This window comes from Suncus etruscus, chromosome 1, assembly GCF_024139225.1.
Source record: "Suncus etruscus isolate mSunEtr1 chromosome 1, mSunEtr1.pri.cur, whole genome shotgun sequence".
NCBI classification, from domain to species: domain Eukaryota; kingdom Metazoa; phylum Chordata; class Mammalia; order Eulipotyphla; family Soricidae; genus Suncus; species Suncus etruscus.
This window is the reverse complement of record NC_064848.1, coordinates 148,259,024-148,519,828: the sequence shown is the minus strand read 5'-3', so window position 1 is coordinate 148,519,828 and position 260,805 is coordinate 148,259,024. Positions and strand designations below refer to the sequence as shown.

At 46.6% G+C, this 260,805-nt stretch overlaps 3 protein-coding genes and 1 pseudogene across 3 annotated transcripts; all 4 read left to right on the top strand.

Annotated features, from left to right (window-relative positions):
• Window positions 1-29,015: 29,015 nt before the first annotated feature.
• Window positions 29,016-77,376, top strand: ZC3HAV1 (zinc finger CCCH-type containing, antiviral 1). Its single transcript, XM_049782921.1, has 13 exons — window positions 29,016-29,345; window positions 50,773-50,908; window positions 54,234-54,486; window positions 60,601-61,719; window positions 62,393-62,467; window positions 63,554-63,677; window positions 66,155-66,332; window positions 69,331-69,460; window positions 71,062-71,164; window positions 73,173-73,260; window positions 73,939-74,069; window positions 75,140-75,273; window positions 77,067-77,376. The coding sequence occupies exons 1-13, from the start codon at window positions 29,044-29,046 to the stop codon at window positions 77,327-77,329; spliced, it is 3,036 nt and encodes a 1,011-aa protein (XP_049638878.1). The 5' UTR covers window positions 29,016-29,043; the 3' UTR covers window positions 77,330-77,376.
• LOC126029659 (uncharacterized) lies at window positions 70,077-70,175 on the top strand (annotated as a pseudogene).
• Window positions 77,377-83,129: 5,753 nt separating the features above from the next.
• ZC3HAV1L (zinc finger CCCH-type containing, antiviral 1 like) lies at window positions 83,130-97,131 on the top strand. The gene is made up of 4 exons (XM_049782840.1): window positions 83,130-83,538; window positions 86,697-86,832; window positions 95,039-95,294; window positions 97,031-97,131. Exons 1-4 carry the CDS (start codon window positions 83,144-83,146, stop codon window positions 97,129-97,131), a joined length of 888 nt encoding a protein of 295 aa, XP_049638797.1. The 5' UTR covers window positions 83,130-83,143.
• A 20,827-nt stretch (window positions 97,132-117,958) lies between these two features.
• KIAA1549 (KIAA1549 ortholog) lies at window positions 117,959-244,731 on the top strand (the record flags this gene model as incomplete). The annotated part of the gene is given in 22 exon segments (XM_049782727.1): window positions 117,959-118,001; window positions 168,843-171,578; window positions 179,787-179,875; window positions 181,269-181,446; window positions 187,320-187,450; window positions 188,677-188,860; window positions 189,242-189,301; window positions 190,611-190,762; window positions 191,589-191,766; window positions 196,115-196,299; window positions 205,575-205,771; window positions 208,320-208,435; window positions 209,706-209,911; window positions 211,214-211,437; window positions 211,862-212,015; window positions 214,757-215,062; window positions 235,919-235,965; window positions 238,641-238,798; window positions 243,324-243,403; window positions 243,405-243,470; window positions 244,185-244,253; window positions 244,255-244,731. Coding segments are annotated over 22 exon segments (5,730 nt in total), but the record flags the coding sequence as incomplete, so codon positions are not given.
• Window positions 244,732-260,805: the final 16,074 nt, after the last annotated feature.

The following is a 260,805-nucleotide window of genomic DNA, read 5'->3' as shown; positions in this document are numbered from 1 at the left end:
ATAAGACAGTGTCTTATATTATTTTTTGCTTCCAAAGATGTGCTAGGTCCTCATTTTTAGGGGATGTCTTATTTTTCTGTGAAGAAAAATATAGTACACATTTATTGTTAAAATAAAATAAAGGATGGGGCTGGCGAGGTGGAGCTAGAGGTAAGGTGTCTGCCTTGCAAGCGCTAGCCAAAGAAGGACCGGACCACGGTTTGATCCCCCGGCATCCCATATGGTCCCCCCAAGCCAGGGGCAAATTTCTGAGCGCTTAGCCAGGAGTAACCCCTGAGCATCAAATGGGTGTGGCCCGAAAAAAAAAAAAAGAAAAGAAAAGAAAGGAAATATATTACCTGTATAGGGTACGGTAGTATAGTAGTTGTCAACACAAACCAGACAAACTGACTTCTTTTTTTTTTTTTTTTTTTTTTTGGTTTTCGGGTCACACCCGTTTGATGCTCAGGGGTTACTCCTGGCTAAGCGCTCAGAAATTGCCCCTGGCTTGGGGGGGAACCATATGGGACGCCGGGGGATCGAACCGCGGTCGCGATCTTTCCTTGGCTAGCGCTTGCAAGGCAGGTACCTTACCTCTAGCGCCACCTCGCCGGCCCCAGACAAACTGACTTCTACATAGCCAGTCAGGGTGGCCCTCGCAACCAGTTTAAGGCAAATGAATTTTCACTCCAAAACAGAGCCTGGGGGGCTTATTTTGGGGGGATGCCTTATATTTCACTGAAGAAACCTATAAGTAGGTCTTATTTTCAGAGGATGTCTTATTTTCTGCGAAACATGATATATATGTATATATCATATATATATGTGTATATATATATATATATATATATATATATATATATATATATATATAGACACTTTTGTGCTGATAAGAACCCCACTGCTGGGCCCGGAAAGATAGCACAGCGGTGTTTGCCTTGCAAGCAGCCAATCCAGGACCTAAGGTGGTTGGTTCGAATCCCGGTGTCCCATATGGTCCCCTGTGCCTGCCAGGAGCTATTTCTGAGCAGACAGCCAGGAGAACCCCTGAGCACCACCGGGTATGGCCAAAAACCAAAAAAAAAAAAGAACCCCACTGCTGGGGCTAGAGCGCTAATACAGTGGGTAGGATGTTTGCCATGCACACAGCTGACCTGGGATTCAGTCCTGACATATGGTCCCCTAAGCCTGCCAGTAATAATTTCTGAGCAGGGGCCCGGAGAGATAACACAGCGGCATTTGCCTTGCAAGCAGCTGATCCAGGACCAAAGGTGGTTGGTTCGAATCCCAGTGTCCCGTATGGTCCCCCATGCCTGCCAGGAGCTATTTCTGAGCAAACAGCCAAGAGTAACCCCTGAGCAATGCCGGGTGTGGCCCAAAAACCAAATAAATAAATAAATAGATAGATAGATAGATAGATAGATAGATAGATAGATAGATAGATAGATAGATAGATAGATAGATAGATAGATAGATAATTTCTGAGCACAGAGCCTGGAGTAACCTCTGAGCAAACAGGAGAGACTTTAGAGTCCATATTTTCTTGCCCTCTAACCTCTTTGCTCTTCATCACCATCCTAAAAAAAAAAAAAACATATCCTAATGATGTTTCTCTGTCATTTTTTGTACATATTAATGTTCAATGAACATATTCATTGTACATTCCTCCTTTGTGCATGCTTGAAGGTCTCATGAGTAATGCCTGAGTTCCCAGAAAAGCTGATAACACATGTGAGTTGTTGCTTCACTCCATCTCTACTGGACATACAACTGAAGCCACTACTTCCTCTCTCTCTTTTTTTTTATTTTGTTTTTTGGGTCACACCCAGTAGCACTCAGGCTGGCTCCTGGCTCTATGCTCAGAAATCATTCCTGGCAGGCTCAGGGGACCATATGGGATGCCGGGATTCGAACCACTGTCAGTCCTCGGTCAGCTGTGTGCAAGGCAAATGCCCTACCGCTGTGCTATCTCTCTGGCTCCAGAAAATTCTATTTTTTTTTGGTTTATTTTGTTTTTGGGTCACACCCAGCAGCTCTCAAGGGTTACTCTTAGCTCTATGCTCAGAAATCACTCCTGGCAGGCTTGGGAGACCATATGGGATGCCAGAATTTAAACCACGATCCTTCTGCATGCAAGGCAAATGCCCTACCTCCATGCTATCTCTTCCACCCCAGAAAATTTTATTCTAACTTCAAAATAATTTCTTTTTTTTGCGGGGAGGAGGCTACACCCGATGGCTCTCAGGGTTTACTCCTGGCTCTGCACTTAGAAATCGCTCCTGGCTCGGGGGACCATATGGGATGCCGGGAATCAAACACAGGTCTGTCCTGGGTCTGCCACGTGCAAGGCAAACACTCTACTGCTGTGCTATCTCTCCGGCCCTTTAACTTCAAAATCATTTTATTTGGGGCTGGAGTGATAGTATGGTGGGTAGGGCATTTGCTTTGCATGCAGTCGATCCAGGTTTGATCCTCGGCATCCCACTTGGTTCCCTGAGCCTGCCAGGAGTGATATCTGAGTGCAGAGGCAGGAGTAACTCCTGAACACGCTGAGTGTGGCCACAAAACCAAACTAAATAAATAAAAATAATTTCATTAAAGTATGCTATTCAGGGGCCGGCAAGATAGCATGGAGGTAAGGCGTTTGCCTTCCATGCAGAAGGACAGTGGTTCGAATCCCGGTATCCCATATGGTCCCCCGTGCCTGCCAGGGGCGATTTCTGAGCCAGGAGTAACCCCTGCGCATGCTGGGTGTGACCCCCCCCCAAAAAAGTATGCTATTCAGAGCAAGTTCAAACTACAAACAACTAGCACACATTCAAAATATAGATTTGAGGGTCAGAGCAATAGCACAGCAGGTAGGGCTTTTGCCATGAACGTGGCCAACTGGGGCTCGATTCCCTGGCATCCTATATGGTACCCAAGCACCACCAGGAATGACCCCTGGGTGCAGAGCCAGGAGTAACCGCTGAGCACCAAAGGATGTGACCCAAAAATCAAAATATAGATTTTAGGTGTGAAAAAGTCAGTTCAAAACAAAAGAAACTTCCCTGGGGCCGGAAAGGTGGCGCTACAGGTTAGGTGTCTGCCTTGCAAGCGGATGGACTGCGATTTGATCCCCCGGTGTCCCATATGGTCCCCCCAACCCAGGGGTGATTTCTGAGCGCATAGCCAGGAATAACCCCTGAGCTTCAAATGGGTGTGGCCCAAAAACCAAAAAAAAAACAAGAACAAAAACAAAAGAAACATCCATTTGAAAATCTCCCAAGTTCTTATTCAGGCCAATTTTATTTTAACTGAGATATAGATCTGGGAGTCAATATGTTTCAAAATAGAGGCCCACTTGCATCTGTACTAGTCAAAACTACTGTTCTTACAAGAATACTGAGAAACTAAGTTTCCACTTTTTAGAGGGGGTGGGACTTTACTTTTGTGTTTGTTGTTATTGTTGCTGTTTTTTGTTTTGCAGGCAGTGGGTTGGTTTTTAACCGCAAACAACTATGCTCAGGGATTACTTCTGGCTCTGTGCTCAGGGCTAACTCCTGGCAGTGCTCAGTGGACCATATGTAGTATCAGGGATCGAATTCAGGTCAGCCAGTAGAAGGTAAGCATCTTAAACTCAGTACTGTTTCTCCAGGCCACATTTTCACTTGTTGTTGTTGTTTTGATTTGTTTTTAGGCCACACCTGGTGACATTCAGGGGTTACTACTGGCTCTGCACTCAGAAATAGCTCCTGGCAGGCTTGGGGATGGGATGCTGGGGATTGAACCCATGTCTATCTTGGATTGGTTACATACAAGGCAAATGCCCTATTGCTGTGCTATCTCGTGGTCTTCACATTTTCTTTTTTTGTTTGTTTGTTTTTGTTTTTGTTTTTGGGTCACACCTGGCACTCATGGGTTACTCCTGGCTTTGCACTCAGAAATCGCTCTTGGCAGGTTGGAGGGACCATATGAGGTGCTGGGAATTGAACCGTGGTCTGTCCTGTGTTGGCCGTGTGCAAGGTAAATGCCCTACTGCTGTGCTATCTCTCTGGCCCTGTTCTCTCAGCCTGGTTCCCACATTTTCACTTTTGTTTCATTTTAATTTGGGGGTACACTTGTTGATGCTCAGGGGTTTCTCCTGGCTCTGCACTCAGAAATATCTCTTGGGCCCGGAGAGATAGCACAGCAGCGTTTGCCTTGCAAGCAGCCGATCCAGGACCAAAGGTGGTTGGTTCGAATCCCGGTGTCCCAGATGGTCCCCCGTGCCTTCCAGGAGCTATTTCTGAGCAGATAGCCAGGAGTAACCCCTGAGCACCACCGCGTGTGGTAAAAAAAAAAAAAAACACACACACACACACACACAGAAATATCTCCTGGCAGGCGTGTGGATGGGATGCCAGGGAATTGAACCCATGAACCCATGTCTTTATTGAGTTGGCTGTGTGCAAGACAAATGCCCTATCCTATCTCTTGGTCCCACGTTTTCTTTTTTTTTTTTTTCTTTTTTTTTTTTTTTGGTTTTTGGGCCACACCTGGTGGTGCTCAGGGGTTACTCGCCGCTGTGCTATCTCTCCGGGCCTGGTCCCACATTTTCTTTTTTTTTTTTTTTTTTTTTTTTTTTTTTGTGGTTTTTGGGTCACACCCGGCAGTGCTCAGGGGTTATTTCTGGCTCCAGGCTCAGAAATTGCTCCTGGCAGGCACAGGGGACCATATGGGGCACCGGGATTCGAACTGATGACCTCCTGCATGAAAGGCAAATGCCTTACCTCCATGCTATCTCTCCGGCCCCACATTTTCTTTCTTTTCTTTTTAGTCTTTGAGTCACACCCAGCGCTCACAGGTTAATCCTGGCTCTGTGCTCAGAAATGGCTCCTGGCAGGCTGGAGGAATCTTATGGAGTGCCGGGAATCGAATGGAGGTCTGTCCTGTGTTGCCTGTGTGCATGGCAAACACCCTACCACTGTGCGACCTCTCCCACCCTGCTATCTCTGTAGCCTGGTCCCCACATTTTCACTTTGTTTTGTTTTAGTTTTTGGGCACACTTGTTGATGCTCAGGGGTTACTTCTGGTTCTGCACTCAGAAATCACTTTTGGTGGGTTCAGGGAATCATATGGGGTGCCAGAGATGGAGCCTGGGCTGGCTGCTTGCAAGGTAAGTGCCCTACTTACAGTGCTATTGCTCCACCCCAACCCCCATCCCACATTTCCACTTTTGATGGCTTATGCAGCTTTTTCTCTAGAGGAAAGATAATAAAGCATCAGAAAGCAATACAAATGAAATAAAATGAAACTAGGGAAGATGAATTTGCTCTCTAGGAACCCTAAAGAAGGAATGCCCAGTGCCAGCAGCTGCTGACGCCTGAGCTGGTTTAGTTCCTTCTCTGGAGCTAAGGCCAGGCCATCAGCCAGAGCTGAAAATGAAGAAGATAAAGAAAAACTGATTATTGTTTCTGGCTCTTGTCTTCACCCTTCACCCAATTTCCTGTGGAATCTTCTTGTCTTCTGTTTCAGGAAGCAGTTCTCATTAGTCTTCTGCCTACAGGCTGGTTATTGGGAAGGCTAAGTTTTGACATGAAGTTTGGATGGACTTTTCTGCACTATCCTCTATTCTCCAGAGGGGAAAAGGGCTGAAAGCAGAGTTAATGATTGCTCAGGCCTAGGTCATAACATTCCCCCTAGATATTCCAAAATATGAGCTTTGGAAAGCTGCCAGGTTGGTGAATGTGAAGTACACATATTGTTTATGCTCGTTATGCTCATGAAATTCTCTTTCAGATAGCCTCTTCTTGACCCTTGGAAGCCAGTTGAGAAACACAGCCCGGTGAAGACCAGCTTAGAAGAAGCAGCTTGGAAAAGGCCATGGAGGAAATGCACATGGCAGTTAGGGCCGTAAAATAAAGCTGGCTGACTCCTGGAACTTCAACTGACTGCTTGTGATTATTCTCCTCCATTATCCTGCATCTTCAAACCCACCGGCTGAGGGGCCTAGAGGCACCATGCCAAAGAAGGCCTCACCAGACATGTGGACTTTAGATTTTATAATAAAATAACAGGTGAGGGGCCGGAGAGATAGCCTGGAGGTAAGGCATCTGCCTTACTGGCATAGGGATGGTGATTCGAATCCCGGCATCCCATATGGTTGCCCGTGCCTGCCAGGGGCGATTTCTGGGCGTAGAGCCTGGAGTGACCCCTGAGCGCTGCTGGGTATGACCCAAAACCTAAATAAATAAATAAATAAATAAATAAATAAATAAATAAATAAATAAATAAATAAATAACAGGTGAACCCTGGGAGAATGTGATACTCCTACCCTGCCCACTTCCCCCTATACCCTCTATCTGAATGCTCAGCAGTATTTTCATCAACCATCAACTGTTTTTTTTTTTTTTTTAAATTTTGGACCACACCTGGCTGTGCTCAGGGGTTACTCTGGGCTCTGCACTCAATAATGACTCCTGGTAGGCTCAGGGGACCATATGGGATGCCGGGGATTGAACCCACATCTGCCACGTGCAAGGCAAGTACCCAACCAAGGCAAGTTAGCTGTGCTAAGGCTTTGGCTCAACTGCCTGGTTTTGTTTTATTTTTATTTTTTTTCATAATCTGGTAATCCAGAAAAGAAAGGTTTTTCCTTTGAGTTCTGGGAATCATTCCAACAAATTAACATATTTCACTACAAAATAATTGTAGGCAGTTTTTGTTATTGTTATTTTGCTCTTCTCCCCCAGTTTTGAAATCACACCTGGCAGTGCTCAGGTCTTATTTCTGGCTCTGCACTCAGGGTTCACTCCTGATGGGGTTCAGGGGACCATATGAGTGCAAGGGATTGAACCTGGGTTGTCTGTGTTCAAGGCAAGCATCCTACCCACTGATTTATCTCTCTGGTCCCAATTGTTACAAATTTTGTCAAAATGTTTGGTTAAAAAGTGGGTGTGGGGCCAGAGATAGATAGCACAGTGGCGTTTGCCTTGCAAGCAGCTGATCCAGGACCAAAGGTGGTTGGTTCGAATCCCGGTGTCCCATATGGTTCCCCGAGCCTGCCAGGAGCTATTTCTGAGCAGACAGCCAGGAGTAACCCCTGAGCATCGCTGGTTGTGGCCCAAAAACAAAACAAAAAAAAAAAAAGTGGGTGTGATGGGGCTGGAGAGATAGCATGGAGATAAGGCATTTGTTTGCCTTTTATGCAGAAGGAGGGTGGTTCAAATCCCAGCATCCCATATGGTCCCCTGTGCCTGCCAGGGGCGACTTCTGAGCATAAAGCCAGGAATAACCCCTGAGCACTGCCGGGTGTGACCCAAAAACCAAAAAAAAAAAAAACCACAAAAACAAAAAACCCTCTCTCCTAGCCTTCACTGCAAATAGCAAGATCATTAGCATCAGAGGCCTGATGTTATTGCCCACATCTGAACCATATAAAGACCTTGGGGTATGTAAAAGAGTGAGTACAGAACCTGCCGTTGTTCCCATGTCAGTATGCTTCAAAAGCGGAGAAACCATGTATCTGTTAGTCCAAGGGAATTCCCGTTCTAATTTCCCCAATGTTCACTGTTCCTATGCAAAAAAAAACCCTTTTTTTAGAAGTTACTGGTCTGGTTTTTTTTCTTCTTTTTTTCTTGTTTTTGCTTTTTTTGCTTTTATATATTTTTTGGGGTTTCTTTGTTTCTTTGTAGCTGGTGGTTTTGGTTTTTGGTTCCTTTTTTTTCCTTTTCTTAATATTTTTGTACTTTTTTGTTACTCCCTTATTGTTTTTTTGGTTATTTTGGGGGGGTTGTTTGTTTTTGTCTTGTCTCATTTTGTTTTGTTACTTTTTTATTCTTTCCCCTTTCTTCCTCCAAAGGAATACTTACAGCACCTAGACGGACTCCTCCCATATTCTTTCTTGTATCTCCAATAGAGCCACATTACTGGAATCACCTTGATAGGCACCATGATTGGAGGGAGAAAAATGGATGGTACCCAGACCAGACAGTCATATGTCCACTTGGTGGAAATAAAAAAATATCGGACTTGAACACAAAATCCAAAGTCAACGATAACAGAAACAATACCCAATCTACATCAATCTGTACATGAGGTGAACAGTTGCACTAGCATTACGGGGAGGGGGGGTTAGAGGAGAGAGGGAAGTGAGATGCATGCTAGGAACAGGGGTGGAAGGAGGACAACACTGGTGGTGGAAATGCCCCTCATTCATTATTACTATGTACCTTAAATATTACTGTGAAAGATTTGTAATTCACTTTGCCCACAATAAAAAATATTTTTAAAAAGTGGGTGTGAGGGGCCGGGTAGGTGGCGCTGGAGGTAAGGTGTCTGCCTTGCAAGCGCTAGCCAAGGAAGGACCTCGGTTCGATCCCCCGGCGTCCCATATGGTCCCCCCAAGCCAGGGGCGATTTCTGAGCACATAGCCAGGAGTAACCCCTGAGCGTCAAACGGGTGTGGCCCAAAAACCAAAAAAAAAAAAAAAAAAAAAAAAAGTGGGTGTGAAAAAAAAGTGGATGTGACTTTGCATGATGCTTTTTGTTCTTTTTATTTGTTTTTTTTTTTTTTTGGTTTTTGGGCCACACCCGTTTGACGCTCAGGGGTTACTCCTGGCTATGTGCTCAGAAATCGCCCCTGGCTTGGGGGGACCATATGGGACGCCGGGGGATCGAACCGCGGTCCGTCCGTTCCTTGGTAGCGCTTACAAGGCAGACACCTTATCTCTAGCGCCACCTTCCCGGCCCCTGTTCTTTTTATTATTATATTTTAGGTCATTACCAAAGTGCCCATGAACCTCCACCTTCAATGTGTCCTATATCACTTTAGTGTGATTTTCTTTCTTCCACTTCTCTCCCCACAACTTGTTCATAAGTTTTGTATTGCAAAGCTAGGGTTTGTCATGGATTGATAAATGCTGTTTATTCCTTTGTTTGTCTCTTCATTTGCCAAAGATGAGTGAGGTCATCCAATATTTGATCTCTCTCTGACTTATTTGACTTGACATGGTTTCTTCCAGTTTCATCTACGTTTCAGTGAACTGCATGCATTCATCATCTTTTGTAGATGCATAGTATTCTATTATATTTATATTCCACAGTTTTTTCACTTTCTTTTTTTGGCCTCACACAATGGCACTCAGGGGTTACTCCTGGCTCTGCACTCAAAAATCACTCTTGGCAGGCTCAGGGGACCATATGGGATGCTGGATATTGAACCCAGGTGGGCCACATGCAAGGAAAATACCCTACCCACTGTACTATAGCTCCAAACTCATATATGCCAGTTTCTTTACCCACTCATCTGTTTTTGGACATTTGGATTGTTGCCATATCATTTTAGTTTAGTTGGTTTGGTTCTGTACTCTGGAGTTTTTCTATAAGCTCTGCACTCAGGAAATCACTCCAGGTGGTGATCTGGGGACCATATGCAGCACCTGAGATTGAACCTGGAATGACAGTGTACAAGATAAGCACCTTACCCACTGTACTATCTCTCTAGCTTCTGTTATCATGTCTTAGCTCTTGCACTAAGCCCTACAACTAACATAGAATATGAACATAGAATCTTTTCAAATTAATATTTTTAGATTTGGGGTGAATGCCAAGAAATGAAATAACTGGGTTGTATAGAAGCTCTATTCTTACTCTTTTTGGGGGGCGGGCCACACCTGGCAGCGCTCAGGGGTTATTCCTGGCTCTGTGCTGAGAAATTGCTCCTGGTGGGCTCAGGAGACCATATAGGATGCCAGAGATCAAATCCAGGTCTGTCCACCACCACCACCACCACCACCACCACCACCACCACCACCACCACCACCACCACCACCACCACCACCACCACACCACCACCACCACCCCACCACCACTCCACCACCACCAACACCACTTACCACCACCGCAAAAAAATAAAAAAAAAAATCCAGGTCTGTTCTAGGTTGGCCATGTGCAAGGCAAACACTCTACATCTGTGCTATCACTCTGGCCCCTGTATTCTTATTCTTTGACTGGCCAGGGATAGAACTTGGGTTGGTTATATATAATGCAAGTGCTTAAACCTCCATACTACCTCTCCAGGCCCTTGATTTGCATTTTTAAAATACTGTGTTGATATTACTGAGGAAAAAAATCCAGGGTGTGATGATTATATGGTAAAATACAGTAACCCAACCTGAGGAAGTAGGTCATAGAACATCTAATTCATGGATCTATTGGTCAGAAACATAGATGACCACTTGGACTTGAAACTGATGTCCAAAACCTGGGTTTCCAAATTTTAAACCCAGGTAACTCTTGGCCAAAACTATCCTGGTGTGGGGGGGAAAGGGCAGTGGTGTAGGACTGAGCCTTGCCCCAATGATGGGCTCCAGGAAAATAGCATCCATAATGAATTGGTTTTTTGGGCCACACCTGTTTGATGCTCAGGAGTTTACTCCTGGCTATGCGCTCAGAAATTGCCCCTGGTGTGGGGGGGACCATATGGGATGCTGTGGGATCGAACAGCGGTCCATCGTAGGCTAGAGCTGGCAATGCAGACGCCTTACCTCTAGCGCACCTTTCTGGCCCCGCATCCATAATTAATTGTAGGATACTCAGCTGGTGTCTGAGGCTTGCTTGTTGTAGTTTATAAGGTATCCTCTCTCTCACTTTGGAAATTGGATGACCAGGGCATACAAAAGAGGGACACAACAAGACTGTTTCCCAACCATATGATACTGAGCTGGTGATTTTACCTCTTTTTTTGTTTTGTTTTTGTTTTTTTCGTCACACCCAGCGGCACTCAGGGGTTACTCCTGGCTATCTGCTCAAAAATAGATCCTGGCAGGCACTGGGGACCATATGGGATGCCGGGATTCGAACCAACCACCTTAGGTCCTGGATCGGCTGCTTATAAGGCAAACACCACTGTACTATCTCTCTGGCCCCAATTTTACCTCTTGAGTTTCATTTGTCTCGTTCTCCCTGAGCACCAAACTGGAAATAGTTCCTGAGCATTTCAGGGAGTGACCCAAAGTCAAAATAAAAATTAACAGGAGCTATTTCTGAGCAGACAGCCAGGAGTAACCCCTGAGCAACGCCAAGTGTGGCCCCCCCCCAAAAAAAATTAACAGTGTCAGTCATACTGTCAATGATATATATGTATTGCAGTCTTTATGTTATTTTTCTTTTTCAAAAATAATTTGTGGGCTAGAGTGATAAAACAAAGGGTAGAGTACTTGCCTTGCATGTGGCCGACTCAGGTTTCATCCTTGGCACCCCAGATAGTCCATGAGCACCATCAGGAGTGCTGAGTACATAAACAGGAGTCAGCCCTGAATCTCACCAGGTCCAAAGCCCTCCCCTCACTCAAAGAAATAATTTGTATACTATAAAATTCTGTTTGAAAGTATGCAGTTCGTGGACCAGAGAGATAGCATGAAGGTAAGGCGTTTGCCTTTCAGCCAGAAGTACGGCATCCCATGTGGTCCCCTGAGACTTCCAGGAGTGATTTCTGAGCAATTTCTGAGCACAGAGCCAGGAGTAACCCCTGAGCACTGCCCGGTGTGAACCCCCTCACCCCCTCAAAAAAAGTGTGCATTTTTGGGCCGGAAAGATAGCACAGCTGCGTTTGCCTTGCAAGCAGCCAATCTAGGACCTAAGGTGGTTGGTTTGAATCCCAGTGTCCCATATGGTCCCCCGTGTTTGCCAGGAGCTATTCCTGAGCAGATAGCCAGGAGTAACCCCCAAGCACTGCCGGGTGTGGCTCAAAAACCAAAAAAAAAAAAAAAAAAAAAGAAAGTGTGCAGTTTTAGGGGGCTGGAGAGATAGCATGGAGGCAGGGGCTTTTGCCTTGCATGCAGAAGGACGGTGGTTCAAATCCTGGTATCCCATATGATCCCCTGAGCCTGCCAGGAGTGATTTCTGAGCGTAGAGTAGAGCCAGGAGTGACCCCTGAGCGCTGTCGGGTGTGACCCAAAAAACAAAACAAAAAAAAAGTGTAGTTTTTTTTTTAAATATAGTCACAAGATGGGTCATCATTATTATCAACATTTTAGAACAAATTTTTGTTATTTCTAGATCTTTTTTTGGGGGGGGGGTCACACCCGGCAGTGCTCAGGGGTTACTCCTGGCTTTATGCTCAGAAATCACTCCTGGCAGGCTCGGGAGACCATATGGGATGCTGGGATTCGAACCACCAACCTTTTGCATGAAAGGCCAATGCCTTACCTCCATGATATTTCTCCGGCCCTGTTGCATCAAATAATTAAGGATGGTGCTGGATGGTGAAGGATGGAGGTGGATTTCTCTCTGCCATCCCAGGCCACGTGGCTCCACAACCCCCATCCAGCCGGCGGGTCCCAGGCCCAGGTGAACGGCGGAATCAGACTCATCCAGAGACAGGCATCAGGAAAGCATCAGCTTTATTCATGCCCTATTCACCACATGTGTGGCCAATATCATAACCAATTAAGCAGTCAGCCATTCTAGGCTACCCTGCATCTTAATTCCTTTCAGCCATCTTCCTTTGACCTCCATCCTGGTCAAAGACCAAAAGAGTCAAAGACCCAAAAGCCAGAGAGCCCAGCAGGGCAGACAGATCACGAATCAACTCGGTCCAAGGCTTATCTATCTTTTCCAAGACCCCTCCCAGGAATGGGCGGGGTCTTGCAGGTAAGGTCACACATAATATCTGGTTCCCAAGACCCCTCCCAGATATGGGTGGGTCTCAGGTAGCTACACCTAAATCCAGGGTCTCAGATAGGTACACCTACATTTCCCCCTTTTCTAAAATATAAAGACCCTTTTGTAATTCTGACTCCACCTTTAGCCAAAGGTGGGTTAATATTTTCATGCACCAATGTAATAGAGTGAAAATTAACATACCAGCCCTTTTTAAAAACATAACATTTGGCCCGGAGAGATAGAACAGCGGCGTTTGCCTTGCAAGCAGCCGATCCAGGACCAAAGGTGGTTGGTTCGAATCCCGGTATCCCATATGGTCCCCCGTGCCTGCCAGGAGCTATTTCTGAGCAGACAGCCAGGAGTAACCCCTGAGCACCGCCGGGTGTGACCCAAAAACCAAAAACCAAAAAAAAAAAAAAAAAAAAAAAAAAAAAAAAAACATAACATTTTTGCAAAATATACTATACAACTGTAACTTAATATTCTCTTAATGCTTTTTTACCAAGCACTTTCCAAGCACTTTACCAGAACTTTCATGTTCCTATACTTTTAAACTATATTGGGGGAACTTTTTGTTCCTATTAACCTTCCCTACACACAAATACTACAGCATAAATGCATAACATACATTTTAAAAACAGGCTAAGTACATTAAAATACACACAGTAAAACATTTTGCAATTGAAAATATTAACTGGAAAACAAAACACATTTAAATTATAAAGAAAATGACTTAAACAAGACAAAGATGCAGGCGGTTAGAAATCAGATCTTTAAATGGGCTAAGCTGTTTTTACTTCCTTTTTATTTTATTTTTTTTAAACCACTTACTAACTAAAACTTATCCCATCACCAACTATGAGTAAAATATATGACTACCCCGCTTAGTCCCTACACCTAAAGTCCACATGCTGGTTTGTCCCACGCTGATCTCACCACGTGGCTTCCTTCCATAGTCCCAGGCCCCGCAGACGGTTTGCTCACGCTGCTGTTGACCATGTGGTCACAGGTCCCGCAGCCGGATTGTGCTGTTTCACCTTTCTGATTTGGAGGGAGGATCCCAGGCTCCCCGCTTTTTGCCGGATTAGGCACTTTTCCAGCGCTTTTTTTTGCTACAGGGCCTGGAGTTCTTGGCTGATTGCAGCTGGCTTTCTTTCCCCTCCGGGCAGCACTTTGCAAACAGGTTCCAGCTTTTTTGCAGGGGGGCTTTTGGATGTTCAGAGGGTTCAAAGTTATTTAAACTAAAAGTCCAGTTCGAAATTTCCAAAGTCGAAATATTCAAGCCAATCTAGCTTTTAATCAGTCTTTGAGGAGGCCGAGGTTTTTGTTTATTGTAAACAAAGTTTCAGTCCTGGGCCTTAGATGGGAGTGATACAAGTTTTCAACTCCCCTGTTTTACTGATATTTTTGCCCCTAGAAGGGGTCCCGGCCATCTTTGAACATGGCTTCACGTAGCCGAACACTTTGGGCTGACTGCATCTGAACAGAGCAAAAATTAAACAGAAGAGCAGAAATCTCACCATATTCACTGTTTTCTTGGGTTCAGGATTCAAATCACAGTTCGGGCGCCATTATGTTGCACGGCCCCATTATTTCTGTTTTTGGTTTTCTGGGGGAACCACAGGTGGTGGTGCTTAGGACTTACTCCTGTTCTGTGCCAGTAATAACTCTTGGTAGGGCTCCAGGTACAGTATACAGTACAAGGTACCAAGGATCAAACCTGTCAGAAATGGGCAAGACAAGTGCTTTACCTTCTGTGTTATCTCTCCAGCTCCACAGAGTAACTTTTATCACACCCCAAAAAACCTGCACCTATAAGCATCACTGATTATATCACACTTGATCCCAAGCCACTGACAACCCTAATCTATTTTCTGTCTCTGTTGATCTACTCTGGCAGTTTGCTACAAATGGAAAAATACAATATATGACTCTGTATGTTTGGCTTCTTTTGGTACCCTGTTTTGGGCCACACCTGGCAGTGCTTCAGGGGTTACTCCTGGTTGTCTGCTCAGAAATAGCTCCGGCAGGCTACGGGGGACCATACAGGACACCAGGATTCGAACCAACTACCTTTGGTCCTGGATAGGCTGCTTGCAAAGCAAAACGCCGATGTGCTATCTCTCCAGGCCCTGGGTACCCACTGTTTTCAAGGCTCTGCATGTAGCAATGTATCAGAGTAAGATGACACACCCAGCTATCAACCCCAAACAAAGGTGTTCACCCAACTTCCTCTTTCCTTATACCTCTTCCTTTTTGTTTTGTTTTTGTTTTGAGGCCCACATCCAGTGGTGCTCAAGGGTTACTACTGACTCTGCGTTCAGAAACACTCCTGCAGGTTCGGGTGGACCATATGGGAAGCTGGGAAACAAACCTGGGGTTCATTCAGGACTGCCTGCCGTGACAAGCGCAAAGACCCTAACCACTGTGCTGTATTCCCAATGTTATAAAACTCCAATGATCTAGCCCCAATCTCTTCCTTGATATGTAAAAGCCCACTGGATAAATACTTTTGTCTCACTCTTGACCTTCCCCCTCCTGGTGGATGGGTATTTGTATAAAAAAAAAAAGTCAGTTTTGGCTTTTGGTGCTGGGAGACACCACAAGAAAGAAGCCATGAGAAAGGCCCGGAGAGATAGCACAGCGGTGTTTGCCTTGCAAGCAGCAGATTCAGGATCAAAGGTGGTTGGTTCGAATCCGCTGTCCCATATGTTCCCCCGTGCATGCCAGGAGCTATTTCTGAGCAGACAGCCAGGAGTAACCCTTGAGCACTGCCGGGTGTGACCCTCCCCCTCAAAATATGGTGCCTGGAGTGATCTCACAACCTGTGAATTTTTATTTTACACATCAGCGCTTTTTTGCTTTTTTTTTTTTTTTTTATATTTTTGTTTTGTTTTGTTTGTTTTTGGGTCACACCCAGCAGTGCTCAGGGTTACTGCTTGTTCTATGCTCAGAAATCGCTCCTGGCAGGCTCAGGGGACCACACGGGACGCCGGGATTCGAACCACTGACCTTCTGCATGAAAGGCAAACGCCTCAATGCTATCTCTCCGGCCCCGCTTTTCTGCTTTTGATGGCTTCACAATATTCCACCATATGGAGTCTTCTTTATACTCCAAAGCACTGAACAGTCAAATACTCAGAGTCTGGTGTCTGGTCAGGAGTCCTAAACCTTTTATTGAGATGGAGAGCATGGCCTCAATCCTAATCCATTCCAGGTGAATTAACAGGTAAGAAAAAAGCCTGACCAGGAAAGGTCACACAGGTTTGAACCAAACTTGTTATTGCTGTAGGCCTTCCTCTCAATACTGGATAGCCATCCACACTACAATCTGGCGACCCATGGGCAAACTGCCCACTCGGTCTCAATTTGCCTCTTTTCACTTCCTTTGAATTCCATTCTGCCTTAGGCTTGAATAATCAACCCTATCACACAAGAGCTATTTAACTGATTTCATTACTTTTGTTTTGTGAGCCACCCATGGCACATGCTCAAGGGACTGACTACAGCAGTGGCAGGGAATAAAACTTGGTCTTCCACATTCTAAGAGTATATATTCCTTGTCTGCTGAGCTATATTCCTGCCACTCAACCAGAGAACCTTTATTTTTATTTTATTTTACTAAATTTGGTGGCTACACCTAGCCTGTGCTCAGAGTTATTCCTGTTTTCTGCAGTAAGGGATTCACTCCTGCCAGCAAGGGGCCCCATATGGAATGCCAGGGACTGAACCCTAGTAGGCCATGTGCAATCCTCTCTGGGCCCTTAGAACTTACTATTTTTTAATTGTGGTGTTCTGGGGGTTGTCACACTTGGCAGTGTACAGGGGTAACCTACTTGTTGACTCAGTCAGTCAGCAAGAATCAACTTCTGTCCTGATGTGTTCAGGACTGAAGAATTTTCACCCCCGCTGATGATCAGAAATAATGGATCCTGTTACTTCCCTCCCCAATGTCATATGCTAATTTTTACCTGGATATTGAGGCCCTCTTACAGCTGGGAGGGTCTGTGGTTGGTAATTAAGGATTGCTTAGTGGGGAGGGAAAGAAAAGCAGACATGACAGCTGATGCTGCAAGGAGAGGATCAGAGATAGAATGGATGTAGAGGAGCAAGAAAGAGGCTCTGTTTAGAAGCCCATGTGCACATGGTGGTTAAGGCCTTGTAATAAAGCTCGATGTCTCCCAAAAACTTCATCTGACCTTGGATCATTTCTTTGCCTTTATTCCCTGAACCTACAGACCCCGTGGGCTAAAGGGGGCTAAAGGGGCAGGCTCTGGGCTGGGCCGAGAAAAGGCCTCTCCATCCATCCATACACTACTAGGACTTTATAACTAATAATTTAAAATAGGGTCCCCAGACTGATAACCATTCTATTCTAACAATGCTGATATATGGCAAGAGGAACTTGGATGTGTGCAGGGTGGCAGGGCCAAGGACATAGCATAAGGACCAACTAGGAGGAAGTTGAAACACTGTAGAAGTTGCCTGGTGAGGTAGGATCCATGGGCTAGTAGAGCTCTTTTCAAAAAACACCCATGAGCCCCCTTGGGGAGGGGAGGGAATGAGTAACTTTATTTTACTTGGAAATGGGATATTTATCATGTGTCTCAGCCAATCAGGTTAGAGGAAAGTGTGAACTCTGTGTGTTTAGAGGATTAGGGAAAGTGTGCTCTGTGTATATAAACAGGGTATGTGCTTCGTGTGTTTAGCTACAAAATCCCAGGAGGGGGGCCGGAGAGATAGCACAGGGAAGGGTGTTTGCCTTCCACGCAGCCGATCCAGGACAGAAGGTGGTTCGAATCCCGACATCCCATATGGTCTCCGGTGCCTGCCAGGAGTGACTTCTGAGTGCCACTGGGTGTGACCCAAACACCAAAAAAAAAAAAAAAAAAGATCCCAAGAAGAAAATAAATATAAACAGTGGGGTATAGGAATGTCTCAGGAGCAATTCAGTGACCTGTAAAGGTTCATAGGTAAACTCCTTTAATCAGATCTCTCTGTGAGAGAGGAGGGATGGCCCAGAGTTAAGACTAAGAGTGACCAGTAATCATGGGGAGATGGCACACTTCTTTGTGCTGTCCAGTTCCCATCTCTTGGAGCAATGCTCCTCAGCTTTTGCTAATTAAGCAGTAAGTAGTTCCTAGTGGTCAATCTGCCAGGTGTGGTTGGGGAATGTGTCACGGAGGGGTGTCTCACTACCCTAGATCAGGGGTCCCTCAAACTTTTTTTTTTTTTTTTTTTTGGTTTTTGGGCCACACCCGGCATTGCTCAGGGTTACTCCTGACTGTCTGCTCAGAAATAGCTTCTGGCAGGCACGGGGGAACCATATGGGACACCGGGATTCGAACCAGCTACCTTTGGTCCTGGATCTGCTGCTTGCAAGGCAAACGCCACTGTGCTATCTCTCCGGGCCCCCTCAAACTTTTTAAACTGGGGGGCCAGTTCACTGTCCCTCAGACCATTGGAGGGTCTGACTATAGTAAAAACAAAACTTATGAACGAATTCTTATGCACACTGCAAATATCTTATTTTGCAATGAAGAAAAAAAAACAGATACAAATACAATATGTGGCCCCACGGGCCATAGTTTGTGAGGACCACTGCCCTAGAATGTTAGACACCCAAAAACATTTTCTATCTGGGAACTTTTATAATGTAGGGTATCTAATATATTGTGTTAATAATCTGAAACTCCATAACAATTTACCTCTAACTTGGCAAGCTTCAAACAATCATAGTCTTTGTAGAGTCCAGAGTCGAAAGATGAGGCCACACAATTGAAATAAAACAAAACTAAACTTTATTCTATCAGCCACAAGCCCCATACTGACCAGTCAGGGCTTTCTCCCAGAGGAGATGAACCCCTGCCAACGTCACCAATCCAGTTTATATAGAGAGGGGGTTGAGAAAGTTCTAGCTTATGATGATCTTTAGATGATTGGCTATACTGGGTACCTTTCCTAGCTCCCTCATCTCAGGTAGCTCAGAGTGGTGTTAATGGAAACCTGGGCTTGAGAAAGAGAAACCTAAAATGTCTTACAACATGTGGCCCTTTACAAAATTGGCATCCCTGGGCCTGAGTGGATAGCACAACAGTAGGGCATTTTGCCTTGTAGTGCAGCTGACCCGGCTCAGACTGGTTTGATCCCTGGCCAGCCCAGTTGGGTCCCCCAAACCTGCCAGGAGTGATTTCTGAGTGCAGAGCCAGGAGTAACCCCTGAGTGCCACAGAGTAATGGCCCAAAAACAGAAAAACAAAAACAAAACAAAACCAAAATGGAGTCACTCCTTGTTCAGAATCTTGGGCCCCACAATCTCCTCTGCCACGTTTTATGCTGGGGTGGCTTAGCCTGCTGCTTGTGGCTGGGGCCTTTGGTCACCTGTTGAACTCCCCAAACTGTGGCTTGAGGACTGACCACACAGTGGCCTTCTGGAGTCCAAGATCTGGGAATGATGGCAGATGTGACATTGTTTCAAGGACAGACTTAAATCTAGTGTTTGTCTCTGTGATTTACTGGACCACAATTGTACCCTGTCCACATAGTGTAAAGGCAAGGGGGACTGAGAGATAGCTGCAGCCATTATCAGACCTTCACAGGCAGCAGCCCTGCTCTGCCTCATGGCTCCACATTGCTTTGCCCTGCAGACACTCCTCCTTCCTTGGCCACTAAAGGAAGAAGGCAGTGGAGTTTCCTCATTCTCAGCCCACCCACACCAAATCTGTAAATTGGGTCTCCAGAAAGGGAAAAGGTCCTTTTAACCTTTTAGACACACCACAGGGCCATGCAATGCCCACCCACTTCTTCCACTCTTTGGGGACACTCAGGAAAACACCCCTCTGTCTGCTTCCTGGAGCTCCTGGAGAACAGCTATTTGCAGTGGACTCTGGACCACACCTCTCTGACTCAACCATTCTGAGTTTATGTATTTTTCGTATCTATGACTTAAGCACTGCTGACTCATTGCTGCCTCAGCTTCTGATTATTAAGTCAAGACAGTGCCAATGTTTCCTATAGGACCAAGTGGCCCAGCCCTCAACTCTGTGCTTTTGGCATTTCTATGAAAACGTTTGTTTACATGGTCCAGACAGGGCCAGTAAAATTGCATTCAGTAAGAACAAAAACACTAAACTAGCCCCTATATCCTCATCATTTAAACAAGGTGCTCTGTTTTCCTTCTCCCCTTTCTATGTCAATCTCTTCAATGAACCCATCAATTTTTCTTTTGCTTGTATGTGAGAACCTCCTGAATGGGCCACAGAAATCTTGGGATCCATCTCGCAATATTTGGCATGTCAAAATCAGGACCTGAGGTTCCAAGTGAGCTATTTAATTCCCCACAGTTTCATTATTATTATTATTATTATTATTTTTTTGGTTTTTGGGCCACACCCTGTGACGCTCAGGGGGTTACTCCTGGCTATGCACTCAGAAGTTGCTCCTGGCTTCTTGGGGGGACCATATGGACGCCGGGGGATCGAACCGCGGTCCCTTCCTAGGCTAGCGCAGGCAAGGCAGGCACCTTATCTCCAGCGCCACGCCCGGCCTATTATTATTATTATTATTATTATTATTATTATTTTGTTTTGTTTTGTTTTGTTTTGTTTTTTTTTTTTTGGGCCACACCCGGCGGTGCTCAGGGGTTACTCCTGGCTGTCTGCTCAGAAAAAGCTCCTGGCAGGCAACGGGGGGACCATATGGGACACCGGGATTCAAACCAACCACCTTTGGTCCTGGATCGGCTGCTTGCAAGGCAAACACCCACTGTGCTATCTCTCCGGGCCCATTATTTTGTTTTGTTTTGTTTTGTTTTTTTGGGTCACACCTGGCATGCTCAGGGGTTACTCCTGGCTCTATGCTCAGAAATCGCCCTGGGAGGCACGGGGGACCATATGGGATACGGGATTCGAACCACTGTCCTGCATGGAAGGCAAACGCCTTACCCTCCATGCTATCTCACCGGCCCCCACCCCCACATTATTTTGAGAAAGAGTTCTACTAAGAGAGCTGGAAACATCATGGGCTATGCTGAGAAATTTATTATTATTATCACCATTATCTTTTTGGATGGTTTGTTTTGGTTTTTGGGGGCCACACCCTGCAGACTCAGGGCACAAATCCTGACTCTGAGCTCAGTAATTACTCCAGAGTGTTAAGTCACACCTTATTTTATTTCTATACAAAGACTTCCGCCCTTTTTCCCGTCCCCCTTTCACCCAAGTCTTGTTGAAATGTAAATATTTACCTAGGCTACTTTAGCTCCATTTAGGTGCTTTGTGTCCTTGTTCCTTCTCTGGGCCTGGGGTGGTGGATGGAACGAAAATGAAGGTTTTGTTTTGATGGTACAGCTCTAACCTTGCTCCTAAAGGTTGAAAGCTCCCCAGAGTACAGATGTTTCACCCTCCTCAATTTTTAGTTAGTTTGTTTTTGTCTTGGGGCCACACCCAGCAGCGCTCAGGGGCTACTCCAGGGTTCAGAAATCACTTCTGGGAGGTCCGGGAACCATGTGGGATGCCGGCATTAGAACCCACCTGGATTGGCTGTGTGCTAGGCAAACGCCTACCGCTGTGCTATCTCTCCAGTCCCTCAACAACTTAACTCCTGAATCTATGTTCAGAGATCACTCTTGGTGGTTCTTGGGAACTGGAGTTGGTCATGTACAAGGTAAACAAGTCCCCTACCTACTGTACTATCTCTCCCATTCCATATACCATTTGACTGGCTCTTAGATTTAGCATTTTGAATCTGCTGGTAGGGATGTAAACTGACGCATTCTGTGTCCCAGGTGAGAGGTGCATTGCATGTGTACTTAGTTATCCTCTGCTTGGGGGAGGGTGGGTCAGGATTAGGTGGAGGAGGCCAGGGAGGTAGCTCTGTAGAGGACAAGCTTCAGATGTGTGAGGACCTGAGTTTGGTCCCCAGCATTCTCCCCACACTCTCACCATAGAACATAAGTGTACCTCTTGGAGAGGGATGAGTGATGTGGTCCTGGAGGAAATGTTCTGAAAGAACAAGAGGTAAAATCCAAGACAAGAGCCGGGAGAGATAGCACAGCTGCGTTTGCCTTGCAAGCAGCCGATCCAGGACCAAAGGTGGTTGGTTCGAATCCCAGGTGTCCCATATGGTCCCCGTTGCCTGCCAGGAGCTTTTTTCTGAGCAGACAGTCAGGAGTAACCCCTGAGCAATGCCGGGGTGTGGCCCAAAAACAAAAACAAAAACGAAAACAAAAAATTCAAGACAAGAAGTCTTGGGCAGGAGTCGGAGCAATAGCACAGTGGTAGGGTGTTTGCCTTGCATGCGGCTGATCCAGGACGGACCTCGTTTCGATCCTGAGCATCCCATATGGTCCCCCAAGCCAGGAGCGATTTCTGAGTGCATAGCAAGGTGTAACCCCTGAGCGTCACCGGGTGTGGCCCTCCAAAAAAAGTCTTGGGCAGAGAACAGGTTGGAGGTAAAGGAATGGAAAAGTGTTTACCAAAGTGGAAGTTTTCTGTCTCTTATCACAGGTTAAAACTGACAGTCCAGGGATGAAGAGATAGATAGTACAGTGGGTGGAACATTGACTTTACATGTGCCTGACCTGAGGTGATATCCCTGGCATCCCATATGGGCTTGAGCACTCCCAGGAGTAATTTCTGATTGCAGAGCCAGGGTAAGCTGAACATAGTCAAGTGTGCCTCCAAAAAACCACAAAACAGAAATCTGATCAAAACAGAAAAGGAGTCAGAAACTTTGTCTCTGGGAAAATATTTTTTGGGAAAGAATTTGCCAGACTGAACATCTAAAACATTCTGTTGATCCCTTGAAAACTTCTTTGTATTTACACCCAGGACTATATTAGACAGTAGGTAGGTATTAGACATGCTCCTTTAAACATCTACCATCATACCCGGTCCCCATCTTTGAGCCTGTCTCTCTTACACAGTCACATACAATACCAGGAAGCTCAATATGTATTTTGCTCAGGGAGTTAATGTTTTGCAGATGGTGAACACCTCAGAAGGTGAAAACAATGACTTGGCCTAAGACTTGGTGGAGTCACAGAACAGTTGGAGTTGAGAAAGTCCTAGCTTCATTGTTCACTTCTTATGGCAGTATATTTGCATAGTGGAATTCACATCCACTCAAAGGATGGCTGTTTACAGTTGCCCCAAGGAGTGACCAAAACACAGTTTAGGATCAGGGTGACCCTTGACTCCAGATATCAATTCCCATTCCTCTTCTTGAAAATATCATGAATATTCTTCCCCTTATTCACTCATCCCATTTCTATATCTAGTTAAGCTTGAAATGTGTATAGAAATGATGCTACTCTGTGAAGTATGCCTATATTCTGAGCTTGTTGCTCCTGGATTTAATAAACCACTGTGTCTTAGAAACAATTGTGGTGGGAAGTAGGGGTTTGGGTCACACTCAGCAATACTCAGTACTTATTCCTAGCTCTGTTCCCAGGAATGCATACAAGGTGCTAAGGTGCTGGGGATTTGACCCAGGTGGCTGAGTGCAAGGCAAGAGCACTGCCCACTGTATTATTTCCTGCTTCAGTTACTTGTTTTTGGACACTTGGATTGTTTACAGATTTTGGCTATTGTAAATGTGCTGCCATAAACAGGGTTCAAATGTTTCTTTTGAGTAATTTTTTTTGTTTGTTTTTGTTTTTGGGCCACACCTGGCGGTGCTCAAGGGTTACTCCTGGCTGTCTGCTCAGAAATAGCTCCTGGCAGGCATGGGGGACCATATGGGACACCGGGATTCGAACCAACCACCTTTGGTCCTGGATCGGCTGCTTGCAAGGCAAATGCCGCTGTGCTATCTCTCCGGGCCCTTTTGAGTAATTTTTTAAAATTATTTTTATTTATTTATTTTTGATTTTTGGGCCACACCCAGAGGCACTTGGGTTACTCCGGCTCTGCACTCAGGAATCACTCTTGGTGGACTCAGGGGACCATATGGGATGCCGGGGATTGAACCCGGGTTCATCCTGGGTCAGCTGCATGCTAGGTAACTTACACTACTGCTGTGCTATTGCTCCAACTCCATCTTTTGAATAATTTTTGGGCTTTTTGTATTGTTTTTTTTTTGGGCCATACCCGGCAGTGCCAGGGATTGAGTGCATGTCAGTTGCATGGAAGGCAAGTGCCTTATCTCTTGGGCTAGAAAACGGAATTATAGCATGGAGTGGGAGAGAAAAAGGGAGAAAGACAGAGAGAATTATAACATGGAGTAGGAGAGAAAAAGGAAGAGAAAGAGAGACAGAGAGAGAAAGGGAGGATGAGGAGAGAGACAGAGACAGAGAGAGGAAAGAAGAGAATGCTTCACATGTTGGAGGCATAACTATGATCCCCAGCCTTGCAAATCCCTCTGAGTAGTGCCAGAAGTATGACCTTGGGTCACCCAGCTGGGATAGCTGGGAGTAGCCCCAGAAAACCTCAGGAGGAAACCAGAGGAGATAGTTCAAAGGATTGGATCTTACTTGGGGCTCAGGACTCAAATACTCCAGTGTTTTGCCCCAAACCCTATGCTAGGAATAATGATTAGCATCCTAGGGTGTGACCCCAAAGAAAAGGGGATTTTATTCCCCCATCTAATGAAGTACATGTTTATTCTTTTAGACAGGATGCACAGAGACACCAGAGATAAATAGTTAAAGAAAGTTTATTAGAGCTCAGTGCTGAGGACTCCCAGGCCAAAGAGATACTGAGAACCCTGAGCAGTCTTATTTGTTTGTTTGTTTTGTGCCACACCTGGCAATGCTCAGAGGTTACTCCCAAGCTCTGCGTTCAGAAATTACTTCTGGCAGACTTGGGGGATCATATGTGAAGCAGGGGATCAAACCCAGGTCAACCGTGTGCAAGGCAAATGCCCTATCCACTGTGCTATCACTCCAGCTGTTGGCCTTAGTCTTGAACTTGTGATTTCTCATAATCAAGTATTTACATTTTCCCCTCCTTAAAAACGTGAGACTGGGGGCCGCAGAGATAGCATGGAGGTAAGGCATTTACCTTGCATGCAGAAGGATGGTGGTTTGAATCCCGGCATCCCATATGGTCCCCTGAGCCTACCAGGAGTGATTTCTGAGCGTAGAGCCAGGAGTAACCCCTGAGCACTGCTGGGTGTGACCCAAAATCAAAATAAATAAATAAATTAAAAAAAAAACACAAAAAAAACCTTGAGACTGGAGAGATAGAAGAATAAGGTATTTGCCTTCCAGGAGTGAGAGTTGTGATTTCAGAGCACCCCTGGGTGTGGTCCTTATAAACAAAACCAAGCAAGCTTAAGAGTGTTGTGGATGGAACCCAGTCTGGAGGAGACAAGGCCACATTCCCATCTCATTGATGCAAATTGGGGACACAGGAAAGGTAAATAAGGTTACAGTACCTGAGACATCCTGGGGAGCTTTTTGGTAGTTATCCAATTTATGATGTTGTCTTCCATATTCTCATGCTATGTGTTTTGGGGTAGAGTTTCTTCCCCAGGGTAATTTCTCCTGGGGTGTTTTTCCTTATCTTCCTTTACAGTCTGAGAAGTGTTCCTTTGAGGTTAAATCTTCATTGCTTTTCTGGTGTAGAGGGGCTGTCTCATAATCTCTGAGTTCTTCCCTTTAAGCTGTATATACCTCAAATAAGGAACACATGACAGGATATCCTGACAACTTGTAACATATATCATGTCTAACTTGGGTTTAGATGGCTCTAAATTTTTTTGGGGGGCGGGCGTCACACCCAGCAGTGCTCAGGGGTTACTCCTGGTTTTATGCTCAGAAATTGCTCCTGGCAGGCTCAGGGGATCATATGGGACGCTGGGATTCGAACCACCATCCTTTTGCATGCAAGGCAAACTCCCTACCTCCATGCTATTTCTTTGGCAGCAGGATGGCTCTAATTTTTGTCTCCACCCAGAAGTTCTGACTTTATTCTAAATTTGGGGTGCTATATTATCTCATAATTCTACTATTTGGGTGTTGAGTAAACCTTTCTCCTCTTATAGTTGGAGTCAGCGCTGGAGGTGGCACTGGCAGACAAATTATAAGGAAAAAAAAGGTAGACTTACATATAAATGGGGTCCCAGTCCCACATAATTTTGTATTGACTCACACATTATAGGTACTCAGAGTTTACCCCTGGCTCTGTGCTCAGGGACCATGCCTGTAGATGATCAGGTGAACACAAATTCTGTTGGGATTCAGACATAATGAGGTGTGGAGGTCACATGCTAGACATTACCCCTACATAGTATTTTTTTTTTTTGGGCCACACCCGGCATTGCTCAGGGGTTACTCCTGGCTGTCTGCTCAGAAATTGCTCCTGGCAGGCACGGGGGACCATATGGGACACCGGGATTCGAACCAACCACCTTTGGTCCTGGATCGGCTGCTTGCAAGGCAAACACCGCTGTGCTATCTCTCCGGGCCCACCCCTACATAGTATTACTATTATCTTATTACCCCTTGTACTGTCTGGCCCCAATTTTATGTATCTTTTATGTATCTTTTACAGGTTTTTGAACTACAGTCTGAACACACCTCTTGGAAGTGTATTGGTGACAATATGTGGTGGAGTGGATGGAATACAGGATGGATGGATGCATGCAGGTTGGCTGAACAATCTTTCTAATACCTAACTTGATATAAATCTTAATGTAACAAAAGCATTTTTTTTTAATCTTTCTCTTCCCTAGCCCCTGAGGAAGATTCAATTGGGCTTTGGGATGCCAAAAGCAAATATAGTCTTTAATCCCTGCTGACTTTCCTGGAAATGGCTTTGAAGGGGGTTGACTGCTTCTATACCTGAGGAGACTGCCGGAGAGGCTGACCCAGGTTTCATTCCCTGCATCCCATATGGTCCACTAAGGCTGCCAGGAGCCCTTTCTAAATGTAGAGCCAGGAGTAACCCCTGAGTGCCAAGTGTGGCCCCAAAATAAATGAACAACACATTATATCTTTGGTAGGGAAACTACTTTGAAATTATTCTCAGGGCTTGGAAATTTAGCTAAGTGATAGAATGCATGCCTGGGCTCCATTTCGGCAGACTTCACCCCTCCCTCCAATCATCGTCCAAAACTCTCGGGGTCCAATTGGATTCTGTTGGGGGGATTTAGTTTCCCAAATTAGGTGTTCAAGGCCAACAAGAATAAGTTTAAAAATGATTCTTGGGGGGCCCGGAGAGATAGCACAGCGGTGTTTGCATTGCAAGCAGCCAATCCAGGACCAAAGGTGGTTGGTTCGAATCCTGGTGTCCCATATGGTCCCCCGTGCCTGCCAGGAGCTACTTCTGAGCAGACAGCCAGGAGTAACCCCTGAGCATCGCCGGGTGTGGCCCAAAAACCAAAAAAAAAAAAAAAAAAATGATTCTTGGGGACTGGAACAGCAGGTAATACGTTTTCCTTGCATGCATCAAGCTTGGGTTCAAACCCCAGCATCAGTGATGGTCTCCCTAACCTGTCAGGAGCAATTTCTGACAGCAGAGTCAAGAGTAACCCAGAGCACTGCCGGGTGTGGCCCAAAACTCTAATCCAAATCAATCATCAAAACTGATTCTTTTTATAACTGAAACTCAACTACAAACATGCTTAAATAAAGGTATCATTAAAAAAATAAAATATGGGGGCAGGAGAGATAGCACAGTGATAAAGCGTTTGCCTTGCACATGGCCGACCCGAGACGAACTCAGGTTCGATTTCCGGCATCCCATGTGGTCCCCTGAGTTGACCAGGGAGAGATTTCTCAGGAGAGAGTTCTTTTTCTTCTGGTTTTGGGACCACACCTGGTGACACCCAACAGTTACTCCTGGTTCTACTCTCAGAAATCTTTCCTGGCTTGGGGGGACTCATATGGGACACCGGGGGATTGAACTGCAGTCCGTCCTAGGTTAGCGCATGCAAGGCAAATGCCCTACCGCTGTGCCACCTCTCGGGTCCCTCAGCAGAGATTTCTGAGCGCAGACCCAGGAGTAACCCCCTGAGTGCCTTTGGGTGGCCCAAAACCAAATAAAATAAAATAATAAAAAAATTAAGCTCGGTTATTCCCAGACTATAAAAACAAAAACTGATTCTTGCTCATAGCCTTAGAACAGCAGGTATGTTACTTGCAAATGGCCAAAACTTGAGTTCTACCCCAGGCATCCCATCTGCTCCTCTGAGCCTGAGCCTGCCAGGAGTGACTCCTGATAAGTACTGTGGGGTCTGCCCCACTCCACGCTGAAAAAAAAAAGAGCTGATTTTTTGGGGCCAGAGCGGTGGTGCAAGCGGTAGGGTGTTTGCCTTGTATGCGCTGAGGTCCTCAAGCGAGGAGCGATTTCTGAGCGCATAGTCAGGGTAATCTCTGAGTGTCACCGGGTGTGCCCCCCCTCAAAAAAAAAAAGCTGATTTAAAAAAAATCGTAGGAAGGTGAAGAAAATAAAAAGATAGTTGGGGGTTTGAACGAAGCTAATCCAACCCTGATTTGTTTGGGAGGCATCATGGGAGAAAATACCCAGACCCACTACGACCTGGGTGAACCCCGGGTGGTCCCGGGGTGTTGGTGCCATTGGCGGTGCCGCCAAAGTCTTGGAAAAGATTCGCTCGCTCCTTTCCGTGTTGGAGGCTGCTCTGGGGGGGCAGTTTTCCCATATCTTTGGATCGCGCGTGCACAGTATTTAAATTTTTAAAAATAATATCTTGACTTAAGCACCATGATCACAAACAGATTTGAAGTTAAGTTTCAGTCATAAAAAAACAAAAACAAAAACAAAAACAAACAAAAAAAAAACCACCCTCTTTCCCCTGTACAACCTTCCCGCCACCAATGTTCCCCATTTCTCTCCTTCCCCCATCGCGTGCGCGCCCTTTGGGTGGATTCAGGCGCGGGGGTTCTGGGCGGGCTGGACACCGCGCGCTCCTCCAGGGGGGTGGGTGTCCTCAAGAAAACGGAGACGCACTTGCCTCTCCTAATGGGCTGGGCGCGTCAAACCAAAACCAAAAGCAAAACCGAAAACCCAAACCAAAAAACCACGCCCAGGGAGGCAGCCTGGAGATCTCTTTTCTTTTCCTAGAAACTTCTGGGGTGGGCGGGCCGGCCGGACCCGGGCCACCTCCCTCGAGGGCACTGCGCGCCCAGGGGCGGCGTCTTGGGTGGCTGCTAGACTTTAGCGCGCGCGCGCTGCTTCTCCTTCTCCCAGCTCGGAGCGACGGGTCGGGCCAGGTTAGGTGGGTGGCTGGGTGGGTGGGTGCTAGGGGGCTAGGGTGCTAGGGTGCTAAGGTGTCTCCACCCGGGAAGGTGCCCAGGAGGGAAAGCCCCAGCGCTCGGCTAACGGTGGCTTTTGGCCCAGCCCGGCCCTGGCCCGGCCCTGGCCCGGTACAGCCGCGCCCACGCTCCGCACAGTGCCCGCCCCCGGTTCTCTCTTTCTCTCGCTCTCCGGGGCTGAGTTTCGATTCTCCGTTTCCCCGTCGGCGCCTCCCGGCCATGGCGGACTCCGAGGTGTGCGCCTTCATCACCAAAGTGCTGTGCGCGCACGGCGGCCGCCTGCCCTTGGCGCGGCTGCTAGACCAGGTGCAGCTGCCCGAGGCGCAGCTCCGCGAGGTCCTGCGCGCCGCGGGCCCCGAGCGCTTCGTGCTGCTGGAGACGGGCGAGCCGGACGGCGTCACCCAGGCCGTGCTGGCCGCTGCCCGGGTGCGCATCTGCCGGCGCAAGACCTGCCACCAGCCCTGCGGCAACCTGCATCTTTGCAAGCAAAACCTGCTGGAGCGCTGCCGCTACTCGCAACGGTGGGTTCACGCTCAGGGGGAGAGGGCGCGGGGTGGGGAAGAGAGAGAAGGCAAAGGGGGAGACGGGGACCCCTCTTTCTTTTGGTTCTCCCGAGTCTTGTGGAGGGGACTCGCTTTTTGGCGCACCCTCACCCGCGAGGCCCGCGCTCCGATCCCTCCCGTCTTTTTTTTTTTTTTTTTTTTTTTTTGGGCCACACCCTGTGACGCTCAGGGGTTACTCCTGGCTATGCGCTCAGAAGTTGCTCCTGGCTTCTTGGGGGACCATATGGGACGCCGGGGGATCGAACCGCGGTCCGTGCGCAGGCAAGGCAGGCACCTTAGCTCCAGCGCCACCGCCCGGCCCAGAATGTTTTCTTTTTTTTTTTTTTTTTTGGTTTTTGGGCCACACCCGGTGACGCTCAGGGGTTACTCCTGGCTATGCGCTCAGAAGTCGCTCCTGGCTTGGGGGATCATATGGGACGCCGGGGGATCGAACCGCGGTCCGTCTCCTAGGCTAGCGCAGGTAAGGCAGGCACCTTACCTCCAGCGCCACCGCCCGGCCCCTGATCCCTCCCGTCTTGATGTCCCCTTCTGTCCAGTTTCTTGGACTCCCCGGCAACGTGCTCTTGCTTAAGCGTCCAAACCCCTTAGGGGAGGCTCCAAGCGGAGCCAGAACTTTAGCCTGGCCCGTTTGCTACCCTCGTCTGCGGTGGGAAGGCGGTGTTTGAGGTCTTCCTCGCACCCGGGGCCCAACCGGTTGCTTGCTCTTGGCCCGCGCCTCCTTCCTTCCCTTTTAGTCGCTTTTCTGCTTCTCTGAAGTCCTCCCGCGCCTGTTGGCCCCGGGGAGTCTTCCGGGAAGTCTGCGAGGTTGAGACTATTGCACCCACCCAGGGTTACTTCTTAGGGTCTCCCCTCGCTGGCCCTCATCCTGGACGTGTCGCTCCCTTGTTCTGTAAATCAGTGGGAAATGCTTGTAACCCGCTTCTCCCCAATCGTGTGCTGGACTTTTCTTCCCCTTTTCCTTCTTTCCCTCCTTTCTTCCTGCCTCCCTCCTCCTCTCCTTCTCTTCTGTGCTTTTTCTTTCCTTGATCAGTTCTCCAAGTCTCTGAGACTTAAGAATGCACCGTCCACAAAGACGGGTTCCATACGGAGATTATTGAAGCAGAGTATCCTGCCATTATATGGCAGTATCCTGTAATCCGGGGGACTCAGACCTTAATCACCAAGTTCCTTTTTCTTTCTTTCCTTTTTTAAAAATGAGTGCATTTGTATACCTGCAGAAGTATCGCACCCTGCCCACAGCCACAGTGACAGGATCTCCATTAGTCACGGTCCTTTCACGACTCTGTGCCTTTCACCCCTCAGTCCCCCAAGATCACAATGCTATTGACTGAGTCCAGAATCCCCAAGTCCTGTTGAAATGTCCCTCCTTTGAAGTTCTTTCCCATCTCCCAGTATTTTTTGGTTTTGGTTTTGGGCTACACTAAGTTGTGCCCAGGGCTTACTCCTGGCTGTGTTCTGGTATCACTACTGGCAGTGCTCAAGGGTCAGTATTCCGTTCTGGGAATCGAAAATTGTGTGTAAGGCAAGTGTCCTACCCATTGTACTATCTCTCCAGCACGCCTCTCAATTTTGAAGAAATGTCTTCTTGAAGTTTTTTTTTTTTTCTTCTTGAAGTTAGTTTTAAATGAGTTTCTTTGGCTTTAGCCTTTATCCACATTCTGGACTTGTGATTTCTCATAATAAAGTATTCCCATTTCTCCCCTCCTTAAAAATTTGAGACTGGATAGTACAATAGAATATGGTGTTTGCCTTCCAGGAGTGAGAGGAATGATTCCTGAGCAACCCGGTGTGGCCCAAAAACCAAAATTAAACTTTTTTTTTTTTGAGGGGGGGTCACACCTGGCAGCACTCAGGGGTTACTCCTGGCTCTACGTTCAGAAATCGCCCCTGGCAGGCTCTGGGGACCTATGGGATGCCGGGATTATGAGGCAAACGCCTTATCTCCATGCTATCTCTTAAAAAAAGTTTTTTTTTTAAATTTTGTTTTTAGGTTGAACTCAAGTCAGCCATGTTCAAAACAAGCACCCTACTCACTATTGCTCTGGCCCTAAAACTTTTTTGGGGGTTGTATTTTGGTTTGGGGATTACACACAAAAATGATCAGAGTTTGCTCCTGGCCCTGTGCTCAGGGGATACTTCTGTAGTGCTCAGGTTAAGTAATGGGGATAGAAGCTGGATTGTCCATGTTGAGACATGCGCCTTTCCTTGCTGTACTTCCTGTCCCCACAAAAAAATACTTTATATGACTCGATGCCCCATGTGAGTGTAATGAAACATGCAAAAGATTTGGTTGATGTGGAAAAGGAAGATGACGTGTTTCTTTTATAATGTTTAAAGCAGCACTTTTTTTTTGTGAAGCAACAATGAAAACTTGTAAATAGCGGAAGTTTATGAATATTGGAGACAGAATTTTTAGTAAAGTCTTGGTGAGTCTTTTTTTTTTTTTGGCTACACTGGTGGTGCTCAGGGGTTACTCCTGACTGTACTCAGAAATTACTCTTGGTAGTCTAGGGGGACGGGACCATATAGGATGCCAGGGATCGAACGTGGATCAGCCACTCTTTTTTCTGGGGGGGTGTTTGGGTTTTTGGATCACACCCAGCAGCGCTCAGGGGTTACTCCTGGCTCTATGTTCAGAAATCGCTCCTGGCAGGCTCAGGGGACCATATGGGATGCCGGGATTTGAACCACTGACCTTCTGCATGCAAGGCAAATGCTTTACCTCCACGCTATCTCTCTGCCCCTGGTCAGCCACTCTTAAGGCAAACACCCTACCTGCTATCTATTGCTTTGGCCCCTATGGATATTGAAGAAGTCAGCTAAGTCACAGCAAACAGTGAAAATAGGAAGGAGGGAACATTGTTAGCACTATGTGATTCAGCTTGTAGAAGGCTCTTCTTTTTTGTTCTTCTATTATAAAACATCCTTTAGCTAGAATTGGTTTTTGATTTCTAATACCTGTATTCTATAAGGTCAGTGAAGTAGAAGATGTTACCTAGGATTTGGGGGAGGGCCGATCACCATGTATCACGTATACTTGTTTTTTGTTTTGTTTTTGTGCATTTTTGTTTATTTTGTTTTTGCACATATTTATTTTGTTTTGTTTTGGGGCCATGCCTGGCAGTGTTCAGGGGTTACTTCTGACTCAGCTTTTAGGGATCTTCCTGGTGGTTCTTGGGACTATATGGGATGCTGGGGTCAGTCAACCTTAGTCTGAAGAGATAGCACAGAGGTTAGTACAAAGGTAAAGGGTAACATCCTGTCACTGCATATGGTCCCCCAACACCGCTGGGTGTAATCCAAAAAATGGGGCCAATCTTATTTCTCTCTTCATTTCTATCTCCAATTTGTTTCTTCTTTTATATATATATATATTTGGGGGGGTACTCTTAGTTTAAGGCCTGCCCAGTGTGCCACACAAGGATTTCTTTGGCTAGTTGTGGTATAAGGCATGTCACCCAGTCTCCCCTATGCAGTCTCCATAACTCTTGACGCTATCACCCTGATCCCACTGTCTCTCTTTAAATCAAATTTCAGATAACATGTGCTTCAGAAATAATTGAGCATCTTTAAAAGATAAGGATCCTGTTTTATTAGCAAAAACCACAATATAATAACCACATTTTTGGGGGAGTTTGGGTCATACCTGGCAGTATTCATGGGTTACTCCTTGCTCTGTGCTCAGAAATCTCTGACAGGTTTGGGGGACCATATGGGATGCTGGGAATCGAACTACCATCTCCTGGGTTGGCCTCCTGCAAGGCAAACACCTTGCCCTACCACTGTGCTATCTCTCTGGCCCCCAATAACCCTATTTTTTTTCAATAACCACAGTTTTAAAGAACAATTTTTTTTTTTTTTTTTTTTGCTTTTTGGGCCACATCAGTGACGTTCAGGGGTTTCTCCTGGCTATGGACTCAGAAATCACTCCTGGCTTGGGGGCCCATCTGGGATGCCAGGGCATTGAACCAAGGTCTGTCATAGGCTAGCTTGGGCAAGGCAGGCACCTTTCCCCTTGCATCACCACTCCGGCCCCTTTCAAGAACAATTTTAGTGCCACTTAATATCCAGTTGTGTTCAAACTCCCCTTATTTTATAATCTGATTTGCCTTTTCTGGCAAAACCCTATAGGCGAAATAACAACTATCAATTTGTTACTTATCCAATATTTTCAGAAATTTATTTCATTATACACAGTATGTTTAGAAACCTGTTTTCTTTGTTTTTTTTTTTTTTTTTTTTTTTTTTTTTTGGTTTTTGGTTTTTGGGCCACACCTGGCGTTGCTTAGGGGTTACTCCTGGCTGTCTGCTCAGAAATAGCTCCTGGCAGGCACAGGGGACCATATGGGACACTGGGATTCGAACCAACCACCTTAGGTCCTGGATCGGCTGCTTGCAAGGCAAACATCGCTGTGCTATCTCTCCGGGCCCTTGTTTTGTTTTTTAGGCCATACCTGGTGGTGCGCAGGGATTACTCCAGGCTCTGTGCTCAGAAATTCCTTCTGGCAGTCTCGAGGGATCATATGAGATGCTGGGGATCGAACCCTGGTCCGTCCTTGGTTGGCCTGTTTTCTTTGGTTTCCTTGCCCATAAAGTTTAGGCTAATCCAGGGCTTAGTCTGGTGTAGGTTAATTTGGTGAGTGGTTGGGATCCCTGTAAGGTTCCCTGTGGCTTTCAGGTCTGTTACCTTCCTCAGTGAAGTAAAAACAGATTTTAATTGGAGTAATGAGCTCAAGAGAAAAGAGACTTCTCCAAAGGTTTAAGGAGCCCAGCTACGCAGCATATAGCAAGAGGAGAAATGCTGGGACTATATTTATGTGTCCTGGTGCACAAGTGCAGTTCTCCTTTTGTTTCAAGTTTTATGCAGGGTTTTTCCCAATTTGCCCCATTTGGTACTTTCTGTCTAGGCTATAAATCTTGTTTTTCATTTTTGCCTAGGGAAAGGTCAGGATCAATTGATCTTTGACCTTCTTTCCTGGCCTTTGTTCCTGCTGGAGTTTCTCTTATCAGGCTTTAGTTTCAGTTTCCGAAAGGTACTGGTAGGGTAGCCTTAGGGCTAGGGACTAGAGTGACTTCTTCAGATTCCATCTCTTGGTTTTGTTTTGTTCCAATAATTTATTAGATCCCAAAAGTTCATTGCCGGGCAGAGAGGTAGCACAGTGATAGGGTGTTTGCCTTACATGCAGACGACCTGAGATGGACTGGGTTCCATCTTGGCATCTCATATGGTCCCCCCCAGCCTGCCAGGAATGATTTCTGAGTGTAGAGCCAGGAGAAGCCCCTGAGTGCTGTTGGGTGTGGCCCCCAAACCAAAAAATGATGCCCCTCCCCCCAAAAAAAACCCCCAAGAGCTCACTGCCATGAGGTGGGCCTTTCCCTACTTGCCTGCTTTTGATGGCCAAACTGGCAGTGCTCAGGGGCTACTACCGAGCCCTTCTGAGAAGCGGCTTGCACTTGGCTGTGCTCTGGGAAGCTTCCAATCTGGACCTCCAGATGCAAAGCATGCACCTACCAACCCACTGAGCTATTTTCCAGCCTTCCACCTTGTAAGATACTTTGTGCACTTGGCTGTGCTCTGGGAAGCTTCCAATCTGGACCTCCAGATGCAAAGCATGCACCTACCAATCCACTGAGCTATTTTCCAGCCTTCCACCTTGTAAGATACTTTGTAAAAAACTGAGTGTATGACTTTGGATAGTTCTAGATGCCCTGCTAAACTGTGTGCTAAACTATGGTTGGTTTCTCTTCTCCGTTCTGACAAACATTAGCCACCACTGGGGAGTGAGGAACACAGGATTTACTTTTGGCTCTGCTCTGGAGTGACCCCTGGCCATGCTTGGGGAACTATACTTTGTGTGGGGAATCGAACTGAGGCCACCTCATTAAGGGTAAGTGCCTACTAGCCCTAATAACTACAGTGTGTTGGATGAATTATTGTGCCAGACACAATGATAAAGTCTAGAAATTGCACGCGACCAGTCCATGTTTGTCCCCAAATCCCATATGGTCCCTGAGCACGGTGAGGGTATGGACACCTTCTTCTCTCCCCCCAAACACTGTAGAAATAGTTGCCTAGTTAATCATGTTTATTTGTTTTGTTTTGAGCTATACCCAGTGGTGTTCAGGGTTACTCTTGGCTCTGAGCTCAGAAATCACTCCTGGAGGCCCAGAGAGATAGCATAGCGGTAGGGCATTTGCCTGGCAAGCAGCCGACCCAAAACTGATGTTGGTTCGAATCCTATCTGGAACAGATGGTGGTTAGAATCCCAGCATCACATATGGTCCCCTGAATCTACCAGGAGCGATTTCTGAGCGCAGAGTCAGGAGTAACCCCTGAGCGCCTCCGGGTGTGACACCCCCCAAAATATCACTCCTGGTGGATTCGAGGGACCATATAGGATGCCAGGGTTCTAACCCAGGTGGGCTGAGTGGAAAGCAAAATTTGCCTTACCCGCTGTGCTATTGCTCCGGCCCCCTATTTTTTTTTTTTTGTGTGTGGTTTTTGGGTCACACCTGGCAGTGCTCAGGGGTTCTTCCTGGCTCCAGGCTCAGAAATTGCTCCTGGCAGGCACAGGGGACCATATGGAACACTGGGATTCGAACCGATGACCTCCTGCATGAAAGGCAAACACCTTACCTCCATGCTATCTCTCTCGCCCCTCCGGCCCCCTATTTTATGATAAAGCTCAGTTTAGGCAAGTATTACAGCCATAGTACAAACCCCACTTTTTTTGTTTGTTTTTTGTTTTTGTTTTTGGTTTTGGGCCATACCTAATGGCACTCAAGGGTTACACCTGGCTCTGCTTAGAAATCACTTCTGGCAGGCTTGGGGGACCATTTGGGATGCTGGGTATCAAAACAGCTGGCTGTGAGCAAGGCAAATGCCCTATCCGCTGTGCTATCACTTCAGCCCCCCAAAACCCTATTTAATGTAAAGAAACTCAAGCCTACAGCTATTCAGAAAATGATTGTAGATCACAATGAAGGTAGCTGAGTGTTAATTACTGATATGCCAGGTTTGTAACTACCTGTATTATCAAATAGCTGTATAAATGGACCGGAGCGGTGGTATAGTGGGTAGGGCGTTTGCCTAGCACACGGCTGACCTAGGATGGATCAAGATTCGACCCCTTGGTGTTCCATAAGGTCCCCCAAGCCAGGAGTGATTTCTGAGTGCACAGCCAGAAGTAACCCTTGAGCGTCACTGGGTGTGACCCCCTCCCCCAAAAAAAGAACCAAAAAAAAATTGCTATATAAAGTGTGACCCTTGATTAATTGTGTGTGTGTGTGTGTGTGTGTGTGTGTGTGTGTGTGTGTTTTGTTCTTGGACCTCTTCCAGCAGTGCTCAGGGCTTACTCATGACTCTGTGCCCAGGGAATCACTCTGGTGGTGTTTGGAGAACTCTGGGATGCCTGGGATTTGCTGCGTGAAAGCGTGCACTCTATCTGCTCTGCTCTCCTTGGCCCCAGTTAATTGTACTTTTTGCAAGCACCATTTCTTTTTGAATAGAGTTGGTTTTCTGAGTGTCTTTAACTCCCTTTAGGGGTGTTTCTTCTGGGTTCTTTCCTGTTTTTACATCCCTTCTCTTTGTTATTCAAAACTTTGGGTGGGGATTGGTGAGGGGTGGGTTGGGGGAGAGGATTAGCTCAACTAAATTGTAAAAAAATACCCAAAAGTGTAACAATCCAGGTAAATTTTACATCATGGTCATTGGAAAAGCTGAAACCAAAACGATATTCGATATTCGTGTTGTGTAATAAACTTGGAGGCTGAGGTTGGAGTGAAGCTCAAAAGGCTGAGCACCTTCTTTTGGTGCTGCAGTCCAGGATTTGATCCCCATTTGAACCATTTCCTGGTTCCTGAGCATTGTGGGAGGAGTAGCTCCCAGCAATGCTCAGGGCTTTTACTTACTCCTGGCTCTGTGCTCTGGGATCACTTCTAGTGGACTTGGGGGCTACATGAGATCCTAAGATCAAATCTGAGTTGGCTGCATGAAAGGCAAGCGCCCTACTGTGTATTATCACATATAAGACCAAACATATAAGACCAACATATAAGACCAAAATAACTTTTAACTGACCTTCTAGAACCTTTCAGAATAGTGTTTATTATTTTTCTGGTCGGAGAGATAAGCACAGCGGAGAGATAGCACAGCGGTAGGGTGTTTGCCTTGAAAGCAGCGGATCCAGGAAGGATGGTGGTTCGAATCTCAGCGTCCTATATGATCCACAGTGCCTGCCAGGAGTGATTTCTGAGCGAAGAACCATTAGTAACTCCTAAGCACCCCCAGGTGTGACCCCAAAACCTTTTTTTTTTAAAGAATGTTTATTATTTTTGCTTCTCTCACCTCCCTTCACTCCCAGTGATAATTGCCCTTGCAGTGACTAGCATCATGATCTGTCTGTCTGTCAATAAATACACACAAACACACACATATATGCTACTGAGTGTGGGATTCCCCACAAACCCCATAGTTAGCTGACTCTGAGGCTTGGGGTGGGGTTACACACTGCCATGGTGTTCAATGAGGTTGTTATCCTCTTTACTTGTGTTACCCACACAATGTAATGCCAGAAGCGATTTTTTTTTTTGGGCCACACCCGGCAGTGCTCAGGGGTTACTCCTGGCTGTCTGCTCAGAAATAGCTCCTGGCAGGCACGGGGGACCATATGGGATACCGGGATTTGAACCAACCACCTTTGGTCCTGGATTGGCTGCTTGCAAGGCAAACGCTGCTGTGCTATCTCTCCGGGCCCCAGAAGCGATTTCTGAGCATAACCTTACTCCTGAGTCAGAAGTAACCCACACAATGTGCCCACCAGGACTTGTCCCTTAGCGATGGTGGCAACTGCTGGTGGCAGTTGGAATGTGCTTATACACCCTTTGCTGACCAGTCACCACCATGGGGTTCACAGACAAGTGGCAGAACTTTGGTCATTCTGTCTAGAGGACTCTGGCAAGGTGCAGCCACTGAGCTTCCCCTGGGTCCCTTTCATTGCCCTTTTGGGGTTTGGTTTTGGGTGACACCCTGTGATTCGCAGGAAACTATGCACAGCTTTTTGCTCTGGGGTCACTCCTGGCAATGTTTAGGGCACCTTTTGAACCTCGGCCTCTTTATTTTTTGCCAAAAAAAAGTTCAGGGGTTTCTCCTGGTTGTACACTCAGAAATAACTCCTGGCAGGCTCGTGGGCCATATGGGATGCCAGGCATCTAACTGCAGCATGCAAGGCAAACACCCTACTGCTGTGCTTTCACTCAGGCCCCACCTTGGCCTCTTGTATGTAAAGCTTTGTTCTTTGAGTTGTCACATCAAGGCCTCACTTTTGCCTCTTAGATTTACTATAAAATAAAAGGTGTCTTAGGGCTTAGGTTATTTTAATGTTTTTAGGCACCAGCCTGCCTGTGCTTGAGCCACCAGGGTAGGGGGAATTGTAGAGTCTTGGATTAAACATCGGAGCAGGGTGGAGAGATGGTACAGTGCGTAGGGCACTTGCCTTGCATGCAGCCGACTTGAATTTGTTCTATACTCAGTGCCCTGTATGTTCTCAGCACCATCAGGAAGGATCTTTTGAGCACAGAACCAGGAGTAAGCGCTGAGTACTGATGGATGTGGCCAAAAAATAAAAGTAAAAAAGGAAATTCAGGTCTGAGCATATCTCCTAGCCATACAAAATTATTAGCTTCTCTGTCTCTGTCTGTCTGTCTGTCTCTGTCTGTCTGTCTCTGTCTGTCTCTGTCTGTCTCTGTCTGTCTGTCTGTCTGTGTCTGTCTGTCTGTCTGTCTGTCTGTCTGTCTCTCTCTCTCTCTCTCTCTCTCCCCCTCCACTTCTCCTGGTGCCACTGCTCCAGCCCCTACATTTTTTTTTAAATTTTTATAAAATTTTCTCTATTGTCCCTGGATTCCCAACCACCCCCAAGCCTGTTTCCTTGGCAGGCACAAAATAATTTACTTTATATTATTTGTTTATGACTAAATGGTAGTGGAATTATGGAGGTGGGGGGAAGGGGAGAAATACAGCCAAAGAAAAAAAAATTTTTTTTGGTTTTTGGGTCACACCGGGTAGTGCTCAGGGGTTAGTTACTCCTGGCTCTACACTCAGAAATCGTTCCTGGCAGGCTCAGGGCACCATATGGGATGCCAGGATTCGAACCACAGTACTTCTGCATGCAAGGCAAATACCCTACCTCTATGCTATCTCTCTAGCCCCAATATTTTTTATATACTTTTTTTGAGGTATAGTAACTTTTACAAATATATATACACATATATCTACTACTGTGAAAGATTTGAAATCTACTTTGGTCAAAATAAAAAATTATTATATAAAAAGAAGTTATACCTCACAATAGGGTCATTAAGTCATTGTCTAAAGGTTTACAAGCTGTTTATTTGTTGTTAGTTGATCATTCTGTTATGGCTTTATTTTTGACCATGGGTGACTTTTTTCTTTTTGTTGTTTGTTTTTGGTTTTTGGTTTTTAATTTTTGGGTCACACCTGGCAGGCTTGGGTTACTCCTGGCTCTACGCTCAGAAATTGCTCCTGGCAAGCTCGGGGGAACATATGGGATGCTGGGATTCGAACCACCAACCTTCTGTATGCAAGGCAAATGCCTTACCTCCATGCTATCTCTCCAGCCCCCTACCATGGGTAAATTTTATGCTATACTTTGGCAATCTTATTTGGTACATTCCTGCTAGGTTGTCAGTACTGAAAAATGTGAAGATGTCATTTGGCTCCTTATGCAGCCACACAGTCCAGGAATTTTAGGTTCTGTGGTTGACATGGCAGTGTCTGTGGGATGTCTGTCAAGGCTTCTGGAAGTATGAGAAGAGCAAGGAGGAGACTGCCTGCATCACTCCAAGAGGACACTAGAGAGTCCTAGGTTAGCATGTGCAAGGCAAATGCCCTACCACTTGTGCCACCGCTCTGGCCCGAGGAATATACTTTTATTCTTGTTTTTTTTTTTTTTTTGGGGCCACACCCGGCAGTGCTCAGGGGTTAATCCTGGCTATCTGCTCAGAAATAACTCCTGGCAGGCACGGGGGACCATGTGGGACACAGTGATTTAAACCAGACACCTCAGGTCCTGAGTCGGCTGCTTGCAAAGCAAACACCGCGGTGCTATCTCTCTGGCCCCATATTCTTAAGTTTTTTAATATAGGGCTGGAGAGATAGCACAGCTGTTGGACGTTTGCCTTGCACGCATTCGATCCAGGACAGATGGTGGCTCAAATCCCAGCATCTCATATGGTCCCTTATGCCTGCCAGGTGTGATTTCTGAACACAGAGCCTGGAGTAACCCCTGGGTGCCACAGTGTGTGACCCCAAAACCAAAAAAAAATTTTTTTTATTTCAAGAAAATGCATCACATAGTTGACATATCTGATCATAATACATTTGTTTCAAGACAAGGGCAAGCAAAGTTATTGAGAAAAATAGAAAGAAACTGGGCTGGAGAGATAGCACAGTGGTAGGGCATTTGCCTTGCATGCAGACAATTTAGGACAGACAGTGGTTTGAATCCTGGCATCCCAGCATCCTATATGGACTCCCAAGCTTGCCAGGAGCAATTTCTGAGCACAGAGCCAAGAACCCCTGACCTTTTCCGGGTGTGACCCAAAAATCAAGAAAGGAAGGAAGGGAGGGAGGGAGGAAGGAAAGACTAAAATATAAAATGGAAGAGAAGAAAAAAGAAAGCAAAGTTCAGGGACGGGATATGACCCAAAAATCAAAAGGAAGGAAGGAAGAAGAAAGACAAAAATATAAAATGGAAGAGAAGAAAAAAGAGAAAGCAAAGTTCAGGGACCAGAGTGGTGGCACAAGGGATAAGGCATCTGCTTTGCCCGCGCTAGCCTAGGACAGACAGCGGTTTGATCCCCTGGTTTGATCCTCCAGTGTCCCATATGGTCCCCCAAGCCAGGAGTGATTTCTGAGCGCAAAACATCACTGGGTGTGGCCCAAAAATCAAAAAAAAAAAAAAAAAAAAGAAAGAAAGAAAGAAAGAAAGAAAGAAAAGTTCAGTAGCAAATATATTTGTGAAAATGATTATATCTCCATTAAAGTCATTAATACAATAGCAGAAGGTTTAGTAAGTTTTTATTTTTAGAGATGAGATAAAAAATACAATAAAAGGTGTGTGTGTATAGCAGTTGTTTGTTTGCATAAGCACAGCAAAATATGGGAAAATAAAAAGGAAAAACCTTTGGCCTAAAAACAGGGATACCTTATCCATGAAGTGTACTGGCTTAGGACCAACTCCAGGCTCCAGGCATGCTAAGTTGTCCAAACCCAAAGTCTCTCTCTGTGGTCCCAGTAAAATCTCTTCACAATCACGGTTGTTACTGTCAGGTGTCTGTATTAAAGAGCCTGGTTTCTGTACAGATGCTATGTCAAAGTCAGGGTGATGGGGAGTGTCTTCTGGTTTCTTCTAACAGGTAACAATACAGAGAACCCTGCCCTAAAAGCAGTTTGTTGCTGTTAGCAAATCATCAGGGTGTTATATGAACCCACTCTGGAGTAAGTTGATGCCAGGGCAGCAGTTGGCCTTCCCTGGTAGAAGTTTGATTCCTGGTGCTGGTGCAGTAAACCATGCTGTTTCCATAGATGGGATCCAAAGTTCAGGGGTGAATGGTCAATGTTTGATCTTCTGATCAATCTTCTTTTTGGGTCACACCCAGTGGCACTCAAGGTTACCCTGACTCTGAGCTCAGAAGTTGCTCCTGGTAGGCATGAGGGACCATATGGGATGTTGGGATTTGAACCACAGTCTTTTCTAATTTGGCTCCATGCAAGGCAATTGCCTACAGTTGTGCTATCTCTCTGGCTCCTATTTATTTATTTATTTATTTATTTATTTATTTATTTATTTATTTATTTATTCATTCATTCATTTATTTATTGGAGAACCATCCATCTTATTTTCCCTAAGGGTTGTGGCAATTTGCAGTCCAAGTTATATGGTTCTGTGTTTGATGTTTATGGTTCTCTGACATCGGTGGTTTATTTTTTTATGTCTATGCATATTTTGAAGTAGTTTTGATGATGCTTCGCCTGTTTTGAGCCTGGAAATTACATCCACGCTAAGCGCATCACCAGTTGCTCTAGCTCTTGTTATTTTTATTTTTTTGGTTTTTGGGTCACACCCGGCAGCCCACAGGGGTTAATGCTCAGAAATTGCTCCTGGCAGGCTTGGGGGACCATATGGGATGCCGGGATTCTAACCACCATCCTTCTGCATGCAAGGCAAATGCATTACCTCCATGTTATCTCTCTGGCCCCTATTATGGAGACTTTTTGTATTGTTTTGTTTGGATGTTCTCTTTAGCAATTCTTGGCCCAGAGGTTTGAGACTCAGCTATGATGCTTAGAGCCCTTGTCTGGCATCACCTTTGTTCATTTGTCTTTGTGGCACACCCAGCAGTGTTGTGGGCTGCTCATTGTGTAATTGGGGTCACTCCTGGTAGTTCTAGGGGTTCTGGAAGTCCTGGACCATGCAGAGCTTGTGCTCAATCTTGGATTCACACATACACAGCTTGCACTCAGCCCTTTGAGCCATCTCCCTAGCCACTTTCTGTATCACCTTGTTAGACAGTCCGAATGGATTTTCTTTCCTTTTTTTTTTTTTTAGTTTTTGATTTTTGAGTTCATACTCAGCAGTGCTCAGGGTTCATCCTGGCTCTATGCTCAGAAATACTTCCTGGCAGGCTCAGGGGACCATATGGGATGCTGGGGATCTCACCTGGATTGGTTCAAGGCAAATTTAATGCAAATGCTCTATCCATTGGGCTATCATTGCTGCCCCATGGACCAGATGGATTTCTGACAGCCTCATTCCAAACCTCTACCTCTCTCTACTCAGGCCTTTAAGGGTTCCAGTGATATAGATACCTCCAGTCTCATTACATGCCACTTTCTATCACGGAGCTACATCTCGGTCCTCTTAAACATTTTCTGAAGATCCCATGAGGACAAAGAATTATGCTCATTCTAGTTCTTGATCTAGATCTTGTGCCCCTACCCACCTTCCTTCTCAAACATCCTCCAGATCAGTGTTTTTCAATCTTTTTGTGCAAAGGCACACTTTTCTTTTTTTTTTGGTTTTTGGGTCACACCAGCAGCGCTCAGGGGCTACTCCTGGCTCTACGCTCAGAAATTGCTCCTGGCAGGCTTAGGGAACCACATGGGATGCCAGGATTCGAACCACCATGCTTCTGCCTGCAAGGCAATTGCCTTACCACTGTGCTATCTCTCCGGCCCCAAAGCCACACTTTTTTCATGAAAAAAAAAATCACAAGGCATACTACCATTAGAAAATGTTAAAAAAAATTTAACTCTGTGCCTATATAGACTATATATAAAGTAATTCTCTTGAATAGGAATCAAACACAAAAAATTATTTTATAATTACTTTATAATGAAATACCATATTTTCCGGCGTATAAGACGACTTTTGAAACAAAAAAGGTCAACCGAAAATTGGGGATCATCTTATACGCCGAGTATATCCCAAAAAATGTTTCAATATGCCGCTAAACGAAAATTGTCTGAATATTGCCACAAAACGAATTTTCCAACTCAATCCTGCACCAATCACTGCAAGGCTGCTTGGACCGCCTCTCTAACTCAGCCAATCCAAGCAGGCTTTTTTTGTTTTTGTTTTTGGGCCACACCCTGCGGTGCTCAGGGGTTACTCCTGGCTGTCTGCTCAGAAATAGCTCCTGGCAGGCACGGGGGACCATATGGGACACAGGGATTTGAACCAACCACCTTTGGTCTTGGATCAGCTGCTTGCAAGGCAACCGCAGCTGTGCTATCTCTCCGGCCCCAAACAGGCTTTTTATGCATGCAAATTTAGACAATGTTCTGGACCTGAATCTACACTGTAAAAAGCCTGCTCAGATTGGCCAGAGTCAGAGAGGAAGTCTTTTACAGTATAACCTTTGAACCTTTGCTTGTGATTGGCTCACTGTGGTACATACAGTTGCAGCACAGGAACATTCTGTGTGATACAGCGAATATAGGCCTAAACCTATGTTTTAACTGAAAAATTAGGGGGTCGTCTTAAGCCAGAAAATACGGTAATAATATTACTTATAATTGTTCATACTTTTTTTTGTTTTGGGTCATACCAGGCGTTGCTCGAGGTTACTCCTGGCTCTGCACTTAGAAATTGCCCCTGGCAGGCTCAGGAGACCATATGCGATGTTGGGAATCAAACCATTATCTCCTGCATTTGCCGTGTGCAAGGCAAATGCCCTACCACTTTGCTCTCTCTCTGGTCTCTCCAACTCTGCTTTCTATATTTTGCTGCACATTGGAGTCATTTGAGAAATTTAAGTTTTTAAAAAGTTAATGTCCTGGGGCCCGGAGAGATAGCACAGCTGCGTTTGCCTTCCAAGCAGCCGATCCAGGACCAAAGGTGGTTGGTTCGAATCCTGGTGTCCCATATGGTCCCCTGTGCCTGTCAGGAGCTATTTCTGAGCAGACAGCCAAGAGTCACCCCTGAGCATTGCCGGGTGTGGCCCAAAAACCAAAAAAAGAAAAAAAGTTAATGTCCTGGAACCAGGCTGAGACATGGCTTAGCGTGTACACTTTGCATGCAGGAGGCCCAGGCTCTGTCCCCTGGCATTCCATGGTCCACTCCCTGTTAGGAGTGATTTCCCAAAACATTGAGCTGGGAGTAATCAGTGTGTGGTACCCAAACCCAAATGCAACTAAACCAACACCCAGGGAGATGGCTCAATGGGAGTCCTTGCCAACATGTTCCATCTCTGGTATCCTGTAACCCTCTCCAAGCACTCTTTATGTGACTGGTGACCTGTGAACAACATGGGGAAATCACCAGTGGTTGAGCATGTGCCTTGCCCACGTGAGGCCCTAGACACGACAACATTCCTGACACTAGAACAAACACCCCCATTAGTAATAGTAAAATACCATGCTTAGGGGCCGGAGAGATAGCATGGAGGTAAGGCGTTTAGAAGGTCATCGGTTCGAATCCCGGCGTCCCATATGGTCCCCCGTGCTTGCCAGGAGCAATTTCTGAGCATGGAGCCAGGAGTAACCCCTGAGCACTGCCGGGTGAGACTCAAACCCCCCCCCCCAAAAAAATACCATGCTTAATGAATACCCCTTGATACTCTGATTTAATGGGGGTGTGATGATGTGACTTAGGAACTGGGGTTTTAAACTTCAGTCTGGATGGCTCCAACCAAGTTTGGGAAGCATAAATTTAGGGGGTTGGAGAGAGGAGTGATCTAGCCTGGGGTGGTGGCCTCCTGTCACAGGAACAGTTTTGTGTGTCTGTCATCCACACTACAGAACAAATATGTACTCAGAATACAACCAACTTAGCATCTGCTCTTTCAGTGTCTCAGCTTTTGGTATCTCTGTACTCCTGGTTACTGCCTCCTATTTTCTGCCTGTCCCCAGTTCTGCAGCCGTCCTCAGTCTCCAGCTGTTCCCTGGTCTGAACTGAGCTCTGGATAGTAGAATCTGTGTTCTGGTACATACTTCAATTCTCCCCCCCTCTTTCCTCTTCCCTCATAAGGGGCTCCCTCTTCCTCCACTTCCTGAGTCTCCCTATCTTGGCAGGGAACTCATAGCTGCAATCAGAGATCAATTTAATCTGGAACTGTAGAAAAGCACAAATGTGATTTTTATTTTATTTATTTATTTATTTATTTATTTATTTATTATTTTTTGTGGTTTTTGGGTTACTCCTGGCAGTGCTCAGGGGTTTTTCCTGGCTCCGTGCTCAGAAATTGCTCCTGGCAGGCACGGGGGACCATATGGGATGCCGGGATTCGAACTGATGATCTTCTGCATGAAAGGTAAACGCCTTACCTCCATGCTATCTCTCCGGCCCCTTATTATTTTATTTTTATTTATTTTCATTTTATTATTTTTGATTTGGGTCTACACTTACTTACCCCTGTCTGTTCAGTTATCACTCTTGCCAGGTTCAGGGTGGGATGCCAGAGATCGAACCCAGGTTGGTTGCATGCAAAGCAAATGCCCTGCCCACTGTGTTACCCTTCAGCCAGCCCCTTGGCTTTAGAATCCTGCTTCATGACACTGTGTTCCTTCTTGTGTGTTTTATCTCATGGTTTTATTACCACGTGACTTTTACCACCGAGTCAGAGGGAGGCATTTCCTGTTTTCTGTACTAAGCAATTTATTGTCTCTTTTTTTTGCGGGGGTGGGTTGTTTTTTGGTCACATCCAGTGACACTCAGGAGTTACTCCTGGCTCTGTGCTCAGAAATCGCTCCTGGCAGGCATGGGGGACCATATGGGATGCCGGGATTCGAACCATCTTCCATCCTGGATCGGCTGCATGCAAGGAAAATATCCTACCGCTATGCTATCTCTCTGGTTCCTGTCTCTTTATTTTTTATCTATTTTATTTTTTTTTGGGGGGGTCACACCCAGCAGTGCTTAGGAGCTACTCCTGACTACGCTCAGAAATCATTCCCAGCAGGCTTTGGGGACCATATGAGATGCCGGGATTCAAACCACAGTCCTTCTGCATGCAAGACAAACGCCTTACCTCCATGCTATCTCTCTGACCTGTCTCTTTATTTATTTGTTTTTTGTTTTTGTTTTGTTTTTGGGTTACACCTGGCAGCACTTAGGGGTTACTCCTGGCTCTACACTCAGAAATCGCTCCTGGCAGGTGAGGGGGACCATATGGGATACCGGGATTCAAACCAATGACCTTCTGCATGAAAGGCAAATGCCTTACTACCATGCTATCTCTCCGGCTCCCTGTCTATTTTTAATCAAAGCGCCCTCCATTCTTGGCCCAGAATATCGGGGCGCAGAAAGAATGAGGAAGGAGAGGAAGGAAAAGCATTTTTAGATGAAATTTACTGTTGCAAATCAAGCCCTCCTTATCTTCATCTTGATCTGGTCTGGGAACTGATTAGCAAAGTCTGCTTTATTTTATTTATATTTTGTAGATGAGGTTTCTTGGGTCCAGAGTGATAGTATAGTGGGTAGGACACGCCTTGTACATGGCTGGCGCTGGTTGGATCTGAGAGCCTTGTGGCATGATCTCTGAGCACAGAGCCGGGGGTGAGCCCTGAGTATGCCTGGAAGTGGGCTGTAAAGAAAACAAACAGAAAAGACTTTTCTTGGTTTATTATACCTGGGGGTACTCAGGAATCACTCCTGTCAGTTCTCCAGGTCTTTATGTGCCTTAACCTCTGTAGTCTCTCTCTGGCTCCCACTCATTGCTATTGCTCAGGCCCCTCGTTTATTTTTTAATTAAATTAAAATTGGAGAATTGGGCCTCCCAAGCAGTACCCAGGAGGTTGGTGTGTTGTGGGGCCTGGGTTATGTGTGTTCCACTGTGATTTCAACTAATTGGACCAGTGAATCAGAGCAAGGGTCTGAGATGTGACATTTCTTGTGCCCTGCGGGGGTGGTGGTGGTGGGGGAGACAATTGACAAGATACTGACTTTTGGTTTTATTTTTGGGCCCATATCTCGCCATGCTCAGGGGACCATGCAGTGCCAGTAAATAGCACCCACTTAGCCCCCTGAATTTATTATTATAGTTGTTATGATGGTTATTTTATTTTTGGGCCATATCCAGTGTTGCACAGGAACTGCTGCTGGCTTTGTGCTCAGGGGTTACTCCTGGCATTATTGGGGGACCATATGCAGTGTGTCAGTTGCCAGGGAATCAAGCTGGGCTGAACTTGGCTGATGCCACTTCCCAGCACCCTGGAACCAATTTTATTTTATAAATTTTTTGCTTTGTGGGCCACACCCGGTAATGCTCAGGGGTTACTCCTGGCTATGTGCTCAGAAGTCACTCCTGGCTTGGGGGACCATATGGTACGCTGGGGATCGAACTGTGGTTTGTCTTAGGTTAGTGCATGCAAGGCAGATGCCCACCACTTGTGCTACTGCTCCGGCCCTGGAACCAATTTTATTTTATTTATTTTTTGCTTTTTGGGCCACACCTGGTTACTCCTGACTCTGCGCTCAGAAATTGCTTCCTAGGCTAGCACGGGCAAGGCAGACAGATGCCTTACAGCTAGCACCACCGCTCCAGCATCCCTGGAATCAGTTTTAGTTTGGTGTATTAACTCATGTCTCTACTTGCTGCAGAACTAACCTCACCCTCGGCCAGGCCACTCTCCTGGGCTCAGGTATTTCTCAACCTTGTCCAGTGTGTATGGAATTTGAATGAGAACAGCCCCCAGGCTGTCGCATCTGGGGAATTCTTGCTCTATCCAAATATCCAAATAACTGTGTGTTCGTGGCTGGAGGAGAAAAGCCAAGAGGACATTTGTTTTTTTGCCCTTTAGCCTGAGATTCCTGAGAGACAGTCCCTGCCTTTTTCAAGGACATCTTTTTTTTTTTTTTTTTAAAGGAGTCATTTCTAGTCTGGCCAGCTCAGGCTGTTTGAAGTTTATCTTCAGCGGCCTGTTCTCCCCACCCCACCACTGGTTTGCGTGGCGGTATTTCCCTTGCAGTGGGGCAGGCAGAGCTGCTACTGCCAGCAGCCTTCATGGCCTGTTTGTTCTTTATCTAAGAGGCAACCTTGAACTTCCAGACGCCCACTGCTCACTGGCCCTGTGGGTTGGAGTCAGGAAGCTGATTTTCAGCCTTCCCCAGCTTCTCCCTCCTCTCAGTCCCTCTGAGCTGCTGCTCAAGAAACCCTGGGCTGGAGTGCTGCATTCGGTTGCCATTCCCTTTCCCAGCACAGACAGGAGGGTGTCTCGAACTTGGACCTCATGGGATTAAGTGGTGTGGTGTTAACTGAGTAGATCAGTCAGTATTCAGACCTTTACTAGAAGGGCCTGAACAATAAGTAGTACAGTGGGGAGCTCGCTGGTCTTGCTCTCAGCTGACCTGGGTTCAAACCTTGTCACCACATAGGATCCAGGAGTGATTGTTGAGCACAGAGCCAGGAGTTATCCCTGAGCACTGCTTCAGAGAACCTTTTGCTGTGTGCTTCAAGCCATGAGGCTAGACTTTTCTGCTTTCTTTATTTGAGCCTCTCTGGGACAGGAGTGATAGCAGCAAGATATATAGAAGATTCTAGGCACTTTTCAGATACAGTATGAAGTAGATACTGCTCCACAGGATCAAAGGTAGACCACATTGGTGCTTAACAAGTGTAGCTTTGATGTCAAAAGGGTGGTCTGGGACCCCCTACTTTGAGCATTGTGGGCTTTGAAAAGACCTCGAGGACCTGGGGTTTGCTCTGTTTCCTGGTTGTTATTGGGGCTTTGGGGCTTTTGACAGTTTAGAGAGGGGGACAGCCCAGCTGCCTTCCCCTTGGACACTCCCTCACTGCAGAGGTCCTAGAGGAGCTCAGAGCTCAAAAAAAAATCCTTCTGGACTCCTGGAATTTCGGACAAGGCAAAGAGCAAACCTAAGACTTTGTTTACAAAATGTGCAGGGGAGGAGAGAGAAGGGAATACCTTTAAGTTACTGAGCAAGGAAGGTAGGAAGAAGAGTGTAGAGGATTTGGACACCCAAATTGAGGTGCAGGCAGCTTGCAGGAATGAAGTGCACCCCATAAATTAAAGGAAAAAGAGGGTTGCATCTAAATGAGAAGACAGTGGTGATCCTGAGCAGATGGACCTTATGCTTTTGGCTTTTGATTTTGGGCCACACCTAACAGTGCTCAAGAGGCTTACTCCTGGGTCTGTGCTCAGAGATCACTCCTGGCAGTGTTGGGATGGGGGATTGAACCAGGGTCAGCCTTGTGCAAGGCAAGTGCCTTCACCTCTCTAGAAATATTCTCTGGCTCCTCTTGAAGAGATTTCCTCTAGCTGCCCCTTTTGGGGTACATATGGGACGTCAGAGGATTGAATTGCGGTTCATCCTAGGCTAGTGCACACCTTATGGGTAGCACCACCTCTCCGGCCCCCCATTCTGGCTTTTTTATTTTGGGGGGCCCACACCCTGTGGTGCTCAGGGTTTACTCCTTGCTCTGTGCTCAGAAATTGCTCCTAGCAGGCTCCGGGGATCATATGGGATGCTGGGGTTCGAACCCAGGTCTGTCCTGGGTCAGCTGCATGCAAGGCAAACACACCCTACCACTATACTATTGCTATGGCCTCTGGTTTCATCATGACACCACATATGTCCCCTGAAGAATGCCTGGAGTCACCCTGATTGTAGAGCCACCAAACAGCCCCTGAGCACTGCTTGGTGTGGAACAAAATCTGCCAAAACAACAATAGAAAACAAAGGATCCAAGCACTGGTCTTCATGGTCATTCCCATGTGATTTCTTTCTTCAAATTGGTTTTTGACTCATTTCCACCATGATGGTCTCTGTATGTAGGACTCAAGACACCTGCCTGCCACTAAGCTTCCCTGGAGTTAAGCTCTGATGGTTGTTATGTTTCCTTTTAGGAATTTATGTAAATATTCTCATGAGATTCTCTCTGCTGATAACGAAGAGATCTTGGCAGAACATGGGCTGCTGGGACTGAACGAAAAGGAATTGACTGTGCTCCTCATCCAGAATGATCCATTCTTTTTGCCTGAAGTAAGTCTGGTTGCTTTATTTTATAGGCAGGGAGTGTCATCTTGGGGATAGTGTGCTGTTCTGCGTGGAGGAGGGACCTCCTCTACTCCTAGTCTCCAGTTAGCATCAGAAACCAGCAGTGCCCAGCACCAGATCACAGCTATAAATGGAGCTCCAGGCTCCAAAACTAGGATCTGGAGAGACACTGGTGTGGAAGCAAATGTTGATGCAAGAAATAATCCACACAGTGAAAGGGGGGCAAGAATGGATTTAGAGGGGCTGGAGTGGTGGTGCAAGTGATAGGGCATTTGCCTTGCATGCGCTGACGTAGGGATGGACTGTGGTTTGATCCCTTGGCATCCCCTATGGTCCACCAAGCCAGGAGCAATTTCTGAGGGCATAGCCAGGAGTAACCCCCGAGCGTCACCAGGTGTGTGGCCCAGAAACAAAAACAAAAACAAAAAATTTTGGGTTTAGGAATTCCAACACTCAGGCCAGGAATCCTACCATACAAGCCTTCTGCTCTGATGAAGGAAAGCAGCTTAGTGGAGGAAGACTGAAGAATGAGCCTTTTCCTTTCTGAAACCCAGGCTTTATTAACAAGAACCAGGCCCACACCCTAGGGTGGAGAAGGAATACCAAGTAGGGAGGGACCCGGTAATCCTATCACCAGATCACCCCTAGTGTGAAGTATGAATCCTGATTAGGTAGGACCAGTAATCCAACAACAGCTGCCACTCTCTTTTCTGAGTTTTCTTTAGGAATTCATATCTGGAATTTATCCTCTGAAGCTGCTAAGTGTGATTTAAAGTTCATTGATGGGCCTGGAGTGAATATTTGAAAGATAACAGGGAATGTTGGTTTTGGGGTGAAGGGTATAGGACATGTAGCTGTCATAGAGGGCTCCCAAACAGTGATTTCAATTTAGTATAATTTTATTGTGTTTTTTGTTTGTTTTTAAAACAAAAAACTTACTCTAGGCTTTGAGCTCAGGGTTTACTCCTGGCGAGGATGGAAGACTATATCAGGTATCAGGTATTGAACTTGGTTTGACCCGTGTGCAGGGCAAGCATCCTACTTGCTGTACCATTTCTCCAGCCCCCACTGAAATATAATTTTATTTCTCAGTCTCTTGGGAGTTTAGATTGAGGGACCATGGTAGGCCCAGTCTGGCCTGCCACCTATTTTTGGGGGCGGGGGGGGGGGGTCACACCTGGTGACGCACAGGGGTTACTCCTGGCTCTGCATTCAGAAGTCGCTCCTGACAGGCTCAGGGGACCTTACGGGATGCCGGGATTCGAAATGGGGTCTGTCCTGTGTTGGCTGTGTGCAAGGCAAACACCTTACACTGTGCTATTGTTCTGGCCCCCTGTCCTGCCACCTATTCTATGAATAAAGTATTATTGGAACACTGCCATGTTCATTTCAGTCTTGATCACCTGTTGCTTTTTTTCTCAGGTGAGGGGAAGATTTAATGGTTGCAACCAGACCAAATATGTTTAAAGCTGGAATATATTTATATATATTTATTCTTTTTTTGTTTGTTTGTTTGTTTGTTTGTTTTTGGGGCCACACCTGGCAGTGCTCAGGGGTCACTCCTGACTCTGAGCTCAGAAATTACTCCTGGCAGGCTCAGGGACCATATGGGATGCCGGGGATTGAACTTGGGTTTGTCCTGGGTTGGCTGCATGCAAGGCAAATGCCCTACCACCTTGTTATCTCTCTGGCCCCCAATATATTTATTCTTATATAAATATACTGGAAAATTAGCTGACTTTGTTTGGTCTTGTCCTTATGTAAATAAGCATGTAAGCCTGGTGGCTAGACATTGGAATTCTGTGGTAGGTCAATTTTAATACTGCCATTTCTATGGATTTATGTAGAAACAATTTTAAGCACATTCATTCCTGTTATCCCGCCCCACCCCAATAACCTAGCTAGGGGACTGGAACAATATCACAGTGAGGAGGGATTTTGCCATTTACACAGCCAACCTAGATTCTATCTCTGGCATTATTATGATTTCTTGAACCCAACAGGAGGGATTCCTGAGTGCAAGCCAGAAGCACTATTGGGTGTAGCCCTAAAAACCAACGCCAAATTGCCACTCTCACACCATTTTTACTGTATTTCTTTAACTCTTTTTTAATTTTTTTTTTTTTTTTTTAGTTTTTGGGTCATACCCGGCAGTGCTCAGGGAGTTACTCCTGGCTCTATGCTCAGAAATTGCTCCTGGCAGGCTCGGGAGACCATATGGGATGCCGGGATTCGAACCGATGACTTTCTGTATGAGATGCAAATGCCTTACCTCCATGCTATCTCTCCGCCCCTTCTTTAACTTTTTTCCTTAAAAAAAAAAATAAAACAAAGAAGCGGGGCCAGAGAGATAGCATGGAGGTAAGATTTGCCTTGCATGCAGAAGGTCAGTGGTTTGAATCCTGACATCCCGTATGATCCCCTGAACCTGCCAGGAGTGATTTCTGAGCGTGGAGCCAGGAGTGACCCCTGAGTGCTGGCGGATGTGACCCAAAAACCGACAGAAGAAATGAAACAAGAAGTGCTTACTAAAAAAAAAAAAAAAGAAGTGCTTACTAAACCTTCTGCTATTGCTTTAAAGAGTTCATTGGTGATATAATAATTTTCACAAATATACTTGCTACTGAGCTTTTTTTTTCTTTCCTTTCTCTTCCATTTCTTTAGTTTTTTCTCTCTATTTTCTTTCTTGGTTTTTGGGTCACACTTGGGTTACTCCTGCCTCTACACTCAGAAATCGCTCCTGGCAGGCTCAGGGGACCATATGGGATGCTGGGATCCGAACCACCGTCCTTCTGCATGCAAGGAAAACGCCCTACTTCCATGCTATCTCTTTCTATTTTCTATTTTTTTTAATAACTTTGCTTTTGGTTATCTTGAAACAAATGTATTATGATCAGTTATGTCAACTATGTGATGCATTTTCTTTAAATAAATTTAATAATAATAAAAAACCCCACCAAAATAACTTCGCAAATACTTCCAAAGAAGAACTTTCGAGGGGCCTGGAAAGATAGTGCCTGGATTAAGGCCCTTGCCTTGCATGAAGACAAGCTAATTCCATCTTTGGCTCCACCTCTAGGTATAGCCCCAAAAAAACAAACTGAAAAAACAACCCAAATCAAAATCTTTGGGCTTTAAGATGTTGGGGAAAGCCCAGACAACATTACTCAAGCTAATGAAAGACTTCCAAGTGCTGTGTCTCAGGTTTTTCCCTGCTAGCTTTTGAAATCTTTGCTTGCTTGCTTTCCTCTTGGTTATTTGTGCAGTGCATCCAGGGATCTGTTCACTGGCTTATGTCTTCCTCCTGCAGATATGCAAAAGTTATAAGGGAGAGAACCGGAAGCAGACCTGTCTACAGCAGCCACTGTGTGAACAGCTCCACATATGTGAGCACTTTACGCGGGGGAACTGTGGCTTCCCTAACTGTCTGAGATCCCATAACCTAATGGACAGAAAGGTGCTGGCGGTCATGAGGAAACACGGACTGAGCACAGAACTGGTGCAGAACATTCAGGACATTTGCAACAGTAAGCACAGCAGGAGGAGGCCATCTTCAAGGAAAGGTAAGTGCTCTCTGCTTCTCAGTTTGTGGGATGAATAGAAAACAGGCGGGGGTGGGGGGTGGAGAGATAGATCAGCCTTAGGGTGTTTGCCTTGCACATAGCCGACCCAGGACAGGAGGTGGTTCGGGTCCTGGCACCCCATATGGTCCTCTGAGCCAGCTAATAGCAGTTTCTGAGTGCAGAGCCAGGAGTAACTCATGAGCACCGATGGGTGTGACCAAAAAGAAAAGAAAAGAAAACAGGCGAGGGGAGCAGCTTTGCTTTACCCAGAGGGCTGAGCTCGTGGCTCTGTGATATTGTGTGTGCCCTCTGTCTGCTTCCAGCTTGCCACACACCTGTAATCACCTGCTAAGCACCGAAAATCTCATATTTCCCCTTGCCCACCTTGCCTGTAAGTGTAGGTGGTTTTTGACATAATTATCATTGTAGTATAGGCCTGACTTAGTAATTTGACTTTTTTATGGTTTGGGGCTACACCTGGCAATTCTCAGGATTTATTCCTGGTTTTGAGCTCAAGGATCATTCCTGGTGGGCTCAGGGTTATATGGGTGCCATGGATAGAATTTGATTTGGCTGCGTGCAAGGCAAGTATCCAACTATCTCTCTAGCCCAGTGGTCGGCAACCTGCGGCTTGCGAGCCACATGTGGCTCTTTACACTTTGAATTTGGCTCTTCTGAGTGCTGGTTCTGAGTGCTGGGCCGCCTCTCCATAAGTCAGGACTCTTGCTCCTAGCCTCTGTTAGTGCGCGCCCTATGTGCAGCCCCTGTGGCTGGCTTCAAGAGTGTAAGATGATAACCAGTATCAACCCTAAACAGAGGTATTCCCCATCATCATCCTTTCTTTTTTTTTTTTTTTTTTGGTTTTTGGTTTTTGGGCCACACCCAGCGGTGCTCAGGGGTTACTCCTGGCTGTCTGCTCAGAAATAGCTCCTGGCAGGCACGGGGGACCATATGGGACACCGGGATTCGAACCAACCACCTTTGGTCCTGGATCAGCTGCTTGCAAGGCAAACACCGCTGTGCTATCTCTCCAGCCCCATCATCCTTTCTTAAACCTCTTCCTTTGATATTTAAAAGTCCACTGGATATGTACTTTTGTCTCTCTCTCTCTCTTGACCTGAAGACTCCTGGTATTGGGAATTGGTTTTAATAAAGAAAGAGGTGTTCTAGCTTTTTGGGTTCGAGGCAGAGAGTACAAGGTAAAAGGCCATAGACTCCATGATCATCCTTTCCTGGCTAGCTTGGTTTATTATTTCTTTCCTGCTACCCTGCTTCTTCAGACCAGGTTGGGTGGGGTTTAAAAATACAGTGCCTGGAGTGAACTTAAAACACATTTTATTTTGCACAAGAGTGGGCATCTTCCATGAAGGGATTCTCAACCCAGAGTTTTCTTTTCCGTGAATTCTCATGTTCAGAGTTCTCATGATTAAAGTTGTGAGCTAATGCCCTTAAATGCTGTTTTTCATATTGATTATGACTTTCTGCATAATATAAGTGCCAATCAGAAATTTTTTGCAAGAGTGGAAACATTTCAATATTTCCTTCTCAAACACAGCTATCCCAGAATCAGATTCTTTTTCTAACACATCCATCTTATGTCTCACTGTAAAACTACTTGTGAAACTCCCCTGCAGAGAAATACTAAATTAATAGAGAAAATGAACAATGTCTGCCAAATGCACAAGATTAGCTACCCATTCCTTGTCCAACTGGGGCTGTACAAAGTCAGAGTTCTGCTCTCACAGGAACTGCACTACTTCTTCCCTCTTGCCAACAAGGTGAGAGAGCACCCTTCCCCTGAACAGCCACTTCACTTCTTCATGGAGAAGATGCTAGTAGTGGGCATCCATACTGTCACCCAAGATGGTGAATAGCCTGGGTTTGATCACAATTGTGAATTTCACAAATTATCTTTACTGTGTCATCTGTCACAGAGTTTAGTTCAGCAGGGAGTTTTTTTTGAATCCAGTCTATCATACAATGAGTGGATACAATGTACGGGTGTGCAACTTCTGTTTCTTGTGACTACACAAAAGCACTGAGCCATGAACAGTGCATCATCTGTACATACATCAGCACATCAGATTATTATTCTGAGTGAAATGAGTCAGAAGGGGAGGTGTAAACACAGAATAATCATATGTGGCATATAAGAATAATAAATGGCAATATGGTAATAATATCTAGAGAAAATAGGGATGAGTGACAGGAGGACTAGTCCATGATACGAAACTTGCCATAAAAAGTGAGCTCAGGGGGCCGGGCGGTGGCGCTGGAGGTAAGGTGCCTGCCTTGCCTGCGCTAGCCTAGGACGGACCGCGGTTCGATCCCCCGACGTCCCATATAGTCCCCCAAGAAGCCAGGAGCAACTTCTGAGCGCATAGCCAGGAGTAACCCCTGAGCGTCACAGGGTGTGGCCCAAAAACCAAAAAAAAAAAAAAAAAAAAAGTGAGCTCAGTTAGAATAGAGAAAGGTACATTATGACATTGATAGTTGGAACATATCATTCTGGACAAGAACTGGATGCTGAAAATGGATAAGTGACATTCATGGTACCCTTTAATTAACAATATTGCAAACCACGATGTCATAAAGGAAATTTTGCAAACCTCAGTGTCATAAAGGAAAAGAGAGATAGAGAGAAACAATGCAAAATGCCTGTCCCTGACATAGAGGAGGGTGAAGGGGAAGGAAACAAGGGACATTGGTGGTGGGAAAGTGCACTGGTGAAGGGTGGTGTACATTCTATGATTGAAACTCAAGTATGAATAATTTTGTAACAAATATGCTTAAATAAAAAATATTTTTAAAATGTTTCAGGCACTCTATCATAATTCCTTTATGATATATCATATGCCTTTAACAAAGTGCAGTTTTTGTTTTCTTTTGTTTTGTTTTTGTTTGTTTGTTTTTGAGCCACTCACGGCGTTGCTCAGGGGTTACTCTTGCTGTCTGCTCAAAAATAGCTCCTGGCAGGCATGGGGGACTATATGGGACACCGGGATTCGAACCAACCACCTTAGGTCCTGGATCAGCTGCTTGCAAGGCAAACGCTGCTGTGCTATCTTTCCGGGCCCGCAGTTTTTGTTTTTGTGTGTATTTTAGTTTGGTTTCTTGCAGCACACACTAACGTGTCAATAGATTTTTTTTCCTTTCAGTGAAATCACTATTTTTCTCTGGAACACAGTTCTTGCTTTTAAAGATTGTTTAAAGGTTTTTCTCTTTTACCTGCTATATCTCCATATTGTAGGGTTTTAAATTTTCAGCACATATTGGTTATCAAGGGAAACATTTTGAAATGTTTTGCTTACTTATTATCAGAAATCAAAGCATTTTTCCTCGAGAAGGGTGTTTACTATCCAGATCTAACAAACGATCAGTGGATTAAAAAACTGTATTTCATGGTGGATGTTACTTCACATCTAAATTAGCTTAATCATAAACTACAGGGGAAAGGAAACACAATTTTTTTCGATGCTAGAAATTATTTCGTTTGAAAACAAATTATCTGCTTTTGCTCAAGATTTTGACAGAGAAACTTTGATTCACCTTCCAAGCCTGTTGAAAAATCGCCAAGAAAATAATTCTGATGTTGACATTACCTATTTTAAAACAGCACTTTTAAATATGAGGGAAGCTTTTCTCAAAAGGTTTCAGGATTTCAGAAACAGCAAAGCGGCGGCCTTTGTTAAAACACCTCTGGATGCTACTATAACAGAATTAAATTTTTCTCCCTTTAATATTGACATTGGCAACTTTGAAATGAAATTTCTGGATTTAAAAAACAGAACTGTGGAGCTCAAAATTTGAACATCTTTGTGCTAATTTAGAAAGATTGGAGAAACACAAATGTGAGTAGTTCACAGCACAAGTGGTCTGCTTTGAAGGAAGGAAGAAGGAGAAGGAAGATATGTTCATTTTTAACACCTGGAATAGTATTCCTGACTCATATAATCAACTAAAAAAGCTAGCGTTTGCTGTTCTTTCCTTGTTTGGGTCTACATATTTATGCAAACAATCATTTTCAAGCATGAATCTTATCAAGAGTAAATTGAGGGGCCCGGAGAGATAGCACAGCTTTGCCTTGCAAGCAGCCGATCCAGGACCAAAGGTGGTTGGTTCGAATCCCGGTGTCCCATATGGTCCCCCGTGCCTGCCAGGAACTATTTTGAGCAGACAGCCAGGAGTAACCCCTGAGCACCGCTGGGTGTGGCCCAAAAACCAAAAAAAAAAAAAAAAAAAAAAAGAAATTGCTCCTGGGGACCAGAGTGGTAACACAGTGGTAGGGTGTTGCCTTGCATGCAGCTGACCCAGGACAGATGTGGGTTTGATCCTCGGCATCCCATATGATCCCCAAGCCAGGGGTGATTTCTGAGTCTGAGTGCTGCCAAGTGTGGTGCTTCCCCCCACCCCACTCCCCAAAAAAAGAGAAATTGCTCCTGGCAGGCTCAGGGGACCATATGGGTTGCTGGAAATCTAACCCAGGTTTGTCCCAAGTTCGCCATGTGCAAGGAAACACCCTACTGCTGTGTTATCACTCTGGCCCCAGTGGTAGAATTTTCTTTAGGTTTCTTCTTTAGGTTTTTTTTTTTTTTTTTTGGGGGGGGGGCACACCCATTTGATGCTGTTTGATGCTCAGGGGGGTTACTCCTGGCTAAGCACTCAGAAATTACCCCTGGCTTGGGGGGACCATATGGGACGCCAGGGGATCAAACCACGGTTCTTCCTTGGCTAGTGCTTGCAAGACCGGCACCTTACCTCTAGCGCCACCTCTCCAGCCCCATCTTCTTTAGTTTTTTTTTTTTTTTTCCTGTTTTGTTTTTGGGGTCACACTTGGTGCTCCTGACTCTGCTCTCATGGATTACTCCTGGTGGTGCTCAGAGGAACCTTATGGGAAGCTGGAGGTTGAATGCACATATAAAGCAAGAGCTTTACCGACTGTAATATCACTTCAGCCCAGCTATTCTCGTTTGATTCTTTGACATAAGGCATTTCTTATGTGGAATCATGTAATATTTGTCCTTTTGTAACTGGTTAATTTCACGTTTTATGATGTTCTCAAACTTGGATGTTTTGTTTTGAGGCCATACCCAGGGATGCTCAAGGCTTACTAAGCACTTACTCAGGACTCTATGCTAAAGGTCGACACTCCTGGAGGTGCTAGTGGGGCCATATTAGGTGCCACATGTGGCAGTCAACTATTGCTTTATGCTCTCTCTCCCGCCTCTGTAAAGTCTTCAGGTTTTTTTTATTTGGGGGGGGGCACACCTGGTAACGCTCAGGGGTTACTCCTATACGTTCAGAAATTGCTCCTGGCTAGGAGGACCATATGGGATGCTGAGGATCAAACCAGGTCCATCCTGGATCTGCGTTTGCAAGGCAAATGCCATACCACTGTGCTATCGCTCTGGCCCCCAAGTCCTCAGATTTAAAAAATACCTTTTTTTTTTTTTTTTTTTTTTTTTTTGTGGTTTTTGGGTCACACCCAGCAGTGCTCAGGGGTTATTCCTGGCTTCACGCTCAGAAATTGCTCCTGGCAGGCACGGGGGACCATATGGGACACCGGGATTCGAACTGATGACCTCCTGCATGAAAGGCAAACACCTTACCTCCATGCCCCTTTTTTAACACTGATTTACCAAGTTGTTTATAATTTCATGTTCCGACATCAATCTCATCACCAGTGTGACCTTCCCTCCATGAATCTCCCCATTTTTTTTCACTCAACACCCCAGCCTGCCCTCCTGCAGGCACAAACAAGTTTATTTCCTATTGCTTGTTAAAATATAAAGGCAGATGGAACTAACAAAGCTTATTCAACAGTCAGTTTATGCTAATTTTTTCTATCTCGCAAGGTTGTTAACTGAAGTCATTGAGCATTTACTGGTCGTTGGTATGCGAGCTGAGCCTTCTGTGTTACTATTTAGGCTCACTGAGCTTGGGTGTGTTTGTGGGGCTGCTATGCAACATTCCCATCAGATCGGCTGTTTTTCTGCTGGGCTGACACTGTAAGGATATGGGGAGGTGTCTGCAGCCTCAGACTTTGTCCCTGTGGTTGCCAGTAGGAGGGTTTCCTTTCCTTCATCCTTTTCATTCCTCTGCTTTTCTTCCCAGGTGCTCCCATCTATCGAAGAGGGGGCCCCCCCAAAGGAAGAGACCAGAGCAGAGAGACACCCCGAGAAAGCTTCGGCAGCATAGAGTTCCTATCTTCGACCTTGCTCTCTGCACAGGGGTCCCGCACCCCAAGTCCTGACTCCCTGGGGTCTCCCCTAGATGACGTGTCCAGTCTCATTTCCCAGTTACAGAATCTGGAGAGCCAGGAGGGCTCTCCTCCTGTTCTTGTCTACCCAAAAGCTGCAGGTGTGGGGGCACCGAATTCAGCAAAAGGAAGCCAGCAGCAGCTGTTGAAGAATGGGGGTCCACATCCTGGTGTCTCTGAAGATTCCAATTCCTGTCACATTTCTAATGTGGACCCCAGGGTGAAGTGGAAGGGCCCAGAATCCTGGCTGAAAGTACAGGCTCCCAAGGGAGAAGTTTTATTTCCTCCTTCCTTTGACTCTATTGTGCCTTCTGCTCCCATCCTGAACCCCGAAACCTTTCAGGATATCTCCTTAGAAACAGAGATCAGGAAGAATATAAGTGCCCAAGGGAAGCTGGTAGATACCCGACAGGCCAAAGATCGGCCTTTCACCAGAGATTTCCACAACATAGCCACAGGCTGCAGAGAGAGAGAGAAAGTATCCCTGGTGAGTCCGAACCACAGGGCTTTACTGAAGAACCAGGGAAGTCTCTGCGACATAGAGACCTTGCTCGAGGGACATGGCCCGAATGAGCCTCTTTCCCCCCTTCTGGGTGCACATAACACAGATGTCCCTGCTGCCACAGGACCTTTGCATGACAAACTCAAGACCTTGGAAAAGAAGGTCAATGATTGGATGCTAGACTCCCAAAGCCCATTTCATGCTAGGTCCCAGATCTCCCACAGCACCACTGATGATGATAATCTTCACCTAGCAGCACTTAGTCCTGGAATACCCAGAGAAAAAACACTCAAGACTCAACAGAGTATTCACGCCCCAGTTGTGGACTTGGGAACCAAGGCCAAGGCCCCAAGTGGTCAAGCAGGTGGGCATGGAGCCTACTTTGGCTCCAGCCCAGCAGTCAGAAAGGGGACAGATGACTCAGGAGCCAGGACTGAGAAAAGATGCTCTGCTCAACCCCAGAAGAAGGAAGGTAAGTCCAGCTGTCTGCCTAAAGTGCCTCTCATGTTGTTGTTTTTTGTTTTGTTTTGTTTTGTTTCTTTGGCCACACCCAGCAGTGCTCAGGGGTTACTCCTGGCTCTGCACTCAGAAATCACTCCTGGCAGGCTTGGGGGACCATATGGGAGAATACTGGAATCCAACTGGGATCTGTCTGGTGTTGACCACTTGCAAGACAAACACTCTACCACTGTTCTATTACTTTGCCCCCTGCCCCCACCCTTTCCCCGTACCCCCCACCCATTCTTGCCCAAACTACAGCAATGCTGGTTCCATCCCAGAGAGTACAGGTGACTACAGGTCTTGGGTAAAACTGGAGCCACATGGCCCAGTGCTTTCTGTCTGGATGCCCCATCCAGTCATGGGCCTTGAGCCTAATGGGGTTGTAGAAAGTGGTTCATGGGGGTGTGCTAAGGCAGCAGATTTGGCCCCTTAGATTCCTCTGCTACATGGATAGAAGTATCCAGTCAGACTCCCAAGAACTAAGCCTAACCCACACGGGCCTCCTGCTGGGTGGAATTGGAGAGTGGGGAACAGCGTGCTCTCTGGAGCTCATTAGGGAGTTTCTGGAACAGATCCCTGGTTTCCCCCAGAGACTAGATTTGGGGTAAAGCATTAAGTTTGGTTTCTGGATGTCTCTTTTGCAGGTTCCATGGCAAAGGATGACGACAATAAGAATATAATCTGTCTCAATCACCTGCTTAAACAGTGCCCGTCTGCTCGTGAGTAACTCGACTTCATTCCAGGAGCTTTGTGAGGGTCTAGGACAGTGAGCCCTGAGCCCTAGGGGAACCTGTTGGATCACAAAAGTAGGCCCAAGCAGTGGTCACCCACATGGTTACATGTTGGGGTTTGCCTTTCTGATATATATGCCCCACCAGGCTGCTCATTTGGCCTCTTAATGGATGCTCTCCTTTTTTTTTATTTTATTTTTTGGCCACATCTGGTGGTGCTCAGGGGTTACTCCTGGCTCTATGTTCAGAAATTGCCCCTAGCAGTGCCCTAGGGCCCCATATAGGATGCCCCACCGTCTGTCCTGTATTGACCATGTGCAAGGCAAACATACTACCGCTGTGTTATCACTCTGGCCCCTGGACACTTGTTATTATCCAGCCTATGTTTATTTAGTGCCCATGCCCAACCCTCTACTAGTTAGACCAGGCATGCAGGCATGAACCCATGATATACCATCTGTTCAAGACAGCATCACATGCCTGTATAAGAAGGGCACGCAGAGCGAGGTGAGAAGTGGGGGTGGTGAGGACATACATGCCAGGTCAGTGTTGAGTGGGATCCAAGAACAGACCTTTCTGGAAGAGGCCAATTGGAGGTCAAGCTTTAAGGAAAACAATGGGAAAGCAAGTATTTAATCCCCATAGATCCACTTTAGGGGTGCAAATATTCATTTAAAATGACTTTGAACTTCCTGTGGAGTGTGTGAAAGCTTAGTTGTCTGCTGATTTCCCTAATTTTCCCTACTGTGACAGCGATTGAGGTCACACACACTGTCTTGGTGCTGGGGCAGTTGGTGTATTGGTCAGGGATTAGATTTTTGGTCTTAGATCTGCAGGGCAGTTGCTTCACCACTGGGCCACACCCCTGTACTTTGGACATTTTGTTTTCTGCTGAGTCTCCATCAGGGGTGAAGGAGTGTTGGGATGTGGATTTTTGAGGTGCGCAGGCTGAGAGGGAAGAGGTGCTCATCTGCAGCGTGGCATGGTGGGACAGGAGGCCTCGTGGGGCGAGTCGGCAGTCAGCAGGATACACTGGGATCAGAAATCCTCTCACAGCTTTTTTTGTCTTTGTAGAAAACTGCCACAAAGTGCACTTCCATCTGCCCTACCAGTGGCAGATATTTACCAGAGATGCCTGGAATGAACTGCAGCCTTTGGAGACAATCGAGAAGATGTTTTGTGACCCCCAGAAATCTATGTAAGTTGGTGCTTAGACTCTGGCTTGTAAAAGTTCTGTTGTCTGTGACCTCAAAAGTGCCAGGCTGGGGGCTGGAGCGATGGCGCAGTGGTAGGGCTCTTGCTTTGCACGTGGCTGACCCAGGACAGACCGCAGTTCGATCCTCCGGTATCCAATATGGTTCCCCAAGACAGGACCGATTTCTGAGTGCATAGCCAGGAGTAACCCCTGAGCGTCACCTGATGTGGCCCGAAAACCAAAAAAATAAAAAGGCTGATGGAAAAGAGGAAGAATAAGAGCAAGAAAGAGAGATATTCATTCTCTCACACAATCAATTACCACTCCTTTGGAGATAATTTTTTTTTAATTTTGGAGGAAAATCACACTGAATTAGGCGTGGGGATTCCTGTGTTGTTTCTGCCACCAGGGGGCGCAATTATCTGTTCTCCTGTTTAGGTTGTAGTTGGATAGGGAAGGCCAATTCCTAGTAGGCCTTCGGGGGCTGGATAAGACAGTATAGGGCTCTTGCTTTGCACAAGGCTGACCCAAGTTTGATCCTCAGCACCCCATACGGCCTCCTGAGCACTGCTGGATGTAGAAAAAAACAAAAAAACCCCTAAAAAGTAGACATTTTATTCATTTATTTGTTTGTTTGTTTATTTATTGTTATTGGGCCACACCCGGCGGTGCTCAGGGGTTACTCCTGGCTGTCTGCTCAGAAATAGCTCCTGGCAGGCATGGGGGACCATATGGGACACCGGGATTCGAACCAACCACCTTTGGTTCTGGATCGGCTGCTTGCAAGGCAAACACCGCTGTGCTATCTCTCCGGGCTCTTTATTTATTTTTCATTCTTTGATTTTTTTTTTGGATTTTTTTGGGATCACACCGGCAACGATCAGGGGTTACTCCTGGCTCTACGCTCAGAAACTGCTCCTGGCAGGCTCGGAGACCATATGGGATGCTGGGATTCGAACCACCTCCATGCAAGGCAAACGCATTACCTTCATGCTATCTCTCTGGCCCCCCAAAAATAGACATTTTAAATCTAGCACTGTTGCATTGGAGGCTGAATGATTTGGGTGATAATCTTGTGATTACATGAACTCATACCAAAACTGTCCTTAGGGAGTGAAATAGTTTCTTTCCCTCCCTCCCTCCCTCCCTCCCTCCCTCCCTCCCTCCCTCCCTCCCTCCCTCCCTCCCTCCCTCCCTCCCTTCCTCTCTCCCTCCCTCCCTCCCTCCCTCCCCAAATTCAGCGGTGCTCAGGGATTACTACTGTCCCTGCTCTCAGGAGTCACTGCTGACAGGCTCAGGACTGTATGGGATGCTGGGGATTGAAAGTGGGTCGGCTTTGTGCAAGGCAAATACCCTACCCGCTGTGCTCACTCTGGCCCCCATGAGTGAAATGGTTTCTAGGTGAGAACCACTTTCGTGTATGTTCTACAACCCTGTAATAGAGCAGTAATTCTCTAAGATCTCTCACAGTACTGAGTGTGTTAGAGCTATTTGGATCATAGTGAATAATATTTTCCATATTAAAATAGGAACTAAAGAGCTGTGGTTATATTACAGTGGGTAGGGTGTTTTCTTGCATGCGACTGACCCAAGTTTGAGTCCCTAGCATTTGCTTATGGTCCCTTGAATCAGCCCTGAGTAGGCCTTGAGCATTGCTGTGTGTGGCCATAAACAAAAATCAAAATTGAATATGGGCACAGTGGATAGAGTGTTTGTTTGCCTTGCATGAGACTGACCTGGGTTCGATCCCTGGCATCCCATATGATTCCCCGAGTCTGCCAGCAGGAATGATTTCTCAGTGTAGAGCTAGGAGTAACCCCTGAGCACTGGCAGTTGTGCCCCCCCCCCCAAAAAAAAAAAACCCTGAAATACTAACCATTTGTTGTTGGCTATATTTTTTTTCTGTTTGTTTGTTTGTTTGTTTTGGGGCAATACCTGGTGGCACTTGGCTCTGAGCTCAGAAATTACTTCTGGCAGGCTTGGGGAACCATATGAGATGCCGGGAATCAAACCCGGGTTGGCTACATGCAAGATAAATGCCCTACCCACTGTGCTATCTATTGCTCTGGCTCCCTTAAATTTACTTTTTGTAACATTGAGATAATCACTTTGTGAACACCGATTATTTTATTTTATTTTTTTTCGGGGGTCCCCATACTCGGCAGAGCTCAAAGGTTACTTTTGGCTCTGGGCTCAGAAATCATTCTTTCAGGCTTCGGGGGGAACCATATGGGAAGCAGGGAATCAAACCTGCTTTTGTCCTGGGTCGGCTGAGTGTAAGGCAAATGCCCTACTACTGTGCTACCACTCCGGACCCATGAGGACAGATTCTAATTTTTGGATTTACTTCGAGAAGAGCAACATTCAGGAATGGGAGGGCAAGTGACATTATCTCTGTGTTTTTCTCAATGGTCCTTAAAGACCAGGTTCAAAAATTAGTTGAAAGGAGTGTTTTGCTAATGTTAAATGCTTGTCTCTAGCTTTTCCATCGGGAATCGCACAATCAATTTTCAAGACATGACTTGTAATTCTGACTCCATCCGTCGCATTTCCACACTTTCATCAGTCAGATCAGTCAGCGCAAAGGAATCGCTCTTTGCCACAAAGTGGATCTGGTACTGGAGAAATAAGACAGGTACATGGATTGAGTACGGGAAGGTGAGTACCTTTGTTTCTTGGAAGCTCTTCTTTCAATGTTCCCCTTTTGTTTTGATTAGAGCCACACCCAGCAGTGTTCATGGCTTACTCCTGGCTCCACACACTGGGATCACTCCTGGGAGGCTCTGGGAACCGTATATGGTTCCAGGAGGCTCAAACCTGGCTCAGAGACATGCTGGGCAAGCACCCTGCTCCTTGTCCTCTTTGGACCCCAAATGTACCACTTTTAAGAACATGTGTGTTGGGCCCAGTGGCTTCGCATGGGAAAGGCTAGGATTTGATCCCAACTTCTCATGGTCTCCAAACGCTGTTGGGTATGTATTTGGGAATGCTTTTAGTCTGCCTGGGTGTGCTCCTGCCAGAGTGGGCATATGGTCTCCCCCTGTCTTTTTTGAGAACCAGAACATTTCCCATGAACCTCTTCTCACATTCAGACATTTCACTTCTGCCCTACAGAAGACCATATCTTCACATAGGGACATGGGTGAGGATGTGTGTCTTTCTTAGCCATTACATTTGAATCCCTGAAGTAAGATAGAGAGTATTGAGATCTCTAAGCTGAGAAGACAGGGCAGGTGCCTTTATTTGGCTTTTGGAGCAAAGCTTTCTTGCAGAACTTTTTTATTTTTATTTTTTTGGGCCACACCCAGTGAATCTCAGGGATTATTCATGGCTATATGCTCTGAAATCTCCCCTGGTTTGGGGGACCATATGGGACAACAGGGATTGAACTGCTGTCCGTCCTGGGTTAGCCACGTGCAAGATAAATGCTCTACCACTGCACCACTGCTCTGGCCCCTTTTTTTTTTTTACTTTTTTTCTTTCTTTTTTTTTTTTGGCCCCTTTTTTTCTTTTTTTTTTTTTTTAGCAGTGCTAAGGGATTACTCCTGACTCTACACTTAGAAATCGCATCTGGCAGGCTCATTGGACCGAATGGGATGCCAGGATTTGAACCACCATCATTCTGCATGCAAGGCAAACACCCCATCTTCATGCTATCTCTCTGGCCCCCTTTTTTCTGTTTAAAAAAATTTTTTTTTAAAGAACTTCCTTATTCTATTTCTTGGACAGGGTTAGATTCTGTTAGCTTATTTTTTTTTTTTTTTTTTTTTTTTTTTTGGTTTTTGGGCCACACCCGTTTGATGCTCAGGGGTTACTCCTGGCTATGTGCTCAGAAATCGCCCCTGGCTTGGGGGGACCATATGGGACGCCGGGGGATCGAACCGCGGTCCTTCCTTGGCTAGCGCTTGCAAGGCAGACACCTTACCTCCAGCGCCACCTACCCGGCCCCTAGATTCTGTTAGCTTAAGTAACCAGTGTAGATGCTGTTACGTTCTGGAGTCAAAGGATGAGACCACACAATTGAAATAAAGCAAAGCAGGGACCGGAGAGATAGCATGGAGGTGAGACATTTGCCTTGCATGCAGAAGCACGGTGGTTCGAATCCCGGCATTCTATTTGGTAAATTGAGTTTGAGACCCCTGCAAATGGATCTTCGCCTTGTTAGTCCTCAATGGAAACTTAACATTATTTCAACAAAATGGAGTCCCTTCTGCTCTAGTCTTCACGACATGAAGTCTATATACTGGGTACAAATGACTTGGTCTCCTAAGTCTGTCATTGCCACTCCATAAAAAGAGCATTGCAGAGAGTTGTCTTTGGGCATTGCCCAGCCTTGGGCCAGCTTCTTGCAGTGAACACAGACAGCTCTGTCCTCTAGCTCAGGATGGAATTCGGTTGGAAAGCGGGCAGGCGTATGTCTCTTTGAATACCATTGCTAAAGCCAAATGCTTGATAGTGATGGGAGAGGGTTCTAGAAAAGCCTGTCCCAGATGTTTAATTTTGTTAGGGTTCGAGTTGACTACCCGAGTCGGTGCTGAGAGTCAAAGACCACCTCCGATAATGCAAGGTGCAAAAGGAAGTTTATTCGACTAGTCGAGGTCCAAGTCTCATCCAACTAAGGGAGTTTTTTTTTTGTTTGTGTTTTTGGATTACACCCAGTGACTTTCAGGGTCTGGCTCTGCACTCAGAAATTGCTCCTGGCTTGGAGGACTATATGGGACGCTAGGGTCTGTCCTGGATCAGCCGTGTGCAAGGCAAACACCCTACCACTGTGCCACCACTCCGGCCCCAAACTAAGGGAGTCTTGACAAGGATCCCGAGTTAAATCTGCAAGCAGTATATAGAGAGCTTTACAGGCTTCAACAACCACACATTTCATTGGTTGATACAATAATGCAAGCATTTCAGCCACTTGAACAGAAATAATATAAAAAAAATCACATCATGTTTAGGGTGGATGTCCCAACTTACTGCTGACTCAACTTTGTGTCAGGGGGTTTGAAGTGTCACATTCTCTAAAAGATTGGTTAAGGTTTGATTCCTACCGAGCTCCCAGACAGGAAAGGCAGTTCCCATTCCCATGTCCAATTAGGTCAGGGGGGACAGTTCCAGTTGTAGAGATCCACAGAAAGTAATTCACACAGTGAAAAGGTACAAGAATGGGTTCAGGAAATCCAGTGCTCAAGCAAGGAATTCAAACCACAAAAGCTTTCTGCTCCTAAGATGGAGTACAGCTCAGTGGAAGATGGAAGAATGAGCCCCAGCTTTCCTCAGACCTTTGCTTTTATTGCCAAGAATCAGGTACCACCCTAGGATGGGAGCAGAATACCAAATAAGGAATAATCCAATATACTATCACCCTAGGGTGGAGTACAATAATTGATTAGGGTAGGATCAATAACACAACAGGGGTTCTTATCTGGTGGGACAGTCAGACCCACATAGTTCCTCTTTTTCAGCTGAACAGGAGGGCTCTTGCCCTTTTAGGTTGAGTACATTTTGTGGTTTTATCTTTGGGTTAGTACTTTCTGCCTATGGAGAAGTACTAGAGTGGAAAGATATTTTTCAGTGGCTTTACTGGGGATTTAGGACCATGTTGGTCCTAGGCCCAGGGTGCTTTGTTTCTCACAATTTATGTGTTTTATTTCCTGACCAGCGAGACAATCAGGGCTGTAAGGCTGCGAACGTTGATTCCACTTACCTGGAAACCATCTACTCCAGGTCTTCAAAAGACGTGGTGCTGACCTTTGTGGTGGGCCAACAGACTTACGAGCTGAATTTACGAGGTAAGTTTTTGCCCTGTGCAGGCGAACCTGTGAAGGGAACTGTGTAATGGTATGGCAAAGACCTCTCTTGGCCCTGTCTGTCCTCTGTGAATAGATGGTTGGACCATGAGTTCTGAGAAATTGTCTACTCCACTAGGCTGTTTATCAGGGTTGCGGGGCTTCTGGCTGGGCAGTGGCAGGATTTAGAGGTGCTATGATACAAAAGATGCAAGAGGGGAGGCTTCTACAGTTCTGGCCCTTCCTTGTCAGAATTTTGTCCACCTGAGTTCTGTCCATTGTGGAAACAAGCCTTTATTTGCCATTGTGCTGAGGGTTTGAGACCCTGTGGCAGGGCCTGTTGGCTCGCTTTTGAAGATCTAGCTTGAAATCAGGCAGGAATGGCCTTACCATGGAAGCTCCTGCTCCCCTTTCTACACCCCTGGGACATTCCCAGGACTTAAGCTTCAACTTAAGGTTGATACAATTGAATCTTCTATTCACTCTTGCAAGACAGGTGGTTTTTTGGTCCTTCAGCCATACTTCTGGTCCTATAACTTGCCTTTTTTTTGGGGGGGGGGGCACACCAGGCAGTGCTTAGGGGTTTCTCCTGGCTCTGCTTTCAGAAATCGCTCCTAGCATGCTCGCTTTGGCACCACATATACTAAAAATTGGAGAGAAGATTAGCATGGCCCCTGTGCAAGGATGATAGCAAATTCGTGAAGCGTTCCATATTTTAAAAAAAAAGTGAAAAAGAAATCACTCTTGGCAGGCTTGGGGGACCATATGGGATCCCAGGGATCAAACCTGGGTATGTCCCAGATCAGCCTCATGCAAGACAAATGCCCTATTGTTATGCTATCACTTGGCCCTATAATTTGCTTTTTTTTTTTTTTTTTAATTTTTTTTTTGGGCCACACCCGGCAATGCTCAGGGGTTACTCCTGGCTGTCTGCTCAGAAATAGCTCCTGGCAGGGGCGGGGGACCGTATGGGACACCGGGATTCGAACCAACCACCTTTGGTCCTGGATCCGCTGCTTGCAAGGCAATCGCCGCTGTGCTATCTCTCCGGGCCCATAATTTGCTTTTTAAAGAAGATGATCAAGAGCGATTAGAAGACTCTAGTTCCATTCTTGGTGACGCATACTGTACATCAAGTTCATCAAGAGTAGTGCTTGAGTGCGGAACCAGGAGTAACCCCTGAGTGAAGCTGGGCGAGGAGGTTCCCTCAAACAATAAGGTATCAGCTTGATCTTAGATCTACAGCATGCCTGTGCTAATCATAACATCATTCTAGATGTCATTTCATGATAGAAACTTGACAGTTCAAGCAAGTTATTTCCAATATATCATCATAGATGGTTTAGAGCAGCCTTTTTGAAAACTCATTATCGAGATTTCTTCTTTATCATCTAATGCCAGTTAATTTGCCTCTGTGCTTCCTTAGAATCAGGGCCACGAAGGAGATGAGTTTATTGAGAACAAATTCAATCCAAAACAGTCCTCTGTTCCCTCCAGTACAGCTTGCCCAGCCATTTTTGCTGTGTGACCATCCTCTGGAAGGTAACTGGGAATCATTTGCTAGAGTAGATCCGTAATTCTGGCTTTCTTTTTACTGTTGACAGCAATGATTCAGACCAACATCAACACCAAAGCCCAAAAGAAAGTGCTCAGAAGACCGGTCTTTGTGTCTGCGTGGAATGTGGAGCAGAAGATAAGAGGGCTGGCGTAAGTCTGAGTGGGAGCCCAGGTTTAGGAGTGGGTATGCCTGTGCCCATAGCAGTTCTTTCCCCATACTAGTTCTGCTCCTGACACCTCCCCTGTTGGCATCGAGGAAAGGAGTCTCCTTCGTGGCCCCTTTACACCTTCCCGAAATTCTTCTCCAGCTCAGAAGAGTCAGTAAGTTCTCCCATTCTAATTGTAGTAGTTACTTCTAGAAGACTTTCCATTTTGGACCTCCACCCCCAAACCTCTCCTTGCCACATGCTCAGCTTCTGAAAGTTCCTAAAATATCTGCATGATGAGTGTGATATAGTGGTACTACGCATGACTAAGTGAGCATGTAACTAGAATGCATTGAGAAACCTGTGTGTAGTTGGGGCTGAAGTACCGACTTGAACAAGGAAGCTCAGCAGAGATTCATTTGCTTGGAAATAGAGTCAGAGCAGATAGATATCATCAAAAGAGAAGTGAACCTGGCACACTTCTAAAACAGAATTATCTTTCTTCCTTTTTAAATAATATCTATTTTTTTAATTTTTGGTTTTGGGGTCACACCCAGAAGTGCTCAAGGGTTCCTCCTGGCTCTATGCTCAGAAATCGCTTCTGGCAGGCTCGGGGGACCATATGGGATGCTGGATTTCGAACTACCGTCCTTCTGCATGCAAGGCAAATGCCCTGCCTCCATGCTATCTCTCTGGCCCCTTGTAGTCAGGTTTTACTTTATTTTATATATTTTTTTGGTTTTGGGGCCACACCTGGTGACTCTCAGGGGTTACTCCTGGCTATGCACTCAGAAATCGCTCTTGGCTTGGGGGACCATATGGGACTCCAGGGGATGGAACCATGATTTGTCCTAGGCTAGCTTGGGCAAGGCAGATGCCTTACCGCTGTGCCACTGCTCTGGCCCCGTGTAGTCGGGTTTTAGTCATAAAAAAATACACACACCCCTTCAGTGCAACCTTCCCACCACCAATTCCCTCCATCTCCTTCCTCCCCCACCTCCTGCCTGTATCTGAAACAGGCATTCTATTTCTCTCACTCACTACCATTGTCATAATAGTTGTCAGTGTAGTTATTTCTCTAACTGGACTCACCACTTTTTATGGTAAGCTTCATATCATGGGCCGATCCTTCCAACCCTCATTGTCTCTGGGCATTATTATAAAAATGTCTTTTATTGGGGCCGGAGAGATAGCACAGCGGCCTTTGCCTTGCAAATAGCCGACCCAGGACCTAAGGTGGTTGGTTCGAATCCCGGAGTCCCATATGGTCCCCCGTGCCTGCCAGGAGCTATTTCTGAGCAGATAGCCAGGAGTAACCCCTGAACAACGCCGGGTGTGGCCCCAAAAACAAAACAAAACAAAAAACAAAACAAAAAAAAAGTCTTTTATTTTCTTAAATCCCACAGATGAGTGAGACTATTCTGTGTCTATCTCTGTCCCTCTGACTTATTTCACTCAGCATAATGGAATGATTTTTGTTTGATTGGGGAGTTCCCACATTGAGTCGTGTTGGGGAACTAACTCTTGGATCTGTGCCTGGCACCAGGGATTGAGTCCCAGCCTCCCACTTTCAAACCCTGCTCTCAGCCTATGAAGTTATTTTGCCAACCCAAAACAGATTCATCTGCTCTCCTCAGTACAAATCCAGTATGGCATATGAGCTTAAAATGCAGATGAACTAGGAGTCAACCTCTCTCGAGGTGAGGCGAGGCGAGTGCTTAGGGAAATGGGTTCTGGAAATTAAACTGGTTGGTCATGTGGGTCATGTTCAAGGACAGTGTCTTAACAAACTATCTCTTTGGCCTTGGGGAAATAACATGGAACTCACCAAATAACAAATGTCCAATGCCATCTATTAAAAACATGTCTGCTTATACAGGGAAGTACCTGGGTGTGAACGGAAGTGACACACAGAGAAAGCATTTTTAGACACCTTGTCTTGGTGGGTGGAATCAGGGATAGGAAGAAGCTTGGGTACAGAGACTGACGTAAATTTCTTCACTCACGTATAGCCCTTCACCCGTGAAGACCGTATCAAAGTGTTTAGCCTCGGACTCTCTTCCCCAAGTGGACACCACCCCGGACTTGGATCAGTATAAGGTACTGGATTTTACCCTTTTTGGTGGGTATGTTATAAAATGGTGGAAATACCGTGTTAATAAACGTGTATGTCAGGGGATGAGTGGTTGAATGGACAAATGACTTCTGCAGAGATAGGAATCCGGTGCAAATGCAGACAGAGATAACCTGTGAGCCTGTTCCCGGAAGGGCAGCTGTTCTGTTGTATGCCTCATTGTTTTGGGGTATAACCACACACTAGCTCTTGGGGTGCCCCTGAGGGAAAGGTGCTGCATTTGTGTGGAAAAGGCTGTGTTGTGATTCTGAGCTCTAGAGCTTATCCAGTCAAGTGTTCCTGACCCACTGGGACCAGGTTCCCCTAAGTTGCTCCAGCTTCCCCTGCATGCTGTGCTGTCCACCAGGGGTCTTTGGATATGTGCTATACCCAAGTGAATGTACTGAATCAGATGTCGCCAAAATGGCTTCCCTTTTTGCCCTTTGTCCTGCTGTCAACCTGCACAGGTGGACCTGGTTCCATCTGGTTCTGTGTTGGAACCAGCTGGCAGAGATAGCAGCCCTGAACCCACTTAGCCCACCCAAAGCCTGAGAAGCCCCTAGTGGGTTGTCCCAGACACAAGGGCCACAACATCAGGACAAAGCCTGCCTCCTGGCTCTGTACTTCACATTATCTGTTATGCCTTTTTTTTTCTTTCTCTGTAGTTGTTAGAGCTTGATAGCCAGGATCCGGAGTATGTCCAGGTGAGCAAGAATTTTAAAGCTTCCATGAAAAACTTCAAGATTGACAAGATACAGAAGATCAGTAATAGAAAGCTTATGGATGCCTATTTAAGGTTAGTGGCCACACTCTGGGGCTTCTTCATGTGCTGTTTGCTGCAAGGATTTATTATTATTTAAGAGTTTTATTCATGGCCATTTTTGAGGACTCTAGTTTTCTTTTATCTTGAGTACCTTTTCCTTTCTCTGTCTGTCATCTCCCTCCTTCCCTCCCACCTTCTCTCTCTCTCTCTCTCTCTCTCTCTCTCTCTCTCTCTCTCTCTCTCTCTCTCTTCTCCCTCTTCTCTTCTCTTCTCTTCTCTTCTCTTCTCTTCTCTTCTCTTCTCTTCTCTTCTCTTCTCTTCTCTTCTCTTCTCTTCTCTTCTCTTCTCTTCTCTTCTCTTCTCTTCTCTTCTCTTCTCTCCCCTTTCTCTCTCTTCTCTCTCTCTCATACTCAGGAATGTTAAACAAGTGTTCCACAGCTGATGAAAATGGGAAATGAGGGGCCGTGAAGGTGGCGCTACAGGTTAGGTGTCTGCCTTGCAAGCGGATGGACCGCGGTTCGATCCCCCGGTGTCCCATATGGTCCCCCCAGCCAGGGGTGATTTCTGAGCGCATAGCCAGGAGTAACCCCTGAGCGTCAAACGGGTGTGGCACAAAAACAAAAAAAAAACAAAAAAAAAAAAGAAAATGGGAAATGAAACCCAAACAATGAGCTTTTCCTTACAGTGTGTGTTACGAATTACTGTGTTTCCCCAAACATAGGACCTATTTACAGGTTTCCTTCCGGGTGAAATATTAGGCATCCCCTGAAAATAAGACCCTGCACGGCTCTGTCTCGGAATGACAATTAATTTACTATAAACTGATAGCTAGGGCTACACCGACTGGCTACTGTAGAATTCAGTTAGTCTGGTTTGTGATAACTACCATACCGTACACAGGTAATAAATTTCCTTTATTTTCATTTAACAGTAAATGTGTACTATATTCTTTTTCATGGAAAAATAAGACATCTCCTGAAAATAAGATATAGTGCATCTTGGGGAGCAAAAATTAATATAAGATACTGTCTTATTTTTTGGGAAACAGGGTAGAAGAACAGGAATTTGATTTTTGAAGTGACATCCCCTATTTATTCTATTAGGAAGAAAATGGAGAAGTCATGGTTCCGGGAAGAAACCTTATTTTGTACACCATTACGCAGACATTTGGCCTCAATCTGTGCGAATAATTTTGACTATACCTTATCTGTAACTTCAAATTGCAAATATGGAATAGGTTTGTATTGGAAGAAGCCACGAGCGGGCTAGGGTGAGGGAAGCAGAATTGCTGCTGGTCTCCTGTTCAGATTTGAGCTGTCTTGGAGACAAGCTCAGGTTCAGGAAGATTAAGAGGGTCCCACATAGGCGCTGCTCTTGCCTTTTCTTTCCCACGGAAGGACCATAGAGTTTCCTAATGTTTATACCTCACCTTTAGTTGCTCCCACACTCTCATTGCCCTTTCCCCTTTTTTGTGTTTGGGTCACACCCGATGGTGCTCAGGGTTACTCCTGGCTCTGTGCTCAGAATTCGCTCCTGGCAGGCATGGGAACCACACGGGATGGCGGGAATTGAACCAGGGTCCGGTCTAGGTCGGTCTTGTGCGAGGCAAACGCCCTACCCCTGTGCTATTGCTCCATCTCCATGCCCCTCATTTCTACCTGTGACTATTGAGTGCCTGGCTGTTCCTACAAGGCCATGGTCTGATCTTTGCCCACTTGTTGGGTATAAGCAGAGCCTCAGGCTCCAAAACCAAGCCCTGGAAAGATGCAGGTCTGGAAGCAAATGTCAACACAGAAAATAATTAGCACTATGAAAGAGGGCAAAAATGGGTTAGGAATTCCAACTGCAGGATCCCACCACACAAGCCTTCTACTCCAAAGAAGGAAAGCAGCTTAGTGGGGTAAGACTGAAGAATGAGCCTTTTCCTTCCTGTAACTCAGGCTTTATTAGCAAGAACTAGGCCACATTCTAGGGTGGAGAAGGAATACCAAGTAGCGAACCTGATAACCTCATTACCAGATCAACCCTGGGGTGGAGTATGAATACTGATTAAATAGGACCAGTAATCTTACAGTTGGGGAGTAGAGTAGAAAAGGGGAAAGTAGGGGTTAGACTAGAGCATGGTGCCAAGTGGTAAGGCATCTGCCTTGCCCACGCTAGCCTTGGGTGGACCTCGGTTCAAACCCCCCCCCCCACGTCCCATATAGTCCCCCAAGCCAGGAGCGATTTCTGAGCGCATAGCCAGGAGTAACCTCTGAGTGTCATCAGGGTGGCCCAAAAACGGGGAGGGGGAGGAGTGGAGGGCCAGAACGATAACATAGGGATGGGGCATTTGTCTTGCATGCTGCTGACCCAGGACAGACCCAGGTTTGGTTCCCGGCATCCCATATGGGCTCTAGCATCTGCCAGGAGTAACCCTTGAGTGCTGCTGGATGTGGCCCAAAAATCAAAAGAAAAAACTTCTGAGCACATAGCCAGGAGTAACCCCTGAGCGTTACCGGGTGTGGCCCAAAAACCAAAAAAAAAAAAAAAAGAAAAGAGGAAAGAGGCATCTATCTTCCCATCTTGGTTTAGGCTGGGTTCCCTGAGGACTGAATTCACTTAGGTTGACATCTATAAAAAATGTTTACAGCGCTAGAGTCCAGCATGCGGTGCTTGCCTTGCATGAAGTAGACTGGTTTTGATCCCCAGCATTTCATATGTCCCCCTTCCCCCCATCCTTCCATGAGTCATTTCTGAGTGTAGAAACAGAAGTAACCTCTGACCATTGCTGAGTATGGCCCGAAAACTGGAAAAAAAAAAAGTAAAAAATAATCTTTCCAGCTCTTAATTTTTATGTGTGTGTATGTGTGGGGCACACCCGGTACTAAGCAGAAGACACTCCTGGTGGTGCTCTGAGGACCCTGTGAGGTGCCAGCGATTGAGTTTGGGTTGGCCATATAGCAAGCAAGCTCCCTCCCCACTATATTATCCCTCCAGACCCACCTGACGTTCATTTTTAACCTTTTCCTTTCCCCTAATTGTTTCTAGGAAATTACTTCATGAAAGATGCCCTTCGTTCCCATAAAGAGAACACGAATGGCCCCAAGGTCAATGTTATGATTGTTGCCCAGGTGCTGGTTGGAAATTTTGTTCAGGGAAATCCGATTATTAAGAGGCCTCCTTTGGGCTACGACAGCTGTGTGGATACGGTGCAGAATCCCTCTGTTTTTGTCATCTTTGAGAGAGACCAGATTTGTCCACAATACGTGATTGAATATTCTGAAGTCGAAAAACCTTGTGTCATTTGTTAGAAACGCCACTCTGTTCCCTTGCATCTGTAACCAAAATTGCCCCCCAGGAAACAGCTCAGCTTTTATGATGCTTTGCCAGGTTATCAGATATATGAAATCAGATATATGAAAATCAGTAGTTCCCAGATGATACATAAGATATTTTTAGAAATCTTAAAAAAAAATTGGAGGTAAGGCGTTTGCCTTTCATGCAGAAGGTCAGTGGTTCGAATCCCGACATCCCATATGGTACCTCGAGCCTGCCAGGAGCGATTTCTGAGCATAGAGTCAGGAGTAACCCCTGAGTGCTGCCAAGTGTGACCCAAAAACCAAAAAAAAAAAAAAAAAAAAAAAAAAAAAGAAAACAAACAAACAAACAAACAAAAAAACCCCACCTAAACCATTATTTGTAGGGGTAAGAGAACTTGGAAGTAGTATTCATTTGGCACTGGGATTTAACTCAGAGCCTCGTATTTGCAAAGCATGTATTTTTATCACTGAGCTGTATCCTGAGGTGTTACAAGTTTTTCTGTTTTTTTATTGAAGTCAGATTATATTGTAATATTATGTATGTTTCAGGTGGGCATAGTTAAAAACCAACATTTGAGTCTAGGTGATCGCTCAGAGGCAGGAGACAGGCTTTGTATTTAGGAACCTTGGGTTCTGTCTTTCCCTCTAGAGTCTCCTGAGCACCACCAAGAGTCTTTGAACACAGCTGGGGATGGCCCAAACCCCAAAAGAAAATCAACATGCACATATGCTGCATTAAACTCTGCTGAGAAAGCCTTTCCTGTCCCTCGCCATAGAATTGTGCCATTACCAATCTACCACTCCTGTCCTTCCTTTTGCAGTATTGTTAGAACCTTCTAAGCACCAAATGTGCCTTGAGGTTGGGAACCACTATCTTTGACCCACCTCGGTCAAGGCTGATTCTCTGCCGAAGCTTTTGTAATAACTGTCTTTCTCAATTATGTCTTTAGTTTATCAAATGGTTTTCTTGAGATCCAGTGGAAGGAAAAGTTACATTTGGGAAGTTTGAAGAAATCTAAAAAAGTTCCCATTTCTATAAGGACATAAGGACAGTGTTGCATGCGAAGTTGGGGAAATGTTTTAAGTTTATGCTGGGGGGGGGAAATATTAATAGTAATAACGGTTATTTTGATGATGTTGCCAATGAGAACTTCACTCTTACCTTTGTGATGAAACTGATTAGGGCCACACAATTTTTTTGCAGTTTTCTTTTTTAATTTTTATGACGATTCTGTGGTTTTCATGCTACTTATATAGCCATAGTTCCTTGATTGTTACTCTTATTTAGGGGATATCAACTAGATGAACTTTCCCTTTAGACTATTAGAGGGGTGTGGTTAGTTCAGAGGGAAACCGCGAAACAACTGAGGAGAGTTCATTGTTCTTTTATTGCAACATGTTGGTAATAGAAATTATAAATTGCTTTCTCCGTCATCACTATATAATTATGGCAGAATAGACATTTACATTTCAATTAATAGGATTACAGTGAAGTTTGTTTTTTCTTTTTTTTTTTTTGGTTTTTTGGGCCACACCCATTTGACGCTCAGGGGTTACTCCTGGCTATACGCTCAGAAATTGCCCCTGGTTTGGGGGGACCATATGGGACGCCAGGGGATCGAACTGCTGTCCGTCCTATGGTAGCGCTTGCAAGGCAGACACCTTACCTCTAGCGCCACCTTCCCGGCCCCTGTTTTTTAAGACCCTAATTCCACGCAGTGTTTGTATTGTGCAGTGTTTGAGGGCACTCAGTGACAGTCAGCGGATTCACCCAGACACGATAGATAAACTAGATAGGTAAACTCGAGTGTTAGTGTAGTTGCGTCCCGTGACTCACGGGGCCATCCCGGTGATGAATGGGCTTCTAAGGCGAGAGAGATTTCTTTCTGGTGGACGCAGAACAAAGGATTGAGAGAATGCTCCCAGTGGGTCCCAGCCTTGCACCGATCTAATGTCACCGCCACATATAACAGCTTGTATGAATTTCTAGTTTAGTAGTTGAGGTGTCTGAACCAAAACATACCTTCCCTACTCTAATTGTTTCCCTCCAGTTTTCCTTCAACATTCCATACCTGTTCTCCAAACTTCCCATCATGAGTATTTCCCACAGTTTTCCCTTCCCTTCCCTCCCCTCCCCTCCTCTCCTCCTCTCCTTTCCTCCTTCCTCCCACTCCTCCCTCCCTATCCCTCCCCATCTCATTCTCAGGCCTCACTTCTTTCTAGGCACTCAAGGGATCACTCCTGGCAGGGCTCAGGAAAATTGAACCCGATTGACTATGTGCAGGGCAAACATCCTACCCACTGTATTACTGCTCCCACTCCTCCTTTTCCATTCTGTAGTGACAAATTTACAACATCCGCTTTAGTGTCCTCAAAATGCATTTCAGTGGTCATAGACTCTATGTACTCATCAATTTAGAAATAAGACACAGTGAAGATATTTTAAAACTCCTATTACAGGGATATTTGAATAACTTCCAAGCATTCAAATAAATGAGAAGGCCAATATCTGAGCTTGCTAAGTTGGGTGTGGCGCTACTCAAAAGCTTCATAAGCTATCGTGTAATATATAGGCCTGCTTTGAGTGAGCGAATTTGAATTGAAATAGAGCAGAAACAATTGGGTACAAAGACATAGGCAAAAATTAAAAAAAACCGGATATTTCTGAACAGTAAATAAGAGAACATTTACTGCATTTAATGACTTGCAGATAACAACAGTTATTTCTAGAAGAGCAAGAAAGAACTGCTTTAGTTGCAAGAAACATACCTTAGAAGAAGACTGACAGGTCCTTTTATAGACGAATAATAAGTCATACACGAATGTCCTAGTGAGACATTCGAAACTCGTATAGACAGCCGTGCGCTTCCTTTAGTGAAGAACCAGTAAGTGTGTCTTGAGAAGTTGCTTACACTTACTCGGCTCCCACATTGAGTGCCAGGAGCACTCGCAAATCCCATCTGGTTTCAGCACTCTTTTCCAGACCAGTTAGGGATACTTCCCCTTGTCTTTCAATTATTAGTAGATTCCTAAACATACATGAAGAAAAAAAATTCTATGGACTACCAAACCTTTATTATCAAAAGGAGAGAAAATTAGTTGTGAACAGAAAAACAATCTTTTTCTTTTTACCCTTTAGTTTTAGTTTAAGTCACTTGCTAACCAAAGTGTTGACCTTTATGGATTTGATGTTCCAAGTTACCACCCTTTCACCACCACCACAAAGTTCACTACCCTTTATTGCTGTCCTTATGATAAATTCTCAGGCATGACGATGCTATACGACTTTATGAAATAAGAGATCCTTGCTTCTACTTAACAGTGAAGCGTTTTGGAGTTAAGAATCAGCCAGAGGCTACTTCCTATAAAAAAAGATTACAGGACAATGAAGGAGGTTTAGATGGCATTAGCACGAAAACCAGTTCCAGAGTGAGTCCTAACATCACATACCACCTCTGTCATAAAAAGAGAAAGAGCGAGATTTACCGTAATGGATAAGGATACTTAGGACAGGAAAAATTACAGCTTGTCTCAGAGGAAACAGTGATAGACCCTCAGACAAGCCGTAAATCCTACATACATGTCCTCAAAACATTAAAAAGTCGTATAAAAGGAGTTCTTCACTGTGTGGCTGGCCCACGCACTGAAGGACCACTGCTACCCTTGGTTGGAATCCCTCCAGTACCAGGGGATATGAAGCCAAGAACAAGTCGATTTCCAGTAAGAACCGCAGCTTGAATTTCTGACACTCTTAGGTAACAGGCGGTTACACTGCGTGACATGAATGACATCAAGGAGTCTTCATATCCGATAGAATAAAATTCCTTGGGGCCAGAGTGATAGAATAGCTAGTAAGGCCTTGCACGTGGCCTATCCAGATTTGATCTCTGGCATCCTAGATGGTCCCCTGCGCCCCACCAGAAGTGATTTCTGAGCTCAGAGCCAAGAATGATTCTTAAGGGCACTGCAGGTTGTTCCCCCCAACCCCCAAGACTAACTGCTTGCTTTTTAGAGCCCTAGTTCAAAGAATAACTTTACACCTGGGTATTGTTGAAGGGGATTGTCGTAAGTTGCTTTTTTTCTGCATTAGAATGTATGCCTTTGGATGGCAGGGTCGCCTGACCCCTACACCTTACAGCCCCAATCTAAAAAGTTGCTTGTTTACTGTCTGCTATATGGTTGCCTCTGTTGATTAAAGGGTGATCAATGCTATGCTATTTTAGCTGTTGATTATATACTGTCATCTGTTGTGCCTTTTTGAGACTACCTAATAAAGAAATACAAAAAAAAAAATACAGACACATTTTTTTTTCTGCTTTTTCTTTGTTCAATTTCTATATCTCTCCTGGAAGTCTTCGACTGCAAATTGTAGTATAGTCAGTGGAGGATAAAACGTTTTTGCCATTTCTGGTTTCATCCTTCCAGGCCTGATAGCAGGGAGCACTCCCAGGGAAGAAGGGGCTGGTTATAGAGAAGTTCACAGCTGATGGGCCATGTCTTTTATTGGGGGGAGCATGGGGGGTTCTGGGCTACTTCTAGCTATGAGTAGGGCTTTCTCCTGGTTCTGTGTTCAGGGGTCATTCCTGGCTCTGGGGGTGAATTAGGGTATATTGCATGAAAGGTAAGTTAGTGCCTGCATGCTTCTATTGTCTCTTCAGCCCAGGTAGACACATCTTTTTATTTTAGGGACTTGAAAAGGGAGTGACTGGAGGATGTGACCTCATCTTACTTCCTTTGGTTCCAGATTTTAAAAAAATCGCCATAGTATGGATTTGGCTAAAGTGAAGGCAAAGCTGCCATTTGGCTTGGACATTGTAAATAAACAATGGTATAGCCCTCGAGGATACCCACTATTGGCTATCAATCATATTGAGAATCAGGAGAAGGGCCCGAGAGGTGGTGCATGGTTAAGGTGCTAACTTGGCACCTACTGATCGACTCGGGTCCCTTGCAGATGTTGACTTGGACCCTAGAGGAACCCAGGGCTCCAAAATGAGGATCTGGTGAGATGTAGGTCTGGAAGCAAACGTTGATGCAGGAAATAATCCATACAGTGAAGAGGTACAAGTGATAGAACAGTGATTGAACCAGGAATTCCACCACACAAGCCTTCTGCCCCTAAGAAGGAAAGCAGCTTAGTGGCGGAAGACTGAAGAATGAAACGTTTCCTTTCTGAAACTGGCGGTTTATTAACGAGAACCAGGCCACACCCTAGGGAGGAAAAAGAATACTAAGCAAGGATTAATCCAATGATCTCAATCACCAGATCACCCATTAGTGTGAAGTATAAATATTGATTAGAGTGGGACCAATAATCCAACACCGAGGAACTCTAGAAGTGATCCCTGAGCACTAGCTGGTGAGACCCCGCCCCAGTCCAAAACACCACTGGGTATAGCCCCAGAAAGTAGTGGAATTCAACAGCCTTCAGTTCCAACCTCCAGAATCTGGGGTGTGTGTGTGGGGTGTGTGTGTGTGTGTGTGCCTGCACACCCTGGGTCTTCCTTCACTGCCTGCCTCCCGGGGTCCGTGTTCTGCAGCCCTCGGAGGCCCCCTATCTGTCCATCGCCTTCCTGCTTCGAATCCAGTAGTGTCCAGTGTCCAGTCCAGCAAGCCCTTGAAGTCCCCCATTTTCCCCCTTGCGCGCGCAGTGGGGGGAAATCCGTGGTGCGTTTTGGAGCTGGAGCGCGCGCCCTGCGGGTCTCCAGGCTCCCCCTTTCCACCGGCCTGCGCGGAGTGGGGGGGTCCCCGGGACCTCCTCCCCAGGACGCCGACGTGCCCGGGGCGGAGCCTGGCGGCGCGGCCATGGCGGGGACCGCGGCGGAGGCCACGGGCGAAGCCACGGTGCGCGCGTTCCTCACCAAGGTGCTGTGCGCGCACGGCGGGCGCCTGCTGCTGCCCGAGCTGCGGGCCCACGTGGAGCTGTCGGAGCCGGGGCTGCGGGCCGTGCTGCGTCGGGCGGGTCCCGAGCGCTTCTTGCTGCACGACGTGGCGAGGCGAGCCGGGCCGTGGGACCCCGAGGCCGAGGTGGCTGCCGGCACGGGCCCGGGCGCGGGCGACGGTCCCCGGGACTGCCGGGTGTTGGCCGTGTCCTCCGCGCGCCTCTGCGCCCGCTACCAGCGGGGCGAGTGCCAGGCCTGCGACCAGCTGCACCTTTGCCGGAGGCATATGCTGGGCAAGTGCCCCAACCGGGACTGCTGGTGAGCTGCGGGTGCGGGGATGGCTGTGCGCGCGCGAGGAGAGGGACCCGTTGTGCGTTTTGGAGATGGAGATAGGCCCGAGGAACCCAGATTCTTCCCCTTATCCCCCAGATCACCCCAGAACTTTAAGCCCCTCTACTGGATCATTCGATCAAGGTTAGGGTTAGGGTTCTCTTTGCATGTTTGCACGAGCCACTTGGGGTTCCCTAAGTCGCTTCCCTCCCTCTCCCAGCCCTAGGATCGCCCCTCTGGTGGTGGAACTAAAGATTTATTTATTTTTATTTTTATATTTTAAATCTTTATTTAAGCACCATGATTTCAAACATGCTTATAGTTGGCGGTTAGTTCTAATAAAGAGCTCACCCCTTCACCAGTGCAACCTTTCCATCACAAATGCCCCCCAAGTTTGGAGTGTTTGGTTTGAAAAGGGACCAGCTGGAGGATGATGGGTCTTCCCTCCTCTCTACAAAGGCCCCCAGAAACAAACTTTCTGTTATCCTTCACTCCATCCCTTGGTGCAATGCAGCACCTCTAAGTGGTATGACCCCCACCCGCAGAATATTGATTGATTGGTTGACAAGGCCTGATTCTATCTCTTGACTCCGAACTTTATCTCGTGCATCCTCAAAAGTGATTCTGGAGGGACCATATCATGCTGGGGTGCGCCCACCTGCAAAACGTGTGCACTAGTCCACTGAGCCGTCCTCTTTGTTAACATTGGTGGACAGTGGGGGCGGATTTTGGGGTGCAGCTCCTTACATTGGGACCTTCACAGAAGTCCAGAAATTTGGGGGGCGTGTCTTGGCTTTAAAGCATATTTTTAAACTTTTATTGAAACCATTCTGATAGGGACCGGAGAGATAGTATGGAGGTAAGGCATTTGCCTTACATGAAGAAGGTCTGTGGTTCGAAACCCGGCATCCCATATGGTCCCCTGAGCCTGCCAGGAGTGATTTCTGAGCATAGAGCCAGGAGGAATCCCTGAGTGCTGCCAGATGTTATCCAAAAACCGGGGGGGGGGGGGGGGGGGAAGAAAACCCTTCTGATCTATAAAGTTCTTTAAAGTTGAATTTTATATATACAGTGAGTCAGGGCCCTTCCCACCACCAGTGTCAACCTCCCTTCATCAGCGTTCTCAGAGTGCATCCTGTGCCACCACCCTTTGGCCCCTGGCCTGCTAATACAACAGACCCATTTTAAGTTTAGATTGTTATAGTTTGGGTCTCTTTTTTTTTTTTTTTTTTTTGGTTTTTGGGCCACACCCGGTGACGCTCAGGGGTTACTCCTGGCTATGCGCTCAGAAGTCGCTCCTGGCTTGGGGGACCATATGGGACGCCGGGGGATCGAACCGCGGTCCGTCCTAGGCTAGCGCAGGCAAGGCAGGCACCTTACCTCCAGCGCCACCGCCTGGCCCCCTTTTTTTTTTTTTTTTTTTTTTTTTTTTTTGGTTTTTGGGTCACACCCGGCAGTGCTCAGGGGTTATTCCTGGCTCCAGGCTCAGAAATTGCTCCTGGCAGGCACGGGGAACCATATGGGACGCCGGGATTCGAACCGATGACCTCCTGCATGAAAGGCAAACGCCTTACCTCCATGCTATCTCTCCGGCCCCTAGTTTGGGTCTCTTGATTCTATTTTTGTTGACTTGGATATTGGATTTTTGGCTTGGATATTTAGTTCTGTCCTTTTTTCTCCACCAGTGCACCTGAGATTACTTGGCCCCTGGGTCCCATCCTTTCTTATTTTTTTTCCTTCTTAATTTTATAGAAAATGCAGAAATATGAGGTAAAACAAAGTAATCTGTGTCTCAAGGTTCTATGAAAAAGGCGGGAGCCCCTATCTAAAAGATAAAATAAAAAAGGGAGAAGTGGCATTTTTTGGGTTTTTTTGCATAGGGGTAGCACAAGTTGGGGAAAATATAAAGGAAAAACCTTTAGCCTAAAAACAGGGAGAACTTATCTATGAAGCATCCTTCCATAAGACCAACTACAGTCTCTGGATATACTAAGTTGTCTGACCCCAAAGTCTTTATGATCCCAGAAAAAGTTCTCCTCTATCTCAGTTGTCTCAGGCTTCTGTAAAGCATTCATTTTAAAATGAAAACAAGCCTGGGAAGGAAGGGTAGGAGAGAGGAGGTGAGAGGACAGGAGGAAGAGGGGGGAGAGAGGAATAAACGAAGGACAGGAGAATTTGAGCTAAGGCACTTGACTTGCAAGTAGCCCCCCACCCCCAAGAGAAACTAAGAAAATGAGCCGGGGAATTGCTTCAACCAGATTTTCTAGGGGTTAAGTTTGGGTTTGGAAGTCACACCCAATGTTAGGACTGTTTCTGATGTCGCTGTGGAGTTTCTCTGGTGGTACTCCCAGACCTTACAAAGTGGAATTCACTGCCAAAATAGCCTGTTAGCCCATCTGCCCTCCTGGCTTTCTTTGCTGGTTTACTTTTATTTTGTTCTATACCTGGTGGTGCTTTGGGCTTACTCCTGACTCTATGCTCAGGGATCCCTCCTTGTAGAATTTGGTACTATGTGAGGTGCCAGGGATTGAACCTGGGTTGGCCCCATGGAAAGCAAGTGTCCTTCCCATTCTGCTATCTCCAGCCACATGTACTTACTAATCTTCTTTTAGTTTATTCTTTTTTTATAATTAAGAAAAAAATTTTTTTTTTGGTTTTTGGGTCACACCAGGCAGTGCGCAGGGGTTACTCCTGGCTGTGTGCTCAGAAATAGCTCCTGGCAGGCACGGGGTACCATATGGGACACCGGGATTCGAACCAACCACCTTTGGTCCTGGATCGGCTGCTTGCAAGGCAAACGCCACTGTGCTATCTCTCTGGGCCCAATTAAGAAAATTTTTTATTTTAATTTAAAATTTTAAGATTTGTCTGTGCTCAGGGCTTACTCCTGGCTGTACACTCAGGAGCCATTCCTGGCAGTTCCCAGGGGAACATACGGAATGCCTGGATTGAACTTGGATCAGCTGTGTGCAAGGCACGTATCTTACCAGCTGTGCTATCATCACTCCCAGTCTTCTTACCTGAGAATCTCTGCAGTATCTCTGGGGACTGGACTCCTTCACCCTTTATTGAGTGGGAAGATACTTCAGTCGAAGAACTTGACTGTCCCCTGCACCTGGATGTCTGAGCTCTCTGTGTACCCCCAGGTCTACCTGTACCCTTTCCCATGACATCCACACTCCTGTCAACATCCAGGCGCTGAAGCATCACGGAATCTTTGGCCTCAATGAGGCTCAGCTTCGCATCTTACTTTTGCAGAACGACCCTTGCTTGTTACCAGAGGTGAGTGCCCCTCCCTTCTGTGCCCCTGGGGAGAGAAATCATGGAGACAATGCAGAATGCCTGGAGAACATCTTAGGGGTTTTTAAGGTCCAGAAATAGCAACTTCCTACTTTGTGGGGGCTTCTGTGTGCTGAGTAGTTCACAGAACAGAGCCACCAAATGAGGGGCTGTCATCAGTGTTGTCCTGGCCCCATTTCATGAAGGCAGTTGTCCAGCTCACAGCTGTGAATCAGGTCTCCTGGTATGTATATGTTCTGCCACTCCCCTGATTCTGAACTGCACTCACGATTCCTTTGTTGTGATAGCTGGAGTGGGGGTAGGATAGAGGAATTTGTACTCTTTCTGGGAATGGAACTTTTGGTCTCACACATCACTTGGCTTCTGGGCCACCTTCCTCAGCCCCTGGTTTGGTTTTTTTGTTTTGTTTTTGGGTCATACCTGGCAATGCTCAGGGGACCATATTGGATTCTGGGGACTGAGCTCTGACCAGCATCATGCAAGGCAAGCACCCCACCACCTGCACTGTTGCTTTATCCCCATATCCCTATTTAGTTTTTTTCCTATTTTTGATGGAGACATCTTTTCCTGCTAAAGTGGTGGGTTTGTGTTTTTGTTTTTGGGCCACACTCAGAAATACTCTGAGCTTACTCCTGCCTCTGCACTCAGAAATCACTCTTGGCAGGCTTGGAGAACCATATGGGATGCTGGGGATTGAACCTGGGTCAGCTGCATGCAAGGCAAATGCCCTACTCACTGTGCTGTTGCTCTGGCCCCAGGATAGTAAGCTCTTTCCAATTTTTTTTTTTTTTTTTTTTTGGTTTTTGGGCCACACCCGGTAACGCGCAGGGGTTACTCCTGGCTATGCGCTCAGAAGTCGCTCCTGGCTTGGGGGACCATATGGGACGCCGGGGGATCGAACCGCGGTCCGTCTCCTAGGCTAGCGCAGGTAAGGCAGGCACCTTACCTCCAGCGCCACCGCCCGGCCCCGGATAGTAAGCTCTTGATGTTAGCTGTCTATTCTGTAAAATTGGTGTATCCCTCTAGGAATGACAACATCAAACAAATGAAGTTGTCAAGGAATTCAAAGCACTGTTAATAATAGTTCAACTTTTAGGGACATGCACTTAACTTCTAGGTCTCTTGGAAGAAGGAAGATATGGGGAAAGGGTTCCTGCACTCACTCCCAAAAGCTCTGGTGATAGCAGCCCCCAACTGCTGTTCCTGAACTCTGGTCAGTTTGGTGTCACTGAAGGGAATCATGGAGGGTCAGTTATGAGGCAGGGCCATTGGGGAAATGGTGATTCTGGGTGATAGAAGCAACAGGTGTGACTTTGGCAGGGTGGGGTCTTGGCCTGCCCCCTTCTGAGAGGGCCAGCTTTCTTTCCTTTTTCCCCCCTTTTGTTCTTTTTTTTGGTTTTTGGGCCACACTCAGCAGCACTGAGGGGTTACTCTTGGCAGGCTCAGGGAATGAACCCAGGTTCATTCCGGATCGGCTGTGTGCAAGGCAAATGCCCTACTGCTCTGCAATCTCTCCAGCCCTCTTAGTCCCTATAATATTATCTCTTTGACTTGAGACAAAGAAATTAAAACTTAATTATTAGAACACCCCCACCCCTTTAAGGAATATTTGGGGGGGGGGAGACACAGCAATAGGGCATTTGCCTTACATGCGGCTGATCTGGGACAGACACGGGTTCAATCCCCGTCATCCCATATGGTCCCCGAAGCCTGCCAGGAATAACACCTGAACGCCGCTGGGTGTGGCCCAAAAACCAAAATTTAAAATGAAATAAAATAAAGAAAATATGGAGAGTGTTCTAGTCAGGCATTCCGAGAGGCTCTTGTAGGAGGGTGGCTGGAAGGAAAATGTTGGGCAACAGGCAAATTCATGGGTGGTTGTTCACTCAGGTGCTTCAGGTTCTAGAAGGGAAGGGGCCATGACTGTAGGGATGAACTGCCCAGAGATTTATCCATAGGGAGAGAGGCTGCCTGGTAGGCCACAGCATCTATGAGGCAGTGCTGGAGTGAGCTCCCATGAGATTGCCACTCAGCATCTGCCTCCCTTTCCAATGTCTGTCAACTTTACAGATTCATTTTTTTTGTTTGTTTGTTTGGTTTTTTGGTTTTTGGGCCACACCCGTTTGACGCCCAGGGGTTACTCCTGGCTATGCGCTCAGAAATCGCCCCTGGCTTGGGGGGACCATATGGGACACCGGGGGGATCAAACCGCGGTCCGTCCTATGCTAGCGCTTGCAAGGCAGACACCCTACCTCTAGCGCCACCTTCCCAGCCCCACAGATTCATCTTTAATCTTCCTTTGTGGCCACACCCAGCGATGCCCAGGGGTCACTCCTGGCTCTGTGCTTAGAAATCCCTCCTGGCAGGCTTGGGGGACCATATGGGATGCCAAGGATCGAACCCAGGTCCGTCCCAGGTCGGCCACGAGCAAGGCAAACACCCTACCACTATACTATCACTCTGGCCCCATTTTTTAATTTAGGCTTGCCCCCCCCATCCCCCGGACGGGGTTCAGCAGCTGCTTTCTGCTCACTGCTCTGGGGTCGCTCCCAGTGGAGCTCAAGGGACTGTGTGGAACCGAGATCCATCTTCAGCCTCCTGCATGCATACTGTTCCTGTCCCAACTCTTGGACTTGCCTCCTGATCCTTTGTTTCCAGAGACATCAACTTAATAGCCCAGGACAGAATCCAGTGAGCCTTTGGAGCAAATTTTGGGTAGGAAAGCAGTGGGGAGCAGAGGTTCCCAGATATATTTGGTCTGCCATCTCCAGTTGTTTTTGTTTTGCTTTGGGGCCACACTTGGTGCTGTTCAGGGGTTACTTCTCACTGCTCTCAGGAATCATTCCAGAAAGGTTCAGGAGACCAGATGGAATGGCAGGGATCAAACCTGCATCATCCACTGCAAGGCAATCTCCCTCCTGGCGTATTATACCTTTGTTCCAGCCCAAACCACCCTCCTCTTGAGAATCAAAATTTCTCTTCTTGGAAAGTAATTTTAGTGTAGTCCCAGGAAATCTTCATTTAAGAGAGCCAACAGGGGCTGGAGGCAGGTATGGCGGGTAAGACACAGCTGAGCCTGGTTTGATCTCTGGTACCCTAATGTGATCCCCTGAGCACAGTGCCATGAATAAGCCCTGACCTCTGCTAGATGTGCCAGGTGTGGCCAAACCCCCATGAAACAGCCCCTTTTCTCCCCTATGCATTATACATGTTTCCAGCCCCCCCCACTAGGGGGCAGTATCGTCCACATTTGCAGAGCTTGAGTTTTTTTTTTTCAACTTGATTGATTGATTGATTGGTTTTTGGGCCACACCCAGCGATACTCAGGGGTTACTCCTCGCCCCTGGCAGACTGGAGGGCCATATGGGATGCTGGGAATCTAGCCTGGTCCTTCCCGGGTCTGCTGCGTGCAAGGCAAATGCCCTACTGCTGTGCTTTTCTCTCCAGCCCTATGATCTTGAGTTTTTGAGCTAGAGGTTGTCTGGTCCTTTAAGACAAGAAGGCACAATTTTGGGTCAGAGGGGTAGTACAGCCGTTAGGGTGCTTTCCATGCATGAAGCTCACAGGGATTCGATCCCCAGCATACCATATGCACCCTGAACACTTTTAGGATTAAGTCCTAAAAGTAGAGACGAATAATTCCTGAGTATCCCTGGGTGTGGCACCCCCAGGCACAATTTTCATTATTGTTATTGTTTTTATAACTTAAAGGAGCTTAACATCATTATTTATTTATTTTGCTTTTGGGCCATACCCTGTGCCACTCAGGGGTTACTCCTGGCTATATGCTCAGAAATCGCTCCTGGCTTGAGGGACCATATGGGACGCCAGGGATTGAACCAAGGTCTGTCCTGGATTGGCCGCATGCAAGGCAAATGCCCTGCCGCTGTGCTATCGCTTCTGCCCAGGAGTTTAACATCTTTAGGTTAGTGAACCTAGTGATTATTTTCTTTTTGGTTTTGGGGTCACACCTGGCAGTGCTCAGGGGTGACTCCTGACTCTCTGCTCAGAAATTGCTCCTAGCAGGCACAGGGGACCATATGGGATGCTGGTATTCAAACCACCATCCTTCTGCATCAAGGCAAACGCCTTACCTCCATGCTATCTTTCCGACCCCAAACCTGGTGAATCTTTAAGCAATTTTTTTTAATTAGGGCTAAGTAAAAAAAAAAAAAAAAAAAAAAAAAAGAACGAAAAAGAAGAGTCAAATGATAGCCCAGAGGTAGGGTGTTTGCCTTGCATTCTACTGACCCGGGATGGACCAGCTTCAATCTCTGGCATCCCATATGGTAGGACATTTCCCTTGCATGTAGTTGACCTGGGTTTAATCCCTGGCATCCCATCCTCAATACCTCCAGTAGTAATTCCTGAGTGCAAAGCAAGTAGTAACCCCTGAGTATCCCTGGATATGACCCCAAAACAAAACAAAACAAAAATTGGGAAAAAAATTTAGACTGTAGAAACGGGGTCCAGAGTGCTAGCACAGAGTTAGGATGTTTGCTTTACATGCTGTCGACCTGAACAGACCTGGGTTTGATCCCCCGCATCCCATATGGTTCCCTGAGCCTGCTCAGAGTGATTTTTGAGCACAGAGCCAAGGGTAACCCCTGAGTGTCTCCATGTGTAGCCAAAAAACAAAATAAATAAATAAATAAATAAATAAATAAATTGTAGAAACCCTGATTTACAATACTGTTGGTGATAGAGTTCATACATATAACATTTCAACACCCTATTCTGTATCTAGGAGTTCCCTTCCCATGGTAACCTTCCTACTGAAAACTACAAAAGTGAACTCAAAAAAGACATTTGCATGCCTATGTTCATTGCAGTGCTATTCACAATGGCCTAAACCTGGAACTTGCATATGCCCAAGAAGAGAGAAAAAGACTATATCCATGGTGCCAGAGAGATAGCACAGTGGTAGGTTGCCTTGCATGTGGCCAATCCAGCACAGACCTGGGTTCAGTTCCTGACATCCCATACCCAAGCCTGCCAGGAGTCATTTCTGAGTGCAGAGCCAGGAGTAATCCCTGAGTGCAGCCAGGTATGACCCCCTACCACCCAAAAAGAATAATGCTGGCTTATAAGAAAAGATGAAGTCATGCAGTTTGCTGCTACATAGATGGGTCTGCAAAGGATTATGCTGATATTAGAGGCAGGGAACACAGAATGTTCTCTCCTATGTGGGATATAAAGAAATATAGTGGGGATATAAAAAATGCCCCAAGGCAATAGGAACCTAGAAACTAGTGAGGTTTGTGGGTTTTGTTTGCTTTTGTTTTAGGGCCACACCCAGCAGTGTTCAAGGCTCAATCTTGGTAGGATTCAAGGGACAATATGTGATGCCGTGATCGAACCCTGGTTGGCCTCTTGCAAGACCAGTGGCCTACCCACTCTATTATTGCTCCAGCCCTAAACCTAGTGAAGCTTTTGCTTTATATTTCAACCACAGTCTGCAGGGTGTAGCCCAGAGCTTCCAGCTTGGGGTCTGTGCTCCTGCCTTGAGCTGGCCCCGGGTGCATGTTGTGTTAAACTAGACACTGACCAGGCCTTGGCACAGAGGAGCTAGCCCCAGGGTGTCTCATGGCCCTTGTTGCAAAGGCATGTTGATGCCTAGACGTTGAGCTGGAAATGTGGGACAGCAGAAAGTGACAGTAGAATATGAACATTCTGGTACTGTGATTTAGGAGAATAGCCTAGAGTGATAGTACAGGGGCTGGAGTGATAGTACAGGAGGGAGGTTGCTTACTATGCATGCTGTCAACCTGGGTTTGATCATCAGCATCCCATATGGTCCCTGGAGCCCCATCAGGAGTGATTCCTGAGTGCAGAGTCAAAATTAAAGCAAGTCCTGAGCATCTCTGGGTATGGCCCAACAACCAAAAGCATATCATTGAGGTTTCATCCTATTTCCTGCACAGTCCTCATATGACTTTTTTTTGGGGGAGGGGGTGTCACATCTGGCAGTGCTCAAAGGTTACTCCTGGCTTAGAAATTGCTCAGGGCCGGAGAGATAGCACAGCAATAAGGTGTTTGCCTTACATACAGAAGGATGGTGGTTCAAATCCTGGCATCCCATATGGTCCCCCCCCCGAGCCTGCCAGGAGTGATTTCTGAGCATAGAGCCAGGAGTAACCCCTGAGTTACACCAAAAAAAAAAAAAAAAAAAGAAAAAAAAAAGAAAAAAGAAATTGCTCTCGGCAGGCTCTGGGGACCATATGTGATGCCGGGATTCGAATCACCATCCTTCTGCATGCAAGGCAAACACCCTACCTCCATGCTATCTCTCCGGCCCCCTCACACGACTTTCTGAGAGATGAGACCACCACACTCACTGTCTTGTTAGATTTGTACGGTGGCCTTTGGGAGCCTGAGGGCAGGGACTGGTGCAGTGCTGCAGCACAGCTCTCTTAGGCACTGAGTCATTTGTACCTCCAGTCATTAGAAATGGTTTCATCTGAAGCTAGGTCTCACAGATGCTGGCAAGGCTGAGAGAAAGCAAAAGCCAGACAGGCTGGTCACAAAAGATAGAAACAGAGCTCATTTTGAGAAGTTCATTCAACTCTCTTGCCCTGATGTTAGATGGTACAGCTACCTACCTAAAGCCTGGGAGACTTACCTTATTTTTCGCCCTAGAAGACACACCTGACCATAAGACGCACATAGTTTTTAGACAAGGAAAACAGGAAAAAAATATTCCAAAGCAAATGGTGTACTAAAATATTTAAGAAATACAATGCGGGCCCGGAGAGATAGCACAGCGGCGTTTGCCTTGCAAGCAGCTGATCCAGGACCAAAGGTGGTTGGTTCGAATCCCGGTGTCCCATATGTTCCCCTGTGCCTGCCAGGAGCTATTTCTGAGCAGACAGCCAGGAGTAACCCCTGAGCACTGCCGGGTGTGGCCCCCCAAAAAAAACAAACAAAAAAAAGAAATACAATGCAAGACACCCTCAGGAGATGGCATCTGGAAGCAACCAGCCTGCGAGGCCGAAGTATATTTACAATAGGCTGGTTCATAGCTGTTAAATACATTTACCTAACTTTTATTTTTTTAACATCAGAACATAAAATTTTTTTAAAATACTTTTTTGTTAATATAAAAAAAATAGTCGCAGCAGCAGTCCAATATTCTTAAGTGAAAGCTCTCTATATGACCATGAAGTTGTGTTAACCTGATTGCTTGTCCTATGTAGTATGTCTGCACGATAAAGGAGGCATCACACTGCGATGTCAAGTGGTTAGTATCTGCTTTCCCTGCGCTCAGGTTTCAGCTCCAGCTGTCATTCGCTCCATTAGACGCCAGGACACTTTCCTCCATCTTTTGTGGGGGAGTTCGTCTTATGGTTTGAAAATATGGTAATTTAAAATCTAAAGAGAAGGGTCCAGAGTGATAGCACAGTGATAGGGTGTTTGCCTTGCACATGGCCAAACCGGGACAGATCCAAGTTCTATCACTAGCATCCCATATGGTCCCCTGAGCCTGCCAGGGGCATTTTCTGAGTGCAGAGCTAAAAGTAACCCCTGAGCACCACCAGGTATGGCCCAAAGACAAAAAAAAAAAAAAAAAAAAAAAGAAAGAAATTCCAAACAAATGAGAGTGGAGAGAGAGCATATCAAGTAGGCATTTGCCTTGCATACATCCGACCCAGGTTAGATCCCGTATACCACCTGTGGTCCCCATAGAGTTAGACCAGGGGTCTCAAACTCGAGGCCCCTGGGCCGTTTGCGGCCCTCCGTACAACATTTGTGGCCCGAAGCCGGCCTTCAAATATCGCAGTATTCGCGATTATTCGCTTACCAAATAATCACAATAAAAATCGCATTAGTAAGAAAAAAATCGCATTAAACATTCACATACCCCAAGCAGTTCCGTTCGGGGTATGCAAATGTTTAATGCGATTTTTTGCGATTTCTTTTCTTACTAATGCTATTTTTTATTGCGAATATTCGGTAAGCGAAATCCCTTATGCGGCCCTGCCTTACCCCGACTTTGCCTCCTGCGGCCCCCAGGTAAATTGAGTTTGAGACCTCTGAGTTAGACTCTAAGGCATGATCCCTGAGTGCAGAGCTAGGAGTAAGTAATCCTTGAGCACTGCTGTGATTGGCCCCCAAACAGAACAACAACAATACAACTACAAATAGCTGGAGAGCAGATGTCTTACAAGCTGCTTTTCCTCTGCCCCAGGTCTGTTTGCTCTACAACAAAGGCGAGGGTCTGGGTTACTGCAACCTCAAGGATCAGTGCACCAAGTTTCATGTGTGCAAATCCTTTGTCCGGGGTGAGTGCAGGCTCCCCAAATGCAGACGCTCCCACCAGCTCATTCATGCTGCCTCCCTGAAACTGCTGCAGGACCAAGGGCTGAACGCACTCAGTGTGGTGAACTTCCAGATCATCTCTGCCGATCGGCATATGAAAATGCACACTATGTTGGAAAATAAAGGTGAGGATGTTGGAGGCAGACAAAGGGTAGTTTTGACCTGAAAATGAGACTGGGATGAAAGCTTTCGGAGGTGGGGGGCTGGAGTTTTAATATAGCAGATAAAGCATTTACCGTGCACAAGGTTGACCATGGTTCATTTCCTGGTATCCCAAATTGTCCCCCCCAATCCCTACCAGGAGTGATCCCTGAATGCAGAGCCAAGAGTAAATCTTTAGTTTGTAATCATGGTGCTTAAAGAAAGATATTAATAAAATAATAATAAAAATAAAAAAGTAGGGGCCAGAGCGATGGCAGCAGTAGGGTGTTTGCCTTGCACAAGACTGACCCAGGACAGATCGTGGTTCGATCCCCTGGCATCCCATATGGTTCCCCAAGCCAGGAGCAATTTCTGAGCGCATAGCCAGAAGTAACCCCTGAGTGTCACAGGGTGTGGCCCCTCCCAAATAAAAACAAAACAAAAAAATATCCCACAATTAGGGTCCGGAACAGTAGCACAGTGGTAGAGCATTTGCCTTGCATGCGGCTGACCCAGGACAGACCTTGATTCGACAGACCTTGATTTGATCCCTGGCATCCCATATGGTTCGCTGAGCCAGGATCAATTTCTGAGTGCATAGTCGGGAGTAGCCCGAGTGTCATGGGGTGTGGCCCAAAATCAAAACTAAAAAATAAATAAATAACAAAAATAAAAAAGTAAACCTTGAGCACTTATGGTTGTGGCCCAGAAAAAATAAAACCCTTCTGATGTGAAGTCTTTTCATCATCCTATCACCTTTCTTGTTTAATTTTTGGAGGAGGGGAGGCACACCTAGCAGAGCTCAGGCCTTACGCCTGATTTTATGCTCAGGGACCACTCTTGACCAGACTCGGGGGACTGCTAGGGATGGACCTGATGAAATTTGAATTTGCAAAGCAAGTTCCCTGTCTCTCTGGGACCATCTTCATTGGGTCTTGGCATTTTTGTTTAATTTTGAGGCCACAAACACTAAGTAGTTGCTCAACGCACTCATCTCAGTGCTCAAAAGTGATCTTTAGTTGTGCTGGGACTCTGTGTAGAGTTCTGGGGATTGAACTGTTACTCTCCTGCAAGATAAATACCCTGGGGCTGGAGCTATAGAACAATCAAGAAGTCACCCGCCTTGCACACAACTGATGCAGATTCTATTCCTGGCACCCTACATTGTCCCCAGAGCCCACCAGGAGTGATTCCTAAGTGCAGAGCCACGAATAACCTCTGAGCACTGCCATATGTGACAACAAAACAAAAAGTTAAGCAACCTATCCCCCTTACTATTTATTGGGCTCCCACCTGGTCTTGCTTGGTACATCTTTCTTTTTTGTTTGTTTGGTTTTCTGGGCCACATCTGGAGGTGTTGAGGGGTTACTCCTGGCTCTGTGATTAGAAATTGCCTCTGGCAGGCTCAGGGGACCATATGGGATGCCAGGAATAGAACTTGGGTCCATCCCAGGTCAGCCAACTGCAATGCAAATGCCCTACTGCTGTGCTATTGCTCCGGCCCCTGGTACATCTTTCTTGGGAGAAAATGAGCAAATAGTGGAATAGAGACTCTACACTTGATGTTGAGAGACATAGATGAATCATCTATCATCCCTAAAAGCCCACACTCAGCAGATGCCGCCTCGAGATTTCTCTATCCTGAATTTACCATGTCCGATAGAATCACAGGTGGTGTGAGGTGCGCCTTGGGAAACCTCATCTCTCTTATGTGTTTCAGATACTTCAGCTGCTGAGGCTGGGGCAGCCCGAGGCTCAGTTTCTGCCCCAGCTCAACCAGCCAAGGAGCCATGTATTGGCAGCCCAGCCGGATGCCAGTGAAGCCAGTAGCAGCCTGTTCATTGGAAGATGCACACGGAAAGCTGCTGTTAAACTTAGATTCCTTGCCTGGCCTTGTCTTTTAATCAGGGCCATGGCCACCCTTCCTTGCAGGTGTTTGTGGGAATGAAAGGTGGAAATGAAGGCAGTAGCTGATGACAGGATGAACTTGAGGCTGGGAGAGTGAGGATTTTGTTGGATGTAAAGTGAGTGTAACCCCTGAGTATAAATGGAGTCAGGCCAGATCGGCGCACTCTAAAGAGCAGATTTCTGTCTATTTGCTGCATCAATGAGCTGGTGTATTTCTGTGCAGTCTCTGTTGTGTTCAGAGAGGATGTACACATTATTATACTCTGGCTTTCAGAAAATGAAAGGACGCTTGCCTTGCAGGTGGCTGACCTAGATTTTATCCTCAGCATGACACGTGATCTACCCCAAGCACCACTAGAAGCATTTGCCTAAGCATTGCCAGGTGTAGGGCAAGCCCCCCTTTTCACCAAAGGCCAGAGATACAGTACAGCGAACAGAGGCTTTGCTTTGTGTGCAATCCAGCTAGGTTCAATCATGCTAGAATGGAATCTTCTAGAAGTCTTTCTTGAGCTCAGAGCCACAAGTAAGCCTTGAGCACTGAGAGGTTGGGCCCCAAAACCAAAATCAAAATAAAAAATTGGGGGCCGGAGAGATAGCACAGCGGTATTTGCCTTGCAAGCAGCCGATCCAGGACCTAAGGTGGTTGTTTCGAATCCTGGCATCCCACATGGTCCCCCGTGCCTGCCAGGAGCTATTTCTGAGCAGATAGCCAGGAGTAACCCCTGAGCACCGCTGGGTGTGGCCCAAAAAAAAAAAAAAAAAATTTGGAGCTGGAGCGATAGCTTAGAGGTAGGTTGTTTGCTTTGCATGCTGCTGACCTGGGACGGACCTGGGTTCGATTCCCAGCATCCCATATAGTCCCCCGAAACTTTTAGGAATTTTTTGAGTGTAGAGCTAGGAGGAACCCCTGAGTGCTGCTGGGTGTGGTCCCCCAGATAATTGACACAATACTGAATTTTTGTTTTATTTTTTGTGCCATACGTGGCCATGCTCAGGGGACCATGTAGTGCCAGTGAATAGCACTCACTTAGGCCCCTGAGTTATTATTATTATAGTTCTTATGATATTTATTTTATTTTTGGGCCATATCCAGTGGTGCACAGGAACTGCTCCTGGCTTTGTGCTCTAAGGTTACTCATGGCATTGCTTGGGGGACCATTTGCAGTGCTAGAGGTCAAACTGGCATCAGTTGCATACAAGGCAAACACTTTAACCCCAGTACTCTGTCTCTGACCCCTGGCTATAAAGTACCTTTTGTTTTAATTTTTTTTGGGGGTCACTCGGCAGCGCTCTGGGGCTACTCCTGGCTCTATGCTCAGAAATTTCCCCTAGCAGGCTCAGGGGACCATATGGGATGCCAGAATTCAAACCACCGTCCTGCATGCAAAGCAAACGCCCTACCACTGTGCTAACTCTCTGGCCCTTGTTTTGATTTTTATATAGGTGCTAAATCATACTCTCTTCTGGTATGTTTTTTTTTTTTTTTTTTTTGGTTTTTGGGCCACACCTGGTGATGCTCAGGGGTTACTCCTGGTTATGCACTCAGAAATTGCTCCTGGCTTGGGGTACTATATGGCACATCAGGGATCGAACCAAGCTCCATCCTAGGTCAGCTGTGTGCAAGGCAAGAGCCCTACTGCTGTGCTACTGCTCTGGTCCCTGATATGTATTTCTTTAAATGTGTGTGAAGTGAATTTTTTCATGTCTGGTTTCTGTGTGGCTCTTATGCATTAGTATACACATCTTTTCTTTTCTTCTGTACTAAATTGGGGTAACCTTGAACGAATGTTCCTGATTTGTATGAAGGACACTGGCCGTACGGTGCTTACATGATGACCAGGTTTCATAGCTTAAGCAGCAGCACAGATGTTCTAACTGGAGACTTCTGCCTCCCTCTGTCTTGTCTCCCTCTTCATACTCAGCCCAGAGCCCTATTGCTGCCTATGAAAGTTTGGTTACCTACATTGCTCTAAACTGTCTGTATCCCTTTTAGTGGATTGGAATGAATCAGCCAGGTCTTGATCTTGGTCTTCCTTCCTTTCTTCCTACTTTCCCTCCTTCCTTCTTTTGGTTTCGGGGATGCTGGGGATCAAACCCAGGCAAGGCAAGCCCTCTACTATCACTCTGGCTTTTGAGTTTCCTCTTCCTTCCTTCTCTCTCCCTACACTCCAGTTGTCTTCCTGAGTTCCCCAGGATGTTCAGTCTCTGTTTTCATCGAGTTCCACATGGGAGCAATGCTGTGAATTCCTTTTCTGTGTTTCCTAGGTAATGGAAATATCAGTGTTTGTGGTTTTGTTTTCATTTGTTTTATTTTGGTTTGTTTTTGGTCACACTGGGGGCATTATTCAGGCTTATTCCTGGATCTACAGTTGGAAATAACAGTGCTAGTGAATCTTGTGCGATGCCAGGGGTTAAACCCAAGTTGTTGGCCATTTGCAAAGCAAGTGCCCTGTCCACTGTAATATGGCTTCAGCCCATGTTTATATATATATATATATATATATATATATATATATATATTTTTTTTTTTTTTTTTTTGGTTTTTGCTCAGGGGTTACTCCTGGCTCTGTGCTCAGAAATCACTCCTGGCAGGCTTAGGGGACTATATGGGACGCCGGGATTCGAACCACCGACCTTCTGCATGAGAGGCAAATGCCTTACCTCCATGCTCTCTCTCTGGCCCAGTATATTTTTAAGTGTCCTGTGATGACATGAGGAACAGGGACAAGGTAGTGAATTTCTTGTAATGATAAATTTAGGAGACTCTTGATAAAACCATGTTCCCATTTCCATTGGAAGAGAACACAAATTTCTTTTTCTTTTTGGTTTTTGGGCCTCATCTAGCACCACTCAGGGGTTACTCCTGGCTCTGTGCTCAGAGATTGCTCCTGATAGGCTCAGGGGATCATATGGGATATCAGGGATCGAACTCAAGCCTGTCCTGAGTTGGCCATGTGCAAGGCAAATGCCCTATTGCTGTGCTATCACTCCAGCCCCACCTGAATGTGTGTGTGTGTGTGTTTATCACACCTAGCGTGCTCAGGGGATCCTTATGGCTCTGCTCTCAGAAGTCGCTCCTGGCAGGCTTGGGGGACCATATGGGATGCTGGGATTAGAACTGGGTCTGTCCTATGTTGGCTGCGTGCAAGGCAAACACCTTACCGCTATACTATTGCTCCGGCCCCCACCTGAAATTCTTAATAAGAAGTCAGAATATCCTGATTTTTTTAGACACATAGACTTCTAGAGACACATAGACTTTGACATTATTATGACCTTTTTATATCTTATATTTGTACTTTTGGGGCTGCTGCCAGGGGCCTAAAGAGATAGCACAGGGGTAGGGCATTTGCCTTGCACATGGCCAACACAGGAAATTCCTGGCATCCCATATGGTCCCCCAAACCAGCCAAGTGTGACTTCTGAGCACAGAGCCAGGAGTAACCCCAGAGCACTGCCAGATGTGATACCAACTCCCACCCCCAATAAATTAATAAAAGGCCAAAAAAAAAGTCCTCTATGTTAAACCATGTTTATATTCGAACTCTATACTGGACTCACAAACATTGACCTATCTTTTAGGCCAGAGAGCCAAAGAAATCCTACATGAGATAAGACATGGCGTATCTTGCCTTGCATGTGGCCCCCTCATGTGATGAACTTTCATTCTGCTTCTAACAAGGTTTTCTAAATGAATTACTTTTTTTTTTTTTTTGGTTTTTGGTTTTTGGTTTTTGGGCCACACCCGGGTTTACTCCTGGCTATGAGCTCAGAAATTGCTCCTGAGTTGGGGGACCATATGGGACTCTGGGAGATCGAACCAAGGTCCATCCTAGGTTCTGTGCCACCACTCAAGCCCCTGAATTACTCTTTGATTGAACAATCTGTCTGCAGTAAGATCCTTGAGTAAGGGGCCACAGAGATGATATAGGACATACGGCATAAGGATGTTGTGGCCAGGTTCTTTGTTCAAATCTTCTCCTCTCCTGCAAGGTAGGGAGGGGTTGGCATCTCAAATTAGTTTGATTATTATTATTTGATATTGCCCTCCAGATTATGTGTATCAGTTGCTCTAGTTCAATGATGAATTTTTTAATTGAAACAATTGTGATCTACAGAGTCCTTCATAGTTGAATTTCCGATATACAGTGAGCCAGGGCCATTCCTACCACCAATGTCAACTTCCCTCCACCAATGGACCTAGTGTCCATCCTATCCCATCACCCTTTGCCCCCTGGCCTGCCAATATAAGAGGCCTGTTTGAGTTTAGATTGTTAAATTTTAGGTCCCTGTATGGATATTTAGTTCTTTTTTTTTTTTGGTTTTTGGGCCACACCCGGTGATGCTCAGGAGTTACTCCTGGCCATGTGCTCAGAAAATGCTCCTGGCTTGGGGGACCATATGGGACGCCAGGGGATTGAACCGTGGTCCATCCTAGGCTAGCGCGCACAAGGTAGATGCCTTACACTCTGCGCCACCGCTCCGGCCTCTCTGTCCTTATATTTTCCCTACTAATGCATCTGAGACCAGTTGGCACTTGTCCCCCAGCCTTTCTTTATTCCTTTCTTATTTTTATAGAAAAATGCAGAAATATGTGATAAAACAAAGTAATCCATAGCCAAAGATTCTGTGAAGCAGGTGGGAGCCCCAGTGATGAATTCTTTAGAAGGTTTTAAAAAGAATACAACTTTTCCCTGCCATTGATAGGTTGTTTTTTACTGTAGTCCTATTGACATTTTATTGACCAATTTTAAGTTTCAAAACTGGTTTCTTCTTGGATCTTGTCCCTAGAGATTATTACTCTTTTGGGTCTTGTCTGGACCATCTGATTTTATTTATTCATTGTTTTTTTGTTTTAGGGTCAGACATTCTCAGTGGTGCTCAGGGGCTACTCCTGGCTTTATGCTCAGTGATTATTCTTGGCGGGCTTAGGGGACCATATGGGATGCTAAAGATGGAACCTGGGTCAGCCATGTGCAAAGAAAGCTTCCGACCCACTCTACTACCTCTCTGGCCCTTGATTTTTGGGAAGTTTTTATTTTTTAGATGTTCCTTGACTTTGTGCCTTTGCTTTTTGAATAGGGACTAGGGGAAACTATAGAGTGGAGTAGCTAGGATGTGCTTTGCAGGATGGGATACAGATGGGCATATCTCTGGTTCTGTTTGGGGGTCACTGCTGCATCAGTGCTTGGAGGTTATTTGCAGCAATGTTTTGGGTATAACTTGGTGCTGGGGATGGAGTTTATAGAGTTTTCCCATGCAAAACATGTGTCCCCATAATTTGAGCAATCTCCCCAGCTCCCTATTATTCTACTTGTTTTAGTCTCAACCTTATATATTTCTTATTACACAAATTCTTTCTTGGTTGCATATATCTATATTGCTATGAGAGAAGAATCTCTTATTAATATCTACCTTTTACTTCTCACAGTGGTAGGTGGCCTTTTAAAAATATATAATCATAGCTACAAAACTTTTTTTTAGTATTCCTATTTAGTCTTTATCTTGAATAAAAAGAAATTATATTTTTGGATATTTTCTTATTAAATAGGAATTTAATTGTTGGATTTAAACAAATGCCCCTTATTATCATAAGGGAAATAACATCTATTTTTATGGGAGACTTTTAGTAGGAATTAGTATTTTTCATATAACTATATAATTTTCTATTTTAGGTCACCAAATATTAATATTATTAACATTAATGATCTTCATGAAGTAAGTCAATCTAAGTCCCAGTAAATGTTACTTGATACTAATTCTTCTTTAAAGCATTGTTTTCTTTTTGTTTTTAAAAAAACTCTTCAGTATTAAGCATATGTATCTAAATATTTATAAATAAAAATCATTTATTGTTATGTGTATATGTAATTATTTCCCTCTTTCTGCCATATGCTCAAAGTATAAGTATTTTTTGTTCATTTGTTTTTGGGCCACACCCAGCCGCATTCAGTTGTTAATCCTGGCTCTGCACTGAGAAATTGCTCCTGGCAGGGTTGGGGGATCATATGGGATGCTAGGGATCTAACTCGGGTTCGTCTGGGGTTGGCTGCTTTCAAGGCAAACACCCTGCCGCTGTGCTATAGCTCTGGCCCAAAGTGTATGTTTTGTTTTGAGTACTGTTACTGAATTTCTGTACATTAACTTTATCATGGTTTTTCCTTAAGAATTTTTCCCCAGCTTCATTGAGGTTAGTTGATATAGTCCCTGGTGAAAGTTTTTTGTTTTTGTTTTCTGTTTGGGGGCAAACCTAAAGGTGCTCAGGACTTACTCCTGGCTCTATGCTCAGGGATTGATCACTTCTGGAATGAGTTGGGGGGCCATATAAGATGCTTGAGATTGAACCTTGATCAGCTGCATGCAAGGCAAGTGCCCGACCCACTGTACCATCTCTCCACTGTACTATCTCTCTGGTCCTCCTGTTGTAAATTTTTTGTTTGTTTGTTTGTTTTTGGGTCATACCGGCAGTGCTCAGGGGTTACTCCTGACTCTGCTCAGAAATTGCTTCTGGCTGGCTTAGGGGACCATATGGGATGCCAGGATTCGAACCACTGTCCCTCTGCATGAAAGGCAAACGCCCAATCCTCCATGCTATCTCGCTGGCCCCCCTCCTGTTGTAAATTTAAGGTATTTAAGGTGATGATTTGATATAGCTAGATGTTATGAAATGATGCCAACAGTGAGATCAGTAAATCTATGACCATTTTTTTGTTTGTTTGTTTTTGGTTTTTGGGTCATACCTGGCAGCGCTCAGGGGTTACTTCCAACTCTTCGCTCAGAAATCGCTCCTGGTAGGCTTGGGGGAATCATATGGGATGCCAGGATTCGAACCACCACCATTCTTCTGCATGCAAGGCAAATGCCCTACTTCCATGCTATCCGGCCCCTATGATCATATTATTTTTAAAATAATATTGAATCGGGCCCGGAGAGATAGCACAATGGTGTTTGCCTTGCAAGCAGCCGATCCAGGACCAAAGGTGGTTGGTTCGAATCCCGGTGTCCCATATGGTCCCCCATGCCTGCCAGGAGCTATTTCTGAGCAGACAGCCAGGAGTAACCCCTGAGCACTGCCGGGTGTGGCCCCCCCCCAAAAAAAACAAAAATAATATTGAATCATAATGTCATAGAAATATTCAGTTATTACTCAAATGGACTAATAACTTCATACACTGTGGGGGGAACCAACCACTATCATTACTTTAGGGTGTTTTCTTTTTAGGATTTTTCATGCACATGATCTCTTTTCTTTGGTGGGATGAGGGTCCAGCTCAGGGCTGTGCACTTGCAATCATGCTGTGTGTCCTCTGACTGCTGAGTTGCAACCTATACCTTCAGGCCTGCATGTTTCCTCAGTTTAGATGTCATTCTTCTGGTTATGCTTGTACTAGTGAAGGAAGATGACTTCATTCAAACTGTGGTGTGACTAGGGCCATTCATATCCCAAAGCACCTACAGACCTGCACACGCTACCTGTCAGTGTTAGGGTCAGCGCTCACTGAGTCCTTGATGCCATCTTGCCTGTTATCTCCCGAATCCCCAAAGCACCTTGGTACATGTCAATGACCAGGAAGAGATCAGAATTCCAAGGATGGGGCCAAAGTGATAGCACAGTGGCAGGGCATTTGCTTTGCATGTGGCCAACCTGGGAAAGACCTGGGTTTGATCCCTAGCATCTCATATGGCCCCCTGAGCCTACCAGGGGAGATTTCTGAGCTTAGAGCTAGGAGTAACCCCTGAGTACTGCTGGTGTGGCCCAAAATAAAAAACCAAACAATTCCAAGAGTGGTTTCTAACACACACACAACATACACACACAACACACACATGCACACCCTGTCTTTGAGCCCCATGATAACCCCTAATACACTAACACACACACAACACACACATGCACACCCTGTCTTTGAGCCCCATGATAACCCCTAATACACACACACACACACACACACACACACACACACACACACACACACACACACACACAGTCTCTGAGCCCCATGAACAACCCCTAACATTTTATTTTTATTTTGGTTTGTTTTTTGGGCTACATGGCTTATTCCTGCCTCTGTGCTTATAGATCACTCTTTTGGCATGGTCAGGAAACCATATGTGGTGCCACAATTGAACCCAGGTTGACTGTGTGCAAAACAAACACCCCACCTGCTGTGTTTTCATTCTGACACACCTTTTCTTTTTTTTCTTTTTTCTTTTTTTTTTGTGGTTTTTGAGTCACACCCGGCAGTGCTCAGAAATTGCTCCTGGCAGGCACAGGGGACCATATGGGGCGCCGGGATTCAAACCAATGACCTCCTGCATGAAAGGCAAACGCCTTACCTCCATGCTATCTCTCCGACCCTGACACACATTTTCTTTCTTTCTTTCTTTCTTTCTTTCTTTCTTTCTTTCTTTCTTTCTTTCTTTCTTTCTTTCTTTCTTTCTTTCTTTCTTTTTTTTTTTTTTTTTTGGTTTTTGGGCCACACCCAGCGGTGCTCAGGGGTTACTCCTGGCTGTCTGCTCAGAAATAGCTCCTGGCAGGCATGGGGGACCATATGGGACACCGGGATTCGAACCAACCACCTTTGGTCCTGGATCGGCTGCTTGCAAGGCAAACACTGCTGTGCTATCTCTCCGGGCCCGACACACATTTTCTTTTTTTTTTTTTTTTTTTGGTTTTTGGGCCACACCCGGTGACGCTCAGGGGTTACTCCTGGCTATGCGCTCAGAAGTCGCTCCTGGCTTGGGGGACCATATGGGACGCCGGGGGATCGAACCGCGGTCCGTCTCCTAGGCTAGGGCAGGTAAGGCAGGCACCTTACCTCCAGCGCCACCGCCCGGCCCCGACACACATTTTCTTAACTGGGAAAAAATGAAAACATTTTCCCTACCAGCACTTACTCATCCACAATGAAGCTAATGGCTAAAATTTTTTTTTTTTTTTTGTTTTTTGGGGCCACACCTGTTTGATGCTCAGGGGTTACTCCTGGCTAAGCGCTCAGAAATTGCCCCTGGCTTAGGGGGACCATATGGGACGCTGAGGGATCGAACGGTGGTCCTTCCTTGGCCAGCGATTGCAAGGCAGACACCTTATCTCTAGTGCTACTTACCGGCCCCTGGCTAAACTTTAACTTCTTGTTTCATATTTCATTTTAGTTTTTGTTGGTTTTTTTTTTTGTTTTGTTTTGTTTTGTTTTGGTCACACCAAGCAGGGCTGGTTCTGTGCTCAGAAATTGCTCCTGGCAGGCTTGGGGTACCATATGGAATGCCAGGAATTGAACCACCGTCTGTCCTGTCATTTTAGATTTAATTTTTTTTTTTTTTTTTTTTTTTTTTTGGTTTTTGGGCCACACCCGGTGACGCTCAGGAGTTACTCCCAGCTATGCGCTCAGAAGTCACTCCTGGCTTGGGGGACCATATGGGACGCCGGGGGATCGAACCAAGGTCCGTCCTAGGCTAGCGCTGGCAAGGCAGACACCTTACCTCTAGCGCCACCACACCGGCCCCAGATTTAAAATATTTTAAAGCGGGGCCAGAGCAATAGCATAGAGGTAGGGTGTTTGTCTTGTACACAGCCACCCAGGATGGACCTGGGTTTGATCCCCTTTATCCCATATGGTCCCCAGATCTTGCCAGGAGCAATTTCTGAGCAGAGTCAGGAGTAACCCTTGAGCACTGCCGGGTGTGCCCTACCCCCAAAAAATGTTAAAATATTTTGAAGGGGCTAAAGAGATTATACAGCACATAAAGTAGTAGACAAAGTTCTATTTTTGGTACCACATATGGTCCTACAAGCACCCACAGGAGCGATTTTTTTGTTTGCTTTGGGACCACACCCAGTGGTTCTCAGGACTTATTCCTGGCTCTAGAGTGCAAAAATCACTTCTGGTGGGGCTCAGGGGACCTTATGGAGTGCTGAGAATTGAACCTTGGTCAGCCATGATGTGCAACACATCATGTATTATCCATTGTACTATCTCTCCAGCCTGTAAATAAATATTCTGTAGTGGCTTGTGAATAGCTCAGGGATTAAGGCACATGCCTTGCAATGGCCAACCCTGACTTAAATTTCAACACCACATATGGTCCCCTGAGCATTGCTGGGTGCAGCGTTAGAGACCCTCCAAGTGCTGCTTGGGAGGCCCAAAAGTAAATAAAACTTTTAAATGTAAGTTTAAAAAGTATATTATTACTGGGGCCAGAGAGATAGCATAGAGGTAGTGCATTTGCCTTGCATACAGAAGGATAGTGATTCAAATCCCGGCATCCCACATGGTCCCCTGAGCCTGCCAGGAGCGATTTCTGAGCATAGAGCCAGGAGTAACCCCTGAGTGCTGCTGTGTGTGACCCTCCAAAAAAAGTATATTATTATTGTTATTATTATTATTATTGAAATTAGAGATGTCTTCAGAGACTTGGCCCACGAGCAAAAGAATAGAAAGGCGAGGGGCCGGGCGGTGGCGCTAGAGGTAAGGTGCCTGTCTTGCCTGCGCTAGCCTTGGATGGACCGCGATTCGATCCCCCGGTGTCCCATATGGTCCCCCAAGCCAGGAGCAACTTATGAGCACATAGCCAGGAGTAACCCCTGAGCGTTTACCGAGTGTGGCCCAAAAACCAAAACCAAAAACAAAAAAGTCAAAATAAGCAATTGAAACACATTGGATGCTTGAGTTTGATCATCAGAACCACACACACATAAAAGATAAGCAGTTGGGTGGCTGGAGCAAGCAGAAAGTGCTTGCTTTGCACATAAACTATGGTTCAATCTGTGGTATTCCTTATGGTCCTCTGAGCACAGCCAGGAGTAGGTTTGGCCCCCAAACAAAACCCAACAAAACAAGTTAAGCAGTTGGAATAGCATGAAATTGAAAAGCTTTTGTGCAACAAAAGAAAATATAAACAAAAGATTAAAAACCTAGTAAATGAGGGGCTGGAGAGATAGCATGGAGGTAGGACATTTGCCTTGCATGCAGAAGGATGGTGGTTAGAATCCCGGCATCCCATATGGTCTCCTGAGCTTGCCAGGAGCAATTTCTGAGTGTCGAGCCAGGAGTAGTAATCCCTGAGCACAGCCGGGTGTGACCATCCATCACCCCCCCCAAAAAAAAAAACTCGTAAATGAGAGATGGCCTTACATTACACTTCCCATCAGGGATTAATAGCCAACTTTTATAAAGCTCTCAGACAACTTAACCACAAAACAACCCAATCAAAAAAAAAAAATAGGCAGAAGGTTTACATCAACAGTTTTCAAAGAGGGTACACAGGTGGCTGATAAGCATATGAAAAGCTGTTTCTCATCGCTGACTATCAGCAAAATGTAAGAAGAGAACCACAGTGAGTTGCCACTCAGAACACTTTGGATCCAAAGGACCAAAAACCGGGAGTGGTGAAGGATGGAACAAAAAGGATCTTCTGATACCACTTCTGGCATCCTAAATTGGTGCCTCCCTTTTGGTTTCTGAATCAGCAAGAGCTGCCGCCAATCCATCAGCCCCTCCTCAAAGATCTTGAACCCAAAGGCAGATCCACCCGATGGCCCTTGTGCAGCCAACATTAGAAACAAGTCGTGTTCTCTGTGCCTAATGGAGGGTTTCTGCAGTGGACGTGTGTGTGAAACAAACCAAATAAATGAACTTGTCCTTTCCAGCATCTCAAAATAGCTCAGGTATAGGACGCTGCTTACAGGTGAAATGGTTCATAGTTTTCAATCTCCCATTTTCCTTTCTTATCTTGGTATTATTTACACTGTAGTATCTGAGAGTGCACACATCAGCTGGGAACTTTGTTCACTACTAAACATATTTGGGCCAGAGTGGTAGCATAGTGGTAGGGCATTTGCCTTGCTTGGGGAAGACCCGGGACAGACCTGGGTTCGATCCTGGCATCCCTTATGGTCCCCCAAACTTACCTGGAGAGATTTCTTTTCTTTCTTTCTTTCTTTCTTTTTTTTTTTTTTTTTTTTTTGGTTTTTGGGCCACACCCGTTTGACGCTCAGGGGTTACTCCTGGCTATGCGCTCAGAAATCGCCCCTGGCTTGGGGGGACCATATGGGACGCCGGGGGATCGAACCGAGGTCCGTCCTATGCTAGTGCTTGCAAGGCAGACACCCTACCTCTAGCGCCACCTTCCTGGCCCCACCTGGAGAGATTTCTGAGCCCAGAGCCAGGAGTAACCCCAGAGTGCTGCCAGGTGTGGCCCCAAGCTAAACAGACAAACAAAACATACACACACACAAACAAAAAACATATACTAAGACCCTTTAATATTAAAGCAATAATTTCCCTGCTTGTTCTTCAAGCCCATGTTCTCTCTTGTAAAATGTATCTCATTTGTCTTTGTTTCTTTATCTATTTCCACTCTGAAGAAACTCACCTCTCTTTTTTTCTCTCCTCTCTCTTCTTTCCCTCTCTCCTCTCTTCTTTCCCTCTCTCTCCTCCCTCTCTCCTCTCTCTCTCCTCCCTCTCTCCTCTCTCTCCCTTCCCTCTCCTCTCTCTCTCTCTCTGTCTCTCTCTCTGTCTCTCTCTCTGTCTCTCTCTCTCTCTCTCTCTCTCTCTCTCTCTCTCTCTCTCTCTCTCTCGGGGTAGCATACCCATCAATGCTCTGTGCTCAGAAATTACCCCTGGTAGTCTTGGAGGGCCATATGGGATGCCAGGGATCAAACCTGACTGAGTAGGCTGTGTAAGAGACAAACAACCTGCCCTTTATATCCCCTCACATCTTGTTTGTTTATTAATTTATTTGTTTATTTACTTAGGGATTTTGGGCCCCACCTAGCAGCACTCAGGGGTTACTCTTGGCTCTGCGCTCAGAAATTGATTCTGGCAGGCTTAGGGGACCATATGGGATACCGAGGTTCAAACCTGGGTTCATCCCGGCTTGGCCATGTGCAAGGCAAACACCCTTCCGTTGTGCTAGTGCACTCCAGTCCCATCTCCTGCCCTTCTTCCTCTTCCAACATTATTAGATTTCAGCCTCCCCAAATCTACAGGAAGTCTAAGAGCAAGGCAAGCTGACTTGAAAGTTTTAGTCTGAGTTTGAAAGACTCCAAAGACTAAATCTTTCAGTGATTTGGAACTTACAGCTTGGTGAGAGGATGGAAGTTGGATCCAGGCCTAAGCTAATGCATGCTTGATGTAGCATCATTTTGAAGGTGAAATATTGAAAATTAAGTATTTGACAGGGCATTTCGACTCTATTCTAGGAAGTAATGCTACCATTTGGGTTGAGTTGGGGGAGAGCTGGAGTGGGGTAGGATGTGTCCCTTGCACAAGGTGGACCTATTTTTGTCCCTAGTTACTGCAGTATTCTGCAGGTACGCCCTGAAAAGGTAAACACAATTGAATCCTGGATTCTTCAAAGACTTCAAGAAGAAAAAGACGTAAGTAAAAAGATGAATGTTGAAAAGAGAGAGAAAAATGAATGATGGAGAGAGAAGTGAAAAAATGACTGAAAGAGAGAAATGATAAGAAAGAAATAAGAAAAAGAAATTGAGAAAAATATTTATTATATAGAGAAAAAGAGATTTAGACAGAGAAAATGAGCTAAAGAGATTCTTTAAGTAGATAAAAAAGAAAAAAAAAGACAAATTGAGCAAAAGAGTAAAAAGACAGGGACTGGAGAGATAGCATGAAGATAAGGCGTTTGCCTCTCATGCAGAAGGATGGTGGTTCAAATCTCAGTATCCCATATGATCCCTGTGCCTGTCAGGAGTGATTTCTGAGTGTAGAGCCAGGAGTAACCCCTGAGCGCTGCCGGGTGTGACCCAAAAACTAAAAAAAAAGAGTAAAAAGACAGAAAATTAGCAAAAGAGATTTTGACAGAAAAAGACAAAGAAAAATTTTAGTAGAAAATATTTGCCCCAGGCCCAGAGAGATAGCACAGCTGCATTTGCCTTGCAAGCAGCCGATCCAGGACCAAAGGTGGTTGGTTCGAATCCCGGTGTCCCATATGGTCCCCCGTGCCTGCCAGGAGCTATTTCTGAGCCAGACAGCCAGGAGTAACTCCTGAGCACCGCCGGGTGTGGCCCCCCAAAAAACAAAAACAAAAACAAAAACAAAAAAAATTTGCCCCTTAAATAGAAAGTGAAAAACTCTGATAACCTCACAACTGTCATCCCCTAACAGCAGGAAGCAGCTAGAAAGAAATCATAGCCCCATTACCCAAAAGGAGTGGAGTTTTTCACTTTTTGATGCTAGGCATAGGTTTGATAAAAAGTTAAAAAAAATTGGGACTGGAGCAATGGTGCAAGAACTAAGGCCTTGTACATGCTAACCTAGGATGGACCATTCGATTCCCTGGCGTCCCATACTGTCTCCAAGCCAGGAGCGATTTCTGAGCGGAGAGCCAGGAGTAACCTCTGAGAGTCACCAGGTGTGGCCTAAAAACAAAAACAAAACAAAACAAAACAAAAAGTTAAAGAAATTACTGTTTGTTCCTTAAACATTGTTTCATTTCTTCCCTACACCTGTCTTGCTTTGGAGCTGTCAAAATAATATTCAAGATATTAGAAGCAGAAACTCAGCCAACAACCACACTTGCTGGAGGATTTGTAGAAGACCATCCCCTGACTGAACTCCACATATCTCTGAGGATAACCCTCCAGATTTAAGAACAATATAGGAGAATGAATAATACTTTTTCACTTATATAGCTTCTTAAATTATCAACACAAAAGGGGAAATTTGTTGACATGTTTTAGGGAATTAATTAGTCAATGTATCTATATGGGGTTATGACAGCCCCTTCTGTAATGACAGTTGGACCTGGACACACCCCTTGGACATGCTCCCTGCCACTGACATTTGCCTCTGAATAATAAAAAGAAAAGGTTTGGCATTTTGGGGGGGGGCATATCTCTCTCTCTCTCTCTCTCTCTCTCTCTCTCTCTCTCTCTCTCTCTCTCTCTCGGTTGCTACACTTAGTATCTCATATGGTTCATTGGATATGACCTGAGTACTACCAGGTGTGTCCCACAAACAAAACAAAAAAGAAGGTAATGAAATTTCTGTGTAAGAGCTCCCTAGTACTATTTTTAAAAGTGGCTTTAGCAGATGTCAGCTCTCCACAAAAGCCTCATTTGGCAGGGGTGGGGTGGGGGGCCACAACCGGTGGTGCTCAGGGGTTACTCTTGGCTCCACACTCAGAAATCACTCCTGGTAGGTTTGAGGGACCATATGGGATGCTGGGAATCGAACGAGGGTCTGTCCCAGGTTGGCTGTGTGCAAGGCAAACGCCTTACCACTGTGCTATCGCTCCAGCCCCAAGCCTCATCTTTCTTTCTTTCTTTCTTTCTTTCTTTCTTTCTTTCTTTCTTTCTTTCTTTCTTTCTTTCTTTCTTTCTTTCTTTCTTTCTTTCTTTCTTTCTTTCTTTCTTTCTTTCTTTCTTTCTTTCTTTCTTTCTTTCTTTCTTTCTTTCTTTCTCTTTCTTTCTTTCTTTTTTTGTAGTTTTTGGGTCTCACCTGGCAGTACTCAGGGGTTACTCCTGGCTCCAAGCCTCATCTTTCTTTCTTTCTTTCTTTCTTTCTTTCTTTCTTTCTTTCTTTCTTTCTTTCTTTCTTTCTTTCTTTCTTTCTTTCTTTCTTTCTTTCTTTCTTTCTTTCTTTCTTTCTTTCTTTCTTTCTTTCTTTCTTTCTTTCTTTCTTACTTACTTTCTTTTTTTGTAGTTTTTGGGTCTCACCTGGCAGTACTCAGGGGTTACTCCTGGCTCCATGCTCAGAAATTGCTCCTGGCAAGCACGGGGGACCATATGGGACGCCAGCATGAAAGGCAAACGCCTTATGTCCATGCTATCTCTCCGGCCCCTCAAGCCTCATCTTTTAAGGAGCCTCAAAGATTCACCAGTGGAACCTTTGCTTATTTATGTTTACTGCTTATCCCTTCTCACTAGCAAGTACAAGTCGCAGTGCAAGGCTTTGCTTTGCTGGCTGTGGGCATCACTGGTGTTCATACACTGCCTGGTATTAGTTACATGCCCAGGAAAGAGTCACTAGATGCAACAAATGGCCTTTATAGACACTTGTCTTCTTTTGAGTGACTATTCCTTGAACGACATCTATGGGAACCATTACAAAGGAAGTGCATTACTGGTTTCTTTTCTAGAAATACTATTCTGGGGGATGGGAATAAAGCTTAAAGGGCTATGTACATGATTTGCACACAATAATTCAATCTTCAGTACCGTGTGTGATTCCTAGAACAGTTAGAATACCGGAATGACCTGAAGCACTGAGTTGGGAATATCTTTGTAGCTCTGGAGGGTGTCACCAAAAACATAAATAAAACTATTTAAGAGTAGGATCTCTTCCCCCACCTTATTTACTTATTTATTTATTTTTGGTTTATTTGGCCACACCCAGTGATGCTCAGGGGTTACTCCTGGCTATGCACTCAGAAATTGCTCCTGGCTTGGGGGACCATATGGGACGCTGGGGGTCGAACCGCACTCTGTCCTAGGCTAGAGCATGCAAGGCAGACACCTTACCTCTAGTACCACTGCTCCCCCACCCACCTTATTTTTATGTTGCTGCATGCCCAGAGATCACACACACCTGGTTGTGGTATGTTGGTGGTTGCATACTTCCTGTACTGGTGCCTTGTGATCATGCTGGCTGCTTGTGAGGTGGTGTCAGATTAAACACCTTGGGGCTTGTAAATATGCCCCTCGCTATGTATTTCCAACCCTGGGTGAGTAGGTCTGAGGCAGAATTGCTGCATGAAATAATCCAAACCAGGCTGAGGGTGAAACACATGTAGTCTTCTACCTCATATGGAGAGCAAGCTGTCTTTTTTATTGAGTATAGAGATCACCCCTAGGTGGGCAGTAAGGACAGTATAAGGGCAGATAGCTCAGGTGATCCTGAGCCAGTCTTACCCAGGTTTCCAAGTAAGACAATTTCTGTTTTGGGGTAAATCCAATTTGTAAACAAACACAAAGGAACCAGGGATGATCTTTGGGTAAAACAAGGTATAATCTGACTGGGCTGGAGCCATAATACAGTGGGTAGGACATTTGCTTTGCATGTGACCAACCCAGCTTCAATCCCCAGCACCCCATATAGTTCCTTGAGCCAGGAAAGAATCCCAAGCACAGCTAGGTATGATTCCAAAACAAACGAAAATTTGAGGCTTGCAAGACAGATGAACTATTATTATTATTATTTTTTTTATTTTTGAGCCACACCCGGTAACGCTCAGGGGTTACTCCTGGCTATGTGCTCAGAAGTTGCTCCTGGCTTGGGGGACCATATGGGACACCGGGGGATCGAACCGCGGTCCGTCCAAGGCTAGCGCAGGCAAGGCAGGCACCTTACCTTTAGCGCCACCGCCCGGCCCCAGATGAACTATTATTAAGATGCTCCTTCCTATCAGTTTCTTTAAAACTAACCTCTCTGGCTTGTTTCCTCTTTTCTTTTTTGGGTTTTAGGCCACACCCAGTGGTGCTCTGGAGTTACTCCTGGCTCTGTACTCAGAAATTGCTCCTGGCAGGCTCAGGGGACCATGTGGGTATCAAACCCAGGCCCGTCCCAGCTTGGCTGCGTGTAAGGCAAATAAATGCCCTATCCGCTGTGCCTTAGCTTGTTTTATTATATGAGGAGACAAGAATAGCTAGATTGCCCCAATCTTTCTTTCAGAGCACTAACATGTGGGTGCATAAATATGTCTGCTAGATTCATTGCATCATTGACTTTGTCTTCACCCCTCTTCAAACAAATATATCTGTATAGGAATTTGTATTTATACAGTGAGGGCAAGTATATGAATGCATGCACACACACACACACACACACCCTGTATCTACCATCCAGACAGACACACACACCACGACACATATAGACACACACACGACACATGCAGACACACACACACACCCTGTACCTACCATCCAGACAGGTAGAGGCCTGGGAAATAATTTTACACACACACATTTTACACACACACGCACTTTACACACACACACAACACACCCTGTACCTACCATCCAGACAGGTAGAGGCCTGGGACATATTTTTACACACCCACACATTTTACACAGAACCACGCACTTTACACACACACACACACACACACATACACACACAAACACCTGTACCTACCATTCAGACAGGTAGAGGCCTGGGACACTTTTACACACACGCACACACACATTTTACACACATACATACACGCACACATACACACACTTGTACCTATCATCCAGTCAGGTAGAGGCTTGGGAGATATTTTTCTAAACGCTGAGGCAGAAAGCTCTGAATAAGATCAGCAGGGTTCTATCTGCCTGACACCTTTCACTTTCCTTTGAGTTGTGACTGTGAGTCATTTCTATGATCTCCAAGTTGCTTTTTTTTTTTTTATTTCTAAGTGATGTCAAGCCTTTTTTTTTTTTAATTACATATTTTGGGGCGGGAGAGATAGCACAGCGGTGTTTGCCTTGCAAGCAGCCGATTCAGGACCTAAGGTGGTTGGCTTGAATCCCGGTGTCCCATAGGGTCCCCCGTGCCTGCCAGGAGCTATTTCTGAGCAGATAGCCAGGAGTAACCCCTGAGCACCGCTGGGTGTGACTCAAAAACCAAAAAAAAAAAAAAATTTTTTTTTTTGTTTGCTTTGGGTCACACCCGGTGGTCCTCAGGGGTTACTTCCAGCTCCTTACTCAGAAATCGCTCCTGGCAGGCTCGGGGGACTATGTGGGATGCTGGGATTGAACCTGGGTCCTTCCAGGGATGATCATGTGCAAGGCAAATGCCCTACTGCTTTGTTATCACTCTGACCCCAAACCCTTCTTAATGGCTGGGCAAACATTTCCTTTTTTCTCCAACTGGCCAGAGTCTGGAGAGGGAATCTTCTCATTGGAAGACTTTGGGTTTAGGTATAAGTGTGCTTCTGTGTGGATGTTAGGTGTGACTGGAGGCCAGAGCCTTAGCTTGCAAGCTCTACAACACAAATAACCAGGAGGGACTTTCTCAGGGCTATGGGAACCCCTGCCTCCGAGGCTTAATGTGGCAACACTCATCACAGATTATGGCAAGACCGTTGGAACAAGACCGAGGAACAAGACCATTGGACACTCAGCACAGGACCGAAGTCTGGGGCCAAGCGCTGCTGTGGGGATTTCAGAGAATGAGGACTAGTCTGTGTGGTTACTGGGCTCTGTGGGCCGATATCCAAACCCTACACGCAGGAACTCAGAGATTTGCATGTTGGGGTCTAGTATGTATATATCCTCTTCCGATGGCGGGAAAGCTAAAACACAGGTATGAATAAAGACAAATGAAATTAGGGATTAAATGAGGGACAAAAGCTCTCTGACCATCTTTCTTTTATTTGGGGGGGTATTCTCGGCATTGTTCAGGGCTTACTCCTGACTGAGCTCATGGACCACTTTAGGGGACTATATGGGGTGCCAGTACGGAATCTGGGCCAGTCACGTGCAAGGCAAATGCTCCACCTGCTCTACTGATTTTTTGGGGTGTGTGAAGGGGGTCATGCTTGATCTCTCCTGCTAGGCTATTGTATGTGTATGTGGGGGCAGCGCCCTGGGACCATGCATCCATCTATCTTGGGCCCCGTTGTCTGATGCTGATTCTGGGCTAGGAACATCCAGGCTGGGGCCTCACTGTGAGGGGAGCCCAGCTGGAGAGTAGAGGAGTTTTTGTTTTTTCCTACCTACATCATTCACACTTACCTTGTCCACAGTCCTTCCCCAAGAAACATTGTCTATCCAGTGCCACCGACTCTCAGCTCAAGAGTCCACCGTGCGGCTAACAACCCACCAGAGAGATAGATGCCAAGAGCCACGAGGGTGGCATCAAGATGCAAGACCTTGAATCCACAGGGGGAGTTAACAGAGTTAGCCCTGGGCAAGCCCTCGACGACCCAGGCACTCTCTTGGGGGCTTTCCTCCCTGTCGTTCCCAGACTAATTCTGCAGTTCTGAAAGGGCCTGACTGTGCGCGTCCAGCTCAGTTAGGTTTCCCCAGTGGCAGGAGCCTCCAGAAAGCCTGTAAGATGCGGGGCGCCCTGGGGTGGGGTCAGGGTGTCCCGCCCAGCGCCCTGCAACTTCCCCTTAATCCTTGCGGACCTGAAGGCCCTGGGCAAGGACTGGGCTTGGGCTCGGGCTCGGGCTTTGTCCCCGAAATTTGCAGGCCCCTTCCCACGTGCAGAAGCTTCCCGACTGCAAACGAAGCGGAGCAGCCGGAGGCCCCTCGCGCTGCGCTCCTCTCCAAGCTCCGAAGCCTCCCGGGAGCGCGTCCTCGGGGTGCGGTGCGGGGGGACCCCCTAAACCCGGCGCCCCTTCCCGGCCCCGCCAGCAGACAGACGCGGGGCCGGCCGGGAGGTGGAGCTCGCCGCCCCGCGCCTGGGCCCGCGCGTTGCCGGGCAGCGGCTCGGAGGCTCCGAAGGGGGCGGAGCGGCGAGGCCGGCGTGCGCGGGCGGCCCCGAGTCCCCGTCCGGGTCCCCCCGGCCCTCCCCTGCCTCGCCTCGCCTCGCCTCGCCTCGCCGGCCTCCCTGCGCGCCGGTGCGCGGCGCCCCCGTCCCCGCCGCAGCGGCCGCGCGTCCCGGGCCCGAGCGCGCAGAGCCGGGTGCGCCTTGGGGAGGCGCGTCGTGGCGCGGCGAGGCGCGGCGAGGCCATGGGCGGGCAGCCCCGCGCCGGGGTCGCGCTGCTCCCGGGGCCGCAGAGCTGCCGCGGGCCGGGCGCCCAACGCCCGGGGCTGCTCCGGCGGCTGCTGCTGCCGCTGCCGCCGCCTTGGCTCCTGCTGCTGCTGCTGGTCCGGCCCACGGAGTGCCAGCCAGGTAAGCCGTGCCATGCCATGCTTCCCTGCGCCCACCGCCGCTGCCACCCTGTCTTCCTGTGCTTCAAAACCCCCAGCCCCAGCCTCGCCTGCCTTTCCTTCCCCGCCGCCCCCCTTTTGCCATCCTCACCCGAGATGCGCCTTCCATTTCATTCCATTCTTCTCGGGGCCCAGCTCTGGCAGGCGCAGGAGAAAGCCAGTCCCAGCAGCATTGCGCCTTCTGCGCTGCCTAACGGGGCTGCAGAGCTGTCCCCGGGAGTCCCACCGATCCCCTTCCCTTGGCTGAGTCTGGTTGCCCCCCCCCCCGCACCCCCCAGATCGGAACGTGTCTTTCTTATCCTTGCAGAAGATAGACGGTTGATTCTTACTTAGCCTGGCGTGGCTGCATGAAATGTTTCGGGATACTTTATTGTTGTGGGAAGGGGGTAGACCTTGGGTGTATATGTGTATGTGTGTGTGTTTGCGCTTTATAACAGGATAGCGTTGCTCCCAGTAGCCCCAGGTGCAGGCCGGCCGGCCCTAGCCCCTCCAGTGCATCAGGACACAAAGAACACTCCAAAAAAAAAAAAAAAATCTCTTGGAAAGCGCCCTGGCTATGGATGGATCTTTGCAGCTATCGCTGTTACTTCTGCAAAGGCATTATTAGTACAATGGAGTGCGAAAATAAAATATTGTGATTCTCAAGTGTCAGGCCGGGAAGGCAGTGGGGCTGTTTTTAGCCTGTTCATCAGCATGGAATTAAGAGGCATGTTTTTGGGGAGAAGCCTGTGGGCGGGTTTTGTTGTTAGGAAATGATTTAATTCTTCTTGCCTCTCTGAAATGTTTATTTGTCCACTTGAGCCGGCTGATAGCTGGAGGATAGCCAGTGGTGTTGCTCCAGCATGGGGGAGTGGAGGGAGGGCGCAGAAAGGAGAAAGGTTTCCCTTATCCCCAACACACACACTGGACAGAGAAGCCCAAAGCTGGGGCACCTGATCTAGTCCTCTGGCTTATGGGGGCTCATAGCAGCAGAGCATTGGCCAATCCTTGGAGGTAGGTATCCCTTAGACCTCACAGCGGCCGGGCATTTGAACCAAGCTGAGCAGGTGACAGTACAGTTGAAAACCTGCCAGGAATTCACTATTCAGAGGATGGAACCCTCCTTCCCCCTTAGGGAAGAGGAAACTGTGGAGCCCAGAGCAGGACTAGCTCAAGGTCACAGGCTACTTGGTGACCAGTGATCACTTCTTAACTCCCCCTCCACGTTGGGGAGAGTTTAAAAGCACACTAGAGGCCTCTCCTGGTTCCCTAGAACTGGCGCAGCCCTGGCTTGGGGAGCCCTCCTGGAGTGGGGGGGGAATACATTAGAAAAAAAGTCCTCACTGGGCAGAGTGCAAATGCTTTGCCTAATCTAGTATTCATGGTTTGCATCCAACTCCTGGTGAGGGCCGAGCCCTGTGTCCAGAGTAGACATCCCTTTTTAATTTGCAAGCAGAAATGTAGAGCTCACTTCTGGCACAGGTTACCATCCCTATCCTCTCCTGGTGCTGTCTTTTACCAGCACCATCCTGTCTCCTGATTTTGGAGGCATGATTGTTCCCATTTGACAGGTGGGGACTATCATTCACAGGACTAGAGGTCGGGTTGACTCCCAGCCTGATGCCTATGTCCTCCAAATACTGCAGCTCCCTTCTGTGAAATTGGCCATCAGGATTATTGTAGAAGTGGTATCGGTAACTGCGATAACTCTAAAATAAATAATGGGGCTGTTTGTATGATCCACCCACAAGTTTCTCTGGTTTTATTTATTTTTATTTTTATTTATTTATTTTTTTGGTTTTTGGGCCACACCCGGCAGTACTCAGGGGTCACTCCTGGCTGTCCGCTCAGAAATAGCTCCTGGCAGGCACGGGGGACCATATGGGGCACCGGGATTCAAACCAACCACCTTTGGTTCTGGATTGGCTGCTTGCAAGGCAAACGCCGCTGTGCTATCTCTCCGGGCCCTCTCTTTGTTGTTATTAACGTTATCTTTGAATTAGGGTTTCTCCAGTGGGGTTGGGGTCCACCAGGGCTGAAACAGGAGACCATGCGGTGGTTAGGATAGAACTCAGAACTTATGCTCCAACCTTCCTTCTTGGTGAGAACTGTTGTCACACTTGATACTGGGGGCTACTCTCTGCTATGTTTTGGGGGACTGTTCCTGATGATGCTTGGGGGACATGTAGTGTCAAATCCAATCGAGTTGGCTGCATAGCAGGCCAGCACCTTAGTCCCCTGCATTATCTTTCCAACCCCCAACTTTTTCTTTCTAGATCCATTCCTATTTCTCTGCTACTCCTGCTACAAATGTTTAGCAGAGAGAGTGGAAATTACGTCTATTTTGCTCTAGAACTGATGTCACAGAAGCAGAAGAGTTGCTGCTTCTTACGAGTCATACCAGTGATGCTCAGGGCTCACTCCCAGTGGGATTCTGGGGACCATGCGGAATATGAGGGATTTACCCGGGATAGCTTTGTGTAAGGCAGACAGACACCCTATCTACCGTATTATCATTGCAGCCCAGAGAGTCTCTTCTTTCACAGGTTTGTGCATTTTGAGTGTGTGTGATGAGTACAGTGGCTTTCAGACTGGGGAATGGAGTGGCAGCTGCAGAGATGTGCTTGCCCTCAAGGACCCAGGTGGTCACACAGCAGCATTGATGCAAACACAGTCCCAGGGCACTGGGTGTTCAACAGGGCAGAAAGGCAGAGAGTGCCTGTGGCTGGCGAGACTTCTTAGAGGAACACTGGCAACACTTCCAAAGGTAGGAAGAGGCTGGATTTCAGACTTTGGACTTGGGACTTTTGGCTTGTGCCACTGGCCCCCTGCTTCTCACTGTTGTGTCTGTAGCCCATGGAAATGGAGAAGGTTAGCTGAACCCTGTCCTCTGGCGCCCTGTTCCAATTTAGCACCAACTGCCTGTAGGAATCCTGGTTTATATTTCTCAAGGAAGCTTCTGGCCCTCCTGCAGTGGTTTGAGAACTCCTTCAGCTCTTTCTCCAGGTTGCTCACTTGGCTTGAATGGACCCTTCTTCCAGTTGTTCCCCTTTTTTTTTTTAGGTTTTGCTTTAGTGATTGTTCATCAGTTGCTTTTGCCCGTGGCAATTTGAATGCCTTTTTATTTAATTTTTGTTGTTGTTGGTTTGTTTGTTTAAATACTGATAAGTCTAGCCTTCCAGGGTCACTCTTGTTATTGTTTGTTTGAAGCCACATCCTGGTTATGCTCAGGGGTTTACTCCTGGCTCTGTGCTCAGGGATCACTCCTGGCGGGGGTTCAGGGGACCATATATAGTGACAGGTATTGAACTTGGGTTGGCTGTGTGACAGGTGAGTGCCCTACCCACTGTCCTATCTGTCCCTGCATTTTACTCTGTGGAAACAGCAGGTGATGCTTTGGATATGCTTTTGACTACACGTAGAAGATTCTTCATCCCCTGTGTTAAAAGAAAGAATAGAGACTAGGTGCCTTGTTCTGATTTACTTCTCAGCATCATGTGGTATAGTTGTAGGTTGCAATTTTGGGATTCCCAGCACCAAAATTGGCCTTACATTGTGCGTGAACTACTGGCCCAGCTGGCTGAGGTTGTGGGATTCCCATTCTCTGGAGCACTCTTAAAAGTCCCCCCGAAGAATTGTGTCCTATTTTCCTCATTTTTATCAGGGCTAAATCTCTCTCTCTCTCTCTCTCTTCTCTCTCTCTCTCTCTCTCTCCTCCTCTCTCTCTTCTCTCTCTCTCTCTCTTCTCTCTCTCTCTCTCCTCTCTTCTCTCTCCTCTGTCCTCTCTCCTCTCTCTCTCTCTCTCCCCCCTTCACCTGGCAGGCTCAGGGATGCTGAGACTCAAATCTGGTCTGTCCCAGGAATTCCATGTGCAAGGCAAACTCCCTACCACTGTGCTATTGCTCTGGCCCCAGGGCTAAATCTTTCTTAAAAATCATAATTTTTACGAAGATAAGAACAGCAGAGAGAGATTACTTAAAGGTGAAAAACAAGTACCCAGAATCACATGGTCCAGAGGCTGGAAAGAGAGCACAGAGGGTAGGGTGCTTGCTTTGCATTGATTCCTGGTACCCTAGACTGACTCCCCTGATCCCTGAGTGCAGCAGAGTCAGGAATAAGGCCTGAACATAGCCAGGTGTGACCCCAAACAAAACCAAACATAATCTCATGACACTGCATCATTTTGCCTTCCTTTTTTAATTTTTATTTTTGGTGATATCACAAAAGAACAAAAAGTTAATTGTATGCACAATTGTAATTTGCTACCCCTTTCACTCAATGTTTAACTTAAGCATTTCCTGATGCATTAAATATTGAAAACTCAATTTTCTATCCTAATTTATGCAATTATTCTTTTATTATTTCCAGCTACTTTGTTTTAAATGATGCTATGATGACTAGCATATAGATGAGACTTTGCATTTTTGTGTGTGTGTTTGTGTGTGTTTGATTTGGTATGCATTTCTAGAAGGAAAAATTGGCATGTAAGGAAATAAAAGGTTAGACCCTTCTCTGCTTTGTGCCAGGTAGTAAGGGGGCTCAGGAAGTGAAGTAACTTCTTTATTTTATTTTGATGAAGCAAGATTTTTTGAGGGAAAAGAGGTTGGGACACTCCTGGCAGTCAGTATTCAGGGGTTACTCCTGGCTCTGCACTCAGGAATTACTTGTGACAGGCTCAGGGGTCCATGTGGGATACTGGGGATCAAGCCTGGGTTGGTCCCTTGAAAGGGCAAATACCCTACCTGCAATACTATCTCTCTGGACCCAGAAAAATGGTTTTTATTGAACAAGAGTTGCCTAGAAAGATGTGAGAAAAGAGAGATATATATGTTCAGGAGAGAACACAGGCATCTCCAGAGTGGAAAAAGCAAAACTACATAGAAACAAGAAAGTGAGATGCTCATTCAAGGGAGAACAAGGACTTGGGAATGAGCAGAATCATTTTTTGGGGAGGGGGGCACACTGTGACGCTCAGGTGTTACTCCTGGCTATGTGCTTAGAAATCGCTCCTGGCTTGGGGGATCATATGGGATGCTAGGGGATTGAATCGCGGTCTGTCCTAGGCTAGTGAGTGCAAGGCAAATGCCCTACCACTTGAGCCATTGCTCTAGCCCTGAGCAGAATTATTTTTGTTTAAGTCAAGGTGCTGGGTGGCCTTCTGTTCTTGAGGTTGCCTGTCATCAATCCAGGCAGTGGTTCTTCTTTAAAAACGTTTTATCCAACCCCTTTGTAACTTATTGCTTTAACTTTCATATTGCCTTTGAATTGAGAATTCTATTTATTTTTGTATTTATAGTCTGACTTTTCTGCCTTTGTTCATTTGCCTGTTCTGGGACATAGCTTTAAATCCTGGCAAAAGAGAACAGCAGGTTTATCATGCTAGATTTTCTCCCCTTCCAGTGGCTTTGCTTTGAAATTTTACATTATACGAGAAGGCTCAAATTTAGGGTTATTTTGATTAGCACACACTGCCCTTTTGTTTTCATCTTTTTAAAATTATTCCTGTGGGTTATGCTTATGGAAGGTCAGGTTTTTATTGTATTTAATCTGTATGAAATTTATTATTATATGGAAGGCTTTTGGGGACCACACCCAGTGGTTGTTGGGGCTGTTCCTGACTTTGTGCTCAGGTATAACCCCTAGTAGTGCCCAGGGTTTGAACTTGGGTGAAAACTTATGCTGGGACTCCTGTATGCAACACAACCCCTATGGGTGGTGTGTGTGGGGGACTTAGTCTATTTTTTGTTTGTTTTTGGGCCACACCCGGTGGCACTCGGGGGTTACTCCTGGCTCTACACTTAGAAATTACTCCTGGCTGGCTCGGGGGACCATATGGGATGCCGGGATTTGAACCACTGTCCTTTTGCATGCAAAGCAAGCGCCTTACCTCCATGCTATCTCTCTGGTCCTACTATTTTTTAATGATGTGTTTTGAGACGACTATGCATGACACTATTTTAGTTTTGTTTTGTTTTTTAGCCATACCTGACAGTGCTCAGAAGTTACTGCTAGTTGGCTCTGTACTTAGGAATCACTCCTGGCAGTGTGCAGAGACCACAGAGATGCAAGGGATTGAACCTGGGTTGGTCACATGCAAGGCAAGCACCTTCCCCCTGTTTGACACTCCAGTCCCTGGGGACACTTTTTGAGTGGTTCTGTCACTTGTTAGCACTTAGATTAGTGTTTCAAGAGTGAGGTATCAGCTCCCTGTATTATAGGGTCTGAGTGGAGTGACCAAGTGACCTCTTTTTTTTGGGGGGGGGTCACACCCGGCATCGATCAGGGGTTACCCCTGGCTCAGAAATCTCTCCTGGCAGTTTCACGGGACCATATGGGATGCCTGGATTTGATCCACTGACCTTCTGCAGGCAAGGCAAACGCCTTACCTCTATGCTATCTTCCAGCCCCTCAAGTGACCTCTTGATCCATGATCATCTGTTTTTTGACAGGGCCTGGGATTCTTCATGATTCAAAACTTCCCACCTCACTTCTGGGCTCTTTTGAACTTGGGAACCACTGACCCAGATACGAGAAATCCAGTCTGTGAACATTAATTGGATTTACAGGCTCTTGCCCTTAATACCTTGTTTTGCTTTGTACTCTGCAAACAATTGATTTAAAATCATGAGCTGGGGGGGGGGGGGGCCCGGTGAGGTGGCGCTAGAGGTAAGGTGTTTGCCTTGCAAGTGCTAGCCAAGGAAGGACCACGGTTCGATCCCCCGGCATCCCATAGGTGTCCCCCCAAGCCAGGGGCAATTTTGAGCGCTTAGCCAGGAGTAACCCCTGAGCATCAAATGGGTGTGGCCTGAAAAACCAAAAAGAAAAATATCATTAAAAAAAAATCGAGCTGGGATCTAGTCTGGTTTTTTCTGCTTTGCCAGGTCTTTATTTATTTATTATTTGGGTTACATTTGGGGGTTACTCCTGACTGTGTGACTGTGTGCGGAGGAATCACTGCTGGTAGCTCAGGGGACCATATGGGAGGCCGGGGATGAAACCTGGGTTGGCTGCATGCAGGCAAAGTGCCCTCCCCACTGTCCCATGGCTCCTGCCTCCCCTTGGTCTGGTTTTCTTCGGTATGTGAACACTGAGGACACTGGACATTCATTGCTAGTGTCAGGAAAGGTTTGCCTTTGCCCTAAGCTCATCTCAAGTCTCCTCAGTGGCTCCCTCTCGGCCTGGGCTCTGGAGGCTCTAATGACTCTAATTATATTCACGCTAGGTTGTTGCTGCTCTCAGCTGGGACTCTGCTGTGTAATTGCGCTGGTTGATTCCCAGCGGGGGACACCCACCTTTCTGGGAAGCTGGCAGGGACATGTATGTGGACAGACCTGGGTTAGCATCCCTTAGTGTGTGTTTCTGGGATCATTGGCCTGCAAATTCCCACCATGGTGTAGGTGTTAGACAGTGATGGGGGACCCCTGGGGAGGTGCTGTCAATGGCAACCATCTTCTTTGGGCTTGTTGAGCTTTGATAACTGTTGTGATCTTGCTGCTCTGTGATATACTCACATGTGGCCCTCTGAGGTACATTCTATCATCATTCACTCTTTTTCTTTTTGGGGCATACCTAGCAGTATTCAGGTCTTACTCACGGCTCTGCATTCAAGAATCACTCCTGGTGGGCTCCAGGTCCCTTATGAGGGGCCAGGGATGGAGCCTGGGTTGGTTGTGTGCAAGGCAAGACCTTGTCCGCTGTTCTATTGTTTTGGCCCTGCCATTCATTCTTGTTTGAAACATACTCCCTTATACATCTTTACCCCAATTCATCCTTTGTTTTAGTCACTCTGCCTATTTCTTCTTTTTATTGGGGGATGCATTAGACATTAGGCATCTGGTCTTGAGCATCACCATGCACTGGTAGTTTGTTGGAAAAGCAGTTGTTCAGATATTCCTCCCCAAATTTTAGGGATCCTGGGCAAAGGGCAGTACCTCTTGGTCAGGTCTTCTGGGGGCAGGTATGTGGGAATGTGGGATCCTGAGTCATCCCTCTGGGGGGACTAACCCAGTTCTGCATCTTGAGAAACACCTGCCTTGGATTGTTTCCACTTGATGATCTTGCACAGACCTCTGGATCATCAAGCAGAGTTAGAATTTAATGGTTATCTGCATCTGCCCTGAGTTGTAATTCCCTCATTGTGGACTGAACAGGTATTATAGCACTGTAACACCACTCCATCAGTTGGTGACTGGCTGCTCTTCCATCAGCCAATTTGGGAATACTGAGGATTAATATTGAGCATTAAATACTTTGGGTCTCCCTAGCTCCCTCAGGATTCTGCTCTCAGGACCTCTCCCTAAGTTCTAGCAGCTGAATGGTTAATGCTCAGCATGGCAGGGTCCCTGGGACTTTGCCTCAGAACAGTATCTGGACTTCCTATTGGTTTATTGGTCAGTGCTTAGGCTCCACTGCTCTGGCTGCTGGACAGGGGGTTTGGGGGGTGGTGGAGGTGTGGGGTGAAGAGATAGTACAGGTGCTGGGGAATTTGCCTTGCACAAGGCTGACTTGGGTTTGATCCCTGGCACCACATAAGGGGCCCTATCTTGAGCTACACCTGGAGTGATCCCTGAGTTCAGATTCAAAAGTAAATCCTGAGGCCCCCAAACAAAAGCAAAACAACTCTTTTTTTTTTTGGGTCACACCTGGCTGTGCTCAGGGGTTACTCCTGGCTATACGCTCAGAAATCGCTCCTGGCAGGCTTGGGGGACCATATGGGATGACAGGATTCAAACCACCTTCCTTCTGCATGCAAGGCAAACGCCTTACCTCCATGCTATCTCTCCAGCCCCAGCAAAACAACTTTTTATTTTGGTTTTTGGGCCAGACCTGGTGATGCTCGGGTTACTCCTGGCTATGTGCTCAGAAATTGCTCCTGGCTTGTGGGACCATATGGGACTCTGGGGGATTGAACCGTGGTCCATTCTAGGTTAGTGCTTGCAAGGCAGACACCTTACTGCTAGGGCCACTGCTCTGGCCCCTCCAGCAAAACAACTCTTAAAACCAAAGTAATTGTCTCAGTGGATGTGTTTGATGATGAATGAGGTCATAGAGCTGGAAGGGTCTCCAAAGAGTGCCAAAGCAATAGAAGAGAAGGCCCTGGACTGACCCAGCAAAATAACATATAAGAAGAGGGGAAGAGAGGCAGGAGAGATAGCACAGCAGTAGGATGTTTGCCTTGCAAGCAGCGACTCAGGACCGACGTTGGTTTGAATTCCGGCATTCCATATGGTCCCCTGTGCCTGCCAGGAGCGATTTCTGAGCACAGAGCCAGGAGTAACTCCTGAGCACATAGGGTATGGCCCAAAAACCAAAAAAAGAAAAAAAAAAAAAGAAGAGGGGAAGAGGGACTAGACAATAATACAGAAGATAAGGGGTTTATCTTGCATGCAGCCAATCAGATTCAATCACTGGCACTACAGGAGTCACCTGAGCCCTCCAGGAGTGACCCCTGAGCATAACTGGGTGTGACCCCCAAACTAAAAACAAATAGAAAGATGAGGAAGAGAAGGAGAAGATCCCTTGGGAAATGGACAGTCAGTCACAGGAAGCACCGTGAAAGCCATGGACGAGAGAAATTTTATATAGATGAGGGACTCATCTAAAGCTATTACATCAGACATATTCTCCAAGCATAGTGGTGCAGGCCCCAGATAGAATCTAGAAGCCCTCATCAACGTCCAGACTCATGATCAAGTCTTATCTACTGAAGTGAGTCATACAAGGGATTTATAGTTTGGAATGTTCAACATTCCCAAGTGATGATGAACCCTAGGTGTGGTGAAATGAGAGTGAATGACCCTGATAGTGGGGGACAGTGGAGGTTTCAAAGCATTTTGTAAACTTTTTTGGGGGGAGTGGGTTTGGGTCACACCCAGTGGTGCTCAGGGGTTACTCCTGGCAGGCTTGGGGAACCATATGAGATGCTGGGAATCGAACCAGGGTCCGACCTGGGTTGGCTGGTCCTGACCTTTCTTTCTTGCTTAGCTGTCTCTGGTGGCTGTCTGTGACCTTCATTGGCCCTGGTCTGTCTCAGGCACTAACATGGGTATGGATGTAGGATGAGAAAATGGACATGGCAGGCAGGCCCCATCCATGCACCATGAGGGGAAGCAATGTCAAGGGATGGCTGTCCCCCACCCCCATAATGAGGCCTGGTATCTGAAAGCCAATTTTCCAACCTAAAGGATGGTTTGCGGAGCTGCTGCTTTTTGGGGGCTGCACTTGCTCAGACAGTGATAGAGAGCAGTAGGTTAGGGCAGTGCTTTTCAACCACTGTGCCGTGAGATATTGTCTAGTGTGCTGTGGGAAAAATTTCAATTTCATCCGTATCATGCAGCTTCAGCATGATTGGTCTATTTGTGAGCTGAAGTGCATGTTACAGACTATAAAAACTAAAGACAAAGAGAGACTAAGAGTTGTTGATGAAGAGCTATGTGTGTGTCTTTCTTCGATTCCTGCCAGAATATCAGCTTTGTGTTCAGCCAAACAGGCCCAGGCTTCGCACTGAGTAAGTGAACAGAGATATGAACAATTATAAAATACTTTATTATTTTATAATAAAGTAATTATAAAATAATTTCTTTGTGTCTATTTGATTCTTATTCAAGAGAATTACTTTATATATAGTCAATATAGGCATGGAGTTAAATTTTTTGTAACTTTTTGTTTTGTTTTGTTTTTGGGTCACACCTGTCAACGCTTAAGGGTTACTCTTGGCTCTATGCTCAGAAATCACCCCAGCAGGTACAGGGGACCATATGGGATGCCAGGATTTGAACCACTGTCCTTCTGCATGAAAGGCAAACGCTTTACCTCCATGCTATCTCTCCGGCCCCTTTGTAACATTTTCTTTTCTCTTCTTTTTTTTTGGGTTTTGGGTCACACCTGGCAGTGCTCAAGGGTTATTCCTGGCTCTATGCTCAGAAATTGCTCCTGGCAGGCTCAGGGGACCATATGGGATGCCTGGACTCAAACCACTGACCTTCTGCATGAAAGGCAAACACCTTTATCTCCATGCTATCTCTCCGGCCCCGTAACGTTTTCTAAAGATGGTATGCTTCGTGATTTTTTTTTTTTTTCATAAAAAATGTGTGCCTTTGCACAAAACAGTTGAAAAACATTGGCTTAGGGCAGGGTCAGAGGTGGCAAGGCAAAGTTGGTGCTCTGCAGAGGCGAAGAAGAGGGAGGGGATGGGCCACAGAGCGGAGATTTTTGCAAAGGGGAGCAGTGAGCAAAGCAATCAAGGTCATGGATGGGGTTCAGGGGAGGAGGGCAGGATTCCTTTTAGAGAGGAGCAGTGGGGACTCGAGTGATAGCACAGTGGTAGGGCATTTGCCTTGCATGCAGCTGACCCAGGATGGACCCAGGTTTGATCCCTGGCATCTCATCTGATGGGTCACAGAGGAGAGATAGACACTCAGAGCATCTGCCTGAGAGGGGAGGAAGAGTGAGGTGGAAGTGGGGTGCAGGAGACAGGTAGGGCTCCCAGAGACAGGTGCAGGAGGGAGCAGGATGGGAAGAGCAGGGAGGCCTGTCTGGGAGTTTGGGGGAGTAGTCAGGTGGGCATGCTGTTTGCCCAGCCCAGCAGCCATGCTGGGGGCCCTGTGGGAGAGGGGTCCTGGGTGTGGTGGTAGTGGTGGGGATGAGCAGGTGACTGGCAGGTTGTTTCCCAGACATAGGAGTCCTTTGGAAATGCCTCACCTCTTCCTTTTGTTCTCTGGGTTCTTGTCTGGGCCTGCAGAAGGACCTCATCATGCCCTTGCTGTTGGGATGTGGAATTAATGCTAGAGCCAGCCAGCCTGCAGGGCCTTCCCGGGAAAGCTTTCAAAGTGGAGACACCCCTCACAGACACAACACACTGACTCCTGAAGTCGTTTTCTGGGGAAAGCGGGCAAAGCCCAGGAGACAAGTGTGAACTGGGGGTTTGCCCTAGCAGCTGGCGAGTGCAGCAGCTGCTCCTGGCTCACTTCAGGCCTACTGCAGCCCCTTTTGCAGAACCTCTGCTGGGGACTTCTCCATCCACTCAGGTCTAAACTGCTTTGCTATCCGTGGTGTCCTTGCAGTTATAGCTTTTCAGAGATTGGGATTCACTTTGGCTGGAGCATTAGTACAGCAGTTAGGGCATTTGCCATGCATACAACCGATCCGAGTTCGATCTAACATGTCCCTTGAGCCCTACCAGGAATGATCCAGAACATAGCCTGATGTGACCCAAATCAAAACAAAAAAATTGGGGTTCACTGGGGCTGGAGTGATAGGACATTGTGGGGGGGACTTTGCCTTTCACAGAGTTTGATCCCCAGCATCCACTGCCAGGAGTAATTCCTGAGTGCAGAGCAAGGAATAACCCCTGAGTACCACCAGGTGTTTACCCACCCCAAAATCCCAAAGATTGTGGGTTACTACCCAGTTTAGTGAAAACTTATTTCCCCAGGTGCTGCTCATTGTGGACAGCCAGGAACAGCAGTCCAAGTACAGGGACCAGGGAGCAACCTCTCACTCTGTCTCTCCCACCACCCGACATGAGCATCAGCCTTTGGACCAGAAGGTCTTTGATTTCTCTGATGAGCAGAGGGCAGGATGTGGAGATGGGAGATTTCCAGCAATCACAGAAGCAACAGGTGTCATGACTGTGAGGGGCACATGGGAGGTCCCCAAGCCCACTTAGATAAATGCTGGCACAGGATATGGTGCATGTGGATGGTGGATTATTCTTCCTGCTTTAACCAAGATGCTTGATGTGACATGGATGCACTGTGACATGTACCATTGAAGTAAGACTTAGTCACTGCCTGCTGAAGGCTTCTACTTCATGGACAACCCTGAGTCTCTGGAGCCTTGTTTGTTTCTTGGGGTTTTTTACAGTAGTGCTAGCGATTACCCAGAGCTCTGTTCAGCAGTACTACCAGTTGAACCTGGGATCTGTGCCTGCCAGGCTGGTATTCTAGCCCTCTGCGTGATCTCCTGCATCCCTGCTTCCTGGAGACAGACGACCACGTGGGGCTTTGAAAGTGACTGGCAGGTCCAAAAAGATAGGTGATTTCTGGGTACAGACTTTGAATTTTGCAAGATGAAAACAGTTTTGGAGTTTACAATGTTCTGAATTGGCTCCACTCCCATTTAGTGATGCACTTCTGTAAAATAAAACCCACGGTTTGTGAGATCACCCAGGCACTGTGTTTCTAAACCCCACACAGAGGGGTCTGAAGAAGCAGGGTAGAAGTGAAGAAATAATAAACCAAGCCAGTCAGGAAAGAGCAATGGAGTCAGTGGTTTTTCGAGGCTTCTCCTTCATGGTGTCTCCCTGAGCCAAAAACCAGAACACCTCTTTCATTATTAAACCAATTCCCAATTTAAACAATTTCTTTATTAAACCAATTTCAGGAGGGGGGAAGGCCGAGTCATCCAGGTGGGCTTTTACATATCGAAAGAGAGATTTACTGGAAATAGGAAGATGGGGGAACACCTTTGTTTTGGGTTAATAGCTGGGTGTCATCTTATACACTTGGAACTGGTTGTTATGGAGGGCCCAAACCATAGAACAGGCCTTGTTGTGGCTGACTGGGTTTTAATCCCTGTACTGCGAATAGTCCCCCAGAACCCGCTAGGAATTATTACTGGGCACAGAGCCAGGGGTAAGCCCTGAGCACAACCATCTTCCCCTCAAAAAATACAAAATAAAAAAAGAAATGGCTAATATATTAATGTGGGACTATATGGGATGCTGGGGATCAAACCCAGGTTGGCCGTGTGCAAGGCAAATGTTCCACCCACTGTGCTAGTTTTCTAGCCCCATAGCTCACCTTTTATTTTGGTTCTGTATCTCATCTTTTATTTATTTATTTATTTTTTGGTTTTTGGGCGGTGCTCAGGGGATACTCCTGGCTGTCTGCTCAGAAATAGCTCCTGGCAGGCAGGGGGGACCATATGGGACACCGGGATTTGAACCAACCACCTTTGGTCCTGGATTGGCTGCTTGCAAAGCAAACACACTGTGCTATCTCTCTGGGCCCTCTGTATCTTATCTTAATCTTCTCACCTCACTTCAGCTTACTTCATTTCCCCCATCCGCTCAGTATTCTTATTTAATTCCTCAGTTCATACCTTTCTCCTCTTCTCTCACCTCTATGTACTGTTGTGTGACTAAGTTTTCTTCCCGGATGACCATTTGATGAAGGCTGTGTAGGGGACAAAGCTTGCCCTGGGAAGGGCACTAGCTATGGCTGTGGAGTTTTCAAACTTGGTTTGAGGAGAGGTTGAGGAAGTTTTAAGACCAAATTCTTTTTCTTAATGCTGGGCTTTTAAATATTTGTTAAATGTGGTGCTGGGAAATAAGCCCCAGGCCTCATACATGCAGAGCAAGTCAAGTGCTTGGTAGCTGGTCAATATCTCTGTTCCTTAAATATTTTAAAATACATTTTCAGGATTACAACAGTCATTTTTTTAAAGTCCTGATCATAAAAGTGGTATGTGTTTATTGCAGTTTTTGTACTATCTGTTCTCACTGTCTAGAACATTCTTATCCCGGATAGTATCTACAGGGTTTATTACATCCCTGCCTTTATTTCTTGCCCAGATTTCATGTAATCAGTCCTGCTTTAATTCTGATTTATTTGGGGGGGGGGAGTTGTTTTTGGATCACATCTGACGGTGCTCAGGGGTTCTTCATGGCTTTGCACTCAGGAATAACTCCTGGCGGGCTCAGGGGACCATAATAGGTCCTATCCGTAGTAGGATAGAGATCGAACCTGGGTCAGTTGTGTGTGAGACAACATACTTACTGTCCTATCTATCTCTCTGGCCCCTCATAATATATATGTTTTTGGGCCAGACTCCGTGGTGCTCAGGGATTATTCGCTCTTAGGAATCACTTAGGAATCAGTTTAGGAATCATTCTAGCAGGCTCAGGGGACCATAGGGATGCTGGGCATTGAACTCGGGTTGACAACATGCAAGGCAAGTGCCCTACCCATTGTATTATCTCTTTGGCTCTTCCTGATGATGATTAAAAAAACCCCCAAAACCCACAACATTAGCAACATCCTTGCAGCTGACCCTGCTTTATTCTTTTCCTGCTGCTTATCACTGTCTTCTCTGCAGCTGCTGCTTTGTCTCCCTTCACCATCATTCAGTTCCCCCAGGACCCACTCACCCCTTTTGTAGTTTGCTCATTAACTCAGGATCCTTCTCAAATGCCTGCTCTGTGGCACACTACAGAGTCCATCAAGGACTTGTGTGCGAGGATCACAAGTTTTATGTGAGGGTGTTAGGGAGACCTTGCTGGGGAGGAGATTTAGTTCTCTAGGACTGCTACAAGGTTCCCACAAAGGTTCTCCCACTTGTGTTGGAGACACAAGTTCACTGTTTGGGCCGAGTGATATAGCATAGTAGGGCGCTTGCCTTGCACAAGGCTGACCTGGTTGTATTTGATCCCTGGAATCTTACATGGTTCTCTAAACCCATCAGGAGTGATTCCTGAGTGCAGAGCCAGTAGTAACCTTTGAGCATCACTGAGAATGGCCCCAAACTGTCTCCCCCCAAAATATCTAAATACTCCCCCAAATTTTACTGTGTCCTTTTGGAAGCCTGAAGATCCAGACAAAAGCATTAGTGCGGGAACAGGCTCACTTGTGAAGGCTCACATGTGCAGGCTCGCCCCAAGCTCTGTGTGTGAGTGTGGCTACCCCTTCATGCTTAGGGGTTGTTTCCAGCTTTGTGTTCAGGGACTGACCCTGATGATGTTCAGGGGACCATATTGCAGGCAAGCCCTGTTAACCCATGCTATCTCTCTGGCCCCTGATTTTTTTCTTTTGAATGATCATCATATAGGATTAGGGATTCACCCTCCTATGATATTACTTCATTGTAATTGACATCTTCCACGACCCAGTTTCCAAATAAGGTTCCCTTCTGCATTTTGGGGTGCTGGCAGTTAAGCATTTCATCATAGGAATTCAGAAAGGTCGTGTCGAGTGGGACACACCGTTCAGCCCAGAACCTTGAATCATGGAATCTAGCATTGGAAGGAGGCTGGAGGGGGGTGAGTTGAGCCGAGTCAGAACCTGCCTGGACAGTGCTCCAGGGAGTGAGGTCACTGTTGGAAAAGTGAGGGTGTGCCTGAGACTGGTAGGTGGGGAGGGGAACTGGGGTTGGAACTTGAGCTCAGGGTGGAGGGAGGGAAAGCAGGTGCCAAGCTGTGTGCCATAAGGATGAGGAGTTTGTTTTTGTTTTATTAAATTAATTGCATTTAATTTATTTATTTTTGGTTTTGGGCCACACACGGTGGCGCTCAGGGGTTACTCCTGACTCTGCGCTTAGAAGTTGTTCCTGGCAGGCTCAAGGGACCATATGGGATGCCGGGATTTAAACCACCAACCTTCTGCATGCAAGGCAAATGCCCTACCTCTATGCTATCTCTCTGGCCCAGGAGTTACTCCTGACTCTGCACTCAGAAGTCACTCCTGGCAGGCTCAGGGGACCATGTGGGATGCCGGAATTCAAACCTGGGTCTGTCCTGGGTGGTCTACGAGCCAGGCAAACACCCTACTGCTGTGCTGTTCCTCTGGCCCCAGGTCGAGGAGTTTGGTGGGTTTGGATTAGAGGAGTGATGGGCTGAGGTTTGTCATGGGCAAATTCATTGAATGAATTCCCTGGGAATGACAATGAAGACAATGAAGAGTGACAATGTTAGAAGTACCCCTCACCTTTCACCCTAGCCTTTCCTTTGACTTATGTGTCCCTCTTCTCACTCATGAAGGCCTGGCTCTGAGGTGGTGTCCAAGCCAGGGCCGGAGAGATAGTCTAGCTGGAGTGGGACAGCCATGGATACATTGAGTGGAGGCACCCTTTAGGTCCCATTCTAGGACAACGGAAAACAGGTTTTACACATAGGTTTCCGAGGGGGCGAAGCGATAGCATAGTGGTAGGGAGTTTGTCTTGCACGTGGCCAACCTGGGACAGACCCCAGTTTGATTCTCAGCATCCAATATGGTCCCCTGAGCCTGCCAGGATTGATTTCTGAGTGCAGAGCCAGGAGTAACCCCTGAGCGCCACTGGGTATGGCCCCAAAACAAAACAAAATAAAAACCTCAAAAAAACTAATGGGTTTCCAGGAGTCCTGGTGCAGGTCTCTTGACCCTGAGGGTGGGCTCTCAGCTCAATTACAATCCTCCTTATTGCATTTCCTCTCTTATCCTTATTTGCAGCTTTGATATTTCCATTTTGTCTTGCCAATATGATTTTTCTTTTCTTCTGCAGGTAAGTTCTGGCCACAAAGTATGGGTTTGTAGTATTAACCTTGAATTTTTTTTTTTTTTGGTCCACACCTGGTGATGCTCAGGGGTTACTCCTGGCTATGTGCTCAGAAATCGCTCCTGGCTTGGGGGACCATATGGGAGGCCGGGGGATGGAACCGTGGTCCATCCTAGGCTAGCGCCAGCAGGGCAGACGCCTTACCGCTCTGCACCACCACTCTGCCCCCCCTTAATATTTTTTAATTAATTACTGTTAAAAAGTTAATGTCTTTTGCTGGGTTCAAATTAGTTTCTCATTCACTGTGAAACTGGGGTGAGAGAAATGGACACCTTGAAATAAACCCCTGTGCCAGGCCTGCTAGCTGGTCCAGTCTTCACTGTTTCATGTGATTTGTTTACTGTTGTTCTTAGTCTGTGAGGTTGGGGCCTCACACATGCATGGCCTGGACTCCACCCTTTACAGCCCAGCTTCCACACACTCAGACTCTGTCTGGGATGGATTTTGCTTCTGTATTTACTATAGGACCACTAACTTGGGGTCAGGGGCAATGTCTCCAGATCCCGGAAATGTGCTATGGATCCTTGGTGTGATTCAGAGCTACTCCAGGCCCTTGAAAGGAGGGTGTGTGTGTGTGTGTGTGTGTGTGTGCCAGCTCTTCTGTTTGTGTGTATGTGCGCATGTGTGTGTAGTGAACTCAGGTCGGCTGTGTGCAAGTTAAACACCCTCCCTGCTGTGCTATTATTATTATTGTTATTTTTTTTTTGGTTTTTGGGTCACACCTGGCAGTGTTCAGGGATTACTTCTGGCTCTGCACTCTGAAATCACTTTTAGCAGAGTTCAGGGGACCATGTGGGATGCCGGGAATTGAACCCGGGTCCATCCTGAGTGGGTCGCGTGCAAGGCAAATGCCCTGCAGCTGTGCTATCACTCCAGCCCCTATATTATTATTTTTGATCCCCAGAATCATATAGGGCCCCCAAATATTTTTTTTAATTTAGACTATACCCAAGGCCTACTTCTGACAGGCTTGGGGTGCTCTATATGTTTCTGGGAATCAAATCCAGGTTGGCGATGTGCAAGGCAAGCACCCTACCCTCTGCACTATCTCTTCAGCCCCGAACATTTTTTTCTTTTCTTTTTTATATTTGGGCCCATAACCAGTAGTGCTCAAGGCTTACGCTGACTTTGCACTGAGGGTTCACTTTTGACAGGCTCAGGGGACCGTACGGGGGTTCCAGTGATTGAACCTAATTTGGCCGAGTACAAGACACGTGTCCTACCCACTGTACGATTGCTCCAGCCCAGATTTTTGTTTCTGAAAACTCTTTCATTGAGGGGAGAACTCAGTGGTCTGGGCAAATGTGAGGGATCCGGTTTCCATCCCAACCCCTTCTCAAGTACCACTGGACATTGCCCTGTGGTCCCTGCATCTTTGGGAGGTTAGGCCCTCCCCAAACAAGTGCAAACCAATTTGCATAATTTTATTTTTATTTATTATTATTATTTTTGGTTTTTGGGTCACACCGGCAGCTCAGGGGTTACTCCTGGGTCTATACTCAGAAATCACTCCTGGCAGGCTTCGGGGACCATACGGGATGCCGGGATTTGAACCACCGTCCTTCTGCATGCAAGGCAAATGCCTTGCCTCCATGCTATCTCTCCAGCCCCAATTTGCTGCATTTTAAATTCCCTTTCCCCTCCCCCATGTTGTTGTTGCAATGATGATGATGATGATGATGATGATGGTGATGATGATGATGATGTGTGTATGTGTGTGTGTGTTGTATGTGTGCCTGGCTGTGGTGCATGTAAATTCTGCCATGGCATGTGCTGAGCTTTGTTTTCCTCTCAGTGCGATCCTCATGTGTGTTTGCTGGGTGTGCAGTCTTGGTTGAGGCGCACAAATTATGGTTGTGGTTCTCACTGGAGGACACACCACCCCTTTTTGTGATGCTTGCACACACCTGCCAGCAGCGCAAAGAAAATTGCTTCCTGGGTCATGGATGGCAGATGACAGAGCAGCCGGGAACACCTGGACAAGGGTGGGACAAGGAATTTGAACTTGTGACCTTCCTTACTTTCTCAAAGTGAGTGCTCTTAAGCCCCTGCCCTATTTTCTGTGGCCTCAAACTTTGTTTCCTAAAAGTTCCTGGTTAAATTCCTATTTATTTTTCACCCCCCTTGAGGATGTGAATCCCATAACTTTCCCTTCTAATTTTAGCACTCCAGGGGCCAGAATGATAGTATAGCAGGAAAGCATTTGCCTTGCATCTGAGTTGACCTGGGTTCTATCCCCAGCATCCCCTATGGTCTCTTGAGATCCTGCCAGGAGTATGATCGACCCCTGAGCACAGAGCCAATAGTAAGTCCCGAGCACTGCTGGGTGTGTTTTCTCCCCGGTTGACAAAAAAAAAAAAAAAAAAAAAAAAAAAGCAAAGACGTGGATTTTGCATTCTATTTCTTCTGAGGCCCATCAGAAGATTCTCAGCTAGTTGGGTTATCGGGCTAGTGATTTTGTGCAAGAACCCAAGGATGCGATGCTGTTTAGACCTTACAGATCACTTTTGGAAATCGCCAGGATCCTTGTGACAGAATTCAGGGGTCTGCAGGGTTCTATCCAAAGATGCCCAGGGCTCAAATCAGGTTCAACACATGCAAAACATGCCCTTCACTGCACTGAACACAGTTTATGTGTGTATGTGTGTAAGACAGATTTTTAGTCTTGTGTGTGCTGTTTTAGGGGTGTGTTTCATGTAGGAACGTGGGAAGAGTGGCATTTGTTTTAAAGACCTCAAGAACCTTCTAGAACATTTTCTCAGGAATCCTCCACTCTTGTCTTCTCAAGAGTATCATGGAGTGACAGAAATAATAAGAGAGAGTCACTCCAAGGGCCACTTTGAGTGGGTGGAAATACACTTTTAGACCAGAGTAAAAAATAGTTTGCTTGAGTGGCCAATTATGTGATTATTATATTAGCAGCTAAGCTGCCAGAGCTTCAGGCCCTGGAAATTCACATCACCATTTTCCAGTTCATACTTAACTCTGGGAGCTTCATGAATGAGTTTTGTGCTCGTTCCTGAGAAGCACGTTCTGAATTCTGCAGATTGAGGAGAGCAAGAAGGCATGGTTAGGGGCCAGAGAAATAGCACAGTGGTGGGCATTTGCCTTGCATGCGGCTGACCTGGGACACAAACCCAGGTTTGATTCCCAGCATCTCAGATGGTCCCCTGAGCCTGCCAGGAGCAATTTCTGAACGCAGAGCCAGGAGTAACACCTGAGAGCCACCGGGTGTTGCCCAAAAATCAAAACCCAAACCAAAAAAAATCCCAAAAAACAAAAATGCATGTTTTGTGGGGCTTTCCCTGGTCGTTCTTTGCTGAAAGATCGTTTCCTGTCATGCTCACTCAGGGGACTGTGTGGTGCCAGGGATGGAATCTGAGCCTACAAGTCTGCAAGAACCTTCAGGCAGCACTTTGGGTTGTCTCCCCAGCATGTTTGCAACCCTGGACTCGTTTTCTCTCAGAATTCATCTAATGTAGATGCTGAATCACATTGGTCTAGAGCCCTTTTGGGTTTTGAGAGTGATGGGATCCATCAGCATTTGCAGGAAAACTTGTTCCAAGTTTGTCCTTGTGTTCATTAGAATCACCTGAGAATCAGAACATTCTAGCAGGAGATATAGAACAGGGGTTAAAACATTTATTTGCCCATGACCAACCCTAGCTCCACATTGAGTCCCTCAAACTGAGAGAGAGAGGGGAGATAAAGAGAATGAGAAAGAGAGAGATGGAAATTCCTGTCCATAACCCACAATGGTCCAAGTTTTTTCTTTTATGCCTAGAATGACAGTGGGATGTGTCCAGGAGAGCATGTCTAGGTTCAACTGTCATTCAAGGCGCTTGTCCAAGCCCAACTGCCATACATCAACAGTGGCCCAAGGGGCTGGAGCGGTGTTGCAGGCCATAAGGCATCTGTCTGCCTTGCATAGCCTAGGATGACTGCAGTTCGATCCCCCCTCGTCCAATATGGTCTCCCAAGCCAGGGGTGATTTCTTAGCGCATAGCCAGGAGTAACCCCTGAGCATCACTGGGTGTGGCCCAAAAACAAAGAAACGAAACAAAACAAAAACCCAAGTCCCACTCTCTCCTCTCTCCCTGGAAATTCCAGTCTGTGAACAACCCAGTAATTCAGAGACTCTTGGGAGGGGATCCAGGCGTGGTAACCCATCCACAGTGTGTTCCTCAAGCTGTACAGTGACCCGTGCTTGCCTTCAGTTTATGAAGGGACACACCAAGAATGGCGTGGACCATCTCTGTGAATCCTTGGCGAGTTAAGCCTAGCCTGTTTGGTTCCATTCATGAGGTTCAGCAGGTACTCTGGAGCCTGACAAGGAGACTGAAGTAAAGCACGTGCCGTCTCGTCGTCGTCTTCAGTATTGATTCATGAAGCACTTTTCAGCTCTTGGCTGTAGTGCAGCCATCGATGTGTTTGCTGGTCATTTAACTCATCTCCCTCTATGGGATTTTGTGGGCTCAGGAGTCCTCGCCAAATCTATCTTTTACTCACCTCTCTGGCCACTACTAACTGTTGCCAGGGAGTGTTCTCCGTAGTCCTCGAGCCCCCTGAAGTCTGCTTCTTCCTTGGGGACAGTTCTTTATAGAGAAAAAGGGGGTCTTACTGAGCATCGGACCTGGAGCCCAAGCACTTAGCTCTTGTTCTTCTGTAAGCAGCTGGCTGGGCATGTGGAAGACAGAAAGGTGGCCTGGGGCCTGCAAATGTGACAAGGAGAAATTGCAGGTCATGGAGCAGGAAGTGCCCAGGGAAAGAGGGAGAGGGTTCAAGTGGCAGGGTGGCCACCTGGGTGAGGGACAAATAGGCCAGGAAAGGGGACTTTAGTGTCAGATGGTGAGAGAGAAGCTCCCCAGGAGGGGAAAGGGGGGAAATGCAGCCTAAGATCCTGCATGCTGGGTACTGTGTTTGGGGGGTTCCTCAGAGTGGAAGGGGGCAGCAAGGCTGACCCTGGGTGAGTTGAAGGGAGAGCTGAAGCACCAGGGGACCTTGTTCTTGCCAGGAAGGAGAGATGATCTGAAGTGGCTTGTGAGATTTCAGCCCAAGGGAAAGATAAAGGCACTCCTGGAGGCCGTCTTTGCTGAGCACTATGGGAGGCCATGGGGGTGGGAGCACCAAGGGTGTGAGGAGCACCCAGGGATTGGGGATCACTGAAGGAGGTCATGGGGGTGAGAGCACTTGGGGAGTAGAAGCACTGAGGGAGGTCATAGGATGGGGAGCAATGAGGGTTTGAAAGCACTAATGGAGATCATGGGGTAGGAGCACTGGACTAGTAGGGAGCACAGGAAGTGGGGATTATTGAGGGGTTGGGGAGAACAGGGGAGTGGGAATGGGTAGGTAAGGAAGATAATTGCAAGTGAGGCAATTTGCCTTCAAAAGACCCGGCCCCCAAAGGCAATGGGCAAGAATCAGCTTCTGGAGCTTTCTAGGAATTATTCTCATGGAATTATTCCAAGGAAAGAGCTGCTATTGGCTTCTTCTCTGTTTGGGAGGACTAGGAAGGCGGGAGGAGGGCCCACAACCTTGTCCTTTGGGATCAGTTTTGGGATTGTTACAAGTGCAGTAGAAATTATGACTTTGCAATTTTACAAATCTGGACTTCTCTTTTTCAGTTTAGTTTTGTCTGTTTTTGTTTTGGGGCCACGTCTGGTGGTGTTCAGGGTTACTCCTGGCTGTGCACTCAGGGATCACTCCTGGCAGATTAGGGGGACTATATAGGGTGATATGTGTAAGGCAAGTACTCTAATCACTGTGCTATTTGCTTCAGCGCCCCTTTTTTGGTTGTGCTCAGGAGCTACTCCCACTCAGATCTGGGGATCACTTGTAGCAGTGCTCAGGGGTCCTGTGGTACCAGGGCTTGAACTCAGAGCATGTGCTCAGCCAATGAGCCAACTTCTTGGGTAATTTTTTTTGTGCCACACCCAGCGGCACTCAGCAGTTACTCCTGACTCTGTGCTCAGAACTCGCTCCTGGCAGGCTAAGGGGACCATATGGGATGCTGTGAACTGAACCCAGGTCCATCCCAGTTGGCCGCTGTAAGGCAAATGCCCTACTGCTGTGCTATCTATCTGGTCCCAATATTTTTATTTATTTACTTCTCTTATTGAGATCACATGTGGCAGAGTGGGGCCCAGGGAGGGGGGCATGTGGTGCCAGGGATTGAATTTGGGACCTCACACACACTAGGCAAGGATTCTATTCTTTGAGCCACATAAATTCAGCCCAGATTTCTTTGTTCTATTAAACTTTTTAGTTGTTGTTTGGGGCTCACACCAGCAGTACTTAGGAATCACTTCTAAAGCGGCTTTGGGGACCCTATAGGGTGATGGGGACCATATGGCTGAATCTGGGTCTGCAGCATGTCATGCAAATATTCTACTCATTGTACTATCTTTCACCCTTAAAAAAAAAAACAGGGGGTTGGGCCCGGAGAGATAGCACAGCGGCGTTTGCCTTGCAAGCAACCGATCCAGGACCTAAGGTGGTTGGTTCAAATCCGGGTGTCCCATATGGTCCCCCGTGCCTGCCAGGAGCTATTTCTGAGCAGACAGCCAGGAGTAACCCCTGAGCACCGCCGGGTGTGGCCCAAAAACCAAAAAAAAAAAACAAAAACAAAAAAAAAAACAAAACCAAAAACAAAACAGGGCCCAGAGTGATAGCACAGCAGTAGGGCATTTGCCTTGCACACTGCTGACCCTGGACTGACCCAGGTTTGATCCCCGGCATCTCATATGGTCCCCTGAGCCTTCCAGGAGTGAAATTTGAGTGCAGAGCCAGGAGTAACCCCTGAGTGCCTCCAGCTCTGGCCCCAAAACAAACAACAACAAAAAAACCCAACCACATTCAAAGGATTGCCAATACACTTTGCTGCTGTTGTTACTATGATTCTTTTTTTTTTTTTTTTTTTTTTGTTACTATGATTCTAAGGAGTCTGGAACCTTCCCCAAGTGATGCTTCTGCGGCCATATTGAACCCAAGACCTTACACATGCCAGCCTTGCTCTCTGACCTCTTGAGCCCCATTCCCAGTCCCAGAACTGCCAGAGTTGAATTCTGGCAGGTCACATACAAAAGTGAGAATTTGTATTCTGGGCTTTCCTAAGATTGCTAAGTTGGCCCTGTAGGAAACACCAATGATTACAGCTATGATTGGAAATTTCCTCAGCTTGGAGCAGCCAAGCTGTTCCTCAGTAAATGTATCTTCTAAATCAGTGCTTTTAAGAGCAGGGGCTGCTGTCCCCCAACTCTGCTCAAAAAAGGTCGATTTCCAGGGGGCCTCTTAGTGATTGTATTTCTGAGAAGGGGGACGTAGGCCAAGTACATTTGGGAGCCCCTGATCCAAATCACAGTTCACAAGCTGCCAACCAGTATCAGAAAGCTTTGGCATTGCATTCAGTTACTTAGAATTTATTCACTTACATATTATTCTTGTGTTCCCATGGTTTTAAATTTGTGGAAAATGTGTGACCTGGGCTGTGTGGGAGTCTCCCACCATCACTCCCCTTTCTAAGTTCCCTGATTTGTTATGTACCCTTTTTTGGCTTCTTTGCAGAACAGGCTTTTGAGAAATAAAGCAATATTATGTTTGAAAGGTGCTTGGCATAGATCAGGCTGTCAATAAATATTGGTTATTGGTGCCTGTACATTGATGTTTGTTGTTTTCCATGGGTAGTTTTTCTTTGTGGGGATGGCCTGATGGTGCTGGAGTCTAATCCTGGCTTTGTGCTCAGAGGCCATTTCTGGTGGGGCTCGGAAATTGTGGTGCTGAGGACTGAACCTGGGCCTCCTTCAACCTGCTCCAGCCAATAGCGCCCTCTCCCTAGTTCCCTCTTCAAGGCTTTTTTAATTTGTTTGCTTTTTGGGCCACACCCGGTGGTGCTCAGGGATTTCTCCTGGCTCTGCATTCAGAAATCGCTTCTGGCAGGCTTTGGGGACCATATGGAAATCCGGGGATCAAATCTAGATCTGTTGCACGCCGGCTGTGTGCAAGGCAAATGCCTTACCACTGGGCTATCTCTCTGGCTCCACTCTGCTGTCTTTAATGCCCACTGGCAGTGGGGATATCAGAGAGGACCATTCCTTCTGGGTCACCCCCAATAAAATTGCAGCACATAGTACTTGGGAATATGGTTCCAAGAACTGGAACATGTATTTTACATATCAAATCCCAGACTTAATCCCCCACCTCCCAAACACTGGGTTTCTTGAGCATTCCTGGGAGTAGAGACCATGTATGTCAAAGGTTCACTGCTGACCATTGTCACCCGCAAGGATGTTTGTTATCACTGTCAGATGAGGGAGGCCAAGGGGACATTTTGACAGTGACTCGGGGCTCAGATTGCAAAGAGCTGGAATGCTTCGTGGAGAACTGCTCTCTCCTTTTTTTTTTTTTTTTTTTTTTTGAGTCATACCTGGTGGTGTTCAGTGGTTACTCCTGGCTCTGTACTCAAGGATCACTCCTAGTGGTGTAATGGGACCATATGAACTGCTGGGGATCCTCCTGCATGGCAAGTGCTTTACCCATTATATTATCGCTCTGGACTTTCTCTGACCTTTTAAAAGTTGAAGTTCTGGGCCAGAGCAAGGGCACAGCAGGTAGGGCTGACCCCAATTTTATCCATGGCATCCCATATGGTAACCCTGAGCCTGCTAGGAGTACTTTCTGAGCGCAGATCCAGGAGTAACCCCAGAAAACTGCTGAGTGTGGCCCTAAAACTGAACCAAACTAAACAGAACAAGACAGAACATAAAAACCCCAAAACAAACAAACAACAAAAGTTGAAGTTCTGAGGCCAGAGAGAAAGTACAGTGGGTGGGTCACTTGCCTTGTATTCATTTGATCCAGATTTGATTCTCAGCATCCCATATGGTCCCTGAGACTTCGAGGAGTGGTCCCCGAGCACAGAGCCTGGAGTAAGCCCTGAGTACCACTGGGTAAGGATCCAAAATAACAACCATCAAGAAATTGAAGCTTGGGGGCCGGAGAGATAGCATGAAGGTAAGGCGTTTGCCTTGCATGCAGAAGGACGTGGTTCGAATCCTGGCATCTCATATGGTCCCCTGAGCCTGCCAGGAGCAATTTCTGAGTGTAGAGCCAGGAGTAACCCCTGAGCACAGCTGGGTATGCCCCCCCAAAATAAGTTGAAGCTCTTTGCTCGAGTACAGTGGGGTTAAAGTCACTTGCCTTGCACTTCTCTGAGCCCAGTTCAATTTTTTGTTTGTTTTTGGACCACATCTGGCGGTGCTAAAGGGTTCCTCCTGTCTCTGCACTCAGAAATTGCTCCTGGCAGACTTGGGAGACCATATGGAATGCTGAGGATTGAACCCAGGTCAGTCCCAGTTGGCCGCGTGCAAGGCAAATGTCTTACTGTTGTGCTATTGCTACGGGCCCCCCAGTTCAATTTTTGATGCCCCATCTAGTTCCCTGAGCTCTACCAGGAGTGACCCCTGAGCACAAAGCTAGAAGTAAGATCTGTGTACCACTGGATATGGCCCTCAGAGCTCCTTAAGAGGTTCTGTTTGAGAGTCCCTCCATCCTGTGTTGTCCTGTTCCACCAACAAGGTTGAAGAAGGAGCACATATCCCTGGCAGCAGTGGGGGAGATGCTGCCTCACTGAGGTGGCCTGTGTTCCTTCCCGAATAGTGGCCACAATCAAGACCCTTCTCAGAGAGTTGCTGATTCCTCCAGAGATGGCAGCCGGGGCTTGCAAATAAGCAGAGAGAAACAGTGTCCAGAACAATCTGGGCCAGTGTGTAACAGCAGAGAATGATGTCGGGCCCTGCAGACAATGAGTACCAAAGCCTTCCTGGCTTCATAGTTCTCTGGCTGCAGCCATTGAGCAGAGGGAGCCTGAAGAGGCAGAGTAGGAGCTACACCCCCCATCCCTTGCTGGGGAAGGATGGAGTGTCTCGAGGTCGGGGGGAGTAGGGGACACAGGCAGTGTGGAGAGGAGAGGCTGGGAGGGGCTGTGCAAGCCCTTTGTAAGTGGGGAGAAGGGGCCAGAGCTCAGAAACGAAGAACCAGCACAAATAGGTTCTTTGTGAAGCTTCTGTTGGCCTGAACGGAACATAGTTTTAAACATTGCCACTTGTATGTGAAAAAGGACCCCTTTGTCATCTTATTTAAAAATGTATCAATTTTGTTCTTTTTTTTGGGGGGGTGCTGTTTCCAAGCAGTTCTTGGGGTTGGGGGGGCTACAGGCAGCAATCGGCCAACTGGGCCAGGTGGTTCAGTGCTTGGGATGGTCGAGGGGTGAGGGCCTCTGGGCCTTCAAGAATAGTTCAGTGGAGCTGGAGGAGCCCTGTGGTGCCAGAAATTGAACTTAGGTCTCTGTACTGTCTCACTGGCCCCTAAAATTAAACTGTATTAAAGAATTATTTGAATCTGCCTGGAAGAAAACATGTTTGTAATCTTTTTTTTTTTTTTTTTTTGCTTTGTTTTTCAGCCATACCCGGTAATGCTCAGGGGTTACTCCTGGCAATGCACTCAGAAATTGCTCCTGGCTTGGGGGACCATATGAGACGCTGGGGGATCAAACTGTGTTCTGTCCTAGGCTAGCATGCACAAGGCATCTAGACGCCTTATGGCTTGCACCACCGCTCGGGCCCCAGTAATATGGTTTTAAGTTTTCTTTTTATAATATATTATAGCAATAAAATAAATATTATTGACATTAATTAATAATAATGTTTCCCATTAACTATTAATATTCCTATTCCTGCTGGCTGCTTCCAGAGTTCCACTTAGCACATTACTTCACCTAGATGTTTTTGTTTGCCTGTTTGTTTGAACACCTGTTTCTGGTTCTTTTTTTTTGGGGGGGGGCCATACCTGGCGGTGCTCAGGGGTTACTCCTGGCTATCTGCTCAGAAATAGCTCCTGGCAGGCACGGAGGACCAAATGGGACACCAGGATTTGAACCAACCACCTTAGGTCCTAGATAGGCTGCTTGCAAGGCAAACACCGCTGTGCTATCACTCTGGTCCCCTGTTTCTGGTTCTTTGGGAGGAGCTGCACTACTGAGTCCTGTGATAATACTGTGTTTCAGTAGTCTGAGAACTGTAGAAGGTGAGGTTTCATTGCTTCATGGCTTCCTCTCATTGAATCCCCGCCCCTCGCCCTTTTTTAGTTTTTGTTTTTGGGCTACACTCAGCAATGCTCAGGGGTTACTTCTGGTTCTGCTCTCAGAAGTTACCCCTGGCATGCTTGGGGAACCAATGGGATGCTAGGGATTGAACTTGGGTTGGCCGTGTGCAAGGCAAATGCCCTACCCACTGTGCTGTTGCTCCAGCCCACTCCCCATATTCTTAAAATGATGCCATCCCAGGGCCCGGAGGGATAGCACAGCGGCGTTTGCCTTGCAAGCAGCCGATCCAGGACCAAAGGTGGTTGGTTCAAATCCTGGTGTCCCATATGGTCTCCCGTGCCTGCCAGGAGCTATTTCTGAGCAGACAGACAGGAGTAACCCCTGAGCACCACTGGGTGTGGCCCAAAAACCAAAAAAAAAAAAAAAAAAAAAGATGCCATCCCAGTGGAAATTGGTAGCTGATTCTGATTTGGGTGTGCATTTCGCTAATGACAAAAAGGGTCTTTACAGGCATTTGTTGGCAACTAGCCTGCATTAAGTTAAAGTGTCTTCAGGGACTGAGAGAGAGTGCAGAGGTGAGAGTACTTACTTTGCACACAGCTGACCTTGGTTCCAGCGGGGAGTGAGCTCTGAGTGATGCTCTCTTCTCTCCAGAGACAGCAGAGATCTTGAGAGTGGATCTATAAATGTCCCTTGGGAGGTGACTTGGTGTAGCTGAGGGTCCACTTTTCTGAGTGAGAAGCTGTTGGTGTTGGGGAGAGGCCCAGGGTTCCTAGCATTGGAAAGACTCATTTCTAGTGCACCCCTTTCCAATTATGGGCTTTGGGGGTAGTTTGGTTCATCTCTAGGATAAGGGAAGAGACCAAGGGAGCACAGGCCTGGGTCTTCTTGGTCTCTGGGATGTTGAAGCTCTTTTAGCTGGATCAGAGGCTTCAAAGCTGCTTGAGGCTCCCGGGCCACACCTGGAACTCAGGTGCTCAGGTGCACAAGGTATTCAGGGCTCTTGTGACACATCTAAGACATGCCCTCTACCCCCTGTGAGCTCTCCCCTACTCATGCCTTTTTTTTTTTTTTTGGTTTTTGGGTCACACCCAGCAGTGCTCAGGGGTTACTCCTGGCTCTGTGCTCAGAAATTGCCCCGGACGAGACTGGAGAGATAACATGGAGGTAAGGTGTTTGCCTTGCATGCAGAAGGACAGTGATTCAAATCCCTTATCCCATATGGTCCCCCGAGCCTGCCAGGAGCGATTTCTGAGTGTAGAGCCAGGAGTAACTGCCAAATGCTGCTGAGTGTGATCCCAAAACCCCAACCAAAAAGAAATTGTCCCTGGAAGGCTCGGGGGGCCCTATGGAATGCTGAGATTCGAACCACCTTCTGTCCTGGATTGGCTGTGTGCAAGGCAAATGTCCTACTGCTGAGCTGTTGAGCTGTCTCTCTTGGTCCCCATGTCTATTTTTGGAGGCAGGGAGAATTCTTGTTTCTATCCACAGAGCTCTTTTTTTTTTTTTTAAATGTGTATTAACTTTGTTTTGTTTTGTTTTGTTTTGTTTTTGGTTTTTGGGTCACACCTGGCAGCACGTAAGGGATACTCCTGGCTCCAGGCTCAGAAATCACTCCTGGCAGACTCAGGGGACCATATGGGATGCGGGATTCGAAGCACCGTCCTTCTGGATTCAAGGCAAATGCCTTTCCTTCATGCTATCTCTCCGGCCCCATGTTAACATTTCTTGATGTCTGTAAGATAGGGAGGAAAAGCTTCACTTTCTCTTCTGCTAATTTCTAGAAAAGAAGGGATTTGAGAAGTGCAAATTGAGGTATTTAACCATGTCTTTGTGTGTGCTTTTCGGGGAGATTTGGGCCACACCTGGTATTGCCCAGGGGTTGACCCTGTAGACTGCTCTGGGGGCCCCTCCATTTGGAGCTCAGGGGACCATGTGGAGCCGGGGTCAAACCCAGAGCTCTTGTAGACAACCTGTGCTGGCCCTTTGAACATCTTGCTGGATGCCAACCACTTAACATATAATTTGAGTGGGGCTACATCCGGCATTGCTCTCGGGTTACTTTTGGCTTTGCACACAGAAATTACTCTTGGCAGTGCTCCGGGGACATTATAGGGTTACCCGGGATGGATCGTAGGTTGGCTGTGTGCAAGACATGTGCTCAACCCACTGTACTATTTCCCCAACCCCTTTAATCATTCTGTTCTTTTTTTTTTTGGTGTGTGTGGGGGAGGTTGGGCCACACCTAACAGTGCTCAGAGGCCACTCCTGGCTGTGCACTCAGAAATTGCTCCTGGCAGGCTCAGGGGACCATATGGAATGCTGGGAATCTAACCAGGGGTCCTCTGGGTCAGTAGCATGCAAAGCAAATGGCTTACTGCTGTGCTATAGCTCTGGTCCCTTTAACCATTTTATTCTAAGGTCATTTCTATTCTTTATTAATCTCTCCATTGGAGAGGATCTGAAATAAATGTACTGCTTTGGAAATATTCGTATATTTCTATTTTTTCTCCTTTCTATTTCTGCACCTCCTTCATAATTGTCATCATTTTTCTTTATTCCCCTACCTTTTGGGTACTTGGAACTTGAAAGAGGGAGAGCAAGCAAGTGAGTGAGAGAGAGCATTCATCAAGGGGCTTAGGTCTACTGCAGGCAGATCTGAGACTTTACCTGTGACCTTCCCAGAGAACAGCAGGAAACCATCACCTTCATAATGAACCCCCCAATTCTGCGACTTGTGACGGGTTCTCCAACAAACAGATTTGTTCTTCTTGTTTCAGACACCAAGGCATTATTTGAAATTGTATCTCTGAGCACTAGAATGCCTTTCTTTATTTTGTTTTTGGGCCACACCCGGCAGCACCTAGAGTTTACTTCTGACTCTGTGCTCAGAAATCACTCCCGGCAGGCTTGCTCCTGGCATATGGGATGCCAGGGATCGAACCCAGGTTGGCAGCATGCAAGGCAAATGCCCTACCGCTATGCTATCACTTTGGCCCCTAAAAACCTTTTTTTTTTTTTTTTCAATTTTATCTTCCCTTTTCCCTTTATTGTAGTGAAGATGCCCACATTTCCATTTGGAGGTGCTTACATATATAGTGGTGGTGCTTGCCAGGGTTGGGGATTGGTTGCACATTGAATTGAACCAACGGTCACACCATTGGTTGTGGTTTTATTGGCAGTCCTTGTATGTTTGTTTTCATAGAGGTCTTATATCTATTCTGGTATTCTCGCTGTGTTCACATACTCAGAGATCCCTGAGCACAGAGCGAGAAGTAACCCCTGAATACCACTGGGTGCGGTCCAAAACCAGAAAGAAAACCAAAACCAAAATAACAATAGCAACAACAAAAAGGAGGGGAAAGGTGAGACAAAGTAGGAGAGTCCTGGGAGACATATTGGCTAAATGACTTGATTTACCAAATAAAGCAACTGTACAGAAATACTTTGAGGCCATCAAGGTAAACCATTTGTAGACTTCATAACTAAATAGATGATGTCAGTGATTATTTTTATTTTGTGATAATAATTGTGGTCATGACTTTTTTTTTTTTTTTTTTTTGGTTACACCTGGCAGAACACAGGCATTATTCCTATCTCTAAGGAATCACTCCTGGCAGGCTTAGGGGACCACGGACACAGGGAACCAAACCCAGGTTGATGGTTTGCAAGGCAAGTGCCCTACCTGCTGTACTATTACTCTGGCCCCTGGTTACCACTTTTTCAAAGTCTCTGTTGGGGACACTGATTCCTTGTTAGTAAAGTGGATGGTACTCGAGTTTGCTTTATTTATTTATTTATTTATTTATTTATTTATTTATTTATTTATTTATTTATTTATTTATTTATATATTTATTTATTTTTTTGTTTTTTGGGGCCACACCCGGTGATGCTCAGGGGTTACTCCTGGCTATGCGCTCAGAAGTCGCTCCTGGCTTGGGGGACCATATGGGACGCCGGGGGATCGAACCGCGGTCCGTCCTAGGCTAGCGCAGGCAAGGCAGGCACCTTACCTCTAGCACCACCGCCTGGCCCCTTATTTATTTATTTTTATTAAAAACAACCAATGAGTCAAAAAAAAAAAAAAGAAAAAAGAAAAAAAGAAAAAGGGCCCGGAGAGATAGCACAGCGGTGTTTGCCTTGCAAGCAGCCGATCCAGGACCAAAGGTGGTTGGTTCAAATCCCGGTGTCCCATATGGTCCCCCGTGCCTGCCAGGAGCTATTTCTGAGCAGACAGCCAGGAGTAACCCCTGAGCATCGCCGGGTGTGGCCCAAAAACAAAAACAAAAACAAAACAAAAAAGAAAAAGAAAAAACAACCAATGAGGGAGTGAAGAAATTAGTGGGCAGCAAGTTGGGGCCAAAGCTGTTTGGAAATGGATTTTGGTTTTTCAACTTTCGTGTATGTCTAAAAAGTTTCCAGTAAAAATGTGCCAACGAGGGCCCGGAGAGATAGCACAGTGGCGTTTGCCTTGCAAGCAGCCGATCCAGGACCAAAGGTGGTTGGCTCGAATTCCGTTGTCCCATATGGTCCCCCGTGCCTGCCAGGAGCTATTTCTGAGCAGACAGCCAGGAGTAACCCCTGAGCACCGCCGGGTGTGGCCCAAAAGAAACCAAAAAAGAAAAAAAAGAGTGCCAACAAGATTTTATCGAAACCCTCAAAATAAAAATAAAGCACATCTAGAACTCTCCAGGCCCCTAGAGCTCCACTCAGTTTTTGGAAAGTCGCCTTTTGGCTTATAGCTACGTGTTCAGTCTGGTTCCTATCTGACAAATTAGTATTTACATGAACTTCATGTTATTCCTCCATCCTGAAGTCCCGGGGAGGCCGCACATAAACCAAAAGAAGTCATAATTATAGATACTTAGAGAGTTAACGCTGTGGGTAATTGCTAATCAGCAGGCTCTTCATTCCAATAAGCAGGCAGCAGAGGGGGTTTGGGAAAGATTGTCAGTGAATGGAAATACATTAAGGGTGAGAATGGTTTGTGTCTTACGACCTATCTAAAATAGCCTTCCCCTTAGTCAGGGCCCCTGCAATCACAGCAGAATGCAGGTTCTCTTGCTCCCTCTAAATGAACCTAGGTGCCCCAAGAGTGTCTCAACCCCCTCCCCCCCTCCCTCCTGCTCTCTCCTTCTTCACTTGATGAGCTTATTGGGTCTCCTCAATCATCTCTGCAGACAATCACTTTAATCTGTATCCTCAGCAGCAGTTACTTTTGAGCACTGACATCACTTTTCTCCAACCTGAAGTTGGCTCCCTGCCTTGCCCCGTGTCAGTCTTCCTGTGCTGGTCCTTATCATTCCTACCAGCTCTTTGGCCATCTGTAAGATCGTGCCCGTAAAGCTCTGCACCTGCCACCTGCCCTGCATCTCCTCCATCCCCAGTTGCAGACATGTCAGTGCCTCTTCTGTCCTTCTTTGTGTCCTTCTTTGGTCACAGTACTCATGTCTCTTTCCTTGGTAAGTCTTGCTTTTATCTGAGATTTGAATTTACCGTATTTTTTGCTCTATAAGACGCACATAGTTTTTAGATGAGGAAAACAAGAAAAAAAGACTAAGGCACATGGTGTACTAAAATATTTAATAAACTATAACAGAATAATATTTGACCATGTTAAATGAGCAGCATTCAATGAGACATTAATAACATATGACTGTCATTAACAAATGGAGAGAGTTTAAGTTTGGAGTACTCTTCTAGTTTTCTGGGAACCTCAAGAATTTCTCAGCTCCAGTGGCATTCGCTCTATAAGACGCACAGATATTTTCCTCCATGTGCATCTTGTGGTATGAAATATATGGTACTTCTTCCTTCCTTCTGCTGATTCGCTAATGTGTTCTCTGAGGTACACTCCATACTGTAGGCAGTGTTCCCTTACTTATTTGTACTTACTGGGGCTTGCCCTAGCAGGTTTACGTCACCTTTCCTATTAGACTGTGATGATCATGGCTCCCTTTATGCCTCACCTTGTGGTGCTTACACACATGCTCCTGAGTGCTCCTATCCATTGATTCTGGTACATTCTATTTGCAGTGCTCATGGGGCTCTACTGGCATGGTGCCCACCATGAGCTTCCCAGGGGTCCCACTCCTGAATGTGGGATTTGCATGTGGCCTTAGTTGCAATTTCCACTTTGGAGAGGCTGTTGGGATCACCCTTGAGTTGCAGGCTCATGCATGGCACTGCTACATTGAGATACCTAGGAGCTCAGACAGCGGAGTTATGAGTGTCTACTGTGGAACTGGCAAGATGGAGCCAGGCACAGTGGCAGTACCATGGCCTCATGTTTGCAAGGCAAGTATCCTAACCACTGAGCCATTTCCAGTTTGTGCTATACCCTCCTCCACTGTGCTATTCCCCCGCAAGCTCCCAAGATCTTCTGAGCTTGGGACTGTTGTCAATTTTCTCCTCACCACTGCAAGGTCTAGGAGTGAAAGGGCATTTTCACTCTTGACATATATAGCATATCTCATGCTTAGCTCATGTGCTTGGTTGATGGTTGTTGGAGTTGATGAATGAATGAATGATGAATTATGGAATGAATGAGTTAGTTGGGCTTTGCTCTTTGTGCCTAGAGCAGGCTGCTGAATAGGCTGGTGGTCTTTTCTTTCAGTTCACAGATTCCCTGAGGAGGCAGAGACACAAACCAAAGACTTGAGTTCAGTGAGGGAAATGTACCCTGAGTTTCTGAGATGGAAGAAGGAGGTGAGGGACCCCGAGAAGAGTCAGGGAAGGAAGAAGGGAGGGAAGGGGTTCCCAGGAGAAGGAAGCCACATGGGAGGAAACTTTGCAATCTGGTGGAGGAGAGGGGGATTGCTGGACCTCAGGGCTGATGTGTTGGTGTCTGGACTATGACTCGGAGAGGACGTTGTGGCATTGTCACAGTGGAGGACGTTGGGTCTCTGAAGGCCATTGCGAGTCTTTGGGGTCATGAGAACACTCACAGCTGAAGCCCCAGGTTCCATCCCAGCACCACATGAGCCCCCCACCCCCAACCTGGTCTGCTCCATCAAAAGGAGGAAGATTTTAAGAGTCTGATTGCATAGTAAGATCATTTATTCCCTTCCTTTTGCTATTACAAACACCACTATAGACTGGATTGTGCAGATCTATGTGTAAGGGACTTCAGCTTGGCTGGTGGTGCTGACAGAGCCTGCGGGTGTGGGGAGGGACCCAGTGCCAGAGTCACTGTCCGAAATCAGGAGAGAGGCAGCCTGCACTTCCAGTTTTCTTTTCTTTTCTTTTCTTTTCTTTTCTTTTCTTTTCTTTTCTTTTCTTTTCTTTTCTTTTCTTTTCTTTTCTTTTCTTTTCTTTTCTTTTCTCTTTTCTTCTTTCTTTCTTTCTTTCTTTCTTTCTTTCTTTCTTTCTTTCTTTCTTTCTTTCTTTCTTTCTTTCTTTCTTTCTTTCTTTCTTTCTTCCTTCCTTCCTTCCTTCCTTCCTTCCTTCCTTCCTTCCTTCCTTCCTTCCTTCCTTCCTTCCTTCCTTCCTTCCTCCCTCCCTCCCTCCCTCCCTCCCTCCCTCCCCCCCTCTCTCTCTTTCTCTCTTTCTCTTCTTTCTTTCTTTCTTTCTTTCTTTCTTTCTTTCTTTCTTTCTTTCTTTCTTTCTTTCTTTCTTTCTTCTTTCTTTCTTCTCTTTCTTTCTTTCTTTCTTCTTCCTTTCTTTCTTTCTTTCTTTCTTTCTTTCTTCCCTCCCCCTCTCTCTTTCTTCTTTTCTTTCTTTCTTCTTTCTTTCTTTCTTTCTTTCTTTCTTTCTTTCTTCCTTCTTTCCTTTCTTTCTTTCTTTCTTTCTTCTTTCTTTCTTTCTTTCTTTCTTTCTTTCTTTCTTTCTTTCTCTCTCTTTCTTTCCTTCTTTCTTTCTTTCTTTCTTTCTTTCTTTCTTTCTTTCTTTCTTTCTTTCTTTTCTTTCTTTCTTTCTTTCTTTCTTTCTTTCTTTCTTTCTTTCTTTCTTTCTTTCTTTCTTTCTTTCTTTCTTTCTTTCTTTCTTTCTTTCTTTCTTTCTTTCTTCTTTCTTTCTTTCTTTCTTTCTTTCTTTCTTTCTTCTTTCTTTCTTTCTTTCTTTCTTTCTTTCTTTCTTTCTTTCTTTCTTTCTTTCTTTCTTTCTTTCTTTCTTTCTTTCTCTCCTTCCTTCCTCCCTTCCTTCCTTTCTTCCTCCCTCCCTCCCTCCCTCCCTTCTTTCCTTCCTGCCTTTCTTCCTTTCTCCCTCCCTCCCTCCCTCCCTCCTTCCTCCCTCCCTCCCTCCCTCCCTCCCTCCATCCCTCCCTCCCTCCCTCCCTCCCTCCCTCCCTCCCTTCCTTCCTTCCTTCCTTCCTTCCTTTTTTGGTTTTTGGATCAGACCGGGCAGCGCTCAGGGGTCACTCCTGGCTCTACACTCAGAAATCGCTCCTGGCAGGCTCAGGGGACTATATGGTACACTGGGATTCGAACCACCTTCCTTCTGCATGCAAGGCAAATGCCTTACCTCCATGCTATCTCTCCGACCCCTTTTTTTCTTTTTCTTTTTCTTTTTCTTTTTTTTTTTTTTTTTTGGTTTTTGGGCCACACCCGGTGACGCTCAGGGGTTACTCCTGGCTATGCGCTCAGAAGTCGCTCCTGGCTTGGGGGACCATATGGGACGCCGGGGGATCGAACCTCGGTCCGTCCAAGGCTAGCGCAGGTAAGGCAGGCACCTTACCTCCAGCGCCACCGCCCGGCCCCCCTTTTTTTCTTTTTCTTTTCTTTTTTTTCATTTCATTTCTTTTCTTTCCTTTTCTTTTTCTTTCTTTTCAGACCACACCTGGCAGTGCTCAGGAGTTACTCTTGTCTCTGTGCTCAGAAATCACTCCTAGCAAGCTCAGGGGATGTCAGGGATCGAACCCGGTCCTTCCTGGTTCGGCCACATACAAGGCAAATGTCCTACCCCTGTGCTCTCTCTCTGGCCCCACACTTCCAGCTCTTTTTTTTGGTCGTAAAGCTCCAGGGTTTTGAGGGCACAAAGGGCAGAGCGTCTTCATCTCTGGTGACTGTGTGATCATCCCTACTGGACCACTACCCTTCATTCAGGGCATGCCTATAACCCCTCTAGAAGTACTGAAGTCTTCTCTTTACCTCTTTTTTTTTTTTTTTGGCCAAACCCAGTAGTGCTCAGGGTTTCCTTCTGACTCTGTGCTCAGGGATAAGTCCTGGGGACCAGATGGGTTGCTTGGAACCCAACCTGGGCCAATCACATGAAAGGCAGCCACTATACCTGCTATATCATAACTGTTGTCATTTTTGATGGTTTGGGACTCTGACCCTGATGGCACTTGGAGCTCCTGATGCAAAGCTTGTGCTCCAGGGCTTTGAACCATCTCATCTTTGTTATATGGAGCTCTGGGCAAAATTTCTGATCTCTTGAACCAAGCTCAGAACCTCTGTGTGTGTGTGTGTGTGTGTGTTTGTGTGTGTGTGTTTGTCTGTGTCTTTGTGTCTCTGTGTGTAACCCCTCCCTTGCAGCATGGCCAGGTATGACATGGGCTAATGATGAGGACCCCAAACTGAGTGTTGGGCGTGGTTGGAGGGACCTGGGGATTGGAGGAATTGGATAAGGCAGAGGTTTATTGGCACTTCGAGAAGAATGTGGTCTGCTTGGGGAGGGGGTTTGAGGGTGGGGCTTCTCACTATTCAAGTGGGGTCTATCTTTCCTCTTGGGTCTGTGACTCAGTGTCCTCAAAGAACTCATCTCCTCTGCTCCTCTGCTGCCCCATCTGTCTTCTCCTTTCTGTGTCCTGCCCTGTGCCATCTTTTCTGATCATATCCTTGAAGTCCCATTTTCCACCTACCCATGTGTTCTGGGGACTTTTTTTTTTTTTTTTTTTAAATTTGCTTTTATTTTGCTTCTTGCATAGTTTTGTTTGCTAGTTTGTTTTAGTTTTGTTTTTTGGGCCACACTCGGTGATGCTCAGGTGTTTCTCCTGGCTATACGCTCAGGATTCAATCACTCCTGGTTTCGGGAGACCATGTAGGATGCCGGGGATGGAACAGAGGTCCATCCTGGATCAGCCGCATGAAATCGGCTCTGGCCCTTGCATAGTTGATTTTTCTGCAGCCATCTCTGTTTAAGAAAAAGAACTAAGGGCCGGAGAGATAGCATGGAGGTAAGGTGTTTGCCTTTCATGCAGAAGGTCATCGGTTCGAATCTCGGTGTCCCATATGGTCCCCCGTGCCTGCCAGGAGCAATTTCTGAGCATGGAGCCAGGAGTAACCCTGAGCACTGCCGGGTGTGACGCAAAAACCACAAAAAAAAAAAAAAAAAAAAAGAAAGAAAAAGAACTAAGACAAGACATATTGCTGGAGTCACTGCCTCCTACATTCTCACACTTCTCAGCCAACTTTTTTGGTCTTCACTTCACCCAGACTGAGCTGCTGCTGTTTGTTCCTCAGACACTGCCTGCAGGGGCCCGCCTAGGAGCTTTGTCCCCATCCTGCTTCCAGCCCCCGTGGCTCCTCTTGCCTTTTCACTCCTCTTGCTCCCTTGATAGGAAATAAAAGCTGGATTCAGAGCCGAATGAAGGAGCTGAGAGGCTTTAGAAGAAACTCTTGGCTTGGGGGAATCGGAGGCGCCTGGGTAGACAGACCCCGTGACTCCAGGTTTGTTTGGTTAGGCTTGGGAACGAGGGTGGCAGGAGGCTGCAGACTTCTTGTTTGGGGTGGGGGGGAAGACTCCTGCCTGTGCTGAGTCATGGATGGCTTATGCCCATCCAGCCTGGTGTAATTGGAGACAAAAGATTATCTCTAAGCTGATGGTGTCCTTTTCCTTGTTGTTAGGGCACTGTGTTTTGAATTAAATTATTTTAGAAACAGATGGTTGATGAGAATTGTACTCTGTGTGTGTGTGTGTGTGTATGTGTGTGTGTGTGTGTTCGTGCACACATGCGCGTGCTGTTGTTATTAGTGAATTGAATATTTAGTTTATTTTGGTTCCTTAAAGTGCTGACTTGTCCAGGCTTCCCAGGTTGAGAAGAGAGTGCATTTCATTTAGAAAAGAAGAAAGCAGAAACAAAGCAAAACTCCCCTTAAATGAACCAGGTCTTGGAATCAAAATTAACGTTTTAATAGTCTTGTCTTCTCAAGTGAAAAGATGCTGTCCCTCCCCCTCAGAGAAGTTAGATCCCCTAAATCCCCATGGAAGCCCAGGTGGATGTTTAATGACTGGAGCATGGATTTCCAAGAAGCTGGATGGGTCTTGGTGGTGCCATGATTTCAGTATAACTTCAGTTGCCATTGTTTACACAGTCTCTCATTAGTGTGTTAGTTCTCTTCATGTTTCAGTGAAGTCACAGATTGTCCTTGGTGTCCCTGTCTCTCTGGGAGGAAGTAGAAGGTGTGACTAATTATAAGGCATTTCTCTAGGGAGACAGAATGAGAGGGAGGGAGGGAGGAGGGGGGGAGAAGAGAGAGAAGAGAGAGGAGAGAAAGAGAGAGAGAGAAAGAGAGAGAGAGAGAGAAAGAGAGAGAGAGAGCGCGAGAGAGAACAGGGTCCAGCCTATCTGTGAAAGTTCTAGAACTTTTAGCCTTATGAGTGTGGGATTCATAGAGAAGGTAGGATCCTCATCCTCTGGAGTTGAGGGTGCTAGCACTGAAGGACTGAACTTTTTTTTTGTTTTTGTTTTTAGGCCACATCTGTGATGCTCAGGGGTTACTCCTGGCTATGTGCTCAGAAATCGCTCCTGGCTTGGGAGACCATATGGGACGCTGGGGGTTGAATCTGGTTCCATCCTAGGCTAGTGCACACAAGGCAGATGCCTTACTGCTTGCGCCACTGCTCTGGGCCCGGACTGGACATTTTTTAGGTTTTGTTTGTGACCTCCATCTGGCAGCTCTGGGGGCTATTCCTAGTCTGTGCTTGGGGTCCCTGTAGGTGGGCATGGAACCAGAGCCACCTGCATACTCAGCCCCTTTACTTCTCTGCAGTTAGAGCTGCCTGTGCATTTCACTACTTGGATTTATCTTGGCCTTTCCTTTTTGGTTTTTGGGTCACAAGGGTTTACTCCTGACTGTGCATTCAGAAATCGCTCCTGGCAAGCACAGAAGACCATGAGTTGCTGGGATTCAGACCACCATCCATCCTGGCTCTGTTGCATGTAAGGCAAATACTACCCACTCGAGACTATCGCTCTGGGTTGCTTGAGTTTTTCTAGTTGGAACTAGCGTGCCTCACTGTTGAGTAGCCATTTGTCTCTGGGGCTCCTCTTCTCTCCCTCTTGGAGGTACCCTTCATCGAATGAATGGGAGATCAGATGGCTGCAGAGGTTTTAGGACATGTAACCTTGGCCCCATCTTCCAGACTTTGGTATCAATGGCTGCTTTGGCTGTAATGACTCAACCTGGTGACCTCAATGGCTGCTTTCCAATCAAGACCCCTGTGGACATCGCCAGCACCCAGTCTCAGTGGGCTTTGGGCTTTTTTTTACCCTGTGCCATCTGGTCCCTGGTGGCTTGTCCTTGCAAGTGTTTAGCTTATGTAGCCCTCTAGCTCTGTTTCTAACAGCCTGATGTCACATCTGTACACAGTCCTTTTCCTTGGGCCATCATTTCTGTCCTGGAACCCTCCCCTTCTATCCTTCCCTCCCTGCCTATGCTGTCCTCCTTGCTCCTCATCTTCCTCTTCCTCCCTCTCCCCCTCCCTGGAACCAGAATGTTCATTAAGTGCAGCTGACCTGAGCTCATTTTTATAACTCTGTGGCCATGTAGAGTTCTGTGTAACTCCTCTTTTGTGTGTCTCTATGCATTATCTTTGTAGCAATGCCTTCTCACCATCGACGCCTAAATTCTCAGAATCCTTCAGTAGAGGATTCTGTAGGTCTTCTGTAGGTCCCCATCTCAGCACTACCCTCCCAAGCATTCTTCTTGTAGCCAGGATCAATGACCAGTTCTTCTGCCTCTTCAGAGACCTGGATTGATCTTTCTCAACTGGCAGCTTTCCTTATCCCTCTGTTCTGAACTGCACCACCCCCTTCACTCTCGTTGCGTGCTTTGCAAAGAGAGAAAGATCTCTGCAGTAGCATAGAACCACTCATGGCGTTGGTTCAAAACATCGGTGGCAAAGCTACAAGAACAAGCCCTACTGAATGAGGCAAACTGTAACTGTGCCATAGCAGTTGGTATTTCAGCTGGGAGCTGAGCAAAACTGTAGAATCCATGCCCAGAGTTCCTGAGACCGTTTACCCAGTGTCTTTCATTTAATGTCTTTTTATTTGGGGGAGGGCACTACTCAGAGGAAACTTCTGATTCTACACTCAGGAATTACTCCTGGTGGTACTCGGGTGGGAGGGCATATTAGATGCCAGGAAAAACTCCTGGTTGGAAAAGCAAAGCAAATGTCCTATTGACTGTACTATCCCTCTGGCCCCTGTTAGCATCTTTCATCATCATTGTGGCAAACCTGGAACTGAGATTCTCTTGGGATCAGACTGTTGGCAGGCTCCCATTTTTCTTTTTCTGGTGGGAAATTCAGCCCAGAACCCCATTTCAGGTTGAGTTGGCATATCTCCTTGCTCTTGTCTGCTTTCTTGTCTTGTCTTTGGTAGCCTGCAGATCTTTTTCTAGAGGGGCCAGAAGCGATGATACAAAGGGTAGAATGTTTCTCTTGCACAGGGCTGATGGGGTTCGATCCTCAGCATTCCATATCATCCTCAAGGTACTGCTAGGAGTGATTTCTGAGTGCAAAGCCAGGAATGAACCCCTAAGCAACTCCCTTCTTCAGGAACCCTAGCCACTGGACTTTTTCTCTGACCCCTGATATTTTCTTTTTCATTCAACTGTTTTCTGCATTTCCAATAAGATAGTATAGCTCAACTGAGGCATGTAAATGAGCTCTATTCTACTTTGCTAAAGCTTGAAAACATGCAGCACTGAAGAGTGTACTCTCCTCATTAGAGAGAGACATCGCTATGTGATGAAACCATCAAGAAATGTAAGAGTAGGGATCTGAAAATTGTGGAATCAAAACAGGGTTCCTACCTGGGAAGTCAAGGTGTGTAAAGGGTTCCAGGGATGCTAGACATGAAAATTAGTATTCTCAGGGGGCCAGAAAGATAGCACAGTGGGCAGGGTGCTTGCCTTGCAAATGACTAACCTGGTTTCTTTCCCCTAAAGTTTAAACCACATAGGGTCCACTGTGACTGGAGTGAACCCCGAGCCCTACCGGGTGTGGCTCAAAAAGAAAAGTCACTATTCCTTTCAATTATGCATTCTAACCTAGGAGTTGTTTCTGTAAGTGTGTCTTTCTGTATATTTGTGAGTTTTTTAGCTATTCCCCATCAATTAGAATGGGTATAACATGTGAGGGCATGATAGGATGTGGTGTCACTCGGGTGCTGGGCCATTAGGGACCAACAGGGCCACTCCAGCACTGTTTGGGGGCCTTCAGGGCTATGCCCAGTGGAGGGGGTGGTGCCAGGAATCGAAACAGGTTCCCAGGCATGCAAGGCAAGCACCCTAAACCCGGGTTTGTCTCTCCCCAAGCTGTCTGACTTATCTTGATGTTGGATAATAAACACACACTCCCAGTAGAGCTGGCTGGAAAGTATTTGTTTACTGTTGGAGGTTGGGGTCAGAGAAAGAAAGGGGAGAATAGTGTTTTTTAAGCCTGTGGGTCAGGGGAAGAGAAGCCAGAGGAAGGGGGACGGATACTTTCTACCTTGCTGCAGCAACCCTGAGAATCTCACCACGCTAGAGTAGCTGAGTTGCTGAGAATCTGCCAATTGGGGTCATCGGGTTAATTATCTTGGTTTTCCACACTCAGGAATTAGGGACCCCTGCTTTGTAAGCAAGCAGTATCCTCCAAGAGTCGAGATGACTCATCACGCTTTGAAAAGTTCCCGCAGTTGAGCAAAAGCAAAAACGAAGGTTCCTTGGAGAGAGAAAGATGGTTAACGATGTGGTTCTTGGGTTTCCAGGCCAGCACTTTGCGGCGAGGTGCGGCGAGGTTTTCTTTTCCCTTGTCTCAGCCCACAGTCCTGTGGACGGTGGACAGGGTGGTTCTTGCCCAGAGCAGAAAAATGTCCCAGTAATGGAATTCTGTGTGTGTATGTGTGTGTGTGTGTGTGTGTGTGTATGTAATTCTGTATGTGTGTGTGTAATTCTGTGTGTGTGTGTGTGTGTGTGTGTTTCCAGCTCAGTCAGAACAGAACCCAGTGTGTTTTCAATCTCCTTTCTTCAATGAGCCTGGATGGCTAAGCAAGGGTGTTTGGGTGCAGAGAACCTTTGGGATTGGCTGTGTGTGTGTGTATGTGTGTGTGTGTGTGTGTGTGTGTGTGTGTGAGTCAGAACAGAACCCAGGGGTGCAGAGAACCTTTGAGATTGGCCATTTGTGTGTGTGTGTGTGTGTGTGTGTGTGTGTGTGTGTGTGTGTGTGTGTGTGAGAACAGAACCCAGTGTGTTTTCAGTCTCCTTTCTTCAATGAGCCTGGATGGCTAAGCAAGGGTGTTTGGGTGCAGAGAACCTTTGAGATTGGCCTTTCAAGATTGGCTCTTCCCTGACTGCCAGTTTTAAAGCAAGCAGCTTAAACTCTCTGATCCCTCTGCAAAACGAGGATTAACCAAGGTTTTACAGGACACATTAGACGTGAAAAATCTGATTCCTTCTTGTTGCTCCCTTGTCTTGAAAAAACAAAACCCAGAAATAAAGCATCAAATGATTTGGCTTGTATAAGAACTAACAAGGGCAAGAAACAGACATTTCTATAATGGTTTTTGGAAAAGTTTTGTTTTTCCCAAAGACTTTTTTTTTAGTTTTTTAAAGAGCCATTTAGGAACTGGAGAGATAGGACAGTAGGGAGGGTGCTTGCCTGGTATGCAACTAGCCTGGGTTCAATCCCCAGCATCCCATATGGTCCCCTGAACTAGGAGAACCCCCTTAACATGGCCATTTGTGTCCCTCCAAAACCAAATCAAACCAAACAACAACAACAACAACAACAACAACAAAGAAAAATAGATTTACAGCAAAACTGAGCAGAGTAGAGGTACCTTTAACCCCATCTCCCACCTGTTATCATCAACAAGCCCCCCCCCACCAGAACAGGTCATCTGTCACAATGATTTGCTTTAGGGTCACCTTGGTGGCCCTGTGTTCTCTGTACCCTCAATGATGAATTTTTTTTAAATTTTATTTTATGGAAAAAATTGTGATCTACGGAGTCCTTCATAGTTGAATTTCAGATAGACAATGAGTTTAATGCTGAATTTTTATTCACTGAATCCGCCTGCATCCTGCTGTCAGATAACAATGTGGTGAATAAGGACTGAGGTGGGATGGAGGAGTGGGGGTGGGTGGGAGTGGGTGGGGTGAGAAGCCAAATTGTTTGCTGAAGTCCTCCAGCCAGCCGCCTGGCAGACCTGCCCACGCGGTGCCCACCCACCCCCAGACCAGCTGGCAGCGTCTCTGCCTTTGCAGGATCCCGTTGCTAACTTGAGCAGAGCGCAGGCTCAGATCTGCAGCGCTGGGATCTTCTGAGCATTCCCAGTGAACCTCTCCCTGTGCAGTGAGCCAATGCTTTGGAGCTTGAAAATTGATCTCTAGGGCTTGAAATTAGAGCCTCTGGGGCAGAGACTCACTGGGGTTCCCTAACCTCTCTCTGAATTAACTCCAGGAGGAAATCCCCTGGCAGTTTAGCTGCTGTCTGCTCAGAGCCATTTTCATTCTCCAGGGCTTAAAAGAAAGAAAGAGGGGGCTGGAGAGATAGCACAGTGGTAGGGCGTTTGCCTTGCATGCAGAAGGACGGTAGTTCGAATCCCGGTATCCCATCCATATGGTCCCCCGGGAAAGAAAATTAGTTAGGCATAACTTAAACTTTTTTTTTTGGGGGGGGGCGCATACCAGGCAGTGCTCAGGGCTTAAACTGGCTCTGCACTCTTGAGATTACTCCTGATGGATGCCAGGATTGATGGAATTAGGTTTGTCTTGTATAAGGCAAAACCATTGTACTATTGCTCCAGTCCCCTGATTTCTTTTTTAGTTTGATTTTGGTTTTTGGGTCATGCCTGGTGATGCTGCTGACTCTGTACTTGGGAATCACTCCTGGAGGTGATGCCAGATGTGGAACCCAGACCCCCGGGATGTGAGAAAAGAGGGTAGGGCACTTCCCTTGCATGTGGAAGACTAGGTTTCATTCCTGGCATCCCATATGGTCTCATAAACCATGCCAGGAGTAATCCCTGAGCACAGCCAGGTGTAGCACAAATTGGCACCTCCCCCCTATTTAAAAAAAGGGGAAAATTGGGCTGGAGTGATAGCACAGTAGGGCATTTGCCAGACCCAGGTTCGATCTCCGGCATCTCATATGGCCCCCTGAGCCTGCCAGGAGCAATTTCTGTGAGCAGAGCCAGGAGTAATCCTGGAGCGCTCTTGGGTGTGGCCCAAAAACAAACAAACAAAAAACAAAAACAAAAAAAAGGGGGGGAGGTAAAGGGATCCTTTTGTTTAGATCTTATATTTCAGATAAATGATAGCAAAGTTTGGGGCCGGAGAGATAGCATGGAGGTAAGGCGTTTGCCTTTCATGCAGAAGGTCAATGGTTTGAATCCCGGCATCCCATATGGTCCCCCGAGCCTGCCAGGAGCGATTTCTGAGCATAGAGCCAGGAGTAACTCCTGAGTGCTGCCAAAAACAAATAAAAAATGATAGCAACGTTTGAAAAAAGACCTGCAGACTAATTTGTCCTTAAGGATGCTGTCAATCTATATGTTATGTCATTTGACAAATGTTGATTTTATGATGTCTTCGAGTTATAACCCTTTAACTTTTGCTGTTGAAAAGAACAGCTGCCACTTGCTTCTTTGTAAGGTTGTGTTTGGCTCACTTTCTTTTTCTTTCTTTTTGGTTTTGGGGCTGCTCAGGGGTTACTCCTAGCTCTACACTAGGAATCATTCCTGGCAGTACTTGGGGAACCCTATGGGATGCCAAGGATCAAACCCAGTTTGGCCATGTGCAAGACAAACACCCTCCCTACTTTTCTATCACTTCTGTCCTTTCTCCTAACTTTAATTCATACACTGCACATAGCAGTAAATTGTCAAAGCACCAAGACAGGAAATCCAGATCCAGGTTGTCTGGAAAGACAGCACATGCTTAATAGTAATGCGACAAAAACAACTCAGAATCCTCAGAGGTTCAGGGCTATGGGGCAGATGTGGGGCCCCAACAACAAGTTCCCTCCACGTTAGTTCAGTTTGGCTTCAAGCAAGGCAAGCACCCTACCCACTACCCTACCACTGCACTATTGCTCTGGCTCAACCCAGGTATTACTTACTCTTTAACCTCTTCTCTCCCCAAATGATCAAGTAAGCAGGTGTTTGATTTTTGGGTTATACTTGCTGTACTCAAGGCCAATTCCTGGCTCTGCTCAGCCATCATTGCTGATAGTGCTCAGGGGAACATATGGAGTACTAAGGATTGAACCAGGTTGGCCATGTGTAAGGCAAATATCTTATCCCTGTACTCTCTCTCAGGCCCCCAAATAAGCAGCTTTTGGTCTGGGATGTAGCTCAGTGGTAGAGAGCTTGTCTGTTGGATATGAGGTCCTGGATTCTATTCCCAGAATGAAATCAGAGAAAAAAAGAGAGAAAGAATTTAATGTAAACTGCTTTTGGTGGATATAAGCTTATAATTTTCATTTGCTCATGGAACTGATCAGAACGATTTTATTCCTATAACCATGTATGTCACATATAAATGTTAGTATATCCGCACACACTTTTTTCATGGAATTTTGTCTTTTTGTGTTTGTTGTTTGGACCTACTCATTAATGCATATAAAATCACCCCATATGCCATATCTCCAACCCTAGGTGAACAAGTCTAAAGCAGAGTTGCTGCACGAAATAATCCAGACCAGAAACATATGTAGTCTGGCAATCTTCTACCTCTATGGAGAGCTAGTTGCCTGCTAGAACGGTTGTTTTTTATTGAGTACAGAGACCACCCCCAGGTGTGGCAGTAAGGGCAGAGTAAGGACATATAACTCAGGCTATCCTGAGCCAGTCCCGCCCAAGTTTACATATAAGAAAATCTCTATTCTGGGGTAAAACCAAGTTGTAAACAAACATATACAAAGGAACCAGGGATGATCTTTGTTTTTTGTGAAACCAAGTTGTAAATAAACAGATTCAAAGAAACCAGAGATAATATTTGTTTTGGTGTAATCTAACAAGCTCACAGGGCTCTATGCTCAGAAATGACTCCTGATAGGGATTGTGGTGACCATACGGGATGCTGGTGATCGAACCCCAGTTGGCTACATGTGAAGCTAACACCCTACCCTTGTACTGTTGCTCTAGTCTAGCTCATTCAGAATTTCATCTCTGCTGGTGCTCATAGATGCCTGAGTGCCCCCTCATCCCCCTCACCCCATCCAGTTTAGTCTAGGCTGTGTGATGAGCAGTTTTAATTCTGTTTTACGTCTTTGATAATCTCACACCTTACATCTTTACATAGTCTCATTAATGTTCGTCTATACCAGGATTTCTGAAAAAAAATGAGTGACACTCCCCGCCTTCCGCCCCCCAGGTGGTGCCACGGGTATAATCCAGAGAGGTGGCAGCACCCTGAGCTGCAATTGGGAGTGTTTTTTTTTTTTTTAATGTTCATTTAAAAAGGGTCAATTCCAAATGAGGGTGTTGATTAATTCACCCACCCCCCGAAAAGGAAGGTGTCAGAGCCTCTGATTTATGACGTTAGTCAGCCTTGGCTTAGATCTCACTGTGGTTCCACTGCTGATTTATTCTTTTCCTCCTCCTCCTCAGATCTTCCCTCTGTGTTCAGAGGCTTTGGTGGGGCTGCTTTTATCTGAAATTGACCCCCTTGTTGCCCGTCTTCTTGGTGGTCACCCAGATCTCAGGGTCCTTGACATCTCAGCTTTGATCTCTTTGTTCCCTGGCTCCCAGTTCTGGGACAGGGTCTCCCGCTGGTCTGAAGGCTGTTCTTTTCCTTTCATGGGCTTTACAGTTCCTCTTTGCTGATCTGTGAAACAAACCAGGAGTGAAAGTATGTCTTGTTTTTTGTTTTGTTTTTGGGCCATACCCAGCAGCACCCAGGGGTTACTCCTGGCTCTGTGCTCAGAAATCGCTCCTGGCAGGCTCGGGACACCATATGGGGTGCTGGGAATTGAACCTGGCTCCGTTCGGGAAGCACTGTTGTGCTCTCACTCTGGCCCTTTTTTTTGGTTTGTTTTTGGGTCACACCCAGCAGTGCTCAGGGGTTGCTCCTGGCTCTATGCTCAGAAATCATTCCTGGCAGGCTCAGGGGACCATATGGGATGCAGGGATTCGAACCACTGTCCTTCTGCAAGCAAGGCAAACGCCCTACCTCCATGCTATCTCTCTGGCCCTGTTTTTTTTTTTTTAAACAAGTTTGTTCCTCTTGGGAGGCCAGGTAGATGGTACAGTGGTTCCTTCTCTGGCACTCCTGGAGGCCCCTCAACCACCACATGTGGGAATATTATGGGACCCAAGAACGATGCATTATCAGCTTTGGCTAGCCTAGAATTATCATGAGAGGCCTCAGGGCCCGCTGAGCACTGTTTGATACCCCCCATCTAATGAAAAATAGTAGGTGTTGAAAAACATATTAATTATAGAGTCCTGGATGGTGATGTATGAGATGGAGAGAGGCCTTTCTCTGTCTGCCGGGGCCATCCACCTACAACCCCCTCCAGCCTGCGGGTCATAGGGTGGCGGCAAGGAAATGATCCACTGGCAGTCAGGTTTCACGAGACATCAACTTTATTCAGGCCCTAGCCACCATGTGTGACTCCTAAGCTTTTAACCTTTGAAGTCGGCTCTATTCAGCTGACATTTCAACTTGTTTCTTCCACCCACCTCTCTTGCTGACACCTCTCTCAACCCCACTGCTGAATCTCTCCCCCTCTATCCTCCTGGTGAGCAAAACAGGAAACCAAAGACCTCTCCCAGATGTGGGCAGGTCTGCCTCTCAAGATGAGCGAGACAGGAAGTTGGGGGAAGGGAGTAACAATTAAGATTCGTTTTGTGTGAAATTTCTTGGTCTTCCTCACTGGAAGGACTCATGTCTTTTTTTATTTTTATTTTTTTCAGTTTTTGAAGTGCCCGACCCTTGTATGTATTAGGGCTCAAGAGAGAGAGAGTGAGAGAGAGAGAGAGACAGAGACAGAGAGGCAGAGAGAGGAGAGAGGGAGGGAAGGAGAGAGAGGAGGGCGAGGGTAGGTGGCTAAGGCACATGGTGACATGAGACTGCCCCAGACAATCCCTAGCACCATGGGCAATATCAATAAATCAGCAGAAGGGTTCCTCAGGCTTCCTGAATTCTGATCCCACATCCCAAAGAGTAAGGAGTAGAGAGAGAGGACAGCTCATGTCTATTACTAATTTGGGAGGATTCTTTTGCTTTCTCTTTGAATGGTGTCCCTCAGGGTCCCTCTGTTCCATTGTTCATGGTTGGTTTGGGTACAGCTGGGGATGGAACCCAGAGAACTTGTGAAGAGAGCAGAGCATCCAGCCCTGAGCTTCATCCCGGCTCTCATCATGTCTTTAAAACTCAGGATACTCTGTGTGTGTGTGTGTGTGTGTGTGTGTGTGTGTGTGTGTGTGTGTGTGTGTGTGTGTGTGTGTGTGTGTGTGTATTGTTTCGGGCCACACCCAGTGCATTCAGTAGTTACTCCTGGCTCTACTCTCAGAAATCGCTGCTGGCAGGCTCGGGGACCATATGGGATGCCAGGGATTGAACCTGGGTCTGTCCTGGGTTGGCAGTGTGCAAGGCGAACACCCTACTGCTCTGCTATCACTCTAGCCCTCCCCTCTGTATTTTGGCTGCTTCTGTCTTTTCTCCTGTTTCTTATCCTTTTTGTGTTTTTTTTTTTTTTTTTTTTTTTTTTTTTGGTTTTTGGGTCTCACCCGGCAGTTGCTCAGGGGTTACTCCTGGCTCCATGCTCAGAAGTTGCTCCTAGCAAGCACGGGGGACCATATGGGACGCCGGGATTCGAACCGATGACCTTCTGCATGAGAGGCAAACGCCTTACCTCCATGATATCTCTCCAGCCCCTCCTTTTTGTGTTTTCCCACCCTCTTTTACCTCCCCTTTGTTCCATTCTCTTTATCGCTCACTTCACTGAACCTCAATTCAGGTGTTTAATGGTTGCTTATTTATCCTAGATTGCTTATTATATTTTGAGATTAACAATTTTCATTATTTATTTAGCCACACCCAGCAGTGCTCAGGGGGTTACTCCTGGCTCTATGCTCAGAAATTGCTCCTGGCAGGCTGGGGGACCATATGGGATGCCGGGGATTGAATCTGAGTCTGTCCCAGGTTGGCTGCGTACAAGGCAAATGCCCTACTGCTGTGCCGCTGTGCTATCGCTCCAGTCCCTCATATCTTTTCCTGACTCTGCTGCTAACTAACTCAGCATCCTTCTTCTCCCAGAGGAACCGATCCTGGACCAGCACCGCCTGGCATCCACATCCCTGCGCAAGCTTCTGCAGGAGCCGAACTCTGTGCCTGGCTCCGCACTCGTGGCCTTAACAGCACCTGCACCTCCAGGGTCCCAGGCCAGTGGCTCTGCTCCCACCAGTCCCACTCTGTCCGCTTCTGCAACAGAGACCACCTGGTTTAGCCAGGGCGCTGGGGTCCAGGCTCCAGTGGACCATAGCATCTGGGTGGCCAGCAACGAGGTGTTCTTGAACAACGAGGAGGAGGAGATGGACAACTTTCTGCCAGATGCCCACTGGCCCGCCTCGCCAGTGGCCTCTCCGCTGCCGTCCCTTACAGCTGGATCCCCAGGCCAGCTCAGAGAAACGGGGACCTCTACTCTTACGCCAGCTCTCCCCGAAACGTCTGTGCATGAGAAGGACGAGGCAGTTGCCTTGCCCAGGCCAGAGCAGTGGCTGGCTACCACTGCTGAACCACCACAGCCTTCCCGTACCATGTCATGGCTGGTTCACCCCATATCTGAGGGCATTGTTCCAATTTCTCCTGGGGATTTGGTGCTTTCTCCAACGGCTACCTATGGCCCCAAACCCAGCAGTACTGTGCTGGAGAGTGTGGCTTCTGGAACAGTGGGAAGCCCCCTGCTTAGCACCCCGTCTCCTGTGATTCCATCTTCGGGGGTCAATGTAACCTCACAGCTGTTCCCCACCTCCTCTGGGGATGCTGCTCCGGCCACAAGCACCGTCAGACATGCCCCAGAGACCCACTCCCTGAGTCTGAGTCTGCGAGAGACCTTCTCTTCTGGAACTTTGCACTCTGCTCCCCTGTTTCCCGTAGCCCTTTCTTCCAGCACCATCCCTGCCAGCACCAGTGGATCGGCTTGGTCCCCGACTCCAGCAGCATTTGTGGACGTTTCTGCCCTGTGGGCTGAGGCATCCTCACACCCCCTTCTACCCAGCCGGACACCTGAGCCAGTGGTACAGTGGTCTGGCCTGGCTCTACCCTCCAATCCTGTGGACACACTGAGCTCTGCCACGGCAAAGACAATGATGCTCAGCCTGTGGACCCGCTGTGTGTCCTGCCCTGGGGTTTCCTCTTGGCCTGGTCCAGCTGTGAGCATCACAGAGAAGGACATGGGGTCAGGGGATGGGCTCGAGACTCTGTCCCCAGCCCTGCCTCATGGTCGTAGTAGCCTGTTTCTGCAAAGCAGCAGCAGCAGTGCTGTGGACTTTGACGACTATGAAGAGGAACCTCTGGGGTTCAACACACTTTTCCCCTCTAGGCCTCTTGTGGCAGTTTCTTCTCTGCCAATGATGGCATCAGGGAACAGTGTCCTTAGCTCTGTGGAGGGTGGCCTGACCCATGTCCCCACAGTCCACGCTGGTTCATCCCAGGGCCCTCTCTTTACCCCTCTGTCTCCCATATCCTCTGTCACTGACACTCTGCTGTGGCCTCTCAGTACCATGGTCACTGTGTCTCTGTCCTCTTTTGTCTGGGCCGAGGTGCCGGAGGCGCCCATCCCATCCCCTGCACACACAGTCATGCCATGGCCTTCTCTCAGGGACCTGGATCCTGTATCAACTGGTGCCGTGGATCCTTCCCAAGTGTCCCTGCAAGAAACGGTTACCTGGGAGGCAGCTTCCAGCACCTTGTCTACTGCACCACTGGGACCTGTGAGCAATGTCCCCTCCTCTGGGCATGTCCTCCCTGTTGTGTCTTCCAGAGAGGATGGGGATGTGGCCACCTTCTCGTCTTGGACTATTTCCACATTGTGGGGTCCACTTTCAGGGTCCCACTCTGCCTCCTGGCAGGCCCCTCTGCCTTCTGCTTCTCCTTTCACAAGCCCTGATTTCTCTTCGCTCTGGCCAAGCTCAGTTTTGCTTTCTGACACACCACTCTCCCTCCTGTTAGGGGCCTCCTCTGTTTCCCCCCATTCCAGCATTCCCTCTACTTCTCCCCAATTCCCTGTGGTGCCTTGGACTTCATGGTCCCAGGTGGTACCACAGGTCACAAGCTCTGCATCTCCTGCCACCTTGATTGCCACAGATGCCACCTCCTGGTTTGAGCTGCCCTCGATTTCCTTGGAGCCAACAGGACCTAGTCCAACACCCTTTGGCCTCACATCTGCCCTGGCCAGTTCAATACCCTCCGGCCTCACACCTGCCCTGGACATTGAGAACTCAGGGACCCCGGGAATGCAGCTCATTTCGTCTGCAGCACCGGCTTCACCACCACCACCACCATCCCCTCTTTTATCAGCCCCGACTCCTTTTGAGGACAGTCTTGGGGTCCAGGATACTCTTGTACCTTCCACTCCCTCTTTCTTCGCTGTCATTCCACCTACCACACTCTGGGTCTCAGCTCCGTCTCCATCACCCCCACCGCTGATCGTGTCCTTGCTTGTTTCTGAGACAAGTCCCACCCCTCCGCCTGCTGAACCAACGTTTGCGGGCCCGTCACCTGTGCCCACCCATTTCTCCTTGAACAACTCTGTGGAACTGGGCACAGCCAGGAACAGTGCTGTCCCCGATTTGACCACTGCTGAGCCCTCCTCGAGCAGCAAACCAATGAGCCAAGATCCCCATGGAAGCAGCTCGGCATCCCCCAAGCCATCTCTTCGACCAGTGAACACCCCCAGTCCTGAAGCCATGGTCGATACCCCAGCACTGCTCACCACCAGGCCGCCCTATGTGTGTGACATCACGGCGCCTGACGCCTATTTGATCACGACTGGTAAGGCTTATCTTTTTCCTTCTTCTGCTTGGGGTGATCTGGCTCAGATGCTTTTTTAGTTTGTTTATTTTTGGGCAGTGCTCAGGGGTTACTCTTGGCTCTATATTCAGAAATCGCTCTCAGCAGGCTCAGGGGACCATATAGGATACCAGGGATTGAACATGGGTTTGTCCTGGGTCGGCTCGTGCCAGGCAAATGCCCTATTGCAGTGCTATCACTCGGCCCTGTATGCTTTTCTCTTTTGTTTTGGGACCACACCTGGTGACCCTCAGGGGTTACTCTTGGCTATCCACTCAGAAATTGTTCCTGGTTTGGGGGAGCTTATGGGATGTCAGGGGGAATCAAACAGTGATTTGTCCTAGGTCAGCCATGTGCAAGGTAAACACCCTACTGCTGCACCATTACTCTGGCCCCTCAAATGCTTTTCTCATATGCTTGGGTCTTAGGGCATCATTGAAGAGTTTCAGCTGGGGGGTGGGGCTGGTGAGCTAGCTCAGGGCTTGAGGCCTGGTTTTAGGCATTGCACGTTCCCCCAAGCACTGCTTGGTCTGGCCCAGTCGAATGCTATGGGGCTCTCAGCCCAGGCACTGCTTGGGTAGCAACCTTCACTCTGCTTATCTTCTGTGCATTCAGCCCCTCTGAGCCTCAGTTTCCTCCACTGATAAAGACTCTTACTCTATTGCATCATACTGAGAAGATAAACATATATTAGGGTAGGGGAAATGACTCAGAACTGGAACGTATGCCTCACTTGGATAAATCTCCAAGTTCAATCCCCACTGCTGCATGGCTGCCTGAGCCCAGAATACCAGGCTCAAAATACCAGGCTGAGTGTTGCTGAGAGTGACCCCCAGACCGTTAGAGTACTATTTGGAAGACTTCTGTCAAAATGAGTAAAAGAAAACGAGCGAGCAAGAGACAGAGAGAGCAGAGAGACAGAAGCAGAGATGAGAGAAGAGAGATGAGAGGAGAGAGAGATCCAAATGCATTAGTACATATAAAATACTTAGGTCAAGAGCACATAAGGAACACTCACAAAATATTACGTAATAGTAGTAGCAATAAGACAAAGATTTAGGTGATGAAGAGATAGTACAGCAAGGAGGCCACTTGTCTTGCATGGAACTGACCCCTTTGGGATCCCTGGCACCCCATATGATCCTCCCAAGCACCACTAGGAGTGATCCCTGAACACAGAGCCAGAAGCAAGTCTATGTGTATTGTTATACGTGACCCAAACCTCAAAAAATAAAAGAAGGATTTTAAACTTAGTCGTTTTTGCTCAGGAGCTAGAGAGTATGCCTGGCATATGTGGGATTCCAGATTCCATACCTGGAGTCACATGATCTACTTTATGCTCTAGCACCACTTAGTATAGTCTCAGAGCCCTCCAGCATCTCTGGACTTAGAGACACCCCATTGCTGAGCCTCATTTTCTAACTATGAGGCCTGTCCTTCCAGTACAGCAGGGAAACTCTATCACCAAAATAATTTTTTTTGGTGGGGACACATCTGGCAACACTCGGGTGTTACTCCTGGCAGGCTCGGGGGACCATGTGGGATGCTGGGGATCCAACCTAGATCAGCCGTGAACAAGGTAAATGCCCTGCTCACTGTGCTGTCTCCCCTGTCCCCTGAAAAGGTTTTGTCTTAGTGGGCCACCCAGAAGCCAGTGGATACACAGATGAAAAGGACACAACTAATCGTCATCATGTTTAGTCAAAGCCAGTGGGCTGGTATGTAGGGGCACGACTGGGATTTCTCACTAGTTCATGTGCGTCTCTTTGCACTGAGCTGGGGCACTTTGCTCTTGCGGTTCCTGTCAATTGTCACTTGGTTCCCAAGGACAGAAACATGGAATGACTAAATATGCTCAGAATTAGGACACATACTTTGATCTTCTTCCTGGCCTGTGTCTGACTCACTGGCCAAGGAGCCAAGGTTCCAGCACAGGAAACCAGAGCCAGGGAATGGCATGTCTGAGTCCAGTTGAGCTCGCCGACTTGCTCTTCACGAGAAACAGCAAGTTGAGTAGAAACCCTGTGACTTCTGGGGGCAGGAGTGATAGCACAGTGGTAGGGCATTTGCCTTGCGCGTGGCCAACCTGGGACCCTAAATGTTTGGCCCCCGGCATCTCATATAGTCTCCTGAGCGTGCCTCAAGAAATTTCTGAGCACAGAGCCAGAAGTTAGGTAGCCCTCGAGTGCTGCTGGGTACAGGAAAGAAAGAAAGAGAGGGAGGGAGGGAGGGAGGGAGGGAGGGAGGGAGGGAGGGAGGGAGAGAGAGAGAGAGAGAGAGAGAGAGAGAGAGAGAGAGAGAGAGAGAGAGAGAGAGAGAGAGAGAGAGAGAGACCCTGTGACTTCTTAGCATACACTTGGATACAAGAGAGTGTGGGGTGGAGGCAGAGCTGAGGAAAACAGAAGGGGCGGGGGGGGGAGAGAGAGAGAGAGAGAGAGAGAGAGAGAGAGAGAGACCCTGTGACTTCTTAGCATACACTTGGATACAAGAGAGTGTGAGATGGAGGCAGAGCTGAGGAAAACAGAAGGAGAATGGGTGAAGGGGAGAGACATAGGAGAGCCAGCTGGAGGTTAAGTGGAAGACTTAACTGGTCATTTCTCTGTGGGTAAAGGAGGGAGTGTGGAATTTGCTCTCCTGGTCCCCTCAGGAAGGGACCTCGTGCTCATCACGACACCTGTTGTTATTGAGCACTGAGGATCTTGGGATGACTTGAGCAGCCTGATAGGCCCTCCTGTTAAAGGACAAGGTCCTTCCAGGAGCTAAGTCAAGACAACAGAGCTGGGGCCGGAGAGATAGCATGGAGGTAAGGCGTTTGCCTTTCATGCAGGAGGTCATCGGTTCGAATCCCGGCGCCCCATATGGTCCCCTGTGCCTGCCAGGAGCAATTTCTGAGCCTGGAGCCAGGAATAACCCCTGAGCACTGCCGGGTGTGACCCAAAAAACCACAAAAAAAAAAAAAAAAAAAAAAGACAACAGAGCTGGTGAAGAGTCTCAGAGATGCAGGAGCTTTGGTCCAAATGGATACAGCCTTTGGGCAAGTGACTTATACTATCATAGAGGGGTTGAGAAGAGCATGATCTGCACATGAGTCGGGGCGGAGATAGAGCGTCTCCCATGTGGGAGAGTCAAGGAGCTTGTTGGACTGTGGGACTGTGGGACTGTGGGATTAGGCTGGGGATAATGTTACCTGAGAAGGTCTACAATTCTGCATTGTAAATGCCTATTTTTAGGGAGTGTTGTTTATAAAGGAGCTGGGTGAGAGTGGGAAGTTTTTTAGTTCAGTGGAGAAAGAAGCATTTCCTATACTTCATTTTCTTCCTGCAGAATCATCACAGGACAGCGACAATAGAGAGCCAATGGCTGGGAGCTTGCTTATTTATTTATTTATTATTTATTTTTGGTTTTAGGCCACAACCAGTGATGCTCAGGGATTTCTCCTGGCTTTGCATCTTGAAATTAGTTTTGGTAGTGTTTGGGGGACTATATAGGACCCCAGAGATTGAACACATGTCTGCCATATGCAAGGCAAATGCTTTATCTATTGCTCTGGCCCCAAAGTACCCATCTTTTTTTTTTTTTTAATTTTTATTTTTGGGCCACACCCAGCAGCACTCAGGGGTTACTTCGGATTCTGTGCTCAGGGGTCATGTGCTTGGGAGATCATGTGGGATGCCGGGAATTGAACCTGGGGTTCAATATATATAGTGACAGGGTAGAGTGGTACCTTAGTCCATACTGCTGTATTGCTTATTTTTGTTTTGTTTTGGGCCATACTGGTGGTGCTCAGGGCTTATTCCTGGATCTGCACTTCTGATGGGCTTGGTTGATCATCTGGGGTGCTAGGGATGGAACCCAGGTCTGCTACATGCAAGGCAAGTCCCTGTACTATTGCTCTGGTCCCTGTCTTACATGTTGTGATGCTTGGGTGGACGTGCCATGCTGGGAATGAACCTCACTAGGCCTCCTCCATGCAAAGCCAGTGCTCAGTCCAGCAACATTATAGTGTCTGTGTAGACTCAGAAAATGTTCTTGGCTGTCTCTGTGCTGCTGAGCCCTGGTCAAATTGTGCCACCCTTTACTGACCTCCAGCCCAGAGGAAATGATACCCATTTCAAATCTTCACTAAATTCAAGTTCTGTTTCTCTAATGTTTTTTTTGGGGGGAGGGGGAGATACACCCAGCTCACTCAGGGGTTACTTCTGGCTCTGTGCTCAGAAATTGCTCCTGGCAGGCTCAGGGGACTATATGGGATGCTGGGAACTGAACCTGGGTTCATCCCGAGTTGGCAGCATGCAAGGCAAACACCCTATTACTGTGCTATCACTCTGGCCCCGATTTTTCTTTTTGTGATGGTGGGTTGTGAAGGAAGGTAATGGAGAAAGGAAATTCTCTCCTCTGCAGCCCAGGGCAATTGTAGGAGTTTCTTTCTTTCTTTTTTTTTTTTTTTTGGTGTTTGGGCCACACCCAGCGGTGCTCAGGGGTTACTCCTGGCTGTCTGCTCAGAAATAGCTCCTGGCAGGCACGGGGGACCATATGGGACACTGGGATTCGAACCAACCACCTTTGGTCCTGGATCGGCTGCTTGCAAGGCAAACGCCGCTGTGCTATCTCTCCGGGCCCCAATTGTAGGAGTTTCTTGATACCTGATTTCAGTTTGTGCTGAGGCAGCCCTGTCCACCTTCCACCTGCCTGACGTGCCCCTTCGCACCCTCCTTGTCTCCATCTGCTTAGGTCACTCAGCTGCCTTGGACTGAGGAAATGCAGGGATTGGGGGAATGCTGTATGGCACTTACCTGCTTATGTCACCAGACTTTTATCCCCAGTACGCCCAGCACTATCTGATGGAATTTACAGCAGTTAGAGTAGGTGGAGGTGTGGAGGGGGACACAGATACTATTACTTGGGGGATTTTCACCCCAGGAAGCTTGTATGGGGCCCCAGGCTTTGTTTCTGTCTCCCCCAACCCCAATTACTCTTGAGACCTTCCTTTCCCCTCTCCCTCTGCCCCTCTGCCTTTCTCTTTTCTTCCCCCTTATTTTTCTCCTTCCCTTAAAGTAATGCAAGATCCATCTCCTTTTGTTTTTGTTTTAGGGCCACACTAGCAGTGCTCAGGGTTACTCTGGGCTCTACACTCAGGAATTATTCCTGGCGTTGCTTGGGCAACATATGGGTTGTCAGGAATAGAACACTGGGCTGCCACTTGCAAGACAAGTACTTGTACTTGGATGGATCTCTAGCTTGAGATCCATCTTCAAACAACTTTTTTTCCTTTTCATTGAATCACTGTGGGATATAGAGTTAAAAAGTTGTTGATGGTTGAGTTTCAGTCTAGTGTTCTACTGTCCAGCCCTTTACCAGTGTTCAATTCCTGCCACCAAAGTTTCCAGTGTCCTTCTCCCGCCATCCCCCTTCCCAGTCTGCCTCTATGGCAGACACTTTTCTTCTTCTCTGCAGATCTCTTTAAAAATTAAGCACAGGAAATGGAAAACTGGATAATAATAGTAAATGAGTTTTACTCATTTGCATTCAGAGACATTCATGGGAGAGGTAAAATAAAGTAATAGGGAGGAAATAGAGGCAGGATAGTTTATGAAACTTTGAAAAACAGACCATTTTATTTCAACAGGTCTTCTTCTGTGGGAAGCAGGGTACTTCAGTGGAACTTGGAGGCCATTAGGTGCTTGGATATGTTATCAAGTATCAGGGGACTTGTGCATTTTAGGCATGGGCTCTGCATGTTGAGAAGGCCACATTTGTTTATTTTTTTGTTCTACACCCAGTGCTGCTCAGGGTTACTCCTGGCTCTGCACTCAGAAATCACTCCTGGCAGGCTTGGAGACCTAATGGGATGCTGGGGATTGAACCCTAGTCTGCTGCGTAGTCAAGACAAACACCCTATCCACTGTGCTATTGCTTCGGTCCCCATAGGCCATGTTTTAAAATGTAATTTCTTACATGTGGAAGCAAAGTTAAACTTACTTGGACTTTTTTTAAGGAACATTTTATTCTCTACATCAAATTTCAATATATGGAAATTATGATAACCTTGTATTCCTGCTATTTTATTTCTGGGTGCTTTGGAGCCACAAGTGGTAATGCTGAGGGATTATCTGCGGTGCCAGAGATCAAACCAGGGTTGGTTGCATGCAGAGTAATTATCATCGTTGTTGTCATCATCATTTCCCCAGTCATTTGAAAAATGGAGTAATATACCTTCTGATAAACAAAAATGGCACCTAATTTGTTGAGTAATATTCGAGTAATATCTTTTAAGAAATGACTTCAGGGCTGGAACAGATAGTACAGTGGGTAGGGCATTTGCTTTGCTAGTCAGTGGCTGACGTGGCTTCAATCTCCAGCATCCCATATAGTCTCCAGAGCTCTCCAGGAGTAAACCCTGAGGACTTCAAGGTGTGGCCCGAACAAAACAAAAAATGAGGCCGGAGAGATAGCATGAAGGTAGGGCAATATGCCTTGCATGCAGAATCCCAGCATCCCATATGGTCCCTCAAGCCTGCCAGGAGTGATTTCTGAGCGTAGAGTCAGGAGTAACCCTAGAGCACTGCTGGGTGTGACCAAAACAAAACAAAACAAAACTAAACAAAACAAAATGAACAAAAAGAATAAAAAGGAAAAAACACATTTTCTCTTGAGATATGAGATTCTGAGTCACTCCAAGTTCTTTTATGCAAATCAAAGGGAAAAAATGCAGAGAGTTCTGGTGCTGTACCATTAGAGTCATATAACTAAAAGTAAAATTGGTCTATTTTATTAGATAAAAATAAGAAGCAAGTTGGGTTGATAAGGGTGTACACCGGAGGGAAACGGAAACATTGGTGGCAGGAAATGTACACTGGTGAAGGGATGGGTATTGGAATAGTGTATGATTGAAATTTAATCATGATCAACTTTGTAATTGTATCTGATGGCGATTCAATTAAACATTAATTATAAAAAGCATTGTCAATATAAAAAGAAAGAAAATGAGATTCGAGGACCCGAGAGATAGTATAGGGGTTAAGGCGTTCGCCTTATGTGTGAATGACCTCGGTTTGACCCCTGACACCCCATGGTTCCCTAAGCCCCATCAGGAATGATCCCTGAGAATAGAGCCAGGAAGAAACCCTGAGTTTTTTGGATGTGCTTCCAGTTTCCCCCTCCCCTAAGTGATTCCCTGGTTTCTGTGTCTGTATCACCTTCAGGACCAATAGAGATGGGGGTTTTCTTAATGAGCCATTGGGACACCTGGCCATGGTCACTTGATCCAGCTCCAATCCTCCTGGATGCATCGTAGGGTGGTGGGTCTTACCTTTGAAAATTGAGTTTGCAATGGAATACTATGCAGCTTTAGAAAAAATGAAGTCATGAAATTTGCTTATATATAGACATGGAGAATATGGTGTTAAGTGAAATGAGTCAGAGGGAGAGAAATGATATGGAATGATAGCACTTAAGGATGGAGCAATAGAATAGCAGGTAGGATGTTGCCTTGCACGAAGTCAACCCAGATTTAATCCCTGGCATCCCATATGGTCCCCTGAGCCTGCCAGGAGTAGTTTCTGAGCTCAGAGCTAGAAGTCAGGTGTGGCCTCAAAATAAAACAAAAAGAATGATAGCACTTATCTGTTGGATATAAGTCAAAACTAAAGCCGTAGTATGAGAATAATGTCCTGAGATGATAGAAATGCTGGAGAAGGGACCGGAGAGATAACATGGAGGTAAAGCGTTTACCTTTCATGCAGAAGGTCATTGGTTCAAATCCCGGCGTCCCATATGGTCCCCCGTGCCTGCCAGGGGCAATTTCTGAGCATGGAGCCAGGAGTAACCCCTGAGCACTGCCGGGTGTGACCCAAAAACCACACACACACACAAAAAATGCTGGAGAAAATGTAGTTAGGACAGAGAAGGGAGTAATAGTTGGAAATGATCACTCTGGACAACAACTGGGAACTGAAAGGAAGTTAAGTGATATGTATGATACCCTTTCAGTAAGAGTATTACAAACCATGCTGCCTAAAAAGTAAAAGAGGTGTGTGTGTGTGTGTGTGTGTGTGAGAGAGAGAGAGAGAGAGAGACAGACAGAGAGAGAGAGAGAGAGAGAGAGAGAGAGAGAGAGAACACCAAGAAAAGTAGTGCCTATAATATTACTCATGACATTAACTGCACTTGCTGGTCGACTGTGCTCTGCAGTGTTGGCCCGGAGAGCCGTGCAGGAGTACATCATCACGTCCATCAAAGAGGTGCTGCGAATCCACTTCAACCGAGCTGTGGAGCTCAAGGTGAGTGCACAGCCCTGGAGATTGCTGAGAGCTGGATCCAGGTTCTCTGTCACTGATGAATGACATTTTTTTAGGATGCTTCATCATGATGCAGAACTTCCTTATAGGGTGTTCCATTGAGGAAGCAGAACTTAATATTTTTTTCTTTCTAAAATTTTGTGTTATTATTACATAAACTGTTTTTGCATTAACTTTTTTTTCAATTTTATAAGCTATGGTGATTAATAATTAAATAAATATACTGTGGTATTCTCAATTATACCCTTACTGATGTTTACCACTCTTTATCATGGTAAGTAATCCTGTAATATATACGTTTTATTTTTCCTTTTTTAATTTTTTTCTGTTAAGTATTGACGCAGGGCTTCATATGTGCTAGGCAAGTGCTCTGCCACTCAGCCACATCTAGGCTCTAATCAATGAACATTTTCTTCTTCTTTTTTTTTTGGTGTGGGTGTGGGTGAGAAATACCGGCTATGCTCAGCAGTTGCTCCTGGTCCTGAAATTAGGAATTTCACTCCTTGAAGTGCTTGGGAACTGTCTGGGATGCTGGAGATTGAAATCAAGTATACTATGTGCAAGGCAAGCACCCTGCTTGCTCTGTCCTGATGATGGAACTTTTCTTTCCTCCCTTCCTGGTGATTCCTAGCTCAGCCTTTGCCCTTTGACTCCAATGTCATTTCTTCAAAGTCCTTCCAGACCACAGACAGGACCACATTTTACTCTGCTGAGACTGATGAGAAAAAGTGCTTTTTTTTTTTTGAGGGGGGTCATACTCAGCAGCGCTCATGGGTTACTCCTGACTCTACTACGCTCAGAAATCGCTCCTGGCAGGCTCGGGGGACCATATGGGATGCCAGAAATTGAACCCAGGTCAGCCACATGCAAGGCTGTGCTATCTCTCTAGTCCTAGTAAGTGGTTAAAAGAAACACAATGGGTATATGGCCATTTTCTGTATTTTTTTTTGAAACTTTCAGTCATTTTGAAAGTAAAATTAAAAGTCAACAAAATACCTGGAACTTTCCATAACTCACTATTCATGTCTTGTTGGCTTTTTTTTTTTGAGGGATTTTGGGTCACTCAGAGGTTGTATCTGGGTCAGCTACAAGCAAGGCAAAGACTCTACCCACTGTGCTATCGCGTCAGCCCTGTCAGTGGCTATTCTTTCTCTTTGGCCTTGCTCTTGTAAGTGTTCTATTTTTTTTTTCTCCTTTCTCCAGAAGTTTGACAGGCACGTAACAGCAGTATCTGAAATAAATTTCAATGATTTCCCATCTTCTAAAACCAGCTCCTATTTTTTGGTTCAAAATAACTTTCTTTAGGTTTGGATTCTAGTAACCTCAGTTTTTATAATTAATGGCTCCTATGTTTGTTTTTTATTTATTTTCTCAGGTTTATGAATTGTTTGCTGACTTCACTTTTCTGGTAACATCTGGACCTTTTGTTTATACTGCAATATCTGTCATAAATGCCCTTATAAATAGTAAGCTGGTACGTGATCGAACTCCTTTAATCCTGGCTGTGAAACCTTCCTTCCTGGTCCCAGAGTCCAGATTCCAAGTTCAAACAGGTGAGAAACTGTTTAAACTATTTTAAAGTGGCAAGTAGGAATTTCTTAGTTTAGGGTTGAAAAAAATGGGGAACATTGTTTTTTAAAAATATACTATCGAGGGCCAGAGAAATAGCACAGTGGTAGGGCATTTGCCTTGCACGTGGCCGACCCAGGACTGATGGTGGTTTAATTCCGGCATACTGTATGGTCCCCTGAGTGAACAGCAATTTCTGGGTGCAGAGCTAGGAATAACCCCTGAGCACTGCTGGATTTGACCCAAAAACCAAAAAGAAAAAAAAAATTAAATATACTATTGAGGGGCCAGATGGTAGCACAGCAGTAGAGCATTTGCCTTGTATCTGCTGACACAGGACAGATACAGGTTCAATCCCCTGCATCCCATATGGTCCCCTGAGCCAGGCGCAATTTATGACCACTGCTGGGTGTGGCTCCCCCCAAAAAAATTTATATACTATTGAAGTTTTTATAAAAATTTTGACAGAAACTCCAAAATAACTTTACATAACTTTACAATTGTGGAAAATGATTAGCATGTGCAAAAGTACATGGAATAGTAGAATTTTAATAGTTTTAACCCATAGCTTGTTGCATTGGTACCCCTTTCTCCTCTTGTATTATTTTGATATAGCATCATGTTATCTTGTTTACAAGTATTTCAAACTATGCTCTTCAAAGATAAGACTATTAAGGTAGAACAAGAGTATAGCAGGTCTGTTGTTTGCCTTGCATGTGGCCAGCTGGGTTCAGTCCCCTATATCCCATATTGTTCTCTTCGTCCTGCTAGGAATCTATCCCTGAACTCAGAGCCAGGAGTAAGCCCTGTGCACTGCTGAGTGTGATTTAAAAACAAAATTAACAGAAACCAAACCAACAATCATGTCTATTACATAACACTGGTATACAGCTGAATACATATGTAGGTACACCTAGAAATATTACCTGCTTGCCTGCAAATACATACATTGATGATATCATCATCACACTCCCCCAAATGACCAGCAGTTCTTTAGTATGATCTTGAACTTTTTATTATGGATGCTTTTTGTTTTTCGAAGACACATTTAGTGGTGTGCAAGGGCTACTTCCAGAGAGCTCCAATCCTTTGAGCTATTTCCCTGCCCTATGGACATTTTCCAATATTTAAACAAGTAGAGGGGTTTGAGTGATACCACAGCAGTAGGGCATCTGCCTTGCATGCTGCTGACCTGGGATGGATCACCTGGGTTTGATCCCTGACATCTCATATGGTCCCCCAAACCTGCCAAGAGCGATTTCTTTTTTTGTTTTTTAAATATAAATCTTTATTTAAGCACCATGATTACAAGCATGTTTGTAGTTGGGTTTCAGTTAAAACAGAACACTCTCCACCACCAGTGCAACATTCCCACCACCAATGCCCCGCCTCCTCCCCCACCCTTGCCTGTATTCTTGATAGGCATTCTATTTCTCTCATTCTTTAACATTGTCATGCTAGCTGTTAGTGTAGTTATTTCACTTACAGAGTTCACCACTTTTTGTGGTGAGCTTCAAATTGTGAGCCAGTCTTTTCAGCCCTTCCAGCCTATAACTCTATTGTCTCTGGGCCTTATTACAGTAATGTCTAATTTTTCTTAAAACCCATAGATAAATGAGACTATTTTGTATCTATCTCTCTCCCTCTGACTAATTTTACTTAACACAATAGTTTTCATGTTCATCATGTATAGGAAAATTTCATGACTTCATCTCTCCTGATGGCTGCATAATATTCCATTTGTATATGTACCACAGTTTCTTTAGCCATTCATCTGTTGAAGGGCATCTTGGTTGTTTCCAGAGTCTGGCTATTGTAAATAGCTGCAATGAATATAGGTGTGAGGATGGGATTTTTGAATTATATTTTTGTGTTTCTAGGGTATATCCATCCCTAGGAGTGGAATAGCTGGATCATATGGGAGTTCAATTTCCAGTGTTTTGAGGAATATCCATATTGTTTTCCATAAAGGCTGGACTAGATGGCATTCCCACTAGCAGTGAATAAGAGTTCCTTTCTCTCCACATCTCTGCCAGCACTGATTGTTCTTTGTAATGTTGCCATCTCTGTGGTGTGAGGTGGTATCTCATTGCAGTTTTTTTTTTTTTTTTTTTTGGGTTTTTGGGTCACACCTGGCAGTGCTCAGGGGTTATTCCTGGCTCCAGGCTCAGAAATTGCTCCTGGCAGGCACAGGGGACCATATGGGGCGCCGGGATTCGAACCGATGACCTCCTGCATGAAAGGCAAACGCCTTACCTCCATGCTATCTCTCCGGCCCCCTCATTGCAGTTTTGATTTGCATCTCCCTAATGATTAGTGACGTGGAGCATTTTTTCATGTGTCTTTTGGCCATTTGTATTTCTTCTTTGAGAAAGTGTCTGTTCATTTCTTCTCCCCATTTTTTGGTGGGTTTATATGTTTTTTTTCTTATTAAGTTCTGTCAGTAACTTGTATATTTTAGATATTAGCCCCTTGTCTTATGGGTATTGGGTGAATAGTTTCTCCCATTCTGTAGCTGGCTCTTGTATCCTAGGCTTTATTTCCTTTGAGATGCAGAAGCTTCTCAGCTTAATATAGTCCCATCTGTTTATCTCTTTCCACTTGTTTGGAGAGTTCTGTATCCTCCTTGAAGATGCATTTAGTTTCAATATCATATAATATTTTATCTATGTGTTCTATATACCAGATGGTTTCAGAACTGATATCAAGGTCTTTTTATCCATTTGGATTTGATCTTTGTGCATGGTGTTAGATGGGAGTCTGAGTTCGCTTTTTTGCAAGTGGCTAACCTGTTGTACCAACACCACTTATTGAAGAGGCTTTCCTTGCTCCATTTTGGATTTCTTTTTTTTTTTTTTTTTTTTTTTGGTTTTTGGGCCACACCCTGTGATGCTCAGGGGTTACTCCTGGCTATGCGCTCAGAAGTTGCTCCTGGCTTCTTGGGGGACCATATGGGATGCGGGGGGATCGAACCGTGGTCCGTCCTAGGCTAGCGCAGGCACCTTACCTCCAGCGCCACCGCCCGGCCCCCCATTTTGGATTTCTTGCCCCTTTATCGAAGATTAGTTGATTGTATGTCTGGGGAACAAGAGCGATTTCTGAGTGCAGAGCTAGGAGTTACCCCTGAGCGCTGCCGGGTGTGGCCCAAAAACCAAAAAGACAAAACCAAACCAAAAACAAGTAGTAGAGAGAATAACATATTCTACATATGTTATAGCCTATGTTTGCCTACTCCTTCAGCTTTAAAAACTATGAGCATGTCCCAGTTTTCTCTCTCTTTTTCCCCTGTGAGGTTGTTAGTGTTGGAGCCGGAGGTGAGTCCTAACCATGCCCTATGGGTGTGTGTGTGTGTGTGTGTGTGTGTGTGTGTGTGTGTGTGTGCCTGAGTCACATCCATGACTTCCCCCATGTTTTAAAACAAGAAACCTAAAGTCTGGGCCCAGAGAAATAGCACAGCGGCGTTTGCCTTGCAAGCAGCCGATCTAGGACCACAGGTGGTTGGTTCGAATCTCGGTGTCCCATATAGTCCCCCGTGCCTGCCAGGAGCTATTTCTGAGCAGACAGCCAGGAGTAACCCCTGAGCACCACCGGGTATGGCCCAAAAACCAAAAAAAAAAAGAAACCTAAAGTCTCTCAGTGCAAAGTTTTCAATCATTACGACTGTAGCCCCTTCCAACCTTGCTTCCTTCTTGTTCTTCTCCCAACCCCTGTCCTATCTGTTGACCCCTGGTCCCACATTTATGAGACTTCCACAAAGGCTACATGGACTGCTGTTGAGAAACACTAATTTTTGTTGTTGTTTTTGGTTTTTTGTTGTTGTTGTTGTTGTTTTTTGAGTCATACTCTACTCAACACACAGGGCATATTTCTAGCTCTGTTCTTTTTTTTTTTTTGTTTTTTTGTTTTTGGGCCACACCTGTTTGACGCTCAGGGGTTACTCCTGGCTATTGCTCAGAAATCGCCCCTGGCTTTGGGGGACCCTATGGGACGCTGGGGGACCGAACCGTGGTCCTACGATAGCCCTTGCAAGGCAGACACCTTACCTCTAGCGCCACCTTCCCGGCCCCTCTAGCTCTGTTCTTAAGGATCACTCTTGGTAGGGCTCAGGGGACTGTAGCTGGTAATCTAACCCAGGTTATTCGCATGCAAGGGCAATGCCCTGCCCACTGTGTTGTTTCTTTTTTTTTTTTTTTTTTTGGTTTTTGGGCCACACCCGGCGGTGCTCAGGGGTTACTCCTGGCTGTCTGCTCAGATCAGAAATAGCTCCTGGCAGGCACGGGGGACCATATGGGACACCGGGATTTGAACCAACCACTTTTGGTCCTGGATCGGCTGCTTGCAAGGCAAACGCCGCTGTGCTATCTCTCCGGGCCCTGTGTTGTTTCTTAAGTCCTGAGAAACCTTGCTTTAAAGCTACATACATCAGATACCATGTTATTTTCCCCCAAATAATTTATTTCTAAAGCATTTTCATTTAAATGTCATTGATTTGTGGGAATGTGGCTTCTTACGTCTTGGCCATAATCCTCACTGCACCTACCCCACAAGTTCTCACTCATATAATTTATTTGTGTGATCTTTCATTTTTGGACCACACCCGGAAGTGCTAAGGGGTTATTCCTAGCTCTGTGCTCAGAAATCGCTCCTGACAGGCTCTGGGGACCATATGGGATGCCGGAAATTGAATCTGGGTCTATCCCAGGTCAACTCTACTGCTGTGCTATTACTCCAGCTCCATGTATTTGTACATTTAAAATGTTTCTATGGGTGGGGTGGGGGGCAGAGAGAGAGAGCACAGCAGGCAGGTTACTTATCTTTTTTGTTTTGTTTTTTGTTTTGGGGTCACACCCGTCAATGCTCAGGGGTTACTCTGGCTCTATTCTCAGAAATCACTCTTGGCAAGCTCGGGGGACCATATGATGCCAGGATTCGAACCACCGACCTTCTGCATGCAAGGCAAACACATTACCTGCATGCTATCTCTCCAGCCCCAAGGTTACTTGTCATGCATGAAGCCAGTTGGATTTGATCCCTGATATCCCATATGGTCCCCTGAGCACCACCAAAAATGATCCTTAGAACAGATCATTGGCTTTGTTCTGAGTAAATTCTGAGCTTAGCAAGTGTAGCCCCCTACACAAAAACAAGTTTCTGCTGAGTGAGCCATTTTAGTATACAAATTCCTTTTTTTTTTTTTTTTTTTTGTTTTGTTTTTTGTTTTTGGGCCACACCCGGTAACGCTCAGGGGTTACTCCTGGCTATGCGCTCAGAAGTTGCTCCTGGCTTGGGGGACCATATGGGACACCGGGGGATGGAACCGCGGTCCGTCCAAGGCTAGCGCAGGCAAGGCAGGCACCTTACCTTTAGCGCCACCGCCCGGCCCCTGAGAGTATACAAATTTCTTCCTATTTTTTCTGGGTGTGTGTGTATTCTCCTAAGAGAGCTCAAGAGGGCTGGGGGGACTTTCCAGGCAAGTCTCCATCAGTTGGCCAGTGGCTAAGCAGAGGTCTCAAGAATGGAGTCTGTGTGCCCTGTGGTGCCAGAGATTACTTCAGGACCAGTGGGCCCTTAGAGCAGCTCTCCGATATCCTTAGGGGGCCACATGGTACTGGGCACCAGTCCTTCACCTTTGTGCCATTTTTCTACTGCAAGAGCATTTCTGTTTTATAAAGATCCGGGCAGTTTCCTGGTGCACTAGTTTACTGGATTTGAAGTTTTTATTCATGACCCAACACATCTAAGTGCCATGTGCATCCATGTCTCCACTGGTCTTTTGGACCAACGTTCTTTGCTTTAGTTCCATTTCTCCTGCTCTCTGCTCTGTTCATGGGCTGTGATTGATTCCCTGTCCCCGCAGTACTTCAGTTTGTGCCTCAGAGCGTGGACACCAGCTTCTGCAACTTCACGCAGCGCATCGAGAAGGGCCTGATGCTCGCCTTGTGGGAGGTACGGAGGCACCCGCAAGGCCCACTCAATCTCACGGTGCAGGTGAGTCTGCTGAGCTTCCGTATAAGATGCCCTGACTTTTTTTTTTTTGGAGGGGGGTTTGCACACCTGGTGGTGCTTAGGACCTACTCCTTTCTGTGGGCTTGGGGATCATATGTGATATGGGGGATCAAACTTGGGCCAGTCATGTGCAAGGCCAGTGCCCTACCTACTGTCCTATTGCTCTTGCCCCAAGATGCTTCTAGCTTTTTTTTTTGTTTTTGTTTTGTTTTGGGGCCACACCTGGTGACACTCAGGGGTTACTCCTGGCTCTGCACTCAGAAGTCACTTCAGGCAGACCCAGGAACCATATGGGATGCTGGGGATTGAACCTGGGTCTGTCCCAGTAGGCTGTGTGCAAGGCAAACACCCTACCACTGTGCTATGGCTCCAGCCAAAGATGCTTCTAGTTTTAAAGGAGATTACTTGAGCTTCTTTTGTGTCTCACTCAAGTATGATGGATGCCCTTAAGCTGGGAATCTAGTTCACGTGGATATTTGGGGTATATTAACTTCAGTGTTCGCCTGGGCTTGGCTGATATACAGGAGAGAGGAGAGATGCCAAATTTTGGTTCTAGGACCTCCTAGGATTTATCCTGTCCATCTCCACAGGCTCGAGGCAGTGTATCTTTTCTTAATCCTCCCCTGGGAGTAGGGGACTGCTAACTCTGAGCTGTGCCTTGGGCCTGAGCAGATTTGGGGACCTCCCATTCCTAGTGGCAGAATCAGCCACCCTCTCTGCTTCTTTCCATGCTCAATCCTGCTGTGAATTTCTTGCCTTGGTGCAGATTGTAATTTCAGTGGGCTTGGGTATGGGAAGGGCTCACATGTGAATACGTGTGATTCATCCCCCAAGGTAAAAAAAAAAAAAAGGCAAAAATTTTCATGTAGTGCTGGGGAGATTATACAGGGTTTGCCTTGCACATGGCCGACCTGGTTTTGATACCTGGCATCCCTTCTGGTATCCTGAGATCACCAGGATTGCAGATCCAGGAGTAACCCCTGAACATCATCACACGAGGCCCAAAAACCAAAAAAAAAAATCTTCAGGCAATCTGGAAGGTAAATGTCCTGCCAAAGAGACTCCAGGTGCCCAGGCAGTCTTGCTTTCTTGGAGTTTTCCTCTGTTCCAGAGGCAGAATGAGAGGGGTTATTCCCACTTAGCAAGCTCATTCACAGGACATGTTGTTTTGGAAACTCATCCCTTGCTCCTCATCTCCCTTCTTTCAGATCTTGAACATCACTGTGGGCTCTTCCAGGGGGGCCCCTCGGCGGGGCCCTGTGCGCATCATCTTCGCAGTGCGGGGTGCACAGGGTTTCCTGAATGGAGTGGAAGTGAGCGAGCGGCTGCGGAACCTGAGCGTGGTGGAATTCAGCTTCTACCTGGGCTACCCTGTGCTGCAGGTCGCCGAGCGTGAGTACCTGGACCCAGCTTGTAAGGAAACCCTAGTCAGCTCTAGAATGCAAATCAGAGCAAAGGGATGCTGGAGATAAAAACTGAGTAGTCCCTGTGTGAGGCAAGTGCCTTCCCCCTGTACTATTGCTCCTTCCTGGGAATAATTTGAAGGAACAAACTTATCTGTGTAGATAAGAGGAACTGACAGAGAATGTAGTGGCCAGTCACCCAGCTAATGCCCCTCCTGGTCCCCCGGAGGCTCATCTCTGAGCCTCCATATTGACCTGGCTCCCTGAGCTCGTTCTGAGGTGTGCAAGGTGTGAGAGAGATACTGGCTGAGCCCTGTTTCCTGAACAATGACCTGACAGTTTGTCCTCCATTCGTCCTTCCCCTCTGTAGCCTTCCAGTATCTCCAGCTCAACTTGTCGCAGCTGCTGCAGGCCTCCTGGGTGAGAACAGGTACGCTGGGCACCTTGCCCTGTGGAGAGTGGTGGAGAGCAGGTCTGTGTGGGCACCAGGAACAGGGTTGCACTGTCTTCCCATTAGCAGAACCCCAAATCCAGGGCGAGGTGTACCTTGGCTTCTTGGCAGAGAATGCATAAGAAAGGGACTTAGAGTTGGTTCTGGGCACGTGTCCCGCTGAGATGTGGCACAGAAAGGAGGAGCATCCTTGTGATGCGGGGCAGGGCCTGGCAGGGAGCTGGCGCTCTGACCCAGAATAGACCCCTTGCCAAGGCAAGGCACCTGCCCCCTCTATTCACCTCCCCCTCAACCCTATTTGTTTAATTTTACAAGGACAGTAAAGGTGATTCCATGAGCAAATGCCCCGCCTTCCTCCTGCTTCCTCCCTCCACTCCTCCCTTTTTTCCATCCTGGATGTTGGATTCATCTAAGGCTGTATGAGTGCCTGGGCTCTGTGCCACTGTGACTGAGCCCAAGAGTCACCGTTTAACCAGCAGATGAAGCTGACTGACATGGTCTGAAGGGGCAGTTGCAGGTTTCTGTGAGCCCAGCATGCAAATAGTGGGCTGAGTGCTCGATCTAAGGACTTGAGGAAACCTCAAGTTTTTGTTTTGTTTTGTTTTGGTGCCATAACTGGTGCCTCAGGTTCTGCGTTCAGAAATCACTCCTGGTTCTGCGTTCAGAAATCACTACTCGGAAGCTCAGGGGACCATATAGGATACCAGGGATCAAACCCGAGTTTGTACTGGATCAGCAGCATGCAAGACATATGCCCTGCTGAGCTGTGCTATCGCTCCAGCCACAAAAGCCCTCAAGTTTGATAGTTTCCAGGAGGGTCTCGTAGCTTAGCTCACTACCTCCCTAGATAACCCTCAGAATGGCGTTCTGTGGTCCTATCTCATGCCCACCCAGAATCTGTCTGAAAAGCCCACTTGTTCCTCCTATCCCTGGTCAGTTGTCAGTATGGATGGGCTTATTCTGGGCAGGGGTTTGAAGCCAGGCCCCCATTATTTCCCATTTGTGAGTCCAAGACTTGGAGACCCAATTCTTGGCTCCTCCATCCGTTTCCACCATCTGAAATTCTCATGGAAGAGACCCTTGGAGCCCTTCGCTACAAAGTGCCAGACCCCAACTGGTGTGACTTGGCATGTCTTATTCATGAATTGTTTCCTCCAAAACATTTGTGTTCATTCCCCCCTCACTCTCCATATCTTTCTGGGCAATAGCACCCCAGGCTCATACCCAATGTTCCCCCTTTGCTCCCGCTGATGCATGGTGGGATGGGCGTGCCTTCTCTCTGACACAGTTCTCCTGGGCGTGGTGGAGCAGCAGCTCAAGAACGAAGTGTTTGCGGCGGAGATGGAGCGGAAGCTGGCCCAGTTGCTCAGTGAGGTGTCCCCCAGGAGGAGAATGTGGAGAAGGGCCACAGTTGCTGCAGGGAATGGCGGTGTGGTGCAGGTACTCCAGACTACTGGGTGCTGGGGCGGGTGGGGATGCGGCCATCTGGATCTGGCTATCAGGCTCCGCAGAAACGCTGGTGTAGATGCTTTTTGCTCTGTTTGAGGACCAAGGAGGAACCCCATCAAGTGGGGTTCTCATTCAGCTAGACTAATTCTAACCAAGGAACTTCAGCCAGGGCTCCAGGCAGCCCTGGCTCTTGTGGGCTACACAGAGAGGGTTTTCACCAGGTCACAACTAGATGGACCTAGAGAGAAGAGCTCAGAGGTAGAGCACCAGACTGACAAAGATGAAGTCAGCTAGGCTTTAGCAGCTTTTGTTTCTGTTTTTTTGTTTTTGGGTCACACCTGGTGATGCCCAGGGGTTACTTCTGGCTCTGCACTCAGAAATCACTTCTGGCAGGCTCAGGGAACTAACCCAGCAATTGAACCGGGGTTCGTCCTGGGTCGGCTGCAAGCAAGGCAAATGCCCTACCACTGTGCTTTTGCTTCAGCCCCTGTGTTTTTGTTTTATGTTAATGCGCTGGGGGGTTTACTCCTGGCTCTGCACTCAGAAATCACTTCTAATAATACTCATAAGACCAAATGGGATGATAGGAATTGAACCCTGGTTGGCCATGTTCAAGGCAAGCATTTTATCCACTGTACTATGGCTCTGACCTTTGCTTTGAGAACTCTCCCTCTTTTTCTGGACCCTGCTTGGCACCAGGCTCTGGTCCTGCACACTGGAATGAATCTTAGTCACATGGTCACACACACCTGGGTGCCAGACTTGGTGGGGAGCTGGGGTTTTTGCAGGCATGACATTCTTGTTCTTCCCCCTCCAGGTGGTGAATGTGTCCCGGCTGGAGGGGGACAATGATCCCGCTCAGCTCATCTATTTCGTGGAGGATCCAGATGGGGAGAGGCTCAGTGCGGTGAAGTCGTCCGACCTCATCAACAAGATTGACATCCAGCGAGCCGCCATCATCCTGGGCTACCGCATCCAGGGTGCTGTGGCCCAGCGTGAGTACAAAGCATGGCCTGCTAGATGTTATCTTCAGGCCCTAACTACATATATGTTTGATGGTGGGGATCATTTGAGGACACATTTGATGGTGCTTAGGGTCTTCTCTCAGCTTAGTGCTTGGGGAGGGCCACTCAGGGTTCTCTGGGGATTGAACAGGATATCTTCATACAAAGCCTGTGGTCAGTCTTTTGAATTATCTTTGCAGCCCCTCAGCTCTGTCTCTTTTTTTTTGTTTGTTTAGTTTTTGGGTCACACGTGGTGATGCTCAGGGGTTCCTCTTGGCTATGCTCTCAGGAATTTCTCCTGGTGGTGCTCAAGGGACCATATGGGATATTGGGATTTGAACCTGAGTCTGCCGTGTGCAAGGCTGCCTGCTATATTCTCTGAGTCATTACTGCATTTTACTTATTTATTTTTAAAAATCAACATTCTATTTATTTATTTATTTAATGGGGGAAGGGCTTGAGCCACATATATTACTACTCCAAGGAATATATGGACCAGGAATTGAACCAGGGCCAGGGCTGGGGTTGGAAAGATACTACAGTGGGTATGGCACTTGCCTTGCATGGCTGACCCAGGTTTGATCTTTGGTACCTCATATGGTTCCCCAAGCCCACCAGGGGTGATCCCTGAGAATAGATCCAGGAGTAAGCCCTAAACACAGCTGAATGTGTCTTTCTCCAAAGAAATGAAAACAGAACCAGTATGCTGGGCAAGCGTCTTAATCCCTGTGTTATCTTCACATCCCTGTGCTATCTTTACAGCCCTCAGTGCTTACTAACAAGTGGCACTTGAAGTAAGATGTCAATTGTTCATTTATTGGCTAAGGCCTTTCCTTCCTTTCCTCTTGCTTAAGTTGACATTTGTACTTGCAGCGTTAGAACGGATTTTAGTAGAGGAAGTTGACTTTCATAATTTTTCCTTCTATCAAGGACAAGTTCTCTTAAAAAAAAATCAGAGGCCAGAGTAATAGCACAGCGGGCAGGGTTTTTGCCTTGCATGCAGCCAACTCAAGTTCCATCCCTGGCATCCCATATGGTCCCCTGAGCCTACCAGGAGCAATTTCTGAGTGCAGAGTCAGGTGTAATAGCCCCTGAGTGCCACTGGGTGTAGCCCAAAAACAATAGTATCAATAAAAATCAGGACTGGAGTGATAGTACAGTGTTCCAGGCACTTGCTTTGAATGCAGCTGATCCTGGTTTGATCCCCAGCATCCTGTGTGACTAACCAAGCATAACCCTTGAGATGTGGCCCAAAATTTGGCCCAGATATGGCCCCAAAACTCAAAAAAAAATTTTTTTTTGGTCGCAGGTAAAAAAGCATACATTCTCAGTACTTTTTCCAGAATCTTCCTTGCTATATTTTGAACTCTGGTGGGGATGGTGAGTCACACAGGAAGTTGGGAGGTGCCCTTTTCTTAGGCCAGGGCCACAAAGAAGTCCTTGATACTTGCCCTTTGCAGCTGTCCCACCCTGTCTTCACACTGTGCCACCGTTTAGAAGTATTTTGATGTTTCTTTGTTATTGTTGGAAGAGCCTTGGGGACCTCCCACCCCCATCCCCATAGGGTTGCTGTTTTTAACTGCCTTTTCTAACTCACAGATATGGGGTATTTAAACTTCAAAAAAAAAAAAAAAAAAGAAAGGGAGAAACATGGAAGAAAAATTGCATTTTTCTATATATATCCATATGAGTCAGATGATTTTTTTGAAGTTAAATTTTTTTGCCTTTTTTTTTTTTTTTTTTTTTGCCACACAGGGAGTTTCTCAGGGGCTATTCCCGTCTCTAGGGTGACTGACTCCCAGTGTTGTTCAGGCACCAGTCGGTGTCAGGGAGGGAACTCAAGCCCCCTGCCTGCGGAGTAATAGCTCAACTCTGTGGGCTAGAGACAGCTGAGATCATGTTAATGTTTCTCCTGTGTTCTGAGAGCACAGCTTGGAAGAGCTCTGAAGCTTACTCCCTACGGTAATTAAGAAGTGCATCAATAAGTAAGGGATAAGTTTATGTTTAATAAGTATTAATAAAGGCCAGAGCGATAGTGCAGCAGTAGTGTATTTTCCTTGAATGCAGCTGCCCCAGGATGGACCTGGGTTGGATCCCCGTGTCCCATATGCTCCCCGAGCCAGGAGCGATTTCTGAGCACATAGCTAGGAGTAACTCCTGAATGTCACTGGGTGTGGTCCCAAACCCAAAAAAAACAAAGAAAAAAAGTATTAATAAGAAAATGATCAGAAGGGATGGGGGTGAGGGTGTAAGAGTATTGAAGCACACTTTATATAGAGACTCTTGGAGACAAAGGAAGGTTTTGAAAACTGACAACATTGGGACTGGAGGATAGCACAGTGGCAGGGCATGTGACCAACTTGGAACAGACCTGGGTTTGATTCCCGGTAACCCATATGGTACCGTGACACTGCCAGGAGTGATTTCTGAGTACAGAGCCAGGAGTAACCGCTGAGCACTGTCAGGTGTGGCCCAAAAACAAAAAAACAAAACAAACAAATAAAAAAAAGGAAAATTGACAACATTGTAGGGTTGGAGTGATGGAAAGACACTTGTCTTGCACACAGCCAGCCCAGGTTTAATCTCCAGCACCTCATATAAACCTTTCTGAACCTTACCAGGAGTGATCCCTGCACACTCACAGAGTCAGGAATAAGCTCTAAGCACTGACGGTCATGATCTCCCCCAAATAAAACATACCCAAAAAACAAACAAACCAAAAACACAAAACCAACTAAACAAACAACCAACAATATTGAGAAACTCCTCAGCAGTGGAAGATTTTTTTGTGAAATGCATCAGGCCTGGTGCTAGGGATTGAATCCAGGATCTCACACATGAGAACCATGTGCTCTACTCCTGAACTGCATAACCTGGTGTCTGCTGAGGTCTTCTAGGCAAGTTTAACTAGTAACCGTAGTTCTCTTTGATTTTTTGTTTGTTTGTTTGTTTGTTTTTGGGGCCACACCCAGCAGTGCTCAGGGGTTATTTCTGGTTCTGCACTCAGAAATTGCTCCTGGCACGCAAAACTAAATTGGCCAGGAAGACTCCTCCGTTGTTGAGGCCCAGATGAAAAGAACAGAAAAACATTGAGGTGGAATGTACAGAGACTGAGACTATTGTGGCTTTTGGAGTTTCGTGACAGGGAGACGTTAAGGATTTGGGTCTGTGAAGGAAGGGACTTGAGAAGGAAATGTTGAAGTTGAAGGCCATGCCATGGAAGATAGTTGAAGGGCTAAAGAGGGTTGTGGGTGGGTGATAAGAGGTAGGGGTGATAGGTCCAAATGAGTGTTATTTGATGTCATTTATAAGTGGACAACTGTAGGCTGAAAGCTAGTGCAAAGGCGTTCATGCCTTACATGTGGCTGAGTGGGGTTTGCACTGTTCGGTGCAGCCATGGAGACCCCCGAGCATCACGGGGGTGGCCCTGGTAATCTTGGAACAACAGGGTTGAGCACCACCAGCATAGCCAAGAATTGCACGGAGGATACCCCGATGCCTGCAAAAGAAAATTTTGGCCAAGGCTACTGTTTCAAGAATTTTTTTTGTTTTGTTTTGTTTTTTTGTTTGTTTTTTGGGCCACACCAGCATTGCTCAGGGGTTACTCCTGGCTGTCTGCTCAGAAATAGCTCCTGGCAGGCACGGGGGACCATATGGGACACCGGGATTCGAACCAACCACCTTTGGTCCTGGATCGGCTGCTTGCAAGGCAAACGCCGCTATGCTATCTCTCCGGGCCCACTGTTTCAAGAATTTAGGAAGAGATCTGGTGGGGAAATCAAGGCAGTGCCCTGAAACTACATAGTTGGAGTTTTGTGTGGGTGCATTCCTATCATGAGGACTTGGAGGGAAGCTAGTTGAATATGCTGCAGTCAGGGCACCAGGAGTGAACTGGGTCTGGCCAGAGCCTGAGCCATGTGCTCTGAGACTCCCATGCCTATACTTCCAGTGCGTGCTCGCATCATTTTTGGGGCTGCATGTTTCCCAGGATGCATTTCTGGCCCAAAATCACTATTAGTACCCTCCCCTCCCCTCTCCTCCCCTCCCCTCCCCCCCCCCCCCGCCATACCCTGTAGTACTCAGGGGTTACTCTTGACTCTGTGCTCAGAAATCATTCCTAGCAAGCTTGGGGGACCATATGGGTTGCCAGATATTGAACCCAGGTCTGTCCTGGATCAGCAGCGTGCAAGGCAAACACCCTACCAATGTGCCAACGCTCTAGCCCTATTATTAGCTCTCTTAACCTTGCACCATGTGCCCTCTGCTGACTGGGCATGCCAGGTTCTGCAGGAAGGGCCGGAGTATGACTGTATTCCCCTGCGTCGTCTTCATCCCACAGCTGTGGACAGGGTGAAGCATCCTGCCCCAGAGGCCCAGAGCAGCAACCTGTGGGTCATCGTGGGTGTCGTCATCCCTGTGCTGGTGGTGCTGGTGATCCTTGTCATCCTCTACTGGAAACTTTGTCGCACTGACAAGCTGGACTTCCAGCCTGACACTGTGGCCAACATCCAGCAGCGTCAGAAGGTAAGAGGCGCTCACCCACTGCCAGCCTTTTCCTCTGTGCCCCCGCAGGAATGGGGCATCCCAGTCTCGAGGTGTAGCCCTCAGGGCGCTGTCCTCAGCTTCCCTGCAGGACTCGGCTTGCTGCTTTTTCTTCATGACTGCCACCTGGGTTCAGGAATAAGGTTGTGAAATTGGGTATCGATTCTGTGCGATTCTGGTTCTAGGGCTCCTGGAACCCGGTGAGGGTCAGAACACCATAAAGGCTTCTCGAGTGTGTGTGTGTGTGTGTGTGTGTGTGTGTGTGTGTGTGTGTGTGTGTGTGTGTGTGTGTGTGTGCTCAGTTACTTTTAGGTCTAGCTCTTTGGAATGCCTCTTTATTTGCTACCCCAAGTTTTTCCTCCCATTATTGCTCAAGATAATATAATCTACATGGGCCAGAGTGAAAGCACAGCAGTAGGGCATTTGCCTGGCATGCGGATGACCAGGGATGGACCCAGGTTTGATCTTCGATATCCCATATGGTCCCCCAAGCTTGCCAGGAGTAATTTCTGAGTGCAGAGCCAGGAATAACATTTGAGCGCTGCCTGGTGTGGCTCCAAAACAAAACAAAAAGATAACATAGGGGCCGGAGAGATAGCATGGAGATAAGGTGTTTGCCTTGCATGCAGAAGATCTGTGGTTCGAATCCCAGCATCCCATATGGTCCTCTGCACCTGCCAGAAGCGATTTGACCATAGAACCAGGAGTAGCCCCTGAGCTGCCGGGTTTGACCCAAAAACCAAAAAAAAACAAAAAACGAAAAAAAACAGTCTTCGATGATGCATTGAGGAGTGACCTTGGTGCACCCTAAGCCTTCTTATCAGCAGGGCCCTTCATCAGCTATAGTGTCCAGTTAGGCTCCTTCAGAGGAGCAGCCAAGATGCAGAATTGTCTGGATCTTTGCAGTACTCACTAATCCCCCATAGGGGGGATGCATTCCCCATAGGAGTGTAGATGAATTAACTTGAAATGTATCACCTACTTCTAACTCTGCCCTCAGTGGACTATTTTAGGGCCATACCCATTTATGATGGGTGAAGTATTGGGCACTGCTGGGGGTGGTATGGAGTAGGTGATATCAGGAATTGAATCCGGGCCTGGCTCTGGCTGGACATGTGTTCTTCCCCCTTGAGCCACACCAGCACCATCTCCCTGTTTTCGCAGCATTATTCCCTTACCCCCCACCCAACTTCAAACAACTCATTTTACATATTTTCCAAGGCTGCTTTTTGATACCAATCGCAATTCTTTCCTCATACTTAATTCTGAGTTCTACTTCTGTGTAAAGGTTTTGGAGCCCTGGGTCAGTGTGTGACCTGCCTGGGGGAGGGATGCGAGTCTGAGGTCTATGGAGGAGCCACGCTGCAGGCAAACCTTCTCAGACCGAGGGATTGGAAGTGCAGGCTGTTACATTGAGTTATACATGATTCTAAAAGCTTGATAAGAAAAAGCAAGCAAGTGGCAGAAGAGCGTGGAATTTGGATCGCTTTTTTTTTTTCAAGGAAGAAGGAAGGAAGAAAGGAAGGAAGGAAGGAAGGGAAGAAAGGAAGGATTATGACCTCAGAGTTGCTTTTTTTTTCTTTTTTTCTTTGTTTTGTTTTGTTTTGTTTTTTGGGCCACACCCGGCATTGCTCAGGGGTTCCTCCTGGCTGTCTGCTCAGAAATAGCTCCTAACAGGCACGGGGGACCATATGGGGCACCGGGATTCGAACCAACCACCTTAGGTCCTGGATCAGCTGCTTACAAGGCGAACACCGCTGTGCTATCTCTCCGGGCCCGCTTTTTTTTTCAAGGAAGGAAAGAAGGATTATGATCTCAGTGTGTGCAACATAATGTCCACTGTGATGTCACATTAATCATTATAGCCTCAGAGTGGTGGCACATAATCATGTCCATGTCACAATCGTGAATTATTGTTGAGGCATCATGATGTCCATTGTGATATCACTATCATCAGTTATTACCTCATAGCGGCAGTGCATCATAATGTACAATGTGATGTCACCACAACCCATTATGACCTCATAGTTGTGCACATCATAATGGCCTTTGTGGTGTCACAACCTTGAATTATGACCTCATAATGCTGCTCATCATACTGTTCACTGTGACATCACAATAATGAATTATGACCTCATAGTTGTGCTCATCGTGGTGGCTTTGTGACGTCATGATCGTGAATTATGGCTTCATCATTGTGGCACATCATAATGTACACTGTGGCATCATAACCATGAATTATGACCTCATAATTTCATACACCATAATGTTCATTGCGATGTCACATTCATCAATTGTGACCTCAGAGTGGTAGTGCACAATTGTGTTCACAGTCACTAATTATTACCTCTTAGTGGTGGCACAGCATCGTGTCCATTGTGACATCACAATCATGAATTATGACCTCATAGTGTTGGCACAGAGGAAGGAAGAGGAGGGAAGAAGGAGAAAGGGAGGGGAGGGTAGAGGGAGAGAGAGAGAGAAAGAAGGAAGAAAAGGAGGGAGGGAGGGAGTGACAGGATTGCTTTTTTCTTTTTTGGGGGGCCCACACCTGTTGACATTCAGGGCTTACTCCTGGCTATGCGCTCCTGGCTTGGGGGACCATATAGGATGCGGGGGGTGGGGGGGATCAAACCTCGGTCTGTTCTAGCTAGTGCGGGCAAGGCAGATGCCTTACTGCTTGCACCACCACTCTAGCCCTGAGGACTGCTTTTTTTCATTTTATCCTAAGGGGTATAAAAAGTTGTACATCACAAATCTGGACAAGAGGAATGAAGTATGACCTTGGCATTTCTTTTTCTTTTGCAAAAGTATATGAAGAGGGGCTAGAGCCGTGACTCAAGATAGACAGAGTGAGCTTACCTAGCATGTGCAAGGCCCTGATTTCCATTCCTGGCACCACCTTCCCCTTGCTACCCTTGAGGCTCAGCACCTGCAGGCTTGAACACTGAACAGTAAATCAGGCTGCAAGGCTAGATCCGACCCTGCTAGGGATGGCTTCTCTGAAAATGCCAAGAATGTTCTTCCCGTTAGGAATTAGCTGAAAAATGCCAACCACTGCTTACATTGTCAGCTTAGGGCTGGAGAGCTTATTGGAAGCATTTTATACATAAATATTTATTTTCATTGGCCTCTGCTTCTTAGGTGCAGACTCACTGTGCCAACCTGTTTGACTTAAGCTAGTGGATGGCCTGAGGGAAAGTGCTGGATAGAGTTGGTGATCCAGAGTGTGGATTTCATTGAAATAAGGTCAACCATAAGTTGGGTGATACTTTTGTGCCCATGAAGATTTGGTGTTCCCTGAAGGTGGAGCGAGTGTAGAAAGTTTGGCCTCATGTAAACATTGCATGCGGCTGTGTCTCTTTTGTTACCTTATCAGCTGTCTGGGGGCCTGCCCCTAGGCATCCATCTCCTACTTTCACTTCTGAAACATTTGCTCATCACAGATATCACTAAGAATGAAGTGTCACAAATTTCCAGGGGAGCTATTGTCTGTGTGTGTGTGTGTGTGTGTGTGTTGCTTTTTCTACAATTCCTTGGGGAGGGGTGCATGCACACCTTGACCACATCTTCACAGGAGCTAGGATGGATGTTCTTTTTTGGAGGGGGTTTGGGACCATGCCTGGCAGCGCTCAGGGGTTACTCCTGGCTCTGCAGGCTTGGGGGATGTTGGATGCCAGGAACTGAAGCTGGGTCTGTCCTGGGTCAGCAGCATGCAAGGCAAATGCCCTACGGCTGTACTTTAGCTCTGGCCTAGGATGGATACTCTTAGAACCAGCCCCCTGGACTGTTTAGAGGTGTGGGTGGGATAGGCACCATCTGTTGGTGTCTAGTTCATGTTGGGAGCACTGTCCAGTGAGGCAGTGATGGTCTCCACCTGCGGCCTTTGTTCTGAGCTTGTTCTGTGCCTTCAGGCTGGGTCCTGAGTTCACCTTTCCTCCCTTGCCCTGCTGCTGTCTCGATAGATCTGCCTCCAGAACACCTCTTTACCACTCCTTGACTTCCAGATCCCAGATCCCCGAGCATCTGGAAGCAATAAATCCACTGACCTGAAACCCTGCTGAATGCCTGCTGCACAGGCAGCTTCTTCACATGGTTAGGAGCAGATGGGTTTTGAAATAGGGTTTCACAGAAGAGGCCGGCTGTTCTGTACATTATTTCTAATAATGAGGCCAGAACTCTGCCCAAGCCCTGTCTTTGATCCATTTTCTCTTTCATCTGTAGCCCAGAGTCACTTGGTACTTGCTCCCCAAAATTTCCATCCTGCTTAGCCCTGTCTCTCTGCTGGGGTTCTATTTAAAGAGCTGAATGGAACTGGCTGGGCCAGCTAGGCTCCTAGAAACTGTTCTTCCTGTGGGGACAGGCAGCGCCCTGCTGCTGGTATGAACCCTGGCTCTTGGCTGGCACATTCTGCTGCCTGCTCTGGGGAGAAAAATGCACCACCCCAAAGCTGACTGTCTCCTGGGGCACAAAGGGTACATTCACACCTAAGGGAGGCATAGGAAAGCAGAAGAGTCACATGCTCAGGAGCAGGAAGGGATAAAAGGAGGGATGCAGGAGTGAAGGGAGAGATGTAAGGAGGGATGAGTGAGGGATGGAAGACTAAGGGGGAGGGAAGGATAAAGGAGGGAGTGATGGAAGTATGGAGGGAGGGAGGCATGAAGTAGGGAGAGATGGAGGCATGAAGAAGGCTGGAAGAATGGAGGGGGGATGAAGGAGAGATGGAAGGCTGGAGGGAGAGATGAAAAGATGGAGGGAGTGATGGAAGGGTAGATGGATGGAAGAAAGGATGAAAGGAAAGATGCTGGGATCTTAGGTTAAAAGCTTAACAAGTGGGGCTGGAGTGATAGCACAGCAGTAGGGCATTTGTCTTCATGTGATCGACTGGGACAGACCCAAGTTTAATCCATGGCATCTCATATGGTTTCCAGAACTTCCAGGAGTGATTTCTGAGCATAGAGCCAGGAATAATCCATGAATGCTGCCAGGTATGACCCAAAAACCAAAACCAAAAAAAAATTTTTTTAAGAGGTGAGGCTGAAACAGTAGTGTAGCAGGTAGAGTGCTTACCTTGCACACCACCAACCTGGGTTCAGTTTTTGGGATCTCATATGGTTCCCTGAGGCTTGCTAGGACTGAACACATAACAGGAATGGACCCCAAACAAACAAAATATTAAAAATCTCAATAGGCACAAGTCACGCTGTACTCTCTCTAGCTCCTCTATTTGATATTTTGATCCTGCATGAGACTGCCATGTGCAATCTGTCCTATGGTGGAGTAGACTTGGGCTCTGAACTTCCAGCCATGGCCATCATGGGTCCTGGGATCCCAGAGATGGCTCTGAACTGTAGGACTTTTTGCATCAAGCCAGTCTCATCATGGTTCTTTGGCACTTACATAGCTTCTGGGCACAGGCCAGGTTGTGCTCAAGCTTTTAAAGTCGGGCAGGCAGACTGGCAGCTCGTGGTCTTGCTGCTGGTGGTTTTCCTTTTGGAGACCTTTATATAAACTGGGCCTTTCAGAACTCTTTCCACCAGGGCTGGGAGGGCATTGGCCTTGCATGGGGCCGACCTGGGTTCTATCTCTGGCAACCAGTATGGTCCTTCAAGCACTGTCAGTAGTGATTCCTGAGTGCAGAGCTAAGAGTAACCTATGAGCTTCACTGGGTGTGGCCCAAAACTAAATAAACAAATTAAAATAAAAAACAAATAAACTTCTTTTTTTTTTTTTTGGTTTTTGTTTTTGGGCCACACCCGGCGGTGCTCAGGGGTTACTCCTGGCTGTCTGCTCAGAAATAGCTCCTGGCAGGCATGGGGGACCATATGGGACACCGGGATTCGAACCAACCACCTTTGGTCCTGGATCGGCTGCTTGCAAGGCAAACGCCGCTGTGCTGTCTCTCCGGGCCCACAAATAAACTTCTTTCCACCTGCTACTTCCCCACCAAAGGAATTTCTGTGACCCTAGTTTTATAAGTACATAAAATTGGTATATAGATCAAATATCTACTAGTAAGGACACATAAATTTGTTTGAAAGAATGTGTAAGAGAATGTTATGATCCCCAAATTGGTAGCCCGACCCCACTCTGACCCTCAGGTGAGCTTGAGGAGGCAGATTGTGGTTGATACTTATGTTTTCAGAAAGCAAATCATGGGCTGGAAAAAGCTGATTCTCAGGCCCCCAAACCTCCCACTTTCTTACCAGGGAACAGACCAGATATCCTCTTTCTAGGCTTTTTTTGGGGGGAGGGGCACACCTGTCAGCATACAGGGGTTACTCCTGGTTCTGCACTCTGCTCCGAAACCACTCCTGGCAGGCTTAGGGGACCATGTGGTGCCTGGGATCGAATCCAGGTCTGTCCTAGGTTGGCTGGGTGAAAGGCAAATGTCATACTGCTGTGCAATTGCTCTGGTCTGACAGCTGGAATTTTTGTGGACAGCTACAGCAAGCAGAAAGGTTTAAAAAGCTTGGAGGTTTACAAAGGGCATGTTAAGGGGGTATTTGTGATACATTCTGTGCCAGTTTAGGCTGAATCTACTAAGTATTTGGGGATCTCAAATGACAAAGAAAGGTGATGATGGCCAGTGAGTAAGGGACTCAAATTCAAGTGTGTGGGGGCATGAGAGATAGTACAGCAGGAAGGGCACTTGCCTTACACATGACTCATCCAGTTCGATCCTTAGCATTTCATATGGTCCCCCCAACTCCAGGAGATCCAGGAGTGATCTCCGAGCTCAGAGTTCAGAGCCAGGAATAGCCTCTGGGCATTGCCAGGTGTGACCTCAAAACAAACAAACAAACAAACAAACAAACAAAAACTCCACTGAGATTTTTTATGGTTTCCAAGAAATTATTGCATCCCATCAAGACAAACAAATGTCCAGAAAGTAGCAGAATTTCCTTTTGGTGTGGTGTCTCTGCTTTGTGTTGGCGCTGTCAGAAGCCATGTGTCTCTTGAAACACAGGGGAGTTGCTTTGCTCCTTCATCCATGCATTGCTTCCACATCCTTGCCATACCAATTCTCTTCCAGATGGAAAGGTGAGGAATGGGGGTGAGGGGACGGTGGAGGCCCTCACACCTGCATTGGGTGCAGGAAGGGTGTGAGTCATGCATGCTGATGTTGCCCAGTTGTTAACCTGGGTAATCTATAACCTATGATAATAATCTATAACCTATATATAATCTATAACCTGTTGTTATAGATCTGGAACATTCTACTCCTCAGAGAGGCAGAGAAGGTCTTGCCTTTTGGGCTTGGTTCAGTGGAAAGGATTCTGTACCCCCAGGAACATTCTCTGACCTCTTTGCTGTGTTCTCATCAGATTCACCCATGCAGGGAAAGATGTTGTTAAAAGCAATTAAGCCTGGGGGCCGTAGCTATAGCACAGCAGCAGAGCTTTTGCCTTGCATGCAGCTGACCTAGGACTGACCAAGGTTTGATTGCTGGCATCCCATATGGTTCCCTGAGCCTGCCAGGAGTGATTTCTTAGCACAGAGCCAGGAGTAACCCCTGAGCGTGCTGAGTGTGGTGCAAAAACTAAACAACAACAAAAGCATCAAGCCTGGGGCTGGAGCGATAGCAGAGCAGTAAGGCATTTGCCTTGTAAACTGCCAACCTGGGATGGACACCAGTTTGATTCCTGGCATCCCATATGTTCCCCAGAGCCTGCCTGGAGTAACCCCTGAGCACACCGGGTGTGGCCCAAAAATAAACAAACAAATAAAAAAGCATAAGCCTGGCATAGAACAGGGCAGGGCCTACTAGAGCCGACTGCCTTGCCAACCTCTGTGACAAATTCAAGTGTCCAGTTCCCAGAGAGTTTCCCACATTGATCTGGCACCTCTGCTATCTGTGACCCTGGCTGGCTCAGTGCTTTCCCCCTTGCTGCAGCCAGCTGTGTGTGAGCCACTGAAGAAGGGTTGCCTCCACCAACATATTAGGAAGTGTGACCACCCTGTGTGTGTGAGCTCTACAAACACCTCTGTGTTTGAGTGAGTCATCTCTCTATTCCCAGTGAGTGCACAGTCCGTAGCTAAAGGGACCCCAAGTGGGATCTGCTGTGTGCTGCCTTCCACAACCACTCAAGTGTGGCACCCTTGGGCATAGCAGTGATCAAATGGAGGGAAGGGTGGAGGCAGGAAAGGAAACAAAAATCTCATCTTCATACTGTCTTCTCTTCCCTAGTGCATTCATGTTCATGTCTTGACTAGTTTTAGTTCTTAGGCGTACCACTTTTACTGCAAGGAAATGCAGGGATTAGCAGCAAAAAGTTACCCCCATCCTGTGTTTGGGATGATCTGTTTGTTGTCCCCAGGGTTCTGGGGTTGGAGTAGGGTGGGAAGGAGAGTGCAGGGCTGGAAGGAGGGTTCAGGGCAGAAGATGTAAGGTGGTGCAAAGTCTCTGGGGAAGTTTTTGTTTGTTCCTTTTTGGGCCACACCCAGTGATGTTCTGGGGTTACTCCTGGCTCTAATAATCAGGAATTGCTCCTGGTGGTGCTTGGAGGACTTTTTTGGATGCCAGGGATTGAACCTGGGTTTGCAATGTGCAAGGCAACCAACTGCCTTGCCTGCTATACTATCTTTCAGCCCCTCTGGGAATATTTCTTACGGATAGGAGCAATCCTGTCTGGAAGTTTCCCTGGGGATGGATGCAGAGCAATCATAAGCCTCCAAGGCTGGAGCCCTGGTAGAGACCCTTTAATTGATGTCTTTAATCCAGTCTCATGCACCAGGAAACCAAGCTTTGGGGTTGGGGCCAGTAAGGAGAAGCCAGGGAGGGCAGGTTCATATTCTTGAGGGACAAAAGTTTCTGAGCTGAGGAGGGGCCTGTCAGCTCTCCAGCGGCCTGTGTGGAAGAGTCCCTGTAACATGAACCCTGGAAGTCCTTCAGCTTTCAGCTTCGCCTTTTGTTTCCAAGCAACCTCTTTGGAACTGGGTACAGGGAGTTGTGTCCCCCTCTGCCGGATCGACTCATTACTGCAGCTCCCCTCTCCATCTATTTTCCAGACTGGATTTTTAGCACTGAAATCCCTTAAGCAAGCACTTCCCTGAGCCATTGGTGACTTTTATCTTTGCACACAGCACAGTTAGGGCCATAATCTTACTGACATACATTTTGCCGGCCCTCCTCTGCACCCGCATTTCTCCTCAATACCCTCATCTCTGTCCATCCCTCCTACACCCTGTCCCTCCTCTGCGCCTAGCATCCATGCTGACTGGCAGCCTTGTCCCTGTGCCTCTCTCTCCTTCAGCTGCAGATCCCCAGCGTGAAGGGCTTCGATTTTGCAAAGCAGCACCTGGGCCAGCACAACAAAGATGACATCCTCATCGTGCATGAGCCTGTGCCCCTTCCGGCCCCAGGGAAAGACCACCCCACACCCTCTGAAAACGGAGATGTGCCCAGCCCCAAGGCCAAGCTCGCTTCGAAGACCAGCCGCCACCGAGGAAGGTTTGGTCTGCTTTTCCTGTTATGTTGCCCCTGCAGGGAGCGCAGTCCAGTCCCAGTTCTCCGAAGCTCATGGCCTGAGTGTCTGTGTTGAGGTCATGGCTCAGGAGACCCACCAGCTGTGTCCAAGGAGGCTGAGCCGCCAGCTTCCCCTAGGTTTCAAGGCTGTGAGTTACCATGAGGGGTCGTTGGCCCTCGTGGTCTCAGCCGCCTAATGTCCCGTGTTCTGAGGGATACATGTTTTGAGGATAGCATGTGTGGTCTCTGGAGACCAGAGCAGAATTTTAAATATATATATATATTTAAATATATATATATTTAATTATATATATATTTATATATATATTTATATATATATTTATATATATATATATTTAAGCACCATGGTTACCAACATGTTTGCAGTTGGGTTTCAGTCATTAAAAAATACACCCCCTTCACTAGTGCAACCTTCTTGCCACCAATGCCCCCCAGCTCCCTCCTCCCCCAACCCTTACCTGTCTTTGAGACAGGCATTCTATTTCTTACTCATTACCATTGTCATGATAGTTGTTGGTGTAGTTATTTCTCTAACTGCACTCACCAATCTTTGTGGTAAGTTTCATATTGTGGGCTGGTCCTTTCAGCCCTCATCTCTATTGTCTCTTGAGTATTAGAGCAAAAATTTTCTTTTTGTTTTGTTTTGTTTTGTTTTGTTTTGGGACTACACCCGGTGACGATCAAGAGTTACTCTTGGCTTTGTGCTCAGAAATTCGCTCCTGCTGGCTTCAGGGACCATATGAGATGCCAGGGATTGAATCCGGATCTGTCCCGGGTCAGCTGTATGCAAGGCAGATGTCCTACCACTGTAGAGCAGAAATTTTCTATCAGAGTTTCAGATCACAGGATACAACTGACAGTGCTTATTCCTGGCAGAGCAGGCAATTCTTGGTGTGGTGTTCTCCTTCCTTTTTATGCTGTTCAGTTATTCTCCAGCTCTTGGTAGCCTTGCATGGGCTATTTCCCAGGCTCCCCACTGCCCGTGTCTACCTCCCAGTGGAGTCCCTGTCACCCTTTTGCTAATCAGCATCCAGGCCTCCCTTCTGCTGAGCAGAACCCTTGAAGCATCTGCTCTCTTGGTCCTGGAGGCCTAGCACAGAGCAGGTGTTATGGTGCTCACTTTTTTTTTTTTTTTTTTTTTTGTTTTTAGGTTACACCCAGCAGCGCTCAGAGGTTACTCCTGGCTCTATGCTCAGATCTCACTCCTGGCAGGCTCATGGGACCATATGGGATGCCGGGATTCGAACCACCGTCCTTCTGCATGGAAGGCAAACACACTATCTCCATGCTATCTCTCTGGCCCCTCTATCTTCTTCTTTTTTTTTTTTAAGTTAAATTTTACAGGAGCAGGGGCTGGAGAGATAGCACAGCGGCGTTTGCCTTGCAAGCAGCCCATTCAGGACCTAAGGTGGTTGGTTCAAATCCTGGCATCCTATATGGTGCCCCGTGCCTGCCAGGGGCTATTTCTGAGCAGATAGCCAGGAGTGACCCCTGAGCACCACGGGATGTGGCCCAAAAACCAAAAGGAAAAAAAAATTTTTACAGGAGCATAATGTGACTTAGCGTAACATTCTGCAAGCTTCTCAGTGCTTGTCATCCTGGTCATCTGGTGCCTGACCAAGCCTTGGCTGTTGATGCTGCAGCTTTGGAGCCCCCGGATCCTGATTTTCTCATTACAGGGGTCATGCAAGCACCCGGGATGATTGTTACTCCAGTTTTCCCATGGGTTCTGACCTAGTTAGAAGAATTTAAGGGAGTTAGAAACATGGTCTTGGCAAAAAGAAATGAATTATGTGGAGAGATATTATTTGCTTAATTATCTTGCAGGCTAAATCTAATCATTAGAGAGTACTTAATCTGCTCGTGTAAGTGGTTTTTCTCTTCTGCAGTCTCATCCTAGGAGTTTTGCCACAACCTTCCTGTGGCCAGCCTAGTTAACAGACTGCATATTTCTCATGGGTCCCAGAATGTCTTGACGTTTCACATTCCTAGGGAAGCCCAGAGAGCAAGGTGCAAACCAATAAAGGCCTTTCGCTGGGCCAGGGCCACTGACATTCTATAATCTACCTGTTTTTCTTATTTTTACTTGTTGGAATCCTATCTCAGTGGTCATTACCATTGTGGGGAAAGTAGAGGGAGTGACCCCAGAATCTGCCTGGCTTCCTAGGGGTTCCACATGTCTAGTTACCCTTAGCCAGCTCTGAAGGCCCCAGCCTGAAAGCCAGCTCTGGCCAGACCCAAGCCTCTGGCTTGGACCCTGCTAGCACAAAACCATCCTTCAGCCTGGCCCCACCATGTCCAAGCGCTGGGTGGGGTGCAGCCCTCTGAGCCATGCCAGAAGCTGCATTGGTAGCCTTCAGGGATGTCTGTGTACTGTCCACTTGACCCTAAAGGACAGTTTCCTTTACCCTTGGTTTGGCTCCAGAAGCCTGCCTTCTGTATCCACATAAGCATGCCCTTCCCGCCCCTTTCATTCAGGTGTCTGACACGCAAATCGATCTTGTATCTGCAGAGTTTCTCCCTCGGATGCAGATTCCACTATGAGTGAAGAATCCAGCGAGAGGGAGGCTGGAGACAAGGCACCGGGCGTGGTAGCCGATGGCAAGTTGCACCGAGCACCGCCTAGTGGTCTGTGACTCTTCTTTGTCTCTGCCTTAAACATCAACTAGGACAGGCCAGGGAGGTGGCACAGTGTGCTGATCACAGGCTCTGCATTGGGAGACTGAGGTTTGAGGCCCAGCTTTGCTTGTTATCTCCCCAGCTCCACCAACATAAGTCATCTCTGAGAGCTGAGCTGGGAATAGCCCCTAAACACTGGAGCGTGATCCAAAAGCCAAAACAAGGAAAAAGAAAAGGCAGCTTCTGGGTTAGTTGTGCTGGCTGTGTAGATATAGCAGTGTCAGGAAGGGCCTATGGTTCCCCAGAGTAGCTCAACCATGCTTTCTATGCACACACCCTCTTCCCAGCCCCTTCCTTCATCCCTTCTCTGCTTCTCCACACTGGGAGACTCTGGAAGGAAGAGACACAAGGTCTTGAACACTTCCATCGAAGAAAACATACAGATTGGAGAAAAAAAACAAAACCATTTTACTCAGATCCACAGTGCTCATGTTTTTCTTTATTTTGGGGGTGACATTTAGAGGTGAGAGGTCTATATGAGTTGGTGCTGGTGATTGAACCTGGGATCCTCTGCCTGCATGTATTCTCCCACTGTGCATATCATCCACCTCTCTGCTAACACTATTTTGTTTTGGAGTCCCAGGGGCGCTTCTCAGGGGCTGCTTGCTGTTTGAGAGACCAGGCAGAGCTGGGAATCGAACCCCTTTGTCCCATGTGCAGATCATGTGCTTCATCCTTTGTCTCCCAGGCCCTGTTGGTTCCCCCCTTTTAGTTTTATTTATTTTATTTATTATTTTAAAATTAATACCTTTATTTAAGCATCATGATTAAAAAATGATTGTAGTTGGGTTTTAGTTATAAAAATTAGGTTTCAGTTATAAAAAAGAAGATCCCCCCTTCACCAGTGCAACCTTCCAACCACCAATGCCCCCCATTTCCCTCCTCCCCCACTTCCTGCCTATATTTGAGACAGGCATTCAGTTTCTCTCATTCACTACCATTGTCATGGTAGTTGTCAGTGTAGTCATTTCTCCAACTGAACTCACCACTCCTTGTGGTAAGATTCATACTGTGGGCTGGTCCTTCCAGCTGTCATCTCTGTTGTCTCTGGGTCTTATTATAATAATGTCTTTTATTTTTCTTAAATCCCATGATTTAGATAAGTGAGACTATTCTGTGTCTCTCTCCTTCTGACTTGCTTCACTCAGCATTCACTGCAGTGTTTCTTCCTGCCTCTTTGCTTCTCCTTGGGTGACTCCATCCATTTGTTTTTCTCCAGGGCCACCCCCACCTAACTCTGGTGCTGAGCCCCACTCCTCCGCCTCCATCTTTGAGCATGTGGACAGGATCTCCCGTTCCTCTGAGGCCAGCCGGAGGGTCCCCAGTAAGATCCAGCTCATCGCTATGCAGCCCATCCCTGCGCCTCCCTTGCAGCACCCCGTCCTGGCTGACCGGGCAGCAGAGACCAACAAAATTAACAAAGAGGTATTTTTGTTCTTTATGAGAAAGCCCATCAATTTAAAAAAAATCCAGAGTCTGGTGGATTAACCCTTAAAAACTGAGTGAGGGAGCCAGAGCGATAGGACAGTGGGTAGAGCGCTTATTTGCCTTTTTATGTGCTAGACCTGGTTTTTATCTCTGGCATCCCATATGGTCCCCTGAGCACCAGCAGGAGTAAATCCTGAGTGCTGAGCCAATTGATAAGTCAAGAGCATCACTGGGTGTGACTCAAACACAACACAACACAACACAAAACAAAACAAAACAAAAATGAGTGAAAGTGTTAAAGGGTCTTTTAAGGGAGAGCTGCTGGCAGGTCTCCCATTCTCTCCTCTCTTCTCACTCTCCTCTTCCTTCCTTCCTTTCTTTCTTTTTTTTTTTTTTTTTTTTTGGTTTTTGGGCCACACCCGGCGGTGCTCAGGGGTTACTCCTGGCTGTCTGCTCAGAAATAGCTCCTAGCAGACACAGGGGACCATATGGGACACCGGGATTCGAACCAACCACCTTTGGTCCTGGATCGGCTGCTTGCAAGGCAAACACCGCTGTGCTGTCTCTCCGGGCCTTCCTCTTCCCTTTCTTATTTTATTGTTAGTCTGGGCCTCACCAGACGACCCTGGCTGGGTGTTATGTGTAACATTTATAATTTGGGGGGGAGTTTGGGTCATATCAATGGCGCTCAGGGGTTACTCCTGGCTCTGTACTCAGAAATCGATCCTGGAAGGCTCGGGGGACTATATAGGATGCCAAGAATTGAACCCAGGTCTGTCCTTGGTCAGATGCGTGCAAGGCAAATTCCCCATCCATTGTGCTATCTCTCTAGTCCCCAAACTGTATTTTATTTGGTTTATTTATTTATTTTGGTTTTGGGGCCACACCCAATGGTACTCAGGGGTTACTCCTGGCTCTGCACTCAGAAGTCACTCTTGGCAGGCTCGGGGGATCATATGGGATGCTGAGGATCGAACCGGGTTTGTCCCAGGTCCCCTGCATGCAAGGCAAATGCCCTATCACTGTGCTATTGTTTAGGCCCCTAGACATTATTTGGTAATTACACAGTACAGACAGCATCTCAGTGTGAATTAGCACCTCACAGCTCTGCACCTGCAGTCGCTGGGGGTGCAGTGTCTGCCCACATCACACTCATTTAGGTCATTGTGGGGGCCCTTGGCAGCCGCCCACCCAGCAGGGAGTGTGGTGCCACTATAGACAGGCTGTGCCCAGAAGTACCTATGTGTATGTGTGTTGGTTTCTGGACGTGACTTGGCCCTTCTCACCCGCCTCACTCAGATCCAGACGGCACTGCGACACAAGTCAGAGATTGAGCACCACCGAAACAAAATCCGGCTCCGTGCCAAGCGCCGCGGCCACTACGAGTTCCCGGTGGTGGATGACCTGTCCTCTGGGGACACCCGGGAGCGCCACCGCGTGTACCGCAGGGCTCAGATGCAGATCGACAAGATCCTGGACCCCACGGCCAGCGTGCCCTCAGTGTTCATAGAGCCCCGCAAGAGGTGGGAACTGGGGTGCGGCCTCCTGAGGGACAGACAGCCGCCTGGGAGGGAATGTAGGAGTCAGACACTGAGTCCACCACTGCTCCCATTTCTTGTCCTGTGGGCCTGCACACGTGGCTTTGCCTCTTCCTTCCTGCCCAGAGTGGTTTGTGGACCCCCATTTGCCTCAGAGGTTACATCACTGTCCCCCCAGTGCCACCTGCTGCCCCCTTGTGGTGATGCCGCGCTCGCCCACTCACCTCTCACTGGCTGGTTGAAAGTCCTCTGTGAACTTCAACCCCATCCAGGCTGCGTGACTGTCTGCCCCACACACATTCATGGGCACACTCTGGCGGCACCTGACAGAGGCAGGGGAAGGGGCACCCCTTGAAAGATAATCGCTTAATCCCTCTCTGTCTCTGTGTCTCTTGTCTCTCTCCCATAGCTCACGTCTGAAACGTTCCCCAAAGCCTCGCCGGAAACACCAGGTCAACGGCTGCCCCGGAGATGCGGAGAAGGACCGGCTCATCACTACGGACAGCGATGGCACCTACAAGCGGCCGCCTGGCGTCCACAACTCTGCCTATATGGGCTGTCCGGTGCGTACACGGTGGTCTCTGCTCCGGGGTGGTCATGATGCTGTGTGTGTGTGGTGAGGTGGGCCCGGGCAGTATGAGGCTTTGGGTACATGCGTAAGGAAGACTGGAGTGATGGAAGTGAGGGGCTGCGGGACATCCTTCAATTCTTTCCCCAGGGTATACCCTGGCCTCCCAGAGGTGAACACTTTTGGTTTTGGGCCACACTCGGTACTCAGAAGTTACTCCTGGCTCTTTGCCCAGACATCATTTCTGGAAGGCTTGGGAATCCTACGGGATAACAGGTTGAACCTGGGTTGGTATTTGCAAGGCAAATGCCGTATCCACTGTGCTGTCATTCTAGACCTGACTAGACGCTCCTTGAATTCAATTGGAAAGCAAGAGAGAAACATTTAGAAGATATTTCCCCCTCTCCTGGTCTGAAAGTTGTTTGGATGTCTTGGTGATAGGAAGCTTCTGTCCCTCTACTGTGCTTCTCAGGGGCCAAGAAGATAGATTTTTCTGGGAAGAAAAATGCAGAGGAAGTGAGGATTAAAAGATTAGTCATCTGCTGGGCTGGGTAAGGTTCCCAGGGCACATGGGAACCTCAAGTTCCGTCTCCTAACCACCTCCAAGAATAATCCTATACTCCAATAACTGATCTAGGAGTATCTTACACTGCTGAGCCACTAGATCAAAGAGAATGGGATGTGTCTTTAGACTCACAAAGTTTTTTTTTTTTGTTTGTTTGTTTGTTTTGTTTTTGGGTCACACCTGGCAGCACTCAGGGGTTACTCCTGACTCTGCTCAGAAATTGCTCCTGCCAGGCACAGGGGACCATATGGAATGCCGGGATTTAAACCACTGTCCTCCTGCATGTAAGGCAAACGCCCTGCCTGCATGCTATCTCTCTGGCCCTAGACTCAAAGATTTTACATTTCCAGTCGGAAAATGTGGCTGAGTTGCTCCTGAGGTGAGTGCAAGTTACACCGAGATACTCTCAGAAGATAGAGCCTGCTGCCTGCAGGGGCTGTGAGACAGAGACTCAGAGCCAGGAGGATACCCCATGCTGAGCCCTACAACAGTGGGTACAGCACATCCTTGGGAAGGCAGCCACTTCTATTCCAGTCAGACTTGCCCAGAGTATGCAAGGGGCTTTTCATTAGTTCCTTTCTCAAAGGTGGCTGTCCTGTGGGGTGCTGAGTATGCTTTTTCCTTTTCTCTTTTACTGGAAAAGGACACAAGAGGCCCAGAAACCCTGGGAGCCTGTGATTCAGAGTTTATGCAACCAGCTACTTCTAAATTGAGTCTTGTCATTTGTAGTTTCACAAATAATTGGGAGAGGCGTGAGGCGTGATTCCGTGAAGTCTTCAAATGGGAGGTGCCAGGAAGGGAGCCCCCATAGAGCAATCCAATGAAAGGACCAGACTCTCCCTCTTAGCAGGGATTAGATGACCTGAAATTCTGCAGCCACGTTGTTTTTTGCCCCCACTACTGGGGCTGGAGTTGCAGCTACATGCATTGTTGGCACTAGGCGGCGCCCTCGTGCTGCTCTGCGCTGGCTTGGCTGGGCTTCAAGCAATTGGCTCTGCCTGGAGGGAGGCCTTCCCTGGGGTCCTTCCTCCCCATCTAGGGGACCCATGCCATGTCTTGTATTGCATGGGGGATTTGGGACCCTGTTGTTTAAAAGTCAGATGTGGAAGAAAGGGGAGCCTACTTCATTCTGGCCTGGGCAGTCTTTTTTGGGGGGCAGGGGGCCATACCCGGTGGTGCTCAGGGGTTACTTCTGGCTCTGCGTTCAGAAATTGCTCCTGGCTCAGGGAACCTTATGGGATGTCGGGGATCAAACTGGTGTCCATCCAGGGTTGGCCACATGCAAGGAAAATTCCTTACCGCTTTGCTACCACTCTGGCCTCTGGCCTGGACAGTCTTTGCCATCTCCAGCCTAGTCCTTTCTTACCCTCTCCCACTTCCCTTCCTGTCACTGTTGTGATGACTAGGGTGAGGCACCTCAAGTTGTAGTAACTGTGAGGAAGGGACTGTCTCTGGGGCCCTTACATGTGCTTTCCTGGCTGGGGTGTGGCTGGCTGAAAGTGTCTTGTGATTCTGGGAACCATTGCAGGGTCAAGGCTCATGCACTAGGCATGGTGTCTATTCAGAATCATGTTTGCAGGCTCTGAGCCACCAAATTGTCCTGGATTCCTGCTTCCCTTTGTTTTCCCTTATTATTATTGTTTTGGTACTTAGGCCACTCGGATCACTCCTACTGGTGATTGGGGACTCGATGGGTTGCTGGGGGATTGAGCCTGGTTCAACTACCTGCAAAGCAAGTGCCTTCTTCACTGTATTATCTGTCGGCTCCTATTTTTGTGGGGGGGGGGCACATCTGGCGGTGCTAAGAGGTTACTCCTGGCTCTGCGCTCAGAAATTGCTCCTGACAGGCTCGGGGGACCATATAGGATGCTGGGGATTGACCATATGGGATCATGGTGCATCCACATGCAAGATAAATGCCCTACCACTGTGTTATCACTCTGGCCCCCAGGCTTCTATTTTTTCACTCCCTCCCCCTTCCCCACAGTGGAACATTCCCCGCCCCACAAGCACAGTATACCTCCTCTATTGAACTGTCAAATTTCTCAGTCTTCCTCCACATCCTGGGGAGCCACTGGGTTTCATGATGGCTGGGCATTGTGTTTTTCCATCTGCCTCTCTGCCTGCCGGGGCCCCTCAAGTATGAACCCTTTCTCCTCTCTCCACTGTAGTCGGATCCTGACCTCCCAGCTGAGGTACAGACGCCATCTTCAGCTGAGCTGAACCGCTACCCCGGCCTGCCCTTCCCGGTCTCTCAGTACGTCCCCCCACGGCCATCCATCGAGGAGGCACGCCAGACCATGCATTCCCTCCTGGATGATGCCTTCGCCCTTGTGGCCCCCAGCACCACGACAGCAGGCCCTGGTGCCCCTGCCAGCCTGCCAGTGAGCGGGCCCCCTTCCCGGGAGGAGCGACGAGGTGGCCAGTGGGGGTCCTTCCACAGTCCAGCCCAGACGCCCGCCAGCAACCCCTGCAGCGTGAGTATTCTAAAGGCTTCTGGGTGGTCTCTCAAGGCTAAGTGACTGGGGCAGGCGACCCCTTCCCAAGGGTCACACATGTGATGGTGATGCTCTGGTGAAGGTGTCTCATTCCGTTGCCATCCATTTGTTTTGTTTTTGGTTTTTTTGGGGGGGCCACACCTGGCAACTTTCAGGGGTTACTCTTGACTCTTTGCTCAGAAATTGCTCCTGGCAGGCTCGGGGGACCATATGGGACGTCAGGATTTGAACCAATGACCTTCTGCATGAAAGGCAAATGCCTTACCTCCATACTATCTCTCCAGCCCCTTTATTCTTTTTTTTTTTTTTTTTGATATCCCAGCCTTGATCTTTCAACCAAAAAAAAATTAAGAAAAACAAAACTGAACCCATATACAATACAATTAATTTGTCCCTCAAATCCCCAGTTGTATTACATACTATTTCTTAGCAGCACACAATATAATCCAAAGAGATTAGACTTATGTAACTCCTTAAACATTGAGGGCAAAGTACATTTATCTAGTTCCATGCACATGCTTACTAGTTTAAATTAACCTCAAAAGTTTTAGTGGGTTGTTTTTCTTAAGGATTGGAGTCAAGGGAAAATAGTAAAAAATGGTGCTACAGTGGCATTTGTTTGCATAGGCCCACCAAAATATAAGGGACATGGAAAGAAAAATTATGGTCTAAATACAAGGAGACCCTACCCCTTAAGTTTCCTGGCACAGGACTGACTTTAGGCTCCAGGCAAACTAGTTTGTCCAATTCAAGTCATCGTCTGTAGTGGCAATACACCTCCATTCCTCACATAGTCTCTGTTGTTGGTATCATGCTTCTGTATTAAAGGTCCTGGAGTCTGCATATCCCATATTGCAGTCAGGATGGTGCAGAGCATCCTCTCGTTTCACCTCACACTTAAGGGGCACTAGAGAGAACCCTGTCCTATAGAGCAGATCATTGTTGTTGTCAAGTCTCAGTATAAATGGAAGTCTCTTTTTAGGAGGTCGATGTCATACCCTTGGTAGTGTCTTTCCTGGTAGAGGACTGCTTCCTCTTCTTCTCAGTGTAAACGGAAGTCTCTTTTTAGGAGGTCGATGTCATACCCTTGGTAGTGTCTTTCCTGGTAGAGGACTGCTTCCAGCTGTTGCTATAAAAGACCTTGGATGTTTTGTAGATAGCTTGCCTGGTTCTGGCGTGAATGGAGGATGCCCATTCTTCTGAGGCCTGTGCCAGGTCATTATATCAATGTTCAGGGTATAAGGTACATTGTACTGAGATTTATTAGATAAGAACTTATCTGTAGGTATAGTGTTTTCCTATTTTAATGTATCTATGCAAAGAAGGATCAATGCCATAAAGCGTTATTGGTGCATCTGGAGGCAATAGGAACAAGACCAGCAATTTCCATGACATAGTTCAATCATAGGCATTAAACTGAGGGACAGATCCACCAACAATCCTTATTGAACAGCGTACAAAGAAAAGAAAAGATGAAAAGTGGATAGGAACATCATGGTAGAAGAATATATAGAGAGTTACAGCCGTTAAAGAAAATATACATAAAATATTCAAAAGATATATGTGTTCAATTTATGTCCTTCAAAATAGTTCTGGGATTGTTAGATCCACTGTATGTCTTTGGTCTGAGATTAGAACTGTGTATTATTGAAGTTAAGAAGGGTAAATCGGGGTACTGATGGTTGGGCGGAGTATACGCCCCCGCGCGGTCTGCATCATGTAGGCTAAGCCCCTTTATTCTTAATTTATTATTATTATAATTTTTTAATGTAGTCACTGTGAAATTACAAAGTGATTCATGATTGAGTTTCAGGCATACCATAAATTCAACACTGATCCTTTCACCAGAGTCCACTTTCTCCCCTCCTGCCTACAATCCCCCATACTAGTCTTCTATGAGAGGCACTTTTGAAAATAAATGTATATAAAATTTGTACTGTAGTTTACCATAGTGTTGCTGGCGGGGTTTTATACATGTTGCTTTACCACCTTTCTACCTTCCCTTCTCTCAGGTGACGGTTGACATTTTCCTCCACCATAGACATTTTGTCCCCTCACCGCGCCCCCTCCCCCGATCAATTTTCCGGTTCCCTCAGGTGGCATGTTTTCTACTGAACACCATAGTTCATGTTCTTTGTCCCCATAGTCTTTGGACATTATCATTATGTTTGTTTTTATCCTTCATATGAGAGCTCATTCTGTTGCTTGCTCTATCTCTAACTCAGCACTTATTATTTTAAAAAAAATTGTTTTTGGTCATATCTGGCAGGGTTCAGTTGTTATTTCTGGCTCTTTGCTCAGAGATTGCTCCTGGCAGGCTCAGGGAACCATATGGGATGCTGGGATTCGAACCACTGTCCTTCTGCATGCAAAGCAAACACCCCACCTTCATGCTATCTCTCCTGCCCCCTTATTATTTAATTTTTTAAATGTTTTAGGTTTTTGGGCCACCCCCTGAAATGTTCAGGGGTTATTCCTGCCTCTGGACTTAGGAATTACTCCTAGCAGCTCAGAGGACCATATGGGATGCTGAGGATTGAATCTATGTTGGCCACATGTAAGGCTTGTGCCTTACCCACTGTACTATCTCTCTTCAGCACACATTTATTTGTTTTTGAGCCAAGGAAGCTTTTTTTAAAGCCAATTTACGATTTTTATTTTATTTTAATTTTCAGAAAATCTTTTAATTATTTTTACCAGTTTTATTGAGATATATTTGACACAGTAATGTATAAGTTTAAGGTATAAAGCATAATGATATAACTTAAATATATCCTTAAATGGTTACCAAAATAAACTTAGTAAATAGTATCTTTTTCTTTTTCCATTTTTTTTATTTAAACACTGTGAATACAAAGTTGTTCATGATTGATTTTCAGTCTTCACCCATAAATATTTCCCACCACCAATGTTCATGATTGATTTTCAGTCTTCACCCATAAATATTTCCCACCACCAATGTTTCCAGTTTCTCTCCTACTCTCCTCCTTGCCTGCCTCTGGGGCAGGCATTTTACTCTCCCCCCTTTCCTTTTTTATTCCTTTTAGACACTGTGGTTAATGAAGGGATATTGTGTGTTCAGACCCCAGCAAGGAGGGTTAGAAACAGGGTTTAATTGAGGGAGTGGCAAAGCAGGGAGGCCTTACAGCCAGCCCCCTAAGCAAGAGAGGGAGAAAGAAGACCAAGGTTGGGTCCAGGGCCAGGAGTCAGCCAGGGAAAGGACAAAGAGAAGTCGTAGCAGAGGAGCATAAGGTAGCAGGAACAGAGACCCTAGTAAACAGTTTCTCCAGCAATTCAGCAACAACCATTCAGCAGGAGCAATGTGGTGGTGATGTGTGTATGATGGCAGCAGCAGCCTCAAATACTTCAGCCCTTCAGGCCAACTGCCCTCTAGTGGCAGTTCCAAGGGGCGGGTGCCTGGTAACTGACATCTTCACCCTTAAAGGGAAGAGTCTATTTTCTTATATAGCCTCCCTTTTCTGTAGAACAAAATAATGGGAAGGAATAAGAATAAATAACAGTATCCAAATATTGTTCTATGTGTGGATGCCCTTGGGTGAGCTCTGGCATGAGACTGTCCAGCAGATGCCGCTTTGGAGTTCAGGGGGTTGAAGCCTTTTTAGGAACCTTCCCTCCTCCTGGGTGAAAAAATACCTATGAGGGGTTGGGAGGAAAGGGGTGATCTCACCACTGCATTATCCAGCCTGTAAAAGGGACAAACAGACACAGTGGGAGTTCTATCAAGCAGTTTCATCTTTATTGAGTACAGCAGGGGTTTATATAGAGTAAAGAGATAAGCAGCTAAGCACAGATGATCAAGGCCCAAGCAAAGGGGTAATTCTATAAAAGGACAATGTTAGCCAATCTCGTTAAGCTTTAGAGGAATGTAATACCTTCTATATCTTAAGGTATGTCCTGTTTTTCTTAGTGGTTGGTGCAGTTTAATGGCTAATTGCCATGTACATACTGCACCCATTTTTCTGCTTTATATCAAACTTGTAACAGCCCACATCCTGCCTTCTTGTAAGGGCAAGGAGGGTGAGGGCTGAGCCTTTGCAGGCTACTTCCTTTAATGCTGGAACTGGTTGAGAACAGGGCAAGAGAGTATGAGGGGTCCAACAGTTCTACACAGTCAATCAAGTTTCAGGTAGGTCAGATCCAAAGGATTTCACTGATGACATAATCTCTCAGCGCAGGGCAGTCAGGAATGGTTCTCTGCAGGTCAGAAGAGCCAGGACCCCAGTTGAAGAAGCCGATTCAAGTAGGTGGTGGATTGGTGGCAAATAACCATTCTTTTACTTCTAATAGGAGGTTTTGATGCTTCATTGCAGAGGGACCAAAAAAGAAAAGCAAACTTTGTTTAGGAATAGTGAAAAGAAAAGAAAACTTTATTTAGGAACAGTAAAAATAGCAACATGCTGTAAGAAAAGCTACTTAATATCTGTAGAAACAACCAAAACAAATAGGATAAGAAAATAGCCTAAAAGAGAGAAAAATAGAAAATTGAAAAACTACTAAGTCTCATATGGTCCCCCCAGCCAGGAGTGACTTCTGAGTGCGTAGCCAGGTATAACCCCTGAGCATCACTGGGTGTGGCCCAAAAACCAAAAAAAAAGAAAAACTACTTAAAAGAAAAACTGTAAGGTGACCCAAGTGCAGGGATTGTTAAAACCTATACCAAAGGGCCGAGAGAGATAGCACAGTGGCGTTTGCCTTGCAAGCAGCCGATCCAGGACCAAAGGTGGTTGGTTCGAATCCCGGTGTCCCATATGGTCCCCCGTGCCTGCCAGGAGCTAATTCTGAGCAAACAGCCAGGAGTAACTCCTGAGCATCGCTGGGTGTGGCTCAAAAACAAAAACAAAAACAAAAACAAAACCTATACCAAAAAGAAAAAAAAAGCTAAACTTTTAATTAATTTAATTAAATGAAATTAATTAATGAAAATTTAATCACTTAGGAACTGGTTGAGAGATCATCTGACTGCTTCCTGCTGACAAGGGACATTGTGGGGTTGCCAGAGTTTCACATTTTGCTATCTAACTAATAGAGGAAAGAGAAAATGACTAAATTGGGTTCTTATTGGATCAAAAAGATAAATAAGTACATTCTGATTTCTATACAGAAGTATAAGTGCAGCTGAACTGCTTGGAAACAAGAGGATCCTTCACACGATTTCTTTTTATTTATTTATTTGTTTGTTTATTTGTTTATTTATTTATTATTTGCTTTTGGGCCACAACAGCAGCGCTTAGAGGTTACTCATGGCTCTGTACTCAGAAATTGCCCCTTGCAGGTTCGGGGGACCATATGGGATGCCAGGTCCATCTATGGTTGGCTGTGTACAAGACAATGCTCTACCACTGTTTTGTCCTACAGCCCCATTCATATTATTTTTTTAAAGTGATGAAAAGGCAAAAAGCCTTTCTGAGTCTCAGAAATGTTGACTTCTGATGAGATGTAATGGAACCCAGAGTTTCTCTTTGGGACTGTCCTCTATAGAAGTATAAGCATAGCTTTTTCTTAGAATTTTTTTGTTGTTGTTGTTTTTGTTTTTGTTTTTGGGTCACACCCGGCGGTGCTCAGGGGTTACTCCTGGCTGTCTGCTCAGAAATAGCTCCTGGCAGGCACGGGGGACCATATGGGACACCGGGATTCGAACCAACCACCTTTGGTCCTGGTTCGGCTGCTTGCAAGGCAAACGCTGCTGTGCTATCTCTCTGGGCCCGCTTTTTCTTAGAATTTTTAAGTTGTCTGCTACCCAATATTTATCAGTTTTAGCCCAGATAGGTGAATTAATTGTTTTCAGAGCCTGTGCATCTTCTGGAAAGTGCCTTTCAGCAGTTGTATGGGTTTCCCCTTAAGGTAAATTTTAAAAAATTAAAAAAAAATGTTAAGGATAGAAAATCAAGCAGAGGTATAGTATCTTTTAAATTTTTTTTAATAATTTAATTTTGAGAGTTCTATGAACACATTTAACAAGGACTTGTCCTTGATAATTATAGGGCATACCAGTGGTATGTTTAATTTGCCATTCTTTGCAAAATGGTTGAAAAGTTTCACTAGTGTAGGTTGGACCATTATCCGTTTTGATGATATTGGGTACACCCATGACAAAAAAGCATTGTTATATAAAATAAAACAAACAGCTGTAGTTCTTTACAAAGTCATAGGTACAGCCCATATAAAATGTGAATAGGTGTCAATTACTACATGTAGAAATGATTTGTTTGGGAAGAAGTTAACATGAGTGATATCCATTTGCATAATTCATTTATCTGTAGACCATGGGGTTTGTCCAGCAATATGGAGGTGCAGTGCAAAGGAACTCAATGACCAGAAAGAGATCTTATATGAGTGATGAAAATAGGCTCAAAGCACCTTTGTAAAATAGCTTGCAGTTGTTGAAGCAAATTTTGAACCACAGTTGTGAGCGTTTATGGAAGCAGTGAAAATTCTAGGAAAATGGTCAACTACATTGACTGAGTCTCTTACTATATATTAATGGGCCTGACACATGGAAGAGTGAATAATTCAGAGTGGCAAGTTCCACATGTTGGGTTGAATTATAATTAGTACATACTGTTTCCTTATACTGTACATTTCACTTTATCTCCATTCAACACCCATTTATTGTCCAGAGTGATCAGTTTCAACTATCATTGTCACAGTAGACACTTCTTTACTTTAACTCAGGGGTCTCAAACTCAATTTACCTGGGGGCCAAAGGAGGCAAAGTCGGGGTGAGGCAGGGCTGCATAAGGGATTTCACAAAAAAAATAGTCCTCAAACGTCATTATTAACAGTTTTAATTATTTCTTCTGAACATGAATAGAACATTGAGTGAAGATCATGAACAGTTCTTCTGAACATGGCATCTTTTGCCTATTCCTTGCTGCCAGAGACTTGACAGCGCTTCATCTCACAAATTTGAACCACATTTGGCTTTAGAGAGGAAGCAGTTGAGACCCTCAGTATGGCGTGAAGATGATCATCATTAAGTCTAGACCTGTACTTTGACTTATTGAAGTTCAATGTGGAGAATAACTTTTCACACAAATATGTGCTCCCAAAAAGGCACATGGTGTGCTTGAACATTTGGGAAAGCTCAGGGAAGCTGGGGGCAATTCTCTTAAAAATTGCCCATGCATGTCTGCTTTTCCACTAATCTCCCTGAACTTGGCTTTGAGATCAGAGTTGCACTGCAGGTCAGTGAGCTCCATTTGAAGCACAGGAGGGGCATCTTGCACGTCAAAGGAAAAGGAGTCCACAAGAATTTGTAAAGTGGCTCTGTGCTTTTTGAAGTCTGCAAATCTGTGATCAAATTCCTTCTCTAGCTTAAAAATAGCATCAACATATTTCTCACCATTGAATGGTATGCCTGTACCCACAAGTTCCTTGCATGCTGGGAAATGGCAAAGGTTTGTCTGAGAAAGCTGGGATTTCCATAACACAAGTTTTGTGGAGAATGCTCTCCCGTTGTCATAGGCAGCACTGATAAGCTGCCCTGGACCTTGTAACATCTTGTTTAGTACATTCAGCTTATGTATGATGTCAACAAGAAAAGCTAAGTTCATGAGCCATTTGTGTTCACTCAACTCAGAAACAGCATTCCCATCCTTCTCCATGAAGATGAAGGCTTTCACTTCTTCTCTCAACTCAAAAAATCTTTTCAGGACATTTCCCCTGCTGAGCCAACATACCTCGGTGAAATAGAGCACATCTCCATATTCTGACTCCATTTCCTCTAAAAAAGCATGGAACTTCCTGTGCTTTAAGCCCCTGGATCTGATTTGGTTGATGCATTTCACAACAACAGACATCACATTGTCACACGGCAGGCATTTACTGCAAAGGGCCTGCTGATGGATAATGCAGTGAAGAGCAATGGCCTTTTCTACACCCTCCTCTTCAAGTTTTTTGAACAAGTGCCACTAGTCCATTTTTCCTCCCTGTCATCAATGGTGCTTCATCGGTTATTATTCCAACAAACCTCTTCCATGGCAAACCTGCATTCTCAATGGCATCACACAGATGCCGAAATATCTCATTAGCGGTGGTCTGGCCATGCATTGGAATGATTGTGAGCAGCTCCTCTGTCAATTCAAAATTGCAATCAACACCATGGACATAAATTGTGAGCTGCACAGTGTCTGTTATATCTGTGCCCTCATCAAGAGCAACTGAATATGCATCAAAATATTTGGCTTTCTCACACAGTTGATGATAAGTGTCACTTGACATGTCAGAAATGTGCTCTGCCACAGTGTTGGCAGAAAGGCTGATTTTGCTAAACTGACCTTTCTTTTCTGGACAGATAATACTTGCAGCCTGTAACATGGATTTTTTAACAAACTCTCCTTCTGTGAATGGTTTCCCTGCCTTAGCATCATCTCACTAACCATGGAACTAGCTTCGACTGATGCAATATTCTCTTTGGTTGCTTTCTTGAAATCTTGTTGCCTCATTAGACATGCTTTAAGACTGGCAACCCTCTTGTCTCTCTCATTTCCTTGATATTTTGCACATTCCTCAGCATGTTTAGTTGAATAATGGCGTTTCAAGTTGTATTCCTTGTGCACTGCAACTTTCTCTGAGCAAATAAGATATGTGGGGATGCCCCTGTGCTCAACAAAGAAATACTGCGTCTCCCACTTTTCCTGAAATTGTCTGTGCTCGTCATCAATCTTTCTCTTCTCTGCAGGCTTTGATGAAGTCATGATGAAGGTATGACAAAATCTAATTTTGTAATAAACTTCTCTCCCTTAGGCCTCTGATAATGCAACAAACAGCAGGCAGAGCATTGGAAATGATGTCTGTGCTAGGCGCAAAGTATTCGCAATTATTTGCTTACCAAATATTTGCAATAAAAAATCGCTTTAGTAAGAAAAATATCGCCAAAAATCGCATTAAACATTTGCATACCCCAAACGGAACTGCTCGGGGTATGCAAATGTTTGATGTGTTTTTTTTCTTACTAATGCGATTTTTATTGCAATTATTCAGTAAGCGAATAATCACGAATACTGCGATATTTGAAGGCCGGCCGCAGGCCACAAAATGTTGTAGGGAGGGCCACAAACGGCCCGAGGGCTGCGAGTTTGAGACCCCTGCTTTAACTGCATCCACTGCTTTTTGTGGCAAGCTTCTTACCTTAGATTGGTCTTCCCAGCCTTCATCTCTGTTGTCTTTGAATATTATTACCATACCGTGTATAATTTTTCTTCTATCTCACAAATGATTTTCCATACCTATCCACATATAAGCAAATTTCATGACTTCATTTTTTTCTGTTGGCTGTATAGAATTCTGTTGTGTAAATGTACCACAGTTTTTTTAGCCACTCATCTATTCTCGGGCACTTGGGTTTTTTCCCAGATTCTGGCTATTGTAGCTAGTGCGGTGATAAGGATAGGAGTCAGCACTCATTTATTTATATAATTTTGGTTTTTGGGCCACATCCTGGCACTCAGGGATTATTCCTGGCTCAGCACTCAGAAATATCTCCTGGCAGACTCAGGGAACCATTTGAGATGCTAGGGATCAAACTTGGGTCTATCGGGGCCATAGTGTGCAACACAAATGTTCTACTGCTCTGCTCTTGCTTCAGCCCAAGAATCAACACTCATTTTAAAGAATTAATTCCTAGGGCCAGAGAGATAGCATGGAGGTAAGGCATTTGCCTTTCATGCAGAAGGTCATTGGTTCGAATCCCGGCATCCCATATGGTTCCCCTGAGCCTGCCAGGAGTGATTTCTGAGCATTGAGCCAGGAGTAACCTCTGAGCGCTGCCGGGTGTGACCCAAAAAACAAACAAACAAACAAACAAACAAAAAAGAATTCCTTTTTATCCGCAGATTAAGCTCCCTTGATAAATAATTTTCATCTTTAATTTAAATTTAAAAAAATTTTGGGTCATACCCAGCAATTTTCAGGGCTTATTTCTGTCTCTGCATTCAGGAATCACTCCTGGCATGCTCAGAAATCTGGCATATGGAATGCCAGAGAAGGTTGTCCATGTACAAGGCAAGCAACAATCTGCTGCCCTGTCACTCCAGCTTGATAAAGAATTTAAAAAAAATGAGCATGTTCCCATCACCAAAATCGTTGTTGCCATTTGTTGGGACAGGCCTGTCCTCAGTGTCTGTGGGTTCCTGGCAGTTCACTTTGGCAACTACTGGTTGAACTGCTCAGGAATATGACCCTTCAGGAGGCAGGACGATTTTCAGATATCATGTCTCCACCTTGGAGCTTGACATGTCTTCTAGCTTTGTTCAGCTGTTTTGTCTCCAATGAGAGGTAAAGGTTAACCTCAAGGGTATAAGTTCAAAGGTCACATTTTCAGAAAATGATGGAACTCGCAGGTTTGACTCTTGAGAGGAATTACTAGATCACAAATTAAATTTCTCTAGGGTATGTTTACACTGGCTTCTCTTAGTTTTTTTGGGGTCACACCTGGTGGTGCTCAGGGGGTCATGTTGAATCTCTTCAGCCTGCTGCATGCCAAATCTGCTGTCAGCCCTTTGAGCCATCTCCTTGGCCTTGATTTCATTTTTGTCTTTTTTTCTTTTTTTGAGCTTTATCAAGGTGAAATTAGGTGATGATATATGTCAAAATAATTGTTCTCCGAAATCGCTTTGTATTTTCCACCAGCTTTCCAGCAGCTCCCTTCATGACTTGGTGATGGTGTCCGTGTAGTGGAGTCAGATGCAGTTGTGTGGTCTGTGTTGAGAATGTTTAAACAGCCTTGGTTACACATTAAGTTTTTTGTTTGTTTGTTTGTTTGTTTTTGGGTCACTCCCGGCAGCACTCAGGGGTTACTCCTGGCTCTATGCTTAGAAATCGCCCCTGGCAGGCACAGGAGACCATATGGGATGCCGGGATTCCAACCACCATGCTTCTGAAAGGCAAATGCCTTACCTCCATGCTATCTCTCTGGTCCCCACATTAAGTTTTAAAGAGACAATTTCCTATTTGTAGTCCAAGATTCCTGGCACCTGCACTACTCTGGGCACAGCAGGTATTAGGAGTGCAAGACCCAATGCCCAGCAGGTGCTCTCCTGCTTGGTAGACACATATGGGAAGTGGGTGCATCAGTTGGACCAGGGGCTCAAAGGGTACCATTACTGAGCATTGCAGGATATGGGAAGGACTCTTTGTATGTTTGGGGCCATAGTCATCTATTCCTAGCTGTGTTCTGGGATCCCTCCTGGTAGGGGTGGGGAACCCTGTAGGGTGCTAGAGATAAAACCCAGTCTGTGGTTATCACGTTTTTTTTTGTTTTGTTTTTGTTTTTTGTTTTTTGGGCCACACCCGGCTTTGCTCAGGGGTTACTGCTGGCTGTCTGCTCAGAAATAGCTCCTGGCAGGCACGGGGGACCATATGGGACACCAGGATTCGAACCAACCACCTTTGGTCCTGGATTGGCTGCTTGCAAGGCAAATGCCGCTGTGCTATCTCTCCGGGCCCGGTCATCACGTTTGATGCAAGTACCCTCTCTGCTGTATTATGGCTCTAGATTGTAGGAAGGACTCTGTGGGCAACCTGACATCTGAGGTAGAGCCGTGAGGGCCGAGGGAAGGAAATCGTCAGACTCCAAGAGTGGGGAACACAGTAGATGCCCAGTAACTCAGCACACAGGGCAGGCCGGAAGCTGCCTCTGACAACCCTCTGAGATCAGGTCAGTTAAGCTAGCATTGGGGTCTTCAGCACAGTGGGTATTAGGCCACAAAGGAAAGAGGAAGGGCATCCTGCTGGCCACACTGACCATCTTGAGAGCTTCTAATGTGTTGCCAGGAGGGGGACCCCAGGAAGAACTGGGTGGGTCTCCGGGCAGCCTGAGTTCCCAGAGCTTGAAAGAGGAGAGACACTCAGATTGTCCCTGAGAGCCACTGGAAACTGCTTGTGTTTGAAGGGTGTGGGGAGCAGCCCTCCAGAAGGGTGAGAGAGAAGGAGCTTCAGCACTCACGCAGGTGTGGTGACAGCTTCCTTGAAAAGCCTGACCCGTGCTCTCATGGCTAAATGAGGGCATTCTTTTTCAAGTTTTACTGAGTTTTGAGGACCTGAAGATCTGTTTCTAGCACATTCAGAAATTTTTTTCTTAGTCTGTTTTTCTTACTCTTTCTCTCCTCTCTCGAATCTTCAATTATACATTTATTAACAAAGCTGTCCCACAGCTCAGTTGGGTCTCTCTTTCCTCTTTTGTGTCACTATCCTTCCCTTCTGCAGGATCCAGTCTCTGAGACTCCATCGAGTACTCTGGTCATGGATCAGACACAGTTTCACATCTAAACTTCACTTTACTTTTTTTTTTTTTTTCTGGGAAATACATAACAGTACTCAGGCCATACTCCTGGCTGTGTGCTCAGGAATCAGTTCTGGTAGGTTTGGGAGACGTAGCATTGTGCCAGGGGTCAAACCAGGTCAGCTGCATCCAAGTCAAGTGCCCCACTGTCCTCTCGTCAGCCCCTGCTTTGCCATCATTGATGCCTCCTTGCCTGATCTGTCCTCAGTTCCCTGAGGAGTGACCCCCCCCCCCATTCTCTTTGTTTTTGCAAATGCCACGTCCCTGCTTCTCTGCTCTCGTGTTCAGTTGTGACAGCGGTGATTGGAAGCCACGCGTCATCATCCTGAACTTGCTGGATGCTATGTATTTGTTTTTCTAAAACTACTGAGCTTTGTTTGGCTTTTGGTCTTGTCTTCATGCTCTGTTTGTCAGAGTCAGAGCAGCTTTCAGCTTATAGCTTTCAGTGCTGCAGGGCTGGCTTGTCAGAGTGCCTTGAGCAGGGCTCCCTAGAACCTGAGGTTCCTATCCAGAGTTGGTGAGTCAGCCTAGGCTGCCACCACCAAGAGCTGCAGATCTGAGAGGCTCCAAACAGAGATAGATTCTCTCCTGGTTCTAATAGCTTTTGGACTGGGTGGGTGAGTCTGAGACAACTCTGGAGCAGGAGCTCAGTTTCTGGGCAACTTCCTCCCACCTGCATAGCTCCCACACACATGCTTACCAGAGGCTCTCATGGTGACACCAGTTTCATGACCAGTTTATACTCCCAAAGCTCTCAGTTAGCCTGAGTCACCACTTCGAGGATGCCACCCGAGAGCATCTGTCAGAGGCAGCTTCCGGCCTGCCCTGTGTGTTGTGTTACTGGGCGTCTACTGTGCTCTCTACTCCTGGAGTCTGATGATTTCCTCGCTTCAGCCTTCATGGCTCTACCTCAGATGTCAGGTGCCCAGAGAGTCCTTCCCACATGCTAGAGCCAAAGTACAGCAGGGAGGGTGCTTGCCTCAAACATGGCAGATCTGGTTTCGATCTCCAGTATCATACAGGCCCTCTCAGCCTGGCCTGGAAGGATCCCAGAACCCAGAGTTAGGAGTCAACATACTGTGCAAGGCTTAGTTATGACACACAGACACATAGATACACATACAGAGACACACAGAGACACAGATACATACATACATACATATATACATACATACATACACACAGAAGGTCTGAGAACCAGCACATAGAATAAGGCATATTCTCACACTATGGCCCCCAAACAAACAAAAAGTCCTTTCCACTCCGACCCCTATTCTTAGTGTTTTTAAAAGATGTCCTTATTGGAGCCAGAGTGATAGCACAGTGGTAGGGCGTTTGCCTTGTACATGGATGACCTGGGACGGACCCCTGACATCCCGTATGGTCTCTTGAGTGTATCAGGAGTGATTTCTGAGTGCAGAGCTAGGAGAAACCCCTGAATGCTGCTGAGTGTGGCCCCCAAAACAAAACAATAAAAACAACCAACAAAAAGTATTTAAAAAAAGATGTCCATATTGTGTTTTCCAAAATTTCCAATGTTGAATAACTCAGCATTCCCATCAGCCATGGACCAGGCCCCCTTTTTCCCCATATCCATGCAACATGGCATTTTGTTCTTTTGGATGTTTCTCACTGGTGCAGAGTGATATCTCACAGTTGCTTTAATTTACATTTCCTGATGATCAGTGATGTGAGCCTAGTTTTTCATATATCTTTGGCCCTCTATGTGTCTCCTTTGAGGACACCTCTTTTCCCCATCTTTGGACGGGGTGATCTGTTTCTTTTCAGTCAAGTCTTATAGGTGCTTTCTTTAGAGCTTGGACTCGAGCCCTTTGTATGGGTTCTTGGTTCAGTTTCTGCCTGGTCACATCCGTAGGTGCCCTCTCTTCTCTATGTACCTCTGGAGCTGTTTCATGGAGGAAGGTGGGCCATGCTGAGTCTAGTCTCTCCTTCCTGAGAGCGGCTGCTCTCTCTGCTTCAAACCAAAATCATTCTTGGCACCCAACCAGTTTTCCTGAATCATCTATAATAATTAGCCTCTATTTTAGCTCCAGACCCAGCTCTTATTCTTTTCCAGGGAAACTTTTATCACTGAAATAATTTTCTTTCTCTATTTATTGGGCTTGAAGATGCCAACCGTCTTGACATTGTCTTCTCTCCATGTCCTCTATCTGCTGCTCTGTTGATAATCAATTTAGCTGCTTTGTCCTTCTTTCTGTCTTCAGACTATCCAGAACCTCTTCTGTTGGACAATTGGATTGTTGTCCTTGGCTGTTCTTTTTCTTGCTTGCTAATTCCGAGTCCTAAGGACATTGTTTTGTCCTCCCACTATTCTCTTTCTCCATTCTCTGCTCTCTCATTTCAGCTCCTGCTATTATTTTACCTTCTCTCTCCATTCCCCCCCCCTCTGTTGTACTTTTTGAAAGACAAAGGACTTGTTGTATTCTATAAGTGCTGCCTCAATCTGTATTGTCCTTTTGGTTGACTCTTTTCTCTGCTTCTGGCATAATCCTGCTCCTTTTATCTTTACATATTCAATCTCTGCAGATGAGTTTTAGCAGTGATTTTGGGACAGACTTGTATTTTTTTTTGTTTATTATCCATTGTTAGATAATAACAACAATTATTTAACTAGAGACTAATGACTTAGTTCTGTGTTGTAAGTAACTAAGAAGTCAGATTTCACTGTTTTTTTTTGTTTGTTTGTTTTTGTTCATCTGTTTTGTTTTTGTTTTGAGACCACATCTGGCAGTGCTCAGGGAGGTTATTCTGGGCTCTCTGCTCAGGGATCACTCTGGTTGAGGCTCGGGGAATCCTATGGGTTACTGGGAATTGAACCCGAGCCAGCTGTGTGCAAGGCAGGTGCCCTGCCTGCTGGCTGGTTGCTTCCAGCCTTATGCCAAGTTATCTTCTTTTGTCCCTTCATCCTTCTATGGGTGTTGTTGTGATGAGGGGAGGGCATACATACATTTAGTTATTGTATTCCCACATTTACTCATGGTGTTGCAGGGTTGCTAGCACCACAGGGTGGGCATGTTGTTTGCACTGTCAGAGGTTCCCAAAACTTGAACTACGGAGCTGCACATGCCCGTCAGGTGTGCTCTGCTTAGGTTGGGGTGATCTCACACATTTTGGTTGTGAAGCTCACCTGTGTGCCCCTTTGCAGGAGGGTCCTGCTCCTGGCTGTGGTGCTTTGTGTCTTAGCTGGCATTCTCCAGGACCTGCCTGCACCCTCTGGTTTTGCAGGTTCCACAGCTCTGCTGCATTGCAGTCAGACATTCTCTGCAGCGCTGAGACCCTGAGACATCACTCAGTACATGCAGGCAGGCCGGGGATTGAACTGGAGACTTTGCACTGGGAAGACAGTTGGGCGTCTTATACCCTTTCCTGACCCTGTCCCCATGACAGAACTTTTACAAACAGGTATTGAGCAATTTTCTCATGTGATTGCACACAAGCATGAGAACAGAGGCTGAATCCAATGAGAAGCCTTGGTCACTGGCAGTGACTGTGTTCAGCTCCCGTAACTCTGGCTGTGTGTTTCCAGGAGGACCTTGCCCTCCCTTTGCTGCTTCTGGCTCAATAAAAGCCACAGGAATGAGGATTTCAAGGTGCCTTAAATTCCATGTGGAACTTTATTTACTGCTCAGGACATTTCTTCTCTGTGGTGGCCGTTGGAGCCTGTTAGTTGGTGGGGGGCATCAGGTGCTGGAGGCATAGTTTCTGCTTTCCTGCATCCACATGGCCTCCCTAGAGTGATCCTCTGAGGAGCTGGTGTGGATGCGATGGAGCCATTTCACTGCCCTGCTACCTGCTTCATGTATCCTAGATGCGTCCCAGATTCCACCCTCTGGGGCTGGAGAGATAGCATGGAGATAGGGCCTTTGCCTTGCATGCAGAAGTACAGTGGTTTGAATCTCGGCATCCCTGAGTCCTCCAAAAGCAATTTCTGAGCATAGAGCCAGGAGTAACCCCTGAGAGCTACAGGGTGTGACCCAAAAAAAACCAAAACAAAACATAACAGATTCCACTCGCTGCTGGGTCTGTCCCTTGTGCTCTGTTTGCCTGTATCATGCTGAAAAGCAAGAGGGTGTTGTGTTAAGATGGAATTTGGTTGATATGGCTGATGGAAACCATAAAATTCTGTTTTATACTTCAAATTTTTCTGTAGGTGAGACCTCTAGATGGGTGTGTATGTGTGTGTGTTTGCAGTCTCTTGGTGAATGCAGTCTCTTGCAAAGTATCATCCTTTTCTGATTATAGGAGAGTTGAAGTGCTTCACTCTGCAGTGATAAAACCGATTAAGAGGGGACAGCTACCTTTGCCTTATTTTTTGGGGGGGAGCCATACCCAGCGATGCTCAGGGGTTACTCTTGGCTCTGCATTCAGAAATGGCTCCTATCAGGCTCAGGGATGCTGGGATCGAACCTGGGACAGTCCTGGGTTAGCCACATGCAAGGCAAACACCCTACTGCTGTGCTATTGCTCCGGCTTCTACCTTTGTCATTTCAGTTATGGTGTATTCTGCTGGCAATCTGGCTAGGCCAATTGATTGTTAACTCTTCTCTGGGGGTTCTAATCTGCAAAGGATTATCTTTGAAAGTCCAAACTGCTCTGGCAGCCCCTGAGGTCCCGTGAGTAATTATTATCTATCTCAGATTTCTCTTATGGGGGAACAGAAGTCCATTTCTTTCCTGCCTCCCTCCCACAATCCCTGGGGCTTCCTCACTGGCAGGTTCCTCTCCTGCTCTGTCAGGGTGGTGAACACAGTCTCAGACTCATAATCCTTCCAGACCTCCACGAGGTGAACAAGAGGTGGAGCCTGTTGACCTAATAAATAGACTCAGGGCTGGGGCCAGAGTGATAGCACTGTGACAGGGCATTTGCCTTGCACGTGGCTGAGCCAGGACAGGCCTGGGTTCGATCTCTAGCATCCCATATTGTCCCCTGAGCCTGCCAGGAGTGATTTCTGAGTTCAGAGCCTGGAATAACTCCAGAGCGCCACTGGGTGTGCCCCCACTTGAAATAAAACAGACTCAGGGGGAGTCGAGTAAGCCTTCCGTGTTTGTCATGCCAAAGCCTCTCCATTCTCCTCACAAGACAGAATGGGACACCCTGGAATGTGGAACATGGGTCACTCAGGGCTATGTCATTCAAATGTGTACATGTCTTGTCATTGTGAGGCCCCAGGTTCAGTCCCCAGCACTATGTGGTGTACCACCCCATCTCCCTACTCCCACTTCCCAAAAGGTCTTTGGAGCTGGTAGTCAAATTTGGAGGGAATGATGTAGCCTGGTTTCATCTGCAAAACTGACAATGGCTCCTCATCCTCCTCCTCCTCCTCCTCCTTCTTTTCTTCTTCTTCCTCCTCCTTCTCTTTCTCTTCTTCTTCTTCTTCTTCTTCTTCTTCTTCTTCTTCTTCTTCTTCTTCTTCTTCTTCTTCTTCTTCTTCTTCTTCTTCTTCCTCCTCCTTCTCTTTCTCTTCTTCTTCTTCTTCTTCTTCTTCTTCTTCTTCTTCTTCTTCTTCTTCTTCTTCTTCTTCTTCTTCTTCTCCTCTTCTTCTCTTCTTCTTTTCTTCTTTTCTTCTTCTTCCTTTCTTCTTCTTCTTCTTCTTCTTCTTCTTCTTCTTCTTCTTCTTCTTCTTCTTCTCCTCCTCCTCCTCCTCCTCCTCCTCCTTCTTCTTCTTCTTCTCTTCTTCATCCTCCTCCTCCTCCTCCTCCTTCTCCTCCTCCTCCTTCTCCTCCTCCTCCTCCTCCTCCTCCTTCTTTTTTGGTTTTTGGGCCATACCCAGTGGCACTCAGAAGTTATTCCTGGCTCTGCATTTAGAAATTGCTCCTGGGAGGCTCAGGGGACCTTATGGGATGCTGGGGATCAAACCCATGTTTGTCCTGGGTCAGTCGTGTGCAAGGCAAACACCCTACCACTGTGTTATCACTCTGGCCTCTTCTCTGTGGCCCTTTCTCTGGTCCCATGAGCCTGCATTAGTGCCAGTACAATGCTTACCACAAAACGCTTGTGCCACAGAGGGCAGCCTAGAAGGTTGGGGAGTGCTGGAGCAGGCCCAGAATTTGGGCCCACTGCGTGCCTAGACTTGGAGCCCCCAATGAATATAGGTGGTGGATGTTTCAGACCTCCCACAGTTACTAGCCTGCTATCAAATCTGATTCAGTGTTCAGAGAGATGTTGGCTTTGCGTGTACAGAGAGCTCAGCTATGTTGATTCCCTGAGGAATGCAAAGAAGGGAGGTTTCTTTAAACCTGATACCATATTTTTTTTACAAAGATCCCTTGCAAAGAACCCAGAACCCTTGCTCGCATGCCTGCCTATCAAGAGAGTTGCTGCACAGCTCTTATTGGTAGTGGACATCTTCAAGGCAGCCTGTTGTGGGTACACTAGCTTGCTGCATGTCTGCCAGCACTGCTCTGTGGCATCTGTAATACTACAACGGAGTGTGCATTTTCCAGCTGACAATGTCAGGTGTGTGTTAACCCTGAAGCAACAGTGTGAGAGAACCACAACTAAGTATGAGAACAACACACAGCATAGTGTGAGCATCACAGCCAAGTGTGTGAGCATGAAATCATACGATTTTTTGCTACCTCTTTAGATCTGGAGAAGATGGTACTGAATAAACTTAGTGAGAATGAGAGGGACACTGGGACTGGAGAGATAGCACAGCAGTAGAATGTTTGCCTTGCATGCAACTGACCCAGGACGAATGCAGGTTTGATCCCCGGCATCCTAGATGGTCACCCGAGCCTACTAGGAGCGATTTCAGAGTGCAGAGCCAGGAGTAACCCCTGAGCACCGCCGGGTGTGGCCCAAAAACTAAAAAAAAAAAAAAAAGAATGAGAGGGACAGACAGAATGATCTCATTTGTTTGTGGGGTATAAAGAAACATAGTGAGAAATAACAAAATGCCCGAAGGCAACAGAACCTGAGAACTGGTCATCTGTAGAAAGCTTGTGCAGGCGTGGACTCCGGAACTATGGTAGACATTAATAGTGAGAAGTGGACAGTGCAAAGGACGAAGTGGTGCTGATTTGTGTCAGGCATGAAATCTAACCATTCCCACTACTGTAAACCATAGTGCAGGTACAATTAAAAAAATAAAAAGGAAGTGCATGAACCTCACTGTTCGAGTATACAAATGCCATGAACATATGTGAGATCCCAGTTGTGGTGAGAGCAGCAGGGAAGGGGAAGAGGAAGAGGAAGGGGGGAAGTGCTTTTGGCTTCACTATCTGAGAAGTTGCTTGAAGGGTTCAGGAGAGTGGAGGATGTAGGGCTTGTGGAGGGGACGGCTGGGCCTTCTGTAATGCAGAAACACAAGGTGCTTCACTACTTTTCTAGACACTCTAATGTCTGGTTCCCTTCCTCTCCCTCTTCACAGTCTGCCGCGGGGCAGCACTTGTGCATAGGTTTGCTTCTGAGTGTATCAGAATTGCCACCCATTGGTCTGGTGGCCTTGAGGTCTCTGTGGAGTCTTTTGTACTGACTGTGGCCTCAGAGACCCTCTTTTGGGGGTGTTTTATAGAGAAGGAGACAGCAGAGAGGATGGGATCACAGAACCTTGGGCTTCCAGTTGATGCTCATGGACCAACCAGCTGGGCAGTTTAGTGCAAGGGTCTGGTACTGGGGTACTCCAGGTGCTGCGTAGGGGAGTATGTGGTTCTAGGTATTGAGCGTGGCTCTTGCATATGTACTGTGTGCAACCCTGACCCCTGGACTTTCTCACTGCCCTGTCACTATTTTCAGTTTTGGGGTCACATATGCAGTGCCCAGAGTTTACCCCTGGTTTACACACAGGCATCATTCCTGGCAGGACTGAGTCACCTGATGTGGTGCCAGGGTAGCCATGCATAAGGCAAGCATCCTGCCTGTTGTACTATCACTCCATTCCTCTCTTATTATTCATAATGATAGAGAAAATTTTAGAATTCCATCATTTTGTATGTGTGTGTGTGTGTGTGTGTGTGTGTGTGTGTGTGGTTTTTGGGTCACACCCGGCAGTACTTAGGGATTACTCCTGGCTCCATGCTCAGAAATTGTTCCTGGCAGGCACAGGTGCCATATGGGACTCCGGGATTCGAACCGATGACCTTCTGCATGAAAGGCAAACGCCTTACCTCCATGCTCTCTCTCTGGCCCCAGAATTCCATCATTTGAGGTTTATTTGAGTTGGGAAATACAACCAGCAGTGTTCAGAGCAACTCCCTGTTCAGTGCTCTGGTACCAGAGTTGCATTGATACCTCCTACCACACAACTATTTTGAGGGCCAGGTCTGCTCCGCCCATCCCCTCCCTTCTTGTGTGTGTTGAAAACTGATGGATAAGCCCAGCCCCATCTCTCCCAGACTGGAACTTCTGGAATGACTCAGTGGCAAAATGCCCCTGTAGCTTGTAACATTTAATGAGAAAATAATTCTCTCGAAAGTTGATCCCCCAGGCTGGACTTCTGTAAATGTGCTATTGTCATTTCATAACAAATCCCAACTGCTGATCTTCCCTTTCTTCTTCTGAACTCCTTCCAGAGATACGAAGACTATGGGATGACCCCCCCTTCCGGCCCATTACCCAGGTAAGGTCATCAGAGGAGAGCAAAGAGAGTGTCGGCCATTTTTGTTTTCAGGAACATTCTCTCAGCTTATGTGAGCATCTGGAAAGTCTTGAGTTACATGTTTTCTCCATCTGTCCAGAAGAGAAATGACGTTGGACTTGTAAGTTCTGCTGTCAGTAATGAGTCATGAAATCATTTCATAGGGCTGGCTAGATCAGATTGCATTCATTCATCTTTGATGTTTGTTTAGCCATGCTGGGCAACGCTGAGGTAAAAAATAATTTAGGGCCAGAGTGGTAGTGCAGAGGGAGGGCATTTGCCTTGCACTTGACTGACCCAGGATGAACTCGGGTTTGATCCCCAACATCCCATATGGTCCTCCAAGCCAGGAGCGATTTCTGAATGCAGAGCCACAGTAACCCCTAAGTGCCACAGGGTGTGGCCCAAAAAAACAACGAATAAAAAAACAAAAAAGTAATTCAGGGGCCGGAGCAATAGCACAGAAGTAAGGTGTTTTCCTTGCACACGGCTGACCCAGGATGGACATGGGTTCTATCCCAGCATCCCACATGGTCTATCGTGCCTGCCAGGAGCAATTTCTGAGCGCATAGCAAGGAGTAACCCTGATCATCACTGGGTGTGGCCCCAAAACAAAAACAAACAAAGTAATTCAGCTCTTGGTAGCCCTTGTCTGTGACAAGTCAGCATGGCTCAGAGTGACCCTGAAGCATTGAACCAGGAACAATGCTGGTATGACCACAAAATCAAAAATGTAGGGGCCGGGAAGGTGGCACTAGAGGTAAGGTGTCTGCCTTACAAGCGCTAGCCAAGGAACGGACCTCGGTTCGATCCCCCCGGCGTCCCATATTGTCCCCCCAAGCCAGGGGCGATTTCTGAGAACATAGCCAGGAGTAACCCCTGAGCGTCAAACGGGTGTGGCCCAAAAAAACAAAACAAAACAAAAAAAAAACAAAATCAAAAAAGTAAAGGTTTTTTTCATTAGTTTTCACCAGATTTATTTTTCTTTTTGTTGTAGCCTTTTGTTTTGTTCGTTCGTTTCTTTTTTTTTGTTTTTTTTGGGGGGGGGGCCACACCGGTGACTTTCAGGAGTTACTCCTGACTCGGCACCCAGAAATTGCTCTTGGCTTGGGGGGACTTTATGGGATGCCGGGGATTGAACCGAGGTCCATCCTGGATCAACCGCATGAAAGGCAAACACCATACCACTTGCCTATAGGGGCCGGAGAGATAGCACGGAGGTAAGGCGTTTGCCTTGCTTGCAGAAGGTCGGTGGTTCGAATTCTGGCATCCCATATGGTCCCTCGAGCCTGCCAGGAGCAATTTCTAAGCATAGAGCCAGGAGTAACCCCTGAGTACTGCTGGGTGTGACCCAAAAACAAAACAAAACAAACAAAATACCACTGTGCTACTGCTCAGCCCTGTCCAGGGCTTCATACATGCAAAGCTTGAATTTTACTATTGAGCTACAAAGCTGGAAACCAAACAAACCTGCCATATGAATAAATCTTAGCAAATTTCAAACCCTTTAAGTCACTCTGAATGCATTTGTTAATGTAGTGAAATTGTTAGAAACCAATAGCATAAGGTAACTAGAAAATTACTTAAATTTGATATATATTAAGTAGGACCCTTCTATTATTATTATTATTATTTATTATAATTGTTGGGTTTTGGATCACACCCGGTGGCGCTCAGGAGTTACTCCTGGTTCTGCACTCAGAAGTCACTCCTGGAAGCCTCGGGGGACCTTATGGGATGCCAGGATTCGAAGCGGGGTCTGTCCTGTGTTGGCAAATGCCTTACCGCTGTGCTATATCGCTCTGGCGCCTCTATTATTTTTGAATAAACATTTTCAAAAGAAGCATTTTTAGGATGGGGGAAGCTTTTTGGTAGACAACAGACTTTGTATGTATGAGATTTTGGGGTATGATTCTCAGTATCCCTTCCTATTGTACTCCCTCCAATAGCCTGGCTGACCTTCTGTGGGGTCTAACTTGCTCCAATGTCTGCTCTTTTTTTTTTTTTTTTTTTTTTTTTGGTTTTTGGGGCCACACCCTGCGGTGCTCAGGGGTTACTCCTGGCTATCTGCTCAGAAATAGCTCCTGGCAGGCACGGGGGACCAACCACCTTAGGTCCAGGATCAGCTGCTTGCAAGGCAAATACCGCTGTACTATCTCTCCAGCCCCCAATGTCTGCTTTTATGTCAGAAAGTGACATTGAGACAGAAAGTGACTAGACAGTGCCTGTCTCTAAGGGGCTGCTAAGTTACATCCAGGTATGCCCACTTTTAGGATCCATCGCACCCGTTGACTGGGTCTGAGTTTTGGGTGTTTTTTTTTTGAGTCACACCTGGCAGCACTCGGGTTACTCCTAGCTCCACACTCAGAAATCACTCCTGGCAGGCTCGGGGACTATATGAGATGCCAGGATTCGAACCATTGACTTCTGCATGAAAGGCAAATGCCTTACCTCCATGTTTTCTCTTCAGGGTCTGAGTTTTTACCCTTGGACATTGTCAGAGATTGATGGAGCAACTGGCCACCCCTCTGGGTGCTGGAAGACCTGGCCTTTGCCCCCTGGGGCAGCCCCTGCACTCAGGGAGAGAAGTGCTTCTATGCTGTGGGGTCCCGGAAGCCCTGAGCTGGGCCTGATGCTTGCATATGCTTTGCTTCCAGAGCTGCTCTTGGGTCTGGTTTGCTTCAGTCTTCAGAGCTGGTGCCCTCTGAACCCCAGCAGCCTCAGGCCTCGGCCGAGGTGGTCTTCTCTGCCCGAGGGATCTACTCTGAGGAGATGCCATCGGTGGCCCGGCCTCGGCCTGTTGGAGGAACCACAGGTATGTAACTGTCTAAAGAGGATTTGGAAGCCTCATTAGATTCCTGGGATACCAGCGTTCCCCTGTTCTTCAGCCTTTCCAGTGGTCAGAACAGCTTTCTTGGGTACCTGATGGAGAGAGATGGGGGACAGGAGGCAGTTGAGAGCCTCAAATTCAAGATCATGCCATTGTTATCTGGGTCTGAGTCTAGAGGGTGGCTTGGTGTAGAGTTTCCAGCATCCAGAGAGATCATATGCTCATTGGCTCCGTGAAATGAAAATGTCCATCTGGCAGTGCTCAGGGCTTACTCCTGGCTTTGAACTCAGGATTCACATTGGGGGGCTTGGGAAACGATATGGAATGCCAGGGATTGAACCCAGTCAGCTGTGTGTAAGGCAAGTGTCCTCCCTGCTGTACTGTCATCTCTCTGGCCCATGAAAACATGTATTATGAATTCTTGCTCCGCCCTCAGAAATGTGTGTTTATACAGATATGTTTTCCCAGCAGCAGCGAAAGTTGCCAGCCAGGGACCAGACATTAAGTCATTAGTCATAAAGTCATCTAGTCATTAAGTCACTCAGGGAGGAGAGAAACTGGTTAGCTTCCTTTGTCGTTTTCTCCCCTTGCTAACACATTTTCTCCTTTTTCTGTTCCTTCTCATCCTTTGGTCCTGAAGAGCAGCTGGGCTATCATTGACATAAGGCTGGTGGCACCCGGTTTGAGGATTTGAGTGTCTTTCTTCCTCATTCAAAGAGCTGTCCAGGATGGGTGAAGGGTCACCTTTCCTAACATGGTTTTCTTTCTTTTTTTTTCTTCTTCTGTAGGGAGAGGGGAGGGAGGGAGGGAGGGAGGAAAAGAGGGAGGGAGGGAGGGAGAGAGAGAGGGAGAAGAGAGAGAGAGAGGAGAAAGGAGTCTAACATGGTTTTCTAATTCATGGTTAAACATTTAAGACTTCCCAGGGCTTTTCTTTCAGTCTGGTATTTCGGTCTTTAATTACCCTTTGGTATTCAAATGAAAATAGGTACCAACTACAAAAAAAAAAAATCTGTATCAACATCTCAGCATGCAGGAAGTCCTTCCTCAGTTTCTGTTGAAACTGAAAGAAAGAACAACATTTAAAGTGTCTAATTTCTGGAAATTCTGGAGCTAGGAAGAAAATATAAGTTTAAGAAAAAGTCTGGGGCCCGGAGAGATAGCACAGTGGCGTTTGCCTTGCAAGTAGCCGATCCAGGACCAAAGGTGGTTGGTTCGAATCCCAGTGTCCCATATGTCCCCCATGCCTGCCAGGAGCTATTTCTGAGCAGACAGCCAGGAGTAACCTCTGAGCACCGCCGGGTGTGACCCAAAATCCAAAAAAAAAAAAAAAAAAAAAAAGAAAGAAAAAGAAAAAGTCTAAAGATATAGTTAGTCATTTGAAAAAATATTATGCGGGCCCGGAGAGATAGCACAGCGGTGTTTGCCTTGTAAGCAGCCGATCCAGGACCAAAGGTGGTTGGTTCGAATCCCAGTGTCCCATATGGTCCCCCGTGCCTGCCAGGAGCTATTTCTGAGCAGACAGCCAGGAGTAACCCCTGAGCAACGCTGGGTGTGGCAAAAAAAAAAAAAAAAAGAAAAAGAAAAAATATGATGTACAATATGGTTTACTTATTAAAGTTTATTAAGTATAGTTAACATACTTTTTTAGACCATAGTTACTTTTTTGTTTTGTTTTGTTTTTGAGTCACACCCAGTGGTGCTCATGGGTAGTAACCCTGAGTGCTGCTGGGTATGGCCCAAAAGCAAAAAAAAAAAAAGAGGTATATTAAATTTATTTATTAGTTTTTAGGGCTACACTCAGCGGTGCTTAGGGTTTACTCCTAGCTCAGCTCTGTGCTTGGATCACTCCTGGCAGTGCTCAAGGGGACAAAATACCGTGACAGATTTGAACCAGGGTTGGTTATGCACAAGGCAAGTGCTTCACCCATGTTCTATATCTTTCTGGCCCCATCACTTTTTTTTTTAATAATGAGTCAAAAATAAAAAAGAATAAGTCATAAGCAGGGGTTGCAGATATTGTACAGTGGATAGGATGCTTACCTTGCACTCTGCTGACCCAGGTTCAAACTCCATATGGTCCTCTGAACCATGCCAGGAGTAATTCCTGAGTGTCTAGCCAGGGGAATGCTCAGTAATTTCCCTGAATATTGCTGGGTGTGGCACAGAAACAAAAGAGAGTCATAAGGATCTGTGTTATAACCAAATCTTAGTCTTTGTCAATTTTTGAGGTATGTGGAAAGATTTGCCACATAGAGGGGGCCTTAGAGTTTTGGTGAAGCATCCTTGATGTTCACTCACCTTTTCCAGCCCCATTTCTCATACTATGATTTTGAAAGAAGTATTTTGAGGCTCAGAGAGCTAGTACAGTAGGTAAAGCTCTTGCTAACTTACTTACCCTTGGCACCCTGTCTGATCCCTGAAGCCTGCCAAGAGGGATTCCAAGAATAAAAGCCAAGAGTCAGCACTGAGCACCACTGGTGTGCCACAAAACAAAACATTTTAAAGGGTCTCTGTGCTATCTTGCTTAACTCACAGATTTTGGTGATTTGACATGTTGATGCTGGCACTGCTAATTTGCATTTCTTGTCATCTGACATCTCCATATGTTGGGTAGTGCCAAACCATTCAGTATATAAAAATCTGACAAGAACCATTTCTGTTGGTACATAACATTTGATATGATCAAACCCAAATCAGTTGCACATTGCTGACCCTGTTTCAATCCCCAGCTTCCCATATGGTCCCTTGAGACTGTCAGGAATAATTTCTGAGTGCAGACCCAGGAGGAATGCTTGAGTGCCACTGGGTGTGGCCCCAAAACAAAAACAAACAAACAAAACAGAAAGCCCCAATCGTGGAGCTAGGAAGTGATGCAGTGGTGGAATGTTTACTTTGCCAAGGTGAGACCCTGAGTTCTTGTTCTCCTTCCCCCCATCACCTCTAATTGTCATTCTGATCATTCATAAGCACCATTGGGTCCAAAGCCAAATTTTTTTTTTAAATCAGTAGAACTTTAGCTGTGATATAGTTATGGAAGCAATATGCTTTAGAGTTCTGAAGCCAAATGAAGAAGCATCTACCCATGAGGCTAACAAGCTTCTTTAGGTCCCTGTGGCTTTCAAGGTTACGAGCAAGGAGGAGCTGAATCCAGAGAACTGATTCCTTCTCAATCCTTATTCTCCCTTCTGAAGAATAAGACTAGAGTTTTTTCATGTGTGGCAGTCGTATGGGATGTGTGTTTCGGCCCATGTTCAGCAGTGCTTAGGGTTTACTCCTGGCTTTGTGAACTGACTTCTGGTAGTGCTCAGGATTTACTCCTGGTTCTGTGCTCTGAACTGACTCCTGGTGGTGCTTGGGAAATCATCTAAAGTGTCAGGGAATTAATTTGGGTAGACTTCGAGCAAAACAAAGACCTTAACCCCGTACTTTCTTCCCAGCCCCCTATCCTTGTTTAGATCATTAGTTCATTCATTTATTTACTGAGTCTCCCGAGTAGCACCCAGGGGGGCTGAGCCAGTGACATTCAACTCTCTGGGCCAGATATTCAACACCGTGGCCTGGTCTGTAAAGCTGCTTCGGTTCAGCAGGGACTGGAACTCTAGTATAGCAGGGAGGGTGTTTGCCTTGCATGTGGTTGGCCCAGCATTCCATATGGTTCCCTGAGCACTTCCAAAAATGATTTGGGACATTGGTGTCGGGAATGTTGCACTGGTGAAGGGGGGTGTTCTTTACATGACTGAAACCTAATCACAATCATTTATGTAATCAAGATATTCAAATAAAGAAGGAAAAATATAATAATAAATCAAAAAAATACACTACAAAAAAAAATGATTCCTAAAAGTAGATCCAGGAGTCAGCATTGGGCACTGCTGGGTATTGGCCCCAAAACAAAAAGACAAAACAGCTCTGTGCACAGTGCAACCCCAGAAGTTAACAGTGGGGGCCTTTAGGGCTACACACCAGGCCCATACCCAAGCCCATAGCCACACCCCCAGTGCCAAGTCTGTCTTCACTTGTGCTGTGTGCTAAGGTCTGAAAGGAAGGGCCCACCTGATGCCCTCCCCCCACCCCTACATCCTCCAGACTAGCCAGGAAAATAAAGTGCCTTGTGCCAGAGTGATGGCGCGGCTGTAGGGCGTTTGCCTTGCAGGCAGCTGACCTGAGACAGACCCAGGTCCAATCTCTGGCATTCCATATGGTCCCCCAAGCCTGCCAGGAGCGATTTCTGAGCATACAGCCAGGAGTAACCCCTGATTGCTGCCGGGTGTGGCCCAAAAATCAGAAACCAGCCAAACAAACAAAAGAAAATAAAGAGCCTCTACACCACGCTAAAACCCCAAGCCCAGAAACCCACAGCTGGGGTTATTTCTAATTTTTTTTAAGGAGAAATAGATGGTATTACATTTAAGCCAGCCTGGTTCCCATCCCCTTGTGAGTGCTTGCCTTTGACATGGCCAGGAACCCACAACATCGGGTTCTCCCTTCAGTGCCCCATTGTTCTCTGCAGGCTCACAGATCCAGCATCTGACGCAGGTGGGCATTGCCAGCAGAATTGCCGCACAGCCTGTAGAGATGCCGCCGAGCAGAGGGCGGCCAGTATGGGGCAGCTGGCTGGACCTCATACGGGGACGAGGCGGCAAGCCGGAGAGAAGCTGTAAGTATTGGTGGGAACACTGGAATTTGACTGTTTTGTTTCCATTGCTGCTGCTGTGGCTTTGAGGGCATACTTTATGTTATGATTTATAATAATAATTATTATCATCATTATTGGTTTTTTGGGAGAGACCATACCCTGCAGTGCTCAGGGGTTACTCATGGCTTTGTGCTCAGAAATCTCTCCTAGCAGGCTCGCCATCTTGGATGCTGGGGAACGAACCTAGATCTGTCCTGGTTTGGTCTCGTACAAGGCAAACACCCTACTGCTGTGCTAGCACTCTGGCCCATCATTATTGTTTTTTTTTTTTTTTTTTTTTTAGTCATGGCTCTGTCATCTGTTCTGTGTGCCTCCTGCCGCTGTTATCAGGCCTTTGTACCTTCCCAGTGTCTGTTCTGGGAACAGAGAGGAGGCTTGACTGTACCTTGCAGTGCTTTCAGCTCTGTGCTCAAGGGTCACTTCCTGTGGCATTCAGGGGACCACACGGTGCCAGAGCATCCAACTCTGATATATACTTCCCAGTCCCAAGACTTTCCCTATTGCTCTGCCTTCCCTCAGACCATTTCTTTCTTCACAGTCCTGCTGGCCACTCTGCTTTGGAGGGCTGAGAAATCATGGGGAAGTGGGCAGAGGAACTTCCAGGACCTCTGCCAGCATCTCCCAATTCCCAGCCTCCCACCCGCCTCTGCTGGTAACACTTGTCATGTTTTTCAGACACACATGCTCGGGCCACAGGAGTATCCATCTTCACCGCTGTTCCAGGTGCCAAGGACTTCGGGTAGGGGAGCCCTCAGCTCCTCCCGGGAACCCTCCGCCGCGGGGTCTGGCGTATCCCACCAGCTCCACAGAGGACCTCCAGCCTGGCCACTCGTCAGCCTCCCTCATCAAAGCCATCCGCGAGGAGCTGCTTCGACTGTCCCAGAAGCAGGGCGCCGTACAGAACTTCCACAGCTGAGCCGCGTCCTGCCCAGCGCCCAGTATCTGCTTCCCGTGGAAGCAAGACTGAAAAGGACGTGCTTCACCAACGGGGGTGGGGGGACAGTCAGAGGACAGGCACCCGCTGGGGCAGGTGCCCAGATAGGGCACCAACCAGCCCCGGAGTGACTTGTCAAAGCTGGTTGGGGCACAGCTCAGCTCGGGAAGCTTCTGCAATTTTACGACCTCATGCGTGGGTTGAGTTGCAATGTCTTTTGGTACTTTTGGCCCCAAGCTGGCAGCACTTGCTTAAAAAACAACAACAACAACAACAACAACAACAACAACAAATCATGGTGAAACTAAGATGATGAAGCCTCACTAAAATGGGTCTCCTCTCCAAAGGCAAAAGAAGGCAAAAAGAAGATGAGTGGGTGAAGGTGAAGGGACCCTGCCTCCCTCACTTTCCCCTATTTTGCAGGAAGGCAGGACTCAAACCAGTTTGTACAATGAATTTGCTGCTTTGTTTTCTGAGAAAAGTGATTTGAAGACATTTCTGTTCCCAGTTTGGTTTCCTTCTTCTCTTCCATAGGAGCTTATTTTACTGGGACTCACTCACAGCATCAGTACTAAGACTGGTTTGCGGATCCAGGAAGCAGCTAGTGAGACCCTCGTTGGCCTGACAACTGCAGATGAGCCAGTGTCCGTGGTCTATGTCCCGCACATCCTTCCTTCTGGTGCTGTGGCTCGATGCCTCTGCTCTCCATCTGCCTGTGAAATGGGGCTTTTCTGCAGGCGAGGAGGCACAGTTCATTTTTGTCTAGAAAGAAAGAAAGGGGAAAGGAAAACTCCAAATTGGGGGGTGGGTAGGGGGTTGGGGACATAACTACTATTTATTTGGTCATCCCAAATACAGATGGAAGATTAGAGTCACTCTCTTAGTTGTATTTGCTGTCATTAGCTGAGTGTGTGATGTTCAGGTCAGATCCTTGACAGTGTGGGAAGCCTTGGGCAAGTCAAACTCAAGACACACCGGAACTGGATGCCCTAGCCTGTCCCTGTGTGGGCAATCCAGCCCTACCTCATCCTTGCATCCCGTATCTGGGGGGCTTATCTGAGCCCAGTGGGTACTGCTCTGTGATGGACAACAAAAAGGAGTGTGAGTACCACGAGTCAAGGGGTCACAGTTGTGCTGAGCTCATATATGCTGGTGGTCCAACTACCCATCTTACATCAGGGGCCTTGATGTGGGACAGGGGGTGGGTCAGTACCATCTCAATTGGGGCTTCTACCTCACTAAAGTCCCTTGGTCATGGACTCAGAAATAGTGGCCAGAATTTGTCTCTTTCCTGGTATCTGCCTGACATATAGAGCAAGTTTTAGATTTCCACAGTGAAACCTTTTCAGTGAGATCAGTGGATACTTTATTTAAAGAAAGAAAAAAAAAAAAAAAAAACGGTTAAAGGGTAGGATTGAGGGCTCTGACCAGTCAGAATCTATGTTCAAATTTTTAGAATCCCCAAAGTGTTGAGGTGGATTTCCAAAGTGTCACTTATGTCTGTTTTGGAGATGCCCACTACAGCGGCATAAAAGATAACCAGTTTCCATCAGCACACCCAGAAAGGGATAGAGGCGGGAGGGCCAACATCAGACAGCTCTTGTGGGCTCAATCCCACCCACTCCACCCCCAGCTTGATTTCTCACTTTTCGGTCTGGGTTTCATAGCAATGGAAGAGTTTCAATATCCCGCTCAGAAATACCAGTTGTCCTGAATATATGGCAGAGAATTTCACATACACAGATCTGGGTTCCTTGGAGTGATTTGAAATTCTGGGGTAGCCCATGTATGCTGTCTTAGCTGTCACACGTGTGTGTTTGGCATTGAGTGTTTCCACTTCCAACATAGGCCTCTGGTATTAGATTTCTCTCATGCCAGCATAAAGGGATTCTTCTTGTCCCACTCTTCCTAGAAATGACACTGCATTAGTTGTCTAGACCAAAAGGGCACATAGTGGCCTGTGGTGTACATGGAGTTGTGGGAAGGCCTGTGCCTCCCTTGTGCTCTGTGTTGCTGGTCTGACAGGCCCCATGGACACCTGTTTCCCCTCCTATGTTTATGCAGCTGTAGTCCCAGCCACCCAGCGCAGGCCTGATGGGCTGAGGAGGATGGGTAGCTTCTCATAGCCAAGGTTCTTTAGACCCTTGGTGTATAGAAGTTGCATAGATGCCCACTTATGTCAACTGGGCATGGTTTTGGATCTCACATATTGGAAGCATTTATTATGTACCTCAGATGAAGAGATACTTCGATATTTATTCTGCCTTTTGCCTTGTTTCTAAAGTTCTGGCAGTAACAGCACAGACTGTGAGTCTAAATTAGTTCCAGAGCAAAAAAAAATTTTTTATTGTTGTTGTTCACACTCAGTGGTGTTCAGGGGTTACTCCTGGCTCTGCGCTCATAAATTGGTCCTGGCAGGCTCTGGGACCAAATGAGATGCCGGGAATCCTGGGTTTGTCCTGGGTTGTCCACATGCATGGCAAATGCCCTACTGCTGTGCTATCACTCTAGACCCAGCTTATTGTAGTGAATGACGGACCCCAGAGCCTGCTTGGGCACTCACAGGCTGGGGAACACACACACACACACACATACACACACACACACACACAACATGCAATACACGCCCAAGCATAGAACTCATTGGGGGAGGGACCTCAGAGCTGGGGAATGTTACTTAGCTGATCTGGCCAGGACGAACAACCTTGTACACTGTGAGTTCTGGCTAGTGAGTGTCCACACCCAGGGGCTAGGGCGGTAGGTAACAGGGCAAAACATTCCAAAGGAATGAATCCCTTCCCCTCTATTTGGTTTTAAGTGGGAATCCTCCTCTGTGAACTGACAGGGAATCTTCTTGATGTTCTGGCTTCCTGGCATCAGCAGACAAGGAAGCTGCCTTTGGAAGGTAACCACCTAGGGCCACCCAGGTTTAATTAAATTCAGAAGAATCTCACACACAGCAACATTTAGGGTCAGCAGCCTCACCCACTGATCGAAGCAGTAGGAAAGACTGAAATTTGTGGCCTATGGCCAGAGAGATATGGAGGTAGGGCATTTGCCTTGCTGTGCAGAAGGTCGTTGGTTCAAATCCCAGCATCTCATATGTCCCCCGAACCTGCCAGGAACGATTTCTGAGCGTAGAGCCAGGAGTAACCCCTGAGCGCTGCTGGGTGTGACCCGAAAACTAAAAAAAAAAAAAAAAAAAAAAAAGGGAGTAGCCACCTGATGAGAAATGGGTTCAATTTGGAGAAATGTAATCACCAGCTGTCCTGGCAGAGGGTAAGAAGCCTGGGGAAAGCCAATAGGGCCCAGGAAAGCTATAACGAGTAACACCCACCCCCAGGATGTACTTGAGTCCCCTTTGTGGGAATCTCTCCAAGGATAAAGGTGGAATAGGAAGGAAGATACCTAGAGCAGCCTGACTTGGTTCATCCACAGAGCAGAGCCTCAACTCAGCAAATGTCTCTGATCTTGAAAACTCTGCATCTTCCTTCAGAGTGAGTTTGTATTAGGTAACAGCTGAGCAGCTGTGTCATCAGGTGAAGCCCAGAAAGCAAGCTAAGGGGGGGTTACCTCTGGGTAATCTTTGGGGATCGAAAGCCATTTTGGCCTCTGTGAAAACTTCGTGAAACTGCATGGATTCCAAGTTTGCTCTCATTCGGCACCCTTGCACAGTGCTACCATGAACCAACCAACTCCTGGGGGACACCAACTTGCTTTTGTATCAAGGCCCAGGTTAATGGTTAAATAAACTTTGCCCGCTCTTTTGGTCAAGAGTCTTTGAATGGATTCATTGGTTGGAAGGGTTGAAATGGACTTGCTGATTTTGTACGGTTCTGGGCCAGGAGTGAAGGGACATGAAATAGTTTCATTTCTTGCTTCTGAGAGTGAGTCTCCCAAGTCAGTGTCCAGTAACCCACCTTTGTCTGGGTGGGGGTGGAGACGGACCCCCCTCTGTCTGTGGAGGGAACAAGAGCTCCATCTTTCTGTTTCTTCCCATGTTCAACATTCTGCTAACAGGTGAGGGTAGTTTCTGAGCTGGGCGTATGCATTGAGGCGTGTGTGCATTTTGTATTTTGCTGTTATTCTTGGAGCTGATTTTTACTGTTGAGATGAGAATGCCTTTCTCCAGTTTAAAAAGACTTGGAAACCTCATTCCATGCTTGTGTGTGTTAATAGTACATGTGGCCTCTGATCTTAACACACAGTTGATTTCCTTTGGAAGAACCAAGCAGGGGAATGAAACTAAGTGAATGAGGGAAGGAGTGCATGTCTGATGGTGGCATGGCTCTATTTCTTTATTTATTTTTTTTTTTGGTTTTTGGGCCACACCCGGCAATGGCTCAGGGGTTACTCCTGCAATCTGCTCAGAAATAGGCTCCTGGCAGGCACGGGGGACCATATGGGACACCGGGATTCAAACCAACCACCTTGGTCCTGGATTGGCTTCTTGCAAGGCAAACGCCACTGTCTATTTCTCTGGGCCCGCCACTTCATATTTAAGAAAGAACAAATAGAAAAAAAAAAAACAGAAAAATATAAGGTTAGAGGCACTGGAGGAGAGAGTACGATATACTGCTGGAGCTCAGTGATCCCTGAACCTGTCAAGTGCTTGTCAGAGCCAGGAGCACTACTCTGAGCACTAACTGGTGTTGTCTCCCCCCAACAACAAACAACAACAAATAAAGGAACAGTTGCAGCATGTAGGGTGCTTGCCTTGCATGCAGCTGATCCAGGTTCAATCTATGGCACCCTACGGTCTGCTGAGCCTGCCAAGAGTGATTTATTTTTGGTTTTTGGGTCACACCCAGCAGCGCTCAGGGGTTACTCCTGACTCTGCTTAGAAAATCACTCCTGGCTGGGGCCGGAGAGATAGCATGGAGGTAAGGCATTTGCCTTTCATGCAGGAGGTCATCGGTTCGAATCCCGGCGCCCCATATGGTCCCCCGGGCCTGCCAGGAGCAATTTCTGAGCCTGGAGCCAGGAATAACCCCTGAGCACTGCCGGGTGTGACCCAAAAAACCACAAAAAAAAAAAAAAAAAAAAAAAAAGAAAAGAAAAGAAAATCACTCCTGGCAGGCTCGGGGGACCATATGGGATGCCGGGATTCGAACCACCATCCTTCTGTATGCAAGGCAAATGCCCTACTCCATGCTATCTCTCTGGCCCCCCAAGAGTGATTCTTTTTTTTTTTTGGTGGTTTTTGGGTCACACCCGGCAGTGCTCAGGGGTTACTCCTGGCTCCAGTGCTCAGAAATTGCTCCTGGCAGGCACAGGGGACCATATGGGAACGCCGGGATTCGAACCGATACCTCCTGCATGAAAGGCAAACACCTTACCTCCATGCTATCTCTCCCGGCCCCCCCAAGAGTGGATTCTTAAACACAGAGTCAGGAATAAACCCTGAGCACCCACCAGGTGTGACCCCAAAGCCAAACTTAAAGGATTTGGGTTTTTGTCTCTTACTCCACATAATTTTCCTGGACACCCAGGAGGGAATGAACAGTCTTATCTCATGCCAGTGGGTCACAGGTATTCATAACTGGAGCATCTGAGTATGCCAGTTAAGAGCAAGGGCAGGAATGCTGATCCAGCCAGATTGCAGATCCTTTTCTTCTGTAGAGGAGGGGAAAAGGAGGGAGGGGAGGAGGCGTCATCGCTCTATCACTCTTGCAGCCCAGAGGGTATGTTTCAGGAAAGGGCCTCTTCTTTGAACCATCATCTAGACTCCGAGAGTGACACTTTCCATCCAGGGCTTCCAGGAAATTCAAGGGGGACTGCAAGTAAAAATTGCATCAGTATTATGGAAGGGGTAGAGATGGGATGGAGGAGACTAGGGGGCCAACTGGTAGGACAGGGTCCACAGGAATGAAACAAGGTTGGAAAAAGACTGTATTGGGCCATGGTTCCAGGAACTATCCCTCTTGGGGGATGCCGTAGGCTGAGCTGTACTCGGGTCCACCAGCCTCTGGGATGGCCCAGGCAGGTCCAGATCCTTTGGGCTCTTCTGTACTCATTCCTTATAGATGGGTATTCATGTATGAAAATGTACACAGGAAACAGGCCACTCCTGGCATCAAGACTGCAGCTTGAACTTGACAATCATGGTTTGCTGGTCTCAAATGGGCACTTCCATTTCTGTCTGGGTGTTTGATGTAGTATTCGAGCCCCCTCTTCTGTGCGTCCGTTATGTTTCTACTCTCCGGTTAGCTGCACCGTTTTCTAATGTGCTGTAGAGTTTTGGAAATGATTGATGCAAATGTTGGTTTCAGGTTTACAATTTATACAGCTTTCTTAGCATTTTAAACATGAAATGTCAATAAATGCTACGAATTGGTGTCAAAATGGTATTTTTTGTGGATTTCCTTTGCAGCCTGATCATTTTCTCGTTTGTAAAAAGTAGAATGTGTGTTGGCAGGACGGGTCTTGGTTCGATCCCCAGGTTCGATCCCTGAAATCCCAAATAGTTCCCCAAGCCAGGAAAGATTTCTGAGTGCATAGCCAGAAGTAAATCCCTGAGCGTCACTGTGTGAGGCCCCCCCCCCCCCAAATTAGAATGTGTGAACATCCTGGTCTTTTCCCCCTATTTATTTGGTGACAACACTGAATGTTTCCATTTTCTGAGGAATCACATGGGAATTGTCTTCATTATGTGGAATGTGCAAACTGTCTCCCATCCACTGGCTGATGCTGCCCCCTCTGTTCCCCATCGCTCACTTTACAGCTTGCTGCAAATCAAATGGATGCTTCTACCTAATTCTTGGGGAATTAAAGGCTTAGCACCCTACACTCAACCAAAATAAAGGAGAAGATCAAAGTCTATATGACCTTGAAAGGTAATAAGGTAAACCTAGAATTGTTTACCTTATTAAATAATAAGAAACCCAAGAGAATAAGAAAAGAACCCATTGAAAACAGAGACAAGCAAACTAAAGGAACCCAAAACCTAGTGGAAGGATCATAAGGAAATGTACCATGGAAACCTGGATAGGATCTTAGAACAACAATATCAAACACAGGAAAGGTTTTGAATGTGGCTGCGAGTTCTCAGGAAAGATAGTACCTTGAATAGGATCAGGCCAAGGTTAGTTCTCTGGTTTTCTAACTTTGCTGTGGTTACCAAGATAATGACATAAAGTGAATTTGGAATCAGGAGATAATCCAGCATTAAGAGTCAACCTGTGCTTAATTCCTAGCACCATATGGTTCTCTGAGCACCACATAGTGTAGTCTTGGAGGTACCCAGCACCACCAGGGTAGCTGAGGTCATTCCCAATACTTCTGAGGACTGTTACTACCCTATCGCTTAGGCCCTTGCATTGGGACTGCCAGACTGGTTGAAAACTGCGGGTGGGAGCCTGTACTGCAAAAATCTGAGTGCCACTTGGGTGTCCCCAAATAAATTAAGAGAAAGAGGGCAAAGGTACATAGAGACTACATTACTTTCTTCAGTTTTTCTCTTAAGTGAAAAAAAATTGGGGGGCTGGAGTGATACAGCGCAATAGGTAAGGCCTTGTAATGGCTGGCCTGGGTTTAATCTCCAGCACTCCCCATAGGGTCCCCCAAGTACCACCAGGAGTGATTCCTTATAGAGCTAGGAGTAACCCCTGATTATCACTGGGCGAGGTCCAAGAAAAAACCACGTTTCTTTTAGGGGGACAGAGCCATAACAGCGAGTATGGCACTTGCTTTGCACGTAGCCATCTTAGATTCATCTCCAGAACTCCATATGGTGCCCTGAGCATTATCAGGAGTGATGAAGAAAAAAAAAAAAAAAGTGATAGGAGAAAGACCTGAGCACCACCAGATGTGGCCCAAAAGACAAACCAAAAAAATTTTTTTAATTAAAAAAAAAAAAGAGCTGGAGAGATAGCACAGCATTTGGACATTTGCCTTGCATGAAGCTGATCCAGGATGGATGGTGTTTGAACCCCGGCATCTCATATGGTCCCCAGTGCCTGCCAGGAGTGATTTCTGAGCACAGAGCCAGGAGTAACCCCTGAGCACCGCCGGGTGTGACCCAAAAACAATAACAAATAAAATGCCTCTTTATCTGGTACAGGAGCCCATGGACTCCTTCAGATACTCATGAGACATTACAATGAGCACTCCATGGCCCTGGTCCCAACCTCTGAGCACTGGAAGCTCTGCAGAGGCAGCAGCTGCGGGCAGCTGCTAGTTTGGCAGGAAGTGAGATTTGTGAATCAGGGGCTGGAGCACAGTGTAGGGCGTCTGCCTTGCATGCTGCTGACCTGGGATAGGCCCACTTAGATCCCTGGCATCCCATATGGTTTCCCCCAGCCTGCCAGGAGCGATTTTCTTCTTTTTCCTTTTTTTTTTTTTTGTTTTGTTTTGTTTGTGTTTTGTTTTGTTTTTGGTCACACCCGGGCTCTGTGCTCAGAAATTGCTCCTGGCAGGCACAGGGGACCGTATAGGGTGCTGGTATTCGAACCACCATCCATCCTGAATCGGCTGCTTGCAAGGTGAATGCCTTACCACTGTGCTATCTCTCTGGCCCCTGAAGGAGCGATTACTGAGTGCTGAGCCATGAATAACCCCTGAGCCCCTTCCCCCCCCAAAAAAAAATGGTGGAATCAGAATTCAGAGAACTGGAACTGAAAGGAGAAAAAAATGACCATTATGGGGGGAAAAATCCTAAAAGTGTAGTTTTCAGTGTTTAAAGAGATAACCAGGAAAGCACAACAGACAGGTGATAAAAGTGTCGGCACATCTGAGAACCAAGACTCTTCTTTTCCTTGGGTTATTTGGGGACATACTCAACACTCAAGTGTTACTCCTGGCAGGCTTGGGAGACTGTATAGGATCCTGAGGATGGAACCCGAACCCAGCTGGCTGAGTACAAAGTAAATCCTCTACCCTCGGTGCTATTGCTCTGGTCCCTGAAATCAAGACTCCTAAAGATCAAGAACAGAGGCTGTATTGCTTGAGGCAAAGCTGAAGGAATGGCTGTCATTGTCCAACGGGCTTTTCCTGTGTCCTTATTTTATGTCTTAATAAATAGTCTACAAAAATACAAATGAACTGGGACAACTCATTTTTTAAGAGATTTTATATTCTTTTTTTTTTTTTTTTGTGTTTTGGGTCACACCCCGGCATGCACTCAGGGGGGTTACTACTGGCTTTACACTCAGAAATCGCTCCTGGCAGGCTCGGGGAACCATATGGGATGCCAGGATTCGAACCACCAACCTTCTGCACTCAAGGCGAATGCTTACCTCCGTGCTATCTCTCCGGCCCCAACCTCCAACTCTTCTTAATGTTCTCTTCCTGAGTCTCTGGCACTCCAATGATACCTATGTTGTTTCTGTTGAGTTTAGCAAAGACTTCTTCTATTTTCATCTGTTCACATTTTCCCGAGAAGTTTATTCATTGTCTGATCAGTTTGCTTTAAGGTTCTTTTCCAATCTCTTCTGCTGCATGGAATTGTTCTGCATCTCATCCTCTGGCTCACTGACCTCGTTTGCAGCTGATGTTACTCTTTTGGAAAGGCTTTCCATTGAGGTTTTTATTTCATCTACTGAGTTTTTCAGATCTGTTGAGTTTGAAGTTTTCTGAGTTCTATTGATAAGGTTGGAACTCCACATGCACCCCTCTAATGGACTCCACGAGGCAGAGACCATGCAAAAACAAGGGGTTTTATTTATTTACAAGCATGCGGGGGCTCCCTGCATGAGAGAGCCCCGAACCAGATTTAACAAGCCTTTATATAGCTTTCAGACAGTGGCAAATTACAGTAGGGTGGTTCATTTGACATTTGCTTAGTTGATATTTTTGCAAGATTTAGATAACCACAAAGTCATAAGGTTTTGCAGCAGTCAAATGTCAAGGGCAATTTTGGGGATTAAGGAAGCGGTGGGGGGTCCTGTGAAACTCAACAGTTAAAATGTATCTTTTGGTCAAGGGCGAGTCCTCGAAAGCTGCAGAGAAATTCTTTTACCTTCCACTATCATTGTGGGTCTTTTCAGCTCGATCTATGCTTGCTTTGAGTTCTTGAGCATCCTCCATATTAATACTCTAAACTTCCTTATCTCAGAGGCTTTTCAGGCCATCTTCATTCTCTCTGCGTGGTGTTGTCATGCATTGTTTCCCATTGCAACACTTGTATAGTGGTTTTTACTATGTGCTATGCTGGGGTTCGTGGGTTTAGAAGATTCACATGGCCTCAGAGCGAAGTGTGAGCCCTTACCAGGTTTGGGTCCCTGAGATTATGTTCAATGGAGTCTTCTTGGTTGCCTTGGGCAGAAAAGCAGACTGAATATTGCTTTTAGTTCGGGGCCTGAGAGATAGCATGGAGGTAAGGCATTTATTTGCCTTGCATGCAGAAGGATGGTGGTTCGAATCCCGGCAACCCATATGGTCCCCCGAGCCTGCCAGGAGCGATTTCTGAGCATAGAGTCAGGAGTAAACCCTGAATGCTGCTGGGTGTGACTCAAAAACAAACAAACAAACAAAAAGATACACCCCTTTAATAGGCATAACTGTTATCGAACATCTTCTCATGTCGCAGCAATGTATCCTATCCTCGGGTTCCATTCAATATACTAATAGTAATAGTAGACTAGTATACTTCACTATACTATACATACTGGTGTACTATATGTACTGTTAATATTAGTGTACTATATATACTAGTATATTTCAATATACTAGTTGACAAATCTCTGTTCAGAGTTCATGTAAAACAAAATGCTCGTGGGTCTGTCGGTCTTGACGCCTCGGCACCCCCATTACGCACTAGTAACTCCCTGTGACACTCTCTTTTTTGTGCCCTTTTTAGGCACATAAAAATGGAAACGTTAACAGTTGCAAACAAGTTCTTATCCAAAAGAGATGCGAACAACGAAATTTTTTATACTACAGTGGGACCTTACACCCTAGACAATTGGAATAATGACTTGGCTTAGACGCCAGTTGATTTGACACTGATTATCCACCCCTTGAACTGAGGATTCCACTTATGGAAACAAACAAGGTTTCCCACACCAGCACCAGGAACATAATAAATTCTACCAAGGAAGGCCCTACTACCTAACCGCCAACGGCACTGACTTACTCCAAAAACATTCTTATATCACCCTGACAACTAGCAATAGTCTGCTTTAGGGCGGGATTCTCTGCAATATTAACTGATGGAGAGACAGAACCAGAAGACACAACACACACCACCTGGTCTTTGACACAGGAACCTGTACCAGGATCAGTAACTACAGAAACCTGACAACAATAACTATAAAACTGAATAACTGACCACCGAGAATGACTGGGGGTTGGACAGCTGAGTATGCCTGGAGCCTTGAGTTGGTCTTATGCCAAATGCTTCAGGGATAAGATCTCCCTGTTTCTTAGGCCAAAGGTTTTATTTCCAATTTTTTCCATATTTTGCTGTTCCTATGCAAACAATTCTCCCCCCCACCACACACACATTTTTTAAATGTGTGTTCCCATTTCTGAAGAAAAAAATTGAGAGCATACTAAACCTTCAACTATTGCATTAATGACTTTATAGGTGATACAAATAAGTTTCACAAATATAAGGCCTGGAGAGATAGCATGGAGTAGTGCATTTGCCTTGCATGCAGAAGGATGGTGGTTTGAAATCCCAGCATCCCATATGGTCCCCCGAGTCTGCCAGGAGTGATTTCTGAGCATAGAGCCAGGAGTAACCCTTGAGTGCTGCCGGGTGTGACCAAAAAAAAAAAAAAAGTTTCACGAGATATAACTGCTAATGAAGCACTCTCCTCTTTTTCCATTATTTTAAAATTCTCTGTTCTCTTTCTATTTCTTAAAAACGTTGCTTTCTGTCATCCCAAAACAAATGTATTATGACCAGTTATATAAAAAATGTGATACATTCTCTTTAAATAAATAATTAAAGAAAAGATTTTAAAAAGTCAAATATTTGAGTCTCATATCCAGAGCAAACTGCTGAAGTTTACCTAAATGTGAATTAGTCATTACGGTCACTTCTCAATTTTCTTTCTCCGCCTTTTTTTTTAAATTTTTTTATTTTGATGAGAACAATGATGCAAAGAGGACAAGGTAAAGTTACAGTGAAAGAACAATCGCCCATAAACAGAGTTCTCAGAAGAAATTCCTTGCTGATGCCTAAATATTGAACTTACAGTCAAAAAACATTAAGAAAAATAAGGGCAGAAACCCATGTACAATTACTTTGTCCACAAGTCCCCAGATTGTAGTACATTATAACATTTCTTAGCAGTAACACAAAGCAACTAAAGCCATGAGATTTATTGACTCCTTAAACTTTGAAGGCATAGTATATTTTATATATTCATGCACATACATATTAGTTAGTTAACATCAAAAGTTTATGAGTTGTGTTTTTTTTAAGGGTTAGTCAAAAGGGCACAGTAAAAATGGTATTAGAGTGGCAAATATTGTTTGCATAGGCCCACACCAAAAATATGGGGGGTCATAGAAAGGAATAGCCTTGGTCTAAAAACAAGGAGACCACTACCCCTGAAGTTTCCTGGCATAAGACCAACGCTAGGCTCCAGGCAAACTAGTTTATTCAATCCAAGTCATTGTAGTGCCAATACAGTTTTATTTTTCACGCAGTCCTATTGTTGGCATCAGGTTTCTGTATTAAAGATCCTGGAATCTGCACATCCTACATTGAAGTCAGGCTGGTGTGGAGTATCCTCTAGTTTCACCTCACAATTAAGGGGCAATACGAGCAAGCCCTGTCCAGTAAGCAGGTCATTGTTCTTGTTAAGTCTTCTCAGTGTTAAGGGAAGTCTCTTTTGAGTAGATCGATGTCAGAGCAGCTGTAGGGTCTTCCCTGGTAGAGGATTGCCTCCAGGTGATGTTATAGACAACGCTTGGATGTTTTGTAGATGTCTTCTCTAGATCAGGGGTGAATGGAGAGTGCCCATTCTTCTGAGGCCTGTGCTAGGTCTTTATGTCAATGTTCAGGGTGTAAGGTCCCATTGCACTACAAGATTTGTGTGTTCCCATCTCTATTAGATAAGAACTTTACTGGTATGTATAGTATTTTCCCATTTTAGTGTGCCTAAGCAAACAAGAAATAAAGCCATGTGATGTTATCTGATTATATGGGGGGCGTAAGATCACTCTAACAATACCCATGACTGGGGTTCAAACATAAGCATTAAATTGAGGGATTCTTCACACCCAATTTCCATATTGGAGCTAGTTCACAAAGAGAAGATAAAAAAGGGGGGAGTCGTCACTGTAATAAGAAAATAGTTCAGGGGGCCGGGAAGGGTGGCGCTAGAGATAAGGTGTCTGCCTTGTAAGCGCTAGCCAAGGAACGGACCGCGGTTCGATCCCCCGGCGTCCCATATGGTCCCCCCAAGCCAGGGGGCAATTTTCTGAGCACTTAGCCAGGAGTAACCCCTGAGCGTCAAACGGGGTGTGGCCCAACACAAAAACCAAAAAAAAAAAAAAAGAAAAAAAAGGAAAATATTCAGCAAAAGTTATAGCCGTCAAAGAAACACCCATAAAATGTTGAAAAGACATTCGTGTCCTTTTTATGCCTTTTGGAATAGTTGGGTGGGTGTTAACTCCAGGGCACCACTTTGGTCTGTGACTTAGAACTCTACAGTACTTAAGTTAGAAAGGGTAAATGAGGAATAATGATGATAGGGGTTAAGGAAGTTAAAGAGAAAAATGATCTTTTGTAGGGGTGTGCAAAAGGGCAGAGTGCAAAATGGATACGCTTTTTACTGTATCTGCCAGACCCAGCTTTAGAGGAAAATACGAAGCAACAACGAGATCATTTGGCCTGAAGCCTGAATTAGGTCATATAAAAGCAAAAAATATTTTTGTTGTTGTTTGGCTTTTTGGGATCATACCCTATTATGCTATGCCCAGGGACTCGGGGACTTGATGCCAGGCCAGAATCAAGCCCTGGTCAGTTGCATGCTAGGCAAGTGCCTTCTTCTATGTGCTTTTTTTTTTTTTGGGGGGGGGGCACACCTGGTGACGCTCAGGGGTTACTCCTGGCTATGTGCTCAGAAATCACTCCTGGCTTAGGGGACCATTTGGGATGCCAGGTAATCGAATTGCGGTCCCTCTGAAGCTAGTGCTGGCAACGCAGATGCCTCAAGGCTCCGCGCCACTGCTCTCCTCCCCTTGGCCCCACTTCCCGTGTGCTCTTAGATCTCCAACTTTAATGAAACACTTTTATGGCTCCACCTACCGGGTTTGGGTAGTCATCTTTCTTTCTAAATATCTCCTGTTTGTCTCCTGTGCTCCCCTTCTGAGGAGGAAATGTGTGTTGGAGTTCTCTAGAATGTGAACTTGAACAGTGACAGCCACAAGTTGAGATAACCCAACTTTATGTAGGAATCCAACAGACTTGTCTCTGTGCCAAAGGAGTGTTCCAGAAGGCTGAAATAGAGATTGACTCTCCCTGGAAAAATATTTTGTTTTGTTTTGGGGCAAACCTGGTAATGCTCAGGGGTTACTCCAGGCTCTGCACTCAGAAATTACTGCTGGTGGTGTTCTGGGATGTCAGAGATTTAATCTGGATTGGTCCTTTGCAAGGCAAGTGCCCCACCCACTGTACTATATCTCTCTGGCTCTCTTGGCAAAGAGCTACAGTTTTTGTCTTGAGAGTTGCCCTGGCCTGCTATTTAGTGTTTTTCTCCCTGGGGCCACTGCCCACTGGACTCCTGTTGCATTTCAGGGTATTGCACAGGGCCTTCTAGTGTTGTTTGCTAGGAGTTGGAAGGCTTCAGGGAAACTCAGCCTGAGTCCGGAGGTAACATTGAGTTTCTAGACTTGTGCTGTTCAGCTGTGTCATGGGGTATTGGTATAGGCCTTTGGATTGGTCCTCATGTTGCCTTTTAATCAGCTGTCTCTAGATTGGTTCCTTTGGTTTTCTTGTTAAAAAGATGCTTCCCCATTGCCTCCTCATTTGCCTTCTCCCCTCCCCTTAGGATTGGGCTTTGTTTTTCTCAATAAATGCTGCTTTGGGGCCCTGGAGGGGGAGCTACCATCTTGGCTCGTGGTTCCACATGGTGTAATGACTGGCTTGTGGGTGAACAGCTTCGGTGTGAGTTTCTGGTCTGCTATTCCTTTCCAACTGTGTGTGTATCAGAATTGCTGCAGCAACTGCATCTCTTGTCCTACCCAGAATTGGGGCCTGAGGTTCCCTCTTTCCTCTCTGGGGATTGTGGAACACACAACCCACCATTCAACAATGGGAAAGTGCAGGCAGTGGCCCTGGTGGAAAGGTCTACCCTCTCCATTTTCCTGCTTCTGCCCTTCTTCCTGCTCCCTCCTCTCCTCATGTGTTCCAGGACCTCAGGGCCTTCTTGCCTGCCCATTTGGCAGCCACATCACTTCTCCCTGACCTGGGCCTGGTGGTAACCTGCTTCTTTGCCTCTTGGAGCTGAGCCTGAAATCACTGCTCAGTGATTCTTGCAGGGTCCACCGGGCACCATGTTCAAATCCTTTCCACATATGATGTGTCTCCTCCTCTGGTTCCCGCAATGCAGAAACGAGGTCTGGTAGAATGGTCCTGTCAATGGTTTAGAAATGTCTGGATTTTCAGATGTTTAAAATAGTGAAGGAGCACTGGGTGGCTACAATCTAAACTCAAAACCATGTTGAAGGTTGATGTCAATTCACCTCACTTTAAAGAATGATATTGAAACAATGAGGTACCATCTCACACCACAGAGAGACTGGCATACATCACAATGGAATAAAGACATCTGCACTCCTATGTTTATTGCAGCACTAGTCACAATAGCCAGAATCTGAAAAGAACCCAAGTGCCTGAGAACAGATGAGTGGATAAAGAAATGGGTACATCTCACAATGAAGTATTACACAGCTATTAGGAAAAATAAAGTAATGAAAATTTTTTATGTATGAGTCGACATGGAGAGTATCATGCGAAGTGAAATGAGTCAGAAAGGGACTGCTGGTGGGAATGCCATCTAGTCCAGCCTTTATGAAAAACAATATGAAGATTCCTCAAAAAACTGGAAATTGACCTTCCATATGATCCAGCTATACTACTCCTAGGGATATACCTAGGAATACAAACTTGCAATATAAATGTCCCTTCCTCACACCTATATTCATCGCAGCACTATTTACAATAGCCAGACTCTGGAAATAACCAGGATGTCCTTCAGCAGATGAATGGCTAAAGAAACTGTGGTACATATGCACAATGGAGTATTTTGCAGCCATTAGGAGAGATGAAGTCATGAAAATTTCCTATACATGGATGGACTTGGAAACTTTTATGCTGAGTGAAATAAGTCAGAGGGAGAGAGACACACACAGAATAGTCTCATTATCTATGAGTTTTAAGAAAAATAAGAAATATTATTTTAA

Coding starts and splice junctions, on each gene's coding strand:
- ZC3HAV1 (XM_049782921.1), top strand. CDS start 29,044: ATGGCGGACTCCGAGGTGTGCGCCTTCATCACCAAAGTGCTGTGCGCG. Junction 73,261..73,938: donor CGGACTTGGATCAGTATAAG/GTACTGGATTTT, acceptor CTTTCTCTGTAG/TTGTTAGAGCTTGATAGCCA. Junction 74,070..75,139: donor CTTATGGATGCCTATTTAAG/GTTAGTGGCCAC, acceptor TTATTCTATTAG/GAAGAAAATGGAGAAGTCAT.
- ZC3HAV1L (XM_049782840.1), top strand. CDS start 83,144: ATGGCGGGGACCGCGGCGGAGGCCACGGGCGAAGCCACGGTGCGCGCG. Junction 83,539..86,696: donor TGCCCCAACCGGGACTGCTG/GTGAGCTGCGGG, acceptor GTGTACCCCCAG/GTCTACCTGTACCCTTTCCC. Junction 95,295..97,030: donor CACTATGTTGGAAAATAAAG/GTGAGGATGTTG, acceptor TATGTGTTTCAG/ATACTTCAGCTGCTGAGGCT.